This window comes from Scyliorhinus torazame, chromosome 7 (genome assembly GCF_047496885.1).
Source record: "Scyliorhinus torazame isolate Kashiwa2021f chromosome 7, sScyTor2.1, whole genome shotgun sequence".
NCBI lineage: Eukaryota > Metazoa > Chordata > Chondrichthyes > Carcharhiniformes > Scyliorhinidae > Scyliorhinus > Scyliorhinus torazame.
The window spans coordinates 253,197,702-253,467,117 of NC_092713.1; the positions used below are offsets into that span (position 1 = coordinate 253,197,702).

Sequence of the window (269,416 nt, forward strand, 5' to 3'; positions counted from 1 at the left end):
CACACACTCACACACACTGTCTCACATACACACATACTCTCACACACACACATTCTCTCTTTCACACACTCTCACACACTCTGTCTCACACACACATTCTCTCTCTCACACACACTCACACTCTGTCTCACACACACACATACTCTCACACACTCTGTCTCACACACACATTCTCTCTCTCACACACACTCACACTCTGTCTCACACACACACATACTCTCACACACTCTGTCTCACACACACATTCTCTCCCACACAGACTCACACACTCTGTCTCACACACACACTCACACACTCTGTCTCACAGACACACTGTCTCACATACACACATACTCTCACACACTCTGTCTCACACACACATTCACTCTCTCAAACACACTCACACACTCTGTCTCACACACACATTCTCTCTCTCACACACTCACACACACTGTCTCACACACACACACACTCTCACACACTGTCTCACACACACATTCTCTCTCTCACACACACTCACACTGTCTCACACACACACATACTCTCACACACTCTGTCTCACACACACATTCTCTCTCTCACACCCACCCACACTGTCTCACACACACACACACACTCTGTCTCACACACACATTCTCTCTCTCACACACACTCACACACTATCTCACATAAACACACATACACACACTGTCTCACAAACACATACACACACTCTCACACACACTCTCTCACATACACATTCTCTCACACACACTCACACACTGTCTCACACACATACACACACTCTCACACACATTCTCTCGCATACACATTCTCTCACACACACACACACACTGTCTCTCACACACACACACATACTCTCACACACTGTCTCAAACACACATTCTCTCTTTCACACACACTCACACACTATCTCACATACACACACACACACACACACACTGTCTCACACACACATACACACAATCTCACACACACTCTCACATACACATTCTCTCACACACTGTCTCACACACACATTCTCTCTCACACACACTCACACACTCTGTCTCACACACACTCACACACTCTGCCTCACACACATATTCTCTCTCACACACACACACTCTCACACACTGTCTCACACACACATTCTCTCTCTCACACACACTCACACACTGTCTCACACCCACACACTGTCTCACTCACACATTCTCTCTCACACACACTCACACACTCTGTCTCACACACACATTCTCTCTCTCACACACTCTGTCTCACACACTATTTCTCTCTCTCACACACACACTCTCACACACTGTCTCACACACACATTCTCTCTCTGACACACACTCACACACTGTCTCACACACACACAATGTCTCACTCACACATTCTCTCTCACCACACTCACACACTCTGTCTCACACACACATTCTCTCTCTCACACACACTCAGTCTCACACTCTCACACACTCTGTCTCACACACACATTCTCTCTCACACACACTCACACACTCTCACACACTGTCTCACACACACATCCTCTCTCTCTCACACACACACACACACACTCTCACACACTGTCTCACACACACATTCTCTCTCTCACACACTGTCTCACACACACACACTCACACTCACATTGTCTCTCACACACTCTGTCTCACACACACATACACACACTCGCACACACTGTCACACACACATTCTCACTCACACACACACACACTCTCACAGTCTGTCTCACGCACACACACACTCTCACACACTCTGTCTCACACACACATTCTCTCTCACACTCACTCACACACTCTGCGTCACACACACATTCTCTCTCACACACACTCTGTCTCACACACACACTCTCTCACACACTGTCTCACACACACATTCTCTCTCTCACACACACTCACACACTGTCTCACACACACACACTGTCTCACTCATACATTCTCTCTCACACACACACACACTCTGTCTCACACACACATTCTCTCTCTCACACACACACACTCTGTCTCACACACACGCACACACTCTCACACACTGTCTCACACACACATTCTCTCTCTCACACACACTCACTGTCTCTCACACACACACACACTCTCACACACTCTGTCTCACACACATTCTCTCTCTCTCACACACACTCACACACTGTCTCACATACACACACACTCTCACACACTGTCTCACACACACACACTCTCACACATCTTCCCCACACACACTTTATCTCTCTCACACTCACACACTCTGCTTCACACATACATTCTTTCTCTCACACACACACACACACTCTCACGCACTATCTCACACACACATTCTCTCTCACACACACACTCAGTCTCTCCCTCTCCTTCACACACACACTCACACACTTTCCCACTGAGACACACTCAATTGCTCCTTCTCACATGCACACACTCTCTCTCTCTCTTACTCTCACACATGTACACACTTTCTCTCTCATACACATACACACTTATTCTCTCCCTCTCTCTCACGCACACCCTCACTCGCTCTTTCCCTCTCACACATACTCAATCGCTGCTTCTCACACTGACACAAATATACACACACATTCTCTCTCTCACACACACTCACACACTATCTCACATAAACACACATACACACACTGTCTCACACACACATACACACACTCTCTCACATACACATTCTCTCACACACACTCACACACTGTCTCACACACATACACACACTCTCACACACACTCTCTCGCATACACATTCTCTCACACACACACACACTGTCTCTCACACACACACACATACTCTCACACACTCTGTCTCAAACACACATTCTCTCTTTCACACACACTCACACACTATCTCACATACACACACACACACTGTCTCACACAAACATACACACACTCTCACACACACTCTCACATACACATTCTCTCACACACTGTCTCACACACACATTCTCTCTCACACACACCCACCCACACTGTCTCACACACACACACACACTCTCACACACTCTGTCTCACACACACATTCTCTCTCTCACACACACTCACACACTATCTCACATAAACACATATACACACACTGTCTCACACACACATACACACACTCTCACACACACTCTCTCACATACACATTCTCTCACACACACTCACACACTGTCTCACACACATACACACACTCTCACACACATTCTCTCGCATACACATTCTCTCACACACACACACACACTGTCTCTCACACACACACACATACTCTCACACACTCTGTCTCAAACACACATTCTCTCTTTCACACACACTCACACACTATCTCACATACACACACACACACACACACACTGTCTCACACACACATACACACAATCTCACACACACTCTCACATACACATTCTCTCACACACTGTCTCACACACACATTCTCTCTCACACACACTCACACACTCTGCCTCACACACACTCACACACTCTGCCTCACACACATATTCTCTCTCACACACACACTCTCACACACTGTCTCACACACACATTCTCTCTCTCACACACACTCACACACTGTCTCACACACACACACTGTCTCACTCACACATTCCCTCTCACACACACTCACACACTCTGTCTCACACACACATTCTCTCTCTCACACACTCTGTCTCACACACTATTTCTCTCACACACACACTCTCACACACTGTCTCACACACACATTCTCTCTCTGACACACACTCACACACTGTCTCACACACACACAATGTCTCACTCACACATTCTCTCTCACCACACTCACACACTCTGTCTCACACACACATTCTCTCTCTCACACACACTCAGTCTCACACTCTCACACACTCTGTCTCACACACACATTCTCTCTCACACACACTCACACACTCTCACACACTGTCTCACACACACATCCTCTCTCTCTCACACACACACACACACTCTCACACACTGTCTCACACACACATTCTCTCTCTCACACACTGTCTCACACACACACACTCACACACACATTGTCTCTCACACACTCTGTCTCACACACACATACACACACTCGCACACACTGTCACACACACATTCTCTCTCACACTCACTCACACACTCTGCGTCACACACACATTCTCTCTCACACACACTCTGTCTCACACACACACTCTCTCACACACTGTCTCACACACACATTCTCTCTCTCACACACACTCACACACTGTCTCACACACACACACTGTCTCACTCATACATTCTCTCTCACACACACTCACACACTCTGTCTCACACACACATTCTCTCTCTCACACACACACACTCTGTCTCACACACACGCACACACTCTCACACACTGTCTCACACACACATTCTCTCTCTCACACACACTCACTGTCTCTCACACACACACACACTCTCACACACTCTGTCTCACACACATTCTCTCTCTCTCACACACACTCACACACTGTCTCACATACACACACACTCTCACACACTGTCTCACACACACACACTCTCACACATCTTCCCCACACACACTTTATCTCTCTCACACTCACACACTCTGCTTCACACATACATTCTTTCTCTCACACACACACACACACTCTCACGCACTATCTCACACACACATTCTCTCTCACACACACACTCAGTCTCTCCCTCTCCTTCACACACACACTCACACACTTTCCCACTGAGACACACTCAATTGCTCCTTCTCACATGCACACACTCTCTCTCTCTCTTACTCTCACACATGTACACACTTTCTCTCTCATACACATACACACTTATTCTCTCCCTCTCTCTCACGCACACCCTCACTCGCTCTTTCCCTCTCACACATACTCAATCGCTGCTTCTCACACTGACACAAATATACACACACATTCTCTCTCTCACACACACTCACACACTATCTCACATAAACACACATACACACACTGTCTCACACACACATACACACACTCTCACACACACTCTCTCACATACACATTCTCTCACACACACTCACACACTGTCTCACACACATACACACACTCTCACACACACTCTCTCGCATACACATTCTCTCACACACACACACACTGTCTCTCACACACACACACATACTCTCACACACTCTGTCTCAAACACACATTCTCTCTTTCACACACACTCACACACTATCTCACATACACACACACACACACTGTCTCACACAAACATACACACACTCTCACACAAACTCTCACATACACATTCTCTCACACACTGTCTCACACACACATTCTCTCTCACACACACTCACACACTCTGTCTCACACAAACTCACACACTCTGTCTCACACACACATTCTCTCTCTCACACACTCTGTCTCACACACACATTCTCTCTCTCACACACACTCACACTGTCTCACACACACACACACACTCTCACACACTCTGTCTCACACACATTCTCTCTCTCTCTCACACACTCACACACTGTCTCACATACACACACACTCTCACACACTGCCTCACACACACACACTCTCACACATCTTCCCCACACACACTTTATCTCTATCACACTCACACACTCTGCTTCACACACACATTCTTTCTCTCACACACACACACACACTCTCTCGCACTATCTCACACACACATTCTCTCTCACACACACACACACACACTCAGTCTCTCCCTCTCCTTCACACACACACTCACACACTTTCCCACTCAGACACACTCAATTGCTCCTTCTCACATGCACACACTCTCTCTCTCTTACTCTCACACATGTACACACTTTCTCTCTCATACACATACGCACTTATTCTCTCCCTCTCTCTCACGCACACCCTCACTCGCTCTTTCCCTCTCACACATACTCAATCGCTGCTTCTCACACCAACACAAATATACACACATATTCTTTCTCTCACACTCGTGCATTCCTTCTCACACACACACACACTCATGCTCTTCCTTTCTCTCACACACTCCCTCATTCACTATCTTCCTCTCTGAATTAGGCTTGGATTGGATTGGATTGGATTTGTTATTGTCACGTGTACCGAGGTACAGTGAAAAGTATTTTTCTGCGAGCAGCTCAACAGATCATTAAGTACATGGGAAGAAAAGGGAAGAAAAGAAAATACATAATAGGTCAACACAAGGTATAAAATGTAACTACATAAGCACTGGCATCAGATGAAGCATACAGGGTGTAGTGTTAATGAGGTCAGTCCATAAGAGGGTCATTTAGGAGTCTGGTGACAGCGGGGAAGAAGCTGTTTTTGAGTCTGTTTGTGCATGTTCTCAGACTTCTGTATCTCCTGCCCGATGGAAGAAGTTGGAAGAGTGAGTAAGCTGGGTAGGAGGGGTCTTTGATTATGCTGCCCGCTTTCTCCAGGCAGCGGGAAGTGTAGATGGAGTCAATGGATGGGAGACAGGTTCGTGTGATGGACTGGTCGGTGTTCATGACTCTCTGAAATTTCTTGCGGTCCTGGGCCGAGCAGTTGCCATACCAGGCTGTGATGCAGCCCGATAGGATGCTTTCTATGGTGCATCTGTAAAGGTTGGTAAGGGTTAATGTGGACATGCCGAATTTCCTTAGTTTCCTGAGGACGTATAGGCGCCGTTGTGCTTTCTTGGTGGTAGCGTAGACGTGGGTGGACCAGGACAGATTTTTGGAGATGTGCACCCCTAGGAATTTGAAACTGCTAACCATCTCCACCTCGGCCTTGTTGATGCTGACAGGGGTGTGTACAGTACTTTGCTTCCGGAAGTCAATTACCAGCTCTTTAGTTTTGCTGGCATTGAGGGAGAGATTGTTGTCGCTACACCACTCCACTTCAGATGGGCTCAGATGGGTTCAGAGCATCTGACCCATAACAATTCAGCCGGTCCACTCTGGTTGTAATGTGTGGTGTGGTCCGGTAGCTCTGAACAAAAGGTGCGCTCACCTCATCTCTCTGGATCCCGTAGCCTGTTTCCTCATACCCTTCTTTAAAATCTGCACTGTTCACTCAACTAGACCATTTGACGAAGGGTGGTATAGGGCTGCCCGGATGTGTTTCAGCCCATTTGTTTCCATGAAGTGTTTGAGGTCTTCACTGGTGTACTGGGTACTGTTGTTTGGGACTAGTACCTCTGAGATGCTGTGGGTGCTGAAAGTGAGCCGTAGCTTCACAACGGTGGCCTCTGAAGTGGTGGACGACATTCGATGGATGCCTAACCATTTGGAACAGGAACATTGAGTCTTGGAAAAGTCCGGCAAAATCTGCTTGTAGGCGCACCCAAGACGGCCTGGCCAATCCCATGGGTGCGGCTGGCAGAGGCTTCTGATGCTCCTGGCATGTGGTGCATTTCTGGGCCAGCCGCTCAACCTTGCCATCCAGGCCAGGCCACTGTGGTGATCTTTGTGAGCGATCTGCAAGAATGGAAGGCGTGGTGATCACAAAGACATATAAAGCTCTTTTGAAGAACTAAACTAATTTTATTAAGACTACTAAATTTGAGTTCGACATTTATTCTAAATAGTAAACACATATATAATAATTTAACTACACTCACTAACGCTACCTCTATCTACTAACTATAACTATAATATCTTAACTAGCTCTGCAATACTTTGAATCTTGCCTCCTTCAGTTCTAATCCACTCTCCTCTGGAATTCCCTCTGGATTTCCCCAGAAGTCCAAGAGCCAGTGCAATATATAGTACTGTCTAGCTCCATCCAGTGGCTAGTTTTAATATAACATTAACTCTTCACATGCTGTACATTTGTATAATGTCACAGCCACCACATGTAGCTTCTGGCTAGCGTTTTCACTTCTGGCACCCCCAGGTGTCCATTGTGCAGGTCTTGAAGTATGGCCTGCCTGCCCTGGCTTGGGATCACGATGTGAGCTCCCCAGAGGAGGATGCAGTCCACCACACTGAGCTCTTTCTGCTTGCAGCTCCTTGGGCAGTTTCTCTTGCTGGCCCCTGTAGAAGACGACATGGCGTAACTCTGCCATTACTGGATCCTTCTGTGTCCAGTCAAGTATCTGAGCGGAGGTGACCGGTAAGGTTCCATAAAGCTCAGGGTCGATAAGACTTTGTCAGTCCTTGGTGGAGATGGGGGCTGTGTCAGCAACAGGAGCCAGCTCAGAGCATCTGCATTTCTGATGCTCCCGTCTCCCACTGGCGGCTGGCATTGAAGATCAGGCCCTGTGTCAGTGACAGGATGCAAATAGATCACAATAACCCATTTGCATCCTATTAATGTACTAGGCACTGGATTCTCCATGCTTCTGAGATTCTCCGGCCCTCTGGGCCGGGATTCACACGGGCATTGATTGTGACAAGTATTTCCCAGCATGGCCCAGGCATGGTGGACCTTATGCTGAACCAAGGGGGTACGTATTTAAGCTACGTGCCCCCTAATTTCATCGGAGGGCTCCCTCCCCCTAAAAGGCAAATCCTGCCCACTCCAGCCCCACCACCAGACACCCCATCAGATCCTCTCATCAGACCCCCCTCTAGAGGATCCCCTTCAGAGACACCCCTATGATGCCCCCACTGGACTCCCCCCATCAGATTCCCACCAGAGACCCCTACCAGAGACCCCCAGCAGCAGAGACCCCCACCCCCAGAGACCATTAGAACCCCTACCAGAAAACCAAACCAGAGATGCCCCCCCAGAGGCCCCGCCAGAGACCTCTATCAAACCCCCTCACCAGAGACCCTCACCAGAGCCCCCCTCCAGACACCCACCAGAGACTCCCATGAGAGACGTCCACCAGAGACCTTCATTAGACCCCCTACTAGAGACCGAAACCAGAGACCCCCATCAGAGCCCCCACCAGAAACTCCCATCGTGACCCCCACCAGAAACCCCATCAGACCCACCACTAGACCCCCACAAGAGACAGCTATCAGACCCCCCACCAGGGATCCTCATCAGACCTTCCCACCAGAGGCACCCATCAGACGTCCCTACCAGAGGACCCCACCAGAGATCCCCATCAGACTCCTCACCAGAGACCCCCATCAGATCCTCCTACCAGAGACCCTCACCAGAGATCTATATTGGACTTCCCTACCAGAGATCCCCACTAGAGACCCCCACCATAGCAGAGAACCCACCATATCAGAGAACCCCCATAAAGGGAGCCCTGATATCTGAGAAACCTCTACAGAAGAGAAACTTGCTGCAATGTTTATAATATTTAGATATGATTGACAGCTTATGACCACGTCAAAAGCAGCTGAGAGCTTTCTGTTGAGAAAAATTACGGTTAGTTTCAAAGCAAGGCACTTGAGATCCATTCAAGTGAGAAGATAAATTAAAATAATCAATCCAGACATCTGGTTGGAAGCTGTCAATTACAGGCTACTAAAAGCTATTTCTCTTTGAAGTGAATAGAAGCCTTGCAGATCAATGGATCTGAGGAGGTTCAAAGTATTATGTTGGGGTTTTGGATTTCTATTAAGTTACAGCTGCTGCTTTCTAGTCATCTGCCTGAGACAGCAGGTGTAAGGCTCAGGTGAGTGAGAAAGCAATGATTTTATTCACTGTTTCTGCTGCCTGGACTGCTCTTTAGGGGAAGGTTCTCTGCTATGAGGTGGGGGTGTTCTCAGATATTGGGGGTTCTCTGTTTTGGAGGGGGATTCCCTTGATGTGGGGTACCCTATTATGGGGGGTCTGATGGGGGTCTCTGGTAGAGGGGGGCTGATGGGAGGTTGTGAGGGGGGTTGGGCTACCCACATGCGTGCGTTCTGGGGAAGGGGTGACCTAGCAATTTGCATTGTGGGGTGGTGCCCCTATTTTTCGGGGGTGGAGCACGATTTGCATTGCAGGGCTAAAGGGGGCCTCCGCCGGACCAAGCTATCACGCCACCTGCTCAAGATGGCAGTCCAATAGCGGGATTCGTGACAGAATGCCTGTGATCCCCACCATGCATTGACTTGCATGGCAAGGACACTGAACCGCTTCTGGGTGTTTCTCCCAGCGCCAACGCGAAACAGAAGCGAATCTGCTCCAGTGAGGGAACATCGGGCTGGATTCTCCTTTCCTGAGACTAAGTGCTGACGCCAGGGCAGGATTTGTCGACTTTCACGACAGCAAAACTGGCGCCGAACCTGGACCGATTCAGTGACTGTGGAAGGGCTAGCACCGGCGCCACGTGGAACACAATCGATTCCAATGAAAAACAGCTCAGGATTCGGCAGGTCCATGACTGACACTCGGGAGGCTGACAAGCTGCAGCCACATAAACACATTACACTCCCCGCACGCACTCATCCCAGCCAACAAGGTGGCACTGGTTGTGCTGGAGAACGCCCATATGACTGATGGTTGGCTGGGCCAGAGGGCAGCTAGGGGGGCAGCCCAAGGGGGACACCTATACAACCTATGTTCACAGTGGGCGGGATACTATGTTGACTGATGCTGAAATTGGGAAACGCGATTGGGCGGAGAATAGGTTCTGACGCCGAAATCGTAGCGGGCGCCGATTTGATGCCAAATCACAATTCTCCAACACCTCAATTTTTTCCCCCAAATGGTTTGTCAATGGGACAGCTTTCAGTGCCCTGACTGGCTGTTCAGTTCAGTGGCCTATGGCCCTATGTTCACAGTGGACAGTCAGCGGCATGTATAGCTGCATGGCTGCCTGGCAAGTCGTGGCAATGGTGTTCCGTGCCCGTCCACCCCAACCCTACAGCCAACTTCCTGGCCTTCCCCCGTTACTCCCCCCGGCCCTGGCAGAAGCCCCCCAGCCAGCAACACAACTGTCAGCAAACTATGGCAATGTTGGGCACTTTCCATGTCCCCTCTCTCTCCGTCATCAGCCACAACACCGGTTTCACGATTTTTAAAAGTTCAAGTGAAACTCGCCGTCGGGAACTCAGCCCATCAGGGGCGGAGAATCACAGAGGCCCCAGAGATTACCGGGTCGGGCCTGCTAATGATATGCAAATAGTGTTTACTGTACGTGCGTTCCGGACCACATTGACGCCACAAGGAAGCCTCCAATTAACCAATCGGAGCACTGAACTGAACAGCCAGTCAGGGCACTGAAAGCTGTCCCATTGACAAACCATTTGGGGGAAAAAATTGAGGTGTTGGAGAATTGTGATTTGGCATCAAATCGGCGCCCGCTACGATTTCGGCGTCAGAACCTATTCTCCGCCCAATCGCGTTTCCCAATTTCAGCATCAGTCAACATAGTATCCCGCCCATAGTCTCCCGATCGGAGAATCCTGCGCTTGATCTGGAAAACGTATCCACTGGCAAAATAATTTTAAACAAACCTTTGATACAACCACCAGAGAGGGTTGAATAAAAGATGAACCAGCTCATTCTTCCTCACCTGGTGGTAATAAGAACATAAGAACTAGGAGCAGGAGTAGGCCATCTGGCCCCTCGAGCCTCCACCTTCCGGCCCGAACACCATAACCCTTAATGTCTTTATTCTTCAAAAAATTATCTATCTTTATCTTAAAAACATTTAATGAAGGAGCCTCAACTGCTTCACTGGATGAGGAATTCCATAGATTCACAACCCTTTGGGTGAAGACGTTCCTTCTAAACTCAGTCCTAAATCTACTTCCCCTTATTTTGAGGCTATGCCCCCTAGTTCTGCTTTCACCCGCCAGTGGAAACAACCTGCCCGCATCTATCCTATCTATTCCCTTCATAATTTTATATGTTTCTATAAGATCCCCCCTCATCCTTCTAAATTCCAACGAATACAGTCTCAGTCTACTCAACCTCTCCTCGTAATCCAACCACTTCAGCTCTGGGATTAACCTAGTGAAACTCCTCTGCACACCCTCCAGCGCCAGTACGTCCTTTCTCAAGTAAGGAGACCAAAACTGAACACGATACTCCAGGTGTGGCCTCACTAACACCTTATACAATTGCAGCAGAACCTCCCTAGTCTTAAACTTCATCCCTCCAGCAATGAAGGACAAAATTCCATTCAGCTTCTTAATCACCTGTTGCACCTGTAAACCAATTTTTTGCGACTCATGCACTAGCACACCCAGGTCTCTCTGCACAGCAGCATGTTTTAATATTTTATCATTTAAATAATAATCTCTTTTGCTGTTATTCTTACCAAAATGGATAACCTCACATTTGTCAACATTGTATTCCATCTGCCAGACCCTAGCCCATTCACTTAACCCATCCAAATCCCTCTGCAGACTTCCGGTATCCTCTGTACTTTTTGCTTTACCACTCATCTTAGTGTCGTCTGCAAACTTGGACACATTGCCCTTGGTCCCCAACTCCAAATCATCTATGTAAATTGTGAACAAATGTGGGCCCAACACTGATCCCTGAGGGACACCACTAACTACTGATTGCCAACCAGAGAAACATCCATTAATCCCCACTCTTTGCTTTCTATTAATTAACCAATCCTCTATCCATGCTACTACTTTACCCTTAATGCCATGCATGTTTATCTTATGCAGCAACCTTTTGTGTGGCACCTTGTCAAAGGCTTTCTGGAAATCCAGATATACCACATCCATTGGCTCCCCGTTATCTACCGCACTGCTAATGTCCTCCTCAAAGAATTCCACTAAAATAGTTAGGCACAACCTGTCCTCTATGAACCCATGCTGCGTCTTCCCAATAGGACAATTTCCATCCAGGTGCCTCGCTATTTCTTCCTTGATGATAGATTCCAGCATCTTCCCTACTACCGAAGTTCAGCTAACTGGCCTATAATTACCCGCTTTCTGCCTACCTCCTTTTTTACACAGTAGTGTCACGTTTGCTAATTTCCAATACGCAGGGACCACCCCAGAGTCTAGTGAATTTTGGTAAATTATCACTAGTGCATTTGCAATTTCCCTAGCCATCTCTTTTAGCACTCTGGGATGCATTCCATCAGGGCCAGGAGACGTGTCTACCTTTAGCCCCATTAGCTTGCCCATCACTACCTCCTTAGTGAAAACAATCATCTCAAGGTCCTCACCTGTCATAGCTTCATTTCCATCAGTCACTGGCATGTTATTTGTGTCTTCCACTGTGAAGATCGACCCAAAAAATCTTGTTCAGTTCCTCAGCCATTTCCTTATCTCCCATTATTAAATCTCCCTTCTCATCCTCTAAAGGACCAATATTTACCTTACCCACTCTTTTTTGTTTTATATATTTGTTGAAACTTTTACTATCTGTTTTTATATTCTGAGCAAGTTTACTCTCATAATCTATCTTACTCTTCTTTATAGCTTTTTTAGTAGCTTTCTGTTGCCCCCTAAAGATTTCCCAGTCCTCTAGTCTCCCACTAATCTTTGCCATTTTGTATGCTTTTTCCTTTAATTTGATACTCCCTCTTATTTCCTTAGATATCCACGGTCGTTTTTCCCTCTTTCTACCGTCCTTCCTTTTTGTTGGTATCAACCTTTGCTGAGCACTGTGAAAAATCGCTTGGAAGGTTCTCCACTGTTCCTCAACTGTTTCACCATAAAGTCTTTGCTCACAGTCTACCTTAGCTAGCTCATCTCTCATCTCATTGTAATCCCCTTTGTTTAAGCACAAAACACTAGTGTTTCATTTTACCTTCTCACCCTCCATCTGTATTTTGAATTCCACCATATTGTGATTGCTCTTTCCGAGAGGATTCCTAACTACGAGATCATTAATCAATCCTGTCTTATTACACAGGACCAGATCTAGGACCACTTGTTCCCTCGTAGGTTCCATTACATACTGTTCTAGGAAACTATCGTGGATACATTCTATAAACTCCTCCTCAAGGCTGCCTTGACCGACCTGGTTAAACCAATCGACATGTGGATTAAAATCCCCCATGATAACTGCTGTACCATTTCTACATGCATCCGTTATTTCTTTGTTTATTGCCTGCCCCACCATAATGTTACTATTTGGTGGCCTATAGACCACTCCTATAATACTCTCCTGATTTCACTGATCTGCTATTCTCCTTTAATCTCATGCTCCGTGTAATTTACCACTGTCTTACCTTTGGACCGCCATTCATCACAATATATCTGCAGCTACCAATTTGCCCAATCATACCCTTACCTCCATCTTTGTTACTCTTGTCCCTGTTAAAACCATTATATTCTGTCCCTGCTCCAGCTACAACTCCACTTCCAAAAATCCAAGATCCAAGGATATGAGTGTTTACAGCATAAAACTGGTCTAACCATTCACCTCCAGGTCCATCCGGACCACATAAAGCACAACAGGATCCTGGTCTCTTCTGCCAACACTCCTCATTATTCCAGGATCATTATTCCAGGATCATTCGACCTCTGGCCTGTCTTTGCCATTACAAACTGCCTTAAACCCATCTCCCCTGCTTCCTCCACCCTTACATCCAACAACAAATGCAGGAAACCCATACTTCTTTGTCGCCAAGACTGAGGTATTCCATTCATATTTTATATAGTCCGGATGACCTGGAGGTGAATGGTTGGTCCAGTTTTATGTTGGAAACACTCATATCCGTGAATCTTGGGTTTTCGGTATACCTCTGAGGTATATGTAATGTTGGCCTCTTGCACATGCCCGAGTTTCTTTTCTTCATCACTTCATCATTGGCAGCCATGCCTCAGTTACCGAGGCTGTAAGCTCCAGGAGAATGGATTAATATTACTGTTAAATTAAATGCATGGGATGCCATGTAACCACATGAAGTGTTGTTAAAGGGACAAATAGTAATCTCTAGAGTTGTCCTACCATAATCATGTATCTTTAATTTGTTCATGGGATGTGGGCATCGCTGGCTGGGCCAGCATCCTGAGGGCATTTAAGAGTCAACCACATTGCAATGCGGATCTGGAGTCACATGTAGGCCAGACCAGACAACAGATTAATGACCCAGATGGATTTTTAACATCAATCGACAATGGTTTCATGGTCATCTTTAGAATTTTAACTTGAACTTCTTTTATTGAATTCAAATTTCACCGTATGCCATGGCGGGATTTGAACCCCGGTTCCCAGGGAATGACTGTGGGTCTCTGGATTATTAGTCGAGTGACAATACCACTATACCACTGCCTCCCCTTATGAATCTTAAGATAGTTTAACTTTAGAATACCAAGTCCAATTATATAGACTGCTGTAAGAAGATAGTTGTGTGTCAAGTCCTTAAGGCCTTACGAGTGTTAATGTCTATGGTGGATCTTGGCGGTACTGCACTGCACTCACATAAACCATTGGCTACAATAGGTTTTTCAATTGAATCAGGATGTGTTTTTTTTTACTCAGCCAGGATGTGGGCTCAGACTTGTCATATGCTTCATGAAGACGATCAAAGTAAGTGACAGGTGGAGGCTCGGGCTTGGACAATATTAAACCAGCACCTCGCAAATATCTTCCCATTTACCCCATTTCAATGCTTGAAAATTGGTGCAACCACAGGCTGATAGTTGGGAGGGGAGATGGGGGAAGGGGGAGTGAGGAGAAGATAAAGGATGGGTGTTGGTGAGAGTCATTGAACGCTTGGGGAGTGTTTGAGCAGGGAATGGGAGAGATGTTAAGGGGAGGAGTTGTTGACTTGCAAAGTGGGCTCTATGACACTGATGGGGCTCAGAGCTAAGAACCGTGCCTCTGTGTGTAATGGAGCCTCAGCACTGGCCCCTGTACTGTTCCGCCGTTTGCCACCATGCATATTCAAAGTACCTCCTCCATTATAAACCCATCAAGGAAGCCTCCAATTAACCAATCGGAGCACTGAACTGAACAGCCAGTCAGGGCACTGAAAGCTGTCCCATTGACAAACCATTTCGGGGAAAAAATTCACATCCCAGCCAGAGTCTCCAAGAGACAGTTATCACTTCTGCCTCAGACCTTGTGCCTGCAAATGATCTGCCTGTAACCCCCAACAGGAGTAACGACTCATGGTTTGGGAAACTTTTGATGTTAGACTTAATTTAGGCATGCATTGTTCCATTTCTTGATGTCTTGAGAAGTTGACATATTGCAGAATAATACAGCACAGAAGAGGCCCTTCAGCCCATTGAGCCTGCTCTGACGTAAAACACCTGACTTGCCTACCTAATCCCATTTGCCAGCAATTGGCCCATAGCCTTGAATGTTATGATGTGCCAAATGAACATCCAGGTACTTTTTAAAGGATATGAGGCAACCCACTTCTATTACTCCCTCAGGCAGTGCATTCCAGACCTTCATCACCCTCTGGTAAAAAAATGTTTTTCCTCACAACACCCCGAAATCTCCAGTCCCTGACCTTGAACTTGTGCCCCCTCATAACTGGTCCTTTCAACTAAGGGGAACAGCTGCTCCCTATCCACCCTGTCCATGCCCCTCATAATCTTGTACACCTCAATCAGGTCGCCCCTCAGTCTTCTCTGTTCCAGTAAAAACAACCCAAGTCTATACAACCTCTCTTCATAATGTTATGGGCCAGGGTTTAGAGAACCTCAAAGTGTATCATCGACTTCACCTGACCCACAACTTTTACTACATTGTGGTATGGGGAGCACAATGCCCACTCTACAGGTGTGGTACAGCAGAAATGGAAAAGTATTTTTTAAAGCGAAACAATGTTTATTCGATGAACTCAAGTTAACCTTTTTAAAACATACAGTGAACATCTTAGCAGCCATTAATTCAAATATAACCCCCAAAGACTACAACGCTAAGTAAACCTTTAAGCTTTCCTTTTTAACATCCATACGACTTAAAAACAAAACCTTTATCAGAAGCACATCAGGTTAAAGTCACTGCTGAAAACATTTATAATTCTAAATTCACCAAATGATCAAGAGATAGTCTTTTGATGGCAGAGAGAACAGCAGTACACCTGCTTGGTCTGGCTTCAGCTCCAACACTGAAAACGAAACTAAAACACACCCTCAGCAAACAGCCTTAAAACGAAAGTAAAAAGCTGGCAGACAGCCCAGCTCCACCCACTCTCTGACATCACTGCAGTAGTAAAAACCCATTTCTTAAAGGTACTCTCACTACAGATATTTATATACATACCCATTTATCAACACCCATTTCTGAAAGGTACTCTCACATGACAATAAGTCAAATGTTCCATCCCAGGCAACATCCTGATGAATCGTTTCTCCAACCCCACCAGTGCAATCACAATCACATCCTTCTGATCCACTGAGAGAGATGATAGCATAATGGTTATGCGATTGGGTTACTAATCCAGAAGGCCAAAAGGGTGGGCGGTTGGGGGGGGGGGGGGGCGGTGGAGTTGAAATTGAATTAATAAACCTGGAATTGAAAACTAGTTTCAGTGATGGAGGCCATGAAACTATCATTGATCATCATTAAAAATAGACTGTGCCCTTTGGGGAAGAAAATCTGCCGTCGTTACCTGGTCTGGCTTACATGTGACTTCAGACCCAACACATATAGTTGACTCTTAACTGCCCTCTGAAATGGCCTAGAAAATCACTCATGTGGATCAAACTACCACAGAAATCAGAGGGACCGTAGCAATTCAAAAGGTGGCTAGCCATCACTTTCTCAAGGGCAAATAGGGCGGGCGACCAATGCTGGCCTTGTCAGCGATGCCCACATCTCATGAAAGAATTTTTAAAATCACATCCCAATGTCATAGCAACTGATGACTGTAACCATTTAAACCATTACATGCAAATTAACTCCATTCCCCATTGAGCAAGCATTCCGGTCAATATCAAAGCAATAACACGATAAAGGCTTAAAAATATTGATCCAATATGAAATACAAACTACACAAACAATAAAGCTCCACCACTTATGGCAACACTATGAGCTTGGTGTAGGAGACCTGGAAAACTGCCTTGCTTCTCAGTGCACATCATGGATGCACTCCTCGCATTTCTGATCTGGCAACATCAAGGGACAAGGAGGTTCATAAAGATCCCTGGCACAACAGGCTTTAATTTGCAGCTCTTTCTACCTGTGGTGTTGCAAAGTGCTGTTTTTATAACTATCCCAGTCTCCACACTTATCCTTTTTCTATGTTTTGCATGGTACATCTTCTTAACTCATTTTTCGACCATAGTTGCTCAGCTACATAAGCTGAGCCTTTTAGAGGTAAACACTGGTGTTCTAGTGTACCGGATGCTTCTTTGAATACTTCCCACTGATTGCCTGTAGATTTACTTGTTAACAGTTTACTATGGTCACTTTATTTCTCATTGCTTGCAAGTTTGCCTCACTTAATTTGAAACTTTATGACTCTTCCTTCTCTCTCAAAACTAATATCTGACTCAACTACCTCAGAGTGGCAATTTGCGAGATTCCCCTTCACTGTCAAGTTGTTAATGAAATCTGTTTTGTTACATGCCCAAATATGGGTATGAGGCATTCAAGCCATCTTTAAATATTGTGGAGAGCCATACGTGGCCAACCACAGCTGCAGCTTGTATTATGGCAGTCTATTTCACCTCCCCTTGAGGTTCCAAAAGGCTTTGTGGTTTCAATGTTGCTGTCTGTCTTCTTTCCTACCTTTGTACTTGCCTCTAGCTTGACAAGCTGAAAACTATCTCAAATGAGGGATTAGCTTTGTTAGTTGTATAGCACTTCAAAGGTCCCTGAAATCTAAAGTGCCTCCTTGAAAGAACGGGTGCCCTGTCAGAGAAGATGATTTGTCGACTGAATGTCCTGCAGCCTCTGATGCCTGAACAGCGTGTCTGTACTTTAGGTGCCTCAGCAGCATAGAGGCAGCTGCCAAAAATCAAACAGTAAAGTGCAAGGATTCACCACAGAGGACACTCTCATGGCCAAAGGGTAGGTGTCTGGATGAGCAGATGACAGCTGAGCACGACCTCCCTAATAGTGCTGACAGAGGTCAGGGATCTAGGGGCTCCTGAACAGGCCAAGAGGGAGTGTGCAGAGCAAGGTTTGTCAGGACAACTGCCTCACTGGATGGCACTCTGAGAGAAGGCGGGACAGTCAGGATCAGGTTGTGGGAGTCTTGGCTGGATTTGAGGGTCCCGAGATGGAAGGTCTAACTGAGTGTTGGTTTCTCTCCTCCAAATCCTTTCAGATGCAAAGATGAATGTTGGCATTGAACCCGTGGAGGTTGCTGTTTCTCTGCTTGTTGCAGCCGAGGCAGGCAGACATTGCCAAAGGCACCAAGACCATCGCAAACTGGAGACTGCACCACATCTGCAACAGGTGGGGATACTTCCGGTGGCGACCATCGAGTGAGTGGTCGCACATTTGGTGGCTCCCGCTCGAGATGGATTGTTTTGGTCCTTCCCCACCTGAATGTTGTGGTGTTTGAGGGCAAAGGATGTATGAGTGCCCAGGGAAGGTAATAATAACAATCTTTATTATTGTCACAAGTAGGCTTACATTCATACTGCTATGAGGTTGCTGTGAAAATCCCCTAGTCGCCACACTCCACCGCCTGTTCGGGTACACTGAGGGAGAATTCAGATTGTCCAAATCACCTAACAAACACGTCTTTCGGGACTTGTGGGAGGAAACCACAGTAGCCGGAGGAAACCCACGCAAACATGGGGAGAACGTGCAGACTCCACACAGATAGTGACCCAAGCAGGAATCGAACCTGGGACCTTGACGCTGTGAAGCAACAGTGCTAACCACTGTGCTACCATGCGTCCATTAAATACTCCTCTAATACTCAATTATTAGGGGGCATCGGTTTACAGTGCGAGGGACAAGTTTTAGAGGAGATGTACGAGGCAAGTTGTTTACACAGAGGGTAGTGGGTGCCTAGAACCCGCTGCCGGAGGAGGTGGTGGAAGCAGGGACGATAGTGATGTTTAAGGGACATCTTGACAAATACATGAATAGGATGGGAATAGAGGGATACGGACACAGGAAGTGCAGAAGATTTTAGTTTAGACAGGCAGCATGGTTGGCACAGGCTTGGAGGGCCGAAGGGCCTGTTCCTGTGCTGTACTTTTCTTTGGTTTTTGTTCTTTGTTCCTCTGGTGAGGTTGGTATATGGATCAGCGGACTAGGAGTGCCATGAAAGAGAGGGAGCAGTTGGAGCAGGAACGTTTTTGTGGTGTGATACAGGTGAAGGTGGCGGAGGGCAAGGGGGTAGCGCTGCCCGTCCAATGGTCAACGGAGCAGCTGGTGGAGTTCCTTCATGGCAAATTCCAGCGGCAGAGGAAAGAGGCCTTAGAGGATTTGGCCAACGTCTTGGAGCCACTTAGGGTGGCGATTGAGTGGGTGGAGCAGAGGCAGAAGGGGGTGAAATTTGGGATTTTGTACCTTGCCCGCTTGTGGGTGATGCAAAAGCAGGAATTCCATTTTGACTCGCCGGAGGAGGCAATGGACTTTATGAGGGACCATGGAGTGCAATAAGCGGGAGGAACTTTAGAGAGGAGTTCTGTGAAAATTGTGGGGCACATTGGGTGGGTGGATTGGGGCAGGGTACGACGTGGAAGCTCCGATGGTGATGTGCCTTTTGTTTTTCTTTGTTTGTTGGTAGTTGGGAGGTTTGGGGTGGTGGACAGGGACGATAAGGGGAAGTCAGAGGCCTTGGCAGGGGCCACCATGTTAGCAGGGTGGGCTAGTTAATGGGGGTGAAGTGGGGGGTTGTCAGGAGGAAGGTGTAGGGGGTTGGGGGGAGCGTGAGTCACGTCCACATATTTTGAGAATGTCCAAAGCTGAAGGGGTTCTGGCAGAAGTTCTCAGATATCCGAGATTCTGGATGTTAGGGTGGCCCCAAGTCTGGAGGTGGCGATATTCGGTGTGTCGGAAGACCCAGGGGACCCGGTGGGAGAGAAGCCAATGTTTTGGCCTTTGCCTCCCTGATAGCCTGGTGACGGGTTTTGTTGTGTTGTCGGGACTCGGAGCCTCCAAAGGTGAGGGGCATGGGTGAGTAACCTCACAGAATTCCTGCAATTGAAGAAGGTCAAGTTTGTTTTGCAGGGGTCGGAGGAGGATTCACCCAGAGTTGGAAGCCGTTCGTTGGTTTCTTCAAGGTGGATTGAGTTGTGGGGACGGGGTGGGGGGTATGGGGGTAAAATTAGGAAGGTGGGGTGCGGTGGGCTGTTTGTATCCAGGGAAGTTGGGGATTTGTGATTTTTGTTCATATTGATGTTTTGCTCTTTCGGCTACACTTCGGGCTGGAAGGGGAGACCAACGAGGGTGTACAGGAGGCAATGGTCCTACAATTTTCTGACACACGTGCTGAAGAAGATCACGTCTCAAGAGGGAGACAGTGCGGTGCCTGTGCCATGTCCTCACAGAGAGGACATTGTAAACTGCACACTTGATGGGTCAGGAGGTTACTAACATGTGGCATTAAGACATTAAGAGTTTGTGATGGTCAGTGCCCGGGGATTATGAGGGACAAGCTTGGAGGTCAGATGTTGGGAATGTGCGAGGTGTCAGCCTGTGGATTGGGAAGGGGTGCGGGGTTGGAGGCGGAGAGGTTTGGGAATTGAAGGGTGACAGGCGGGACTTATGTCAGGAGGGGTGAGGTGAGAGGTCACTCATCTTCTTCCTACACTGGTCTTCCTGGTCAGCTGTCTGCATTAACTGCAGCTGCCACTGCCTCCCAGGTGGCATTTGTTACTGTGCTGCTGGTTCTCCTACCACCTCACAGGTATAGGGTTCCCCATCTCTCCTCCATGGTGTCCAGAGGCCTGGCCAGGTCGGCATCCACAAATTGAGGAACAGGTCTCCGTGATGCCATCCTCCTGGTCTGACTGGGAGCGAGTGCTGAGGGACGTTTAAATCATGCACCCCATTGTTAGCTGCAAGCAGCGGAGGAGCGAGTCGGGCGAATCAGACACCTGGGGACTCAGGCATGGCAAGTTTCACCTGGGGGCTCATTTCTTTACACTAAGTGTAGTTGAATAGCAGTTCCGATTGCACAATTACAGCTGGCGCAAATCACCCCGCAAATACCACCCGAAATTACACTTCATCATTTTACGGGTGAATTGCGCCCACCGTATCAAGAAACAGCTAAAGGCACTGGATACTACAAAGGCTATGGGCCCTGGCAATATCCCGGCAATAGTGCTGAAGACCTGTACTCCAGAACTTGCCACACCCCTAACCAAGCTACTCCAGGACAGCTACAACACTGGCAGCTACCCGGCAATATGGAAAATTGCCCAGGTATGTCCTGTACAGAAGAAACAGGACAAATCCAAACCAGCCAATGACCACGCTATTGGTCTACTCTCTATCATCAGCAAAGTGATGGAAGGAGTCATCAACAGTGCTATAAAGTGCCACTTACTCAACAATAACCTGCTCACACACACTCAGTTTTGGTTCCGCCAGGGTCACTCAGCTCCTGACATCATTACAGCCTTAATTCAAACATGGACAAAAGAACTGAATGCCAGAGGTGAGGTGAGCGTGACTGCCTTTGACATCAAAGCAGCATTGGACCAAGTGTGGCATCAAGGAGCCCTAGCTAAACTGGAGACAATGGGAATCAGGGGGAAAACTCTCTGCTGGTTGGAGACATACCTGGCACGAAGGAAGATGGTGGTGGTGGTTGGAAGTCAATCATCACAGCTCCAGGACATCACTGCAGGGGTTCATCAGGGGAATGTCCTAGGCCCAACTATCTTCATCTGCTTGATCACTGACAAACTTCCATCATAAGGCCAGAAATGGGGATGTTCGCTGATGACTGCACAATGTTCGCGTTTCCTCAAACACTGAAGCAATTCATGTCCAAACACAACCAGTCTGGACAATATCCAGGCTTGGGCTGACAAGTTGCAAGCAACATTCACACCACAGAAGTGCCAGGCAATGACCATCTCCAACAAGAGAGGATCTAACCATCATCCCTTGTCATTGAATGGCATTACCATCGCTGAATCCCCACTATTAACATCCTGAGGGTTACCACTGACTAGAAACAGAACTGGACTAGCCATTTCAATATTGTGGCTACAAGAGCAGGGCAGAGGCTAGGAATCCTGTGACGAGTAACTCACTTCTTGACCCCTCAAAGCCTGTCCACCACCTACAAGGCACAGTCAAGGGTGTAGTGGAATACTCTCCACTTGCCTGGATGTGCAGCTCCAACGACACTCAAGAAGCTTGAGACCATCCACAACAAAGCAGCTTGTTTGATTGGCACCCCTTCCCCAAACATTCAATCCCTCCATCACCAATGGACAGTAGCAGCACCTACAAGTAGTACCACCTACAAGATAGCAGGAACTCACCAAGGTTGCTTAGGCAGCTCCTTCCCAACTCACAACCAGAAGGACTGGAACAGCAGATACCTGGGAACCCCACCACCTGGAGGTTCCCCTCCAAGTCACTCACCATGCTGACTTGGAAATATATTGCTGTTTCTTCACTGTCGCTGGGTGAGAATCCTGGAACTCCCTCCCTAACCACACTGTGGATGTACCTACACCTCAAAGACTGCCGCGGTTCAAGGCGGCAGCTGATTACCACCTTTGAAGGGCAACCAAGAATAGGCAATAAATGCTGGCCTAGCCAGCGACGCCCACATCCCTTAAAAACTGAACTTAAAAAACAGGTAGGAAAGGGATACGTCAAGTTTGGAAGTGACGAGTCAAGTGAAGGTTGATGAGGGCAGGACAAAGATATGATACATCGGGAAGCTTTTCATGGAATCATAGAATCCCCACAGTGCAGAAGGAGGCCATTTGGCCCATCGGGTCTGCAACGACCCTCCACTAGAGCACTCCATCTAAGCCCACTTATCTGCCCCATCCTCGTAACCCTGCACATTGATCATGGCCATTCCATCTAACCTGCACATCTTTGAACAGTGGGAGGAAACTAGAGCACCCGGAGGTAACCCACGCAGACTCAGCGAGAATGTACAAACTCCACTCAGACGGTCACCCAAAGCCAGTATTGAACCTGGCACCGTGATGCAGCAGTGCTAACCACTGGGCCACCATTTCACCCCAGTGCCTGTACTTCATGCCAGTACCCAGATTGGGGGGGGGGGGGGGTGCTACAGTTAAATTGTGTGGGGGTTTACTAAATTGCTTCTTGCCATGATAGGATAACCTTGGGAGGGGGAGGGGCAGGTGTTCAGGGCCTTTAGCTTATTTGGCTAATGTGTGCTTCACAGCACTGGTCTAATTATAGTTCCAGTTGAGGTATATTTGGAACCTACCTCTTCGTTCTGCCCTGAGCGTGGAAGGCAACGGGAATCCACCAATGACAAAAATTGCCGAGAAAATGGCTCAGGACAAAGCATCTGCGGGCAGTAAGCCGAGGACCTGTCTTCTGGCAGCCCATACATGAATGAACCAAGGCCCTGAAAGTTCAATCTGTGTGCTCGCTTCACTGCCCTGAATTCAGTGTAAATCATCAAAACTCCCACAAATAGGCTATGTGAATTGTTTTTAAACATTGATACCATTTCTCCAGGGCCACAAGTAGATTAGGAAAACACCGTGGAAAATTCCAGGCAATGGAACTTAAAGATATGAACAGGGTCATTTCAACAATACACAATTCTGTAAACCTGGAAAAACATTGGCACCATGCTGCTTTAGGTTTTGACTTTGATGATCACTGCTGATATCTAGTGGGTGTCCCCACTTTGGGGTATGTTTGTCTGACTTGGATCAGCTCTGAGCCTGTTGCAGTGCTGTGAAAAGAGTTCATGCAGCAGTAATTCAGCATAGTCTTTGTAAATGTGAAGTGACCAACAAAAAGCAATCACTTTTTACAGAGCACATAAATCTTTAGAAATAAAACCACTCAGCAAAACAGCAGCCACTTTTCTTTTATTAGAAAATTAATGAAAATCAGGGCAATTGAATAGAGGAGCCCTATGGAGTTTGATCCTGAAATTGGCAGTTTACTGTTAGCTTGGACTGTTTTCCGAGAAACCTGATATCGGCAAATTCCAGAAAAGAGCATCTGAGAAACATTAGTTAGTGAGGCAATTATTACACGTCAGCAGCGCCGTATATTCATGATAAATGGATTCATAACACCTACACTGAATTAAGTGAAAACTATGTGCACAAAAAGATCTTAAAGGAATGAAACCCATTCCACAGATCTTGAAATTGAAGGGAAAGTCTTTTTTCTAACTGTTGAAGCAATAAATTATCAAATTGGTACAAATTTACTGAAGTGAGGAATGATCACAGTGAAGGGAGAGACCTCCAACAGAGTTATAAAGAATCTCAGGAGGGTCTGATTTCATTCATTAATTTTGTACCAGCTTTACAATTGCTCTACACTGCAAAGTTGATCTGTGCGTGCTCTGTACAACCTAACGTCCACTAGAAGACATACTTTTATCTTGATATAATATCTGAATGAAACATCTTCAAATAAAGGTAGCCAGTTTGTGAACCTTTCTGACATTTAAAAAAAGGTGATTTTCTGACTCCATACTTGTGGTCACCGGGTGTACATATTTGGGAGTTGCGCCATGCCGTGCTTCTGCCCAAATGGACGGAGTGCACCCCAGCCAAACGCGGCCCCCACGAGGAGAGCTAACTCAGATAGAACATGTGTTGGCTCACTTGGTGGTAATCTCGCTGCTGGAATAAGAAGTTGTTGGTTTGTGCCCCTTTTCAGAACCGGATGCTCCAGTGTAGCATTGGGTTAATCCTATATTATCAGAGGCACCATACTTTGGAAAAGTCATGAAGCTCAGATCAGATAGATGTCAGACTTAATACTGATCTTAGGTACCTTTCAGTCAAAGGGCTGCTGGATGGGAGAAATGCTAAGCTGCCCACAATTCGCCCACAATTAAAATGAAAACAGTGACTGGGTTGACAGGAGCATTTTGTTGTTTGAAATACAACCGTACTCACTTATTTCATTCTAATTTTGTCAACACATGTGGTTCACTTTGAATGTGCAGAGATGGTGCTGGGACTTTCCGCTTTGTCGGCAAAAGCACGGTGTCGACAAAAGAGGTTTGAGATGGTATATTTCTTTTAAATTATGTTGTTTTATGGGGCATATTAGTAGCAATACAATCATGATGTTAATGGTAATTATGAGATATCACCCCTTTTAATAAAATACACATTTCTGTGGAAAACACTCTAATTATTCAGCTCATTTTTGAATTTATCTCGACCGTGAATTAATGGAGAAAGAACCCGATGATGATCCATCAGTACAGGTGGCATGATTCAGAGGAAGTTTGTGATCCATGAACATAACATTTATCCAGGACCCAGTCACCTCACCACCCAGTTTTGACGCTGTCATTTCCCAATATTATTCACTCTTTTGCTGATGATTCCAATCAACCTCAATGCCCAGTCCTCTTGAAATGCAATCCAATGGTCGAATCACTACCTCTTCATCTACTCCATGTTCTGCTATGGAACAATGAAGCAGTTAACAGTGAAGTATTTTGTGAAGATGTGGTCTGGAAAATAAGAACCCAAAGGATGAGAAAATTGTTGATTGCATGATGTTGCCTTGTTTACAAGTTCCCATCAAAGATTCTAGACATTTGCCTATTCACTTGTGTATCAACCCAGAGTTCCTGGGGTGTATAACATAAGGAACAAATGAAACAGCCGTGCCAAAAACCAACTGATGCAATCGATTAGGCTAAAACTCCAAGGTGCAAGACATTTTGAGTATAAACTGCAACTTCCGTCTAGCATTAAAGGTTTAAGTAAGGGAATTAGAGAGATAATCATGTATTATTGTAAATATAAATTGTAACAATAGAAACAGTTTTTCTTGATTATTCTGACCTTTTACCATGACTTTATATTTTAAAAGACAACATTTAACACCAAACACGGAGTTATTTCATTTTCCTGCAAGTTAATGTTCTATCTTTGATAAGATATTAAACAGTATTTAAACCAGTCCGACCTAGATTTTATACCATACTTTCCACAGATTAAGTACTTTGATTTTATGAGAGTTAATTTGGTGTATTAAGCCTATTCCATGAAGCAGAACACAGCTCTGGAATGGTATCAACCCTTCACTCACATCAACTGAAAGTTAAACAAGAATATATTAAAATCAACCATGCAGAATTCTGCCAGCTGATTCACACCCCTTTAAAAATATAAGATCCTCACACTGTGTTCATCACTATCAGATCTTCATAGTGTATTCTTCAGTCATCATTTGATGCACTCATCTGCCAAGAGATTCTCACAGCCATTAAATCTTCACAGTGTATTCGGTCACCATAACACAGTCATCAGTAGATCCTGACACTCTGATTATTATCTTTACATCTTCACTTTGCAATTAGTGACTATTAGAGCTTCACAATGATTCAGTTACCATTTGATCTTCACGGTGTATTTTTTTTTTGTTCATTTACGGGATGTGGATTTTGCTGGTTAGGCCAGCATTTATTACACATTGCTAATTGCCCTTGAGAAGGTGGTGGTGAGCTGCCTTCTTGAACTGCAGTTAACAGTGAAGTATTTTGTGAAGATGTGGCATAGGTACACCCACAGTGCTGTTAGGGAGGGAGCTCTAGGATTTTGACCCAGTGATTGTGAAGGAACGGTGATATAGTTCCAAGTCAGGATGGTAAGTGGCTTGGAGGAGTTGGGGTGGGGTTCCCAGGTATCTGTTGTCCTTCTATATGGTGGTGGTTGTGGGTTTGGAAGGTGCTGCATAAGGAATTTTGGTGTGTTCCTGCCATGCATCTTATACATGGTGCACACTGCTACCCCTGCATTGGTGGAGGGTTTGAATGTTTGGGGAAGGGGGAGGAATCAAGTGCGTTGCTTTGTCCTGGATAGTGTTGAGCTTTTTGAGTGATGTTGGAGCTGCACTCATCCAGGCAAATGGCGAGTATTCCATCACACTCCTGACTTGTGCCTTGCAGATTGCAGACAAGGTTTGGGACACTCGCTTTTATCAATCGGGGCATAGATTTCAAAAGCAGGGAGGTCATGATAGAACTTCAGTGAGGCCACAGCTGGAGTACTGTGTGCAATTCTGGTTGCCACATTATAGGAAGGATGTAATTGCACTGGAGAGGGTGCAGGGAAGATTCACCAGAATGTTGCCTGGGATGGAACATTTAACTTATAAAGAGAGGTTGGATAGGCTTGGGTTGTTTTTTCTGGAGCAGAGAAGACTGAGGGATGTCCTGATTGAGGTGTACAAATTATGAGGGGCATGGACAGGGTGGATAGGGAGCAGCTATTCCCCTTAGTTGTGCCAGTTACGAGGGCACATGAGTTCAAAGTGAGGGGTGGGATGTTTAGGGGGATTTGAGGAAAACCTTTTTTACCCAGAGAGTGGTGACAGTCTGGAATGCACTGCCTGGGAGGGTGGTAGAGGCCTCACATCCTTTAAAAAGTACCTGGCTGAGTACTTGGCACGTCATAACATTCAAGGCTATGGGTCAAGTGCTGGCAAGTGGGATTAAGTGGGCAGGTCAGGCCCTTTCATGCATTGGTGCAGACTCGATGGGCTGAATTCTGCATTATAGAATTCTGTGATTCTGTGAGTCAGGAGGTGAGTTATCTGCCACAGGACTCCTAGCCCTGACCTGCTCTTCTAGCTGTTCCAGGAGTGATCATTTAAGAATAGGGTGTGGTTATTTTAGAAACAAACTTTATTGAAATAAAATAAAAACAATATTTAAACTTTTAAACTTCAACCCTAACAATAACAGATTACATGTAGTTTCTTAACCCTAATGCACAAGTTCCCAATAAACAGAACTTTAAAAGAACATTCAGCTCTTATTCCACTTACACAGCCAGGCAAAGATGATACTGTGGAAGGAAATTAATGAGTTGCCAACTTAGAAGCATGCTGGGAAATGCTTGACTATATAGTTTAACACTTCTTTTGAAAGAAAATAAGTAGGTCAGGTAACATAAAGGAAATACTGCTTAATATTTGGGATGGGGGTATCCCTCTGACTCCATGCCAGCAGTTTTCCCATCAGCCTGTTTAACTCCTAAATTGCCTATTACATCTTCGATCCAATTTCTGGACCCAATATCCTAATATCTGCTTCTTGTAACACAGCCACAGTATTTATCAATGGTAATCCCTATGATGGTGATAGTGGGGGATTCAGCGATGGTAATGCCATAGAATGTCAAGGGGCGGTAGTACGATCCTTTCTTGTTGCAGATAGTCAATGCCTGGCACTTGTGTGGCGTGAATGTTACTTGCCACTTTTCATTCAAAGCCTGGATATTGCCCCGGTCTTGCTGCATTTGGACATGGGCTGCTTTAGTATCTGAGAAGTCAGGAATGGTACTGAACATAATAAGTGAACAACCCCACCTCCAACCTTATGATGGAAACAAGGGCATTGATAAAGCAGTTGAAGATAGTTGGACCTTGGACATTACCCTTCCTGCAGTGAAGTTCACAAGCTGAAATGGCTGACCTCCAACAACCACAACCATCTTCCTTTGTCCTAGGTATGGCTTCATCCAGCAGAGAGTTGCCCCCTGATCCCATTTTCCAGTTTTGCTCGGCTCTATGAGACCACATATGGTCAAGGGCAGTCACTCTCACCTCACCTCTGGTGTCTATCTTTGAACCAAATCTGTAATGAGATCAGGAGCTGAGTGACTCTGGCAAGACCCAAACTGAGCATCAATGAGCAGGTTATTGTTAAGCCAGTGCTGCTTAATAGCACTGTTGTTGACTCCTTCCATCACTTTGGAGATGACCGAGAGTAGATTGATGAGCAGTAATTGGTCAGGTTGGATTTGTCTTGCTTTTTTTGTATAGGACATACCTGGACAATTTTCCACATTGCCAAGGCTACTTGTATTATAGCTGCACTGGAACAGTTTGGCTAGGGTTTCAGAATTTCCTGGAGCACAAGTCTTCAGTACTGTTTCCAGAATGTTGTCAGGGCCCGTAGCCTTTGCAGTATCTGTGCCTTCAACCATTTCTTGATGTCCAGAGGAGTGAATTGAATCGGCTGAACCGTGGCATCTGTGATGCTGGGGACCTCTAGAGGAGGCCAAGATGGACCATCCACTCGGCACTTCTGCCTGGAGAGAGTGGCAAATACTTCAGCCTTATCTTTTACACCAATGTGATGCATTTCCCCATCATTGAGGATGGGAATATTTGTGGAGCCTCTTCCTCCAGTGTGCTGTTTAATTGTCCAGCACCATTCACAGTTGGACAATCTGATCCTTTGGTTGTTGAATAGCTTAAGTCTTCTCTGTCTATTACTTGCTGCTTATGCTGTTTGGCATCCAAATCATCTTGTAGCTTCACCAGGTTGACACCTCATTTTTCAGTCTGCCTGATGTTGCTCCTGGCATGCCCTCCTGCACTCTTCATTGAACTAGGGTTGATGCCCTGACTTGGTAGTAATGGTAGAGTGGGGGATATGCTGGGTCATGAGGTTGCAGATTGTGGTTGAATATAATTCTGGTGTTACTGATGGCCCAAAGTGCCTTATGGTTGCCCAGTCTTGAGTTGCTGGATTTGTTCGGAATTTCTCCTATTTAGTACGATGTCAGTACTACATAACATGATGGAGACTATCTTCAGTATGAAAACAGGACTTTGTTTCCACGAGGACAAGAAGTCCCCAATCTTACCAACACCGCTATGCATTGGCAAGGATGACGTCAAGTATGTTCTTCCCTCTTGTTGGTTCCGTCACCACCTCCGCAGACATAGTCTAGCAGCTCTGTTGTTTCGGACTCGTCCACCTTGGTCACTGGTGGTGCTATTCTTGGTGATGGACATTGAAGACCCCAGCCCAGAGAACATTCTTGTCATTGTCAGTGATTCCTCCAGGTGGTGTTCAAAATGGAGAAGCACTAATTCATCAGCTAAGGTGTGAGAGCGTGAGACAAGATGGGGGGGGGGGGGGGGGGGGGGGGGGGGCGGGGATTTGGTAATCAACAGGAAATTTCCTTGCCCATATTTGACCTGATGCCATGAGACTTCAATGGGATCCAGAGTCAATGTTGAGGACTCCCAGAGCACCTCCCTCCCAACTATATACCACTGTGCCACCACTTCTGCTGGGTTTGTCCTGCTGTGGGACAAGGATGGTGGGTGTCTAGGACATTGGGCTGGATTCTCCGCTGCATCGGGAACTCCACTATTGGCGACGGGCAGCAGAGAAACAAGCTTCGAGCAGGTGCTGATCCCGTTACGATGCTTCGGTCCCCACTGGCATTGGGTTCAAGGTTCTCTCTGGGCATGAAGGGGCTAGCACCATATTCTCCAGGTCTTCGTGATCCGCCGGTGCTCTGAGCAGATAGGTGCAGATCTTGACAAGTGTGGCCCTGACGCGGTGGACCAAGGGGGTAATTCTTTAACGGAGTTGCTCCAAAGTCCATCGGAGGGCCACCCCCCACCCCCACAATGCAAGACCTGTCCATCCGACCCCCAACACCCCCTACTACAAGAGACCCCCTAATTAAAGCAACCCCACCAGAGATCCCCTACCAGTGAACTCCAGAAGAGAGGCCCATGTCTGGAAGCCCTCCCAGAAGGGAGACACCTGTCTGGAAGCTAGAGAAAAAGATTGCTGCTTCAAAACTCAGCTGTGCAACACACCTGCTGGCTCAGGCAGAGGAAGCAGCACCTGTGAATTCCTGGAAAGAGAAAACCAGTCAGCTGGTTTAAACCCCCTCAGATCTTTGATCTGCAAGCCATTCATTCATTTCTCTGTGATATTGATTTTACTAGGCTGTGATTGACAATTTCCACACATCCCCAGCTGTCTGCATTGTTCCATTCATCTTCCTTCATGCCAGGGTCACTCAGTTCCTGATCTCAATACAGCCTTGGTTCAAATATGGGCAAAATTGCTGAACTCTAGAGGTGAGGTGAGAGTGACTGCCCTTGACATCAAGGCAGTATTTGATTGAGTATGGCATCAAGGAGTCCTAAACTGGAGTCAATGGGAATCTGGGGGAAATCTCTCCACTGGTTGGAGTCATACCTGGCACAAAGGAGTGCTGAATTTGGGTGCATTTGAGTGCTATAGTGAGAGTTTGGTGACTGCGGGATAATAAGGGTTAATTTTTATCTAAAGTCTAGTCTTTCTTTTATTTAGTTAATTAACTTAAAAGTTGCTGTTTGGTTTAGAAGAAGGTGAATTTTCAATCAGCTTCAAAACAAAGGTTCTACTTGTAGCTACTTGCAGCTGGAGCTTGTTTAATTAGTTAATTGGATTTGGCCAGTTTTGAGAGGCTAGATTCACAGTATAAATGTGAGCCAGCTACAGTGCAGACGTTGTTTGCACTGAGTGCTGAATTTGGGTACATGTAAGTGCTACAGTGAGAGTTTGGTGACTGAGGGATAATAAGGGTTCATTTTTATCTAAAGTCTAGTCTTTTTTTTATTTAGCTAATTAACTTAAAAGTTACTGTATGGTTTAGAAGAAGGTGAATTTTCAATCAGCTTTAAACAAAGGTTCTACTTGTAAATACTTGCAACTGGAGCTTGTTAATTGGTTAATTGGATTATGCCAGTTTTCAGAGGCTAGATTCACAGTATAAAAGTGATCCAGCTACAGAGCAGACTTTGCACTGAGTGCTGAATTTGGGTGCATTTGAGTGCTACAGTGAGAGTTTGGTGACTGCGGGATAATAAGGATTCATTTTTATCTAAAGTCTAGTCTTTCTTTTATTTAGTTAATTAACTTAAAAGTTGCTGTTTGGTTTAGAAGAAGGTGAATTTTCAATCAGCTTCAAAACAAAGGTTCTACTTGTAGCTACTTGCAGCTGGAGCTTGTTTAATTAGTTAATTGGATTTGGCCAGTTTTGAGAGGCTAGATTCACAGTATAAATGTGAGCCAGCTACAGTGCAGACGTTGTTTGCACTGAGTGCTGAATTTGGGTACATGTAAGTGCTACAGTGAGAGTTTGGTGACTGAGGGATTATAAGGGTTCATTTTTATCTAAAGTCTAGTCTTTTTTTTATTTAGCTAATTAACTTAAAAGTTACTGTATGGTTTAGAAGAAGGTGAATTTTCAATCAGCTTTAAACAAAGGTTCTACTTGTAAATACTTGCAACTGGAGCTTGTTAATTGGTTAATTGGATTATGCCAGTTTTCAGAGGCTAGATTCACAGTATAAAAGTGATCCAGCTACAGAGCAGACTTTGCACTGAGTGCTGAATTTGGGTGCATTTGAGTGCTACAGTGAGAGTTTGATGACTGAGGGAGTTAGGTGAGGAGGGAGTAAGGTGCTCCTTTCATTTCACTTCCTACATTTCCTCAAAGAGCATGAAAGGAGCCGGGTGTTTACAGAGAGTGCAGCTGACTGGGAGCAGAGTTGGAGTTCGGAGTTCCAGTTGGTCCACAGGGCAGCTATATTCTGTAAGATAAGAGGGGATGGAGGCTAGGGCAGTTGCATGCTCCTCCTGTAGGATATGGGTGGTGAGGGATACCACCGGTGACCCCGCTGACTATACCTGCGGGACGTGCACCCAACTCCAGCTCCTCAGAGACCGTGTTAGGGAACTGGAGCTGGAGCTGGATGAACTTTGGATCATCCGGGAGGCAGAGGGGGTGATAGAGAAGAGTTACAGGGAGGTAACCACACCCAAGGTACTGGACAAGAGTAGCTGGGTTACAGTCAAAGGAAAGAAAACAAACGGGCAGACAGTGCAGGGATCCCTCGTCGCCGTTCCCCTTCAAAACAAGTATCCCGTTTTGAATGCTGTTGGGGGGGGGGATGACCTACCGGGGGAAGCCCGAGCAACCAGGTCTCTCGCACTGAGTCTGGCTCCGGGTCTCAGAAGGGAAGGGGGGAGTATAGAAAAGCAATAGTGATAGGAGACGCAATGGTTAGGGGAATAGATAAGAGATTCTGTGGTCGCGAGCGAGACTCCCGGAAGGTATGTTGCCTCCCGGGTGCCAGGGATGTCTCGGATTGTGTCTTCAGGATCCTTAAGTGGGAGGGTGAGCAGCCAGAAATCATGGTGCACATTGGTACCAACGACATAGGTAGGAAAAGGGATGTGGATGTAATAAACGAGTTTAGGGAGTTGGGCTGGAAGTTAAAAGCCAGGACAGACAGAGTTGTCATCTCTGGGTTGTTGCCGGTGCCACATGATGGCGATGCTAGGAATAGGGAGAGAGTGCAGTTGAACACGTGGCTGTAGGAATGGTGTAGGAGGGAGGTCTTCAGGTATTTGGATAATTGGAGTTCATTCTAGGGAAGGTGGGACCTGTACAAGCAGGATGGGTTGCATCTGAACAAGAGGGGCACCAATATCCTGGGAGGGAGGTTTTCTAGTATTCTTCGGGAGAGTTTAAACTAACTTGACTGGGGAATGGGAACTGGATTTGTAGTCCAGCAACTAAGGTAGCTGATGTTCAGGACGTCAAAGCGTGTAGTGAGGCAGTGGGGAAGGTAACACTGACAAAGGAGAGTACTTGCAGGCACGGAGATGGGTTGAAATGCGTATACTTCAACGCAAGAAGCATCAGGAATAAGGCGGGCGAACTTAAGGCATGGATCGGTACTTGGGACTACGATGTAGTGGCCATCACAGAAACTTGGATAGAAGAGAGGCAGAAATGGTTGTTGGAAGCTCCTGGTTATAGATGTTTCAATAAGCTTAGGGAGGGTGGTAAAAGAGGTGGGGGGGGGGTGCATTGTTAATTAGAGATAGTATAACAGCTGCAGAAAGGCAGTTCAAGGAAGATCTGCCTACTGAGGTAGTATGGGTTGAAGTCAGAAATAGGAAAGGAGTAGTCACCTTGTTCGGAGTTTCCTACAGGCCTCCCAATAGCAGCAGAGATGTGGAGGAACAGATTGGGAAACAGATTTTGGAAAGGTGCTGAAGTCGCAGGTGTTGCTAACTTGCTGTTGTCTCCTAATTTGGCTCTGTTGAATTATGTTTGCTCAAGAGTCGGCAGGTATCTTTCGACACCGCCACAAGGTTCAAAACCGAATACTGATCAAAGACTCGATACACCAGTTAGTAAGTTCAAAAGCAATGCTCATTTATTTACACACAGTCAAATATACTCATATATAAACCTCTACAACCTAAACTATCACTATTACTAAAAGCCTATACTTAGCTTCGGGTGCCCACTCAGTCAGAGGAACAATGGCCGTTGCTCGGTTCTGAGGCTGTTGGGTTGAGCTGTTTACAGGATAGCAACTAGGAGCGTTTATCTCGTAGCGTGCGTTGACTTGGAACTTACTTGGTCTGGCGTAGCTGCTAGACAGGTCTCTCCTCGCTGAGAGCCAAGGCCAAGAGAGCGATCCTCTCTTGGGGAGTCCTTCTTATACCCAAAAGGGCTTCGCGTGCTTTTGGGTGGGCCTTGAACATGGTCCCAATTAATTGGGCCATTTCCCAATCATTCTTATCGATTTTCCTCCAATAGAGGGGTGGGTTACCTGGTTGCTGGGCATGTCCTAGGTGGCCGTTGGTTTGCTTTGTTTTAGTCTCCTCTGGCACCGGGATGTCTGGCTTAGCATTGTTTACCTAAATGTTGCCTTTTGTTGCCGGGGATGGCTCATTAGTATGTAGATGGCTCAGCAGTACCGGTCTTATTTGAGAGCTAAGGCTCTAATCAACAGACAGACATTGCGCCTGCTTGCTTTTTCGGTATTGTCCAATTCTCCCCGCATTCTTTGCAAGTGTCCATTTTGTAATCAGGACGTGGCCATCCCAGATGGCTACACACCCTCCTTGTGATCCTCAACGCGAAGCGTGAAGAATCACATTACTGCGTCGTCTTCATCCTCTGACCAAACGGGGCACCCATAATCAGGATCTACTCTGTCCTATCTTATACAACACAATTTTACTTGAGTCATTTTAAATACATACATTATTATAAAACTCTACGGGGTGCGATGACATTAATGCATGCATTACCGAAAAATAAAAAACTGGAACCGCTAACTATCCTCAATAAACTATCCTCACTCAAAAACAATTCCAAAAGATCTACAATATCTTAAACTGTACAAAATAGCAGCACACAAATTTCTCTGGCCTGGTAGTCAGACACAGAGGTTTATATTTCTTTATTTAACCGAATACATAAAGAGAAACGGATGCTCTTTAATTCATGTCAAGGGGTTCGGAGGTTTGGTGAAATCCGAAAATAGGGGACCTACCCCTGTATACCGGGGTGCGAGAGCGGTAGGCTCTCCTTCGCCATTTCCTGACTCTAAGTGTCTGCCCGACACTGCAAAGTATCGCCAATACTAAGAGGGCTTCTACTACATACGATAGTGAGTACCTGGTGATAAACTTATCACACCAGGTCGGGGTATTGTTAGCTATCGCGGGACTAGCTATCTCGGGGTTCTGTGTATTGCAGGGGTGGGAATGATTTACGGTTTGTGTGGTAGGGGTCAGGGGGTAGCGTCCGCACGCAACTGAAGGGATCCCGCTAAGATCCATGTGAACGCGAAGGCTGTCTTCATCTTTGTCGGTCTTCTCCTTTGTCTTCCTCTGGGGTTCCGGAGTTCTGTGAACACAAGCATAATATCTGTTATTATCTTGCTTAAGATCTCGTATGTCTGTCTGTCTGTCCTTTGTTGCCAATTTCCCTTTATAATTGGTCACCATCTGTGACTCCCTCATTTTTAAAAAAAACAAATATTTGGACAACACATCTGAGAAAAATACTGAAATAGTGCGAGCTGTGTCGCAGCCTGTGCGATCTACCATCCTAGTGTTTTAGGATGTAAATAGCATACGGAAGCAACCTAAGAGTTGCCAAAACCAAACAAAAGAATTTTGAACTGAAAGTGCCAAAATGGGGTGCGTATGGGCCGCGGCGGGTAAGAAATGGGTGTAATCCCTGGGTAGGACGGTGATCAATGCTGTTTGTGCTGTTCCCGAGCGTAGCTGACCAGAGGGGGGTCCTCAGGCAGGGCGGGGACCAATGCCGTTTCTCCACTGCCTGAGCAACCGGCAAGAACAGGTAAGAATATGGTCGTCGCGAGGGTTTCCTCCCGAATCAGGAGAGTAGCTATGAGTAGTGTTCTGTCGACAAACTAGTTCCTCTGAACGGTTGTCTGGTGACAAACTTGTACCTTTAAACTGGTTTCTGTTGACAAACTAGTTCCTCTGAACTGTTGTCTGGGGACAAACATGTTCCTCTAACAGGCACTGGGCATCAAAGGAGTGGTGACGTGGGGCCGTGAAAACTTTTGAGTTTACGAACAACACTTAACATTAGCACTAACGAACAAACATACAACAAACATGGTGCAGGTTCCATCAGAAAGGACACCATTTCTCTCCATCGGTTCCTTTTTCTCCATCATCTGGCCACCTCACTGCTCAATAGCGAACAGGGTCGCAAAGGGATTTGTTGTTTGGTGGGAGTCAGACTTTATATCATCATCTTCTTCCGGCTGCCAAACTCTTGACTGTAGTAATCGTGCTTGGGGAGAATTGGAGTCCATCTCATCATTCCGGATGAGCCTGAACGAATTGTCGCGGTGCCAGAATCGTGTGTCGAGGTTGGAGCTACTAGGTTTCAATCCGTAATCGTCGGGCGGTGGGTCTGGGTCAGGGGCTTTGATATATGCAATCTCGAAGGGGTCACTGGAATCATGCTCGGATTCGCTGGGAGTGGGGCCTGGTGCAGGGCTATAATCATAACGTGGTGTGCTGTGGCTATTGTCATCGTGATCGCTATCACTGTCGCTGTCGCTGCTGGTTGAAGGAAGGGAGAGGCGGAGTCGTGCCTCTGGGGGTGGAGTTGAAGTCGTGTCTGAGGACGGGCTGGACTGCGTGGGGGAGGGTAGGAAAATGTCATCTGTGGGCGGGGCGTGCTTGTCTGCTGCTGCGAGCAGGATGTGGTGAGTATGGTTATTCTGCGAGCCGTAAGCCTTGAGTTGGTTTATGTGAAACCACGCAGACTTACCATTGGGATATGTAATTTTGTATACCGAGGGGCTGACTTTGTCCGAAATGGAGTACGGTCCGGAAAATTTAGGAGAAAGGAATGAACTGGGGTTGTAAAGGGAAAGCATCACTTGCTGCCCTACTACAAACTCAGTGGTGTGTACTGTTTTGTCGAAACACGCCTTGCTCTGTTTCTTCCAGGTCCCATGTCCCACAGCTGCTGCGAGTTGGGCTGCCTTTATGTTCTCAATTAACTGCTGTACAGCATTTTCATGTGTGAGGGCTGTGACTGCGGGGCTGGCCAAATCCAGTCCTAATAAATACTCTGTCCCTTTCATGGGGCGTCCGGTCATGAGCGTGTGGGGGGTGTATCCTGTGGACGTGGATACCGTGTTTCTCAAAAACATTAAAGCAAATGGGAGAACTGAATCCCAGGTGCTGTTGTTCTGTTGTACCATTTTCCTGAGGGTGGCTTTTAATGTCCTGTTCATCCTCTCTATAATACCACTCGAATGGGGATGGTATGCAATGTGAAACTTTTGTCGAATGCCGAAAGTCGTGAGGACGTTTTTCATTACACGTCGTGTGAAATGGGAGCCTTGATCGAACTCTATACTGTTGGGGAGGCCCCATCTTGTAAAGATGTAGTGTGTTAATATTTTAGCTGTCGTCTTGGCCGTATTAGTTCGCGATGGAAAAGCTTCCACCCATTTCGTGAAGGTGTCGATGACCACCAACACATACTTATAACCATTTCTGCAAGGGGGTAGGGGTCCTATATAATCTATCTGGAGATTTGTCCAGGGTCCATTAACGGGGCGGGTATGACTAACTTGAGCTTTTTTTGCATATCTGTCCGGATTGTTCTGGGCACAGATTAAGCAATTTTCAATGTAGTGTGTAACATCGGCTTTTAAATCAGGCCACCAGCAGAGCGGTCTGAGGTGGGCCAGGGTGGGTTCAATACCTTGATGTCCATGATTGTCATGGAACTGACAAATGATCTGGTTCCTGTCCTGGCTGGGAACTATATAAATGCCATCCTTTAAAATCACACAGTCGGGTGTGGTGATTGCGTTTTTGTATTTATCGTACGGGGCTGGGAAGGTTCCCTTTAAAACTTCCCTCAGTTTCTTGTCCTCTTTCTGTGCCTTCGCTAGATCCTGAATGTTGGTCTGTGAGACCTGAACTGCAGGTACTGGGGTGCTTTCGGGGGGGGGGGGGGGGGGTTCCAAAGATAACCATGCCTGGAGCCTGCCTTCGCTAGGGCGTCTGCTTTAATGTTACATGGGAAGAAGAACTGTGATGACTGCGAACCTTAATTATTCCATATTTTCTATCCTTCGCTGTCTCTAAGATATGGCGGAGTAATGGGGCTGAGGGTAGGGGTTTACCGTCCGCGGAAACAAATCCTCTCGTTTCCCACAGGGGTAGGAATTCCGTCAAACTATTGCAGACATAGAAGCTGTCTGAGTAGATGTCTGCTGGGGTTGGGAATGAGTCGGGTAGTCTACAATAGAAGCGATTGCTGCCAGTTCTGCTGCCTGCGAGCCTAAGTGTCCTGGCAACTTTAGTGAAATCTCACCAATGGCGCATCCCTGCGCGTCCTCTACGTAAATACCGCAACCGGTAATTCTTTTTCCATTTAACACTGTGGAGGAGCCATCCACATAAACCTTCAGGGGTGCGCACGTGTCTGTGGGCTGGGGTCTCTGGGGTGTACTACCTGTTTTCCTGGGAGGTGTTTTGGGAATAAATGGGCCTCTGTTCTGTTTAGTGGTGATGATCTCACATTCATGAGGGGTGCCTGCATACTGCAAATTATCGGCAAGGAAGGTGTGGGTCTTGGTTCATTTTACTGTGATGTCCCGTCCCGGCAAAAGAAGGGTCCAATGGCCTGCGCGGATTTGGCTGACTGTGCCATCCTTAAGTCGGCCGTCTAACAATAGCTCTGTTGCTGTGTGTGTGGTGATCCACTGTAATAGGAGATGTAAGGTAGGACCTGCACTACAGGTTCGCCGGTAGCTCCTGCCAGCTGGCTCCGCCCAGGGAGAACTGTATAAATATGCATGACCTCCAGTGCCCTGCCATTTCGCCAGCTGCAGCAGGAGGCCACGCATCTGACTGTAATAAAGCCACAGTTGTACCCAACTTTAGTCTTTGGCAATTGATCGTGCATCAATTTATTACAGTCAGATTTTCCACAGAGTGGATATCCGAATTAAGCCCGATCGCCTGCAGCTGGATCCGCACTCGCCCGACGCCAGGAAAGACTTTGCTCACTGGCTAGCATGTTTTGAGGCTTACATCAACGCTGTGATCCCGACGCCAACGGAGGCTCAGAAGATAAACGTCCTGTACTCCAGACTGAGCTCCAGCGTGTTCCCGTTGATCCAAGACGCCACGAATTACATAAAAGCAATGGAACTCCTCAAAGAATACTACGCGCAGAAGGCGAACATGCTCTTCACCAGGCATGTACTTGCCACCCGCTCGCAACTACCTGGTGAGTCCATCGAAGACTTCTGGCGGGCCCTAATTCCACTCGTCTGGGACTGTGACTGTCAGGCCGTTACGGCCGCCAAACACTCGAATCTCCTCACGCGCGATGCCTTCGTGACGGGGATTGCGTCGGACCGCATCCGAGAACGATTACTAGAAGGGGCCATGCTCGAACTGGCGGAGTGGAAACCTTGGCTCTCTCCATGGCGGTCGCATCCCGTAACGTACAATCATACCCCTCCCACCACGCTGCCAACCCTTCTACTCCTTCCTACCCCTCCTAGTCCCCGCCGCCGACCTCCTCAGCCAGGGCCCTACCTTCCCAATACGCCTGCGCCGCACTCCGATCCGCGCACCCGGGGGTCACCGCTGCTACTTCTGCGGTCAGCAGAAGCACCCCCGCCAACACTGCCCGGCCCGCACTGCCGTTTGTAAAGTCTGCAGTAAAAAGGGCCACTTCGCGGCTTTGTGCCAGGCCCGCGCAGTCACTGCGATCGCGCCCTCTATCGCCCCCTCCCCCACGCCAGACCTCACAATGTGAGCCGCCATCTTCTCCTCACGGGTCCATGTGCGACCAATGGGCGCCACCATCTTGTCCCCCTTCGGCCACGTGCGCTCCATGGGCGCTGCCATCTTGTCCCGACCCCGCAATGTGCGCACCATGGACGCCGCCATCTTGTGCCCCACAGGGTCTCCGGACATCCCGACATCAGAACCGCACACGTCGCCACCCGAAGCATCTGATGGTTGCCCGCAGCCTTCTTCAATGACACTGGACCAATCTCGCCCGCACAACCTGGCCACCGCGTCGACGACGGTTAAAATCAATGGCCACACAACCTCGTGCCTGTTGGACTCCGGGAGCACCAAAAGCTTCGTTCACCCAGATACGGTAAGGTGCTGCTCCCTCGTGGTCCACCCTGCCAATCAAAGGATCTCCCTAGCCTTCGGATCCCACTCCGTCCCAATCCGAGGCTTTTGTACAGTCACCTTCACGGTCCAGGGTGTAGAATTTAGTAACTTCCGCCTCTATGTCCTTCCTAATCTCTGTGCTGCACTCCTGTTGGGCCTGGACTTCCAGTGCAACCTCCAGAGCCTCACCCTCAAATTCGGTGGGCCCTTACCCCCCCTTACCGTTTGCGGCCTCGCGACCCTCAAGGTCGATCCCCCCTCCCTTTTTGCCAATCTATCTGCGGATTGCAAGCCCGTTGCCACTAGGAGCAGACGGTACAGCACCCAGGACAAGACATTCATCAGGTCCGAAGTCCAGCGGCTGCTTAAGGAGGGTATTATCGAGGCCAGCAACAGCCCCTGGAGAGCCCAAGTGGTAGCGGTTAAAACTGGGGAGAAACACAGGATGGTCGTGGACTACAGCCAGACCACCAATCGGCACACGCAGCTCGACGCGTACCCCCTCCCACGCATATCTGAAATGGTCAATCAGATTGCGCAGTACTTGGTCTTCTCAACAATTGACCTGAAATCCGCCTACCACCAGCTCCCCATCCGGAAGTCGGACCGGCCATACACTACCTTCGAGGCGGACGGTTGCCTCTACCAGTTCCTTAGGGTTCCTTTCGGTGTCACAAATGGGGTCTCGGTCTTCCAAAGAGAGATGGACCGAATGGTCGACCAGTACGGTTTGCGGGCCACCTTTCCGTACTGAGATAATGTCACCATCTGCGGCCATGACCAGCAGGACCATGATGCCAACCTCGATAAATTCCTCCGCACTGCCACTCTTCTCAACCTGACCTACAACAAAGAGAAGTGTGTGTTCAGCACGACACGGTTAGCCATTCTCGGCTATGTAGTCCAAAACGGACTTCCCGGGCCCGACCCCGACCGCATGCGCCCCCTCATGGAACTTCCCCTCCCCCACTGCCCCAAGGCCCTCAAACGCTGCCTGGGGTTCTTTTCCTACTACGCTCAGTGAGTCCCAAACTATGTGGACAAGGCCCGCCCACCCATTCAGTCCACACAATTCCCCTTTGCGGCCGAGGCACAACATGCTTTCACCCGCATCAGAGCAGACATCGCCAAGGCCGGGATGCTCGCAGTGGACGAGCCACTGCCTTTCCAAGTAGAAAGCGACGCTTCAGACGTCGCCCTTGCCGCCACTCTAAACCAGGCGGGCAGACCGGTGGCATTCTTTTCCCGCACCCTCTGAAATTCGACATTCATCCGTCGAAAAGGAGGCCCAAGCTATCGTTGAAGCTGTGCGGCATTGGAGGCATTACCTGGCCGGTAAGAGATTCACTCTCCTTACGGACCAACGGTCGGTAGCCTTCATGTTCAATAACACACAGCGGGGCAAGATCAAGAATGATAAAATCTTGCGGTGGAGTATCGAGCTCTCCACCTATAATTACGAGATCAGGGGCGTCATTCTCCGACCCCCCAGCGGGTGGAGAATGGCCGTTGGCCGCCGTGAATCCCGCCCCCGCCGGTTGCCAAAGTCTCCGAAGGGAGAAAAGTCGGCGGGGCGTTAATGACGCCGCTGACGTTGGAGAATGGCACGGGTGTGCGCAAGGCAGCCGATTTTGGGCCTGCCGATATTCTCCCGTCCGGATGGGCCGAAGTCCCGTCGACGTGATGTTCGGTCACGTCGACGTAAATCAAACCTCCTTTTAATCGACGTCAACCTGTGATCCAGGTTCACGCCGACCAGCGTGGAGGTGAGTGACGGCCTGGGGGGTTGGCCGCTGGGCAGGCGATGGTGTGGCCGCAGTCTGAATGTGTGGGGAGAGGTGTGTCTCGGGTTGTGTGTGTGTGTGCGGCGGGGGGGGGGGGGGTGGTTAGAGTGGGCTGGGCTCCGGGGGAGTGCCGGGAGGGGGGTCAGTGCCGGGGAGGAGGATGGGGGGACCGTGCCGGGGAGGGGGATGGGGGGGGGGGTCCGTGCCGGGGAGGGGGATGGGGGGGTCCGTGCCGGGGAGGGGGATTGGGGACCCGTGCAGGGGAGGGGGATGGGGGGCCTGTGCCGGGGAGGAGGATGGGGGGTCCGTGCCGGGGAGGGGAATGGGAGGGGGGGGTCCGTGCCGGGGAGGGGGATGGGGGGGGGGTCAGTGCCGGGGAGGGGGATGGGGGGCCCGAGCCGGGGAGGGGGGTGGGGGGGGGGGCTCCATGCCGGGGAGGGGGATGGGGGGGTCCGTGCTGGGGAGGGGGATGGGGGGGTCCATGCCGGGGAGGGGGATGGGGGGTCCGTGCCGGGGAGGGGGATGGGGGGGGGTCCGTGCCGGGGAGGGGGATGGGGGGCCCGTGCCGGGGAGGGGGGTGGGGGGCCCGTGCCGGGGAGGGGAATGGGGGGGTCCGTGCCGGGGAGGGGGATGGGGGGCCCGTGCCGGGGAGGGGGATGCGAGGGCAAGTGAGTTGGTCCACCTGGCCAGGTGCCAGCCTCCAACAGTTGGACCAATGAGGTCCATGCCACCTGGCTGGGGGGAGGAGGGGATATGGGCAATGATGACATGTCGTCGTTTCCCGCCCCCCCCCCCACCCCCCCCAACCAGGCCGTCATGTTTTCCGATCACCCAGCGATGTTGGCCGCCGTGGCGGCAGCCTCTAATGTCTATGTTGCCCTGGATGAGGAGGAGGAGGTGCGTGCCAGAGAGGCGGCGCAGGCTGCCGAAGAGGGGCAGGCGGCAGCTGCCCAGGCTTGAGGGACACTTGACCGACAGGACGAGGAGGGGGAGGAGGACGTCGCGGCCCCACGGCAACGGAGGCACCCGAGGGCGCCCCGTGTGTACCGGCCCCGGCAGTCATACCAGGACCTCACAGACCGGGAATGCAGGAGGAGACTCCGGATGAGGCGGGAAACCGTGGCACACATCTGCCACCTGCTGGCACACCTGTCACCGCGTGGCACTGGCGGGGGACACCCTCTCCCCGTGTCCGTCAAGGTTACGGTGGCCCTGAACTTTTATGCAACGGGGTCATTCCAGGCACCGAGTGGGGACCTGTCCGGCATATCGCAGACATCGGTGCATCGGTGCATCCGGGCAGTGACAGATGCCCTATATGCCATGGCACACCGCAACATCCGCTCCCCTGTGGACCAGGCCAGCCAAGATGCCCGGGCCGTGGGCTTCTCTGCCGTGGCCGGGTTCCCCATGGTCCAGGGCGCGATTGATGGGATGCACATCGCCGTGCGGCCACCTGCAGATAACAGGGCCGTGTTCACTAATAGGAAGGGGACCTATTCGATGAACATACAGGTGGTCTGCGACCACCGCATGATGATCCTGCACGTCTGCACCCATTACCCAGGCAGTGTACACGACTCATACGTGTTGTCGCGGTCATCCATCCCCGGCATGTACGAGGGACGCCATCCCCGGCTGAGGGGCTGGTTGCTGGGCGACAGGGGCTACCCATTGCGATCATGGCTGATGACGGAGGCCACGCAATGAGGCGGAGAACCGCTACAATGATGCCCATGTAGCGACAAGGGGAGTGATAGAGAGGTGCTTTGGCGTGCTGAAGATGCATTTCAGGTGCCTGGGCCTCTCTGGGGGCGCCCTCCAGTATCGGTCAGATAGGGTCGGCTGCATCATTGTGGTGTGCTGCGTCCTGCACATCATAGCCCAACAGAGGGGCGATGTGCCGCAGGCAGAGGAGGGCGGAGTGGAGGAGCAGCAGGAAGAGGCGCAGTCCTCCCCAGATGAGGGGGATGGGGGCAATGGTCAGGGCAGACGGGGTAGACACAGGCGGGTGGCTGTCCACCGTTACCGGCTGGCCCAGCGGGCACGGGACAGGCTGATAGCCGCCCGCTTCACTGACTAGATGGGCGTGGGAATCGGATAGTATGGCCACAGACCGCACACCATGGCAACAGCCGACCACCCACACCCCCACCCATCCACCCACCCAGCACCCTCACCCCCCTCACCAACCCCACCCACTCTTACCGCATGCACACCACCCCCCCCCCCATTGTCAATCCACCTGCGGCACAATGGCCGGGCTCACACAGTTGCGGGTGGACGCGTGTCTATTGCAGGCCATGGAGGATGATGACAACCCGCCCTGCGATGAGCTCCTGGCTCCACATTGTTGGACTATGTCTGACCCATGGCCACAGTACCACCATCCACCCGGACCATCCCTGCATGCGGCTGTGACACTGCAGCGCACGGTCCCGTCCTCTGCCCGGGGGGATGTTGATGGCGGCCCAGGGGGAAGGGGGCAGACTCACCTGGGGCTGAGGTAAGACCACCCCTCACACACACACTTGCGCTCAACGTACATGACACCCCCGCACGCTTTGGACAGAGCACAAAGGCAGCTTCTGTAGGTGTAACATTGACTTTAATAACCAAAGGAGTTCATGCACGTGCCCGAGCCCCTAAAACTCATCTGTGCCCTGCACCCGTGCCACCTTACTCAGTGTCTAATTGTTTGGCCTTACGGGCCAGCAGAACTGGAGGTGGACTCCTGTGATTCCTGCCCTCTGACACGGGATTCCTTTGGCGGCCGTTTCCTGTGGCGTCCTGGCCTAGATGGGCCAGGCTGCGGCCCGGGCGACTGGGATGGCGAGCTGCCAGCCTGTCCTGCCCGTTGCCCACCCGATGCACCTGGGACGGAAGGGGGGGAGTCCGAGGTGTCACGGTGTTCTGGGACCTCCCCTACAGGGGGACCCGGGACGGACCACACCACCTCCTCCTCCCTCGGTGTGCCCGATGGCCCCCAGGCCTCTACATGGGTGGGGGATGCGAACGGACTGGCCATCCGACGCCCCCCCGACATCTGGCGCTGCCAGTCCTGGAGGCCCGTGCTGGTATCGACAGGGGTCTGCAGGTTTGCAGCCATGGAGCCCAGGGGGTTGGTAAACCCTGTCTGTGACAGTGCGACGCCGGCTAGCACATGGCCACTGGCCCCGATGCCCCCAGCGATGGCCTGCTGAGACTGGGCCATGGCCTGCTGAGACTGGGCCATGGCCTGCAGAGACTGGGCCATGGCGTTGAGCGCCTCTGCCATCTGGCGCTGGCACTGGCTCATGGCCTCCTGTGAGAGGGCAGCCAAGTCCTGGGCCACAGACGCCGCCTGCACGGAAAGCCCCAGGCCTCGCAAACCGTTCCCTATGTCTGACACCGTCGCACCCATTGCCTCCACCGCGGACGCCACCCGTGCGGTGTCGGCCTGGGTGGCACGCATGACCGGCACCACTGCCAGCTCCTGGACGCGGGTGGACTCCTCCACCTGCGACTGCAGCCGCCGCAAGCCAGCCGTCACCCTCTTCGCTCGTCTCCGGGTCGGTGGTTGCATCGGATCTATATGTGGGTGTGGTAACTCCAGGAACCTGGGATCCATCTGGGCGGCAGATGTTCGCTTGGGCTGGGCTGCCCTCCGACCGCCCGGCCCCTCTGCTGCTCCTACCTCCACCTGCTGTACCGGGACGGCTGTGTTGTGCGCACCAGTCAGTGTACCAGACGCCTCATCACTAAAGTGCCCAACCGAGGTGAGTGTTTCTGCGATGGTGGAGGGTGTTGGTGACAGCAGTGGCATTGTGTCGTGCTCTTCGTCCCACTCTGAGTCCATGGCACTTTGGGGTGGGGGTTCGTCTCCACCCATCCACTCTGTGTCACTGTCCGGTATTTCATCTTCCTGAGTAGTGCTGTCCCGGGTAGGGGTGTCCCGGGTAGGGGTGTCCCTGGTAGGGGTGTCCTGGGTAGGGGTGTCCTGGCTCGGCTGTGACGGGGGCCTGTGGCTGCCCCTCTCGTCGCTGGGTGGCACACGCCTGCGTCGTCGCACCCGCACGTGACGGGGGCGTCGTCTCCCTGTTGCTCCAGGTCTCTCCGTCTCCCGTGGTCTCCAAGGGACATCCTGCGGGCGTCGCATGCCGGAGGGTCCGGGTCTCTCCGTCTCCCGTGGTGTGCGAGGGGCATCCTGCGGGCGTCGCATGCCGGAGGGTCCGGGTCTCTCCGTCTCCCGTGGTGTGCGAGGGGCATCCTGCGGGCGTCGCATGCCGGAGGGTCCGGGTCTCTCCGTCTCCCGTGGCCTCCGAGGGGCATCCTGCGGGCGGTCTGCATCTGCGGGGATGGGTGCCTCGACGTTTGCTCCTGCGATACACAATGAAGCATGCATGGTTAGACACGCAGGCAGTGATCAGGTGATATGGGGGAGGGGGGATATGGGGGAGGGGGATATGGGTCGGGCTGTCGGTGGCTCACTTGCTAGTACGCCCCCGACCTCTGCATCAGCAACCTCCCGGTCCTCAGGTCCGCCAGCCAGTTCCAGGGCCCTTTCCTCGTGTTCGGTCAGTGGCCTCTCATCAGCGGGGCCTCCTCCAGTCCTCACATGCTCCCTGGTGTTGTGTGCGCGTTTCTCCTGTGGCCGGAGCGGGGGTGGGGGGCGGTGGCAGGGGTAAAAGGCAACAGTGTTACACAGGTATATGAATGCACGCCATCGGCTGCGCGTGTATTGCAGAGGTTAAGGTTAGGGCTGGATTCACTTGGGGATATGGGGGATATGGGGGAGGGGGGATATGGGGGATATGGGGGAGGGGGGATATGGGGAGGGGTGATATGGGGGATATGGGGGAGGGGGGATATGGGGGAGGGGGGATATGGGGAGGGGAGATATGGGGAGGGGGGATATGGGGGAGGGGGATATGGGGGATATGGGGAGGGGAGATATGGGGGAGGGGGTATGGGGAGGGGGGATATGGGGGATATGGATATCGGACGGGGGGGGGGGGAGGCTCACCCTGCCTGCTCTGACGAGGTCGTTCACCTTCTTGTGGCACTGGGTGCCTGTCCGTGGTGTCAGGGCCGCAGCGGTGACGGCCTCTGCCACCTCCCTCCACAGACGCCGGCTGTGGCGTGGGGCAACTCTGCGGCCGTGCCCGGGATACAGGGCCTCCCTCCTCTGCTCCACAGCGTCCAGGAGCGCCTCCATATCCCGTGACTGGAACCTCGGGGCTGAGCGGCGGCCAGCCATCCAGTCGGGTGTTCCGGTCGGGTGTTCCGGTCGGGTGGGGGGGAGCAGCGCGTCATTATGAGCCGTCACGCCGTGCGGCGTGTATGACGCTGCACGGCGTGAACCACGTGAGCAAGCGCGGATCCCGTCACGTCGCTGCTAGCCCATTTCGGGTCGGAGACTTCGCGACGATTTTTGCGGCATGACGGAAGTCGGATTTGCGCCGTTTTTTGCGCCGATCGGCGGACTTTGCGCCGATAACGGAGAATTTCGCCCCTTGCATCGCCCCGGTAAACTCAACGAGCCCCCAGATGCCCTCTCCCAAGGGACATGTGCCAGCGCACAAGTGGACCAACTCCGGGCCCTACACGACAGCCTTTGTCACCCGGGGGTCACTTGATTGTACCAGCTGGTCAAGGCTCGCAATCTGCCCTACTCTGTCGAGGAAGTAAGGACAGTCACCAGGGATTGCCAGGTCTGTGCGGAGTGCAAGCCGCACTTCTACCGGCCGGACCATGCGCGCCTGGTGAAGGCTTCCCACCCCTTGGAACGCCTCAGCGTGGATTTCAAAGGTCCCCTCCCCTCCACCGACCGTAACACGTACATTCTCAGTGTGGTCGATGAGTACTCCAGATTCCCCTTCGCCATCCCATGCCCCAATATGACATTTGCCACCGTCATCAAGGCCCTCAGCACCATCTTCGCTCTGTTCGGTTTCCACGCCTACATCCACAGTGACAGGGGATCCTCATTCATGAGCGATGAGCTGCGTCAGTACCTGCTCAGCAGGGGTATAGCATCCAGCAGGACGACCAGCTACAACCCCCGGGGAAACGGGCAAGTAGAACGGGAGAATGGGACGGTTTGGAGGGCCGTCTAGCTGGCTCTACGGTCCAGGAACCTCCCAGCCTCTCGCTGGCAGGAGGTCCTCCCTGACGCTCTGCACACCATTTGGTCACTATTGTGCACCGCCACTAATAACACACCCCATGAACGTGTTTTTACCTTCCCCAGGAAGTCCACATCCAGGGTGTCGCTCCTGACTTGGCTCGCTGCTCCAGGACAGGTCCTTCTCCGTAGGCACGTCCAACTCCACAAGGCAGACCCCTTGGTTAAGAGGGTTCACCTGCTCCACGCCAACCCTCAATATGCCTACGTTGAGTTCCCCAACGGCCGCCAAGATACTGTCTCACTCAGGGACCTGGCACCGTCAGGTTCCACCCTGTGGCCGGAGCGGGGGTGGGGGGCGGTGGCAGGGGTAAAAGGCAACAGTGTTACACAGGTATATGAATGCACGCCATCGGCTGCGCGTGTATTGCAGAGGTTAAGGTTAGGGCTGGATTCACTTGGGGTAGGAATTCCGTCAAACTATTGCAGACATAGAAGCTGTCTGAGTAGATGTCTGCTGGGGTTGGGAATGAGTCGGGTAGTCTACAATAGAAGCGATTGCTGCCAGTTCTGCTGCCTGCGAGCCTAAGTGTCCTGGCAACTTTAGTGAAATCTCACCAATGGCGCATCCCTGCGCGTCCTCTACGTAAATACCGCAACCGGTAATTCTTTTTCCATTTAACACTGTGGAGGAGCCATCCACATAAACCTTCAGGGGTGCGCACGTGTCTGTGGGCTGGGGTCTCTGGGGTGTACTACCTGTTTTCCTGGGAGGTGTTTTGGGAATAAATGGGCCTCTGTTCTGTTTAGTGGTGATGATCTCACATTCATGAGGGGTGCCTGCATACTGCAAATTATCGGCAAGGAAGGTGTGGGTCTTGGTTCATTTTACTGTGATGTCCCGTCCCGGCAAAAGAAGGGTCCAATGGCCTGCGCGGATTTGGCTGACTGTGCCATCCTTAAGTCGGCCGTCTAACAATAGCTCTGTTGCTGTGTGTGTGGTGATCCACTGTAATAGGAGATGTAAGGTAGGACCTGCGCTACAGGTTCGCCGGTAGCTCCTGCCAGCTGGCTCCGCCCAGGGAGAACTGTATAAATATGCATGACCTCCAGTGCCCTGCCATTTCGCCAGCTGCAGCAGGAGGCCACGCATCTGACTGTAATAAAGCCACAGTTGTACCCAACTTTAGTCTTTGGCAATTGATCGTGCATCAATTTATTACAGTCAGATTTTCCACAGAGTGGATATCCGAATTAAGCCCGATCGCCTGCAGCTGGATCCGCACTCGCCCGACGCCAGGAAAGACTTTGCTCACTGGCTAGCATGTTTTGAGGCTTACATCAACGCTGTGATCCCGACGCCAACGGAGGCTCAGAAGATAAACGTCCTGTACTCCAGACTGAGCTCCAGCGTGTTCCCGTTGATCCAAGACGCCACGAATTACATAAAAGCAATGGAACTCCTCAAAGAATACTACGCGCAGAAGGCGAACATGCTCTTCACCAGGCATGTACTTGCCACCCGCTCGCAACTACCTGGTGAGTCCATCGAAGACTTCTGGCGGGCTCTAATTCCACTCGTCTGGGACTGTGACTGTCAGGCCGTTACGGCCGCCAAACACTCGAATCTCCTCACGCGCGATGCCTTCGTGACGGGGATTGCGTCGGACCGCATCCGAGAACGATTACTAGAAGGGGCCATGCTCGAACTGGCGGAGTGGAAACCTTGGCTCTCTCCATGGCGGTCGCATCCCGTAACGTACAATCATACCCCTCCCACCACGCTGCCAACCCTTCTACTCCTTCCTACCCCTCCTAGTCCCCGCCGCCGACCTCCTCAGCCAGGGCCCTACCTTCCCAATACGCCTGCGCCGCACTCCGATCCGCGCACCCGGGGGTCACCGCTGCTACTTCTGCGGTCAGCAGAAGCACCCCCGCCAACACTGCCCGGCCCGCACTGCCGTTTGTAAAGTCTGCAGTAAAAAGGGCCACTTCGCGGCTTTGTGCCAGGCCCGCGCAGTCACTGCGATCGCGCCCTCTATCGCCCCCTCCCCCACGCCAGACCTCACAATGTGAGCCGCCATCTTCTCCTCACGGGTCCATGTGCGACCAATGGGCGCCACCATCTTGTCCCCCTTCGGCCACGTGCGCTCCATGGGCGCTGCCATCTTGTCCCGACCCCGCAATGTGCGCACCATGGCGCCGCCATCTTGTGCCCCACAGGGTCTCCGGACATCCCGACATCAGAACCGCACACACTCACCACCCGAAGCATCTGATGGTTGCCCGCAGCCTTCTTCAATGACACTGGACCAATCTCGCCCGCACAACCTGGCCACCGCGTCGACGACGGTTAAAATCAATGGCCACACAACCTCGTGCCTGTTGGACTCCGGGAGCACCAAAAGCTTCGTTCACCCAGATACGGTAAGGTGCTGCTCCCTCGTGGTCCCCCCTGCCAATCAAAGGATCTCCCTAGCCTCCGGATCCCACTCCGTCCCAATCCGAGGCTTTTGTACAGTCACCTTCACGGTCCAGGGCGTAGAATTTAGTAACTTCCGCCTCTATGTCCTTCCTAATCTCTGTGCTGCACTCCTGTTGGGCCTGGACTTCCAGTGCAACCTCCAGAGCCTCACCCTCAAATTCGGTGGGCCCTTACCCCCCCTTACCGTTTGCGGCCTCGCGACCCTCAAGGTCGATCCCCCCTCCCTTTTTGCCAATCTATCTGCGGATTGCAAGCCCGTTGCCACTAGGAGCAGACGGTACAGCACCCAGGACAAGACATTCATCAGGTCCGAAGTCCAGCGGCTGCTTAAGGAGGGTATTATCGAGGCCAGCAACAGCCCCTGGAGAGCCCAAGTGGTAGCGGTTAAAACTGGGGAGAAACACAGGATGGTCGTGGACTACAGCCAGACCACCAATCGGCACACGCAGCTCGACGCGTACCCCCTCCCACGCATATCTGAAATGGTCAATCAGATTGCGCAGTACTTGGTCTTCTCAACAATTGACCTGAAATCCGCCTACCACCAGCTCCCCATCCGGAAGTCGGACCGGCCATACACTACCTTCGAGGCGGACGGTTGCCTCTACCAGTTCCTTAGGGTTCCTTTCGGTGTCACAAATGGGGTCTCGGTCTTCCAAAGAGAGATGGACCGAATGGTCGACCAGTACGGTTTGCGGGCCACCTTTCCGTACTGAGATAATGTCACCATCTGCGGCCATGACCAGCAGGACCATGATGCCAACCTCGATAAATTCCTCCGCACTGCCACTCTTCTCAACCTGACCTACAACAAAGAGAAGTGTGTGTTCAGCACGACACGGTTAGCCATTCTCGGCTATGTAGTCCAAAACGGACTTCCCGGGCCCGACCCCGACCGCATGCGCCCCCTCATGGAACTTCCCCTCCCCCACTGCCCCAAGGCCCTCAAACGCTGCCTGGGGTTCTTTTCCTACTACGCTCAGTGAGTCCCAAACTATGTGGACAAGGCCCGCCCACCCATTCAGTCCACACAATTCCCCTTTGCGGCCGAGGCACAACATGCTTTCACCCGCATCAGAGCAGACATCGCCAAGGCCGGGATGCTCGCAGTGGACGAGCCACTGCCTTTCCAAGTAGAAAGCGACGCTTCAGACGTCGCCCTTGCCGCCACTCTAAACCAGGCGGGCAGACCGGTGGCATTCTTTTCCCGCACCCTCTGAAATTCGACATTCATCCGTCGAAAAGGAGGCCCAAGCTATCGTTGAAGCTGTGCGGCATTGGAGGCATTACCTGGCCGGTAAGAGATTCACTCTCCTTACGGACCAACGGTCGGTAGCCTTCATGTTCAATAACACACAGCGGGGCAAGATCAAGAATGATAAAATCTTGCGGTGGAGTATCGAGCTCTCCACCTATAATTACGAGATCAGGGGCGTCATTCTCCGACCCCCCAGCGGGTGGAGAATGGCCGTTGGCCGCCGTGAATCCCGCCCCCGCCGGTTGCCAAAGTCTCCGAAGGGAGAAAAGTCGGCGGGGCGTTAATGACGCCGCTGACGTTGGAGAATGGCACGGGTGTGCGCAAGGCAGCCGATTTTGGGCCTGCCGATATTCTCCCGTCCGGATGGGCCGAAGTCCCGTCGACGTGATGTTCGGTCACGTCGACGTAAATCAAACCTCCTTTTAATCAACGTCAACCTGTGATCCAGGTTCACGCCGACCAGCGTGGAGGTGAGTGACGGCCTGGGGGGTTGGCCGCTGGGCAGGCGATGGTGTGGCCGCAGTCTGAATGTGTGGGGAGAGGTGTGTCTCGGGTTGTGTGTGTGTGTGCGGCGGGGGGGGGGGGGGGTGGTTAGAGTGGGCTGGGCTCCGGGGGAGTGCCGGGAGGGGGGTCAGTGCCGGGGAGGAGGATGGGGGGACCGTGCCGGGGAGGGGGATGGGGGGGGGGTCCGTGCCGGGGAGGGGGATGGGGGGGTCCGTGCCGGGGAGGGGGATTGGGGACCCGTGCAGGGGAGGGGGATGGGGGGCCTGTGCCGGGGAGGAGGATGGGGGGTCCGTGCCGGGGAGGGGAATGGGAGGGGGGGGTCCGTGCCGGGGAGGGGGATGGGGGGGGGGTCAGTGCCGGGGAGGGGGATGGGGGGCCCGAGCCGGGGAGGGGGGTGGGGGGGGGGCTCCATGCCGGGGAGGGGGATGGGGGGGTCCGTGCTGGGGAGGGGGATGGGGGGGTCCATGCCGGGGAGGGGGATGGGGGGTCCGTGCCGGGGAGGGGGATGGGGGGGGGTCCGTGCCGGGGAGGGGGATGGGGGGCCCGTGCCGGGGAGGGGGGTGGGGGGCCCGTGCCGGGGAGGGGAATGGGGGGGTCCGTGCCGGGGAGGGGGATGGGGGGCCCGTGCCGGGGAGGGGGATGCGAGGGCAAGTGAGTTGGTCCACCTGGCCAGGTGCCAGCCTCCAACAGTTGGACCAATGAGGTCCATGCCACCTGGCTGGGGGGAGGAGGGGATATGGGCAATGATGACATGTCGTCGTTTCCCGCCCCCCCCCCACCCCCCCCAACCAGGCCGTCATGTTTTCCGATCACCCAGCGATGTTGGCCGCCGTGGCGGCAGCCTCTAATGTCTATGTTGCCCTGGATGAGGAGGAGGAGGTGCGTGCCAGAGAGGCGGCGCAGGCTGCCGAAGAGGGGCAGGCGGCAGCCGCCCAGGCTTGAGGGACACTTGACCGACAGGACGAGGAGGGGGAGGAGGACGTCGCGGCCCCACGGCAACGGAGGCACCCGAGGGCGCCCCGTGTGTACCGGCCCCGGCAGTCATACCAGGACCTCACAGACCGGGAATGCAGGAGGAGACTCCGGATGAGGCGGGAAACCGTGGCACACATCTGCCACCTGCTGGCACACCTGTCACCGCGTGGCACTGGCGGGGGACACCCTCTCCCCGTGTCCGTCAAGGTTACGGTGGCCCTGAACTTTTATGCAACGGGGTCATTCCAGGCACCGAGTGGGGACCTGTCCGGCATATCGCAGACATCGGTGCATCGGTGCATCCGGGCAGTGACAGATGCCCTATATGCCATGGCACACCGCAACATCCGCTCCCCTGTGGACCAGGCCAGCCAAGATGCCCGGGCCGTGGGCTTCTCTGCCGTGGCCGGGTTCCCCATGGTCCAGGGCGCGATTGATGGGATGCACATCGCCGTGCGGCCACCTGCAGATAACAGGGCCGTGTTCACTAATAGGAAGGGGACCTATTCGATGAACATACAGGTGGTCTGCGACCACCGCATGATGATCCTGCACGTCTGCACCCATTACCCAGGCAGTGTACACGACTCATACGTGTTGTCGCGGTCATCCATCCCCGGCATGTACGAGGGACGCCATCCCCGGCTGAGGGGCTGGTTGCTGGGCGACAGGGGCTACCCATTGCGATCATGGCTGATGACGGAGGCCACGCAATGAGGCGGAGAACCGCTACAATGATGCCCATGTAGCGACAAGGGGAGTGATAGAGAGGTGCTTTGGCGTGCTGAAGATGCATTTCAGGTGCCTGGACCTCTCTGGGGGCGCCCTCCAGTATCGGTCAGATAGTGTCGGCTGCATCATTGTGGTGTGCTGCGTCCTGCACATCATAGCCCAACAGAGGGGCGATGTGCCGCAGGCAGAGGAGGGCGGAGTGGAGGAGCAGCAGGAAGAGGCGCAGTCCTCCCCAGATGAGGGGGATGGGGGCAATGGTCAGGGCAGACGGGGTAGACACAGGCGGGTGGCTGTCCACCGTTACCGGCTGGCCCAGCGGGCACGGGACAGGCTGATAGCCGCCCGCTTCACTGACTAGATGGGCGTGGGAATCGGATAGTATGGCCACAGACCGCACACCATGGCAACAGCCGACCACCCACACCCCCACCCATCCACCCACCCAGCACCCTCACCCCCCTCACCAACCCCACCCACTCTTACCGCATGCACACCACCCCCCCCCCATTGTCAATCCACCTGCGGCACAATGGCCGGGCTCACACAGTTGCGGGTGGACGCGTGTCTATTGCAGGCCATGGAGGATGATGACAACCCGCCCTGCGATGAGCTCCTGGCTCCACATTGTTGGACTATGTCTGACCCATGGCCACAGTACCACCATCCACCCGGACCATCCCTGCATGCGGCTGTGACACTGCAGCGCACGGTCCCGTCCTCTGCCCGGGGGGATGTTGATGGCGGCCCAGGGGGAAGGGGGCAGACTCACCTGGGGCTGAGGTAAGACCACCCCTCACACACACACTTGCGCTCAACGTACATGACACCCCCGCACGCTTTGGACAGAGCACAAAGGCAGCTTCTGTAGGTGTAACATTGACTTTAATAACCAAAGGAGTTCATGCACGTGCCCGAGCCCCTAAAACTCATCTGTGCCCTGCACCCGTGCCACCTTACTCAGTGTCTAATTGTTTGGCCTTACGGGCCAGCAGAACTGGAGGTGGACTCCTGTGATTCCTGCCCTCTGACACGGGATTCCTTTGGCGGCCGTTTCCTGTGGCGTCCTGGCCTAGATGGGCCAGGCTGCGGCCCGGGCGACTGGGATGGCGAGCTGCCAGCCTGTCCTGCCCGTTGCCCACCCGATGCACCTGGGACGGAAGGGGGGGAGTCCGAGGTGTCACGGTGTTCTGGGACCTCCCCTACAGGGGGACCCGGGACGGACCACACCACCTCCTCCTCCCTCGGTGTGCCCGATGGCCCCCAGGCCTCTACATGGGTGGGGGATGCGAACGGACTGGCCATCCGACGCCCCCCCGACATCTGGCGCTGCCAGTCCTGGAGGCCCGTGCTGGTATCGACAGGGGTCTGCAGGTTTGCAGCCATGGAGCCCAGGGGGTTGGTAAACCCTGTCTGTGACAGTGCGACGCCGGCTAGCACATGGCCACTGGCCCCGATGCCCCCAGCGATGGCCTGCTGAGACTGGGCCATGGCCTGCTGAGACTGGGCCATGGCCTGCAGAGACTGGGCCATGGCGTTGAGCGCCTCTGCCATCTGGCGCTGGCACTGGCTCATGGCCTCCTGTGAGAGGGCAGCCAAGTCCTGGGCCACAGACGCCGCCTGCACGGAAAGCCCCAGGCCTCGCAAACCGTTCCCTATGTCTGACACCGTCGCACCCATTGCCTCCACCGCGGACGCCACCCGTGCGGTGTCGGCCTGGGTGGCACGCATGACCGGCACCACTGCCAGCTCCTGGACGCGGGTGGACTCCTCCACCTGCGACTGCAGCCGCCGCAAGCCAGCCGTCACCCTCTTCGCTCGTCTCCGGGTCGGTGGTTGCATCGGATCTATATGTGGGTGTGGTAACTCCAGGAACCTGGGATCCATCTGGGCGGCAGATGTTCGCTTGGGCTGGGCTGCCCTCCGACCGCCCGGCCCCTCTGCTGCTCCTACCTCCACCTGCTGTACCGGGACGGCTGTGTTGTGCGCACCAGTCAGTGTACCAGACGCCTCATCACTAAAGTGCCCAACCGAGGTGAGTGTTTCTGCGATGGTGGAGGGTGTTGGTGACAGCAGTGGCATTGTGTCGTGCTCTTCGTCCCACTCTGAGTCCATGGCACTTTGGGGTGGGGGTTCGTCTCCACCCATCCACTCTGTGTCACTGTCCGGTATTTCATCTTCCTGAGTAGTGCTGTCCCGGGTAGGGGTGTCCCGGGTAGGGGTGTCCCTGGTAGGGGTGTCCTGGGTAGGGGTGTCCTGGCTCGGCTGTGACGGGGGCCTGTGGCTGCCCCTCTCGTCGCTGGGTGGCACACGCCTGCGTCGTCGCACCCGCACGTGACGGGGGCGTCGTCTCCCTGTTGCTCCAGGTCTCTCCGTCTCCCGTGGTCTCCAAGGGACATCCTGCGGGCGTCGCATGCCGGAGGGTCCGGGTCTCTCCGTCTCCCGTGGTGTGCGAGGGGCATCCTGCGGGCGTCGCATGCCGGAGGGTCCGGGTCTCTCCGTCTCCCGTGGTGTGCGAGGGGCATCCTGCGGGCGTCGCATGCCGGAGGGTCCGGGTCTCTCCGTCTCCCGTGGCCTCCGAGGGGCATCCTGCGGGCGGTCTGCATCTGCGGGGATGGGTGCCTCGACGTTTGCTCCTGCGATACACAATGAAGCATGCATGGTTAGACACGCAGGCAGTGATCAGGTGATATGGGGGAGGGGGGATATGGGGGAGGGGGATATGGGTCGGGCTGTCGGTGGCTCACTTGCTAGTACGCCCCCGACCTCTGCATCAGCAACCTCCCGGTCCTCAGGTCCGCCAGCCAGTTCCAGGGCCCTTTCCTCGTGTTCGGTCAGTGGCCTCTCATCAGCGGGGCCTCCTCCAGTCCTCACATGCTCCCTGGTGTTGTGTGCGCGTTTCTCCTGTGGCCGGAGCGGGGGTGGGGGGCGGTGGCAGGGGTAAAAGGCAACAGTGTTACACAGGTATATGAATGCACGCCATCGGCTGCGCGTGCATTGCAGAGGTTAAGGTTAGGGCTGGATTCACTTGGGGATATGGGGGATATGGGGGAGGGGGGATATGGGGGATATGGGGGAGGGGGGATATGGGGAGGGGTGATATGGGGGATATGGGGGAGGGGGGATATGGGGGAGGGGGGATATGGGGAGGGGAGATATGGGGAGGGGGGATATGGGGGAGGGGGGATATGGGGGATATGGGGAGGGGAGATATGGGGGAGGGGGTATGGGGAGGGGGGATATGGGGGATATGGATATCGGACGGGGGGGGGGGAGGCTCACCCTGCCTGCTCTGACGAGGTCGTTCACCTTCTTGTGGCACTGGGTGCCTGTCCGTGGTGTCAGGGCCGCAGCGGTGACGGCCTCTGCCACCTCCCTCCACAGACGCCGGCTGTGGCGTGGGGCAACTCTGCGGCCGTGCCCGGGATACAGGGCCTCCCTCCTCTGCTCCACAGCGTCCAGGAGCGCCTCCATATCCCGTGACTGGAACCTCGGGGCTGAGCGGCGGCCTGCCATCCAGTCGGGTGTTCCGGTCGGGTGTTCCGGTCGGGTGGGGGGGAGCAGCGCGTCATTATGAGCCGTCACGCCGTGCGGCGTGTATGACGCTGCACGGCGTGAACCACGTGAGCAAGCGCGGATCCCGTCACGTCGCTGCTAGCCCATTTCGGGTCGGAGACTTCGCGACGATTTTTGCGGCATGACGGAAGTCGGATTTGCGCCGTTTTTTGCGCCGATCGGCGGACTTTGCGCCGATAACGGAGAATTTCGCCCCTTGCATCGCCCCGGTAAACTCAACGAGCCCCCAGATGCCCTCTCCCAAGGGACATGTGCCAGCGCACAAGTGGACCAACTCCGGGCCCTACACGACAGCCTTTGTCACCCGGGGGTCACTTGATTGTACCAGCTGGTCAAGGCTCGCAATCTGCCCTACTCTGTCGAGGAAGTAAGGACAGTCACCAGGGATTGCCAGGTCTGTGCGGAGTGCAAGCCGCACTTCTACCGGCCGGACCATGCGCGCCTGGTGAAGGCTTCCCACCCCTTGGAACGCCTCAGCGTGGATTTCAAAGGTCCCCTCCCCTCCACCGACCGTAACACGTACATTCTCAGTGTGGTCGATGAGTACTCCAGATTCCCCTTCGCCATCCCATGCCCCAATATGACATTTGCCACCGTCATCAAGGCCCTCAGCACCATCTTCGCTCTGTTCGGTTTCCACGCCTACATCCACAGTGACAGGGGATCCTCATTCATGAGCGATGAGCTGCGTCAGTACCTGCTCAGCAGGGGTATAGCATCCAGCAGGACGACCAGCTACAACCCCCGGGGAAACGGGCAAGTAGAACGGGAGAATGGGACGGTTTGGAGGGCCGTCTAGCTGGCTCTACGGTCCAGGAACCTCCCAGCCTCTCGCTGGCAGGAGGTCCTCCCTGACGCTCTGCACACCATTTGGTCACTATTGTGCACCGCCACTAATAACACACCCCATGAACGTGTTTTTACCTTCCCCAGGAAGTCCACATCCAGGGTGTCGCTCCTGACTTGGCTCGCTGCTCCAGGACAGGTCCTTCTCCGTAGGCACGTCCAACTCCACAAGGCAGACCCCTTGGTTAAGAGGGTTCACCTGCTCCACGCCAACCCTCAATATGCCTACGTTGAGTTCCCCAACGGCCGCCAAGATACTGTCTCACTCAGGGACCTGGCACCGTCAGGTTCCACCCTGTGGCCGGAGCGGGGGTGGGGGGCGGTGGCAGGGGTAAAAGGCAACAGTGTTACACAGGTATATGAATGCACGCCATCGGCTGCGCGTGTATTGCAGAGGTTAAGGTTAGGGCTGGATTCACTTGGGGATATGGGGGATATGGGGGAGGGGGGATATGGGGAGGGGTGATATGGGGGATATGGGGGAGGGGGGATATGGGGGAGGGGGGATATGGGGAGGGGGGATATGGGGGAGGGGGGATATGGGGGATATGGGGGAGGGGAGATATGGGGGAGGGAGTATGGGGAGGGGGGATATGGGGGATATGGATATCGGACGGGGGGGGGGGGAGGCTCACCCTGCCTGCTCTGACGAGGTCGTTCACCTTCTTGTGGCACTGGGTGCCTGTCCGTGGTGTCAGGGCCGCAGCGGTGACGGCCTCTGCCACCTCCCTCCACAGACGCCGGCTGTGGCGTGGGGCAACTCTGCGGCCGTGCCCGGGATACAGGGCCTCCCTCCTCTGCTCCACAGCGTCCAGGAGCGCCTCCATATCCCGTGACTGGAACCTCGGGGCTGAGCGGCGGCCAGCCATCAAGTCGGGTGTTCCGGTCAGGTGTTCCGGTCGGGTGGGGGGGAGCAGCGCGTCATTATGAGCCGTCACGCCGTGCGGCGTGTATGACGATGCACGGCGTGAACCACGTGAGCAAGCGCGGATCCCATCACGTCGCTGCTAGCCCATTTCGGGTCGGAGACTTCGCGACGATTTTTGCGGCATGACGGAAGTCGGATTTGCGCCGTTTCAGGACCTGGCACCGTCAGGTTCCACCCCAACACACACCCCCATCAATGCGCCCCCCCCCCACCTCCCACCGCGCCGCAAATATTGACCCCACCAGATCACCCGCCCCTCCCCTTTCCGCACAAAAGAATGAAGAGGACTTCTGCACGCTCCCAGAGTTCCCCGATGAATGGCCAGCATCAGCACCGCCACCACCGCCATCGGTGCCACCTCCACTACCGCCAGCACCATCTTTGCCGCGACCGTTACGCCGCTCCCAACGAAGCACCAAAGCACCGGATCGGCTGAACCTTTGACGGACTCCGGACCGTCAACATGGACTTTTCTTTCCCTACCACTGTACATAATTGCACTAATTGTATATAGTTTCACGTCACCCCCGCCGGACTCATTTTTAACAGGGGGTGAATGTGGTGATCCACTGTAATAGGAGATGTAAGGTAGGACCTGCACTACAGGTTCGCCGGTAGCTCCTGCCGACTGGCTCCGCCCAGGGAGAACTGTATAAATATGCATGACCTCCAGTGCCCCGCCATTTCGCCAGCTGCAGCAGGAGGCCACGCATCTGACTGTAATAAAGCCACAGTTGTACCCAACTTTAGTCTTTGTGCAATTGATCGTGCATCAGTGTGTTCTGTGAGGATGGTGATGGGGTTGCATCCTGTAATGTAGGCAAAGTATTGTACTGCCCAAAAAACTGCGAGCAGGTGCCTTTCACAGGCAGAAAATCCTTGCTCTACAGGGTCTAACACACTTGAGGCGTTTGCTACGGGGCGTAACTGGTCATGGCGTTCCTGGAGGAGCACGGGCGAAAGGGTTCGGTCGGTGCTTGCTACTTCGATAGCATATGGGGAAAGTGGATCTGGGACATGTAGTGCTGGGGCTGTGCTGAGTGCTCGTTTTAAAGCATCCACGGCATCTGTATGCTGTGGAAGCCATTCCCAAGGTGCCTGCTTCTTGAGAAGTTCGGAAAGGGGCGCTGCTTTAGTGGAGAAACCGTCAATATGGTTTTGGCAGTAGCCAACCAGTCCTAAAAATGACCGGAGGGCTGAGACATTGTGGGGAAGAGGCAAATTGACGATCGAGTCAATTCTCTTTGCTCGATCTCGCGTTTACCATGGGTGATCACTGTTCCTAAGTAAACACTTTTTCTTTCAAAATCTGGACCTTCTTGGGGTTTGACTTTACAACCAATTTCTTTTAGGAGTCCTAGGAGTTCGGCGAGAAGCGAAATATGCTCTCCCTTTGTGTCTGTCTGTAGTAACAAGTCGTCTACGTACTGGACCAGACGATCGGGGCGGGTAAATGTTGCTAATCCATTTGCCAGCTGTCGGTGGAAAATGGAGGGGGAGTTGTGGAAGCCTTGTGGAAGGCACGTCCACGTGTACTGTTGCCCTTGGAATGTAATGGCGAATTTGTATTGGCACGCTTTAGCCAATGGAATGGACCTAAAGCCGTTACTAATGTCCAAAATCGAAAAAAACATTTGGCTGGAGTCCCTGTTTGTGCATGGACTCGGACTCATGGCTAAGGTGGGGGCTGCTGCTGGGGTTACTTTGTTCAGTTCCCGGTAATCAATGGTCAGTCGCCATGATTCATCTGGTTTCCTGACGGGCCAAATTGGTGCGTTGTTTGTGGAGCCTACTGATCTGAGTACGCCTTGATCCAACAAACTCTCTATTACATTGGAGATTTCGCCCTCTGCTTCCTGGGGAAATCCGTACTGCTTCTGGGTTTAGGGTCGGGACCTGTAATGTTCACAAAGCCAGCCAAACTGCCACAGTCGTGCTTGTGCTGTGCAAATGCCGCTTTATGGTCCTGCAGGACTGCCCTAACCTGTTTGTCTGCACTAATGGCTCGAGGGTCGAACCAGAAGTCTCCTACTGAGATAATCCTGTTTACGTATTCTCCTACTGTGAGCGTGGCGGGGGCTCGTGCTGCCTTTGCCATTTTCCATACACACTTGTTAACTGGATCAAAAGAAAGGTTATGGGAGCTCATGAAATCGATTCCAAGGATATGTTCAGCTGTCTGGGGCAGATCAACCAAATCTATGGGATTCTTAGTTGTGATGTTTCCTATTTGTATCGCTACAGGGGCTGTGATGTGTCCTTGTTGTAAATGACCTGTAAAACCGCTGAGTGTGATGGTGTCTGTTGTGGGCCACGTGTCTCGTTGAAACATCGTGGAGGAATTAAGTGTGGTGCGGGAAAATCCTGTGTCCCAAAGAAAGTCTACGGGGTTTCCCCGAACTTTGCCTGCTACTACTAGTCTACCGGACTTGTCCCAAAGGGTGTCACAGACCCAAGTTGGGGAGCCCGAACACCGTCAGTCGGTGCCGTTCATGTCTGTACTCTCTGAACGAGCGCTAACGCTATGGATCGGCTTTGCCCTATTCCAGTTTAGGGTGCCTGTCTGTTGGCTTCTCTGCTGCTTTTGGGGCACGTTGCACTCTCGTGCAAAGTGTCCTAACTGTCCACAATTGTAACATTCTTGAGCTGTGGACTGGGGTGTGCTGTCCTGCCCTCATTTACCCATGCGGGGTTCTGGTGTGCTTTAACTGGATTCATGTCTGCCTGCTCTTCATCGGGTGTTATAAATGCGGTTTTGCTTTGGACTGATTGCTCCCAAGTGCGGGACAATCTCTTCAAAACCCATTTTTTGTTGTGGGCCTCATCTGAGGGGTCATAATTTGCACAAGCTTTCTGTCCTGCGTCTGTCATGTGAGAGAATAGGATTTGAGTCCATTTGGCCATATTATCTGGGGACAAATGGGTGCGGGCTAACTATCCGAAAACTGCTGTGAAGTGTATCCACAAGCGTCCAGCAAACGCTGTGGGGTGCTCTGTCTTCTTTTGCCTACACTTATTTAGGCCTTCTACGGGATCTCCTCTGCTGTAGCTGATTGCATCTAGGATCGCTGTGTGCATCTCTTGTAGCAGGGTGTGGTGGGGGTGTGCGTGGTTAAGGTGCTAGTTTAAACGAGGAGTTTGGCAGCAGCGGGGAAGAAGCTGTTTTTGAGTCTGTTCGTGCATGTTCTCAGACTTCTGTATCTCCTGCCCGATGGAAGAAGTTGGAAGAGTGAGTAAGCCGGGTGGGAGGGGCCCTTGATTATGCTGCCCGCTTTCCCCAGGCAGCAGTAGGTGTAGATGGAGTCAATGGATGGGAGGCAGGTTCGTGTGATGGACTGGGCGGTGTTCACGACTCTCTGAAGTTTCCTGCGGTCCTGGGCCGAGCCGTTGCCATACCAGACTGTGATGCAGCCAGATAGGATGTTTTTTTTTTTAAAATAAGTTTTATTAAAGGTTTTCATAAAATATCAATAACAAAATGAGAAAGAAAAAGAACCCAACAGGGTTAAGTACAAAACACAATCTAAAAAAGCAACCCCCCAAACCCCTCCCCCCCGTGCCTAAATAATAAATTAACACTAACACCCCGACTCAAGGCAACAGGTGTATACACCCCCTCAGACCTTCCAGTGTAAATAACATAAACAAAAACAAAGTAAACCCTCTCCCCCCCGCGCCGAGCTGCTGCTGCCATTGACCAATGTCTAGCGTTCTGCCAGAAAGTCTAAGAACGGTTGCCACCGCCTAAAGAACCCTTGTACCGACCCTCTCAAGGCAAATTTCACCCTCTCCAATTTAATGAACCCTGCCATATCGCTGATCCAGGATTCCACACTTGGGGGCCTCGTATCTTTCCACTGAAGGAGAATCCTCCGCCGGGATACCAGGGACGCAAAGGCCAGAATTCCAGCCTCTTTCGCCTCCTGCTCTCCCGGCTCCTCTGCCACCCCAAATATTGCGAGCCCCCAGCCCGGTTTGACCCTGGATCCTACCACCCTCGACACTGTACTCGCTACGCCCTTCCAAAATTCCTCCAGCGCTGGGCATGCCCAGAACATATGGGTGTGATTTGCTGGGCTCCCTGAGCACCTAACACACCTGTCCTCACCCCCAAAGAACCTGCTCCTCCTTGTCCCGGTCATGTGTGCCCTGTGCAGCACCTTAAACTGTATGAGGCTGAGCCTCGTGCATGAAGTGGAAGAGCTCACCCTCCCTAGGGCATCTGCCCACGTCCCCTCTTCGATCTCCTCTCCCAACTCCTCCTCCCACTTACCTTTCAACTCCACCACCGAGGCCTCCTCCTCCTCCTGCATCACCTGGTAAGTTTCCGAGATCTTCTCCAATCCCACCCACCCCCCCGAGAGCACCCTGTCCTGAACTGTGTGTGGCAGTAGCCGTGGGAATTCCACCACCTGCTGTCTGGCAAACGCCCTTACCTGTAAGTACCTGAAGGTGTTCCCCGGGGGGAGCCCGTACCTCTCCTCCAGCTCACCCAAGCTCGCGAACTTCCCGTCCACAAACAGGTCCCCTAACTTTCGTATGCCTGCCCTGTGCCACCCCGAAAACCCTCCACCTGTTCTTCCTGGGGCGAACCGGTGGTTCCCCCGTAATGGGGTCCACGCCGAGGCCCTAACTTCCCCCCCCATGCCGCCTCCACTGCCCCCAAATTTTGAGGGCCGCCACCATCACCGGGCTCGTGGTATACCTCCTTGGAGGGAGCGGCAGCGGTGCCGTTGCCAGCGCCCCCAGACCCGTACCCACACAGGACGCCGTCTCCAGCCTCTTCCATGCAGCCCCCTCCATCACCCACTTGCGCACCATTGTCGCATTGGCGGCCCAGTAGTACCCACAGAGGTTGGGCAGCGCCAGCCCCCCCCTATCTCTACTCCGCTCCAGGAACACCCTTCTCACTCTCGGAGTCCCTCGCACCCACACAAACCCAATTATACTCCTGTTAACCTGCCTGAAAAAAGCTTTCGGGATAAACACGGGGAGGCACTGGAACAGGAACAAAAACCTTGGGAGCACCGTCATTTTGACTGACTGCACCCTACCCGCCAGGGACAGCGGCAACGCGTCCCACCTCTTGAACTCCTCCTCCATTTGCTCCACCAGCCTTGTAAAGTTAAGCCTATGCAGGGCCCCCCAGCTCCTGGCCACCTGGACCCCCAAATATCTGAAACTCCTCTCCGCCCTTTTTAGTGGGAGCTCGCCAATCCCCCTCTCCTGGTCCCCTAGCTGAACTACGAACAGCTCGCTCTTCCCCAGCTTGTACCCCGAAAAGTCCCCGAATTCCCTAAGCATCCTCATTACCTCTGGCATTCCTCCCACCGGGTCCGCCACATACAGCAGCAGGTCGTCCGCATAAAGCGACACCCTGTGCTCCTCCCCACCCCGCACCAACCCCCTCCAGTTCCTCGATTCTCTCAGTGCCATACCAGGGGTTCAATCGCCAGTGCGAAGAGCAGGGGGGACAGGGGACACCCCTGTCTCGTCCCTCGGTGCAACCAAAAGTACTCAGACCTCCTCCTATTTGTGGCCACACTCGCCATCGGGACCTCGTACAACAGCCTAACCCACCTGACAAACCCCTCCACAAACCCGAACCTCTTCAGCACCTCCCACAGGTACCCCCACTCTACCCTATCGAAGGCTTTCTCAGCGTCCATCGCCACCACTATCTCCGCCTCCCCCTCCCTTGCCGGCATCATGATAACGTTCAAAAGCTTCCACACATTCGCGTTCAACTGTCTCCCCTTCACAAACCCCGTCTGGTCTTCATGGATGATCTGCGGCACACAATCCTCAATCCTTGTGGCTAAGACCTTCGCCAGCACCTTGGCATCTACATTTAGCACATTGCAGGGGATCCTTGTCCCGCTTCAGTATCAAGGAGATCAGTGCCCGGACATCGTCGGGGGTAAAGCCCCCCCCTCCCTTGCCTCATTAAAGGTCCTAACTAACAGCGGGCCCAACAGGTCCATATATTTTTTATAGAACTCGACCGGGAAACCGTCCAGCCCCGGTGCCTTCCCCACCTGCATACTTCCTATCCCTTTGATCAGCTCCTCCAGCCCAATCCGGGCCCCCAGTCCCGCCACCAGTCCCTCTTCCACCTTTGGTCCAGGAAACGGCCCGTCCCTCCCTCCTCCCGTGGGGGCTCGGATCTGTACAATTCCTCGTAAAAGTCCCTGAAGACCCCATTGATGCCAACCCCACTCCGCACCATGCTCCCTCCCCTGTCCTTAACTCCCCCGATCTACCTAGTTGCGTCCCGCTTCCGAAGCTGATGCGCCAGCATCCGGCTTGCCTTTTCCCCATACTCGTAAATCACCCCCTGGGCCTTCCTCCACTGCACCTCCGCCTTCCTGGTGGTCACCAGGTCGAATTCGGCCTGGAGGATGCGCCTCTTCCTCAACAATCCTTCCTCAGGTTCTTCCGCATACCTCCTGTCTACCCTCACCATCTCCCCCACCAGCCTCTCCCTCTCCCCCCGCTCCCTCCGCTCCTTGTGGGCCCTGATGGAGATCAGCTCTCCCCTCACCACCGCCTTCAGTGCCTCCCATACCATCCCCACTCGGACCTCCCCGTTGTCGTTGGTCTCCAAGTACCTCTCTATACTTCCTCGGACCCGCTCGCTCACCTCCTCGTCCGCCAACAGCCCCACCTCCAAGCGCCACAGCGGGCGCTGGTCCCTCTCCTCCCCCATCTCCAAGTCCACCCAATGCGGGGCGTGGTCCGAAATGGCTATTGCTGAATACTCGGTATCCTCTACTCTCGCTATCAGCGCCCTACTCAAAATGAAAAAGTCGATTCGAGAATAAGCCTTATGGACATGTGAGAAGAATGAAAATTCCCTAGCCCCCGGCCTTGCAAATCTCCAAGGGTCCACCCCTCCCATCTGGTCCATAAACCCCCTCAGCACTCTAGCTGCCGCCGGCTTCCTACCCGTCCTAGATCTGGAGCGATCCAGTGCCGGATCCAGCACCGTGTTAAAGTCTCCCCCCCATTATCAGGCCCCCCACTTTCAAGTCTGGGATCCAACCCAACATACGCCGCATAAAACCCGCATGGTCCCAGTTCGGAGCATACACATTGACCAGTACCACACTCTCTCCCTGCAACTTACCACTTACCATTATGTACCTACCACTATTATCTGCCACAATGCTCAACGCCTCGAATAACACCTTCTTTCCCACCAAGATCGCACCCCTCGATTTTTGGCATCTAGCCCCGAGTGAAACACCGGACCTACCCACCCTTTCCTCAGTCTTACCTGGTCTGCCACCTTCAGGTGTGTCTCCTGGAGCATAACCACATCCGCCTTGAGCCCCTTCAGGTGCGCGAACACGCGGGCCCGCTTAACCGGTTCATTCAGTCCCCTTACATTCCAGGTTATCAGCCGGATTAGGGGGCTACCCGCGCCCCTCCCCCACCGACTAGCCATGACCCCTCCTCGGCCAGCCATGCGTCCACACCCGGCCCGTTCCCCACAGCGGCATACCCCCGTCTTGACCCACCCCACTCGCTCCAGCTCCTCCTTGATCTTAGCAGCAGCAACTCGATCCCACCCCCCCCCCCCCACCCACCCCGGCTAGGACCCATCCTAGCTGGTTTACTCCCCCCATTGCACTTCCGCAAGTCAGCTGACTCCTGCTGACCCCGGCCACTCCTGCCTCCCCTTCGACTCCTCCCATTGTGTGGCACACCCTCCTCTCCCACTCCCCATTCACAGGCTCTCCCCCTCCGTTCTAAGCGCGGGAAACAATCCTCGCTTCCCCGCCCCGGTCCCGTCCCCCCCAGTCTTTGGCGCGGGAAAAGAATCCCGCGCTCTCCACCTACCAGGCCCCGCCACCAACCAAAACAGTGCCCAACCCGCCCCATCCACCCTCCCCAACCTGAAAGAGAAAAACACAGAGAAAAAGAAACCCAAAACAATGCAAAGGCCCCCCCCCCCGAACCAAAAATAGGCATAACATATCCACCGCAGTCCCCAATCGCCCATCCCGACCCTAAGTCTGTGTCCAGCTTCTCGGCCTGAACAAAGGCCCACGCCTCCTCCGGAGACTCAAAATAATGGTGCCGGTCCTTGTAGGTAACCCACAATCGCGCCGGCTGCAACATGCCAAACTTCACCCCCTTCCTGTGCAGCACCGCCTTCGCTCGATTGTACCCGGCCCTCCTCTTCGCCACCTCCGCACTCCAGTCCTGATATATCCAAACCTCCGTGTTCTCCCACCTGCTGCTCCTCTCCTTCTTGGCCCACCTGAGCACACACTCCCGATCGACGAACCGATGGAACCGCACCAGCACCGCCCGCGGAGGCTCGTTAGCCTTGGGCCTCCTCGCCAACACTCTATGGGCCCCTTCCGTCTCCAGGGGCCCCTGGAATGACCCCGCTCCCATCAGCGAGTTCAACATGGTGACCACATAGGCCCCCACGTCCGGCCCCTCCAGCCCCTCCGGGAGACCCAGAATCCGCAGATTCTTCCGCCTCGACCGATTCTCCATCTCCTCGAACCGCTCCTGTCATTTCTTGTGGAGCGCCTCGTGCGCCTCCACCTTTACCGCCAGGACTAAGATCTCGTCCTCATTGACAGAGATCTTTTGTTAAGCCTCTAGGATCGCCACCCCCTGGGCCGTCTGTGTCTCCAGCAGCTTATCAATAGAAGCCTTCATCGGCTCTAGCAGGTCCTTTTTAATCTCTCTGAGGCAGCGCTGGATACCCTCCTGTTGCTCCTCCGCCCACTGCCTCCACGCTGCCTGGTCTCCGCCCGCCGCCATTTTGTCCTTCTTCCCTCCCTTCTTCTGGTCCACCACCACCTTTTTTGTCACCCCGCTCCTAGTTAAAGCCATATACTGACGGGGAACTATTATTAACTCCTTCCCACACCGGGAAACGTCGAAAAAGTGCCCTTGGGGGCCCTGAAAAGAGCCCAAAAGTCTCGAGAGGGAATCCTTTTGGCAGTGTTCGCTTCACCAATCTGCCCCAAAATGTCCGTGGAAACTCCTGAAAAAGGTCTAAGTGTCCGTTCCAGATGGGAGCTGCCGAATGCGTGACCTACTCCTCCATGGCCGACACCGGAAGCCTCGTCCCCGCTTCTTCAGTGGCCCTTGTGAGATCTTTTCACATTTATTCCCTCTGCTGTTAGAATTCACTTTTGATAAAGGTCCTCAGGACTGTTTGCAGCTTTAAGCTTGCCCTTCCCCCGCTTGCATGCTGCAAACTGCTGCAAATGCTGTTTATCCTGTTGCAGTCAAATCTTCCATTGCTTCTGCCGGGCATGGCAGCCAAAAGACACAACACTCCTGGGGGACACCATCAGGGGAGTGTTGCAGTCCTCTTGCCACACCGGGAAATGTCAAACAAATGTCGTGGGGGCCCTGCAAAAGAGCCCCAAAGTCCGTTCCAAGCGGGAGCTACCGAATATGCGACCTAGCTCTGCATAGCCGCACCCGGAAGTGATAGGATGCTTTCTATGGTGCATCTGTAAAAGTTGGTAAAAGTTCATGTGGACATGCCGAATTTCCTTACTTTCCTGAGGAAGTATAGGCACTGTTGTGCTTTCTTGGTCGTAGCGTCGACGTGGGTGGACCAGGACAGATTTTTGTAGATGTGCACCCCAAGGAATTTGAAACTGCTAACCATCTCCACCTCAGCCCCGTTGATGCTGACATGGGTGTGTACAGTGCTTTGCTTCCTGAAGTCAATGACCAGCTCTTTATTTTTGCTGGCATTGAGGGAGAGATTGTTGTCGCTGCACCACCCCACTAGGTTCTCAATCTCCCTCCTGTATTCTGACTAGTCATTATTCTAGTTCCGGCCCACTATGGTCGTATCGTAAGCAAACTTGTTGATGGAGTTGGAACCAGATTTTGGCACACAGTCATGTGTGTACAGGGAGTAGAGTAGGGGGCTAAGAACACAGCCTTGCGGGACCCCGGTATTGAGGACTATTGTGGAGGAGGTGTTGTTGTTTATTCTTACTGATTGTGGTCTGTGGGTCAGAAAGTTGAGGATCCAGTTGCAAAGTGAGGAGCCAAGTCCTAGGTTTTGGAGCTTTGATATCAGCTTGGCTGGGATTATGGTGTTGAAGGCGGAGCTGTAGTCAATAAATAGGAGTCTGATGTCAGAGTTGTTGTTGTCGAGATGCTCTCGGGATGAGTGTAGGGCCAGGGAAATGGCGTCTGCTTTAGACTGGTTGCGGCGGTATGCGAATTGCAGTGGATCAAGGCGATCTGGGAGTATGGAGGTTAGGCGCTTCATGACCAACCTCTCAAAGCACTTCATTCATTTCGACTGAAGTCCGGACGGTAGTCATTGAGGCACATTGCCTGGTTCTTCTTTGGAACCGGTATGGCGTGTAGCCATCTGGGATGGCCACGTCCCGATTACAAAATGGACACTTGCAAAGAATGCAGGGAAAATTGGACAATACCGACAAAGCAAGCAGGTGCAAGGTCTGTCTGTTGATTAGAGCCTTAGCTCTCAGACAGGACCGGTACTGCTAAGCCATCTACATACTAATGAGCCATCCCCGGGAACAAAAGGCAACATTTACGTAAACAATGCTAAGCCAGACATCCCGGCGCCAGAGGAGACTCAAACAAAGCAAACCAACGGCCAGCTAGGACATGCCCAGCAACCAGGGAACCCACCCCTCTATTGGACGAAAATCGATAAGGACAATTGGGAAATGGCCCAATTAATTGGGGCCAAGTTCAAGGCCCGCCCAAAAGCGTGCGAAGCCCTTTTATAAAAAGGACTCCCCAAGAGAGGATCTCTCTCTTGGCCTTGGTTCTCAGCGAGGAGAGACCTGCCTAGCAGCTACGCCAGACCAAGTAAGTCCCAAGTCAACGCACGCTACGAGATAGACGCTCCTAGTTGCTATCCTGTAAACAGTTCAACCCAACAGCCTCAGAACCAAGCAACGGCCATTGTTCCTCTGACTGAGTGGGCACCCTAAGCTAAGTATAGGCTTTTAGTAATAGCGATAGTTTAGGTTGTAGAGTTTTATGCATGAGTAGATTTGACTGTGTGTAAATAAATGAGCATTGCCTTTGAACTTACTAACTGGTGTATCGAGTCTTTGATCAGGATTCGGTTTTGAACCTTGTGGCGGTGTCGAAAGATACCTGGCGACTCTTAATTAAACAGAGCCAAATTAAGAGACAACAGCAAGTTAACAATATTTACTGGCGACATCTGACGGGACTCGACTTAGAAGTGGCCTAACCATGCCGAGAGAACCCAAATTTGAATTGGAATCCAATTAGAAACAGAAAAACCACAAGCGTAAGAACAACACTGATCACGCCTCCGAGATTCGGAAGTGTGTTAATGCATGCGTGCTAACAGGGATATAAGGTAAACCTGAGAGATTTTGTTGCGTAAAACTGTCGGGAGCTTTGTAGGCTGGAAATTAGCGTAAGCCGTACCCGTGTTTACATCACCACTTTATCACCCCCTGTTCCAAATTCGGCAGAGAACCTAGATAAAGAAAATGGCAATGAAGGCAATGGAACGCCTTATGAACCCCCAGGAATTCGAGGTCGCAGCGACCAGTAGAGTAGGACAGTGTCCCGTTTGGGAAGATGAGATCAGGAAATATCTCAAAGGGAAAGGATGGCCCCTTTGGAGTGATTTCTGCGCCAATGACGAAACAGGTCCCGGGAGTATAGGACATACTTGGTGGGAGAACCTGTCAGAGATACACAAGAAGAGCTTGGGGAAAGCTCGCAAGCCGATGGCAATCGTGTCCTGTTTGGCACAATTGCGAGGCACAGAGGAGGTCGTTAGGGTGCTCCGTAGAGAGATAAAGGAGGGAGACAGAAGTAGTGAGGTAGACGTGAGCGAAGTAGAGAAGGAGAATAGAGATTTAAAAGAGCAGTTAGCAGCAAGGGACAGAGAGGTGGATGATGCCAAGGGGGCACACCAGTCTTATCTCGCGCATTTGAGTAGTTTCCAAACGCAATACGATTATGCCTACCAGGACACGCAACGTGCGGTCTTGGGAAGACAAGAGACAGATCAACAAGTTGAGAAATTGCAGAAGCAGTGCAATGATCTGAAAGCAGCCCTACGCGCACTCCATACTTCCACGACGGAACAAAGGCAGAACTCAGTAGACCACGCAAAGTGCCGGAAGCAAATTGCAGAATTGCAATCTCTGATTTCCATTCAAAATGGGTTCAGAGCACATTTGGACCACAATTAGATCAGGAAAACGGCCCCGATAGGCAGGAATTGAACGAGACTGCCCATAGATACGTACATGGGACATGTACGCAGGAAAAACCCAAGAAAAGGAAAGCGCCCCAAACCCAACCGAACAGACAGAACACACCCCATGAACCCTGTAACCACACACCGCAGGGCCACAGCAGGAGAAGCAGATTTCCTTTATACAACCCCGTTAACCGTGACCCAATTACGGGACGCGTGTGGAAAAATTACACCATTCCTTCCCACATCAGACCCCCACCAATTTTTCGCGAAAGTCAAACAGCAGGCTACCATGTACGGCCTGGACGAAAAGAAGCAAGTGAAACTTACAGTTTTAAGCCTCGACCCTTCAGTCGTAGCAGCCCTTCCCGACCCACAGAATGTAGGAGGAGGCACACTCCAAGAGATGCACACAGCGATCCTTGATGCGATCGGCTTTAACAGAGGAGACCCCATAGAAGGCCTAAATAAGTGTAGGCAAAAGAAGACAAAGCACCCCACAGTGTTTGCTGGACGCTTGTGGATTCACTTCACAGCAGTTTTCGGAGAGTTAGCCCGCGCCCATTTGTCCCCAGATAATATGGCCAAATGGATCCTAATTCTAGTCTCCTACGCCACAGATGTAGGACGAAAAGCTTGCACAAATTATGAGCCCTCAGATGAGGCCCACAATGAAAAATGGGTTTTGAAGAGATTGTCCCGCGCTTGGGAGCAATCAATTGCAGGCAAAACCGCATTTATAACACCCGATGAAGAGCAGGCAGAGATGAACCCAGTTAAAGCACACCAGAACCCCGCATGGGTAAATGAGGGCAGGAACAGCCCACCCCAGCCCAAAGCTCAGGGATGTTACAACTGTGGCCAGCTAGGACACTTTGCACAAGAGTGCAACGTGCCCCAGAAGCAGCAGAGAAGCCAACAGACAGGCACCCTACACAGGAATAGGGCAAAGCCGATCCATAGCGTTAGCGCCCGTTCAGAGAATGCAGACATGAACGGCACCGACTGACGGTGTTCGGGCTCCCCAACTTGGGTCTGCGACACCCTTTGGGACAAGTCCGGTAGACCGGTAGTGGCAGGCAAAGTTCGGGGACACCCCGTAGAATTTCTTTGGGATACAGGAGGGTCCCGCACCACACTCAATTCCTCCACGATGTTTCAGCGAGACGCGTGGCCCACAACAGACACCATCACACTCAGCGGCTTTACAGGCCATTTACAACAGGGACACATCACAGCCCCTGTAGCGATACAAATAGGGAACATCACAACTAAGCACCCCATAGTTTTGGTTGATCTGCCCCAGACAGCAGAACATATCCTTGGGTTCGATTTCATGAGCTCCCATATCCTTTCTTTTGACCCAGTTAACAAGTGTGTATGGAAAATGGCAAAGGCAGCACGAGCCCCGCCATGCTCACAGTAGGAGAATATGTAAACAGGATTAGCTCAGTAGGAGACTTCTGGTTTGACCCTCGAACCATTAGTGCAGACAAACAAGTTAGGGCAGTCCTGCAGGAACATAAAGCAGCATTTGCACAGCACAAGCACGACTGTGGCAAATTGGCTGGCTTTGTGAACATTACAGGTCCCGACCCTAAACCCCAGAAGCAGTACGGATTTCCCCAGGAAGCAGAGGGAGAAATCTCCAAAGTAATAGAGTTTGTTGGATCAAGGCGTACTCAGATCAGTAGCCTCCACAAACAACGCACCAATTTGGCTCGTCAGGAAACCGGATGGATCATGGCGACTGTCCATTGATTACCGGGAACTGAACAAAGTAACCCCACCACAGCCCCCACCGTAGCCACGAGTCCTGAGACCATGCTTAAACAGGGACTCCAGTCAAATGTTTTTTCGGTTTTGGACATTAGTACCGGCTTTAGGTCCATTCCATTAGCTAAAGCGTGCCAGTACAAATTCGCCTTTACATTCCAGGGGCAACAATATACGTGGATGTGCCTTCCACAAGGCTTCCACAACTCCCCCTCCATTTTCCACCGACAGCTGGCAAATCGATTAGCAAAATTTTCCCGCCCAATTGTCTGGTCCAATACGTAGCCGACTTGTTACTACAGACAGACACAAAGGGAGAGCACATTTCGCTTCTCGCCGAACTCCTAGCACTCCTAAAAGAAATTGGTTGTAAAGTCAACCCCAAGAAGGCCCAGATTTTGAAAGAAAAAGTGATTTACTTGGGAACGCGAGATTGAGCAAAAGAGAATTGACTCGATCGTCAAATTGCCCCTTCCCCACAATGTCTCAGCCCTCCGGTCATTTTTAGGACTGGTTGGCTACTGCCAAAACCATATTGACGGTTTCGCCACTAAAGCAGCGCCCCTTTCCGAACTTCTCAAGAAGCAGGCACCTTGGGAATGGCTTCCACAGCATACGGATGTCATGGATGCTTTAAAAAGAGCCCTCAGCACAGCCCCCGCACTACAGGTCCCAGATCCACTTTCCCCATACGCAATCGAAGTTGCAAGCACCGACCGATTTCGGCCGTACTCCTCCAGGAACGCCATGACCAATTACGCCCCGTGGCATACGTCTCATGCGTGTTAGTCCCCGTAGAGCAAGGATTTTTTGCCTGTGAAAGGCACCTGCTTGCAGTTTTTTGGGCAGTACAATACTTCGCCTACATTACAGGACTCAACCCCATCACCATCCTCACAGAACACACCCCGACACAGCTATTGTTAGACGGCCGACTTAAAGATGGCACAGTCAGCCAAATTCGTGCAGCCTGTTGCACCCTTCTTTTACAGGGACGGGACATCACAGTAAAACGAACCAAGACCCACACCTTCCTTGCAGATAATTTGCAGTATGCAGGCACCCCTCATGAATGTGAGATCATCACCATAAAACAGAACACAGGCCCATTTATTCCCAAAACACCTCACAGGAAAACAGGTAGTACACCCCAGAGACCCCAGCCCACAGACACGTGCGTGCCCCTGAAGGTTTATGTGGATGGCTCCTCCACAGTGTTAAATGGAAAGAGAATTACCGGTTGCGGGATTTACATAGAGGACGCGCAGGGACGCGCCCTCGATGAGATTGCATTAAAGTTGCCAGGACACTTAGGCTCCCAGGCAGCAGAGCTGGCAGCAATCACTTATATTGTAGATCACCCCGACTCGTTCCCGACCCCAACAGACATCTATTCAGAAACTTGTATGTATGCAACAGTTTGACGGAATTCCTACCCCTGTGGGAAACGAGAGGATTTGTTTCCGCGGACGGTAAACCCCTACCCTCAGCCCCATTACTCCGCCATATCGTAGAGACAGTGAAGGATAGAAAATACGGAATAATTAAGGTTCGCAGTCACCACCGTTCTTCCCCCCTGGTAACGTTAAAGCAGACGCCCTAGCGAAGGCAGGCTCCAGGCATGGTTATTTTTGGAACCCCCCCGAAAGCACTCCAGTACACGCAGTTCAGGTCTCACAGACCAACATTCAGGATCTAGCGAAGGCACAGAAAGAGGACGAGAAACTCAGGGAAGTTTTAACGGGTACCTTCCTAGCCCCGTATGATAAATACAAAAACGCAATCACCACACACGACGGTGTGATTTTAAAGGATGGCATTTATATAGTTCCCAGCCAGGACAGGAACCAGATCATTTGCCAGTTCCATGACAATCATGGACACCAAGGAATTGAACCCACCCTAGCCCACCTCAGACCACTCTGCTGGTGGCCTGATTTAAAAACCGATGTAACACATAGAGAATTGCTTAATCTGTGCCCAGAACAATCTGGACAGATATGCGAAAAAGGCTCAACTTAGTCACACCCGCCCCATTAATGGACCCTGGACAAATCTCCAGATAGATTATATAGGACCCCTACCCCCGTGCAGAAATGGTTATAAGTATGTGTTGGTGGTCATAGACACCTTCACAAAATGGGTGGAAGCATTTCCATCGCGAACGAATACGGCCAAGGCAACGGCTAAAATATTAACACATCACATCTTTACAAGATGGGGTCTCCCACGCAGTATAGAGTCCGATCAAGGCTTCCATTTCACAGGATGTGTAATGAAAAACGTCCTCACAATTTTCGGCATTCGACAAAGTTTCGCATAGCAAAGCACCCCCAGTCGAGTGGTATTGTAGAGAGGATGAATAGGACATTAAAAGCCACCCTCAACTTCCGGGTGCGGCTATGCAGAGCTAGGTCGCATATTCGGCAGCTCCTGCTTGGAACGGACTTTTAGGCTCTTTTGCAGGGCCCCCACGGCATTTGTTTGACATTTCCCGGTGTGGGAAGAAGGCTGCAATATTCCCCCGACAGTGTCCCCCAGGAAGGGTATGTCTCTGGGTTGCCAGACACGGCAGAAACAGTAAAAGATTTGGCTGCAACTGCAGGATAAACAGGGCCTCTTCCAGCATGCAGGCGGGGGAAGGGCAAGCTTAAAGCTGCAAGCTGACTTGAGGGCCTGTATCAAAGGCGAATTCTAGCAGCAGAGGGAACAACTGTGAAAATACCTCATCAAGGCCACTGAAGGGACTTCCGGTTGCGGTGATGCCTAGCTAGCCACACGCTTCGGCGGCTCCAGCTCCGACGGACCTTCGGGCTCTTTTAAGAGCCCCAACGGGGAATTTTTCTACGACGCAACCCGGTGTGGGGTGTGTGAGAAGGGAGTCCCCCCCCCAAACGAAGGAGGAAAAAACCGGCGGCGGCGGCGGCTGCAGCGCGAGGAATCGTCGACCAAAGGGTCAGAAAGAGAGAAGTACAAGATGGCGGCGGAGAAAGTGCAGGCGACATGGGGGCCTGAGCAGGATGAAATTGTGAGATGGTGTGTGGAGCTGCTGAAGAGGGAGGTGCTGACCCCGTTGCTACAGGCAATTGAGGGGCTCAAGGAGACATTAAAGACCCAGGAGACAGAGCTCCGCGTGGTGGAGCAGAAGGTGACAGATATTGAGGACGAGATCCTGGGCCTGGCGGTTAAGACACAGACGCACGAGGCACTTCATAAAAAGTGTACTGAAAGGATCAAAGCCCTAGAAAATGGATCGCGAAGGAAGAACCTTTGGATACTGGGTCTCCCTGAGGGTGTGGAAGGAGTGGACTGTGGAGCGTACGCAAGTACGATGCTGAGCTCACTGATGGGTGCTGAGGCCCCTACGGGCCCCTTGGAGGTGGAGTGGGCAAATCGGATTCCGGCGAGAAGACCAAAAGCGGGAGAACCACCCAGGGCGATAATCGTGCGATTTTACCGCCTTAAGGATAGAGAAGAGGTCCTGAGATGGGCTAAAAAGGTGCGGAGTAGCAGATGGGAGAATGCAGTGGTACGGGTATACCAGGATTGGAGTGCGGAGGTGGCGAGAAGGAGGGCGAGCTTCAACCGAGCCAAAGAGGTGTTGCATAAAAGGAAGGTGAAGTTCGGGATGCTGCAGCCGGCAAGACTATGGGTCACGTATCAGGAGAGACACCATTATTTCGAGACGGCGGAGGAAGCATGGACCTTCATCAAAGAAGAGAAATTGGATCGGAACTGAGGGACTGATGCTGCAGGAAATGTTATTGTTAATGTTATGGTTGAAGTTAATTGAGAAGTAAATTGGGAAGGGGGGAGACATTGGGGAAATGTGGGCGCCGGTGACGGGGGAAAGACGGGACATAGTTGGAGAATGGGGAAGGGGAGGGGGAGGGGAAAGGGAGCTGCGCCATAAGAGGCGGGTCAGGTAAAGGGAAGTTCCCGCGCCAGAAAGAATAAGGTGGGAAGACAGGCGCAAGGCGGATGGGAGTTCCCCACACGGGGGGGTCGAGGAGTGAGCAGGAGTAGCCGGGGTCAGTTGAAGTCAGCTGACTTACGGAAGTAATATGGGGGGAGCAATCATGCTAAAAAGAGATCTAGCGGGGAAGGGGGGAGGGAGGGGGAAGGGGGGGGGGACAACTGGGTTGCTGCTGCGGAAATCCAAAAGGAAATGGCTAAAGAGTGGGTGGGCGGGGATGGTGTGTGACGCTGGGGGAGCGAGCGGGAGCGCGGAGGCGGGATATGGGACTGGCCTAGAGAAGGTAATGGCTAGTCGACACGGGAGGGGGGCAGGTAGCCCCCTAGTGAGGCTGATCACGTGGAACGTGAGAGGCCTGAACGGACCGATAAAAAGGGCCCGAGTGCTCGCACATTTGAAAGGACTAAGGGCAGACGTGGTTATGCTCCAAGAGACGCACCTAAAGGTGGCGGACCAAGCTAGGCTAAGGAAAGGATGGGTGGGACAGGTGTTCCACTCAGGACTGGACGCAAAGAATAGAGGGGTGGCCATTTTGGTGGGGAAACGGGTAGCATTTGAAGCAAAGAACATCGTAGCAGATAGCGGAGGTAGATATGTAATGGTGAGTGGCAGGCTGGAGGGAATGGAGGTTGTGTTGGTTAATGTGTATGCCCCAAACTGGGACGATGCGGGATTTATGAGACGGATGCTGGGGCGTATACCGGACCTGGAGGTAGGAAACTTGATTTTAGGAGGGGACTTTAATACGGTGCTGGACCCGGGGCTAGATAGATCCAGCTCAAGGACCGGAAGAAGGCCGGCAGCGGCCAAGGTACTTAAGGGGTTTATGGACCAAATGGGGGGAGTGGATCCATGGCGATTTCTTAGACCTAGGGCTAGGGAGTTTTCCTTCTTCTCCCATGTCCATAAAGTGTACTCCCGGATAGATTTTTTTGTTTTGGGAAGGTCGTTGATCTCTAGGGTGGAAGAAGCTGAGTACTCAGCCATAGCGGTTTCGGATCATGCCCCACATTGGGTGGACCTGGAATTAGGAGAGGAAAGGGAGCAGAGAACACTCTGGCGATTAGATGTGGGACTGATGGCGGATGAGGAAGTGTGTGCAAGAGTGCGGGGGTGTATTGAGAGATACCTGGAGGTCAATGACGACGACGAGGTCCCTGTGGGAGTGGTATGGGAAGCACTAAAAGCGGTGGTCAGAGGAGAGCTGATCTCCATTGGGGCCCACAAAAGGAAAACAGAGGCCAAGGAAAGGGAAAGATTACTGGGGGAGATTTTAAGGGTGGATAGGGAATTTGCAGAGACCCTGGAGGAGGAATTGTACAGGGAGAGGAGACGACTCCAGACGGAATTTGACCTTCTGACCACCAGAAAGGCGGAGGTACTGTGGAGGAAGGCACAGGGGAGGAGGTATGAATATGGGGAAAAGGCTAGTCGCCTGTTGGCTCATCAATTGCGAAAGAGGGCAGCAGCGAGGAAGATAGGAGGAATTAGAGACGAAAGGGGAGACACGGTGCGAAGGGCAGGAAAGATAAATGAGGTGTTCAAGACCTTCTATGAGGAACTGTATAGGTCTCAACCCCCAGAGGGAGAGGAGGGGATGCGGCAGTTCCTGGACCAATTGAGGTTCCCGAAAGTGGAGGAGCGGGGGGTGGTAGGCCTGGGTGCACCGATTGGGGTGGACGAGGTGATTAAGGGACTGGGAAGCATGCAAGCAGGGAAGGCCCCAGGACCAGACGGGTTCCCGGTGGAGTATTACAGAAAATATGTGGACTTGTTGGCCCCGTTGATGGTGAGGACGTTCAATGAAGCCAGGAAAGGGGGGACTCTACCCCCGACGATGTCGGAGGCGACGATATCGTTAATTTTGAAGAGGGATAAAGGTCCGTTGCAGTGCGGGTCCTATAGACCCATTTCATTATTGAACGTGGACGCCAAATTGTTGGCAAAGGTACTGGCATCGAGGATAGAGGACTGTGTCCCGGGGGTGGTGCACGAAGACCAGACAGGGTTCGTAAAAGGGAGACAACTGAATGTTAACATGCGACGACTATTAGGGGTGATAATGATGCCCCCAGTGGAGGGGGAGGCAGAGATAGTGGCGGCAATGGACGCAGAGAAGGCATTTGATAGGGTGGAGTGGGAGTATTTATGGGAAGTGTTCAGGAGGTTTGGGTTTGGGAACGGGTTTGTTAGCTGGGTTAGACTTCTTTATGGGGCTCCAACGGCAAGCGTAGTTACAGGTCGACATAGATCGGAGTATTTCCGACTATATAGGGGAACAAGACAGGGATGCCCGCTGTCTCCATTGTTGTTCGCGTTGGCAATTGAACCTCTGGCCATGGCGTTGAGAGACTCCAGGAAATGGAGAGGGGTGATTAGAGGGGGAGAAGAACACCGAGTCTCGTTATACGCGGATGACCTATTGTTATACGTGTCGGACCCAACGGGGGGATGATAGAGGTTATGCGAATTTTGAGGGGGTTCGGGGATTTCTCGGGGTATAGGCTAAACATGGGGAAGAGTGAATTATTTGTGATACATCCAGGGGACCAGAGTAGAGAGATAGAAGGCTTGCCTCTAAGGAAAGCGGAAAGAAACTTCCGATACCTGGGGATTCAGATCGCTAGGAGCTGGGGAACCTTGCACAGACTTAATCTGACACGGTTGGTAGAACAAATGGAGGAGGACTTCAAGAGGTGGGACATGCAGCCTCTATCGCCGGCGGGCAGGGTGCAAACAATTAAGATGATGGTCCTCCCGAGGTTCTTATTTGTATTTCAATGTCTCCCTATACTAATCACCAAGACCTTTTTTAATAAAATAGACAGGAGCATCACGAGCTTCGTGTGGGCAGGGAAAGTTCTGAGAGTAAGGAGGGGGTTCCTTCAGCGTAGTAGGGACAGAGGAGGATTGGCACTACTGAACTTGAACGATTACTATTGGGCCACCAATGTGGCAATGATACGTAAATGGATGATGGAGGGTGAGGGAGCGGCGTGGAAAAGACTGGAAAGAAAGTCCTGTAAAGGGACGTGTTTAGAGGCGCTGGTGACGGCGCAGCTACCGAACTCACCTAAAAGGTTTACCACGAACCCGGTGGTGGCGGCAACATTGAATATCTGGGGACAGTGGAAGCGACAGAGAGGGGTGCGGGGAGCCCTGGTGGGGTCCCCAATCAGGAACAACCATAGGTTCGCCCCAGGAAGAATGGATGGAGGATTTCAGAGCTGGTACCAGTTGGGAATTAGGAGGGTGGGAGATTTATTTATAGATGGGACTTTTGCGAGCTTGGGAGCATTGGAGGAAAAGTATAAGTTGCCCCGGGGAAATTTCTTGAGATATATGCAGGTGAGGGCGTTTACTAGACAACAGGTGAGGGAATTTCCGTTGCTCCCGACACAGGGGATACAGGACAGGGTGCTTTCAGGGGTGTGGGTCGGAGAGGGCAAGGTGTCAGAGATTTACCGAGAGATGAGGGAAGAGGGGGAGGAGTCGGTGGGCGAACTAAAAGGAAAGTGGGAAGAAGAACTAGGGGAGGAGATAGAGGAGGGTATGTGGGCTGATGCCCTAAGCAGGGTAAATTCCTCTTCCTCATGCGCCAGGCTTAGCCTGATTCAATTTAAGGTGCTACATAGAGCACACATAACGGGAGCAAGATTGAGCAGGTTCTTTGGAGTGGAGGACAAATGTGGGAGGTGTGGCGGGAGCCCGGCAAACCACGCACATATGTTTTGGGCGTGCCCGGCACTGGAAGGGTATTGGAAGGGAGTGACGGGAGTGATTTCGCGGGTGGTGAAGGCCCGGGTCAAACCAGGCTGGGGGTTAGCTCTATTTCGAGTTGCGGAAGAGCCGGGAGTGCAGGAGGCGAAAGAGGCCGACGTTGTGGCCTTTGCGTCCCTAGTAGCCCGGCGCAGGATCCTACTCATGTGGAAAGAGGCGAAACCCCCCGGACTGGAGGCCTGGGTAAATGATATGGCGGGGTTCATTAAACTGGAGCAGATAAAGTTTGCCCTGAGAGGATCGGCTCAAAGGTTCACCAGGCGGTGGCAGCCATTTCTCGACTACCTAGGGGAACGTTAGAGGGAAGACAGATGACCAGCAGCAGCAACCCAGGGGGAAGAGGAGGGAGGGGGGGCGGGGTTTAGTTTAGTTTAGGTCAAAGATAAAGGGGTTTGTTACTTGTGTATTGTTAAAAATTTCTGTATTGTTATTGTTGCGTTTGCTTTGTAAGAGGGGAAAAATTGTTGTTTGGGAAAAAAATTTCAATAAAACATATTTTTTTTAAAAAGCCACCCTCAGGAAAATGGTTCAGCAGAATAACAGCACCTGGAATTCAGTTCTCCCATTTGCTTTAATGTTTTTGAGAAACACGGTATCCACGTCCACAGGATACACCCCCCACACCCTCATGACCGGACGCCCCATGAAAGGCACTGAGTATTTATTAGGACTGGATTTGGCCAGCCCCGCAGTCACAGCCCTCACGCATGAAAATGCGGTTAAACAACTGGTACAGAACATAAAGGCAGCCCAACTCGCAGCAGCTGTGAGATTTGGAACCAGGAAGAAACAGAGCAAGGCTTGTTTCAACAAAACAGTACCCGTCACTGAGTTTGCAGTAGGTCAGAAAGTCATGCTTTCCCTTTACAACCCCAGTTCATTCCTTTCCCCTAAATTCTCCGGACTGTACTCCATTTCGGACAAAGTAAGCCCCTCGGTATACAAAATATCCCAATGGTAAGTCTGCGTGGTTTCACATAAACCAGCTCAAGGCTTATGGCTCGCAGAATAACCATTCACACCACATCCTGCTCGCAGCAGCAGACGATCACGTCCCGCCCACAGATGACGCATTCCTACCCTCCCCCAACCACTCCAGCCCGTCCTCAGACACGACTTCAACTCCACCCCCAGAGGCACGACTCCGCCTCTCCCTTCCTTCAACCAGCAGCGACAGCGACAGAGATAGCGATCACGATGATGATAGCCACAGCACACCACGTTACAACTATCCCCCTGTACCAGGCCCCACTCCCAGCGAATCCGAGCATGATTCCACTGACCCCTTCGAGATTACATATATCAAAGCCCCTGACCCAGACCCACTGCCCGACGATTACAGATTGAAGCCTAGTAGCTCCAACCTCGACACACGATTCTGGCACCAAGACAATTCGTTCAGGCTCATCCGGAATGATGAGATGGACCCCAATTCGCCCCAAGCAGCTTTAGCACGTTTACTACAGTCAAGAGTTTGACAGCCGGGAGAAGATGATGACATAGAGTCTGACTCCCACCAAACCAATCCCTTTGCGACCCTGTTCGCGATTGAGCAGTGAGGTGTCCAGATAATGGAGAAAAAGGAACCGATGGAGAGATACGGTGTCCTTTCTGATGGAACCTGCACCATGTTTGTTGTATGTTTGTTCGTCAGTGTTAATGTTAAGTATTGTTTGTCAACTTGAAACTTTTTCACGGCCCCACGTCACCACTCCTTTAACGCCCCCTGGCAGTTAATGGAACAGGTTTGTCGACAGACAACCGTTCAGAGGAACTAGTTTGTCAGCAGACACGCGATCACAGCTCCTCTTCTGATTCGATCATGAGAGGCAGCCCCCACGACGACCCATTTCTTACCTGCCGCGGCCCATACGCACCCCATTTTGGCACTTTCAGTTCGAAATTCTTTTGTTTGTTTTTGGCAACCCTTAGGTTGCTTCCGTATGCTATTTACATCCTCAAACACTAGGATGGTAGATCGCACAGGCTGCGACACAGCTCGCACTATGTCAGTATTTTTCTCGGATGTCTTCTCCAAATATTTGGTTTAAAAAAAAAAATGAGGGAGTCACAGATGGTGACCAATTATAAAAGGAAATTGGCAACAAAGGACAGACAGACAGACATACGAGATCTTAAGCAAGATAATAACAGATATTATGCTTGTGTTCACAGAACTCCAGAACCTCAGGAACCCCAGAGGAAGACAAAGAAGAAGACCGACAAAGATGAAGACAGCCTTCGTGTTCACATGGATCTTAGCGGGATCCCTTCAGTTGCGCGCGGACGCTACCCCCTGACCCCTACCACACAAGCCGTGAATGATTCCCACCCCGACAATACACAGAACCCCGAGATAGCTAGCCCCGCGAAACCTAACAATACCCCGACATGATGTGATAAGTTTATCACCTGGTACTCACTAGCATATGTAGTAGAAGCCCTGTTAGTACTGGCGATACTTTGCAGTGTCGTGCAGACACTTAGAGTCAGGAAATGGTGAAAAAGAGCCTACCGCTGTCACACCTCGGTATACAGGATTAGGTCCCCTATTTTCGGATTTCACCAGACCCCCGAACCTATTGAGACAGATTAAAGTGCATCTATTTCTCCTTATGTATTCTGTGAAATAAAGAGATGTAAACCTCTGTGTCTGACTGCCAGGACAGAGAAATTTGTGTGCTGCTATTTTGTACAGTTTAAGATGTTGTAGATTTTTGGAATTGTTTGAATGAGGATAGTTTATTGAGGATAGTTAGAGGTTCCAGTTTTTTATTTTTCTGTAATGCATGCATTAATGTCATAGCGCCCCGTAGAGTTTTATAATAAAGTATGTATTTAAAATGATTTAGGTAAAATTGTGTTTCATAGGATAGGGCAGAGTAGATCCTGATTATGGGTACCCCGTTTGGTCAGAGGATGAAGATGACGCAGTGATGTGATTCTTCACGCTTCGTGTTGAGGATTACAAGGAAGGAGTGCAGCCATCTGGGATGGCCACGTCCCGATTACAAAATGGACACTTGCAAAGAATGCAGGGAAAATTGGACAATACTGAAAAAACAAGCAGGTGCAAGGTCTGTCTGTTGATGAGAGCCTTAGCTCTCAGACAGGACCGGTACTGCTAAGCCATCTACATACCAATGAGCCAACCCGGGAACAAAAGCCAACATTTAGGTAAGCAATGCTAAGCCAGACATCCCGGTGCCAGAGGAGACTAAAACAAAGCAAACCAACGGCCAGCTAGGACATGCCCAGCAACCAGGTAACCCACCCCTCTATTGGAGGAAAATCGATAAGGACAATTGGGAAACGGCCCAATTAATTGGGGCCAAGTTCAAGGCTCGCCCAAAAGCACGCGAAGCCCTTTTGGGCTATAAAAAGGACTCCCCAAGAGATGATCTCTCTCTTGGCCTTGGCTCTCAGCAAGGAGAGACCTGCCTAGCAGCTACGCCAGACCAAGTAAGTTCCAAGTCAACGCACGCTATGAGATAGATGCTCCTAGTTGCTATCCTGTAAACAGCTCAACCCAGCAGCCTCAGAACCGAGCAACGGCCATTGTTCCTCTGACTGAGTGGGCGCCCGAAGCTAAGTATAGGCTTTTAGTAATAGCAATAGTTTAGGTTGTAGAGTTTATGCATGAGTAGATTTGACTGTGTGTAAATAAATGAGCATTGCTTTTGAACTTACTAACTGGTGTATCGAGTCTTTGATCAGTATTTGGTTTTGAACCTTGTGGCGGTGTCGAAAGATACCTGGCGACTCTTGAGCAAATGTAATTACATAGAGCCAAATTAAGAGACAACAGCAAGTTAGCAACAGGTGGTGGTCTTCTTGAAGCAGGTGGGGACCTCAGAGTGGAGTAGGGACAGGTTAAAGATGTCTGCAAACACCACTGACAGCTGGTCCATGCAGGCTCTGAGTGCACGACCAGGGATCCCATCCAGGCCCGTCGCCTTCCGAGGGTTCACTTTCAGGAAGGCCGATCTAACTTCGACAGCTGGGATGGTGGGTATGGGTGAGTTATGGGCTGCTGGGGCACTCGACAGCGATTGTTGGTTTCCTGCTCGAACCGTCGTAGAATGCATTGAGTTCATTGGGGAGGGGTGCGCCGCTGCCGGAGATACAGCTCGGCTTTGCTTTGTAGCCCGTTATGTTGTTTAGTCCTTGCCACAACCACCGAGAGTCTGTCTGTGACTCTAACTTGCTTTGATATTCTCTCTTGCCATCTCGGATGGCTTTGCGGAGGTCGTACCTGGATTTCTTGTATAGGTCAGGGTCGTCTGACTTGAACGCCTCAGACCTGTCCTTCAGTAGGGAGGCAATCTCGTGATTGAGCCATGGTTTCCGGTTGGGGAACGTACGTATTGCTTTCTTTGGCACGCAGTCGTCCACACATTTGCTGATGAAGTCTGTGAAGGTGGTGGCATACACATTTAAGTTGGTCACTGAGTTCTTAAATATGGACCAGTCCAGTATCTCTAAGCAGTTACGTAGGAGCTCTTCTGTTTCCTCGGACCAGCACTGCACAACCTTCTTAGCTGGATTCTCCTGCTTGAGTTTCTGCTTGTATGCCGGGAGAAGGAACACCATCTTATGGTTTGATTTCCCAAAATGCGGTAGGGGAATGGAACGATAGGTGCCCTTGATTTTTGAGTCGCAGTGGTCAAGAGTGTTATCGCCCCTGGTGGGACAGAAGATGTGCTGGTGGACGTTTGGCAGTACACTCTTGAGGTTGGCCTTGTTGAAGTCTCTGGCCACGATGAACAAGGCCTCCGGGTGTTCTGTTTCGTAGTTGTTTATAACAATGTACAGTTCGTCCAGCCCCTCCCTCACTTCTGCCTGGGGTGGGATGTAGACCGCTGTGATAATGGCTGAAGTGAACTCACGTGGAAGATAGCATGGGCGGCACTTCACAGTCAGATATTCCAGGTCCGGGGAGCAGGGTCACCACATTCAAGCACCAGGAGGAGTTGATGAGGAGGCAAACCCCTGCACCCTTTGCTTTGCCTGATGACGCGGTGCGGCCCGTCCGGTGAATTGAAAAGCCTTCAGGTTGTATGGCACAGTCTGGTGAGGCGGGGGTGAGCCATGTCTCTGTGAAACAGAGCACACAGCAGTCTCTTACTTCCCCTGAGAGGTAAGTCTGGCGTTAAATTCATCCAGCTTGTTTTCGATCGCTTGGACGTTTGCCAGGAGTATGCTGGGGAGAGGGGTCTTGAAACCACGTTGCTTTAGTCTAACCTGCAGACTGCCGTGTTTCCCTCGCTTCCTCGGCCGGCGGCTGCGGCTGGATGGTCCCGGGATCCGATGGGAGAAGTCTGACTTTGTGGAAGGTAGGTGGTTGCGTCTGGCGGGGTCCAGGGCGCTGGCAAGGACCAAGGCGCTGGTTACATTTCCGGGGCCGCGTCTGGCAGGACCCCGGGCGCTGGTTGAGGTAGAGGTGTTCCTGGGGGGCTTGTTTGCGATCCGGTCAGGTCCCGGCGTTCTGCGGGCATGGGAATACCTTGCAACGCGTTCGGGTCCTCACGTCGGGTCTCCGCCATTTCGGGGGTCCTGGGTCATGGGCTGGGGCTTCCTGAGGCAGGTTGGGCTGGGCTGGGTCCCCTGGTCTGTTCCCTCCCTGGGCGCTCTTGGGCTCGGGTCTTGGAGTACACCCGGTCGGGCCTCCAGATGGATTTTTCTTTCTTCCATCTCCAGGTTGCGGGGCGGGCCTCTCTGGGTCGGGTCGCTGGACGGGCCTCTTGGGGTCGAGTTGGGCCGTGTCTCATCGTCGGGAGTCAGGTCGAGATCTCCGGGGACTGGGCCAGGCGATCCGGGGGCTGGCGTCGGTTGTTGGCATGGTTGGGCGCTCCAAGGTCCGGGTCGGATCCAAATCGAGGTCGGGGCTTCACCTCCGGTTTGGGCCCGATCTGCTTCCAGGTCGTGGAGGTCCGGTCGGGTCGGGTCAAAAGGTCTCCACGGGCCTCGGAGGATGTTCAAGCCTGCAAGAAAAGGTAAAAGAGAGAGGTTAGTAATAATGTTAGTCTTAGAATTAAATTTTAAAAGATTAGAACGAGTACAAGTTAAGTAAAAAGTGGATCTTTAGGGAGAGCTCGCAGAGTCGCCTCACTCCGGCGGTATAGAATAGAGGGTATAGAAGAGTAAATGTAAATGTCGCCTCAGTCGCAGAGGATCATAGGCCACTCTTCCCTTTGAGAGCTAACTGGTGGTGATTTAACCTGCAGATTACCACATCTCAGGCAAGGGGCAAAGTCAAGAAGGCGGTACGGGAATTGAACCCGTGCTGTTGGTGCTGCTCTGTGTCACAAACCAGCCGTCCAGCCTACAGCTAACCGACCCCAATTTAAGTATGAAGGAGGAGTGTTGGGCCCAGGAAGTGAGGCCTGTCTAACCTGAAGTCAATCTTGCTACCCTTGGACAGTGCCAGTGCTCTCCAGTTTCACATGAAAGTTGACCTTCTACCATAACCTTCATCAGCTTGATTCATTGGTGCTCCCAGCACATTCCTCCCAACATGCCAAAAGTGCAAGACCATTTTATCATGTTAAAGATTGCTAGCTGCCCATTGTCTATCTGCATGGTGAGGATAGAATGGAAGACTTGGGAAGTTCCAAAGGACAAAGGGTAGAGGTCACTGAATTTTATTCATCTCCTTTTCAACCCACCAACATGATCCCCAGAGGAAATGGTGTGAAACATTGATCCACTGTAAAATTACTGAAAATATCCATGGTACTTTTCATTAGTTCTGTTGATACCTTAGCATGAGTACATCCTCATCTAAAGTATTAAACTTGCACTTTACATTTAATGAGGTGTAGCACTATACACATTCCATGAATTAAAGATGTCACCATACTCTCACCACCTCCTTTTGAAATATCAGAAAACTTTGGATGCACTCTTATAGGTCTGCTGGTCCTAATGGGGCTGCCAGAGTGTCCATTGTAATCTGAATGATCTAGGCTTTAAAAAATGGAACATATCTATCTTAATTTTATACATAAAATCTGTCTTTGCATAACATGGTCTGATTATGTGCTAGGCGCAGATGTCACGCAAGTTAATTAAGACAATTTTATTACTTCAAGTGATAAAAATTTACTGTTCTTACTTCGTGATAACTGATCATTTCTCATTTGAAAATATGCCACACTGCTTGGTATTTTGAATGGTAAACTGCTATTAAATGGTTTATTAATTCTGTTCATTCAGGCAAGCCTGGACATGCAATATTCATGATGAAAATATGCAAATTACTACTTATTCTTCTAGCAACCTCGGACTGTTGGCTATTAATAAAAAATGATCAATCAGTCTCAAGCCACTGCTTCTGCTGCAGGCACTCGAGGGAAATGTTAGAGACGTGGTTGGTTACTTCTCGAAATATCAAATAGTTAAGATGACATTCAAAACCTGTACTAATGAAATACTATAACTTATTAACATTGATTCAAACCAATGGTATATCAAAACAACGCTTCATATTTCAGAATGTTTTTTAAAATAGTCCAAGATTTTTTTAAAAATGTTTTTGCCCTCTATTTTCTCCACTTGCCCTGATGATGTTGATTCAGACACTCACACTGTAGCATGGCTCCACAAACACCTTCTACCCGCTCACCCAGGTGGGCACTAACTGAGTCTGGTCAGCAGCCGTTCACATGTAAAGATATCGCACCCTTTATAACTGAGGGGCTGGGAATTGTATAGAACCCCCTCGGGCTGTGTGACTCGCATTGAATGTATACGGTGAATATTACATGCATCACAATTGTATTGAAGCACCTCAGAGTGAAATTTGATCTATGGAGACAACTCAAATGCCTTTGTACCATTTGTAATGACCATTTTGAAATGTCTGTCACATTTCTTTTACAGTGCTGAAGCACCTCAGGGTGCACATGATGTATGGCCAAATCTTGAGCCTGATTCAATCAAAATATTTATGAGTGTTATTTTGGGTGAGTTTGGCAGGGTCTGCTCTCCCCGCTGTAATGGCCTTTTGTGCAGGGCCTGTATTCACCTGCTCTTGGTTCCAAAAATGAGCCCCCACGTGAATCTCGCCAAGCCTGGCTTCCTCACGGGTCTGATTTGCATACCCCGCCCCTCAACTGCTCGCTGCGAACATGGGGGAGCTGCTTTTAAATGCTTCCTCACCACTCACTCCCAGTCAAGAAACGAGGATGGCAGCACGGAGACCTGCTCCTCGCTTTGGGATGCCACAGTGGATGAGAGCCCCTGGGGGGGGGGGGGGTCGGGAAACCAGCAGCAAGGTCAACAATGCAACCTGGGAGGCAGTGGCTTCTGCAGTGAGTTTGGGCAACATGACCAGGAGGATCACTGTCCAACGTCGGAAGAAGACGAGCGACCTCCACTGAGCTGCAAGGACACCCCTCAATTTCCCAAACTACGCCCCCCCCCCCACTCTCCCCCAGTTCACTGGCTGACACTTTGCACTCTTCCAACATCCAATCTTCAAACTTGTTCCTCAGAACCTCCTAGCACCCACCAGCACAACCTTTTCATGTCTAGATGCAGTGCCTACACATGTCACCTGCTACTAACCTCCCGACCCATCAAGCGCGTGACTCACAATGTCCTCGCTTTGTCGTAGGTGGGGGGGGGGGGGGGGGGGGGAGTCCCAGAGATCCGCATCCTCACACCCTATGAGGAATGGGCCCTGGAGATTGCGGGTTTGATCAAGGGGAGAGCAGTGACTAACAGTGAGGTCGGCCTGCACCAGAGATGTGGGGATCCACTGCCCCTAAATCCACATCACTTGTCTCAAGTGAGTTGTTGATCTCCGACGAAATTATCCTTCCTTTTCACTGATCACATGTCTTGTAGGATCATGGTATGATGAAACTGGACCATCCGGAGTCGATCTCCCCTCAGCCACCCAAGATAACACCATGGAGGAAAGTTCCAAGGAGAACACCGGCGATGCATCACAGCTATCACCAGTATTCCCAACAGTGCAGAGACACACACCTCGGTGGGTGACATTAGTGGACAGGCATTATCTGTTGAGCACCGCACAGTTGCTGACCCACATTAGATGGAGGCTGGAACATCCAAGGGAGCCAACAGTCCGAGGTCTGCTGGATCCCAGGACTCAGCTGGATCTCATCCAGGTTCAAACCTCTGGATAAGGTCCTCCCAGAGTTGATGCGGATGATAGGACACAGCCATGACATTCAGGAGGGGGTGTCAGCGACATTCCAGATTGCAAAGCTGACTGGAGGAATACCAAAGTCTTCAGGTGTAGGAGATGGTGCCCACAATGCGCAACACTCAGGCCAACACTACTAGGGTGGCAACCGCAATGGAAAATCTGGAGCACAACACCTGCGCCTTGAGTTGGGTGGTGTCCAAGGCATGGCTCAGCCTGTGACGGCCATGGCTGAGGGCCTCAACGTCATATCCCAGTCAATGAGGGACACGTCCCAGAGGCAAATAGACATTCCAGAGGTATTCCAAAGGGTGGCCCAGTCACTGAGGAACATCACTGAGGGCATCAACACTATGGTGCAGACAATGGGGGTCCTCCAGGACTGGCAGTGCCAGATGACTCCGAGGCTTCTGGAGCTCACTCCAGCTGTCTCTGTGCTCCATGGAGTCGTCCAGAGCCCTATGGGCACCCTCAGGGAGGAGGAGATGCTGGAGCTCAACTCAGGCCTTCCACCAAGGAGAACAAGGCGGACTCCAGTTCTTCTGAATCCCTCCTCCTCCTCCTCCAGCATGTTGCCTCACTGCAGGGGATCTCCCTAATGCTCCCGGTAGGGGTCTGGGGTGTAGGTTGTGGAGGGCACAGCAGATCACCACAAAGCGGGAGACCCTCTGGTGGGTGTAGTGCGGTGCATCGCGAGAGCAATCCAGGCAGCGGAACTGCATTTTCAGCAGTCCATTGCACCGCTCAATGACAGTACGGGTGACAACGTGGGCCTTGTTACATCGGGTCTCTGCCTCGGTCTCCGCCTCCGCACTAGAGCTATCAGCCAGGACCTCACGGTACCACTTATTGCCCAGGAGCCAACCTGTCATCCTTTGGTGATCTTCGAAGACTCAGGGGATCTCTTGATGTCTGAGGGTGTATCTGTAATGCACATGCATGATCCAGGAGTGGGGGATACACGCAAGTTGAACATTCAGGGAACAGAACCCCTTCCTGTTCATGAAGGGAGCTTCCTGATGCCCGAATGCGCACAAGGCGACATCAATTACCCCCTGGACGTGGGGCATCGCAATGATGGCGGAGAAGCCTGCTGTCCAGGCAGCTTGATGGGCTTGGTCCATCTCAAAGTTAATATAGTCAGCTGGCTGGGCATACTGGGCTGTAGCTTGTGAAATAACGCAAAAGTTCCCGCTCATACCTTGGAATGATTCGGTGGTATAAATGTTCAGGGCTGCGGTGATTTTCATGGCCACTGGGAAAGGGTGTCCTCCTCCACAGTTGCCATATTGAGACGGAGTCTCCTGCGGCACATGATGTCCGTCACCTCCTCGTATGACCAACGATGCCTGCACACCTTGGGCTGTCACTGGCGTCCCCCTCTGGGTTCCTCATAAGCCTCTCCCACCCCTACGTGTCACATCTGCTCACAAAGCGTCATCCAGAGAGCCAGTTATGCTGGAGAGCCTCGCTCTGCACACTCACCCCGGCCACATCAGGAGTCCCTAGACCCCAGACCCCTATCGGAACATTAGAGAGACCGTGCACAGGTGCCCTCCCCTGATCTACACACTCACACTCTGGATGTGGGGATATCCGCAGTGCTGAGGCCCAGCTCTTAGGTGTTTGATTGTTGGCTGCTGCCTCTGTGCTGCTGATGCCTCCTGGGTTCAGGAAATGTGTCCAGGCCTCGCAGTTTGATTGGAATGCTGGGAGAGATGGCACGTGCACCCACAGGAATGTACTTGAGAATATTTTGTTTATTAAACGATCAACAATACCTTTCTACAAAAGATAAAAATAAACCCCGTAACAGTCAATTTATTACATTAACCATCAACCAACCAGGAAAAGGCACCGTGCCATATACACAAGCACCTTTTCACTACATAATATCGGGACAAACACAAAACTACAATAGTTCTTTAAACAAACAAAACCAACCCCACTTTAAATATAAAACAGTCAACAGTACGATGAAGTCACTGGAATCCGAATCAACCTGTCGCTCTCTCCCAATCCTGCAGCTCCCAGCAGTCGACTCACATCAGTTGAAAGTCGCTTGAGGGTAGCATAACAATACACCGGAAAATCACACCGACAACAAGCATGTCAGAATGGTGAAAGAGCGCCCCTCCCCACTCTCCAGCACTGGTCACCTCACTGCCTCCCTTGCTCCAAGACACAGAAGCAAAAAAGGTGGCGGGGGGGGGGGGGGGGGGGGGGGGCAGCATACAATTTCCAGGCATTAAACAGTAAACAATCAATAGTATATAATAACTCTTTCCCCCTCCCTCAGATTCCAGCAGTAGACTCGCATCAGTGGAAAGTTGAAAGTTGCTCAGGTGTAGCGTAATAATATACCAGAAAGTCACACCGATGAAGAGTATGTCAGAAGAGTGAAAGAGCACCCCTTCCCGTTCTCCAACACTGGTAGTGGGTCAATTTACTTCCTCCCTTTCCTCATTCCAAGTCACAGGAGCAAAGGAGGTGTCAGCAAACAAACACACGGCTTCCAGACATTAAACACTGAAAAGTCAACATTACAATAAGGTCACCAGCAATCTGTAAAAGCATTTCTTCAATACCTTCGTCAAGTTGCTCAGTCGAATCGGTCTGCCACCCCTTCCCCCTCCCCAGCATTGGGTAGTGTGTCATCTTACATTCCTCCCTTTCCTTGCTCCAGGCAGAGAAGCAAAAGAGGCAGCAGCAGACAGACAAAGGAGGCAGCAGCAGACAGACACTCAGCTTCCAGACATTAAACATTAAACAGACAATAGTACAATAAGGTCACCAGCAATCAGCAAAAGCGTGTTTTAATACCTTCAGCAAGTTGCTCTGTTGAATCAGTTCACCACCCCTTTCTCTTCGCCAGCACTGGTAGTGGGTCATTCTTATTCCTCCCTTTCCTCGCTCCAGGTCAGAGGAGCAAAGGAGGCGGCAGCAAACAAACACATGGCTTCCAGGCATTAAACACTGAACACTCAACACTACAATAAAGCCACCAGCAACCTGCAAAAGTATTTCTTCAATGCTTCCTCAAGTTGCTCAGTCAAATCCATCTGCCACCCCTTCCCCTTCTGCAGCACTAGTAGTGGGTCATTTTACTTCCTCCCTTTCCTCGCTCGAGGCCACAGAAGCAAAAGAGGCGGCAGCAAACAGATATACATCCTCCAGGCAGCCGCAGCAGCATTCAGGTCACTCTGCCTCTCTCTCCCCCTCTCGCAGCACTCAGCAGGAGATCCTCAAAGGCAGGAATAATTGCACTGGAAAGTCACATTGACGCAGAGCAGAGCTGAAGAATGAAAGAGCACCCTTGCCCCTCTCCAGCACTGGCAGCAGGTCATCTTACTTCCACCCCTTCCTTGCTCTGGGCCACAGAAGTAAAAGAGGTGACAACAAATAAATACGTAGCTGCCAGACATTAAACATTGAACAATACAATTGAACAGTACAATAAAGACATTGGCAATCTGCAAAAGCAGTTCTTCAATGCCTTCAGCAAGTTGTTCAAATGAATTGGCCCATCACCCTTTCCCCTTCTGCAGCCCCTGCAGTCATCTTACTCCCTCTCTTTCCTTGCTCCAGGCCACAGAAGCAAAATAAGTGGCAACAAGCGGACACACAGTCTCACAGTCTGTAGGCAGCTGCAGCAGCATTCATATCAATGAGTCTCCCCCCACCCCCCATACTCCGCAGTTCCCTGCAGTAGACCCTCAAAGGTGGGAATAAGCACACCGGAAAGTCACACTAAAATAGAGCACAGCAGAAGAGTGGAAGAGCACCCCTTCCCCCTCTCCAGCACTGGTAGTAGGCCTGCTTACATCCTCCCATTGTCTTATTCCAAGGCCACAGAAGCAGAGGAGGCAGCAGCAAACAAACACACGGCATTCAGGCATTTCCAGCCACCAGCAGGAGCAATCAGCAAACACACCCTGCAGCACCACTTGGGAGCTGTGACGTGCTTACAAAACTAACAATGCCCATTTCCTTATTAGCAATAGCCTTCAGCAGTGCAGCCAGAGGCTGCTCACAGTCAAAGGGAGTTAAAGTGATCATCAGCATATAACCAAGAACAGGGCTCTATCTTGGAAGTGATTGGTAGGACAGGCAGGCAGCAGCTGCAATTGTCCGATCGTGGGAGTACACAATATTGGAGGATGTTTTGTAGGCCTCACAGATGCTACGCCCCCAGCCCACGGGCAACCCTCAACCTACGATGCCCAGCCACCCTGACCAGGTCATGCAGTGTCTGTTTTGGGGGCACTGACTGGTATATACTGAGCTTCCAATATTGCAGACAGAAAGCCAGCCATCTCCCGCTAGAAGTGCACCACCCGGCATATTGGCAAACAAAAAACAACTGTTGTTTACTCATGCCTCAAGCAGGCGTTAGTTCCTTTGTGTTTTTAAATTCAAGGTTAACTTGTCCTGAAACAATCCATGAATCCACTCCTGGCCCCTGATCTTTCCTCCCTGGCTTTATGTGCTGGCTTCCACCACCCCACCCCGACACCTGCATTCCCAAGCCCATGATGTGTGTGGGGTGTACGCACTCAAGGGTTTTCTGTCACCCTGGATGGTTAACTTTCCAAGCCAATTGTCATTCCTGGGGACGATTTTCCTGGCCTTCGTCCTCATTGGTTGGTTGCAAACGTGAAAAAGGGATGCAGATCTATTAGGCCAAGATTCTTCCCGGGATTCAGGCAACAAGGAAAATTGACCTTAGCACTTTTATATTATTTATTCAGAACCAGCATGATGTCAAAGGTTGATATTCCCATAGAATAATTGTTTAAAGGTTTCAGACTATTGCAGTCTATTCAATCTTTGAATGGAAATTTCAAGATTGGAAACATCAGCGAATTCACATTTCAATCTTCCAATGGATAAAGTTAGAGTCCTTTATTAGGTGAAAATAAACCTAGAAGCGGCAATAGGTCCAGATCAGATTATCTAAATGACATTCCTTGGTTGTTAGAAGCAGATCTCCATGCCAACTTTTCTCTTGATTTGCAGACTAGAAATACAGTGGGAGGCACCTTACTCACAGTACAAATTTATGCAGCAGTGTAGTAATGCAAAGCCGTATACCTGCTCATAGTGTGTAACAAAGTGTAATTAACACAGTTTATCAGGCTTCACTGACAACGGAAGGGCAGGTGATCAACTTCTGCAAGTTAAGGTGAGAGCTAAACTTTTCCTTCACAAATACAAATTGGCTCGTAGAGTGCTGAGTTTTTCTTCTGAATGCTGCGGTAGATAAGTTGCATAGGGTGTGGAGTTGAGGAAAGACACAGATTCAATTCCAGATGGAGAGAGAAGCTATATCCCAGTTTGCAGATGGCACAATCATTGAAGTTGAGGAGGACACTAACAGATATAGACACACTGGTGAAAAGGGCAGACTGTTGCAAGATGAAATAAAACATAAATGGTGGAAATGCTCAGCAGGTCTGGCAGCATCTGCAGAGAGAGAAACAGAGTTAATGTTTCAGGTCGAAGATCTTTCATTGGATCAGGAAGATGGACTTTATCAGATAGAAAAAGAGAGACAATGGTACCATTTTAAAGCAAAGAGAGACCTGACAATGCATGGACACAAATCTTTGAAGATCACTGAACAAGAGTGTTATAAACATTATTTTGGGGTCAGAAATTGGGTTATCCCCATTTTCTGGTTTGAGGGTCATGGCTCATGACCTGTCCGTGTATGTTTCGACTGAGGTGGCAGAATGCAAATTTAATGTACCCATTACATCTGTATGTTTGTAATATCAGGCCAAGTGAGTCCTTCACTGCTATTTTCTTCTTAATGCTGCTGGCTGCCCAGATTTGCTGTTCAGAAACTACATGGCGCAATCAGCTTACAATTCTTAAAGGCAGCCTGTCCCTTTTAAAAGGAAGCTACACTGAGGAATGATAGAAAAGTGAACACAAGGGTGGGAGGTTGATACTCCAGTGTGTTGGATGTGGTGCTTGAGGTCTTCGTGCTGAAGGTTGACAGAATAAGAGATGCCATGGTTCTGCAAGGAGCAACCAGGAGACACTCAAGGGTCACATTTAGAAGGGAGTGAAAGCAGGTAGCCAGGAAGGTAAGCTTTCTGAATCTGGAGCTGAGGATCCACAGCAATGCCACAAGAGGTTTCATGGCCTCATGGGTAGTAAATGCATCTTCACATGAGATCTTCTATCCCACAACACCATCCTCTTATGCTACTCAATGAACCACATGACCAATAAACACCCAGCAACATTCCTCGGAATTCAGGCCTCCCATCTACATATTGATATGCCACATCACCCTCTCACACCTTGACATGCTGCCTTGACATATCCCCAGCTATTCTGCTGCGGCAGCAATATGCCCCAAACATGGCATACACAACCTTTGACATTCTCTCTCTTGCAAGGTGAGGTGGCACAAAACAGGAATGAACAGAGCAGAAGAAGTGTGGGACAAGGATGCCTGCATCTCCTGAGGTCAATGGAGGAGGTGGCGTTCAGCAACATGGGGCCAGCTATGACGATTTATGTGGTGTACAGTATTGCTGCATCTGTCCCTGCCTTCTCAGCTCCCAGGTCACCCTCATCCTGCTGTCTGGCATGATGAGCAAGCTGCTGATGGTGTGACCGTGGACCTCCATGCAGTGCTCTGGGTGGGAGGTCTTGTGGCATATTGTTAGCATCCCTACCTCTGGGCCAGAAACTCTGCGTTTAAGTCCCACTTCAGGACCTAATGACCATGAAAGGTGTGGTCATAACATGGCCAAAGGGGTTGATTATCAGCCTGTAAATCCTTCCAATCCTCCTGATGCCAGCTGGTAAAGAGGGGAAGAGTTTCCTGGTCAGCCATACTGTAGAGGTCCATGGCAAATCACAGCTCCCAGGCATAATCATGGACTAATCCAGTGGAAGTCCATGGTCGCCAAGAACCTGAGAGGGCATCATATCTGAGGAAGGGGGGGGAGGTCTATCTTTGAATGCAAAACCGGTTTCAACTGACTATAAATTTTGTGAGGGCCACGAAGAATCCAGCACGAGTTTCTAGGATACAAAGTAATAACATTTATTTACAATAACATATATATATAACAGCAGCAGCAACTTCCCACACTCCTTCCTGCTGGTTCCTGAACTGGCCAGCTTTATTTATACTAGGAGTTTACTAATGGTTTCTCCGCCCCCCTCATTGGGGAAGCTGCTACTCCCACAGGATTGTGGGATTGTCATTAGTCCCCAGCCAATGGTAAGTAGGCAGGCTATAACAATAAACAATGTGGCTCTCATTCCTCTGACCACAGGGAAGGAAATCATTTGGAAAGCAGTTCCCCTTACGCATATACTTTTACAGCTTTGCAAAATAAATGCAGATTCTTTTGACAGAAAGTGAGTTTTCAGGATCTGGCCATCAGAGCACTTTGCTGTGATGGTTTACCACAATGATTGGTGGAAAAAGTAACCAATTAACAGATGTTCAATCTATGTCACTTCCTGATGAAATTTTATGTGGCTTCTAATATCTATTAGGACGCAGAACATTCAAGTTGCTTGCTTCTTTTACATACTTACAATAACTGGTAAAAACCAGTGCAGCATTGGCTTTTGACTGACTCAAAAATGGGTATTTCTTGTAGTCCTATCATCAATAATAAATGCAAAAGCATTTGAAACCATAGATAAACAACTTTCATAAAACCATTAATGATCTTGCTTTTAAACGTTTGTATTTGGCATCTGAAAAATTTACAGAAATGTATTTTGTGGTGCATTTCTCACAGTAACTAATGTTCTCATCTCCACAGAATGTATTGTATTTTTCTGGTCTGGTGATTCTGCAAATCGTGCTTCTGTGTTATTTGTCCACTCTGGAACAGGTCAGCACTCAGCTATTTTTAATTGTAGTGTTGACTGCAGTTACATTTGTTTGCCTATTTTTCATTGGGCTGTGGCCATAGTTTGCGCGGGTTGACGAAAGTTCAATTGGAAAGATGAAAACAATTCATTGGCCTAGAACTTCCGGTCAGTGGCAATGCTGGGCACCCTGGAGGATTTTTGGGCACCAACTATATTGCACATTTTTCAACTGGGACGCCTGATCCCAGAGGCAACACCAGTGAGCCAGCACACACTCTCCAGGGTAGGACCAGTGAGCGTGGAAGACAGACGTTTGGAGGACACACTGCCTTTTTTGGAGCAGCTAACAGTCAGGTAAACTTGAAATCGATCCAAGTCTTTCACTGATTCTAAGTGAGGCTGAGTGAGTGTGTGAGTGAGTGAGTGAATCTGAGTGAGTGAGTGGGTGGTGAGTGTGTGGGTGAGTAGTGTGTTTGTAGGTGGTGAGTGAGCGGTTGAGTGTGAGTGAGTGAGATGCTGAATGGATTAGTGAATGTGTGAGTGAGTGAGTTGCTAAATGAGTGAGTGGTTGTGTGAGTGTGAGTGAGTGGGTGGTGAGTTCATATGTGCTGAGTGTGTGAGTGAACGAGTGAGTGGGTGAGTGTGAGTGAGATACTGAATGGATTCTTGAGTGAGTAAGTGATAGGGTGAGTGAGTGACTGAGTTAGTGACTGATTGACTGAGTGGATGGTGAGTGTGTGGTGAGTAGTGAATGAGTGTGTGGTTAGATGAGTGAGTGACTGACTGAGTAATTGGTGAGTGGGTGTGTGAGTTTGAGTGTGAGAGCGAGTGTGAATGTTGATGTGAGAGTGGGCGTGTGAGTGTGAGTGTTTGAGTGTAGATGTGAGAATGGGGTGTGAGTAGGTGTGTGAGTGGGTGTGCGTGTGAGTGGGTGGATGTGTGAGTGGGTGTGTGAGTGAGTGAGTGAGTGATGAGGTGTGTGTGAGTGAGTGAGTGGTTGGGTGAGTGAGCGAGTGATTGGGTGAGTGATTGAGTGAGTGCAAGGGTAAATGAGTGAATCGTTAGGTGAGTGACTGACTTACTGAGTGGGTGGGGAGTGAGTGAGGGTGAGGTAGCCAATTGGATACAAAATTGGCTTGACGACAGAAGACAAAGGGTGGTTGTAAAGGGTTGTTTTTCAAACTGGAGGCCTGTGACCAGCGGTGTGCCTCAGAGATCAGTGCTGTGTCCACTGTTATTTGTTATTTATGTTAATGATTTGGATGAGAATTTAGGAGGCATGGTTAAGTAAGTTAGCAGGTGACACCGAGATAGGTGGCATAGTGGACAGAGAAGAAGGTTATTGAGGATTGCAAGGGGATCTTGATCAATTGGGCCAGTGGGCAGATGAATGGCAGATGGAGTTTAATTTAGATAAATGTGAGGTGATGCATTTTGGCAGATCGAATCGGGGCAGGACCTACTCAGTTAATGGTAGGGTATTGGGGAGAGTTACAGAACAAAGAGATCTAGGAGTACAGGTTCATAGCTCATTGAACGTGGAGACACAGGTGGACAGGGTGGTGAAGAAGGCATTTGGCATGCTTGGTTTCATTGGCCAGAACATTGAATACAGGAGTTGGGATGTCTTGTTGAAGTTGTACCAGAGTCACGAGAGTGACTCAAGAGTTGTAAGGTCACACTTGGAATACTGTGTACAGTTCTGGTCGCACTTCAGGACGTGCGACAACGCAGAATCGCCAAGCAGAAACTGATAGCCAAGTTCCGAACGCATGAATACGGCCTCAACCGGGACTTTGGATGCATGTCTCAATACATTCACCCATCCACCATCTGGCCTGGGTTTACGAAATCTTACCAACTGTCCTGGCTTGAGACAATTCACACCTCTTTAACTTGTGATTATCCCTCTCTCTTTAAGACTTAATTACCTGCAAAGACTCACATTCAAAGCATCACCTTGCATCATTGACTTTGTCTATATATGTGGTTGTGGAACCCACCTCTTCATTCACCTGATGAAGGAGCTGTGCTCCGAAAGCTAGTGATTCGAAACAAACCTGTTGGACTTTAACGTGGTGTTGTAAGGCTTCTTACTGTGTCCACCCCAGTCCAACACCGGTATCTCCACATCATCTTTCCTCAAATAATGGGGCCAAAACTGTGCACAATACTCTAGGTGTGGTCTCACCAATGCCTTGTATAGTTTCAACAATACTTCCTTACCTTTATACTCTATTTCTTCAGCTATAAATGCCAACATTCTGTTTGCTTTCTGTATTATCTGCTGTGCCGGCACGCTAGCTTTCTGTGACTCATGAACAAGGACCCCCAGATCCCTCTGCAACGGAGCATCCCATAATCTCTCCCCATTTAGATAATAAGTTGCCTCCCCATTCCGGGCAGGATCTCTTAGATGCCCCCTCCTGACTGGGGACACCCTTCCCTTTAGGCCCGATGACCAGTGGGCTTGCCTCCCTTCCTAACCCCTGAGATCCCGATTGCCCCCCTCGCAAACCCCCAGGCCATCACTGCCTTCCCCCCAGGGTTCCCTGAAACTCACCTTTTCTCCAATTTCCTCTCGATGTCGTTTCAGAAGGCTTCATGCAATGTTTCTTCGGGTCACTGCAGCGCTGTGTTTGGAGGGCTGGAGAACTGTCGACTAATCTGATTGGTCTGCAGCTCTCCAAGGTGGGATGTCCTCACAAGTGAGGGGTGGAGGCTCCCCCTATTGCCAATCAACATATGTTAGAGTGTAAAATGGCAGCAAGACTCTCGGAGTCGGTAGGGATCTGTTCCCCCTTTTCTTTCGCTGGCCAAGTCCCCACTATCATAAAAGTTCTGACCATAGATTATAAACAAAAACATCATTGCACCTGAGTAACATTAACATCAGTTGACAATCTGGTATAAACGATGGGGTAAAAAGAACATTCTACTTTCCGACAAGATAATATTTGACCATATTGTTTAGTGATTTAGTATGTAAGGACATATTGATGAGTCTGAAATCGATTTGGTCAGATATCAGAAGGACTTGCAAACTATTGTATAAATGCAGGATGAAATTTTAAAAGGTTGATGGTTTACCCAATCCTTAATGTGTCAATATAACACAAGGGCTCAACTGATGATTTGTAATGACATGTGAACTGAGATTACTGGAAATATTGAACTGTTGATTTCTCACGCTCCCTCATCATCAGCATAGCCCATTCTTCAAATGTCTATTCTCAAGGTCCAAAATCCAAATTTAGTAGCAGGAAGCTTACACTGACTGCGTACTGATTTTCCTGAACCGTACGCGGTCTTGTTTGATGTTTCTCCTTAATCAAACGACTGGATTTTCCTATTTTGGACACAGTCCCAATGGCCTCAATTTTAGGTCGGGAGGCCGGAGTGATTATAATGGGATGTTGATCGTGATTATCCCAGAGGTGGCCAATTAAGAAGCCGCCTTTGGTACTGCTGTCCAATTAAAGATGAGGGGTGGACAGTGAAGTGGGAGGCCCAATGCAAGGGCTCGCAATGATGTCAGCCCCCACTGGGAGAGTTGGGCAATTCTGAGCCAGTTGGCTGTAAATGACCTCAAAATTTGTGAGCTCTCTGCAGGATTGTGAAAAGTTTTAAATCATGACCACAGCTTTCAAGCCACTGGTGTAGAGGGATGAATGTCTCCACAGGATGGCCTGAGGCTACAGCCGTCACATCCCAGCGATGATAGAGAACAGGTGTTAAAGGACCCTCCAGTCTGCAGGCCATCTGCAATTCGATTCCAGGCTCCAACCTCACCAGTGGGACAGGGTGAGGGGGTGTTCAGCACGGTGGTGCTCTCCCCAAATTGGCGACCACCACCCGCTGGGTTGCCGGCCTCTGATTATGTCAATTCCTCCTCTCAAAAGATTGTATGGAGCTGTAAAATTGTCAGGTACCCGGTTCAAAACACTCTTTCCAGATTTTGATCCCAGTCCTGCCTCCTAATACACTTCTACAGGAACAGGAAAATCCAGCCCTTGTGGTCAATGTTTATTGAGATGCAACACATTAAACCACAGGTGCAAACTGTTCAGGTATAACAGTGAAATTAAATTGAAGTATTAATTTTAAAAGAAGAAATATCAGGAGGTAAACATGAATACTGAATTTAATTTTTCATCTTGTTGCTCTCTATATGATGCATTCAATTTAATTGGATATCTTCCTTTTCATGCAGAGTATTTTGTTCTACAGTGGCTTTCTCCAGGGTCTTTTTGTACGTAAACTATTTAATTGAAACATGGCAAATTCTCTCGTTCTCTCGGGCTTGACAAGATTATGCCCTGAGAGGTTGTTTCCTCTGACCAGAGAGTCTAGAACTAGGACTATAGTCTCAGGATAAGGCATCAATCATTGAGTACAGGGATGAGGAGAAGTTCCTTCACAACAGAGGTTTGTGAATCATTGGAATCCTCTAGCCCGGAGAATTGTGGACAGTCAGTGGATGAGTATATTCACAGCACTGAGATTTCTCAACACTAACGGTACGTTTTGCACTCATATCAGGGTGAGAATGCGAGCAGGTGAATAAATTCACTCTGCTGCTGGCCAAAGTTCCTGTTTGTGGACACCATCCTGCCCTGGGTCCACTTCCTGCAGGCAGGATTGCAGAGGAAGGGTCATCTCCCCATGCGGGGAAGACACACAATTGGGTTAAGCTCATGGCCAATTATCACAGATCGACTGGAATTTTTGTCCACAAATAGACAGCAATCCAAGCAACATTAATTGTGCACTGCCTGTACAATGCTGCCAAGGGTCCCACCGTCCATCCTTGCAAGTTTGGATCCTGGTCCTGGTGCTGTGACAAACCCAGGTTTCAACACAATTCTGGTCACAGTTACAGAGAGAGAGAGACAGATACTAATTTGCCTGAGACGTAAGAATGCATCAGCTTTGGTTAAGTACCAAAACTCCCATATATGAATCAGAAGCTCATAGGTTCAATACACATTCCACAGCATTGATATAAGTTGACACTTCTGTGCAGTATTGAGGGTGTGCTGTTAGAGATGCCATCTTTTAGATGAGAAAACAATATTCTGTCTCCCCTCATATTCTCTCTGATTTCAGCTTGTCCATGAGATCCACCTCTGTTCCCTCAAAGCTATTCCCACTAAACATCTGCTGTCAGCCAATATTGTAAACAATTCTTGTTGTTCCTCTCTCCTTTAAATGTGCTGCCATCAACCCGCTCCTTAAAAAACGAAACATGACCCCCACCTCTTTTCAACCATCATGCCTTCTCCAACCTCCCTTTCCTCTCAAAAGTCCTTCTTGCCTCCTAAATCCATTGCCATCTTTCTCAGCACTCATGTGTGAAGTTCTCTCATCAAGTTTCCACCCTGTATTTCAACAATTCTTATCAAAGTCACAAATGATGCTCTGTGTAACTGGGACAAAGATAAACTTCCCCTCCTAGTCTTTCTAGACCCACCTGCAGCCTTCAACATGGCTGACTACAACATTCTCCTCCTCTAACTCCTTTCCACTGGCAACTCGCTAGATGGGGACACACTCCACTCATTCCATTCTTATCTATTTACTGGAAGCCAGAGAATCACTTCTGTTTAGATTTCCTCTTTCAGCTTCCCACACCATTACCTCTGGTAACCTCAAGGATCTATCCTTGGTCCCTTCCCATCTCTCATCTCCATGCTGCCCCTTGGAAATAGCATCTGAGGCACAGCACTAGTTCTCACTAATGTGCTGATGATACCCAGCTCTGGTCCTCCACTGCTGCTGCGTTATCAGCCTGCTGATCCGGCATCCAGCACCCCACGAGCTAGACATTTTTTCCAATTAAACATTGGGAAGACTGATGCCATTGCTTTCTGTACTGCGCCAAACTCTGCTCCATAGCTATCAACTCCACCCCACTCCCTGGCTTAATTTTGTGATGAAGTCACTCTGATCGCAATCTTGGTGATATCCCAAGGTGGACGCCCGATCACATATTCAAGCGATCGCTAAAACTGCCTATTTTCACCGGCATAACATTGTTCAACTTCATCTCTGTCTCAACTCAGTTGCTGCTGAAACTATCATTAATGTCTTGGTTACCACTAGACACAACGGGCTGGATTCTCCGATTCTGGGGCGATGTCCCCACGCCGGCATGAAGACGCCACCGATTACCCATTTTGCTAGCGGCTAGCATGCCGGCAACGTAGAGCACCCGGCTCTAGCTGCCGATACTCCCTGGAGAATTGCCGGGTCCATGGCTGTGGGCATGGCGGCGGCCTGCAGCAGACACGTCCGGTGCTACATGGTGGGGGCCGCTCGCGGACCCGGTCCGCGAAATAGTTCTCCCCCTTTGGCCGGCTCGCGTGCCCTGGACCGCCCCCCACAGTGTCCCCAGCCCCGAATAATGGTCCCCCCCCTGCCCGTGGATCAGCCCTCCCACGACTGTGGCGGCGCTGGACTGAGTCCACAGCCACCACACCGAGTTCCCGAGAGGCTGGGACCACACGCAACACACGCCGTCAGGAACATGACCGGTCAGGAGCGGAGCATCGGGGTGGGGGGGGGGGGGGCTCAGGCAATGTCCTGAGGCCTGAGGCACGATCAATTTGACGAAAGACGAAAGTTGAATCCAAACTGAGGCTTTATTGGTATCAGATGTGTGGCCTCCCACAGCAGCTGGTGAAATGGCTGCGAGCTGGAGGACACGCATATTTATACCCCGCCTCCTGGGCGGAGCCAGCAGGCAGGGGCCACAGGCGAACCTGTAGTGCAGGTTCTACTGTACATCCTCTAATATAAGTACAACAGTGGTTTACCACAAGGCCATCGATACGTGGCGTGCCGTACTCATAGAGCACACCTGCTTGGAGGGGGCAGAGCATCACAAAAGCGGTGCCGCCCCCAATTTAGTCAGAAACCGGGATTCTCCGGCTGATCACCGAACCCGATTTTGCCATTGGCGACCAGAGAATCCAGCCTAACGATTCCAATGCACACCCAGCTGGTGTCCCACATTTATCCTCCATAAACATGACATCATTCAAAACTGTGCTCTTATATCTTAACTTGCAGCTAAGCCCCATTCTCCAATAAACCCTGTACTCATTGATCTACATTGGTTCCAGGTCATTTGGATTATAAAATTTGCATCTTTGTTTTCCTTTTTTGTTATTATTCATTTTCAGGATGTGGGTATCGCTGGCTAGTTCAGGATTTATTGCCCATCCGCAACTGCCCTTAAGAAGTAGGTAGTGAGCTACCTTCTTGAGGCGCTGCAGTCCATGTGGTATAGGTACATCCATAGTGTGTGAGAGAGAGAGTTTCAGTATTTTGACCCAGCGACAGTGAAGGAGTGGTGATGCATTTCCAAATCAGGGGCGTCATTCTCCGACCCCCCAGAGGGTCGGAGAATGGCCGTTGGCCGCCGTGAATCCCGCCCCCGCCGGTTGCCGAAGTCTCCGAAGGGAGAAAAGTCGGCGGGGCGTTAATGGCGCCGCTGCCGCGGAGAATGTCACGGGTCTGCGCAAGGCAGCCGATTTTCGGCCTGCCAATATTCTCCCTTCCGGATGGGCCGAAGTCCCATCGACGTGATGACCGTTCACGTCGACGTAAATTAAACCTCCTTTTCATCGGCGTGACCCGGTGCTCCAGGCTCACGCCGGCCAGCGTGGAGGTGAGTGACGGCCTGGAGGGTTGGCTCTGGGCAGGCAATGGCGTGGCCGCAGTCTGAATGCGTGAGGAGAGGTGTGTCTCGGGTTGTGTGTGTGTGTGTGCGGCGGGGGGGGGGGGGGTGGTTAGAGTAGGCTGGGCTCCGGGGGAGTGCCGGGAGGGGGTCCGTGCCGGGGTGGAGGTTGGGGGGGGGGGTCCGTGCGGGGGTGGAGGTTGGGGGGGGGTCCGTGCTGGGGTGGAGGTAGGGGGGGGTCCGTGCCGGGGTGGAGGTTGGGGGGGGGGGTCCGTGCCGGGGTGGAGGTTGGGGGGGGTCCGTGCTGGGGTGGAGGTTGGGGGGGGGTCCGTGCTGGGGTGGAGGTTGGGGGGGGGGGTCCGTGCCGTGCCGGGGTGGAGGTCGGGGGGGGTCCGTGCTGGGGTGGAGGTTGGGGGGGGGTCCGTGCCGTGCCGGGGTGGAGGTTGGGGGGGGGGTCCGTGCTGGGGTGGAGGTTGGGGGGGGGGGTCCGTGCCGGGGTGAGGTTGGGGGGGGTGCGTGCCGTGCCGGGGTGGAGGTTGGGGGGCGTTCTGTGCTGGGCTGGAGGTTGGCGGGGGGGGCCGTGCCGGGGTGGAGGTTGGGGGGGGGGTCCGTGCCGGGGTGGAGGTTGGGGGGAGGTCTGTGCCGGGGTGGAGGTTGGGGGGTGTCCGTGCCAGGGTGGAGGTTGGGGGGGGGGGGGTCCGTGCTGGGGTGGAGGTTGGGGGGGGTCCGTGCTGGGGTGGAGGTTGGGGGGGGGTCCGTGCCGGGGTGGAGGTTGGGGGGGGGTCCGTGCCGGGGTGGAGGTTGGGGGTGGGTCCGTGCTGGGGTGGAGGTTGGGGGGGGGTCCGTGCCGGGGTGAGGTTGGGGGGGGTCCGTGCCTGCCGGGGTGGAGGTTGGGGGGGGTCCGTGCCGGGGTGGAGGTTGGGGGGGGGTCCGTGCTGGGGTGGAGGTTGGGGGGGGGGGTCCGTGCCGGGGTGGAGGTTGGGGGGGGGGGTGGTCCGTGCCGGGGTGGAGGTTGGGGGGGGGTCCGTGCCGAGGAGGGGGATGGGAGGGCAAGTGAGTTGGTCCACCTGGCCAGGTGCCAGCCTCCAACAGTTGGACCCATGCGGTCCATGCCACCTGGCTGGGGGGAGGAGGGGATATGGGCAATGATGACATGTCGTCGTTCCCCTCCCCCCCACCAGGCCGTCATGTTTTCATATCATCCAGCGATGTTGGCCGCCGTGGTGGCAGCCGCTCATGTCTATGTTGCCCTGGATGAGGAGGAGGAGGAGGAGGAGTGTGCCAGAGAGGCGGCGCAGGCTGCCGCAGAGGGGCAGGCGGCAGCCGCCCAGGCTGGAGGGACACCTGACCGACAGGACGAGGAGGGGGAGGAGGACGTCGCGGCCCCACGGCAACGGAGGCACCCGAGGGCGCCCCGTGTGTACCGGCCCCGGCAGTCATACCAGGACCTCACGGACCGGGAATGCAGGAGGAGACTCCGGATGAGCCGGGAAACCGTGGCACACATCTGCCACCTGCTGGCACACCTGTCACCGCGTGGCACTGGCGGGGGACACCCTCTCCCCGTGTCCGTCAAGGTTACGGTGGCCATGAACTTTTATGCAACGGGGTAATTCCAGGCACCAAGTGGGGACCTGTCCGGCATATCGCAGACATCGGTGCACCGGTGCATCCGGGCAGTGACAGATGCCCTATATGCCATGGCGCACCGCTACATCCGCTTCCCCGTGGACCGGGCCAGCCAAGATACCCGGGCCGTGGGCTTCTCTGCCGTGGCCGGGTTCCCCATGGTCCAGGGCGCGATCGATGGGATGCACGTCGCCGTGCGGCCACCTGCAGATAACAGGGCCGTGTTCACTAATAGGAAGGGGACCTATTCGATGAACGTACAGGTGGTCTGCGACCACCGCATGATGATCCTGCACGTCTGCGCCCGTCACCCAGGCAGTGTACACGACTCATTCGTGTTGTCGCGGTCATCCATCCCCGGCATGTACGAGGGACGCCATCCCCGGCTGAGGGGCTGGTTGCTGGGCGACGGGCTACCCATTGCGATCGCGGCTGATGACGCCTTTACGGAGGCCACGCAATGAGGCAGAGAACCGCTACAATGATGCCCATGTAGCGACAACGGGAGTGATAGAGAGGTGCTTTGGCGTGCTGAAGATGCGTTTCAGGTGCCTGGACCTCTCTGGGGGCGCCCTCCAGTATCGGTCAGATAGGGTCGGCCGCATCATTGTGGTGTGCTGCGTCCTGCACAACATAGCCCAGCAGAGGGGCGATGTGCCGCAGGCAGAGGAGGGCGGAGTGGAGGAGCAGCAGGAAGAGGCCCAGTCCTCCCCAGATGAGGGGGATGGGGGCAATGGTCAGGGCAGACGGGGTAGACACAGGCGGGTGGCTGTCCACCGTTACCGGCTGGCCCAGCGGGCACGGGACAGACTGATAGACGCCCGCTTCACTGACTAGATGGGCGTGGGAATCGGGTAGTATGGCCACAGACCGCACACCATGGCAACAGCCGACCACCCACACCCCCCACCCATCCACCCACCCAGCACCCTCACCCCCCTCCCCAACCCCACCCACCCCACCCGCATGCACACCAGCCCCCCCCCCCCATTGCCGATCCACCTGCGGCACAACGGGCCGGGCTCACACAGTTGCGGGTGGACGCGTGTCTATCGCAGGCCACGGAGGATGATGACAACCCGCCCTGCGATGAGCTCCTGGCTCTACATCGTTGGACTATATCTGACCCATGGCTACAGTACCACCATCCATCCGGACCATCCCTGCATGCGGCTGTGACACTGCAGCGCACGGTCCCGTCCTCTGGCCGGGGGATGTTGATGGCGGCCCAGGGGGAAGGGGGCAGACTCACCTGGGGCTGAGGTAAGACCACCCCTCACATACACACTTGCGCTCAACGTACACGACACCCCCGCACACTTTGGACAGAGCACAAAGGCAGCTTCGGTAGGTGTAACATTGACTTTAATAACCAAAGGAGTTCATGCACGTGCCCTAGCCCCTAAAACTCATCTGTGCCCTGCACCCGTGCCAACTTACTCGGTGTCTAATTGTTTGGCCTTACGGTCCCTTTGACTACGTCTACGTGGTTCCCCAGACGGTACAGCAGAACTGGAGGTGGACTCCTGTGATTCCTGCCCTCTGACACTGGATCCCTTTGGCGGCCGTTTCCTGTGGCGTCCTGGCCTAGATGGGCCAGGCTGCGGCCCGGGCGACTGGGATGGCGAGCTGCCAGCCTGTCCTGCCCGTTGCCCACCCGATGCACCTGGGACGGAAGGGGGGGAGTCCGAGGTGTCGCGGTGTACCGGGACCTCCCCTACAGAGGGAGCCGGGACGGACCACACCACCTCCTCCTCCCTCGGGGTGCCCGATGGCCCCCAGGCCTCTACATGGGTGGGGGATGCGAACGGACTGGCCATCCGACGCCCCCCCGACATCTGGCGCTGCCAGTCCTGGAGGCCCATGCTGGTATCGACAGGGGTCTGCAGGTTTGCAGCTATGGAGCCCAGGGGGTTGGCAAACCCTGTCTGTGACAGTGCGACACCGGCTCGCACATGGCCACTGGCGCCGATGCCCTCAGCGATGGCCTGCAGAGACTGGGCCATGGCCTGCTGAGACTGGGCCATGGCCTGCAGAGACTGGGCTATGGCGTTGAGCACCTCTGCCATCTGGCGCTGGCACTGGCTCATGGCCTCCTGTGAGAGGGCAGCCATTTCCTGGGCCACAGACGGCGCCTGCACGGAAGGCCCCAGGCCTCGCAAACCGTTCCCCATGTCTGACACCGTCGCACCCATTGCCTCCACCGCGGACGCCACCCGTGCGGTGTCAGCCTGGGTGGCACGTATGACCGGCACCACTCCCAGCTCCTGGACGCGGATGGACTCCTCCACCTGCGACCGCAGCCGCCGCAAGCCGCCCATCACCCTCTTCGCTCGTCTCCGGGTCGGTGGTTGCATCGGATCTATGTGTGGGTGTGGTAACTGCAGGAACCCGGGATCCATCTGGGCGGCAGATGTTCGCTTGGGCTGGGCTGCCCTCCGACCGCCCAGTCGCTCTGCTGCTCCTACCTCCACCTGCTGTCCCGGGACGGCTGTGTTGTGCGCACCAGTGAGTGTACCAGACGCCTCATCACTAAAGTGCCCAACCGTGGTGAGTGTTTCTGCGATGGTGGAGGGTGTTGGTGACAGCAGTGGCGTTGTGTCGTGCTCTTCGTCCCACTCTGAGTCCATGGCACTTTGGGGTGGGGGTTCGTCTCCACCCATCCATTCTGAGTCACTGTCCGGTATTTCGTCTTCCTGGGTAGTGCTGTCCCGGGTAGGGGTGTCCTGGGTAGTGGTGTCCTGGGTAGTGGTGTCCTGGGTAGTGGTGTCCTGGCTCGGATGTGGCTGCCCCCCTCGTCGCTGGGTGGTCGCTCCCGCACGTGACGGGGGTGTTGTCTCCCTGTTGCTCCAGGTCTCTCCGTCTCCCGTGGTCTCCGAGGGGCATCCTGCGGGCGTCGCATGCTGGAGGGTCCGGGTCTCTCCGTCTCCCGTGGTCTCCGAGGGGCATCCTGCGGGCGTCGCATGCTGGAGGGTCCGGGTCTCTCCGTCTCCCGTGGTCTCCGAGGGGCATCCTGCGGGCGTCGCATGCTGGAGGGTCCGGGTCTCTCCGTCTCCCGTGGTCTCCGAGGGGCATCCTGCGGGCGTCGCATGCTGGAGTGTGCGGGTCTTTCCATCTCCTGTGGTCTCCGAGGGGCATCCTGCGGGCGTCGCATGCTGGAGGGTGCGGGTCTCTCCGTCTCCTGTGGTGTCCGAGGGGCATCCTGCGGGCGTCGCATGCTGGAGGGTGCGGGTCTCTCCGTCTCCTGTGGTCTCCGAGGGGCATCCTGCGGGCGTCGCATGCTGGAGGGTGCGGGTCTCTCCGTCTCCTGTGGTCTCCGAGGGGCATCCTGCGGGCGGTCTGCATCTGCGGGGATGGGTGCCTGGACGTTTGGTCCTGGGATACACAATGAAGCATGCATGGTTAGACATCAGGCAGTGATCAGGTGATACGGGGGAGGGGGATATAGGGGAGGGGGGATATGGGGGATATGGGGGAGGGGGGATATGGGGGATATGGGGGAGGGGGGATATGGGGGAGGGGGGATATGTGGGAGGGGGGATATGGGGGTTATGGGGGAGGGGGGATATGGGGAGGGGGGATTTGGGGGATATGGGGGAGGGGGGATATGGGGGAGGGGGGATATGGGGGATATGGGGGAGGGGGATATGGGGGGGATATGTGGGATATGGGGAGGGGGGATATAGGGAGGGGGGATATGGGGGAGGGGGGATATGGAGGAGGGGGGATATGGGGGATATGGGGGAGGGGGGATATGGGGAGGGGGGATATGGGGGAGGGGGGGATATGGGGGATATGGGGAGGGGGGATATGGGGGGGGATATGGGGGAGGGGGGATATGGGGGATATGGGGGAGGGGGGATATGGGGGAGGGGGGATATGGGGAGGGGGATATGGGGGAGGGGGGATATGGGGGAGGGGGGATATGGGGGAGGGGGGATATGGGGGAGGGGGGATATGGGGAAGGGGGGATATGGGGAGGGGGGGGTATGGGGGAGGGGGCATATGGGGAGGGGGGATATGGGGAGGCTCACCCTGCCTGCTCTGACGAGGTCGTTCACCTTCTTGTGGCACTGGGTGCCTGTCCGTGGTGTCAGGGCCACAGCGGTGACGGCCTCTGTCACTTCCCTCCACAGACGCCGGCTGTGGCGTGGGGCAACTCTGCGTCCGTGCCCGGGATACAGGGCGTCCCTCCTCTGCTCCACCACGTCCAGGAGCGCCTCCACATCGCGTGACTCGAACCTCGGGGCTGAGCGACGGCCAGCCATCCAGTTGGGTGTTGCGGTTGGGTGTTGCGGTCGGGTGGGGGGGAGCAGCGCGGCCTTATGAGCCGTCACGCCGTGCAGCGCGTATGACGCTGCACGGCGTGAACCACTGCGCAAGCGCGGATCCCGTTACGTCGCTGCTAGCCCATTTCGGGCCGGAGACTATCGACCCATTTTTCCGACGTGACGCAAGTCGGATTTGCGCCGTTTTTTGCGCCGATCGGCGGACTTTCCGCCGATAATGGAGAATTTCGCCCCAGGATAGTGAGTAACTTGGGGGGGGGAATTTCCAGATGATGCTGTTCCCATGTGTCTGCTGCTTATGTCCTTCTAGATGATAGAGGTCACAGTTTGGAAGGTGCTGCCTAAGATGATTTGGTGAGTTCCTGCAGTGCACCTTGTAGATGGTACACATAGCTGCCACTCTGCATCGGTGATGGAAGGAGTGAATGTTTGTGGATTGGGTATTAATCAAATGGGTTATGGGGCTTATTGAGTGTTGTTGGAGCTGTGCTCATCCAGGCAAGTCGAGAGTATTTCATTGCACTCCTGACGCCTTGTAGATGGTGGACAGGCTTTGGGGAGTCAGGTGGTGAGTTACTCTCCATAGGATTACCAGCCTCTGACATACTCGTATAGACATGCTATTTATATAGCTCTCTCCCACCCATGTCCCCCCTCCCCCCACATCTACATCTGTCACAGCTTACCCTCTGATTTGAGTTTCTCTGCTGTTTGACCTTTCACAGCTCTTATTCTCTCTGGGTCTGCCATTAGCACTCTTTTGCCTTGGTTTCTGTGGCTATGACTCATCTTTCATTCCCTCACCCTACAGTATATATATATCCCACTTACTTTGCCTTTTAGCCTTGACAACGGGTCATCTGGACTTGAAATGTTAGCTCCTTTCTCTCCTTACAGATGCTGCCAGACCTCCTGCGATTTTCCAGCATTTTCTCTTTTGGTTTCAGGGGTGGGATTCTCCGACCCCCCCGCCGGGTCAGCGAATCGCCGGGGGGCAGCGTGAATCCCGCCCCGCCGCTCCGGCGCCGGCTGCCGAATTCTCTGGAGCCGGTTTATCGGCGGGGACGGGAATCACGTCGTGCCGGTCGGGACCATTGGCAGTGGCCCCCCAGGTGATTCTCTGCCCTGCAATGGGCCGAGCGGCTGCCTGTTTTTGGCCGGTCCCGCCAGCGTAAGTCAAACCAGGTCCGTACCGGCGGGACCTGGCAAGCGGCCTGCAGAGTCCTCGGGGGGAGGGCACGGGGGGATCTGGCCCCGGGGGGTGCCCCCGCGGTGGCCTGGCCCGCGATCAGGGCCCACCGATCCGCGGGCGGGCTTGTGCCGCGGGGGCACTCTTTCCCTTCCCGCCGGCTGCTGTCAACCTCAGTCATGGCCGGCGCGGACAAGAAACCCCTGCGCAAGCGCTGGGATGACGCCAGCACACGCTGGCGCTCCCACACATGCACCAACCCGCGCTGGCCGGCGGAGACCCTTTGCCGCTGGTTGGCGCGGGGCCAAACCGTTCCGCGCCGGCTGGCGTGGCGCCATCTCCGGCGCCGCCGGCCGAGCCCCTGAAGGTGCAGAGGATTCCGCACCTTCCGGGCGACCCGACGCCGGAGTAGTTCACGCCACTCCTCAGCAGCGGTACGGCCCGCCCCGCCGGGTAGAGGGGAATCCCGTCCCAGATTCCAGCATAAAAGCAATAATTTGCTTTTATTTATATAGCTGGTTCAGTTGAGTTTCTGGTCAATGGTAACTGCAAGGAGGCTGATAGTGGGGGATACAGCCAATGTCATTGAATGTCAAGAGGAGATGATTAGATTCTCTCTTGTCGGAGATGGCCATTGCCTGGCAATTGTTTGACGCGAATGTTACTTGACACTTATCAGCCTGAGCCTGGATATTGTCCAGGTCTTGCTACATAAGAACATAGGGACATAAGAACTAGGAGCAGGAGTAGGCCATCTGGCCATTCGAGCCTGCTCCGCCATTCAATTAGATCATGGCTGATGTTTTGTGGACTCAGCTCCACTTTCCGGCCCGAACACCATAACCCTTAATCCCTTTATTCTTCAAAAAACTATCTATCTTTATCTTGAAAACATTTAATGAAGGAGCCTCAACTCCTTCACTGGGCAGGGAATTCCATAGATTCACAACTCTTTGGGTGAAGAAGTTCCTCCTAAACTCAGTCCTAAATCTACTTCCCTTTATTTTGAGGCTATGCCACCTAGCTCTGCTTTCACCCACCAGTGGAAACAACCTCCCCGCATCTATCCTATCTATTCCCTTCATAATTTTATATTTTTCTGTAAGATCCCCCTGCATCCTTCTAAATTCCAACGAGTGCAGTCCCAGTCTACTCAACCTCTCCTCATAATCCAACCCCTTCAGCTCTGGGATTAACCTAGTGAAACTCCTCTGCACACCCTCCAGCGCCAGTATGTCCAAGGAAACCAAAACTGAACCCGATACTCCAGGTGTGGCCTCACTAACACCTTATACAGTTGCAGCATAACCTCCCTCATCTTAACCTCCATCCCTCTAGCAATGAAGGACAAAACTCCATTCGCCTTCTTAATCACCTGTTGCACCTGTAAACCAACTTTTTGCAACTCATGCACTAGAACACCCAGGTCCCTCTGCACAGCAGCACGTTTTAGTATTTTATCATTTAAATAATAATCCCTTTTGCTGTTATTCCTACCATAATGGATAACCTCCCATTTGTCAACATTGTATTCCGTCTGCCAGACCCTAGCCCATTCACTCCAAATCGCTCTGCAGACTTCCAATAGCCTCTGCACTTTTTGCTTTACCACTCCTCTTAGTGTTGTATGCAAACTTGGACACATTGCCCTTGGTCCCCAACTCCAAATCATCTATGTAAATTGTGAACAATTGTGGGTCCAACACTGATCCCTGAGGGACACCACTAGCTACTGATTGTCAACCAGAGGAACACCCATTAATCCCCACTCTTTGTTTTCTATTAATTAACCAATCCTCTATCCATGTTACTACTTTACCCTTAATGCCATGCATCATTATCTTATGCAGCAACCTTTTGTGTGGCACCTTGTCAAGAGCTTTCTGGAAATCTAGATATACCACATCCATTGGCTCCCCGTTATCTACCGCACTGGTATTGTCCTCAAAAAATTCCACTAAATTAGTTTGGCACGACCTGCCCTTTATGAACCCATGCTGGATGGACAATTTCCATCCAGATGCCTTGCTATTTCTTCCTTGATGATAGATTCCAGCATCTTCCCTACTACCGAAGTTAAGCTAACTGGCTATATGGACACAGATTGCCTCAGTATCTGAGGAGTCATGAATGGTACTGCACATTGTGTAATCATCAGCGAACATGCCCATTTCTGACCTTATAATGGAAGGAAGATCTTTGGTGAAGCGACTGAAGATAGTTAGGACTAGGGTTGAAGAACTCCTGCAGTGATGTCCTAGGACGGAATAATTGACCTCCAACAACCACAGCCATCTTCCTTTGTGTCAGATATGACTACAACCAGCGGAGGTTTCTCAACTGATTACCATTGACTGCAGCTTTGATAGAGTTGCTTGATGCTGCACTTGATCAAATGCCACCTTGATGTCAAGGGTAGTCACTCTCACCTGACCTCTAGAGTTTAACTCTTTTGTCCATGTTTGAACGAACACTGTAATGAAGTCAGAAGCTGAGTGGTCCTGGTAGAACCCAAATTAACATCAGCATTATTGCTGAGTAAGTGCTGCTTGATAGTACTGTCCGTAACACCTTCCATCACTTTGCCAATGATCAAGATGTTATAACCTGCCTGCTTACCATTGGCTGGGGACTAATGACAATCCCACAATCCTGTGGGAGTATGAGCTTCCCCAATGAGAGGGGCGGAGAAACCATTAGTAAACTCCAAGTATAAATAAAGCTGGCCAGTTTGGAACCAGCAGGAAGGAGTGTGCAGCAAAAACAAGAGTAGAACGATTTGTTGGATTTGTCTTTTTGGACGGGACATGTCTGGACAATCTTTCACATTGCTGGATAAATTCCAGTGTGGTAGCTGTACTGGAACAGCTTGGCTTGGTCCTGTTTCCTGCACAGAGGAGATCCGCTCGCCAGTGCAGGAAGAAATCAAGGAACCATTTCAAAATGCCACCCCAATCCCGAGACTCCACTAGCGTAACCCCTGGACCCCACAACTCACCTATAACGGGGTCATCGACTGCCCCCCCTCCAACCCCAACCCCGCACCCCTCCCGGCCCGATCCCTGGTACGGGCAAAATCTATAACAATATTGTGAGTAAGCCTACACCACACTGACTGCAGCAGTTCAAGAAGGCAGCTCACCACCACCTTCTCAAGGTAAATTAGGGTGGTAAATGAATGCTCACCCAGCCAGTGACATCCACATCCAGTGAATGAATTAAAAAAGGAGTTTACGTTTCATCTGACAATGCAGCACTAGCTCAGTATTGTACTGGAATGTCAACCTTGATTTCTGTAAATGGAAAAGATCCCATAAGTGATTGATCTTCTGCGCCAGTGCCTTTATGGCTTTTTTAACATAGATTCTGGAAAGAAATTTCCACTTTAAGTCACACATGACATAAGCAGCTCAAATGGTACACGCTACAAATACTTTTACTAGTTAGGGCAAGTTTTTGTAGTAACACGTTTAAGAAAGATTGCCCATTGCATATATTGATCAAATAACAGGTTGTAACGTAGGAAATTACAATTTATAAATAGTTGAAGAAGGGAAATCATTTAAGTGCCAGAAAAGAACATGAATGGGTAAAATATTAATCATTTCTTTTATGTTCTTTAATTATTTTCTTCCTTTGTCCTTATTGGCGTTTTATTATTTCTCTTCTTTGAGATAATCACAGATTTGAACCTTTTTAGGGACTGCAGTTAGGAGATAGGATTAAATATTCTGGGTGCGATGCAACAGGACAAAAACAGAGTCCCGTTTCGGGCGGGTTGAGTGGTGGGTTTCCCGGCGCCCGAAGTACTGAGAAAGACCACGCTATGCAACAGCACTTTGCCGGGTTTTTTTGGTCTCGGCAGGGAACGCCCCGGCATGGCCGCACTTGCATCATTTCCTGCGTGAACCAGTGCTAAATGGTGCACTGGAGCGGTCTTCCAGGCGAGGCCGTTAGTTCCCGGACCCTGGAGGAATTCGGCACAGACATATTTAACTAAACCTAATGGCTCATTTAAATATGCTAATCTGGGTCTAACCCAGTGAAGGCGAGATTCAGATCGTGACGTTTCGCCAGATTCCGTTGACAGGCACAAGAAAGAAAATTGCCGCAGGAAAGACTGGAGGAAGGTAAAATAAAAAAATGTATTTGCGGGCAGCATGGTGGCGCAGTGGTTAGTACGGTGGCCTCACGGCGCAAAGGTCCCAAGTTCGATCCCGGCTTTGGATCACTGTCTGTGTGGAGTTTGCACATTCTCCCTGTGTTTGCGTGGTTATCGCCCCCACAACCCAAAAAATGTGGAAGGTAGGTGGATTGGCCACGCTAAATTGCCCCTTAATTTGGAAAAAAATGAATTGGGTACTCTAAATTTAAAGAGAAAAAAAGATTTATTTAAGGAGGAAAAATCAAGATGATAGATGTTTGTCCAAGTTAAAAACCAGGATCTGAAGAATAAACATATGGACTCAAAACATTGACTCTACTTTCTGTTCTTCCCTAGCCCTGCAGCCAAGTGCTAGATTGCTCTCGGCTCAGCACCTGCCAACGATTAATGAATCCGATTAGGACGAGCTGCAGGATAATAATATAAAATTCCCTCGAAGGTACGATGGTAATTCTCATGCTGCATCAGAGGGTGACTATCTGCAATCTATTTGTCAGCTAGCAAAGCCAACAGTTCATGTACCACAGGATAGCTCATACATATAATAGCGGCACTAAGTTAATAAAAGAGCTGTTTGGGGGTTGGTGGGCGGATGTGATCGCTGTTATTATAGGGACTGACATATCTTGCTGATTATTGTTTATTGTTGATGGGTGTAAATGTGGGAGAAAATGTGAAAAAGGAGGAGAATAAAAATATATTTTTTTTAAAGTTAATAAAAGAGCAATATTTTACAAAAATATTTTGTTTCTCACAAATTTCCTCTTCAGAAGTTTTACAAAACGAAATGAGCTTCCTTGAATTGAAATTATGGAAGTCAGGCTCAAGGCGATGTAACACTAATCCAAGCACAGAGACAATGAGAGTCTCAAACACTAAGATGAATTTTATAAAGCTCAACAAGGCTTGGCCTCAGCCATCCAGGGAAATTATTCTGAATGGTATGGTCCAGAGGATGCATAGAAAGCTACAAACACCATTTGCTTCATCGGTCAGTGATGCTGGATTCAAACAGCTGGACCCTATGGAGCATTTCAACAATACCCTCAGAACCTTGACAGGCTCTCAGATCCCCCAAGGAAATAACATAACAGATAAGCAGATCATGATTAGCAATTGGTTGTCTCACTGCAAAGATGCCTGGAAAGACGACCCAAAGGGAGCCAGCTCACTCCCAGCAATTATTGAAATCTAACAACAATCTATACTTCTACAAAAAGTTACCTTTCAAACTCGTCCAAATTTGTCATTGCTGATGGTGTTTCTACAACTGTTACCTGACAAGTCCATCTAACAGGTGAATTGGGAATCTTGGCATGGAATTAAACTTGAAGGTTGCCATTCATAAATCATTTCTTAAAATCTCCTGGTAATGTTTTATTTTTGATATGGAACAACACAACAACGTAAACTATTTTTACAGCAGATTATTGCATCAAAAACTTATTATTCTAACTGTTCTTGTGAAATCACTTCTTTCAAAATCATCACTTGATTAATAATCAACAAACTTGAAGTAGCTTGAAGTTATATGTGGATTAATTGCATTGACGAGTCCAACTGGATTGAAATATTTATTATATTAAATGAAATGGCTATTTCACTTAAATTTAAAAATGAACTCTACTGTTTCCTGGTGCTATGAGAATGCTCCCGTGCAGAATAAGGCTTCTGATCGTCTATCCCCTGATTCAGCCTACCACTGCATTTGCTACAGTAAGGTTAGGAAGCAGCCCCAGACTGTTGTGCTGATCCAAGGCACACATCCTGAAGGAGGGAGGAATGTAGCACTTGCAGCAAAGGGGGGATGTTTTACTCACCTGTTCCACAGGGAATGAGCTGGTCAGAACTCTCAATTCGGGATTCTCTTGCGCAATGTGGAATTTTAACGCCACAGCATGTCATCAGTGTCACTGATTGAATCTTCGCCGAGAGGGCAGTCTGATTGACAGCTGGGCCTTCCTTCAGTCAGACAGGGAGCAGGTCACTGAAGGCCGCAACAAGATTCACAGTGAGGATTGGGTTGGAGCGCCCAGGCGGCATCAGCCTTCAGATGCCAGATAGGTGGCATAGGGGCTTGGTGGTAGGGAGGGGAGTAATCAGGGCCCTCATGGTGGGTTCAGAGGCTTCAGGAGGAATAATTGATGCCGCTCCCAGTCAATGGGGGCTTTTCAGTTCAGGAACCAAGAGGTAAGTGGAAAGGCACTCAGCTCCTGAATCCACCATGTTCTCACCTCAATAAAGCTGTCAGGTAGTCGAATGCTCGGGAAACCAGGTTGACGGGACACTTAGTTGAAAATCTGCATAACAAGGGGCTGAGTGGCCTACCACTGCTCCTAATTTGTATATTCGTCTGTGACAATGAGGCTCACAGCTTCACATTTGTGGTAAACCACTGTGTTCCTATATTAAAGGTTGTACGGTAGAACCTGCACTACAGGTTCACCTGGGCCCCTGCATGCTAGCTCCGCCCAGGAGCCGGGTTATAAATATGCGTGGCCTTCAGCTCGCAGCCATTTCGTCAGCTGCTGTAGGAGGCCACACATCAGATACTAATAAAGCCTCGGTTTGAATTCAACTTCGTCTCCAGCCAAATTGATCGTGCCTCAATTCATTAGTATCTGATTCAGAAGCTGGACCTCCGGATTAAACCAGATCGACTGCAGCTGGATCCACACGCAAGCGACGCCAGAAAGGACTTTCAGCACTGGCTAGCTTGTTTTGAAGCATATATCAACGCGGCGCCGACCCCTGTTCCAGAGGCTCAGAAGATTCAAATAATGTACTCCAGACTCAGCTCCAAAGTCTTCCCGCTGATCCAGGATGCGCCCAATTACGCTGACACTATGACTCGACTGAAAGAGAGTTATGAGCAGAAGACGAACACGCTCTTCGCCAGACACGCGCTCGCAACGCGTACTCAACTACCTGGTGAGTCAATCGAGGACTTCTGGAGGGCCCTGATCCCACTAGTTCGGGACTGTGACTGCCAGGACATTACAGCTAAGGAGCACTCAGATCTCCTTATGAGGGACGCTTTTGTAACTGGGATTGGGTCCGATGTTATCAGGCAGCGGCTCCTAGAAGGGGCCACGCTCGACCTCGCAGAGACTAAAACACTAGCGCTTTCCATGACGGTCGGCCTGCGCAATGTACAGTCCTATGCCCCCAACCACGCGGCCCACTCCTCCTACGCTTCATGGGCCCCACAGGCAGCCGCCCCAGCGGGGGCGCTACCCACCCAGTAAGCCTGCGCTACCCACCAGCCAGTGATCTCCGGGGGGCCCCAATGCTATTTTTGCGGCCAACAAAGACACCCCCGCCAATGCTGCCCGGCCCGCACTGCCCTTTGTAAGGCCTGCGGGAAGAAGGGCCACTACGCAGTGGTGTGCCAGGCCCGCTCAGCGGCAGCGGTCGCCCCCACCCCCCCACCCCGGTAACGGACAATGGGCGCCGATATCCTCCCCTCCTCCCCAGGCCATGTGTGAGCAATGGGCGCCGCCATCTTCTCCCCCGCACCCGGTCCGCTCAGCGGCAGCGGTCGCCCCCCCCCCCAGTCACGGGCAATGGTCGCCGCTATCCTCCCCTCCTCCCCAGGCCATGTGCGAGCAACGGGCACCGCCATCTTCGCACCCGCACAACACGTGCGTTTCATGGGCGCCGCCATCTTGCTCCACCCCCGCAACGTGCGTTCCATGGGTGACCCCCAGGACCTCCGGACACCGCCATCTTGTGCACCCCGCAGTACACAGAGACCAACGGCGTTTCAGGACCCCGACGCAGCGGCCGCCTCACTACCCGACGATCAACCACGACTCGCATCCATGGTAATCGACCAGTCCAGACCACACACTCTGACCAACGCATCCACCAGCGTGAAAGTCAACGGCCACGTGACCTCCTGCCTACTGGACTCCGGGAGCACCGAGAGCTTTGTACATCCAAATACGGTAAGGCGCTGCTCCCTTAAGGTACACCCTACCAATCAAAGTATCTCCCTGGCCTCCGGATCCCATCGCGTAGCGATCCGGGGGTACTGCACGGTCACGCTCACAGTCCAAGGCATAGAGTTCCCCGGTTTTCGCCTCTACGTCCTACCTAACCTCTGCGCTGCACTTATCCTTGGCCTGGATTTTCAGTGCAACCTCCAGAGCCTGACCCTTAAATTCGGCGGACCCTTACCATCCCTCACTGTGTGCCGCCTCGCGACCCTAAAGGTCAATCCTCCTTCCCTCTTTGCCAATCTAACTCCAGATTTCAAACCCGTCGCCACCAGGAGCAGTCAGTGCAGCACCCAGGATAAGGCCTTCATCAGGAGGGAGTCATCAAGGCCAGCAACAGACCCTGGAGAGCTCAGGTGGTAGTGGTTAAGTCTGGGGAGAAAAATCGAATGGTCGTGGACTACAGCCAGACCATCAACAGGTACACGCAGCTCAACGCGTACCCCCTTCCACGCATATCTGACATGGTTAACCAGATTGCACAGTATCGGGTCTTCTCAACGGTGGACCTGAAATCCGCTTACCACCAGCTCCCCATCCGTAAATCGGACCGGCCATACACCGCCTTCGAGGCAGACGGCCACCTATATCACTTCCTTAGGGTCCCCTTCGGCGTCACCAATGGGGTTTTGGTCTTCCAAAGGGAGATGCACCGATAGGTCGACTGGTACGGCTTGCGGGCCACGTTTCTGTACCTAGACAATGTGACCATCTGCGGCCATGATCAGCAGGACCAGTCGCCAACCTCGCTAAATTTCTCTGCACCGCCACTCTCCTCAACCTCACGTATAACAAGGAGAAGTGCGTGTTCCGTACAAACCGCTTAGCCATCCTCGGCTACGTGGTCCAGAACGGAGTTCTGGGGCCTAATCCCGACCGCATGCGCCCTCTCATGGAGCATCCCCTCCCCCACTGCCCCAAGGCCCTCAAACTCTGCCTGGGGTTCTTCTCGTATTACGCTCAGTGGGTCCCAAACTATGCGGACAATGCCCGCCCACTCATACAGTCCACTCATTTCCCCCTGACGGCAGAGGCCCAACAGGCCTTCGCCCGGATCAGAGCTGATATTGCCAAAGCCACAATGCACGGTGTAGACAAAACACTTCCTTTCCAAGAAGAAAGCGACGCATCGGACGTCGCCCCTGCCGCCACCCTCAACCAGGCAGGCAGGCCCGTGGCATTCTTTTCCCGCACCCTGCATGCCTCCGAAATTCGGCACTCATCCGTCGAAAAGGAGGCCCAGGCTATCGTTGAGGCTGTGCGACGTTGGAGGCATTACCTGGCTGGCAGGAGATTCACTCTCCACACTGACCAACGGTTGGTAGCCTTCATGTTCAACAACAACAGTGGGGCAAGATCAAAAATGACAAAATCTTGCGGTGGAGAATCGAGCTCTCCACCTATAACTACGAGATTAAATATCGCCCTGGCAAACTCAACGAGCCCCCTGACGCCCCAGCCCGAGGTACGTGTGCCAGCGCACAGGTAGACTGACTCCGGACCCTGCACGACAGCCTTTTTCACCCAGGGGTCACTCGGTTGTACCACTTCATTAAGGCCTGAAATTTGCCCTACTCCGTCGAGGAAGTAAGGATGATCACCAAGGTCTGCCAGGTCTGTGCGGCGTGCAAACCGCACTTCTACCGGCCGGACCGCGCGCACCTGGTGAAGGTCTCCCGCCCCTTTGAACGCCTCAGCATGGACTTCAAAGGCCCCCTCCCCTCCACCGACCGTCACACATATTTCCTCAGTGTGATCGATGAATGCTCCCGTTTCCCCTTCGCCATCCCATGCCCTGACATGACGTCTGCCACCGTCATTAAAGCCCTTAATTCTATCTTCACTCTGTTCGGCTTCCCCGCCTACATCCACAGTGACAGGGGATCCTCATTCATGAGTGATGAGCTATGCCAGTTCCTGCTCAGCAGGGGTATCGCCTCCAGCAGAACGACAAGCTGCAACCCCCGGGGAAACGGACAGATAGAAAGGGAGAATGGGACGGTATGGAGGGCCGTCCAGCTGTCTCTATGGTCCAGAAATCTCCCGGCCTCCCGCTGGCAAGAGGTCCTCCCTGCTGCACTACATTCCATTCGCTCATTACTTTGCAGTGCTACTGACAGTACACCGTATGAACGCCGTTTTGCCTTCCCCAGGAAGTCCACATCCGGGGTATCACTCCCAACTTGGCTCACAGCTCTGGGAACCGTGCTTCTCCGTAACCATGTGCGGCTCCACAAGGCGGAGCCGTTGGTGGAAAGGGTGCACCTGCTCCACGCAAACCCACAGTACGCCTACGTGGCATTCCCCGACGGCCGCCAGGATACCATCTCCCTCAGGGACCTGGCCCCTCAGGGACCTGGCACCAGCAGGTTCCGCCCCCACACCACCCCTGTCGCCCCCGGCGCCACCCTCCCCTCCCCCACCGCCCCCATCACCCCCCCTAGGACCGTCCGTCCTCCCCCTGCCCACCCCCGTTGATGAAGACGATTTCGGCACGCTCCTAGAGTCAACTTTGACCACGACAGCACCAGCATCGCCGGCTCCACTTCGTCGATCCCAGAGGACGATCAAGGCGCCGGACCAGCTGAACCTCTGACCGGTCCACCAGATGACCAGAGGCATTTCTTTTTCTCATTGTTCTGTAAATATTAAAGATTGCGAATTGTATATAGTTATCCACCAACCCCGCCGGACTCAATTTTAACAGGGGGTGAATGTGGTAAACCACTGTGTTCCTTATATTAAGGGTTGTACGGCAGAACCTGCACTACAGGTTCACCTGGGCCCCTGCTAGCTCCGCCCAGGAGCCGGGTTATAAATATGTGTGGCCTTCAGCTCGCAGCCATTTCGTCAGCTGCTGGAGGAGGCCACACTTCAGATACTAATAAAGCCTCAGTTTGAATTCAACTTCGTCTCCAGCCAAATTGATCGTGCCTCAATATTCAAAGCTGCAACCCGCCTCCTTGGATCAGGTTGGATCCTTGCCTCTGTTAAAACTGGAAATGGGCAGTTAGAGGCAGTTTTGCGGTTCAGGAAACATTTTCAGACTTGAACAAACCACCCAACCCAAATTGATCCTGCTTTTTTAAGGTTAAAATTCAGCCCAAGGGGTCAGCATATTATTGAGGCTGGCTGGTTATTTTTGACAAATCTGCTGAAATTCTTTGAAGAAATGATGGAGAGAGAGAAAGCAGTGGATGCTACATATTTACAAGAAAGACAAATTTGCCGAATAATATCTATATATAATGGGCGGGATTCTCTGTCCCAGAATGCCTGGATCGCAATCCCCAATTGATGCCGCCGATCGCGATACTCCGACCTCCTGCTGGCTGGTGGCAGGCCCATACCCCATGCCAGTGGGAGCGTGTAAATAAATGCAAATGGAATGGTTGCACCCTTGGCCCACTGTGAGGCCCACTATGGCAGGGCCACGCTGGTAGAGACCATCCGAGGGACACCGCCCCCCCCCCCTAACAATGCACTGCCTGCCCACGTCTCCTCTACCAGACCTCCCCAAACCCCCCCACCAGGGACCCCTGTAATAGGGAGACCCCCCACAGGTACCCTTGTAACAGGGAACCCTCCACAAGGACCCCTACAATAGAGAAACCACCAATAGGGACCCCTGATATAGGGGGACCCCACAAAGAGACCCCTGTAATTGGGGGACACCCCAAGGGACCCCTGTATCTACAGACAGGAATTGAGTTGAATATTAGCTGATAATAGAAGAAACCAAATCTGACAACATGCAACAGGATTATAATAGAAAGATGCAGTGGACTTTGGAATAAATAGTATTATTCAGGGATTTCAGACTTGTAGCGATTGGCTATGATGATTTCTTACATATTTCCATTCTGATGGAAAATCCCAAGATTCTCAAGTCTTGCTTCATCTGTACAAGACATGTAAACTGAATTGTATGTCCACATTATGCTATTTATATACGATCATCTAATGGGTGTGATGCAAAGGTAATCAACTGTACTTCAATAAAATAAAACAGCAAGCGTTTATTGTCAATTTTTTTTATTTGGAAGATTATTTATTTACCTAGAGGGAAGAAAAGGAAGTCGCATTTATGCATCACCTTACAAACCATTGGATGTCACAAAGTGTTTTACAGCCATTGAAATACTTTTGAAATGTAATCACGGTTGTTATGTAGGAAATGTGGCAGCCATTTGTCCTGAGCAAGCACCCACAGCAGCTGTGTGCTAATGACCAGGTCAACGTGTTGTTCTGCAATGATGATCGAAGAATGGATGTTGATCAAAACCCTGGGGTCAACTCTATTGCTCTTCTTCAAAATAGTGCCAATGGATTTTTTAAAAAATGTTTCTTATTAGGTTTTCATATTTTATATCCAATTTATAAAATACAAAACCGCGCCAAAAATCAACGCATATGTTCACAAGCGAGTATCTTCACAACTGTGGCTGTGACCCCCTTTTATTCGACATACATATTTTACATTCCCCAATATGGCCAACACACGTGTTTACAGGGACTTATGTACAATCTTTATTGTCACAAGTAGGCTTAGTCACATTCCGGCACCTGTTTGGGTACACGGAGGGAGAATTCAGAATGTGCAAATTATCTAACAGCACGTCTTTCGGCACCTGTGGGAGGAAACCGGAGCACCCGGAGGAAACCCACGCAGACACAGGGAGAATGTGCAGACTCCGCACAGACAGTAACCCGAGCCGGGAATTGAACCCGAGACCCTGGCGCTGCAACAGTGCTAACCACTGTGCTACCGTGCTGCTTGCCCTCGGACCAGTCCCTTGCGTCTTTGTCCCTCCTGCGTGTCCCTCGCATTCCTTTTACAGGCCTTTACCCCCCTCCCACTATCTCCCACCCCCTCCCTCCTCTCCCACCCCTTTTCCTTTACCTCTCTGCCCCATGGCTCACCCGTGTCTCCCCCTCCCCTCCTCCCCTTGTTCGACTGGTGACTGGGTACGGACAGGTCTTGAAACAAGTTGGTGAATGGCTTCCATGTCATGTGGAAACCTTCTTCCAACCCACGGATGTCATATTTTATTTTCTCCAGCCTGAGACATTCCACCAGGTCAGACAGCCAGTCTGCAGCCTTGGATGGTGCTGCCAATCGCCAGCCGAGCGGGATTCACAGCAGGAGATCAGGAGGGAAAGACTAGGGCATCGGACCAGACCCCCCCCCATGAAGAGTTCTGGCTGATCTGAAATGCCAAAGACAGCCACTTTTGGGTACGGCTCTACATTCAGTCCCACAACTCTGGATATGGGCAGGACTGCCCCAATTTCTTAGTAAACTCGGATTGAATGGCCTTCCCACTGGCAGGACCGAATGTGCTTTGCCCAGTTCAGGTCTTCTCCCGACCTTGGGCTATTACGGCCCTTGGCTGCTTTAGGTTTTGGCCGGAGTGACCTGTGGACTCTGTCTATCGCCGTGGGTTTGGGAAAGCTCTCCCTTCCGACCAGGTTACCCAGCATCTGGGCCACATATTCCATGGGTTTCCTGCCCTTGATGTCCTCCGGTAGGCCAATGATATGAAGATTCTGGCAGGGCAACCAGTTCTCCTGGTCCTCCACCTTCCCCTTCAGTGCCCCTTGCGTCGCCACCACTTCTGTTTCCAGGGAGGCGATTCGGTCACTCTGACCCGTCGGCACTTCTGCGAGGTTCCCGATTGTTGCCTCCCGTGCTTCCAATCATCGCTCGGTTTTCTCCAAAGCCACCTTGAAGGGGTCCAGGGCATCTGCAAGCACCGCCTTAACTCTCGCTATCATTTCTGGAGCTCCTGAGTCATGTGATCCATCCACTCACTTATCAGCAGATAGTCCGGCATGGGTCCCAGCGACCCAGCCTGCTTGGGTGTGGCGGGCTGTGACTCGCTCCTCATATTCGCCATCGTTCCATTCCTCCTCTCCAGGCTTTTGCTGGTTCGCCATCCTTTCGGGTCCTGGAGTTATTGCCGGGCATTTCTCGGTAGTTGAGGCCATCTTGTGGGAGAGTGGGGTGGGGGGAGGGTTCAACTGGTTTGGCAGGCTATTTTTGTGCAAAATGTGTCGTTTTTCTGAGTTCCCTGAGGAGAGCCACTTTCCCTGCTTCTGCTCAGCACATTCCCTTCACCTGAAATATGCCATTGGATCTTTTTACACCAAATTGAGAGGGCGAATAGGGCCTCAGTTTAATGTCTCACCCAAAAGTCTGCACCTCCAACAATGCAGCAGTCCCTTATTACCAGCCTGGAGCATCAGTCCTAATTTGCACAATTAAGCTCTAGAGTGAGACATTAATCCTGAACATTCTAACAGAAAGGCCAGAGTGCTACCATCTGAGCCACAACTGGAACATAGAGAAAGGACTGTCATTAAAAGATGACAGTTCCATTGGATCAAAGCTAATGCGGACTAATTAAGCATTTGAGGAGTACTTGAATGAAAGTGTGCAATTAATAACACAGCACAAATAACATGGATTGCCGAGAGAAAAAATTGAACATATTATTCTCGGTTTGATTTAGAGTTCAAACTAGATTCATTTTAGCCACACTTTACATGGATTGCAATCTGAATTAAAAGCAATTTGTTTATATCTAGACTTGTCTCCTAGGTGTATAATATATCGCACATGTAATATTCATTAATGCCATATTTTTAGAACAGTGCAAAATTCAAAACATTCATCCATCCTTAGTTGAGTTCCTGTGTTGACAGGTAGGTCAGTGTTTATAAGGGTCAAAGACAAGTTAACTGCCAAATCCTGCCTGTGTAGAATTTGCACATTCTCCTTGTGCCTGCGTGGGTTTCCTCTGGGTGCTCTGGTTGCCTCCCACGATCCAAAGATGTGCAGGTTAGGTGGATTGGCCATGCTAAATTGCCGCATGGTGTCCAAAGATCTGCAGGTTAGGTGGAGTTACGGAGATACGTCAGGGTAATAATAATAATCGCTTATTGTCACTTCAATGAAGTTACTGTGAAAAGCCCCTAGTCGCCATATTCCGGCTCCTGTTCAGGGAGGCCGGTACGGGAATTGAACCCATGCTTCTGGCATTGTTCTGCATTACAAGCCAGCTGTTTAGCCCACTGTGCTAAACAAGCCCTAGTGGGTAGTGGGCCCAGGTAGCATTCTCTTTCAGAGGGTTGGTGCAGACTCAATGGGCTGAATGACCTCCTTCTGCACTGTAGAGATTATATGTAAACCAATCAAAGCTCTGTAGTACATTGTGGTGACTGTCTCTTTAAGGGCAACACAGCAGAATATGGGTCACATGGCTTCTGCGACCAATTGGGATTCACCCCTTGGGTGGGTTGGGGGGGGGCGTTGTGTGACAGAAGGCATGTAGTAGGGGAAAAGGGCAGCCATGTGGCTGTTGTACTGATGTACAGTTCTTATTATTAAGTACCTTTTGTGTGTCTAATGAAGTCTATTATATATCATTATATCTTTGCATATATTTAGGGTGGAAAATGATGGATATTTCTGTCATCTCCTTTGGAAACAATGTATGTATGAGTTTCGAGTTGCTTATGGTTACATAAGACTTAAAATTCTGGAGAAATGTAGGATACACTAAAGCTGAATCTTTCTGAATGGTTGAAAACGAAAATGAAATGTGATTCCATCAGAACTAGGCAGAATGACATATTCATAAATTATCTTAAAGACCTTCACTGTGACAGTTCAGAATTCTTCAGCCGCAAAAAAGAAATCTTGGGTTTAACAGATTTTAAAACCGTACGCACTTCAGGCAAAAATTGGTCTCAAAAGAAAGCAGTGTCCCCAAGGAGTGGCAGGCTGGATTGACCTAACATCATCAGACAAGAAGGGATGATTAAAATGCAGGCTGGACCATTGTTTTGCATAAATCCTAAAAATAAATTGCCAAATGATTAGCAATGTCTGGCCATATTGGAAGATATTGTGCATGTTGGTAGTGACAAACTCTTACCATCTCTGTGAATCAGGGTAAAGAGACTGTAAAAATATCAAGGCGAAACAACTGAAAATCGGATAAACAGTAGTAGGCTGCAAATGGCCTGAATTTTGCAGTAAGTGCCCACTGATATTGATTAGGCTTTTGCACAACAACCTATGGTCATTAGGAGTCCAAAACTGTGTGGCGCCCCCTACAGGGTATCTGGGACCTGTGTAAACAGAACAAGCAACAGCATGTCTATTCAACCAATCAGATTGAGGAATACTTACTGAGTCACGGAGGTAGATGGGGTGGATTTTTCCTCGATTCCTGATTTGTTGGGGGTGGGAGTGGCATCTGATAAAATTCTTTAAAGTTGTATTGGGCTGATTTCCAGAGAATCTTTCTCCTCCTCCTCTCGCTTTTCCCAAAGGTGGCTTTTTTGGGTGCTGTTGGTAACTTGCCAAGGTAGTGGCAGGAAACCAATTGAACTTGTTATTGAGGCAAACAATAGCCATTTTTCCTTGGCAATAAAGCAGCCGAGCAGGGAACCACACGGTGCCTGGAATTTGTGAGCTCAGAGGAAATAACAGCGGCACAGCGGTTAGCACTGCTGCCTCACAGTGCCAGAGCCCCGGGTTCAATTCTGGCCTTGGGTAACTGTGTGTGTACAGTTTGCACATTGTCCCCGTGTCTGCATGGCCTTCATTCCAGGTTTCCTCCCACAGTCCAAAGATGTTCAGGTTAGGTGGATTGATCATGATCAATGCGCGGGGTTATGGGATTAGGGCAGGGAGTGAGCCTCGGTAGTGCTCTTTTGGAGGGTCGGTGCAGACGCGATAGGCCAAAGGGCCTCCTTCTGCACATAGGGATTTTATGGTAAGAGCACATGGGAAGACATTGAATCATAGAATCCTTACAGTGCAGAAGGAAGCCCTTTGGCCCATTGAGTTGGCGCCAACCCTCTGAAAGAACACCTAGGCCTACTTTGCCGCAGCCCCACCCAACCTTTGGATACTAAGGGGCAATTTAGCACGTCCAATGTATGAACCCGGGTCCCTGAGGCTGTCAGGCAGCAGTGCTAACCACTGTGCCACTGAACTGACTTGTAATCAATACAATAATGGGGGAAATGGCAAGGCTGAGATTAACTATAACCTAAGGTTGCAGGAGTAGCATAGTCAGAATGTTGAAACTGCTTATGTTAGGAGGAAAGAGATTGCTGAAACTACTTACAGCCTACACTTGTGTATTTGAGGCTCTATGTAGGGAGGTGACTTTCAGCTATCCTGCGATTGCATGGACCATTGAGGAGGAACAGCAACGAGATCCACCTCAGCAGCCACAGAGAAACAGCTCCTGGAGGGTCATCAGTAACACCTGCAATAAGCAGTACACTCACATACAGCTGAACAGCGGAGAGGGGTTGGAAAAGGACCAGGAGATAGAAAAAGCCACAACCCTCAGCAGAAGGTGTACAGGCAAAGTGTCAGCTTCCTGGACCTCCTCGGTACAGGAGTGCCTCTGAAGGCAGTGGCTCGAACATCAACTGGTCGCAGAGTCCTGCACCTCCTGGTGGAGGGTCTGAGGCCCTAAACAGTGGGTGGCCACCCATTGCCAGTAGCAGTGCAGGTAACCATGGTGACCAATTTCCTTCCATCCAGATCATTCTGGATCACAATCTGCCACATATAGCTTCAGCACTCAGCTGACTGATGCCTTGTATATGACTGCAGTGGGCTGCATCAGGTTCCAAATAGGTGCTACCAGTCAGGCCCAGGCGGTTGTCAGCTCTGCCTCCATGAAAGGGTTCCCTCGGGTTCAGGTTTGATAGACTGTATCCATGTGATCACCAAGGCTCAGTTAAAACTCTCAGGTGCATTTGTGAACAGGAAACCATTCCACTCCTTCACAGAGCAGCTGAAATGCAACCACCTCAACAGAATCTTGTGAGTTGGAGCAAGGATCCTGTGCAGCTGCCATGACCCCTCCATCTTGAGGGAGTCTCAGGTGCCTCAACTGTTCAGGCCACAGGGCAGCCTCTCTTGGTGGCTCTGGGTGACAAGGGGTGTCTGCCGAAGATAGAATGTACAACACCAGTACGGGTTCCTGCCTCAGAGGCCCACAAGTGACACAACCATTGCTGTCTTCAACCAACGCAGGACCTAACTAGGCCATAGGCCTGCTTCAAATGCTATTTCAGTGTCTTGACCAGTCTGGGAGCGCCCTCCAGTAGAACCCTACAAGGGTCTCACTATAGTTGGGCTGTGCTGCTCTCTGTACAACCTGCTCTAACAGCACCGGAGGATGGTGATGTTCACTCAGCTTCCTCGAGGTTGGCAGAATATGCCCATCCATATGTCCCATTGGCACCAGTGCCCATTGTCCTGCAGATCAGAAACACCCAGGGCATCAACAATCAAGGTTCACCTGAGTGTAGGAGCTACACTCTTGTCCACTGGTGTACTGTGACAGAAAGTGTGGCCATAATCGCAAGCCCACCACAACGTACAGATCTCCTTGCCTTAAGACATCCCATGCCAACATCCCTTTAACTTTAACACCGAGATACATGACGTTGCTCTCACATCCAGTCTGTTCTTCATGTTTAATGTGCAACCAGCCACTAAGAACTACATGCCCCCTATCTATTAGCTAAAATAAATTGTTTCATTTCAATAAAATACTTTAACATGATAGTGGCATTAAAAATAAGGCACCCAAATGATTCTCAACTAGGACCATTTTCATGTTGTCTTCCTTGTACTCTTACATGGTGTTACCTCTGTGTTGCAGCCGATGTGAAGGCAGCCAGCTCGGTTCTGTACTGGGTTGCATTGCCCATGAGGGCCCAGCACAGACTGGTCCATCTGGGTAACTAGTGGGTAAAAAGCACAACATCATGTCCTTCATGTATTTGAATCTTAAGAATCTTGGTGAGTTCCTAGAACAGCAAAAAGTGCAAGAGCAGGACATATTGGACAGCAATTTCCTGATTTCTGTGTATAATTGCACAAATGGGCAGCAGATTTGATGTCTAATTCATTCCTGGCTGATAGCCTCACCTTTACTTCTACCCCAACATGCGAGCCATGAAGTAAAAGAGGCCCACTGAAATGAGTTAGGGATGGTAACCAGAAGTTGATTTGGTTGTGCCAAATCAGTTTCATGATTCTTGTGTTCTGTATGTATTACCTATTGTGGAATAAAACATCCACGACTTCTGAACTGAACTAAATGGGTGTCAACTCAGGCCTGACTCTTGGCAGTGTTACCCTGGCACCTGGGCACTGCCATCCTGGCACCCTGGGAGTGCTTCTGCTAGCTTTACGGTTCTACCCAGGAGCCTTGATAGTGCCAGGGTGGCAGTGTCAAGGTACCAGCTGGGCAGTGCCAAGGTGCCCACATTCCAGGGGGATAGCCAGGGGGGCTCACTGCCCTGACCCTTACCAGGCAGGGGCCTCCAATGGCCCTGGAGACCCCTCGGGTGCCATTCCACGTGGTCCACATTCCTGCGCCATGCTCCATGGAGGACTCACCCCGCGGACCTGGACCGCCAAAGTAGTGCCCCGCATCTGCTGCTTGCACACCCCGGACTACCTGCCCACATTGCCCCCAGCCCTGAATGTAGACCCCCTGTCCGCTGATCAGCTCTCCGCCGACTGTGGCGGCCCCAGACTGAGTCCGCAGCCGCCACGTGAGGTTCCTGGGTGGTGTGAGTACACGTAAGCCACGCGGTCGGGAATTCGGCTGGTTAGCAACGGAGAATCGCAGGGTGGGCCTCAGGCAATGGCCTGAGGCGGTGGATACTCGGCGAGGCATACTCCTCGAGTACGCCAATTTTCAAAGGGCGGAGAATTTTTTAAACGGCACCGCTCCCGATTTCGGCACAAAACGGATTCCCCGCCCCGTCGCCGAACACGTCGGGGAACAGAGAATCCAGCCCATTATATAGAAAGGAAGTGAAGAGATAGAAAGAAAAAGTATTTAAGAAAACTTAATTTTGTAAAGAATCTCCAACAATAATAAACATTTAAAAGAATAAGGATCCATATAAAAGTTAATGTTCAGCCAGAGAGGCTGCTTATCAGTAATTAAGACATAATGGACTCTTAAAATTCATTTACAGTTGAATGGATACCTCATAACTTTTTCTCATGTGTTAATGGGTATGATCCACAAATTCACACATTCTATGTCCCTTAGCAATATGCTGGTAGAGTGAAGTTTCAGGAAGAGCTGGGTAACTCAAACAGCAACTTTCTGATTTCCACGTTTAACTGCCCATGTGCAGTCACAAGAAGTTGCTGTCTAATAATGGGAGTGCATTTTGCCTCATTGCTATTTTCCCCGAATGTGCTCCATCTACTGGCCCCGTCGCGCCTGATCGGGAACCCAGCGTGGCTGGTAGATGCCTTGTGAGGCCGTCCCTGGCTTCCCAGCAGCTACAACGCCTTGCAGGATCTACTCAAGTCCCATAAGATGGCGCAACCACAATCCTGCCCACAATGGGCGGGACCAGGCCATGCGCACTTAAATAGGGTTTAACGGACTTAAGTGTGCTTACCCATGATCTTCTGGCCGCCCAGGGAGGCCCCAGCCAGGCGCCATTCAGTACTGGTCCCCTGGAATACGGGCACCTTTGCAATGCCCAGCTGGCACCTTGTCACTGCCACCCTAGAACTATCAAGGTACCTGGGTACCACTGCAAATCTAGCAGGAGCAGTCCCAGGGTGCCAGGGTGGCAGTGCCAGGGTAACACTGTCACAGGCCCGGGCCGGAGCAGGTTACGAAGGGTTGGGGGGGGGGGTTGAGGAAAGGTAATTAGGGGTCTCTGGGAGGTTGGGGGTGAAGGGTGGATGGAGGTCCTGGAAGGGGGGGGTCTGTAATGGAGTGTGGAGGAGGGCCTGAAGAGGAGGGCCCTCATAGCGGGGTGTCCTCACTTGGGTGGCTGTGGGGTAATGCCCATGTGTGTTGGGGGCGGGGGGAGGTGACATTGCCCATGGGTGGGGGGGTGAGGGACCCTCAAGCTCACTTCGAGATCGGAGCACCCTTTCAAAATGGCGGCCTGATCTCTGAAGAACCAGTCTGGGCCAGTGAGTTCAGCTCCCCAGTGATGAAAATAATTATTTTTTTAATATAAATTTAGAGTGCCCAATTCTTTTTTTCCTATTAAGGGGAAATATAGCGTGGCCAATACACCTACCCTGCCCATCTTTTTGGGTTGTGAAGGTGAGACCCACGGAGACATGGGGAGAATGTGCAAACTCCACGCGGACAGTGACTCGGGGCTGGGATCGAACCCGGGTCGTCGGCGCTATGAGGCAGCAATGCCAACCACTGTGCCACCATGCTGCCCCAATGAAAATAATACTAAGTGTGGCCTAAACTAGTGAGAAACTTCCCTGGGCCCAAAAGAGTGACTATATGGCGATGGGGAGTTCACCAACACAGCCGATGGGAAACTCCCGGCAAAATCCGCCACAAATGACGCTTAGAAACTCCTGCCCAATATCTGCGTTAATATGCAGACAGTAATATATTTACTGATCATCTTTGACAAAGGGTCATCTGGACTCTAAATGTTATCTCTTTTCTCTCCCTACAGATGCTGCCAGACCTGCTGAGATTTTCCAACATTTTCTCTTTTGGTTTCAGATTCCAGCATCCGCAGTAAATTGCTTTTATCCAATGTATTTACTGGGCTTGAAGTGGACCTAGTGCAGTTACACCATTTGTGACGTTGCATCACTGAGCACTTAATTAGCCATAACAATCTCTTCAGCAATAATAAAATATTAACCACGTTATAGTGAACAAATTATGTGAATCCTTTTCATGAAAACTCAATTACAGTTTCACAAAATCTGTTTTCTAAAGGAAAAAAACATCTTTCTTAACTTAAATTCTTAAATTACAAAATTTGCAGTTGAAAATAATGAATAGTTCCCACTTGTGATAAAATTTACTGAATGACCTCAAAATGAAGAAAGTACCAACAAGATTCCACTTTTTGTCGCTTTTACTTGAACATTAATTAGAACCAATGCATAATACGCATGGATTAACAGGAAAATGGGTGGGATTCGCACAGCCCTGGGCCGGGCCGGAGAATCCCCGCGACCGGGCCACGCCACAGAGCAGAGAATCGGCGCCATTGGCACCAGAGTAGTTGGTGCGGCGCCGGTCATGGGCCGCTCAATGCGGCCTCCCCGGGATTCTCTGCCCGGATGGGCCAACTGGCCGTAAGAAAAAAACCGAGTCCCACCGGCGCCATTCTAACCTGCTCTGAGCCGGTGGGACCTCGGCATTGAAGGGTCGGGTCGCCACCTGTGGGGGAGGAGGGGGGGGGACCGACCCCAGGGGGGGGCTCCGATGTGGCCTGGCCCGCGATCGGGGCCCACCAATCGGCGGGCTGGCCTCTCTGGCTGAGGGCCTCCTTTCCTACGCGCCGGCCCCTGTAGTCCTGCGCCATGTTGCGTCGGGGCCAACGCATTGAAGGAGGCCACTGCGCATGCGTGCATTGGTACTGGCACCACTGCGCATGTGTGTGTTGGAGCCGGCACCACTGCGCATACACGGATCCCGCAGCACATAGTTCGCGCCGGGATCAGCAGCTGGAGCGGCGCGAACCTCTCCAGCGCCGTGCTGGCCTCCTGGAGAGGCCAGAATTTGTCCTGGCAGCGGCCCTTTCACACCGTCGTAAAATGCAATGGCGTTTACGACAGCGTGGACACTCTGCCGCGGGATTAGAGAATCCCGCCCATGATACTTCAAATACAAGCATAATTTCACTTTTAATTGTCAATAAAACAAAGATACATCTTAATCACGAGCATTCGCATCAATCTCTGCACAGATATGATACGACATAGCTACAATACGCTGTTCTTTATTCACGCAGGATAGATTAGGAATCTTCATGAACAACACCAGGTTTCATCGGTACGAATATCATCAGCAAAGCACGCCTCTACAAGCCCTCTCTCCCTCGAGTAATGACAATCCTGACGGTGTAGTTTTCTAGAGATCCTTTTCATCTGACCAGCCAAAAACATCCTGGTTCATGATTTGGCCACGTTTGGTCAAACGCCTAACTTTTGGCATAGCCGTGCTTTTTACACAGTTTTCCAGGTTGAGACATTTGTAGCCCACTCGTACAGTGCCTCCACGAGCTCCAGTATCTGTGTGCTGATTGCCTTCTGCCTCCAGCACGCTTTTGTGCCTGCCAGCCAAATGACGTTCATATGCTAACTTCCATCCTGCTGGCACTGCTTCCAGGTCAGGGTCGCTTGGTCACATTGACCAGTATTTCTTATTTTTCAAGGAAATTACAATTGATTACAAATTCTTAAAATACTTTTTAAAACATTCTTCAAACAATTACAGACTCCACACACATTTTTAAGACATTACAAAATGTTTTCACTGCACTGCTTTGCGTCAAATGTTGTCACAACACAATGTTTGGTTTTTGATCTCTAAACCAGAGTGATTACCATGGTGTGAAGTTTGAGTGGTGAAATAATTAACTGTGATAGTTAAAAACAGTTGAACTAGTGTGTTTAACTAGCATCATGCTGGCTTGCTGACTGCTGGATATTAGCGACACCAGAGAATAAAAAATATATTATCTTGTCACTTAATTAAATGAAGGATGAATATATAATGGTTTGTCATTAACAACGCTAAAATGAAGGTAAATGTATTTTTAAAATTGAATTCAGTGTTCTATATACGGGATCAAAGGACATTCTCAAAGTATTATTCAACACATTCTTACACTGTTGTTCAGATAAGGCTGTTTGATGAAGAGTTAATAATACTTAACCACAGCTTTCTATACTGTCTAAGTCAGAACTGCAAAAAACGCAATACAGCCACAAGACTATAACTTCTGATATTTCAGACATCGGGGGCGAAATTCTCCGTTATCGGCGGAAACTCCGCCGATCGGTGCAAAAAAACGGCGCAAATCCCACTAGCGTCACGTCATAAAAATGGGCCGATAGTCTGCGGCCCAAAATGGGCTAGCAGCGACGTAACGGGATCCGCGCTTGCGCAGTGGTTCACGTCGTGCAGCGTCATACGCGCTGCACGGCGTGACGGCTCATAAGGCCGCGCAGCTCCCCCCCAACCGACCGGAACACCCGACCGCAACACCCGACTTGATGGCTGGCCGTCGCTCAGCCCCGAGGTTCGAGTCACGCGATGTGGAGGCGCTCCTGGACGCGGTGGAGCAGAGGAGGGACGCCCTGTATCCCGGGCACGGCCGCAGAGTTGCCCCACGCCACAGCCGGCGTCTGTGGAGGGAGGTGGCAGAGGCCGTCACCGCTGTGGCCCTAACACCACGGACAGGCACCCAGTGCCACAAGAAGGTGAACGACCTCGTCAGAGCAGGCAGGGTGAGCCTCCCCCATATCCCCCATATCCCCCCCTCCCCATATCCCCCATATCCCCCTCCCCCATATCCCCCATATCCCCCCTCCCCCATATCCCCCCTCCCCCATATCCCCCCTCCCCCATATCCCCCATATCCCCCCTCCCCCATATCCCCCCTCCCCATATCCCCCATATCCCCCCTCCCCATATCCCCCTCCCCATATCCCCCATATTCCCCCCTCCCCCATATCCCCCCTCCCCCATATCCCCCCTCCCCCATATCCCCCCTCCCCCATATCCCCCATATCCCCCATATCCCCCCTCCCCCATATCCCCCCTCCCCCATATCCCCCCTCCCCCATATCCCCCCTCCCCATATCCCCCCTCCCCCATATCCCCCTCCCCATATCCCCCCTCCCCCATATCCCCCCCTCCCCATATCCCCCCTCCCCATATCCCCCCTCCCCCATATCCCCCCCTCCCCCATATCCCCCCTCCCCCATATCCCCCCTCCCCCATATCCCCCATATCCCCAAGTGAATCCAGCCCTAACCTTAACCTCTGCAATGCACGCGCAACCGATGGCGTGCATTCATATACCTGCCTAACACTGTTGCCTTTTACCCCTGCCACCACCCCCCCCCCCCCACAGGAGAAGCGCGCACACAACAATAGGGAGCATGTGAGGACTGGAGGAGGGCCCGCTGATGAGAGGCCACTGACCGTACACGAGGAAAGGGCCCTGGAACTGGCTGGCGGACCTGAGGACCGGGAGGTTGCTGATGCAGAGGTCGGGGCCCCACGAGCAAGTGAGCCACCAACAGCCCGTCCCCATATCCCCCCTCCCCTATATCCCCCTCCCCCGTATCACCTGATCACTGCCTGATGTCTAACCATGCATGCTTCATTGTGTATCGCAGGACCAAACGTCCAGGCACCCATCCCCGCAGATGCAGACCGCCCGCAGGATGCCCCTCGGAGACCACAGGAGACGGAGAGACCCGCACCCTCCAGCATGCGACGCCCGCAGGATGCCCCTCGGAGACCACGGGAGACGGAGAGACCCGCACCCTCCAGCATGCGACGCCCGCAGGATGCCCCTCGGAGACCACAGGAGACGGAGAGACCCGCACCCTCCAGCATGCGACGCCCGCAGGATGCCCCTCGGAGACCACGGGAGACGGAGAGACCCGCACCCTCCAGCATGCGACGCCCGCAGGATGCCCCTCGCACACCACGGGAGACGGAGAGACCTGGACAACAGGGAGACAACACCCCCGTCACGTGCGGGAGCGACCACCCAGCGATGAGGGGGGCAGCCACAGGCCCCCGTCACATCCGAGCCAGGACACCACTACCCAGGACACCACTATCCAGGACACCCCTACCCGGGACACCACTACCCAGGACACCCCTACCCGGGACAGCACTACCCGGGACAGCACTACCCGGGACAGCACTACCCAGGACACCCCTACCCGGGAAGACGAAATACCGGACAGTGACTCAGAGTGGATGGGTGGAGACGAACCCCCACCCGAAAGTGCCATGGACTCAGAGTGGGACGAAGAGCACGACACAACGCCACTGCTGTCACCAACACCCTCCACCATCGCAGAAACACTCACCACGGTTGGGCACTTTAGTGATGAGGCGTCTGGTACACTCACTGGTGCGCACAACACAGCCGTCCCGGTACAGCAGGTGGAGGTAGGAGCAGCAGAGGGACCGGGCGGTCGGAGGGCAGCCCAGGCCAAGCGAACATCTGCCGCCCAGATGGATCCCGGGTTCCTGCAGTTACCACACCCACACATAGATCCGATGCAACCACCGACACGGAGACGAGCGAATAGGGTGACGGGTGGCTTGCGGCGGCTGCGGTCGCAGGTGGAGGAGTCCACCCGCGTCCAGGAGCTGGGAGTGGTCCCGGTCATGCGTGCCACCCAGGCTGACACCGCACGGGTGGCGTCCGCGGTGGAGGCAATGGGTGCGACGGTGTCAGACATGGGGAACGGTTTGCGAGGCCTGGGGCCTTCCGTGCAGGCGGCGTCTGTGGCCCAGGAAATGGCTGCCCTCTCACAGGAGGCCATGAGCCAGTGCCAGCGCCAGATGGCAGAGGCGCTCAATGCCATAGCCCAGTCTCAGCAGGCCATGGCCCAGTCTCAGCAGGCCATGGCCCAGCCTCAGCAGGCCATAGCCCAGTCTCTGCAGGCCATGGCCCAGTCTCTGCAGGCCATGGCCCAGTCTCAGCAGGCCATCGCTGAGGGCATCGGCGCCAGTGGCCATGTGCGAGCCGGCGTCGCACTGTCGCAGACAGGGTTCGACAACCCCCTGGGCTCCATGGCTGCAAACCTGCAGACCCCTGTCGATACCAGCACGGGCCTCCAGGACTGGCAGCGCCAGATGTCGGGGGCGCGTCGGATGGCCAGTCCGTTCGCATTCCCCACCCATGTAGAGGCCTGGGGGCCATCGGGCACCCCGAGGGAGGAGGAGGTGGTGTGGTCCGTCCCGGCTCCCTCTGTAGGGGAGGTCCCGGTACACCGCGACACCTCGGACTCCCCCCCTTCCGTCCCAGGTGCATCGGGTGGGCAACGGGCAGGACAGGCTGGCAGCTCGCCATCCCAGTCGCCCGGGCCGCAGCCTGGCCCATCTAGGCCAGGACGCCTCAGGAAACGGCCGCCAAAGGGATCCGGTGTCAGAGGGCAGGAATCACAGGAGTCCACCTCCAGTTCTGCTGTACCGTCTGGGGAACCACGTAGACATAGTCAAAGGGCCCGTAAGGCCAAACAATTAGACACTGAGTAAGTTGGCACGGGTGCAGGGCACAGATGGGTTTTAGGGGCTAGGGCACGTGCATGAACTCCTTTGGTTATTAAAGTCAATGTTACACCTACCGAAGCTGCCTTTGTGCTCTGTATGGGCATCATTGTAGCGGTTCTCCGCCTCATTGCGTGGCCTCCGTATAGGCGTCATCAGCCACGATCGCAATGGGTAGCCCCTGTCGCCCAGCAACCAGCCCCTCAGCCGGGGATGGCGTCCCTCGTACATGCCGGGGATGGATGACCGCGACAACACGAATGAGTCGTGTACACTGCCTGGGTGACGGGCGCAGACGTGCAGGATCATCATGCGGTGGTCGCAGACCACCTGTACGTTCATTGAATAGGTCCCCTTCCTATTAGTGAACACGGCCCTGTTCTCTGCAGGTGGCCGCACGGCGACGTGCATCCCATCGATCGCGCCCTGGACCATGGGGAACCCGGCAACGGCAGAGAAGCCCACGGCCCGGGCATCTTGGCTGGCCCGGTCCACGGGGAAGCGGATGTAGCGGTGTGCCATGGCATAAAGGGCATCTGTCACTGCCCGGATGCACCGATGCACCGATGTCTGCGATATGCCGGACAGGTCCCCACTCGGTGCCTGGAATGACCCCGTTGCATAAAAGTTCAGGGCCACCGTAACCTTGACGGACACGGGGAGAGGGTGTCCCCCGCCAGTGCCACGCGGTGACAGGTGTGCCAGCAGGTGGCAGATGTGTGCCACGGTTTCCCGGCTCATCCGGAGTCTCCTCCTGCATTCCCGGTCCGTGAGGTCCTGGTATGACTGCCGGGGCCGGTACACACGGGGCGCCCTCGGGTGCCTCCGTTGCCGTGGGGCCACGACGTCCTCCTCCCCCTCCTCGTCCTGTCGGTCAGGTGTCCCTCCAGCCTGGGCGGCTGCCGCCTCTGCGGCAGCCTGCGCCGCCTCTCTGGCACGCTCCTCCTCCTCCTCCTCCTCCTCATCCAGGGCAACATAGACATGAGCGGCTGCCACCACGGCGGCCAACATCGCTGGATGGTCTGAAAACATGACGGCCTGGTGGGGGGGAGGGGAACGACGACATGTCATCATTGCCCATATCCCCTCCTCCCCCCAGCCAGGTGGCATGGACCGCATGGGTCCAACTGTTGGAGGCTGGCACCTGGCCAGGTGGACCAACTCATTTGCCCTCCCATCACCCACCCCGGCACGGACCCCCTCCCCAACCCCCAACATCCACCCCAGCACGGACCCCCCCCCCAACCTCCACCCCGGCACGGACCCCCTCCCCAACCCCCAACCTCCACCCCAGCACGGACCCCCCCCAACCTCCACCCCGGCACGGACCCCCTCCCCAACCTCCACCCCAGCACGGACCCCCCCCCCAACCTCCACCCCAGCACGGACCCCCCCCCAACCTCCACCCCGGCACGGACCCCCTCCCCAACCCCCAACCTCCACCCCAGCACGGACCCCCCCCCAACCTCCACCCCGGCACGGACCCCCTCCCCAACCCCCAACCTCCACCCCAGCACGGACCCCCCCCCAACCTCCACCCCGGCACGGACCCCCTCTCCAACCTCCACCCCAGCACGGACCCCCCCCCAACCTCCACCCCGGCACGGACCCCCTCCCCAACCTCTACCCCAGCACGGACCCCCCCTCAACCTCCACCCCGGCACGGACCCCCTCCCCAACCTCCACCCCGGCACAGACCCCCTCCCCAACCTCCACCCCAGCACGGACCCCCCCCCAATCTCCACCCCGGCACGGACCCCCTCCCCAACCTCCACCCCGGCACGGACCCCCTCCCCAACCTCCACCCCAGCACGGACCCCCACCCCAACCTCCACCCCAGCACGGACCCCCCCCAACCTCCACCCCGACACGGACCCCCTCCCCAACCTCCACCCCGGCACGGACCCCCTCCCCAACCCCCAACCTCCACGCCAGCACGGACCCCCCCCCAACCTCCACCCCGGCACGGACCCCCTCCACAACCCCCAACCTCCACCCCGGCACAGACCCCCTCCCGGCACTCCCCCGGAGCCCAGCCTACTCTAACCACCCCCCCCCCCCCGCCGCACACACACACAAGCCGAGACACAGCTCTCCTCACGCAATCAGTCTGCGGCCACGCCATTTCCTGCCCAGAGCCAACCCCCCAGGCCGTCACTCACCTCCTCGCTGGTCGGCGTGAGCCTGGAGCACCGGGTCACGCCGATGAAAAGGAGGTTTGATTGACGTCGACGTGAACGGTCATCACGTCGACGGGACTTCGGCCCATCCGGAAGGGAGAATATCGGCAGGCCGAAAATCGGCTGCCTTGCGCAGACCCGTGACATTCTCCGCGGCAGCGGCGCCATTAACGCCCCGCCGACTTTTCTCCCTTCGGAGACTTCGGCGGGGGCGGGGGCGGGATTCACGGCGGCCAACGGCCATTCTCCGACCTGGCGGGGGGTCGGAGAATGACGCCCCTGGTTTGAATTTTCACTTGAAACAACAACAATTTGGGGTGACTTTACCCCTGTGAAAGTGGATCGGCTTTGAGTAGGTTGAAATTGGGCCCAATATTTTTATTCTGCATTTTAACTCTGCATAAAAGAATCGCTTACCATTTTTTTCATAAAGGCAGAGGGAACTAAATCAATTAGAAAGAAACAATTTGAACAAAAATAAAATTGTTTACTGGTACAGCAGAACAGTGCCACACGTTCCTTAAGTTAGCAACTTCGCCAGCTGAAGAGTGAAATGAAAACCTTTGAGAGTTGTAGCACATTTTGTACCTCGCAAGGATATGGGAAATGGACAAAACTGAAAACGTGAGCCATCAAGGAATACAGATTATCATTTACCACAAGTGGACAGAGTGTTCATTTCATTTTTTTCTCAATATTACACGGTGTCACCTAGTCCTCTGAGCAATAAATGAATACAGCTAGAAAAAGGATGTGCAAAGAAAATTGTGCCAATTTTTAAAGTTTTCTTTATGCTTTGTAGCTATGATTTTTTTAAATTCTGTAATTACCATTCCTAATTTTAAAAAATAAACTAGAGTGAATCATATTTACCCCCCCCCCCCACCCAACTGTAACAATTTTTGGAGACAAAGCAGATTGAACATAAAACGAGTGGGATACAAAGCTATCATCTCAGGATCTCAAACCCACAAGTGATAAAACCACGCTTATCGGAGAATCTGAATCATTTTTCTGATGGAATCTATTTTGAGCATATCGGACAGGCACCAGAAAGAAATGACAGTAAACATTTGTGTGTGCTATTGTTACAATTAGCACAAACAGCATGGTAACACAGTGGTTAGCACTGTTGCTTCACAGCGCCACGGAACCCGGATTCAATTGCGACTTTGGGTCACTGTCTGTGTGGAGTCTGCACGTTCTCTCTGCGTCTGCGTGGGTTTCCTCCGGCCGCTCCGGTTTCCTTCCACAAGTCCCGAAAGACGTGCTGTTAGGTGAATTGGACATTCTGAATTCTCCCTCTGTGTACCCAAACAGGCGCCGGATTGTGGCGACTAGAGGCTTTTCACAGTAACTTAATTCCAGTGTTAACGTCAACCTACTTGTGACAATAAAGATTATTATTATTAAACGCAGTCAATGGATTTTTACATATCACATGCCGAAGGAAACGACACAACCCATTGGTACTCGCCCCCCCCACCCTCACACTCCACTGCAATCCATTTCACATGGGTAGGGCACCCCCAGGCCCAATCCCTGCCGTGGGAAAAATGCCAGCCTGGCACCTTGGCACTGGCAGCCTGGCGGTGTCCCTGCGAGCCTGGCAGTGCCACTTGGGCTCTTTGGAAGTACCAGGCTGGCACCTAGGTGACACTACCTGAGTGCCAGGCTGGCAGTACCAAGGTGCCTGGGTGGCACCATTGCCAGGGTGCCACCCTACCCAGTGGACAACTACCTGGGAGCCTCCGATCCCCTGGGGGTCCTCCATAGTGCTGTTCAGTCTGGTCCCCATTTGTGTGCCCCGTAGATCAGCCGAGCACATGTTAGTGAGACGAGCTGTCTCACTCTAATATGCAGATTTGTCAAATACTGATTCCACACATTAAGAGCGGGATTCAGATTGCGGCACTTTGCAAGATCCCATTAGATCTCGCGAGGCATGTCGAGCCTGGTAGATCCCGAAAGAGGGATCTCCATACTGCTGCACCGCCGTTCAGGTACCGGGACCACGGCACAGCTGGTAAATCGCACCCTAAGTTTCAGCAGGTAGCAGTGTATTTACAATATGTGGCTTCTGCCCAGCTCAAATTCAAATCATTCTGCCTCGCTACAGACCACATATACAATAGCTTAAAATGCACATATTCAAAGAGTAAGGAACAGTGAACACTGCTTTCTATAAATTTAATTTACAGTTAGATTAGGATTTACACTCCTTATGGTGCCAGATCCATGAAGTGAGACTGCCTCCTCCAGAGTATCTCACTTCCTTTGATCCTAGACGTCAGTACACACTGAACAAACAGCGACATCACATCACCACCAGTGTGAAACTATAAGTGAATATATTAGGATTGCTATCAGGACAATCTTCTTCACCCAGAGTGGTCAGAACAGCGGAGAGAAAAATCCTTGAATTGTTTATGAAAATCTAGATAGACAGCACAGTAGCACAGTGGTTAGCACTATTGCTTCACAGCACCAGGGTCCCAGGTTTGATTCCCGGCTTGGGTCACTGTCTGTGCAGAGTCTGCACGTTCTCCCCGTATCTGTGTGGGTTTCCTCCGGGTGCTCCGGTTTCCTCACACAAGTCCCGAAAGATGTGCTGGTCGGTAATTTGGACATTCTGAATTCTCCCTCTGCGTACCCGAACAGGCGCCAGAATGTGGCGACCAGGGGCTTTTCACAGTAACTTCACTGCAGTGTTAATGCAAGCCTACTTGTGACAATAAAGATAATTTTTTTTAAAAGATAGAGCAATGGAGGGGAAGGTGTAGGGTTGTTCTTGGTTGATAAATTTAGATGAACTGTGTGATCTTCCTCATATGTTTCATGTGATCTCAAATTGCTGATTTGATCTCAGTCATGTTCATCAGGTGGGAACAAAAAAATAATAATCTTTATTAGTGTACTACTAAACTACTTTACCACTACTAAAAACAACAAAGATAAATTAATTTCCATTCATTGGAGCCACAGAATATAGACAGTGGGGCAGCAGGGTGACACAGTGGGTTAGCACTGCTGCCTCACAGCGCCGAGGTCCCAGGTCCGATCCCGGCTCTGGGTCACTTTCTGTGTGGAGTTTGCACATTCTCCCCGTGTTTACGTGGGTTTCGCCCCCACAACCCAAAAATGTGCAGGGTAGGTGGATTGGCCACGCTAAATTACCCCTTAATTGGACAAATGAATTGGGCACTCTAAATTTGAAAAAAAAAGAATATAGGCAGTGAAATATTTTTCTAAACTTGGAATTATTTCTATGAGAAACCAAAAACAAGTTAATCTGGTTTGTGCCAGAACGTCTCACAAATATAAACAAGATAGAAAAAATTGAAATGTGTAACCAAAATGAGTCAGCTACCAGACACTGAAGGTAAAATGAATGACATAGCGAGTATTATCATTTCCTGGGAAAAACCCCATTGCATAAAAAACATTGTGCTATTTGGAAGTTAAGCCTTGTATTATGCCGGGTCCAAATATGGCAATAAAACTTTAATTGATTTTTTCCGTTTAAAATGTAACATTAATGCATTCATTCAGCTCGCCTGTGCGCTGGAATCTGTAATAAAGGTTGGTTCCTTAGCCAGGAGGGAGCTCTGCTGCCATCATGTGGACCAGTATGATTTTGCTTTTGCTAATTGGCTTGGAATGTCATTCAGGTAAACAGCTACCACACTCTTGTGAAACACACCCTCACCAAAATTGACCACATTTTGGAGTTTTAAACATTAAAGTTGTTTTAATGGTATATCACAGGAAGAACGTGTTTAACAATTCGAAACCAACATTTTATTTACGGTTTTAGCACCACATGCAAGAAACGAAATGGAGGATTGGGTATTAAATTAACTCTTTTAACTTGCAGCTTCCTTTTACGACTCTGCGCACGACATTAAAAAGTACGCAAGTCTAATTATTTATGAAAATACACATTTGCTGGTCCTGGATCTCAAGCAGAGGCTGCCACACCAAAATGGATTTTGAAGCACCACAAATTCCCTTGCAAAAGTCCATAGAAAGTCATTGGGTAAGTGGAAAAGTAATTCATTGCTGATATCCTTCGGTTATGAACAACCTCAAAAATCAGAGCCATTATGTAAAAGCTTTTCCATCGGAAAAGCATAAGGGGTATAAATTTGGGGATTTTGTACAAAATGATCAATCATTTACTTTCTGTGTGCAGTGGAAAATGTAATGTCGCTGTTTCCTGCTCACAGCAGAATTGCAACATAGATTGTTGACAAGACCACAAACAACAAAATAAACAGCAAGGTTCGGGTGGTCCAGCGAAAGGAAATGGAACCTGAACTAATGTAGAGAATTAAAGCAAGAGTGTTGCTGCATCATATCTTTTAAACAGTCTCATGATTGTGCACGGAAGCACAGTGGTTAGCACCATCGCTTCACAGCACCAGGGACCCGGGTTCGAACCCCGGCTGCACGTCTGCACGTTCTCCCCTACTCTGCGTGGGTTTCCTCCGGGTGCTCCAGTTTCCTCCCAAAAGTCCGCAAAGACATTATGTTAGGTGAATTGGACATTCTGAATTCCCCCTCTGTGTACCTGAACAGACACCGGAGTGTAGCGACTCGGGTTTTTCACAGTAACTTCATTGCAGTGTTAATGTAAGCCTACTTGTGACACTAATAAAAATTATTATTATATTGCATGCTAGCAAAGATCCCTCTTGACCGATCAAGTGTGATAGCCCACAATAAGCGGGGAGAGGCCAAGATGGTTGGAGGAGTATTAGAGATCCGAGTCCCACCTCCTAAGAGGAACCACCCTGGAGACCACGGGGTTGACCAAGGAGAGGGCAGTCTCCGACAGCGAGGTTGACCTGCGCCACAGAGGTGAGGATCCACTGCCCCTTCACTGAGATGACCAGTCTCATGTGAGTTGTTCATGTCAGACAAAATGATCCTTCCCTCTCACTGACCACATTCCCATTTTCTCGCAGGATCTCCATCTGATGGGGCTGAGCTGTCTGGAGTCTTTCCCCCTCTACCACCCAAAAGGCCACCTCGGAGGAGAGCTCCGAGGAGACCACTGGCGAGACATCACAACTATCACATCCACCTTCCACCAGCGCAGAGACACACACCTCGGTGGGCGACATTAGTGGAGAGGCTTATGGGGCACAATCTGGTGAGCAGTCGGAGATCTGTCGGACCCAGGACTCAGTTGGGTCCCAGTCAGATGCTGAGCCTCTGGACAAGGTTCTCCCAAAGCTGGTGAGGCTGATTGGACACAGCCGTGACATTCACAAGGTGATGTCAGCGACATTCCAGTGAGCGCATAGCCGATTGGAGGAGACCCAAAGGCTCGAGGGCAGGTCATGATGCCAACAATGCATAGCACTAAGCCAACACTGCTAGGGTTCAACTGGAGTGGAGAGCCTGGAGCACAACATGGTGATGCCCAAAGCATGGCTCAGTCTATGATGACCATGGCTGAGGGCCTCAACATCATATCACTGAGGGACGTGTCCCAGATGCAGGAGGACATTGCTGGGGCACTGCAGAGCATGGTCAAGTCACTGAGAAACATCGCTGAGTGCAGACAATCAGGAGCAGCTAATAAGCCAGAAGACTCAAGAGGCCTCTGGACCTCACACCAGCTGCTCCTCCATCCCAAGGAGTCCCTCAGGGCTCTGTGGACACCATCATGGAGAAGGAAGTTCTGGAGGCCAACCCGTGATCTGCAATCAAGGAGACGATGGTGGCATCTAGTTCTTCCGAATACCCCCTCCTGATACCAGCGCATTTCAAGGGTAGCGGACAGAATAGGGTTGTTCCCTGTTCAAAAGCACAGCGATGCCAGGGACACCAGTTGGTTTGCCCCCCCAGCTCCAGGCCCTCCAGAGGATGCCCACCTAGGGCATCAAATCCTCAGGGCACGGAAAGCAGCATATCACCTCCAACTCCAGTGTGCACTCTGGGGACACACCTAGACAGCAGACCGCGAAAGATCAAGGAAAGAGAAGGTCATTGATTGGGCAGTGTGTGTATGGGGGGGGGGGGGGGCGAGGGAATGGAAATAGGGGGAATGGAAATGTCAAATGTTCACAATTAAAGCATATTACACCTGATACATGTGAAGTTTCTGTCACGTTAATCTTCACAGCAGGCTGGCCTGCACCCCCAACCCCTGTTGCCCTCCGCTCCCCACCCCCCCATTCCTGGGCATGGTGGTCCAACGTCAAACGCCCCTGGTGCAGATCCCGTTCAGAGGATGGGTGTGAGCAAGTTGTCAGCAGAAAGACAGGAGTCAGAATTTGCCATTAATGGGCAGCACGGTGGCACAGTGGTTAGCACTGCCGCCTCACGGTGCCTAGGTCTCAGGTTCGATCCCGGCTCTGGGTCACTGTCCATGTGGAGTTTGCACATTCGCCCCGTGTTTGCGTGGGTTTCGTCCCGACAACCCAAAGATGTGCAGGGTAGGTGGATTAGCCACGCTAAATTCTCCCTTAATTGGAAAAAATGAACTGTACTTTAAATTTGAAAAAAAAAGAATTTGCCATTACTGAGGAGTACCAGAGCTAACCCCACAGTGAGTTATCATCACTCTCCTGTCTGTATATTGACCTGCTGGCAGTGCCAACACAGGCCCATCACCCTGGGGTGATGTTACACAGACTCTTGGAGGTTGGTACAGAGTAGGCGGGTAAGGGGGCAGTGACAATGTGGAAGGGTCGAGGAACGGAGGTGGGGGAGGAAGAAGGGAAATAGGTGGGGGAGGGGGGATTGGTGGGAAGGAGGAATTGATGAAGGGGGGATTGGATGGGAAGGAGAGGAATGAGGGAGGGGCGATTGGGGGAAAGGAGGGATTGGTGGAGTAGAGAGATTGTGGAAAAGGAGGAATTGGGGGAGGGGTTTGGGTGGGAAGGAGGGGAATGGGGAGGGGAGATTGGGGGAAAGGAGGGATTGGCGGAGTAGAGGGATCCTCGTCTGCCTGGCCCACCTCAAGACCTGTTCCTTGTCTAGGAACCAGTGCATTTGTATCACCATCACCCTCGGCGGCTCATTCCTCAGCGGCTTCATCATAAGCGCTCTGTGTGCCCTATCCACCTCCAAAGGCCAAGCAAACGCATCTTCTCCCAGCAACTTCTCAAACATGCGCGCCACATATGCACCTGCATCTGATCCCTCGCTGTCCTCTGGCAGGTCGTCAATCCGCAGATTCTGTCTGTGCGATCTTTGTTCCAGGTCCTCCACTTCGACTTGCAGCCTCTTCTGGTGGTCCTTCATCAGTCCTAACTCCACCGCCATCGCAGCTAGCTGGTCATCGTGCTCAGCCACTGCCTCTTCCACCTTCTGGATTGCCTGGCCCTGGGTTTCCAATCTCTGTTCCATACGATCAATCCCCGCCTTTATCGGATCCACCACCCTGACCAAGTCTTCCAGATATTCTTCTCTCTGCTGAGCAAATTTCTCATGGGGAAAGGCCATAAGTTTCTCCGTCGACCCCTGGGCCGGCTGTTTCGGTCCCTGACCTTCCGCCATATTCCCCTGTGTCGCAGGCTGCTTTCCCATATTCGACCAACGTTCTCATCTTTTCAGACCACTTCTGGCCCATGAATCTATACACTTGTTTTATCGATCAAATCCACCATCACATAAATCAGGGAAAAGGTCCAAATAGTCCACCGTGAACGGGAGCTATCAAATGTGCGACAACTCACACCATGGTCTCCACCGGAAGTCCGATGTACTCTCACGATTAACAAGGTCAATTCCTCATTAGCAATAGCCTTCAGCTGTGAAGCTAGAGACTGCTCACGGTCAAAGAGAGTTAAAGTCATCTTCAGCTTAGAACCAAGAGCAGGGCTGTCTAGGCAGCAGCTGTAGTTGCCCTTATTATGGGTATCCATGATATTTAAAGAAGAATTGAAGGCCTCATAGACGAAAAGCCCCTTACCCCAAGCTCCCGCCCCCGACCAAGAGGCAACCCCCTACCTGGAACGCTTCAGGCCCCTGACCAAGCCCAACCCCCTGCTGTGTCTCCTCCCCGCGGGGGCGCCTCCACTGCCCCCTTACCCGCCTACTCTGTACCAACCTCCAAAGGCCCCCTCCTGCGACAACAGCTCCAGTGCCCTTGAGCTGCATCCAGAAAATGGAAATAGCTACTCGCCTCCTCAGATTCCCTCAGTAGCTATTTTGCCTGTCATAATATCCACGCATGTATATAATGAAGTGCAGACAGGCAGTGATTGACACACAGGATGACCAGTAAGCACACAGCACAGTGCAGCCAATCACCAGACAGGACACCACCACTATAAAGCCAGAGGGCACTAGGTTTCCCGCTCTCTCGGGACCCAGCCACTGAGACAGTCAGAGTCCCCGAGCTAGCACAGTGCAAACACCATGCGGTAGCTAGTAAGTCTGATCCGGCTAGTTTCCGGGTGCGGCGATGACCAGCTAAGTCGCACGTTTCGGCAGCTCCCGTTGGAACGGACTTTTGGGCTCTTGATAAGAGCCCCAATGGCAATTTTAAACGGCCAAAATCACTGTGCGGTGAAATAAAAGGGAATCCCCCCGGATATTGATGGAAAAAGGAGAGGATAGCGGCAGGATTGCAGTGGATCCTTTGGAGCAGCGGCAAGGAAGGGAAGCTCGAAGCAAGATGGCGTCGGAAGGTGGCCGTTCGATATGGGGCCCGGAGCAACAAGAGTTCCTGCGGCGCTGTGTGGAAGAGCTGAAGAAGGAGGTGTTGGCCCTGATGCTACAGGCGATTGAAGGGCTAAAGGAGGCGCAGAGGACCCAGGAGCTGGAGCTTCGGGTTGTGAAGGCAAAGGCTGCTGAAAATGAAGATGAAATTCAGGGCCTGGTGGTGAAGACAGAGACGCATGAGGCGCAGCACAAGAGGTGTGTGGAGAGGTTGGAAGCCCTGGAGAATAATTCGAGGAGGAAGAATCTAAGACTCTTGGGTCTTCCTGAGGGCGCAGAGGGGGCGGACGTCGGGGCATATGCGAGCACGATGCTTCACTCGCTAATGGGATCGGAGGCCCCGACGGGCCCGTTGGAGGTGGAGGGAGCTTATCGAGTTATGGCGCGAAGACCAAGGGCAGGAGAAATACCTCGAGCCATAGTGGTGAGGTTTCACCGCTATAATGACAGAGAGATGGTCCTAAGATGGGCGAAGAAAACTCGGAGCTGCAGGTGGGAGAACGCGGTGATCCGCGTATACCCGGATTGGAGTGCGGAGGTGGCGAGAAGGAGGGCAAGTTTCAATCGGGCTAAGGCGGTGCTTCACAAAAAGAAGGTGAAATTTGGAATGCTGCAACCGGCGAGACTGTGGGTCACATACCAAGGGAAGCACCACTACTTTGAGACGGCAGAAGAGGCGTGGACATTCATAGTGGACGAGAAGCTGGAATAGTCTGGCGAGAGAAAGAGCTTCTGGGACAAAGTGGTGGGGTGACTATGTGGGACGAGGAGGGCGGGGGGGGGGGGGGATGATTTCTTAAGTGTTAACTCTTTAATCCTGTAAATTTTCTCTCTTCCCCTCGTTTGGGGGGGTGGGGGGAGTATGAGGAACTGTGGGCGCCGGTGGGTAGGAAAGCGGGGCTGAGTGGGAAACGCGGGTCTCGTTCCTGCGCTATGGTAATTATGGCGGGAACAGGTACGCAGGAAGGTGGGGGCCTCGCACAGTGAGAGGCCGAGGGCAAACGGGGAAGCCGAGGTCAGCCAGAGTTCGCTGACTTCTGGGAGCAACATGGGGGGTGTAATTACGCTAGAGGGGGATCTAGCGGAGGGGGGGGGAGCTAACTGGGTTGCTGCTGCTAAGGGGAAGGGGGAGCTGTTATGGGGCGGGGTGGTCGAGGCGGGAGGGCACCGTCGGTGGGATATACGGGTACGTGGGAACCGGGTGAGGAGCTGGGAAAAAAAAGGGGATGGCTAGTCGACAAGGGGGGGGGGGGTAAAGAGCCCCCCAACCCGGTTGATCACGTGGAACGTGAGAGGGCGAATGGGCCGATTAAAAGGGCGCGGGTACTCGCACACCTAAAGAAATTAAAGGCAGATGTGGTTATGTTGCAGGAGACGCACCTGAAATTGACAGATCAGGTCAGACTACGTAAAGGATGGGTGGGACAGGTGTTTCATTCGGGTTTGGATGCGAAGAATAGTGGGGTGGCTATTTTAGTGGGGAAACGGGTACGGTTTGAGGCAAAGACCATAGTGGCGGACAGTGGGGGTAGATACGTGATGGTGAGTGGCAGACTGCAAGGGGAGGCGGTGGTTCTGATGAACGTGTACGCCCCGAACTGGGATGATGCAAACTTCATGAGGCGTATGTTGGGGCGTATCCCGGACCTGGAGGCGGGAAAGTTGGTAATGGGGGGAGATTTCAATACAGTGCTTGATCCAGGGCTGGACCGGTCGAGGTCCAGGACCGGGAGGAGGCCGGCAGCGGCCAAGGTGCTCAAGGACTTCATGGAGCAGATGGGAGGAGTAGACCCTTGGAGATTTATCAGACCTACGAGTAAGGAGTTCTCATTCTTCTCCCATGCTCACAAGGTATATTCACGGATAGACTTTTTTGTGCTGGGTAGGGCACGGATTCCGAAGGTGACAGGGACAGAGTACACGGCCATAGCCATCTCGGACCACGCTCCACACTGGGTAGATCTGGAGGTGGGAGAGGAAAAGGAACAGCACCCACTCTGGAGAATGGATATGGGCCTGTTGGCGGATGAGGGGATATGTCTACGGGTGAGGGGGTGTATCGAAAGGTACTTGGAGCTTAATGACAATGGAGAGGTTCAGGTGGGAGTGGTCTGGGAGGCGTTGAAGGTGGTGGTCAGAGGGGAACTGATATCCATAAGGGCACATAAAGGGAAGCAAGAGAGTAAAGAAAGGAAGCGATTGCTGAGAGAACTTCTGAGGGTGGACAGGCAATATGCAGAGGCACCAGAGGAGGGACTGTACAGGGAAAGACAAAGGTTACATGTGGAATTTGACCTGCTGACCACGGGTAAGGCAGAGGCACAGTGGAGGAGGGCACAGGGAGTGCAGTATGAGTATGGGGAGAAGGCAAGTCGGCTACTGGCCCAACAGTTGAGGAAGAGGGGAGCGGCGAGGGAGATAGGTGGGGTGAGGGATGAGGAGGGAGAGATGGAACGAGGAGCGGAGAGAGTGAATGGGGTGTTTAAGACATTCTATGAGAGGTTGTATAAGGCTCAGTCCCCGGAAGGGAAGGAGTGAATGATGCATTTCCTGGATCAGCTGGAATTCCCGAAGGTGGAGGAGCAGGAGAGGGCAGGACTGGGAGCACAGATTGATGTGGAGGAGGTGGTAAAGGGGATTGGGAGCATGCAGGCCGGGAAGGCCCCGGGACCGGATGGGTTCCCGGTGGAATTTTATAGGAAATATATAGACCTACTGGCCCCGCTTTTGACGAGAACCTTTAATGAGGCCAGGGAAAGGGGGAAGTTGCCCCCGACTATGTCGGAGGTGACAATATCGTTACTTTTGAAGAAGGATAAAGACCCGCTGCAGTGTGGGTCCTACAGGCCCATTTCCCTTTTGAATGTAGATGCTAAGCTCCTGGCCAAGGTAATGGCGACGAGGATAGAGGATTGTATCCCGGGGGTGGTCCATGAGGATCAAACTGGGTTCGTTAAGGGGAGACAGCTGAACACGAACATACGGAGGCTGCTAGGGGTGATGATGATGCCCCCACCAGAAGGGGAGGCGGAGATAGTGGTGGCGATGGATGCCGAGAAAGCATTTGACAGGGTCGAGTGGGACTACCTGTGGGAAGTGTTGAGGAGATTTGGTTTTGGAGAAGGGTTTATTGGATGGGTACAGCTGCTATATAGGGCCCCGGTGGCAAGTGTGATCACGAACAGGCAGAGGTCTGACTACTTCCGTCTTTATAGAGGGACGAGGCAGGGGTGTCCCCTGTCTCCGTTACTGTTTGCGTTGGTAATTGAGCCCCTGGCCATAGCACTGAGGGGCTCCAGGAAGTGGAGGGGAGTACTCAGGGCAGGAGAAGAACACCGGGTATCATTGTATGCAGATGATTTACTGCTGTATGCTGCAGACCCGGTGGAGGGGATGCCTGAGATAATGCAGACACTCGGGGAGTTTGGGGAATTCTCGGGGTACAAATTGAACATGGGGAAGAGTGAGTTGTTTGTGGTACATTCGAGGGAGCAGAGCAGGGGAATAGAGGATTTACCGCTGAGGAGGGTAACAAGGGATTTCCGGTACATGGGGATCCAGATAGCCAGGAGTTGGGGAACTTTACATAGGCTTAATTTAACACGATTGGTGGAACAGATGGAGGAGGATTTTAAGAGATGGGACATGGTGCCCCTGTCACTGGTGGGGAGGGTGCAGGCGGTCAAAAGGGTAGTCCTCCCGAGATTCCTTTTTGTGTTTCAGTGCCTCCCGGTGATGGTCACAAAGGTTTTTTTCAAGAAGATCGAGAAAAGCGTTATGAGTTTTGTGTGGGCTGGGAAGACCCCGAGAGTGAGGAGGGGGTTCTTGCAGCGTAGCAGGGAGAGGGGGGGACTGGCACTACCGAGCTTAAGTGAATACTATTGGGCCGCCAATATTTCAATGGTGTGTAAGTGGATGGGAGATGGGGAGGGAGCGGCGTGGAAGAGGTTGGAGATGGCGTCCTGCAAAGGAACCAGCCTACAAGCACTGGTGACGGCACCGCTGCTGTTCTCCCCGAAGAAATACACCACAAATCCAGTGGTGGTAGCAACACTGAAAATTTGGGGGCAGTGGAGACGGCATAGGGGAACGACGGGAGCCTCGGAGCGGTCCCCAATAAGAAATAATCATAGGTTTGTCCCGGGGAGAATAGATGGGGGATTTGGAGCATGGCAGAGAGCAGGGATTGTGCAACTGAGGGGTCTGTTCTTGGACGGGACGTTTGCGAGTCTGGGAGCGCTGACGGAAAAATATGGGTTGCCCCAAGGGAATGAATCTCGATACATGCAACTGAGGGCTTTTGCGAGGCAACAGGTGAGGGAGTTCCCGCAGCTCCCGACGCAGGAGATTCAGGATAGAGTGATCTCAGGGACATGGGTGGGGGATGGTAGGGTGTCAGATATATACAGGGAAATGAGAGATGAGGGGGAGAACATGGTGGATGAGCTGAAAGGAAAATGGGAGGAAGAGCTGGGGGAAGAGATCGAAGAGGGGCTGTGGGCAGATGCCCTACGTAGGGTAAACTCTTCGTCCTCGTGCGCCAGGCTTAGCCTGATACAATTTAAGGTTTTGCACAGGGCACATATGACCGGAGCAAGGCTCAGTAAATTTTTCGGGGTAGAGGATAGGTGTGGGAGATGCTCGAGAAGCCCAGCAAACCACACCCACATGTTTTGGTCATGCCCGGCACTGCAGGGGTTCTGGGTGGGGGTGGTGAAGGTGCTTTCAAAGGGGGTGGGGGTCCGGGTCGAGCCAGGCTGGGGGTTGGCTAAATTCGGGGTTGCAGAAGAGCCGGGAGTGCAGGAGGCGAGAGAGGCTGATGTTTTGGCCTTTGCGTCCCTAGTAGCCCGGCGAAGGATACTGCTTATGTGGAAGGAAGCCAAGCCTCCGGGCGTGGAGACCTGGATAAACGACATGGCAGGGTTTATAAAACTGGAACGGATAAAGTTTGCACTAAGGGGTTCGGCTCAGGTGTTCACCAGGCGGTGGCAACCGTTCATTGACTACCTCGCAGAACGATAAAGGAAACGGGAAGGTAGCAGCAGCAACCCAGGGGGGAGGGGGGAGGGCTCAGGTGGGTCCTCAGGGGTGTTTTTGTAAAGATATTGGTATTTGGTTATGTATATTGAATTGAAGTGCTGATTTTATTATTTGGGAGAGCTATTATTTTTGTTATGGCAGTTGCCATTTAGTTTATATATTATTTATTTATTTGTTAAAATACGGTCACGGTTATTTATATTGTTTTGCTGTTGTAAAAAGGGGAAAAACCTTTGTATTGTTTTGTATGGCCGAAAAAGTTGAATAAAATATATATATTTTTTTTAAAGTCTGGTCCGGCTAGTACAAGGTCTCCAGTCAGTTCAGTATAGTGTCGACCCACAGTTAAATATGTACGCTAGTTCTATCGTTCAATAAAACCGTGTTGGATCTTCTGCAGTGTTAGAGGTCTGTTTCTCGCATCGCTGCATCAAGTGCAGTCCACACCAAACCGACCTGCCTAACACATCAGCTCTAGCTGCACGTTTTTAAAAAGGAGTGCTAAACGACACCCGTGTGATTTCTCACGGGGGAGCCAGTTAATTCCCGGGAGGCTATTGCATTCGACTTCAATGCTAATGAGGTGGAAGTGAATGCAAAAGAGGGTTGATGATGGGCTCGCCCTATCTGGGCGACCCAAAACTCGCCATTGGAAGCACGCCAGTTCGATATCAAACTGAATCTCGGTTTGGCCTTTCCCGCTATTTAAGTGCCGTGCCCAGATCTGCGCCAGGCGCATGTGGTGGTTAAATCGCGCCCTACAGATTTCCTTGTGTTAAATGTCTCTCACCAGGGGCGAGATTCTCCGACCCCCCCCCGCCGGGTCGGAGAATCGCCGGGGGCTGGCGTGAATCCCGCCCCCACCGGTTGCCGAATTCTCCGGCAACGGATATTCGGCGGGGGCGGGAATCGCACCGAGCCGGTTGGCGGGCCCCCCCCCGCGCGATTCTCCGGCCCGGATAGGCCGAAGTCCCGCTGCTAGGATGCCTGTCCCGCCGGCGTAGATTAAACCACCTACCTTACCGGTGGGACAAGGCGGCGCGGGCGGGCTCCGGGGTCCTGGGGGAGACGCGGGGCGATCTGGCCCCGAGGGGTGCCCCCATGGTGGCCTGGCCCGCGATTGGGGCCCACCGATCCGCGGGCGGGCCTGTGCCATGGGGGCACTCTTTTTGGTGCCCCGCCAGCTGGCGCGGAGATGACATCTCCGGGCGGCGCATGCGCGGGAGCGTTAGCGGCCGCTCACGGCATCCCCGCGCATGCGCTATGGAGGGAGTCTCTTCCGCCTTCGCCACGGTCTCCACCATGGCGGAGGCGGAAGAGACTCTCTCCATAGCGCATGCGCGGGGATGCCGTGAGCGGCCGCTAACGCTCCCGCGCATGCGCCGCCCGGAGATGTCATTTCCGCGCCAGCTGGCGGGGCACCAAAGACCTTTTCCGCCAGCTGGCGGGGCGGAAATTAGTCCGGCGCGGGCCTAGCCCCTTAAGGTTGGGGCTCGGCCCCCCACGATGCGGAGGATTCCGCACCTTTGTGGCGCCGTGATGCCCGACTGATTTGCGCCGTTTTGGGCGCCGGTCGGCGGACATCGCGCCGATACCAGAGAATTTTGCCCCTGTAAACTAGATTTGAACAAAAGCGAATACTTTGTGTTGCCCCGGCCAGGGATGGGAGCAGGGGTGGGGGGGCTGTCATCACGTCGGGCGGTAACCCATTTTAGATAGCTGGGGGTGCAGGTGGCACGAGATTGGGGGGAGCTCCAGAGATATAACATCACTAGTTTGGTGGGGAGGGTGAAAGCGGATTTGGCAAGATGGGATTGTCTTCCCCTATCGCTGGCAGTTCGGGTGCAGGCAATTAAGATGAATGTATTGCCGCGATTTTTGTTCATTTTTCAGTGCCTGCCAATCTTTTTATCAAAGGCTTTTTTTTAAGGAAGTAGAAAAGATGATTACTTTGTTTATTTGATGGGGAAGGTGGCCAGGATTAGGAAGGTGCTGTTGCAGAGAGGGCGGCAGTCAAAGGGGTTGGGTCTCCTGAATTTACTGTATTATTCCTGGGTGGCGAATGCTGAGAAAGTGCGGGGCTGGGTGAGAGGGGGCGGCATTCCCAGTGGGCTAGAATGGAGAAGAGTCTATGCAGGGGGTTGGGGTTGAGGTGTTGGCAATAGTGCCGCTCCTGATGGCCCCAGGGAAATACTCAGGGAGTCCGGTGGTCGTGGCGATGCTCAGGATCTGGAGGCAGTTGTGCAGCACTTTAGTTTGTGGGTGGGTTCAAGGGAAATGCCTATTCGAGGGAATTTGAACCTGGGAGGCGGGATGGGAAATTTCGGAGATGGGAGGAGAGGGGAGTTAGGGTATTAAAGGATTTATTTCTGGGAGGCCGGTTTGCAAAGTTGTTGGAGCTGGGGGAGAAATATGGATTGGGGCAGGGAGAGATGTTTAGAAATCTGCAGGTCTGAAACTTTGCCAGGAAGGAGGTACAGAGATTTCCGGCCCCCACACTGTCGGAAGAGACATTGATGGCGAGGATTTGGAGAAAGGGGTGGTGTCGGCGATTTATTGGGTTATTCTGGGAGAAGATAAGGTATCACTGGATGGGATTAAGGCAAAGTGGGAGGAAGAGTTGGGGGAGGGCATGGAGGAGGAGTTGTGGTGTGAGGTGCTTCGGAGGGTGAATGCCTCAACTTCGTGCGCGAGGTTGGGGTTGATACAGTTGAAGGTGGTGTATCAGGCATACCTCACAAGGGCAAGAATGAGCCGACTTTTTGAGGGGGTGGAGGATGTTTGTGAACGGTGGGGTGGGCCCTGCAAATCGCGTTCATATGTTTTGGTCCTGCCCAAAACTGGAGGGCTATTGGAGGGAGGTCTTTAGGGTAATCTGAAGGGTGGTGCATGTGAGACTCGAATCAGGTCCCTTAGAAGCCATATTCGGGGTGTCGGATCGGCCAGGGTTGGAAGCGGGTGCGGAGGCAGATGTCTTAGCCTTCGCCTCGCTGATTGCCCAAAGGCAGATTTTGTTGGGGTGGAAGTTGGCTTCTCTGCCCTGTGCCTCGGCATGGCGGGGGGACCTGCTAGAATTCCTAACACTCGAGGAAGTAAAGTTCGAGTTGAGGGGGAGGATGGAAAGGTAAGTAAAATAGTGGGGTAAGGTTCTCCGCCCCCTACCGACATCAGCCGTATAGTGGTGATGGAATTAGAAAAACATCGGCGGGTGGCACAGTAGCGCAGTGGTTAGCACCGAGGTCCCAGGTGCGATCCCGGCCCTGGGTCACTGTCCGTGTGGAGCTTGCACATTCTCCCGTGTCTGCATGGGTCTCACCCCCACAACCCAAAAGATGTGCAGGGTAGGTTGGATTGGTGGATTGGCCACACTAAATTGCCCCTTAATTGGGGGGGGGGGGGGAAATTGGATACTCTACATTTATTAAAAAAGAGAAAAACATCAGCAATGTTTGATGGCAGAATTTAAAAAAATGTTGACGAAGCTCTGGCAAGCATGAATGTAGAATTAGAAAAAATTAATAAAATTGTTGAAGCATGTGGTGCCAAGGAGAAAAGCATTGAAACAGACCTGTTGGACCATAGTGATCCACTCACATGCTTAGAAGCCGACTTGATCTCAGTAATCGAGACCAATAAAAATCTGAGGGCTAAAATAAGCGACCAGGAGAACGGGTCGTGAAAGCAAAATGCCTGCATCGTGGGTTCGCCAGAGGGGTTAGAGGACAACACCCTACTGATTACTTTTCTAGTATGTTATATAAAGTGATGCATGAGGGTGTGTTTGCATCATCGCTGTGCTGGGCCGAGCTCATTGCTTTCTGCGACTGAGGCCTCGCACTGGGGGAACCACCATGCGTGATCGTCATCCGTTTCCACAGCGTTAAAAAGAAAGAGCAGATCCTTAGCTGGGCTTGGGAGCACCAGGATATAAAGTGGGAGGCCCACTCCATCCGATTCTACCAGGATCTGAGTGCCGACCTGGCGAAAAGAAGAGCTGCCACAAATGAGGTGAAGTTCATCCTATATCAAAAAGGATTTAGGTTTGGTATGATCAACCCAGCCCGCCTGTGTGTGAGAGTGTTGGGGAGAAGGATTGTTTCTTTCATTCTCCTGAAGACGCAAACTCCTTTATTCAAAGACTTAACTTGAACTCTGTTTAGTACTTCTTCCTGTTTGCTCTATCATGTACACTGATATCCGGGCATTTCTATACTGCTTGTTGTTACTGAGGTTAGGATGTGTAGTTGTTGTTGAGTTTGACATGTTGTTTATTATTGCGTTGCAAATTATACAAGTGTTGTCTTTGTACATCTGTACATACATCTGTACATACACCAGGGACTACAGACAGATGTAACAGCCACAGCATCACTAAAGGGCAGCATCAGAGACGGGTATAAAGTGTCCAGTCCAAGGCAGGATCCGCCTCTTTCAGAGCACAGGGCTAGGGAGCAGCAGCACACAGAGGCAGCTCAGCATAGGCAGTTTACCTTAGCTTCACTGATCATACCTCTTCCTGTATTATATCTAGTTAAGCTCTGGAAACAGAACAAACCCATTGAATAAAGTATTTGTGTTAACTGGAAGTCTACAATCTTTATTCAGACTTAGAGAATAACATATGGTACCCGTAGTGATTTCAGAAAGCTAGCTAGACACCAGCAAGAGAAGAAAAACTTAAACCGGATATTCGACTGTGGAAGACTTCGCAGCAAATGGATCCTCGATGACTAACTGATTCGACAGAACTTGTTGGAACTCCATGGCAGCTGGAAACAATCGGTAATTTAAGTTATAACTGGAAAATGTTTGAACAGCTCTTCCAAATATTTATCACAGCTAATGATTTAAGCACTGCCTCTGACGCAACAAAAATAGTCCTACTACTCTCAACAGTAGGGCATGAAGCTAGAGAAATGTATAATTGCTTTAATTACTTAGAAGGTGAAGACAATACCAAAGTAGACGGTTTTCTCAAAACATTTGCTAAACGCTGCAACAGTCAGGCTGGTGTGATGCTGGAAAGATTTAACTCTTGTCAGAGAAACGGAGGGCCCATCTCTGATTTTATTACAAATCTCAAGTTAATACCACAAGGCTGTGATTATGCTGATTTCAGAGACATTGTGATAATGCATCAATTAATTTCTGGACTATCTGATAAAAATTTGAGGGAAGAACCATCACAAAATAAGCATCTAACTCTAGAAACTGCTATACAAAAATGCCTTGCTTATGAACAAAAACCAAATCAATACTGCCAGTCTTTACAAACACAGAATCAGTGTCTAGAAAAGAAAATCAGAAAAAACGATGCCAAAACTTACCACGAGGCAGAGGCAGGATTGAAGGAAGTTCTGAGCGGCAGCCACCTTGAGAAAGGAGTCGCACATGCGCAGTTGTAAAAAGAGCGCACAGTACAGGAAATTCGGAATGCGCATGGGCAATCGAGTCCTACGCACGACGTCACGAGCGTCATGACATCAGAGAATCAGGACCACGCCCACTTAAAGGGGAAATGCACGGAAATGAACAAAAAGGAATTTAAAGCTGCAAAACCCAATTTTCTTGCCTCAAAAGACAGAACAATGCCCGAACTTGCACCAGCAGTTGAAAATAACTTTCACAACACCTTGGAACAAGCAGTTAGCGCCGCCCTAGAAGATGACATGGTCCTTGTAGACTACGACTCAGACGAAGATTTCATGTTGGGAGATGGCTACCCCAGTACCAAATCCGAACCGCAACTAGAGGTGTTGTACCGTGAAGACCCCGACGATGAGTTCTTCGGAATGGAGAATCTTCAGCCCAGCATATATGACATCCCGACTCGTGAGTGCAGGATTATGCTGCGGCCTGACGCCAAGAAACAGAGAGTGGTCCACGCACCACGAAGGGTCCCAGCCTCCACACAAGATGATTTGTTCATTGAACATGAAGAGAACGATCACAACTCCGAAACAAAAAGCGATGATTTGTCCAACGAACAATACACACAATACTGCTCAGACATGGCTGAGTTATTCAGAGATCCTGATCACAGCATCAGCAACACGGTTGAAATGCTCAATATGACTCTTCTCATCGTAGATGAATCCAATACCATGGTGCCATGGCAGATCGTCGATACATTGGATGACAGCAATACCCAAGACGAAGACGACGCCACACAGAGAGCATAGAACGACTCCATTGAAAGAGCACAGATCGACTCTACAGCGAGAACATTGCACGACTCCACAGAGAGAGTGATGACAGACTCCACAGAGAGAGCAATGACAGACTCCACAGAGAGAGCGAAGAAGGACTCCACAAAGAGAGCGACGCAAGCCTCCACAAAGAGAGTGACGCAAGCCTCCACAGACAGCTCGGTGACAGACTCAAAAATGGAAGCAAGCTAACACTCCATAGCGAACGCCATGCATGTACAGGACCATGAAGATCTATCAAGCTTATTTGAGCCACCAGAAGAAGACACTGAATGTCTACCCACTGTATGTGAGACAAGTGATGAAGAAATCACAATTCCCATACAGGATGTGCAGGATCACAGCGAGACTGAGGTATCTCAGCTCGTCTGCACAGAAGCACTCAGCAATCAGAGGACGGCCACCCATGAGTCCAGAGAGACCATGTCAATTGAAATCCTGAAGATTTTGACTCCAGAAGAGGAGCACCAAGAGTCCAGAGAGACCACGTCAATAGAAATCCTGAAGATTTTGACTCCAGAAAAGGAGCACCACAATGGCCCAGTGAAGCAGGCTAGGATTTTTGCCCATCTTAAGAATCTAAACTCTGATGTTGTGTTTTTACAGGAAACCCATCTCAGTTTAAAGGACCAGACAAGGCTTCGTAAAAACTGGGTGGGTCTGGTCTTTCACTCAAGTTTTAACAGTAGAGTCAGAGGCACAGCAGTTCTAATTCATAAAAGAATACAATTTTCCTCTTCTCGGGTTATGGATGGTTCTAATGGACGCTATATTATTGTCTACAGTTCATGCATGAACACTCCAGTACTCCTAGTAAACATCTATGCTCCCAACTGGGATGACCCAAACTGTACAAAATCACTGGTGAACTCTCTCCCTGACCTGAATTCACATCGGATGATTCTGGGAGGCACCCTGAACTATATCTTGGACCCTAAATCGGATCGTTCCATTCCAAAATCTCTGACCCCTTCTGGGATGGCCACGGCACTGACCTCTTTTGCAGAACGGATTGGTGGGGTAAATCCATGGCGTTTTCTGCAATCAAATGATAAAGAATTTTCTTTTTTTTCACATGCCCACCATGCTTATTCCCGAATCGATTTTGTAATTGCCGACAAGGCCCTTCTCCCTTCAGTGGTGGCAGCCGAATATTCAGTGATTATCATCTCGGACCACGCCCTTCATTTTATTGAGTTATGCTTTGATTTTGGCCCTTCCCAACACCCACCTTGGAGACGAGGCAGCACATTGATGTCTGATGACAAATTCTGTGAGCGTTTATCTGCTGCATAGCAAACTTTATCAAGCTCCACAAGTCAGAGTCAATCTCTCCATCGACGCTCTGGGAAACCAAAAAGGCCATCATAAGGGGGGAAATTATCTCATATAAAACTCATACCATGAAAACGGAGAGATTGGAGCGACAGAGGCTGGTGGACTCCATTTTGGAAGTGGGTCGGTATTATTCACTTGCCCCATCGCAGGAGCTACTGACACTCAGGAAAAAAGTACAGCTAAAATTTGAACTGAGGTAAGTTCCAGCTGAAGTGGGGTGGGGTGTCCTGAGATGAGACCCCTTAAAGCTGGATAGCTAGGATAACACTAGAATAGTTCTACATAAGTTAGTTTATTGAGGATTGAGACTAATCATTGATAGTATACCCAGTAATCATTTATTAACCATTAAACAGATATTCTTAAAACATAGCAGTAACAAGCATTTAAACTCTGGCTAAAAGCAGTGGCCACAATGCATGATGGGATTTAAGCCAGCTAACTTGCCCATGTTTTTAAGACAAACAGAATTAGACAGAAATAGTGTGGTCAGCAATAACACAGTCAGCTCAGTATGCAGTTCTCATCAGTGGCCCCAACATCCTGTCTCAGGTAACCAATGGTGTAAAGAGGAACCAACTTCAACATCCTGCACCCAGACGAACAATGAGGTGGGCAGGAACTGGCCGAGATAAGTAACATGGGAATGGCAGCAAAACAAAACATAACAGATAAAGTGTGTCCTGGTAAACAAAAGGTGGCAGGATGGGGTTAAATCATGAGCTAATCGCAGTCACCATGTTGCTAAAAGTAAACTTCATTGGTCAATATAAAATTGACAGCTCGAAGGGTTGGATCAAGTCCAACTAGGTGGGCTATTGATATTTGGAAAATTGTATAATTGGGGCATTCGCACCAAGTAGAGTGGTTTTGGCACTTATCCAAATCACTCGCCCTCGTACGTTGACCAAGCTTGGAAAAATAAAGCCATCTTAACCAGCTGAGTTGTAACTAAGAAGGAGGAACCCCACATAAAAGCCAGCTCAATAAACAGTCCCTGAAAACGCTCTTACACCAGCATTCTAGGGGCACCTTCCACGAACCTGGGGAGAAGGCCAGTCACCTTTTAGCTCATCATCTCACGTGGCAAACCACCTCTCGCGAGATCCCTATGATACGGAACAAGGACGGTAATCTAGTTTCTGCTCCTCTCCAGGTTAATGCAGATTTCAGTTTGTATTACCGTGAGCTATGTGAGTCAGAGCCCCCTCCGAACACATCAAGTATGATGAGTGTTTTAGATGATCTACATATCCCGATCATCGAGGAAGACTGGAGACAGGAATTGGATCACCCCTTATGTCCGGGAAACATATTGAAGTGCATTGAGCAGCTGCAATCTGGCAAACGCCCCTGGTTGTGACAGCTTCCCAGCCGAGTTTTATAAAACGTTTTCACAGCAGCTCATACCTTTATTAATGGACATGTTTGACTTCCGGTGGCGACCATGGAGGAGTAGATCGCACATTTGATAGCTCCCGCCTGTGATGGACATTTGGACCTTTTCCCCCTGTTTTTTCCCGGATTTTATGGGATAAATCGGTGAAGAGTGAGACAGTGAGGAGAAATCCCCCTCCGGTGTATGGAGAATTGGACCAGAAGTGGCCGTGTGAGAAGACAAAGCCCTATAAGAAAGACGCGAGCAGAGCCGGTAACGCAGGAAAGCATGCGGAGAGCAAGGGCCGCGGGGAGACGGCACAGTGGTCAACGGAGCAGCTGGTGAAGTTTTTCGAAGATTGCTTCACCAAGGTGAAGAAGGACACGCTGGACCCCATTAAGGCTTCGATTGATCAAGTTGTGCAGAACCAAGAGACCCACGGAAGAGCGGTCCAGGAGGTGGAGAAAAAGGTATCCGAGCACGAGGAATACATAACCGTGCTAGAGACCAAGGTGGAGATGATGAACGACCGCCAGAGAAGAATGCAGGAGAAGCTGGAGGACCTGCAGAACCTTAGAATTGTCAGCCTCCCTGAAGGCAGTGAGGGATCGGATGTGAGGGCTTATGTGACGGAAATGCTGGAGACGTTCATGGGGGCTGAGGCGTTCCCAAGGCCCCTGAAAGGGGAGAGAGTGCACAGACCCCTCGCAAAGAACCCCCGGGCGAACAAGCCGCCGAGGGCGATGGTGGTACGCTTCCACCCATTCCTGGACAAGGAACACGTTCTGCGGTGGGCCAAGAAGGAATGGAGCAGCAAATGGGAGAATTGTGAGCTGCGCATTTATAAGGACCTGGGCACAGATTTGGCCAAGAGGCGAGCTGGGTTTAATCGGGCAAAAACGGCCCTTTAAGAAGGGGGTGAAGTTTGGGATGTTGTACCCAGCCTGTCTGTGGGTCACACATAAGGAACGGGACTTCTACTTCGAAACACCAGACGAAGTATGGACTTTTATGAAAGAAAAAAGTCTGGAGGCAAACTAAAAGACACTGTAGCCTTGAAGAGTAATGTGGTGGCAATTTGTTGTGCTATGCTGTGTACGTATAAGTAGTGTGGTGTGTAATAAGGGGCTGTTTGGATGGCTAAAGGTAACTTTGGCTTGCAGGGAGCTGGTTAGAGGGGATGGTGTCTTTGGGGTTGGTTCTGTTTTTGGGTGGTTTCTTTTTGCTAAAGTGGCTGTTTCTTCACTGTTTTTTCTGATGTTTGTTTACTGGGGAATGTGATGCTTTTAATATGTTTGTTCAAGTGGTGGGGAGAGAGGAGAGAATAATGAGGAGACAGACTGCTTGGTGCCAGGGGCGGGCGCTATCAAGTCAGCATGGGTCAGCTGACTCACGGAAGCACAGTGGGGGGCGAGCAGGTGTTAAGCTGGAGCTTGACTTGGGGGGGTTGGGTTTCTCGTGTTGTTGCTAGTGGGGATACGGAGTACTCAGCAATCGCAGTGTCCGATCACGCCCTGCATTGGGTGGATCTACGGGTTAGTGTGGAGAGAGGGCAACGCCCGCTGTGGAGACTGGATGTGGGGTTGCTAGCGGACGAAGCAATTTGTGGGCGGGTTAACAAGTCCATCAAGAACTACCTGGAAACAAATGATACGGGGGAGGTCTCTGTAGCGACGGTTTGTGAAGCTCTGATGGCAGTGGTCAGAGGGGAATTAATCTCGATACGGGCCCACAGAGAAAAGGCGGAACGGACTGAGAGGGATAGGTTAGTTGAGGAGATACCCCAGGTGGACAGGAGATATTCAGAGGCCCCGGATGAGGGGCTACTGAGGGAGAGGCGGAGGTTACAGGCGGAGTTGGGCTGTTGACCATAGGGAAAGCGGTGGAACAGTTGAGGAAGACAAGGGAGGTGATTTATGAGTACGGGGAAAAAGCAAGCAGAATGCTAGCGCACCAGCTCAGGAAAAGGGAGATGGCCAGGGAGATAAGTAAAGTAAAGAGTAGAGGCGGGAATACTGTCCTGGACCCAGCGGGGGTGAATGAGATGTGTAAGGACTTTTATAGTAATCTATATGAGTCCGAACCCCCGGCTGGGGTGGAGGTAATGAAGCAGTTTTTGGATCAGTTGAGGGTTCCGATAGTAGATGAGGATCTGGTGGAAGGGCTGGGAGCCCTAATTGAGATTGAGGAAATAATCGAGGGGCTGGAGGGCATGCAGTCGGGCAAGGCCCCGGGGCCTGACAGCTATCCGGTGGAATTCTATAAGAGGTTTTCAGAGATATTGAGCCCACTGCTGGTGAGGACATTTAATGAAGCAAGAGAGAAGGGAGTCCTCCCCCCAACAATGTCGCAGACCTCGATTTCATTGATCCTGAAACGGGAGAAGGATCCAGAGCACTGCGGGTCATACAGGCCAATTTCTCTATTGAATGTGGATGCCAAACTGCTGACTAAGATACTGGCCACAAGGATAGAGGACTGTGTCCCGGGGGTGATAGGGGAAGACCAGACGGGATGTGAAAAGGGCAGGCAATTCAAGGCCAATGTTCGAAGGCTTTTGAATGTTATTATGATGCCCTCAGAAGGAGAGGAGGTGGAGGTGGTGGTAGCGATGGATGCGGAGAAGGCTTTTGATCGGGTGGAGTGGAATTACCTGTGGGAGGCGCTGGGAAGGGTTGGGTTTGGTGAGGGCTTCATTGACTGGGTGCGCTTGCTCTATCAGGCACCAGTAGCGAGTGTGCGTACGAACCGGCTGAGGTTGGCGTATTTTAAACTACACCAAGGGGTGAGGCAAGGGTGCCCCCTCTCCCCGTTATTGTTTGCTCTGGCCATAGATGCCCAGGCTATCAAATGGCAGATGACCTGCTCTTGTATATTTCAGACCCGTTGCAGGGGTTGGGGGAAGTAATGCAAATCCTGGGGGAATTTGGCAATTTTTCGTGGTATAAGTTGAACATGGGGAAAAGCGAGATGTTTGCGATCCAGGCAAGAGGACAGGAGAAGAGACTGGGAGAGCTGCCGCTTAGAATGGTAGGAAAGAGCTTTTGGTATCTGGGAATCCAGGTGGCCCGGGAATGCGAGACACTGCAATGTCAAAACAATAAATTAAGTCAGAAAAGAGAATTTATTAAGAGTTGGCAAAGGGCAGGAATTAGAAGGATGGGGGATCAATTTATAGATGGGCGCTTTCCCAGCTTGAAAGCCTTGGAGGATAAATTTGAATTGCCAGCAGGGAACGGGTTTAGGCATTTGCAGGTGCGAGACTTCCTGAGAAAGCAGGTTCCAGCCTTCCCGCTGCTGCTGCCACGGGGGATACAGTAGTCTCCAGTATCTGGGTGGGAGAGGGGAAGGTATCGGATATTTACCAGGAGCTTTCGGAGGCGGAGGAAACTCCGGTGGAGGAGCTTAAGGGCAAGTGGGAGGATGAGCTAGGAGGAGAGATAGAGGCGGGTCTATGAGCGGACAGCCCAAGCAGGGTTAATATCTCCTCATCATGTGCCAGGCTCAGCCTGATACAATTGAAGGTAGTCCACTGGGCCAATGGCTAGGATGAGCATGTTTTTCAGGGTAGAGGATAGGTGTGCGAGGTGCGCAGGAAGCCCAGAAAATATGTCCACATGTTTTGGGCATGCCCAAAGCTTAGAGGGTTTTGGCAGGGTTTTGCTATGGCAATGTCCACGGTACTAAAAGCATGGGTGGTGCTGAATCCGGAGGTAGCGATCTTTGGAGTGTCGGAAGAGCCAGGAGTTCAGGGGGTGAAAGAGGCTGACGTCTTGGCCTTTGCCTCCCTGGTAGCCCGGAGACGGATCTTATTAATGTGGAGGGACTCGAAGCCCCCAAGTGTAGAGACCTGGGTTAGTGACATGGCTGGGTTTCTCAGTCTCGAGAAGATAAAGGTCGCCTTAAGAGGGTTAATGGCCGGGTTCACCCGGAGGTGGCAGCCGTTCGTCGACTTTCTCGGGGAAAATTAAAATGTCAGCAGAAGCAATATTCCAAGGGGGGGGAGGGGGGCGGATTTTGTTTTATGGTTGGGGTATGTGAAGATTGGGTTGGGGGTGGTAATGTTTAAATTTACCATGTTTATGTCATTGTTATTGTTATTAATATAAATTTTTTCAAATACCTTAATAAAAATATATATATTTTTTAATTAATGGACATGTTTAACGATTCACTGTCCAGCGGTTCAAGACTCCCAACCCTCAGTCAAGCCTCAATTTCTTTGCTCCTCAAGGGGGACAAGGACCCAGTAGAATGTGGGTCATACCGACCCATTTCGCTTTTGAATACGGCTAATGTCCTGGCATCCCAGCTGGAGCCTTGTCTCCCAGTTATAATATCTGAGGATCAGACAGGCTTTGTGAATGGCCGGCAGTTGTCAGTCAATGTTCAACACCTCGTAAACATTGTCCTTTCCTCCTCCACTGCTCTGGAACCCGAAGTTACAATGTCTTTAGATGCAGAAAAAGCATTTGATAGTGTGGAAAGGAACTATCTACTTGAGATTATGGGGAGATTTGGGTTCGGCCCTAAATCTGCCTCCTCGATTTGTCTATTTTACAGTGCCCCCAGGGCCAGCATTTATATAAATACGGTATTTTCAGAATACTTTCCCTTGGGCAGGGTCACTAGACAGGGCCGCCCTCTCTCCCCACTGCTCTTTGCCTTCGCTTTAGAGCCTCCCCCAATAGCGTTGAGAGCATCTGATCGGTGAGTGGTATTTGTCGGGACGGAGTGAAGCATCAGATATCGCTTTATGCAGATGACCTACTTCTGTACATTACAGACCTGGCTCCCTCCATGGATGTCATAACAAATGTACTCACTTCCAAGAGCTGGTGCAGACTCGATGGGCCGAATGGCCTCCTTCTGCACTGTAAATTCTATGATCTATGATCTATGGTCTAAGCTTACTGATGAGGCTTGGAGGGAGGCCCACTACAGGGTGAACTGCACTTCATCTTGTGCCAGAGTGAGTTTGATTCAGTTTATGGACCAAGGATGAGTGGGTTCTTTCTGGATGTGGAAGACAAGTGTGATCGTTTCTCACTTGCGCCAGCTAACCACACTCACATGTTTTGGACTTGTCTCAAATTTGCTCGCTATTGGGTGTCCTTCTTCATGTCCAATCATGTCCATTAATAGCTATATGTAGAGTCTCTGACTCACCGGCATTTCACCAGTGGGAGCGGACTTTGCCTCTTTAGTGGCCAGGAGGCGAATATTGCTTAGTTGGAAGTCTCCTACACTGCCTAGTGCATCTGCCTGGTTGGGCGATTTGATGTCATTGCCGCACTTGGAGAAATTTAAGTATGTCATCAGAGGATCAGTGGAGAGATCCTACCTGAGGTGGCAGCCATTTATCTCATTTTTTAAGGACCTAGTCACCGTCAACTGATAGGGGGGTTTGTAGTTTCTTGTTTATTCGTTCATGGGATTTGGGCATCGCAGGCTATGCCAGCATTTATTTAACGACCCTTGAGGGGCAGTTAAGAGTCAACCACGTTGCTGTTGGTTTGGAGTCACATGTAGGCCAGACCAGGTAAGGACGGCAGATTTCCTTTCCTAAAGGACATTAGTGAACCAGATGGATTTTTACGAAATTCGACAATGGTTTTATGGTCATCATTAGACCTTTTAATTCCAGATTGTTATTGAATTCAAATTTCACCACCTGCAGTGGCGAGATTTGAACCTGGGATCCCAGAGTATTCTGGGTTTCGAGATTACTAGTCCAGTGACAATACCACTACTCCACCGCCTCACCGAGGTTAATTTGTTGCTACAATTATAAGGGAAAACGTATATATTGGACTCTGTATTTCTATTTCTTGGTTGTTGGTTTGTTGATAATATAGTTAACGTTTGTTTATGAAATTTAATTAAAATATTGATTTTTAAAAATGGAGTCCAACCACAAACCGCTTCAAAGTATTTTTTGCAAACTGTTACTATCTGCTCCAAAGCGGCTGCAAAGAATCTTAGTTTGTTTACAAAAATATCAAATGTACATTGCATACCTACTGTCGAGAGCAGTGTTTCCCATGAAAAAATTCAGGTATGCTGCAACAGAATGTGAAATCTTCCAGATTCAGCATGAAGCAGTAGATCAACAAATTCTGGAAGTTATCAACCCAGCAGAGACAGTGGGCACTATTTAACAAAAAAAAAGTCAGAGTCCCATTTTGGAGTGAATATCAGGGATTTTATCGGAGGCTGCAGCATTGCTAACATTGAGAATGACCCCAAGATCAGCTCATCAGTACAGGAAGAGATCCGGGCGCCATTTTTTAAATGCTGCCCTGATCTCTCAAGCCCCCACCACAAACTCCAGATTCCTACGGATTAGGGGTTCCTCATGCTCCCATCATCCCACCTCGACTCAATCCTTGGCACAGGCAAACTGGTAACTGGGCAAACTAGAGGTGCCCCTGACAGGGTGGCACCAGAGTGCCCATGTGGCAATGTCAAGGTGTCAAGCTGGCAGTGCCAAGCTGCCTGGGTGTCATCGGGGTGCCATGGTACTCAGCTAAGACAGGTACCTCACGAAGTGCTTTACTGGCCAACTTTGAGCAATGCAATTAAAGACCATATTAGCCAATGCAGTATGTGTAATGAGTACCAAGCTGAACAAGCTGGAGAGACATTGACAAGACATAACATCCCAGACAGACCTTGGATGTAGCTGGAAGTAGATCTTTTCACTTTGACAGGAATTGATTATCTTGTCACTGTAGGGGCAGCACGGGGGCACAGTGGTTAGCATTGCTGCCTCACGGCGCTGAGGATCTGGGTTCGGTCCCGATCCCAGGCCACTGTCTGTGTGGAATTTGCACATTCTTCCCGTGTCTGAGTGGGTCTCACTCCCACAACCTTGTAGCATCCTGATCTCCGAGGCGTATAAAGAAGTCCCTGACCTCCCCCCAGCCCGAACATAACATGGGAATGTCTCCTGCACCCTTCTGCAGCCCCCCCAACACCCTAATTGCGCATGTGCAAAAAATACCAGCTTGGCACCTTGGCAGTGCCAACCTGGCTCTGTGGCAGTGCCACTGCCAGTTGGCAGTGCCATCTGAGCACCTTGACAGTGCCAGGCTGGCAGCCAGATGGCACTGCCAGAGTGACATTGCCAAGGTGCCAGGCTGACACTGCCAGGGTACCCAGGAGGCACCAGCAGTTCCATGCACCTGGGGTACTCCAATCCCCATGAGTGCCGTTCCGTCTGGTCCCCGTTTGTGGGAAGGGATTGAATCCCAAAGCCTCAGGTACTTTGGAAATCTGTACATTAGAGTAAGGTTTATTGCATCTCTCTAACATGCAGATTTGCCAAAACCTGATCCTGCACATTTTGGCCGGGATTCTCCAACAACGTCACTCGAGGTTGCGTTGACTCTCGCGAGGTGTTGTGAGCTGGGTGGATCCCGCAAGTGGAGTCTCCCGCTTTCACTGGCCATGCTGTGCCACTGTGCGGTGCTTTTCTGGCGCAGCGTGGCCGGAAGATCGGGCCCCTTGTCACTGTAGACTATTGTTCTGACTATAGGGATTTAGACCAGTTGACTTCGCAAAATATTAGAATGCCTGAAAGGCCACTTCAGCAGTACAGCATTCCAGACATTGATGAGTGACAATGGTCTTCAGTTCACTGGTGAAAATTTCAGCCGATTCACAAAGGATTGGGAAATTCAACACCACATATCACCTCTGAACTATTCCCAGTCGAATGGAAAGATAGGCTGCAGTGAAAATTGCCAACAGGATCATCAGGAAATGAAGTAAATCGAGCACAGATGTATACAAGGCAATCCTCGAGTGGAGAAACACATCAACTGAAGACATGGAATGTTCACCAGTCCAGAGACTGTCACGGCGTACCCAAACTACTCATCCAATTGTAAAAACCTACTGAAACCAGAAGTAGTAACAGGTGAGAGTGAAAAGATCGAGGTGAAAGAACAGAAAGATGAATTTCACTGCTGAGAGTTTCAGCAGCAAACGGGCTGAGGCAAGGGGAAGTTTGTGGGGGACCAAAGACAATGATTTCAGGCTTCCCAATATTTAGTTGGACAAAGTTTTTGCTCATCCCTTACTGTTGTTGGATAATTCATTTTGAAAATTTAAGAGACAGTGGAGGAATCAAGAGAGGTGGCGATGAGGTAGAGCTGGGTGTCATCAATGTATATTTGAAGATTGACACTGTGCTTTTGGAAGATGTGGCAAAGGGACAGCGTAGGAAGCTAAGGATGTATCCTTGGGGGGGGGGGGGGGGGGAGACAAGTGGTAACAGTGCAAGAGCGGCAAGATAAGCCATTTCAAGTGATTCTCTGGTTATGATTGGCTACATAAGAGTGGAACCAAGAGAATGTAGTCCCACTCAGCTTAACAATAGTGGAGAGCTGTTGGAGGAGAATGGTGTGGTGAACTGTGTCAAATAGATGAGAAGGACACCTCTTTATCTCCCTCAATTCCATGACTTCACAGAGTGTTGGCCTTCTTTCCTGGAATCCATTCTTGTATCAGAGACATTTCTTCATCCAAAGAGTGGTGAGCCTGTGGAATTCATTACCACAGGAAGTGTAGTGATATTCAGATATCAATATACATGATCAATGTATGTAAATGTAGTACAGTCATTTCAACACAAGATATCTCTCAGACAGACACTATAAGAACTGGATTCCCACCTTTTCTAAGTCAGATGATGATGCAGATGATTCACAACAGTGAACCAGCAAGACATAGAATAAATAGAATGAGAGAAGTTAAAACTAGTTTATTATAATAGTGTATAGTTATATAGTTATCTGTATTGTACTTTATGTCTTTAATGTTAGTTTAGTATTGAGTAAAAGGACTCACAGTTTATTATTTTATTATTCATTAAATCGTTCATCTTTAAACAAGAAGACTATTGGGTCATTTTATCATCCTGGTGGATTCAAGAGTAATATATATATTTTAGATAAGTCATTATTTAAAATATAACAGGAAGTAGTTGAGGCTCAGACACTGAATACATTCAAGAGGTGGCTAGATATGGCACTTGAGGCAAATCAAGGGTTATGGGGAGAAAGCAGAATTAGGCGATTGAGTTGGACAATCAGCCATGATCGTGATGGTTGGCGGAGCAGGCTCCAAGGGCCGAATTGCCTCCTCCTGCTCCTATCTTCTATGTTTCTATTGAGCTAAGAAAAGTACATCGCCCAAATACATTGAACCATAATTGACCACTTAAGCGCCTAAATTGGCCCATGGGTGAACAGGCTGCCCGGCACTTCCCTGTCACTGGTGAAATAGCAGCAGGGCAGACGGAGATGGGTAGGGAACGTTCACAGTGTCACTGCCATGGCACCCATTTTACTGCCCAGTCTTCTTCCATCCCACACCTGGGGGGGAAATAAAATGTCAGCTATGAAGCTGAAATGTTTCAACAATATAAATCTAAATTAAGCGCTATTACATGCTCGGGCGGTACAGGGATAAACTATTCAATATGTAAGTTATGACAGGATTAAGTACCAATGCATTGGAAGCGTGAACCTGCCTCAAAGTTGAATTTTTCATTGAGAATGGATAAGAAATATTGAGGAGAAATCAACATTGTTATATTATCAGCTGAAACTTAACAAAAGTCCTCACATAATGAGAGAGGAATTATCATTGTGTTGAATATCAATGCTAATTAAGTAGTTGTAAAGAAAAAAAATCTAGAGTTGTAATTGTGTTCTGTGTGTAAACCTTAAGGAAATTCCTCAGATCCCAAACCTAACTGTGCCACAAATCCAGCATCTTTGGTGTCCATTGTGTCCGTTTCTACCCGACACAGTGATGCCTGTTGGTGAGGTTGTCATAATCCAGTCAGACTACTGAGGGAGAATTTCAAAACAGGTCATTCTGAAAGACTATTATTCAGATCAAAGGAATTGAAACAAACTCCCATTGTTGATTCACCTCTGTATTAATCATCTCACTCTGGCGATTGCAAACTGTATCTATCCAGAATGCTCATCCAGCATAGTATGCTTTATTGTGCAATATCATGCATAGCAAATAGAATGGCCCTGAATTGTCACTGTTTTTGGCGTTTTCTTTCTGTAAATTAGGCACGTATTTTGGGCAGTGAAATAGTGGGATCGAAACTCAGCCTTGTGCTGCCGGGAGCGGAGTTCCTGATGCGGCGGAGACCCCAGCATCGGACAAAACCCCTGTTCCGATGCTCCAGTCCCCAGCAGGCACTGGCGTCAAGGTTCGTGCCCCGCGCCAGCATCCTATTAACGGGCTGGGCATCATATTCTCCAAGCCTGTGTGACTCGCCAGTCCTCTGGACCGTGATGCATGTGGGCGAGAATTGGTTCAGGTATTTACAAACATGGCTCTGCTGTGGTGGACCTCGCGGTGAACCAAGGGGGTAACTCTTTAAGGGAGCTGCCCCCAAAGTCCACCCTCCTCCCATAAAACAAATACATCCCACTCCCACCACACACACACACATAAGCGAGACCCCTGCCTCTGCCTGGAAGCCTTCATAAGACAGACCCCCACCAGAGACACCTCCAATTACAGAGACCCCACCAGAGACTCCCCAATTACAGAGACCCTTGCCTGGAAGCCCCCCCATAGAAGAGGCCCCCACATCGACTCCTAAATACAAAGATCCCCACCAGAGATCCCCCAATTAGAGAGACCGCCACCAGTAACTTTCACATAAGGGAGACCCTTGCCTGGAAGCTAGAGCACTGTCGAGACAGAGGCAGCGAAAAATATCACTGCTTTAAAACTCACCTGCACAACACACCTGCTGGGTCAGGCAGAGGAAGCAGCACCTGTCAATTCTTGGAAAGAGAAAACTAGTCAGCTGGGTTTAAACCCCCTCAGATCTTTGATCTCTCTTATGGGGGTTTCCAGGCAGGAAATTTGGAGGGCCTCTTGTGGGGGTCTCTGTAATTCACTGGTCTCCGGTGGGGGCCTCTGTAATTGGGGGGGTCTCTGATAGGGCTCCCTCTCATGGCAGAGTTTCTGGTGGGGTGTCTCTGCTACTGGGGGGGGGGGTCTCTCTGGTCTCCCTTGTATTGTTGGGGAGGGGTGACCCAGAAAATCCTATGGGGGGGGGGGTTGCACTGTGCGGGGGCAGGGGGCAGCCACCAGGCCACTCACTACCAGGCCACTCGCTCAAAATAGTGGCCCGATAGTGGGATTTGCGAGGCATAAATATGCATGGCTTCCGGATTTGCGCGGTTGTTTGAAGGCAAGTAGTGGGGGTGTGGGGATGACCTTGGCAAGATGTTCATCGCCATCAATGACGTGTGGCACTCGACTCATCGATCGACAGTTCCAACGCGCCACAGCGAAAAACCGGGCCGACCTCCTCAGAAGACAAACATGGGACACATCCAACAGAATACCCTTCGTCGTCCAGTACTTCCCCGGAGCGGAGAAACTACGTCATCTTCTTCACAGCCTTCAACACGTCATTGATGACGATGAACATCTTGCCAAGGTCATCCCCACACCCCCACTACTTGCCTTCAAACAACCGCGCAACCTCAAACGAACCATTGTTTGCAGCAAACTACCCAGTCTTCAGAACAGTGACCTCGACACCACACAACCCTGTCATGGCAATCTCTGCAAGACGTGCCAGATCATCGACATGGATACCACTATTACACGTGAGAACACCACCCACCAGGTACGCGGTACATACTCGTGCGACTCGGCCAACGTTGCCTACCTCATACGCTGCAGGAAAGGATGTCCCGAAGCATGGTACATTGGCGAGACCATGCAGACGCTGCGACAACGAATGAACGGACATCGCGCAACAATCACCAGGCAGGAATGTTCCCTACCAGTCGGGGAACACTTCAGCAGTCAAGGGCATTCAGCCTCTGATCTCCGGGTAAGCGTTCTCCAAGGCGGCCTTCAGGACCCGCCACAACGCAGAATCGCCGAGCAGAAACTTATAGCCAGGTTCCGCACACATGAGTGCGGCCTCAACCGAGACCTGGGATTCATGTTGCATTACATTCATCCCCCACCATCTGGCCTGCGAAATCCTACCAACTGTCCTGGCTTGGTACAATTCACACCTCTTTAACCTGGGGTTACCCCATCTCTGGATCTGTAAAGATTTAATCACCTGCTAATGCTCGCATTCCAAGCATTGTTTGGCATCTTTGAATTTGTCTATATATGTGTTTCTGGAACAGACCTCTTCATTCACCTGAGGAAGGAGCAGCGCTCCGAAAGCTAGTGACATCGAAACAAACCTGTTGGACTTTAACCTGGTGTTGTAAGACTTCGTACTGTGCTCACCCCAGTCCAACGCCGGCATCTCCACATCATCACTAAGCTGGGTGGCAGTGTGTGCTGTGACGAGGATGCAAAGAGGCTGCAGGGTGACTTGGACAGGCTGGCTGAGTGGAAAAACACTAGCCAATGCAATACAATGTGGATAAATGTGAGGTTATCCACTTTGGTGACAAAAACAGGAAGGCAGATCATTATCTGAATGGTGGCAGTTTCGGAAAAGGGGAAGTGCAACGAGACCTGGATGTCATGGTGGACCAGCCGCTGAAGTTTGCCTGCAGATACATCAGGCAGTCTGGAAATCTAATGGCATGCTGGCCTTCATAGCGAGAGGATTTGAGTATGGGAGTAGGGATGTCTTGCTGCAGTTATACAGGGTCTTGGTGAGGCCACACTTTGAGTACTGTGTGCAGTTTTTGTCTCCGAGTTTGAGGGTGTCCAACGAAGGTTCACCGGGCTAATTTCCAGGATGGCAGGACTGACTTATGAAGGAAGACTGGATCGACTGGGCTTGTACTCACTGAAGTTTAGAAGAATGAGAGGGGATCTCATAGAAACATATAAAATCCTGATGGGACTGGACAGGCTAGATGCGGGGAGAATGTTCCCGATGTTGGGGTCGTCCAGAACTAGGGGTCACAGCCTAAGAATAAAGGGTAAGCCATTCAGGACTGAGATGAGGAAGAACTTCTTCTCTCGGAGAATTGCGAACTTGTAGAATCTGTTGGGGCCGGTTAGTTGGATATATTCTAGAGGGAGCTGGATGTGGCCCTTGCGGCTTAAGGGATCAAGGGGTATGGAGAGAAAGTGGGAGTGGGATACTGAACTTGCATGATCAACCATGATCATATTGAATGGTGGTGCAGGCTCGAAGGGCCAAAAGGCCTACTCCTGCACCTATTTTCAATGTTTCTAAACTAATCTCAGGCCAGCTTTAGCCAGTCTCCCAGTGCTCTTTACTAGACTGAGTAAATCAAATTCTGTTTTTAATTACATGGGAGTTTACATGGGAGTTTGAGGAACCACATTCCCCCAACATGAATCCACCAGTTTAGAGCACCAACTTATATATTCTGACCCGTTATTCATCTGGCTGTAAATTAATTAGCAGCTGGAAGCAACTATAGCAAATAGACTTTTAAATAAAAGACTGCAACACAAATATGAGTGGTATAAAGCAACCGGATGTAATATTGTACACTATTCAAGTGATGTAATATGGCAGAAATAATCAAACTTTCCAACCAATACGAAAAACTCCAACACATTTTAAAGAACCCAATTCTTACCTGCTCTTCCACTAGGTTGCACTTTTGACACAAAGCCACAGATCATAGAAACCTGTGCAAAGCACAGTGCGACTGAATTACTGAGTGCCGCATTTTGCAGTGAAGGCATTTTTTTAAACTTGTTGGAAACTGTGCTTCCCACCAGTACAAATCTTGATTCACCTCTGATTCTTGTGTGAAAATTGGTTCCCTGTCATATTGTACGTGTTTCCAAACTTTTCTCCCTATAACATAGATTGACAACATAATATGAGCCCAAAATAAAAACAGAAAATTCTAGAAATTATTGGATGTTGCCTGGAATGGAGAGTGGTCTTACGAGGAAAGGTTGAGGGTGCTAGGCCTTTTCTCATTAGAACGGAGAAGGATGAGGGGAGACTTGATAGAGGTTTACAAGATGATCAGGGGAATAGATAGAGGAGACAGTCAGAGACTTTTTCCCCGGGTAGAACAAACCATTACAAGGGGACATAAATTTAAGGTGAATGGAGGAAAATATAGGGGGGATGTCAGAGGTAGGTTCTTTACCCAGAGAGTAGTGGGGGCATGGACTGAACTGCCTGTGGAAGTAGTTGAGTCGGAAACATTAGGGACCTTCAAGCGGCTATTGGATAGGTACATGGATTACGGTAGAATGATGGGGTGTAGATTAATTTGTTCTTAATCTAGGACAAAAGTTTGGCACAACATCGTGGGCTGAAGGGCCTGTTCCATGCTGTATTTTCTATGTTCTATGTCAGGTCAAATAAGATTTGTGGAGAGAGAAAAAAATGTTCCAGGTCTGTGAACTTAAGCAAGTGAACATGAGATGGTGGGAAACAAAAAAAAGTAATTCCTTGAGGTGTTGTTCTCCTGCTCAATGCAAACTTAAGGGACAGCACATCATTCAACTTCTGGCAGCTTTTGTCTTTCAATGACCCATGCCCAAAGCTATCTCATGTGAAGACATTAGGGGCAGTCAAACGTAAGCAAGTCCAATGTCACAATTCGCAGCACCTCTCGCCACTCCGCTCCAGTTCACTAGCCTGCAGCTTACCGCTAGTGAGATAGCCCCTCACAGGGTCCACACCCACAAGGAAACAGAAATCAAAAAACACGCAAACGCCCGACCCATCCTTGCTGCACAAATGCCGAAGCCCGTCCCAGCAATCCTACTGTGTTCTATTTCCCACCAGGGGCCATTCACACTGTGCCATTTTAGTTGCAACTACCGTGACACCCCCACTCACGCCAAGAAATTAAACCTTCCCCTGCTGCCCGGAAACCAAGAATTAACACCCAACAAATCCTTCCCGTCCTCCTCCCCATTTGGCCTTCAGTCAAGTCCAAATTCTTTTGTCTTAATGAAGACCTCTGCCTGCGCAGGCATATGTCGAAGTAGTGATCTTTCTACTCCATCATGACTCACAACCTCGCCGGGTACACCATCCCAAACCACACTCTTCTCTTGTTAAAGGCCACACGCCTCTTTGCTAGTTCGGACCGGATATCCTGGTAAATTTGTTCACTTTTGCTCTGACTCTTGTTCCACTCTTCAGTGAGCAGTCCCTCTGCTTCCAACAAGGTGAGCCACACTTCATGCTGCGACACTGCCTCCTCCACGCCCTTCAGCGTTTTGCTTGCTCCCTCACAGCTTTCGACGTCTTCCCCAACTGTTCTTTGATCGGGCCCAATGCTTCAATGGTAGCTTTGAAGGACACCCTCAGCTCCTTGCCTTACCGACCAAACTGCTCGGGCTAGACAGTTGGTTTGTGATGCAGAACAAGGCCAGCAGCGTGGGTTCAATTCCCGTACCAGCTTACCCGAACAGGCGCCGGAATGTGGCGACTAGGGGCTTTTCACAGTAACTTCATACTTGTGACAATAAACGGTTAATATTATTATTTGTATCCCAAACTTAAACTCTTGCGCCATCACCCCAGTCAATATGTGTACCGTGATGGGCGCTGTTGCGCCAGATATCTTCCCTCCCTCAGACTCCCTCACCAGACTATTTACCTGAGACCCATCTATCTCCCTGTGCCAAATAGAGGGATTCAGGGATCGACACCTCCTGCCCTTTATGACAACCCCCCAACACTCATATCCACTGTCACAGCTTCCGAAGTCAGATCAGCCATCCGAAAGGTGAACCCTCGGAAAGCGACGGGTCCGGGAGGGGTCCCTGGCCGTGCACTCAGAGCCTGCATGGACCAGCTGCCAGATAAGTTTGTGGACAGCTTCAACCTGTCCCTGCTCCGCTCTGCGGTCCCCATCTGCTTCAGGAAGACCATCATCATACCAGTACCAAAGAAGAACCAGGCAAAGTGCATCAATGACTACCATCCGGTGGCCCTGACATCAATCGTAATGAAGTTCTTTGAGAAGTTGGTCATGAAGCACATCAACTCCATGCTCCCAGGATGCCTAGGTCCACTGCAATTCGCATACCGCTGCAACCGGTCCACAGCTGACGCCATCTCCCTGGCCCTACACTCATCCCTAGAGCATCTCGACAACAAGGACACCCGACTCCTATTTATTGATATGAGCTTTGCTGGGATTATGGTGTTGAAGGCGGAGCTGTAGTCAAAGTTCCAAAACTGAGGACTTGGCTCCCCACTCTGCAACTGGATCCTCGACTTTCTGAACCACAGACCACAATCAGTAACAATCAACAGCAACACTCCTCCACAATAGTCCTCAATACCAGGGCCCTGTAAGGCTGCAAACTTAGCCTCCTACTCTACTCCCTATACACACATGACTGTGTTGCAAAATCTGGCTCCAACTCCATCTACAAGTTAGCTGACGACACGACCATAGTGGGCCGGATCTCGAATAACGACGAGTCAGAATACAGGAGGGAGATAGAGAACCTGGTGGAGTGGTGCAACGACAACAATCTATCCCTCAATGCCAGAAAAACTAAAGAGCTGGTCACTGACTTCAAGAAGAAAGGGCTGTATACACCCATGTCTGCATCAACAGGGCCAAGGTGGAGATGGTTGACAGCTTCAAGTTCCTAGGTGTGCACATCACCAAAAATCTGTCCTGGTCCACCCACGGCGACGTTACCACCAAGAAAGCACAACAGCACCTTTACGTCCTCAGGAAACTCAGGAAATTTAGCATCTCCACACTGACGCTTACCAACTTTTACAGATGCACCATAGAAAACCATCCTATCCCGACTGCATCACAGCTTGGCATGGCAACTGCTTGGCCCAAGACAGCAAGAAACTTCAGAGAGTTGTGAACACAGTTCAGTCCATCACACAAACCTGCGACCCATCCATTGACTCTATCTGCACCCTGCACCTCCCGCTTCTTCCCCGCTGTTACCAGACTCCTAAACGACCCTCTTATGGACTGAGCTGATTAATACTCTACTCCTGTATGCTTCATCCAATGCCGGTGTCTATGTATTTACATTGTGTACCTTGTGTTGCCCTATTAAGTATTTTCCTTTCTTTTCATGTACTAAATGATCTGTTTGAGCCGTTCGCAGAAAAATACTTTTCACTGTAACCCGGTACACGTGACAATAAACAAATCAAATCAAATCCATTGTTGGGGCCTTCCTAACTTACCCTGGCAATTCTAGCCACTTATTTGAGTTCCAGGGCTCCAGCGCTGAACATCCTCCTCGGGCCTCTTGCAGTTTTGGCAGTGGCCACTGCTTCCGGTCAGCCCAGGAGATTGACCACAGCTCCCAGAGACCGGAAAGTCCCCATTCAGGACACTGGAACCCCAACTGTTGGAAATGGCCACAGCAGGGTGGCCTCCGGCTCTCCAGTCGGGGGATGGGCCCACTGCCATGACCATTAGATTCCATCCGTTAACTCTATTTCTCTCTCCTCAGATGCTGCCTGTCCTGTTGAGTATCTCCAATAGTTTCTTCTTTTACTTCCTGTGTGTTTTTAATTGAACCCATTATGCTCCATTACCATGACAAATTTGTACTATACCCTTTCCAAGGCCAGTATGTGTTCCTGAGACGGGATGAGATCTGATCAAGTCTCTATACAACTGAAGCATAAATTCCTCCCCTTTACATTCCAACCTGCTCAAGTTGAAAGCCAACATGGCACTATATTAGTTTGCCTATTTGCACCCACACTCACTTTTAATGACTTCAGTGCATGTAATCAAAATTTTCCAAACTATGTATGCCAAATGAAGCACTAGAAAAAATGTACCTCAAGAAAAGACAAGACTAAATTGAGATACATTCGCGAAATCACTGACAAATTATAGAAAACACTGGCCTTGCATCCCAAGCTTTGCATCTCAGGTACTTTTTGGTTGTGTTTCTTGGAACAGAGATACAATAACTTCACAATGCACAAACTAAACCATCACTGGATAAAACACAGATATCATTGTGGTGTAAGTTTGTTTGAGTTAGCTAAAAAGTGTTAAATGATGAAATGATAATGAGAAATATCTTAAAGTAATAGAAAGCAATGTTTGATTGGTATCTCTGAGGAGGTCTAACCACCTGCAACATTAAACAGTTCCTAATACTGAATCAGTACCATCTTACTATGCAATAATTGTCTAGTGGCCAAATTTTAAAGTTTAACAAACCATATCCGTTACTTTTGGTTTATTTAGTTGAACTTCCAAACCACTAAAAATCTGAATTCTTATTTACTTCTTGAAACCATTGCCAATTTATTTTTCAAATTGGTACAATTATCCTGTTGAAATAGTGGTGAAGCTAATGGTGTTCGCTGTTATTTATTCATAAATATTGCAGCAGCTTCAGGTCAGGGGCGAATGCTCAGTTAAACTCAAATACTAGAAAGATGTTGTGTATGTTGTGCCACTTTGCCAAAGCTTTACAAAAATAGCATTTAATTGTCTGCCTCACCTTTAAAATGCATCGAATTGTGTGAAGTTACTGTAATTGTATGAACTAAGCATGCCACAGAAAATTAAGTCTAGCTCATTCTTGCCTAAGTACTCCTTTAACAATGTGATAGGTGGTAGTTTATGCCAAATAACCCCTTGATGCCGAAAATTAACTCTTACAAGTTTTAACTGTTGGAGATGTTAAAAATGGAAATTGAGTTCAGCTATGCAAGGGATATATCACCAGCACTATTTAAAGGAGTCCATCCAACTTGCAGATTAGTTCCTTATCACTATCTTCTGACTTAAGCAGAGTTTGTAAGAATTCTAAATTGTTGAAACAGTTTTTAAAAGTTGGTCAAGTCGGGAGGGAGAAGTACTACATGTGAGATAGGTGTTGTTTGTTACTGGAAGGCCTCTGAGTACCTAGCTGCTCCCAGTAATGGAGGCTATTGTTGCACTCTTCACTGGTCGGCGTGATATCAAGCTGGGCTTACATTTTGTGATTTCAGTCTAAGCTTCCCCTGCAGCATTTAGACATTGTGTGGCTCTGTCTGCGCTATAACGGAAACTGAGGCATTGACAATAGATGCTGCATCATGGTTGGTTTTGTAAGTGTTATCATGGGGTTGGCCACCACTTTCACACTGGAGAGGATGGACTCCAGGCTCTGTGCTGAGTTGGAGCCAGATCCTCTGTGCTGCTTGACAATGGCAATAGACTTTCTGGAAGCGGGTGGCAGTGGGCTGAGTGGTATTGTCATTGGACTAGTAATCTAGAGACCCAAGCTACAGCCCTGGGGACCCAGGTCCGAATCCCACCACGACAGATAGTGAAATTTGAATTCAATAAAAATCTGGAATTACAAGTCTAATTAATGACCATGAAACAATTGTTGATTGTAAAAAGCATCTGGTTCACTAATGCCCCCTTCGGGGAGGAAATCTGCCACCCTTACCTGGTCTGGCCTACACATGACTGCAGATCCACAGCAATGTGGTTGACTCTTAATTGCCACTCAGTTCAAGAGCAATTACGAATGGGCAACAAATGCTGACCTTGCCACATCCCATGAAAGAATAAAGGAAAAAAACGGAGGCTCCTAATGAACCAATTGTTTTGGTGTCCATGCCCATTAGTCTTTTTCATGCACTGCCCTATTTAGTTTGTGAGTTCATCCTTTGTGGAGTTGCTCCAGGTGCCATACTTTCCCCATGGCCTTACTGCTGCCCATTTGTATTTGGTGACTCACCACTTTCAGATCCCGCTTCTAAGCTACCCACTAACGAACGTGAAGTGCCAATATCTGAGCTGGTGGTTGCTGATATCAAAATAAATAGTGTATATTCCTCAGAGGTTTATGCTCTCCCTCTAGGTCTTCAGTGTTAACTATCACTGACTGGTCTGGTCACATCTCTTGGGTATCTGAAAGCAAGAATGCACAAAGACAGAGTTAGGGTAAAGAAAGAAGGGAATGCAAAAGCTGCATGCAAGATGTGCATAATAACAGATTGTGGGATGGGAGTGAAATGGGATTTGAGAAAGTGCATTATGCAGGAGCAGACCATCATCCTTGAGGTTTCAGCAATGTCACTGGTCACTGCTTCATTGATGGCCGCTCCAATTATTTCCAGCACCATCACCAGCATGTATGACTAAAGCCATGCTTGCTGCTGTTGTCACCTATTAGGCATCGCCTTGTCTTGTAAGAGAGGGGGAAGTGTTAATGAATGTGTTGCCATCTGTTTGGGTGATATGCCTGCCTTATTTGAATAGTTAGCAGGATGTGGAAGCTGTGAAATGTGAACCGGCAGCTTCCAGCAGTGTGAACAGCTGAGAGTGAGGTGAAGTATATAAATGTGAAGTTTGAGTTGCGGTTTATAAGATGAAAGGTACGTGAATGAAATAGTGTGTTATGGGTCTGGAACAGAATCCCAGTTTTGGTTAAGATCCCGAATTAGAGCCCAACTATTTGCATTTGGTAAAACTGGAAGGAAATGTTACTGCATCACAGGAGTGATAATACTGACCAGTAGACAGCTTTTATATTAAAACAAACTTTAATTTGAATGCAGAATTAAGCACATTATCAACAAGGAAATAGATTTACAGTTAACAGATGCAACTTCCTAACTTGTTTCTTGAAACCTGCCTCTACATTCCAATGAAGCAAACCCATATATTTCAAATAGCACTTATGTATAAAGTTAACAACCAGGTTGTACATGCTCATCTTGGTGCAGAGTCCATGGAGGGATAAACTTTGATTTAGGACCAAGTTGAAAACTTTCTGCTCAGCTCACAGTTCTGGAAGCAACTCTCTTTTCCAGTAGGTCCGACCCTTCCCGTTAGCTGCACCAGCTGCATTCAAAGCACAAGGCATTCTTTTGTCTCTTGTTACAAGATGTGCCTTGATTTGTTTAGCCAGGCTCAAACAAATGGCTTTTAATATCTATTGGCAAAACACTTCTCCTGAAAAATAACTGATTACCTCACTTTTAATCACAGCTCTAGCAGACATATTGTCTGGAAGCATTCTAACCTAGGTTTTAATAATATTACTGCAAAAATACAAAGTACAAGTATGGCAATTACTTGTATTCATCACAATTGTGTGAGACTAACGGTGCAGTTTTTAGGATTAGGCACGTAAAGATGTATTTACTGACCTTGACTACTGGTGTAAAGTCATTAATTTTCTTGCAGGATTGCATTCAGGCCCTCAATGCTAGACTTTGCCATGATCACCTGCTCTTACTGCATTCGGAGTGCTTGTCTGGAGGCTCTCCTGAGGGAAAGGAACCTCTCTCCTCTGGACTACTTCATGCACCAGCAACTCTAGCATGGTAACTGAAAACCTAGGGGACCTCTCTCTTTCCTGCAACTCCATTTTGGGTCCTACCTGAAGGCTTCCCAAAGGGGCAGCACGGTAGCATTGTGGATAGCACAATTGCTTCACAGCTCCAGGGTCCCAGGTTCGAGTCCGGCTTGGGTCACTGGCTGTGCGGAGTCTGCACATCCTCCCCGTGTGTGCGTGGGTTTCCTCCGGGTGCTCCGGTTTCCTCCCACAGTCCAAAGATGTGCAGGTTAGGTGGATTGGCCATGCTAAATTGCCCTTAGTGTCCAAAATTGCCCTTAGTGTTGGGTGGGGTTACTGGGTTATGGGGCTAGGGTGGAGGTGTTGACCTTGGGTACGGTGCTCTTTCCAAGAGCCGGTGCAGACTCGATGGGCCGAATGGCCTCCTTCTGCACTGTAAATTCTATGATAATTCTATGATTAAACTGCTGCACTCAGAAAGCACCTCACTTTTAAGAGATGCAGTCTGGCTTCAAGTACTGCAGACCAGTGCTGGATTGCATGCCATGATCATGGAAATAAGCAGATAGCAAGAAGTTTGCCTCTTGTCTGCATCACTTTGATCAGGTGTGGGAAAATCATATATTGCAAACCACCCGACACGCCCGACTTTAGCAGCTATCCATTACATTCCCCACTAACTCTGGAAGAACATTGATTATTTCTGAGTCCTTCCAAGTGATCTCTGTCACATTATTTTGAAAGAAGGAGTGGTTTATTAAAAAACAAGATCATTGTTTGAACATCCTGAGCTCTTGCCTTTCCTGCTCATGTCTTTGAGTGGTGGGTCTAAGGGTCGGAAAATCTGCTCGTGCTCTGATCCTTTGAGAAGAAATCAAGAACAAGTACAAGTGTTTTCCTCAATATTTCCTACTTCAGAATTTTTCAATTACAGGTCATTTGCGTCTTCCACTGTAAGAATATTTCACTTCCACTTTAACAGTTGATCCTCACATCCATTGTGTCTCATCTCAAAATGTGCAACTGACCCCAAGGGTAATTTGAGCCCAGGAAACCCCTGTGCTCAGCACTACTGGTATTCAGGCAGAGGGACACAAAATAAAGTCAGTGGTTAGTGAGAGAATCACAGAATAGCTCCAGGATCACAAAGGAACTGAGCTGCCTCATATGCCAGAACAGCTTCCCTGAAAAAAATACTAAAGTCATTCCAGCTCTGGAAACAAAAAAACAATTCAGGGCCATTCTCACGATTACATATATTCACTATTGATATCTGATTGCCAAAGATACTTTCTTTATTATTTTACAATTTTGATTTTAATGTTCCAAACTATTGTACGACTAGCCTCATACTTCCCTTCTTTAAACTTTGTTTTATTTTAATTTATTTAATTTGTAACTTAGCAGGTCAGTAGATAATAAAATTTCCTATCCCTGCTGCCAACAATTATATTATTTTGTCTGCCTTTGTACCAAATGCTTGGGTAGTAACATTTAAGTAAATACATTTTAAAACGTCACTGCATAGATTATACAGTGTCAATGCGTGGCCATCAGCAATGCTGGTCAAAGACACAGACCTTTTTGAAAGATGTACTAAAACATTAGAAACACAATTGTGATTACTTTGGTGATCTTTTGGGAGGGCATTGAATTTTGCTGTGGTTGCCGCTGCAAACTGCTTGTGTAACCAACTTTGTAACAGTCTTGTTCACCAGGACATTTGCGGCACCTGTAAAAATTTTTGTGGTGCTCAGTACACAGAATTGTTTTCTCCCATTTCCTCCAAAACAGCCAACTGCATTCTTTTAGAATAACCATTGAAACAAAAATAACGTTGCAAATGTAATTTTGCTGGTAAAGTCTCAGATGAACAATAATACTTGGCAAAAAGCATTCTTATGTCAATCACCGAGCAGAAGATTCTAAATTGTAACATGTTAAAAGAGATTGGATATTTTATTTTAAAATATATATGTGAAGGTGGAGTGAAAGCAAAAAATGCACACATAGATCCAAATAAGTTTGTGTTACTATATACTTCATATCGTGCATTTAATTTAAAATAGAGAAGATTTTTAAAATGTTCTCCACAACGTTGTTCTTAAAAAAGTTGTGCTGTCATTAGCACAGGAACTGATAGCAGAGATGCTTTTCACACCTTTTTGCAGATGGCAACCAGAAAGGAAATGCTCAGACAGCAACTGCATGATCTGTTCCATTGGCTAAAAATTACCACAGCATCTTGATATATTTATCTGAAATATTTTCCACTTGTCTCTCCCAGATAGTTATAATTACTGATTGATGCTGAATACCAGCTTAATTCAGTTGATCCTGCTGATGGCAAAACATTTTTTGTAATATGGTTTTATAAATATTGTTACACATTGAAAAAGCAAATGATTATCGGAGTCCAAAATAGTAATAAAGTCGCTGTACTTCAGATTTCTACAGAAGATCAAATTCTAATTCATAGAATTTTTCTTCATGACCATATACTACATTCAAATTTATTGTGGCCATATTTAGAACCAAATATTTATTTTGTTGTATCGTTATCAAGCATATAAACCCACCGAACAAACGTCGCGTATTTCAGCAAGTTTAACACTTTTCTCACTGGTTAAAAAACACACTGACTAATTTCAATAGATTCATACCTACTCATAATCAAAAAAAGTCATAGCTAGACTTCTGCAATTTTTTTGTTCATTCTGATGATGTGGGCATTGCTGACAAGGATGACCTTTATTGGTATTCACTGGTTGTTCTTGAGAGGGTAGATATTGAGTCAAATGGAAGATTCCTTTGTTTTTTGGGCGGTCCTTAGCTTTGGACCCAATAATTCGGCAGGCTTCGATTACTGTCTTCGATTTGAGCCAATAAAGGGGCGGGTGCCTTGATGGCTGGGCGTGTCCTGAGCGGTCATTGACCTTGGCTGTTTGGTATTCCTGGGTGGAGGGAGTGGCGCTGATGAATCTGGATCTGTATCTGACACCTGAGTACAAGTCTTTTGTCCTGGGGAAATGGGCCATTAGAATGTAAATCGGCTGGTTCTCTAGTGGCAAACATACACTTAAGCTCAGAGTTTGTCTGGATCCTGCATCGGCCATATTTCCCTTGATTCTTTGCAAGTGACCATATTTCCCTTTGTGAGCGGCCATCCCAGATGGCTACATCATGTTACCTCCAAAGCAAAGTTAATTCAGCGTTAATTAGTCGTACAGAGATGAACCTGGCACAAAATAAAGATTGACTTGATTTTTTTACTTTTAAATCGTATATTCAATGCATTGGATCCCACGTTTTTGAGCTTAGGAGGAATCCGCTTAAGTTGGGTAATGGGATGGGGGGGTGGGGGGGGAATATTGGGATGTGATTCTGAATTAAATTTCCCAACAGAAATCCCACGAGATTTTCATTACCTTTTCGTTGGTTAGGGAAAAGTAGACCAGCAAGATGCTGGAATACCTGAAAGTATAACCTAAGTGGGAGACACTGGGCGTCATTCTCCGACCCCCCGCCAGGTCGGAGAATGGCCGTTGGCCGCCGTGAATCCCGCCCCCGCCCCCGCCGAAGTCTCCGAAGGGAGAAAAGTCGGCGGGGCGTTAATGGCGCCGCTGCCGCGGAGAATGTCACGGGTCTGCGCAAGGCAGCCGATTTTCGGCCTGCCGATATTCTCCCTTCCGGATGGGCCGAAGTCCCGTCGACGTGATGACCGTTCACGTCGACGTGAATCAAACCTCCTTTTCATCGGCGTGACCCGGTGCTCCAGGCTCACGCCGACCAGCGAGGAGGTGAGTGACGGCCTGGGGGGTTGGCTCTGGGCAGGAAATGGCGTGGCCGCAGACTGATTGCGTGAGGAGAGGTGTGTCTCGGCTTGTGTGTGTGTGCGGCGGGGGGGGGGGGGGTGGTTAGAGTAGGCTGGGCTCCGGGGGAGTGCCGGGAGGGGGTCCGTGCCGGGGTAGAGGTTTGGGAGGGGGTCCGTGTCGGGGTGGAGGTTGGGGGGGGGGTCCGTGCTGGGGTGGAGGTTGGGGAGGGGGCCCGTGCCGGGGTGGAGGTTGGGGGGGGGTCCGTGCTGGGGTGGAGGTTGGGGGTTGGGGAGGGGGTCCGTGCCGGGGTGGAGGTTGGGGGGGGGTCCGTGCCGGGGTGGAGGTTGGGGGGGGGTCCGTGCTGGGGTGGAGGTTGGGGGTTGTGGAGGGGGTCCGTGCCGGGGTGGAGGTTGGGGGGGGGGTCCGTGCTGGGGTGGAGGTTGGGGGTTGGGGAGGGGGTCCGTGCCGGGGTGGAGGTTGCGGGGGGGTCCGTGCTGGGGTGGAGGTTGGGGGTTGGGGAGGGGGTCCGTGCCGGGGTGGAGGTTGGGGGGGGTCCGTGCTGGGGTGGAGGTTGGGGGTTGGGGAGGGGGCCGTGCCGGGGTGGAGGCTGGGGGGGGTCCGTGCTGGGGTGGAGGTTGGGGGTTGGGGAGGGGGCCGTGCCGGGGTGGAGGTTGGGGGGGGTCCGTGCTGGGGTGGAGGTTGGGTGTTGGGGAGGGGGTCCGTGCCGGGGTGGAGGTTGGGGGGGGTCCGTGCTGTGGTGGAGGTTGGGTGTTGGGGAGGGGGTCCGTGCCGGGGTGGAGGTTGGGGGGGGTCCGTGCTGGGGTGGAGGTTGGGGGGGTCCGTGCTGGGGTGGAGGTTGGGGGTTGGGGAGGGGACCGTGCCGGGGTGGAGGTTGGGGGGGTCCGTGCTGGGGTGGAGGTTGGGGGTTGGGGAGGGGGTCCGTGCCGGGGTGGAGGTTGGGGAGGGAGTCCGTGCCGGGGTGGAGGTTGGGGAGGGGGTCCGTGTCGGGGTGGAGGTTGGGGGGGGGGTCCGTGCTGGGGTGGAGGTTGGGGGTTGGGGAGGGGGTCCGTGCCGGGGTGGAGGTTGGGGGGGGTCCGTGCTGGGGTGGAGGTTGGGGGTTGGGGAGGGGGCCGTGCCGGGGTGGAGGTTGGGGGGGGTCCGTGCTGGGGTGGAGGTTGGGTGTTGGGGAGGGGGTCCGTGTCGGGGTGTAGGTTGGGGGGGGGGGTCCGTGCTGGGGTGGAGGTTGGGGAGGGGGCCGTGCCGGGGTGGGTGATGGGAGGGCAAATGAGTTGGTCCACCTGGCCAGGTGCCAGCCTCCAACAGTTGGACCCATGCGGTCCATGCCACCTGGCTGGGGGGAGGAGGGCAATGATGACATGTCGTCGTTCCCCTCCCCCCCACCAGGCCGTCATGTTTTCAGACCATCCAGCGATGTTGGCCGCCGTGGTGGCAGCCGCTCATGTCTATGTTGCCCTGGATGAGGAGGAGGAGGAGGAGGAGGAGGAGGAGCGTGCCAGAGAGGCGGCGCAGGCTGCCGCAGAGGGGCAGGCGGCAGCCGCCCAGGCTGGAGGGACACCTGACCGACAGGACGAGGAGGGGGAGGAGGACGTCGCGGCCCCACGGCAACGGAGGCACCCGAGGGCGCCCCGTGTGTACCGGCCCCGGCAGTCATACCAGGACCTCACGGACCGGGAATGCAGGAGGAGACTCCGGATGAGCCGGGAAACCGTGGCACACATCTGCCACCTGCTGGCACACCTGTCACCGCGTGGCACTGGCGGGGGACACCCTCTCCCCGTGTCCGTCAAGGTTACGGTGGCCCTGAACTTTTATGCAACGGGGTCATTCCAGGCACCGAGTGGGGACCTGTCCGGCATATCGCAGACATCGGTGCATCGGTGCATCCGGGCAGTGACAGATGCCCTTTATGCCATGGCGCACCGCTACATCCGCTTCCCCGTGGACCGGGCCAGCCAAGATGCCCGGGCCGTGGGCTTCTCTGCCATTGCCGGGTTCCCCATGGTCCAGGGCGCGATCGATGGGATGCACGTCGCCGTGCGGCCACCTGCAGATAACAGGGCCGTGTTCACTAATAGGAAGGGGACCTATTCGATGAACGTACAGGTGGTCTGCGACCACCGCATGATGATCCTGCACGTCTGCGCCCGTCACCCAGGCAGTGTACACGACTCATTCGTGTTGTCGCGGTCATCCATCCCCGGCATGTACGAGGGACGCCATCCCCGGCTGAGGGGCTGGTTGCTGGGCGACAGGGGCTACCCATTGCGATCGTGGCTGATGACGCCTATACGGAGGCCACGCAATGAGGCGGAGAACCGCTACAATGATGCCCATGTAGCGACAAGGGGAGTGATCGAAAGGTGCTTTGGCGTGCTGAAGATGCGTTTCAGGTGCCTGGACCTCTCTGGGGGCGCCCTCCAGTATCGGTCAGATAGGGTCGGCCGCATCATTGTGGTGTGCTGCGTCCTGCACAACATAGCCCAGCAGAGGGGCGATGTGCCGCAGGCAGAGGAGGGCGGAGTGGAGGAGCAGCAGGAAGAGGCCCAGTCCTCCCCAGATGAGGGGGATGGGGGCAATGGTCAGGGCAGACGGGGTAGACACAGACGGGTGGCTGTCCACCGTTACCGGCTGGCCCAGCGGGCACGGGACAGACTGATAGACGCCCGCTTCACTGACTAGATGGGCGTGGGAATCGGGTAGTATGGCCACAGACCGCACACCATGACAACAGCCGACCACCCACACCCCCCACCCATCCACCCACCCAGCACCCTCACCCCCCTCCCCAACCCCACACACCCCACCCGCATGCACACCACCCCCCCACCCCCAATTGCCGATCCACCGGCGGCACAACGGGCCGGGCTCACCCAGTTGCGGGTGGACGCGTGTCTATCGCAGGCCATGGAGAATGATGACAACCCGCCTCCGATGAGCTCCTGGCTCTACATCGTTGGACTATGTCTGACCCATGGCCACAGTACCACCATCCACCCGGACCATCCCTGCATGCGGCTGTGACACTGCAGCGCACGGTCCCGTCCTCTGCCCGGGGGATGTTGATGGCGGCCCAGGGGGAAGGGGGCAGACTCACCTGGGGCTGAGGTAAGACCACCCCTCACACACACACTTGCGCTCAACGTACATGACACCCCCGCACACTTTGGACAGAGCACAAAGGCAGCTTTGGTAGGTGTAACATTGACTTTAATAACCAAAGGAGTTCATGCACGTGCCCTAGCGCCTAAAACTCATCTGTGCCCTGCACCCGTGCCAACTTACTCAGTGTCTAATTGTTTGGCCTTACGGGCCCTTTGACTACGTCTACGTGGTTCCCCAGACGGTACAGCAGAACTGGAGGTGGACTCCTGTGATTCCTGCCCTCTGACACTGGATCCCTTTGGCGGCCGTTTCCTGTGGCGTCCTGGCCTAGATGGGCCAGGCTGCGGCCCGGGCGACTGGGATGGCGAGCTGCCAGCCTGTCCTGCCCGTTGCCCACCCGATGCACCTGGGACGGAAGGGGGGGAGTCCGAGGTGTCGCGGTGTACCGGGACCTCCCCTACAGAGGGAGCCGGGACGGACCACACCACCTCCTCCTCCCTCGGGGTGCCCGATGGCCCCCAGGCCTCTACATGGGTGGGGGACGCGAACGGACTGGCCATCCGACGCGCCCCCGACATCTGGCGCTGCCAGTCCTGGAGGCCCGTGCTGGTATCGACAGGGGTCTGCAGGTTTGCAGCCATGGAGCCCAGGGGGTTGTCGAACCCTGTCTGCGACAGTGCGACGCCAGCTCGCACATGGCCACTGGCGCCGATGCCCTCAGCGATGGCCTGCTGAGACTGGGCCATGGCCTGCAGAGACTGGGCCATGGCCTGCAGAGACTGGGCTATGGCCTGCTGAGACTGGGCCATGGCCTGCTGAGACTGGGCCATGGCCTGCTGAGACTGGGCTATGGCGTTGAGCGCCTCTGCCATCTGGCGCTGGCACTGGCTCATGGCCTCCTGTGAGAGGGCAGCCATTTCCTGGGCCACAGACGCCGCCTGCACGGAAGGCCCCAGGCCTCGCAAACCGTTCCCCATGTCTGACACCGTCGCACCCATTGCCTCCACCGCGGACGCCACCCGTGCGGTGTCAGCCTGGGTGGCACGCATGACCGGGACCACTCCCAGCTCCTGGACGCGGGTGGACTCCTCCACCTGCGACCGCAGCCGCCGCAAGCCACCCGTCACCCTATTCGCTCGTCTCCGTGTCGGTGGTTGCATCGGATCTATGTGTGGGTGTGGTAACTGCAGGAACCCGGGATCCATCTGGGCGGCAGATGTTCGCTTGGCCTGGGCTGCCCTCCGACCGCCCGGTCCCTCTGCTGCTCCTACCTCCACCTGCTGTACCGGGACGGCTGTGTTGTGCGCACCAGTGAGTGTACCAGACGCCTCATCACTAAAGTGCCCAACCGTGGTGAGTGTTTCTGCGATGGTGGAGGGTGTTGGTGACAGCAGTGGCGTTGTGTCGTGCTCTTCGTCCCACTCTGAGTCCATGGCACTTTGGGGTGGGGGTTCGTCTCCACCCATCCACTCTGAGTCACTGTCCGGTATTTCGTCTTCCCGGGTAGGGGTGTCCTGGGTAGTGCTGTCCTGGGTAGTGCTGTCCCGGGTAGTGCTGTCCCGGGTAGTGCTGTCCCGGGTAGTGCTGTCCCGGGTAGTGGTGTCCCGGGTAGTGGTGTCCCGGGTAGGGGTGTCCTGGGTAGTGGTGTCCCGGGTAGGGGTGTCCTGGATAGTGGTGTCCTGGGTAGTGGTGTCCTGGCTCGGATGTGACGGGGGCCTGTGGCTGCCCCCCTCATCGCTGGGTGGTCGCTCCCGCACGTGACGGGGGTGTCGTCTCCCTGTTGCTCCAGGTCTCTCCGTCTCCCGTGGTGTGCGAGAGGCATCCTGCGGGCGTCGCATGCTGGAGGGTCCGGGTCTCTCCGTCTCCCGTGGTCTCCGAGGGGCATCCTGCGGGCGTCGCATGCTGGAGGGTCCGGGTCTCTCCGTCTCCCGTGGTCTCCGAGGGGCATCCTGCGGGCGTCGCATGCTGGAGGGTCCGGGTCTCTCCGTCTCCTGTGGTCTCCGAGGGGCATCCTGCGGGCGTCGCATGCTGGAGGGTTCGGGTCTCTCCGTCTCCCGTGGTCTCCGAGGGGCATCCTGCGGGCGTCGCATGCTGGAGGGTGCGGGTCTCTCCGTCTCCCGTGGTCTCCGAGGGGCATCCTGCGGGCGTCGCATGCTGGAGGGTGTGGGTCTCTCCGTCTCCCGTGGTCTCCGAGGGGCATCCTGCGGGCGGTCTGCATCTGCGGGGATGGGTGCCTGGACGTTTGGTCCTGCGATACACAATGAAGCATGCATGGTTAGACATCAGGCAGTGATCAGGTGATACGGGAGAGGGGGATATAGGGGAGGGGGGATATGGGGGATATGGTGGAGGAGGGATATGGGGGAGGGGGGATATGGGGGATATGGGGGAGGGGGGATATGGGGGAGGGGGGAATATGGGGGATATGGTGGAGGGGGGATATGGGGGAGGGGGGATATGGGGGATATGGGGGAGGGGGGGATATGGGGAATATGGAGGAGGGGGGATATGGGGGAGGGGGGATATGGGGGAGGGGGATATGGGGAGGGGGAATATGGGGGATATGGGGAGGGGGGATATGGGGATATGGGGAGGGGGGATATGGGGGTGGGGGGAATATGGGGGATATGGGGGAGGGGGATATGGGGGATATGGGGGAGGGGGGATATGGGGAGGGGGGAATATGGGGGATATGGTGGAGGGGGGATATGGGGGAGGGGGGATATGGGGGATATGGGGGAGGGGGGATATGGGGAATATGGGGGAGGGGGGATATGGGGGATATGGGGGAGGGGGGATATGGGGGAGGGGGGATTATGGGGGAGGGGGGAATATGGGGGATATGGGGGAGGGGGGATATGGGGAGGGGGGATATGGGGGAGGGGGGAATATGGGGGATATGGGGGAGGGGGGATATGGGGAGGGGGGATATGGGGGATATGGGGGAGGGGGGATATGGGGGAGGGGGGATATGGGGGAGGGGGGAATATGGGGGATATGGGGGAGGGGGGATATGGGGGTGGGGGGATATGGGGGATATGGTGGAGGGGGGATATGGGGGAGGGGGGTATGGGGGAATATGGGGGAATATGGGGGATATGGGGGAGGGGGGATATGGGGATATGGGGAGGGGGGATTTGGGGGAGGGGGGAATATGGGGGATATGGGGGAGGGGGGATATGGGGGAGGGGGGATATGGGGGAGGGGGGATATGGGGGAGGGGGGAATATGGGGGAGGGGGGATATGGGGGATATGGGGGTGGGGGGATATGGGGGAGGGGGGAGTATGGGGGATATGGGGGAGGGGGGATATGGGGGAGGGGGGGATATGGGGGAGGGGGGATATGGGGGATATGGGGGAGGGGGGGATATGGGGGAGGGGGGATATGGGGGAGGGGGGGATTTGGGGGAGAGGGGGATATAGGGGACATGGGGAGGCTCACCCTGTCTGCTCTGACGAGGTCGTTCACCTTCTTGTGGCACTGGGTGCCTGTCCGTGGTGTTAGGGCCACAGCGGTGACGGCCTCTGCCACCTCCCTCCACAGACGCCGGCTGTGGCGTGGGGCAACTCTGCGGCCGTGCCCGGGATACAGGGCGTCCCTCCTCTGCTCCACCGCATCCAGGAGCGCCTCCACATCGCGTGACTCGAACCTCGGGGCTGAGCGACGGCCAGCCATCAAGTCGGGTGTTGCGGTCGGCTGTTCCGGTCGGGTGGGGGGGAGCTGCGCGGCCTTATGAGCCGTCACGCCGTGCAGCGCGTATGACGCTGCACGGCGTGAACCACTGCGCAAGCGCGGATCCCGTTACGTCGCTGCTAGCCCATTTCGGGCCGCAGACTGTCGGCCCATTTTTATGACGTGACGCAAGTGGGATTTGCGCCGTTTTTTGCGCCGATCGGCGGAGTTTCCGTCGATAACGGAGAATTTCGCCCACTGTGTCCATTTACCTAATGGGAATCATTCAAGGAATTGCTTAGAAATCCTCAGTTTTTTCAAATTTTCCGTGTGTCTTTGGGTTGTCCACAAGGCCACTCCTGCAAGAGAATGGCAAAATGCCAATTCTAAATTCTCCACTCTTTCAGGCATGGCAAGAATGGGGAAAGGTTGCCCCACCTGACTCTTGGACTCTTCCCTGGACATCATGTTGGAGGCATGCAGGGAAGTAATGACCCAGATATTCTGGTCTCTGCATCGACTGAGACCAAATCAGTCAACCTCCAACGTTTGGGAAAAGTCAGGTCGGAGCAATCAGTTCGCTAAAGATTCCACCCAAATCATACATCCAGCAGCAGGACTGGACTCCAGGAATCCCAGGACCTTAGGTGGCCATCAGGACCCAGCAGAGGTCCCAGCATACTGATATCTGTGTTAATTGTCCGGAACACTTGAATTTATGACAAGCAATTACCCTGCTCCCTCGTAGCCTCCGTGAATGTCTCCTACTCTGAGCTAGGGTTGGAGACTTCAGACAGTTCTGTGAGACTTACCTGAGTAGTTATCCAGGAAATGTTAAACAGAAAAATCCTAGTAATCATTCCCACTGACTCCCCCAGCAGCCGCAACCACACCACCCCCCTCCCCCGCCAACTTCCTCCTCAGTCCTCCCCGCAATACCATCCGACATCCCGACTACCCCCCGACTTAACCCAACCCAACTATACCTTCATACAGACTGGACTATCCCCCTCCCGCCCCCCTCCCCAAACACCTGACTAATCCCACAACCTAACCTGACGAGCTCACCTGACTCCACCAAACCCGACTACCGCCGACCCACCACAGCCATCTGCCACCCTACCCATTGGCCACTAGTAAAAATCTGCCACTGCACCCAACAGCCATCCTCCCAGCTGCCATCCTACTCACATACAACCCTGCACATCTGCTACCTTACCCACCTGTCACCTCACCTACCTGCATCCGAGCCACCTGCAACCTCACTTACCTTTCTACCCTACCCTTGTTCACTTACTTCACCCACCTAACCATCCTACCGCCCCACCCATTCATTCATTCACCCACTCACCCTTTCACGCATTTACCCATTCACAAACATTCACACTGGATATTTAAATTTAAAACATGGCAGCTACTACCATGGAAAAGGGGCATGTCATCCACCCCCACCCAACCCTACAGCAGTGCAATGGAACACTGCTGTCCGCGTTTCTGAAGGACCTGGACTTGGAGGACCTAACAGGACATGCGGAGCAGCGTATAGGCAAGGAAACGTTTGAGTAGAGCAACTATCTGGCAATAGTTGACATTTCGCAGAAGGTCTGGTCCACTCCTCCAGAAGGAGGAGGCAGCAGCACTGACAAAGCAGACATGGCTGACGGTTGCTGAGGCTGCGAGCAGCAGGAGTACGATATCACTTACCAGGATTCAGTGCACAAAAGATTCAATGACCTCACTTGGTTTGGCAAGATACATAGATCAGGTGCCCACCAACATTTTTCTGAATTGCCCAGCATTCCTCTGGACAACACTCCTCTACTCAACACACCAGAAAACTCACTCATTCGTTTGTCTCCAGGCACAGCCATTAATCTCGACCTGAAAAGCCAACACTGACACTCACACTTATCTATGCGCCATTTCACATCCATCCCTCACAACTGTACTCCCCAAATGTTATCATTCCAGCCTCTCCACATGTTTCACTTCTCACACTCCGAACCCTCCAAATTCTTTCATTTCAGGAAAAGCAAGTTTACAACTTCAATGGGAATCTGAAAAATGGACATGGTCCTGCAGCCATCTCCTCCCTGATCACTTTGGAGGAGCTGCATTGGAAATCCTCCATCACAGAGACATGGTAGCAACAATGCATCCCATCTACAAGATTCCCTGCAGAAATTCATCAAGGCTTCTTAGACATCACCTTCCAAACGTTTGACCGCCACCACCTAGAAGAACAAGAGCAGCAGATACACCACCACCTGGAAGTTTCACTCCGAGCCACTTATCACCCTGCCTTGGAAACATATCATTGTTCTTTCACTGTCACTGAGTCAGAATCCTGGAGCTCCCTCCCTAACAGAGCTGAGGGTGCACCTACACCACATGGACCGCAGCGGTTCAAGAAGGCGGCTCACCACCACCTTCTCAAGGGCAATTAGGGATGGACAATACAAGCACTGGCCTAGCCAGTGAAACCCACATCACTTGAATAATAAAAGAAAGTATAGACACTGACTGGAAGAAATGGGAGTCCCTGGGGTGGAATTTCCACAGAAGCAGCATTAGGTGTGTTTGTGGGGTTGAATGCCTTAAAAGTGACATCAGGCCTGGATCCCAATATCAACCCACCTACTTTGGGTTTCTTGAGGCTGGATTGAAGGTCAGAAGGGAGTCCCTGTTCATCTGCCAAGCAAGGCATTTAAATACCAGAATAGGTCATTAAATTCTGTTTCAAGCCTCAATTACGGATTTCTGAGCAAGGGCACTTGTTTCCCAACCAGTCAGTGACTCCGGCTTTGTCACCAAGATGAGTGCACAGTGAGAAGAGCTTTACTGAAACTAACAAGCCAGAAAGGCTTTCGTTACACTGAAGAGCTCCAGCCATGGCCAGGTGAACAACTGTTATGCAAAGCACTTTTCTCTCAGAGAATTCTTGACAGGTGAGTGAAGCTGCTTCACCTGCCTTGAACTTCATTTCTCTTCAGCTGCACCTCCCGACTGCAAGCCTTCACCAGCACATGGGAGCAACGTATGCAGCTCTATCTTGTAGCTCTGATGAGGGACAAGATGACAAGCAACACTACCACCAAAAATATCAGCAGCAGCAACATCAGCACAAGCACCGTTGTGACTCAGGACACTCAGGCTTTCCCAGGATGACACTGCTGACATATACAGCTTCCTGGAGCAAGACCTTCTTCTCATTGGAACAGGTGAGCTTGCATTGCTAGTGGGCGATAAGGTGTCGATCACTCCCCAACCCCCACCACCCCCCTCCCCATTCAACACGAGGGGTGGATTCTCCATTCCTGAGACGAAGTGTTAATTCCGAGGCAGAATTCGTGGACTTCCACAACAGCAAAACTGGTGTCGCACCTGGACCGATTTAGCGACTGTTGAGGGGCTCGCACCGGCACCACGTGGAACACAATCGATTTCAATGAGAAACGGTGCGGGATTCGCTGGATTCACGATTGACACTCAGGAGGCTGACAAGCTGAGATACCCTCAATTACGACTCAGGAGAGGAGTTTGATAATACAAAGGCTTTAATAACCAGAAAACCAGACAGCTGCCGAGAGGTGTGCTCACTGCACGCTGCCTACTGAACGTAACTTTATATACAGCTACCTGGGGGCTGAGCCAGAGGCGGAGTCCCCCAGGGTTACAAACCCAGTCTTAAAGGGGCCTATGCATTAAAGGTACATATGTATACAGATATCATTCATCACATTCACCCCGTTTAAAAAAAACGCATAGTCCGTCGGGGTTGAAGTGAAATTACAAGTTCAGTCTTTTGGGTGGTCTGATTGCACGTGTCGACTTTCTCAGCTCCGGCGGTGGTCCGGCGGAAAAGGGTCGTCCTCGGTGGTGGTATATCCAGAAGCACGGTTGTCTGGGCCTTTGCCCGCGTTGGAGCAGGGGGGGTATCCGGGGTGACTAGGGTGATTGGTACCGGCGCCGGCTGGGGGGAGGGGAGCGCTATGGGGGGAGCGCTGTAGGAGTCGACCGCCGGTGCGGGGAGGGGAGCGTCAGTGGAAGGGGGGGCGTTGGTGGGCGAGCCAGCGGGTGCCAGGTCTCGCAGGGAAACGGTGACCTGCCTGCCGTCGGGGTGCTCGACGTAGGCGTATTGAGGGTTTGCGTGTAATAGTTGGACCCTCTCGACCAGTGGATCTGTCTTATGGCTCCTCATGTGCATCCGGAGTAGAACTGGTCCCGGAGTCGTCAGCCAATGTGGAAGCGAGACCCCAGAGGTGGACTTCCTGGGCAAGACAAACAAACGGTTGTGGGGGTCTCGTTCGTGGCCGTACAGAGGAGCAACCGAATGGAGTGTATGGCATCGGGTAGGACCTCCTGCCAGCGGGTGTTTGGAAGACTTCTTGACCATAGGGCTAGAAGGACAACCTTCCAAACTGTTGCGTTCTCCCTCTCCACCTGCCCGTTTCCCCGAGGGTTATAGCTGGTCATTCTGCTCGAGGCGATGCCCTTGTTGAGCAGATACTGACGCAGCTCATCGCTCATGAACGATGTAACCCGGTCGCTGTGGATATAAGCGGGGAAACCAAACAGGGTGAAGATGCTCTGCAGTGCCTTGATTATGGGAGGGGCCCTTTGAAGTCCACGCTTAGTCGCTCAAAGGGCCCAGAGGCCTTTACCAGGCGAGCCTTGTCTGGTCGATAGAAGTGCGGTTTGCACTCCGCACAGATCTGGCAAGCCTTGATCATGGCCTTGACCTCCTCGGTGGAGTAAGGTAGGTTGCGGGACTTGATGAAATGGGCAAGCCGGGTGACCCCCGGGTGGCAGAGGTCATTGTGGATGGCCTGCAGATGGTCTTTCTGCGCGTTGGCGCACGTGCCGCGGGACAGGGCATCTGGCGACTCATTGAGCTTCCCCGGACGATATGTAATATCGTACGTGTAGGTGGAGAGTTCGATCCTCCACCTCAGAATTTTATCATTCTTTATTTTGCCCCGTTGTGCGTTATCAAACTTAAAGGCGACCAACCGTTGGTCGGTGACGAGGGCGAACCTCCTACCGGCTAGGTAGTGCCTCCAGTGCCGCACGGCCTCCACTATGGCTTGAGCATTCTTCTCGACTGCAGAGTGTCGAATTTCCGAGGCGGTGAGGGTTCATAGAGAAGAACACTACCAGTCTGCCCGCCTGGTTGAGGGTAGCAGCCAGGGCGACGTCTGATGCGTCGCTCTCTACCTGGAAGGGAATGGTTTTGTCCACCGCATGCATGGTGGCCTTGATGATATTGGCCTTGATACGACTGAAGGCCGACTGAGCCTCAGCCGTCAGGGGAAAAAACTTGGTCTTAATGAGTGGACGGGCTTTGTCCGCATATCTGGGGACCCACTGGGCATAATAGGAATTGAGCCCCAGGCACCGTTTGAGTGCCTTGAGGCTACGGGGGAGGGGAAGTTCCTTATGTAGGCATATTGAGGGCATATGCATGCGGTTGGGGTCTGGCCCTAGGACCCCGTTTTCCACGACGTAGCCGAGAATGGCTAGCCAGGTTGTGTGGGACACGCATTTCTCTTTATTGTATGTCAGATTGATGGCCCGGGCGGTCTGGAGGAACTTCCTCAGGTTTTCGTCATGGTCCTGCTGGTCATGGCCACAGATGGTGACGTTGTTCAAGTACGGGTATGTAGCCCGTAAGCCGTACTGGTCCACCATTTGATCCATTGCCCTTTGGAAAACTGAGACTCCGTTTGTGACACCGAAAGGGACCGTGATGAAGTGGAAGAGCCGACCGGCTGCTTCGAAGGCTGTATAGGGGTGGTCCTCTGGCCGGATAGAGAGTTGATGATAGGCCGATTTTAGGTCGACCGTGGAGAATACCCGATACTGGGCGATTTGGTTCACCATTTCTGCTATGCGGGGAAGTGGGTACGCATCGAGTTGCGTAAAGCGGTTTATGGTCTGGCTATAGTCCACTACCATACATTGTTTTTCCCCGGAGCGGACTACCAGTACTTGTGCCCTCCAAGGGCTGTTGCTAGCCTCTATGACCCCTTCTTTTAGTAGCCGCTGAACCTCTGACTTGATGAAAGTCATGTCTTGGGCTCTGTACCGCCGACTCCTGGTGGAGACGGGCTTACAGTCGGGGGTGAGGTTCGCAAAGAGGGGGTGGTGCAACTTTGAGTGTCGCCAGGCTACCTACCGTGAGCGGGGGCAGGGGTCCGACGAACTTCAGGGTCAGGCTTCGGTGGCTGCACTGAAAGTCCAGACCGAGCAGCAGTGGGGGCGCAGAGGTGAGGGGGGCCATAAAGTTTAAAACGGGCGTATTTGGCGCCTTGGATAGTGAGGTTCGTGACACAATACCCCGTGATTTGGACCGAATGAGGCCCAGGTGCAAGGGCGATAGTTTGGGAGGCGGGATAGGTGCGCAGGGAGCAGCGTCTTACCGTGTCTGGATGGATAAAACTCTCCGTGCTCCCGGAGTCAAAAAGGCAGGGGGTGTCGCGGCCATTGATTTGAACCTGCATCATTGAGTTTCGCAGGTGCTTCGGCCGAGATTGATCGAGCGTGATCGCTTCTAGTTGCGGGCAGTCAGAGTCCTAGGCTAATCGGACTCGCAAAATGGCCTCCGCCGTCGGTCGCACGTTTTGAGTTTTGAAGATGGCCGCCGCCAAGATGACCGCCCCCATGACTCGCACAAGGCCAATGACACGTCAGAAGTAGGCGTGTCTGGCCACCGCCCGGCCGCGTTGCGGGGCCTGTGGTCCCGGGTGTTCGATTTCTGGGCCCGATGAGACTTTTGTTTCTGGCCTTTGGGCCCAGCCAGGCAGACCTTCGCGAAGTGCCCCTTCTTTCCGCATTCGCCGCAGATAGCGGAGAGGGCCGGGCAACACTGGCATGAGTGCTGGCCTTGCCCACAGAAATAGCATTGGGGTCCCCGGTGTGAGCGGGTCACCGCGCGGCGCAGGCCTGAAGCGTGGCCGAGTCTGGAGGGGATCGAGAGGGGTTCGCAAGGTCCCCGGAGTACGTGCGGAGATTATGGTGGGCCGCTTCCAGGGAAGAGGCGAGCGTTTCCGTGCCTTGGAGGTCCTTTGCTCCGTCTTCTAGGAGCCGCTGCCGGATGTACGTGGATCGGATACCGGACACGAAAGCATCACGAATATGTAAGTTCATGTGGACTTCTGCCGTCACCTCTTTATGGTCGCAGTTCCTGGCGAGCGCAGTGAGTCGCTCCAAATATTCATCTAGCTTTTCCCCGGAGCGCTGGCGGCAGGTCGACAGCAAATGTCTGGCATGTACCTCGTTTAGCGGCTTTACAAAGCGCTTCTGTAGGATTTTGACCGCCGTTTCGTACGTCGTAGCTTTCTCGATCACGGAGGATAGTCGGTGGCCCACTCGGGCATGTAGTAAGCTCAGCTCGCGAGGTCCGTCAACTTCAGTCTCTGAGGAATTCAGATAGGCCTCAAAGCACCGGAGCCAGTATTTAAAAATTTCAGTGGCTTCCGACGACCGAGCGTCCAAATTGAGCTTCTCCAGCTTTAGACCGCTGTCCATCATGATGTATTCTGGTTATTAAATTGAGATACCCTCAATTACAGCTCAGGAAAGGAGTTTGATAATACAAAGGCTTTAATAACCAGAAAACCAGACAGCTGCCGAGAAATGTGCTCACTGCACGATGCCTACTGAACGTAACCTTATGTACAGCTTCCTGGGGGCGGAGCCGGAGGCGGAGTCCCCCCAGGGTTCCAAACCTGGTCTTAAAGGGGCCTAAGCATTAAAGGTACATATGTATACAGATATCATTCATCACACAAGCTGCAGCTGCATATACACATTGCACTCCCCACACACACCACCCCAGCCAACAATATGGCAGCAAGGAGAGCGACCCCGAGATTTACGGACGCCAAGCTCAAGACCTCCTGGACACTGTGGCGGAGAGCTGGGCCACCCTGTACCCTGGCCTGGGAAGGAGGTTGCCAGCCACCGCTGTTCGCCGTGCCTCTGCGCAGGTGGCAGAGGCCATCACCGCTACCAGCAACATAGTTCGGACCTGCCTGCAGTGCTGTAAAAAACTGCACAACCTCATCAGGGCGGCCAGGGTGAGTAAGCAGCATTGTGCCCTGGCACAAACCCCCATCCGACACACCCATCACCCCCTTAACCTGGAGGGCAGTCAAACCCCACCCTGCACCACATGCCGGGACCCATACCGGCCGCCATGGCCGGGTGTCCTGGCTACTGAAGCCACCAGCTACCCACCCCCTGGGCTGCATTCGCTGGACCATCTAACTCTGTGCGTTCTCCGTTTAATAATAATAATCTTTTATAGTGTCACAAGTAGGCTTACATTTACACTGTAATGCAGTTAATGTGAAAATGGGCAAGTCGCCACACTCTGGTGCCTGTTTGGGTACAATTACTGTGATGAGTGGTTACTGTAACACTGTACCCTTGTCATCATGTAAGGTGATGTCCATTTTAAGACCAGGCTTGGGACCCTGGGGAACTCCGCCTCCGGCTCCGCCCATCTGTGAGCCGTATATAAGGGGCCGCCTTGTGGGCAGTGCAGCAGTTAGCACACGTCTCGGCTCTAGCCTAGTTCTTAGTTTATTAAAGCCTTCTTGACTGTTTACACTCTAAGTGTCGTTATTAAGGGTACCACAATTTAATAAACTAAACTACTTCAGGATGGATGCAGGCCTAAAACCAGAGAAGCTCAACCTGGAAGCATGGACATCAGAGGCAAAATAAATTTTTTAATACTGGCTCCGATGCTTCGAGGCTTACCTGGACTCCTCAGAGACTCCCATCCTGGGGCCACGCAAGCTGCACCTACTCCACGCCCGGGTGAGTCACAGAATCTCCGCCACGCTCGAAAAGGCGACGACTTATGAAGAGGCGGTCGAGCTACTCCGCAAGCGGTTCGTCAAGCCTATCAACGAGGTGCACGCCAGGCATCTGCTCTCTACCTGCCGGCAGCGCTCGGGGGAATCGTGCTACTTCTGCGGGCAGGGCCAGCACCCACGCCCACGCAGCCCAGCCCGCTCCGCGATCTGCAGCGACTGCGGGAAGAAGGGGCATTTTGCGAAGGTCTGCCTGGCCAGACCCAGAGGACAGAAGAACAAAGAACAGCCGGCCCAAAAATCAGGCTCTCAGGCCCGCAGGCCTCGCAATGAGGCTGCGCACCGACCTGACATGCCCCCTTCTGATGCGTCATCAGCCTTGTGCGAATCATGGGAGTGGCCATCTTGTCGGCGGCCATCTTCTCGACCCAACACGCGCAGTCGGCGGTGGCCATTTTATGAGTCCAACTCGGCTGAGGACTCGGACTACCCGCGAGTGGGTGCGATCGCCCTCGACCAAACTCGGCCAAAACACTTGCAGAACTCTATGATGCAGGTCCAGGTCAACGGGCGCAACACTGCTTGCCTCTTCGACTCTGGGAGCACGGAAAGCTTTATCCATCCTGAAACGGTAAGGCGCTGCTCCCTGCACACCCCTTCCGCGTCCCAAACCATTGCCCTCGCATCCGGGGGCCACTCGATACAAATCAAGGGGTACTGTATCGCGGATCTCTCGAGCCAGGGTGCCAAGTACACCTGTTTCAAATTTTATATCCTTCCCCACCTCTGTGCCCCCCTGCTGCTCGAACTGGATTTCCAGTGCAGCCACCGAAGCCAGACACTGAAGTTCAGCGGACCCTTGGCCCCCTCACGGTAAGCTGCCTTGCGACACTGAAAGTCGCACCCCCCTCGCTATTCGCGAACCTCACTCCCGACTGTAAGCCCGTCGCCACCAGGAGCCGGCGGTACAGTGCCCAAGACATGACTTTTATCAAGTCAGAGGTCGAGTGTTTACTGGGGGAGGTGGTCGTCGAGGCTAGCAACAGCCCTTGGAGAACACAAGTGGTGGTAGTCCGGTCCGGGGATAAGAAACAGATGGTCGTGGATTGTAGCCAGACCATAAACCGATTCACGCAGCTTGATGCGTACCCCCTTCCTCGCATCGCGGAAATGGTAAATCGGATCGCCCAATACCGAGTATTTTCCACGGTCAACCTCAAATCCGCCTACCACCAGCTCCCCATCCGACCAAAAGACCGCCCCTATACTGCCTTCGAAGAAGCTGGCCGGCTTTTCCACTTCCTCAGGGTCCCCTTCGGTGTCACAAATGGGGTCTCCGTCTTTCAAAGGGCGATGGATCAAATGGTGAACCAGTACGGTTTGCGGGCTACATACCCGTACTTGGACAATGTCACCATCTGTGGCCATGACCAGCAGGACCATGACGCTAACCTCGAAAAGTTCCTCCAGACCGCCCAAGCCCTTAACCTGACCTATAATGAGGAAAAATGCGTTTTCCACACAACCCGGCTAGCCATCCTTGGCTATGTCGTGGAAGATGGGGTCCTAGGTCCCGACCCCGACCACATGCACCCCCTTAAGGAACCCCCCTCCCCCGCAGCCTCAAGGCCCTCAAACGGTGCTTGGGGCTCTTCTCCTACTACGCCCAGTGGGTCCCCAAGTATGCAGACGAAGCCCACCCACTCATAAAGGCCACCACTTTTCCCCTCTCAGCTGAGGCTCAATTGGCCTTCAACCGCATCAAGGCCGATATCGTCAAGGCCGCTATGCGCGCGGTGGACAAAACTATCTCCTTCCAGGTAGAGAGCGATGCATCAGACATCGCCCTGGCTGCTACCCTCAATCAGGCAGGCAGACCAGTAGCGTTCTTCTCACGGACCCTCACCGCCTCCGAGGTTCGACACTCTGCAGTCGAGAAGGAGGCACAAGCCATTGTGGAGGCTGTGCGGATGCTGGAGGCACTACCTAGCCGGTAGGAGGTTCACCCTCGTCACCGACCAACGGTCAGTCGCCTATATGTTCGATAACACGCAACGGGGCAAAATAAAAAATGATAACATTTTGAGGTGGAGGATCGAACTCTCCACCTACACGTACGATATCAAGTATCATCCAGGGGAGCTCAATGAGCCCCCAGATGCCCTGTCCCGCGGCACATGCGCCAACGCGCAGGACGACCGCCTGCAAGCCATCCACAATGACCTCTGCCACCCGGGGGTTACCCGGCTCGTCCATTTTATCAAGTCCCGCAACCTACCTTACTCAACCAAGGAGGTCAAGGCCATGATCAGGGCCTGCCAGATCTGTGCGGAGTGCAAACCGCACTTCTACCGGCCAGACAAGGTTCGGCTCGTAAAGGCCTCGGGGCCCTTTGAGCGACTGAGCGTGGACTTCATGGGGCCCCTCCCGTCCACCAATCGTAATGCCTATTTCCTCACTGTTATCGATGAGTTCTCCCGTTTCCCATTCGCCATTCCCTGCCCTGGCATGACCTCAGCCACCGTGATTAAGGCACTGCACAGCATCTTCACTCTGTTCGGTTTACCTGCTTATATCCACAGCGACCGGGGTACATCGTTCGTGAGCGATGAACTGCGCCAGTATCTGCTCAGCAAAGGCATCGCCTCGAGCAGAACGACCAGTTATAACCCGCGGGGAAACGGGCAAGTGGAGAGGGAGAACGCGACAGTGTGGGAAGGCTGTCCTTCTGGCCCTACGGTCGAGAAGTCTCCCAACTACCCGCTGGCAGGAGGTCCTGCCCGATGCCCTACACTCCATTAGGTCGCTCCTCTTCACGGCCACGAATGAGACCCCGCACAACCGATTGTTTGTCTTCCCCAGGAAGTACACCTCTGGGGTCTCGCTTCCACCTTGGCTGACGACTCCGGGACCTGTTCTTCTCCGGAGGCACGCGAGGAACCATAAAACGGACCCCCTGGTCGAAAAGGTCCGATTACTCCACGCCAACCCAGTTACGCTTATGTTGAGTACCCCGACGGCAGGCAAGATACGGTTTCCCTCCGGGATCTGGCACCCGCTGGATCCCCCACTACAGACGCCCCTTCCCGCGCCGCTCCCCTGCAGGACCCGGCACCCCCTACAACACACCCCCTCCCGGCCCCACCCCCCATTGGTGAGCACCTACCGAGCGCCCCCTCTTTACACACTCCGCCGGCGCCGGCACCGCTACCCCCGGCCCCGCCTATTCTCCCTGCGCCCTGTTCCCCTGCCCCGACCCGGACCGAAGCTCCGACCGCCGTGCTCCCGGATGTACCCTCAACCAGGACGTCCGTGTCCGCCGCACCACCGGCCGCCGCACCACCGCCCAAACTGAGGAAGTCGATGAGGACGATCCAGCCACCGAGACGGATGGACCTATGATGGCACTTCACCCCCGCCGGACTCTTTTTTAAACAGGAGGTGAATGTGATGAACAGTTACTGTAACACTGTACCCTTGTCATCATGTAAGGTGATGTCCCCTTTAAGACCGGGCTTGGAACCCTGGGGAACTCCGCCTACGGCTCCGCCCATCTGTGAGACGTATATAAGGGGCCGCCTTGTGGGCAGTGCAGCAGTTAGCACACGTCTCGGCTCTAGCCTAGTTCTTAGTTTATTAAAGCCTTCTTTACTGTTTACACTCTAAGCGTCGTTATTGAGGGTACCACAATTCCAATATGACCTCAACCATTGCTCATAAAGGGACAAGTCTCTTCCTTTACCACTGCAGGGAATCAAATTTGCGAGTTAATTGATCTTCTTGATAAATGATAATTAATAATACATCTTTTTATCGGAATTTTATATCTGAAACCATGCTGCAGAGTGGAACTTGCAAGTAAAAAAAACACAACCAAAACTCATCCAGCATCACTGACTGCTATCATGCTTTAGGGCATTGGGAGCAAAATTAGTGGAAAACATTTGCTCAAGTTCATTGGACTGTGGGATGTCTGTTGAAGTTCTCCCCCACTCCCCAGGAGAAGACCACCCATAACTCCCAGGTGTGGGAAAAGACTGGCGGGGGACTGCTGTACCTGCAGCCCCAGAGTAGTGGGCCCTGAATCCGATGTTGACGATTTCCCGTCACAGCTGTCTCCTTCACCCTCCACCATCCCAGAGACACTCATCGCGGTTGGGAATTTTAGTGAAGAGGCTCCTGGGACACTCTCTGGTGCTCACCACACAGCTGCTCCGGTACATCAGGTGGAGGTAGGAACAGCCAAAGGGATGGACGGTTGGAGGGCAGGCCGACCCCAAGGACTAGCTGCTGTCCAGTCGGGTTTCTGGAATGGACGGTCCCATTGATTGTGGAGATGCAGTTGCAGAGCCAAGGATTACATGAGGGGTTGTCGTGAGCACCCAGCACTTGCAAGTGCAGGTGGAGGAGACCAACCGCATGCAGGAGCGGGAGGTGATGCAGACCATGCGTGCCACCCAGGCTAACCCCGCACTTTTGGCATCCGCGGTGGAGGCCTTGGGGGGGGGGAGGGTTTCGGCTATGGATTAGCATTTCCAAGGCCTGGGGCAATCTTTGCAGGCAGTGGCTGAGGCCCAAGGCAGGGTTGCCCTCTCACAAGCAGCCATGTGCCAGAGCCAGCTGGACATTGCAGCGGCACTCCTGCCCAGTCACTGCAGGTGATGACTGGGAATGTCGGTGGCATTGGCCAGGTGCTGGCCGACATGGCACAGATGCAGAGGGAGGTGGCCCAGTCCAAGAGGGACATGGCACAGTCACTGGCTGATGTGGCACAGACCCAGGAAGTGTGGGCACAGTCGCAGTGTGATATGGCACAGTTCTAGCTGGAAGTGATCCACTCCCTGTGCTCCATGCCGCGAGCATCCAGACCCTGGCCGAGATAACAGTGGGCCTCCTGAACTGGCAGCACCAGGGGGCGGGGTACCCTCAGGGGAGAGCTCTGCTCACATCCCTGTCCATTGGAGTAGCCCAGGGCCATCCTCCAGAACCCTCAAAAAGAGAGGAATCTCAGAGGAGTAGCCTTTGTTCTTATAAAGCAGGCACCCAATATTATGCCCTGGAGAAATTGCCAAAGAAAGCAGACGGGGTACAGCCTGGGGAATCTGAGTAATTTCAGGTTTGGAAACCTCAAAACAATTTTGAAATCAGTGGAAACAAACTCAGCAGCGACTGACAACAAACTAACAAAGTACATGCCCAGTTTAACAACAGATGAATTACAGTATGAACATGCACAAGCAACCTCCCTCCCAGCTCCCTAATCAGTCTGATGTCACCTGACTCTACCATTCACTTATATACCAATGAGATTCCTAGTGGTCAGTCGGTGAATTGCAACACAACCATGATATTACGACATCCCCTTTCCTTTGAACGAATAAATTAATATATTACCATCAGTATATTTACGTGTGATATCATTAGCCTGAGAGTCTAACAGTATTAATTTTTTTCTTTAAATATTTTAAAAACCAAATTATATATATTTGTATATATATAATATACACACAGAAGAACAGCAAACATAGTATGTACAAATAGTCCAAATCTATAAATTGAGTCGATTAGGTTTTTCTCTGACACTGGTTGATCTTCTCAAAGTTTGACCTGGCTGCTCAGATTTGTCATCCATCACGGTGTTGTGAAAGTCTTCTCTGGTTTTCAAGAGTGCGCAACGATTTCTTCTTAAAACCAGCCCATCCTCTGTCTGTACATTGTGGGAATGAGGTGCTACTTCAAGTACAATAGCTTTTCTCGACCAATTGCCTGAATTTTCTATTCTCACAATGTCATCACTACTCAGAGGTGGTAACATTCTAGACACTCTATCATAGAACTGCTTCTGTTTTGCTTTAATGTTTTGCATTTCCTGGAGTACCACTGCATTCTCCTCCTTCTTTTCCAAATAGGGAAGTGTGCTACGCAATCTTCTATTCATGAGTAACTCTGCTGGTGATCTACCACGTGACAATGGTAAAGCTTTGTAACATATTTCATGAGATATGGATCAGATGGACTGTCCATTGCTTTCTGTAATGATTGTTTTACAATATGTACACTTTTTTCGTTAAGATCTTTGGGATCCATGCCTCTATCACCATTTTTTTGTTCCACATATATCATGGAATGTACCCCATTGGCAGGTTCTTCTATCTTCTTGACAACTTGTGGTTTCATATCTGATACGGGTGGTAGGGTAGAAATGAGTTTGACATGCAGATCTACAACTTAAGCAATATCACTACTAATAGTTTGTACCGGTGCACTAAAACCTGTGAACACATCGCTGTATTTGCTGATAATGTTCTCAGAATCATTGGAGTGTTGATCCAATCCTTTTTGGATGCTATATACCAACTGCACTAGACCTAATTCTTCACAGGACTGATGACTTAATAATGAATCTAAGCCCTCGGGCAATGCAGAATGGGACAGAATAAACTGTGTTCTTCACCACTACACTCAGGTCACAAGCATCATAACCGTTAATGCTTGAACTATTATAATCTCTGAGATATTTTGTGATTTCTTCTAATTGGCTGACTTTTTAGATATTTTAAATCAGGCATGCTGATTAAATTGGCTTTGGCACCAGTATCTAATTTCACTTGGACCACTGTACTGTTCACGTCAAGTGGTAGCAGCCATTTCTCCTCATCAACTGCATTTATTTTAAATGGAGCATCAGGTTGCATTTTTTAAATGCTGGAGAATTTTTTGATGTCTCCAAAAAATTCTTATTTTTCTCCAACAAATAATGATGTTTCCTCACTGGAGACTGTGTCTTCCATTGTGCTGACTGATCTGGGGTTGAACTTAGAGTAACATTTCTGAGCAAAGTGATTTTATTTCTTTGTATCTGGAACAAAGCTTGACAAACGCTGGACACTGCCTTAATTTGTGCCTTTGACCACATCTTTCACACAGAAATACTTTGTCCTGATCCTTAACCTGATTGTTGGTGTGCGAGCAGCTGCAGCACCTTTCCCACCATTTTTTGGAAATCTCCCGCCTTTTTGGAAAAAGGGCAGCAACCGGAGTGCTTTCCTCCAAGAATACACCACCATTACTGAGAAACATTAGAATGCTGTGCTGCTAGCTCGTGAGCCTGACAAATCTGAACTGTTTGTTCCAAAGACAGCGCCGATTCCCTCAGCAACCATTAAAATTATTCCTATCTTCATCGTTTGCAAATTTAAATGTATTAAACACAACTGCTTCGGGCCCTGCCGCTGTAAGGAGCAGCGCTACTGTACACGATTCTGATTGATCTCCTAAATTTACTGCAGTAAGAAACAGATTAAATTGTTGTTTGAACACATGGCAGTTGCTGTCCACATTACCATGACTTTTGAGACTCATTGGTGGCTTCAATGGCTCCATGTGGTTCATTCCTGCAGGCTGCAAAATCTTCAAATCTCTGTGGACCTCGTGGCAGGCTGATAGTTTTTTCTCAGCGTTTAATACCATCCAACCCTGGTACCATGTATAATTACAATAATAATAATCTTTAGTCGTGTCACAACTAGGCTTACATTAACACTGTAATGAAGTTACTGGGAAAATTCCCTACCCGCCACACTCCGGCACCTGATCATGTACACTGAGGGAGAATTAGGAATGTCCAAACTACCTAACAATACTTCTTTTGGGACTTGTGGGCGGAATCCAGAGCACCCAGAGGAAACCCACGCAGACACGGGTAGAATGTGCAGTCTCTGCACAGTGACCCAAGCCGGGAATCGAACCTGGGACTGTGGCGCTGTGATGCAACAGTGCTGACCACTGTGCTAGCCGGATGGCCTGATTTATATTACAAGAACACTTGTAGCTAAAGCTATAAAAGATTTATTAACTTTAACTGTGGGTTAAATATATATAAAACAACAGATGAATAGCAGTATGAACATTCACAAACCACTATCTCTCTCCCAACTCCCTAGTCAGTCTGAGGTCACCCGACTCTAACATTCACTTATATACTAATGAGACCCTTGGTGGTCAGTCGGTGAATTATAACACAACCATGATATCACGACAGCATGCATTTCATAAGGATGCTGAGTGGAGATTTGTTCAGGTACTGTGGCTATATTATGCAACTATTACCCCAATTGCATTTTTCTCAGGGCCTTAATAGCACGTTACAAGTGCACAGACTCTCAATGAAAGCACAGATTCTTCTGGACCTCATTAGAAATCATGAAAGGGGCGACAGGCTGGCACAGCGGTTAGCACTGCTGCCTCACAGCTCCAGGGACCCAAGTACAATTCCAACCTTGGATGACTGTCTGTGTGGAGTTTGCACTTTCTCCCTGTGTCTGCGTGGGTTTCCTCCGGGTGTTCCGGTTTCCTCCCACAGTCCAAAGATGTGCAGGTTAGGTGGATTGGTCATGCTAAATTGCCCCTTAGTGTCCAAAACGTTAGGTGGGGTTACTGGGTTATGGGGATAGGGTGGAGGTTTGGGCTTAATTAGGGTGCTCTTTCCAAGGGCTGGTGCAGACTTGATGGGCTGAATGACCTCCTTCTGCTCTGTAAGTTCTATGATTCTATGAAGTAGAACAGGCACCAAGTGGATCCCAGAATTCAGCTCCTGATTACAAGAGGCACAGCACTTCATGCATAGCACTCCTATGGATGTTCAACAGCCTTTTGGTGGTTTGATTTTAAGTATAATAATTTGCCAGGCAAATTTCATAGCAGCAATGCTATTTTGTTTAGCATTTATATTATTTCAACGTGATAAAGAATCTATTTCATTTTAACCCTTAATTTTAATAGCAGGAAATGCAAATGGGTAGGTTTTGAATGAGTTAAATTCTCACCCATACTGGGATTTGGAATATTTTCTAATCACCAACCTTGTGATATCTGCTGTAGTTTTGAAAAAAATTTCCTATGACAAATTTAATCTTGGTATGTGTGGAACACTTGATGTCATTACAACCCCAAAGACAGTATATAAAAAAACCTCTCATCTCTTGCTTCTGCACAGAAGAATCTCACACCGAAGGGAAAGTAGGAGTGACTTGGTAGAAAAATGGTCAGCAAAACCTCAGTCACTTTTTTTTCAATCATTGCTCTGTGCCTGGTATTTGCAGATGGTAAGATATTTACGATTATAGGATCCTTTTAATTCTGAACTTAACATTAAAAATACGATATTATGGATTAAAATACTGTTGTATTTTGACACAACTGGATTTTACGAATTGTCAATGAAAGTTTAAGAGCCTGTTGTTTCCTATTACAGCTGTACCACGCTTGCCTACTCAGAGACGTTGCAGATGCATTAACCAAGCAGAAGAGTTGCAACCATCTATGGGAATCACCAATGTTAACATTTTCTTTAAACAGGGTCTGTGCCCAAACATTGAGATCATGTAAGAACTGTCTTTCTTATTTACAGTTGTACTTAATAAACAGATATTAAGGTGGAATGACTTTCAATTAATTGTGGTTTAATCTTCCCAAAGTGTCAACTTGCAAAATCGCAGAATATGCTTGAACCCTGACTCCAAAGTCGGGAAGAAAATTATTGCTCTTATGAGAAAGTAAGTATGTAAGAAATGTAAACATATTTGTGCGTAATGTTGTAAACAGGAGCGATTTGACAGGCTAGATTGTTTACACGATTAAAACAAGTACAATCTAGGTGAAATCATCCAAAACAACATAAAAGATCGGGGATTTTAAATGTGAGTTAAGCCGAATACCACAATTTTTTATCATGATTGCAGATTTAATTCGCCAAAATTGGGCCAAAGCCACAACATTAACCACAACCCCAGGAAGAAATTGTGATATTCTGATGATTGTACTAGTTAAGGAAGGCTTTTAAAATTGTATTCATTTTCTTTGGTACTACTAGTGGGCACTTTTTAAAAGTTCTCCATATTAATATAGTATTTACTTTGCAAAGAAATAGACTGGAAACTGGAATTATACCAATGAAACTATTAAATTGTTCAGTATTAATGTTTTTGTTTTATTGGTTCAATTACTTTTTAATTGGGTTAATGACAATTGGAGACTGAGGACCCTTATTTCTAATTTATTCTTGGGAACCTTGCGAGGCCAGCAATTATTGTCCATCCCATTATTGTTCATGAGAAGGTGGTGAGGAGTCGCCTTCTTGAAATGTTGCATTCCATATGAAAATGTTGTTAGGAAGGGATTTCCAGGATTTTGACACCACAACAGTGAAGGAATGCCACTATAATTCCAAGCCAGTATGATGTGTGGCTGGGAAGTGAATGTGCAGGTGTTGATGCTCCCATGCATCAACTCCCCTCGTTTTTCTCAGTGGTAGAGGTCACATGTTTGGAAGGTGCAGTCAAAGGAGGTTTGGTTAGCACTGTTGCTTCATAGAACCAGGGACTCAGGTTCGATTCCCAGCTTGGGTCACTGTCTGTGCGGAGTGTGCACGTTCTCCCCGTGTCTGCATGGGTTTCCTCCGGGTGCTCCTGTTTCCTCTCACAAGTCCCGAAAGATGCGCTTGTTAGGTGAATTGGACATTCTGAATTCCCCCTCCGTGTACCCGAACAGGCACAGGAATGTGGCGACTAGGGGATTTCCACAGTAACTTTATTGCGGAATTAATGTAAGATTACTTGTGACACTAATAAGAATTATTAGGAAAGGCTTTTATTTTTGGTGATCAACTCATTTTCAACTGAATTAAAAAACTACTAGAAAAGATATTGGAAAAATGAATTACATTCGATCATTGGAATTATTATTTTTTCAACATACTAATCCAACATTTCTTCACAGGAGAATGAACCAGTGAACAAATTGCAGACCAATGGGAATTCTTATATTGCTGGCTGAGTGCACAGAAATTTGAAATCCATCTGTTCATCAGAAGATGCTTGAAAAAAACAACTTTGATTTCTTATAAGCTTTGAATTCTTATTTTTACATTTAATTAATTGAGCTGTCTGCAGCAAAAAGATTGGACAATCATTGCTGATTGACAACTCAGTGTCATTCAGGCACCTGCGTGTAACACAAATTAGCTGCCTTTTAAGCTGTTATAAAACCCCAATTTGTTGAATTTTTCAGTGGCTGCACTTTTTCGTTTATAATTATGCTGACACAGATTTTGGTACAAATAAGCTATTTTAGATTATTAGGTACAATAAAATAATAAAGTTTTAAGCCTCACATTAATCCGTAGGATTCCAGCTGGGTTTTCTTTGCCCAAGAGCTTTCAAGTTCTGAATTTTCCTGGTTTTGTCACTGTTCATGGTGTGCTGTGACCTTTGAAGTGAATGGTTACTTTTATATTGTGTCAGTTTTAAGGTATTCTTGTAAGAAAATATATTATGTAACTTTTGGAATTATTGTGATGTTTGTATTGTATTAAAGGACAATTTATGATCATTGTTGGTGTTCTTGTATTTAATAAATAATTGTAATATTTTGACAATCCAATTTGACAAATGCAGGATGCTTTGTCAATTTAAATAAATTGGCATTACTCATCATTTTCTTTTCCATTTTTAATTGGGCATAACTTGAATTAGCAAGAACACCAAGAAAATTAAAAGAGACGGGATCTCACAAATTATACTAAAAATCTTTATAGTCACAAGTAGGCGTATATTAACACTGCAATGAAGTTACTGTTCAAAGCCCCTAGTCACCACACTCCGGCGCCTGTTCAGGTACACAGAGGGAGAATTCAGAATTTCCAAATTATCTAACAGCACATCTTTCGGGACTTGTGGGAGGAAATCGGAGCACTCGGACGAAACCCACGCAGACACGGGGAGAACGTGCAGACTCCACACAGACAGTGACCCAAGCCGGGAATCGAACCTGGGACCCTGGAGCTGTGAAGCAACCGTGCTTCCCACTGTGCTACCCTGCTGTCCTACTGGCCAGAAAGCTGTTTTTGGTCAATTTACCACAGAATTTTTTCAGAAAATATAAATCCACTCCAAGAATCGCTTGTGAAAACATTTTTGACAGGTTTTAAAAGAACCAAATGGATAGAAAGTTCCAATAAGAATTCAGCTATAATAATTGATTGCCAGTAGGTGGGCCTGGCTGCCATGGTTCCTGCTGCAACAGGCTGAATTATATTGCACCCATGGTTGCAAAGTGACATGGCTGGGCCTGAACATTAAAGGCTTTTTGACATTTCAGAAACACAGGGAGAAAGGAAAAATGATTGGGGTAATTCTGTTAACAAAGGAACAGATCAGTACATGAGTGATAAATTAAATTGGCTCAGAGGATCAAAATGCAGAATCAGTTTGGGTGGAGGCAAGAAATAGTAAAGGAAGTAAGTCACTGGTGGGAGTAATTTGAAGCCTCCCTACAACAGCTACGCTGGAGTCAACAAATTTAAAAAGTAACGGTGGCTGATAAGAAAGGTACTTCAATTATTGTGGGAGATTTTAACCATTGGAAAGATTGGACAAAGTAAATTGACAAAAGTGATCGAGAGGATAAATTCATCGACTGTACATGAGAAAGTTTCTTCGAACAATACATTCTGGAACCAACAAGGAAACAAGCTTTTTTAGACAAAAGCAGAAAATACTGGATAATCTCAGCAGGTCAGACAGCATCTGTGGAGAGAAAAGGGAGCTAATGTTTCGAGTCTGGATGACTCTTTGTCAAAGCTGACCTTGGTCATCAGACTCGAAACGTTAGCTCCCTCTTCTCTCCATGGATGCCGTCAGACCTGCAGAGTGTGGTAGTATGCATTAGGGGTCATGTGGGACTGTGAAGCCGTGATGTCATTGGCTGACAGATCCCGGGTCCTGGTTGGCTGTTGACCTCTAGCTCCGCCCTGAAGGCGGAGTATAAGAACCAGGAGTTCTCCCCCGCAGGCCAGTCTGTTACTGAACTGCGGGGAACAAGTCACACTTAATAAAGCCTCATCGACTTCATCTCTATTCGTCTCTCGTGAGTCTTTGTGCGCTACAATTTATTAAGCGTGCTTAAAGGACTATGGAGCTCAGGATCATCCCGGAATGCCTGAGGATCAGCCCCAACGCAGTGAACTCAGCAGCAGTTTTCAAACACTGGCAGACTTGTTTCGAGGCCTACATCAGAACGGCCCCCGGCCGGGTCACAGAAGACCAGAAACTACAGGTCCTGCACTCGAGGGTAAGCCCGGAAATTTTCGCTCTCATCGAAGATGCAGAGGATTTCCAGACGGCGTTCGCAGCACTAAAGAGCATCTATATTCGCCCAGTGAACCAGATCTACGCACGCTACCAACTCGCAATGAGATGGCAAAGTCCCGGAGAATCGCTGGACGAATTCTACGCCGCGCTGCTAATTTTGGGACGGGCCTGCAGCTGCCCGCCGGTAAACGCGATTGAACACATGGACATGTTGATGCGCGATGCTTTTGTCGCAGGTATGAACTCTCCCCAAATCTGCCAAAGACTTTTGGAAAAAGAGTCGCTGGGACTCTCAGAGGCACGGGCCCTTGCAGCCTCCCTGGATGTAGCCGCGCGAAACGCCCGCGCGGACGACCCGACCGCGCGGCAGCCCCTTGGGCTCAGTGGACCCCCGTCGCGACAACCCACCCCCCCCCACCCCACAGGCTTGCGCGGTTCAGACTCCAAGTCGTCCCTGGGAAGCCCGCTGCTATTTCTGCGGCCAGGCGAAACACCCCCGGCAGCGCTGCCCGGCCCGCGCAGCGATTTGCAAGAGCTGCGGGAAAAAGGGCCATTTCGCGGCTGTGTGCCGGTCCCGGGAGGTTGCCGCTGTCCCAGGAGAAGGAGCAGTCCTGCGCGTTTCTAACGCTCCCCAACCCCCCCAGTGCCCTATGTACGACCCGCAAGCGCAGCAATTTTGGGTCCCGGCCACCGCTGTCCCTGGAGAACAAGGAGCCCTGCGCATTTCAAACGCTCCCCAACCCCCCCAGCGCCCCATGTGTGACCCGCAGGCGGCGCCATTTTGGGTCCCAGCCACCACGAGGGGAGGAGGGGCGCCGCCATCTTGGGACCCCCCAGCCCTGTGCGACGCATGGGGGCGGCCATTTTGTCCACCCCCGCCGCCATCTTGTGACCCCCAGCCATATGTGATGCATGGGGGCGGCCATTTTGTTCACCCCCGCCGCCATCTTGGACGGCAACAACGGACCCCAGTGTCGACGGCTCCACGGGGTTCGAGGAAGACGCTCAAGCACTACGATCACGTCTGGCCTCAATGACGCTGGACCAAGCACGGCCCCGGACGCTCCAGACGACGACAACAACGGTGCTGATAAACGGCCACGAGACACCATGCCTGCTCGACTCCGGGAGCACAGAAAGCTTCATCCACCCCGACACGGTAAGACGCTGTTTTTTGACCATCCGTCCCAGTGCGCAAAAGATTTCCCTAGCTGCAGGATCCCACTCCGTACAGATTAAAGTCTTCTGCATAGTAACCCTAACGGTGCAAGGGAGGGAGTTTAAAAACTACAGGCTCTACGTCCTTCCCCAACTCTGCGCGCCCACATTACTGGGATTAGACTTCCAGTGCAATCTGCAGAGCCTAACCTTCCAATTCGGCGGCCCAATACCCCCACTCACTATCTGCGGCCTCGCAACCCTCAAGGTTGAGCCCCCATCCTTGTTTGCAAACCTCACCCCGGATTGCAAACCCGTCGCCACTAGGAGCAGACGGTACAGCGCCCAGGACCGGACATTCATTCAGTCCGAAGTCCAGCGGCTACTGAAGGAAGGCATAATCCAGGCCAGCAATAGTCCCTGGAGAGCACAGGTGGTAGTAGTAAAGACAGGGGAGAAGCAAAGTATGGTCGTAGACTATAGTCAGACCATCAACAGGTACACACAATTAGAAGCATACCCTCTCCCCCGCATATCCGACATGGTCAATCGGATTGCCCAATATAAGGTCTTCTCCACCGTGGACCTCAAGTCCGCCTACCATCAGCTCCCCATCCGCCCAAGTGACCGCAAGTACACAGCCTTCGAGGCAGACGGGCGATTATACCACTTCCTAAGGGTCCCATTTGGCGTCACAAACGGGGTCTCGGTCTTCCAACGAGAGATGGTCCGAATGGTTGATCAACACGGGTTGCAGGCCACGTTCCCGTATCTCGACAACGTAACCATCTGCGGCCACGATCAGCAGGACCACGACGCCAACCTCCAAAAATTCCTCCAGACCGCTAAAGCCTTGAACCTCACATACAACGAGGACAAGTGCGTGTTCAGCACAAACCGGCTAGCCATCTTGGGATATGTAGTGCGCAATGGGATAATAGGCCCCGACCCCGAACGCATGCGCCCCCTCATGGAATTTCCCCTCCCTCACTGCTCAAAAGCCCTAAAACGCTGCCTGGGGTTCTTTTCATATTACGCCCAGTGGGTCCCCCAGTATGCAGACAAGGCCCGCCCCCTAATACAGACCACGACCTTCCCTCTGTCGACAGAGGCTTGCCAGGCCTTCAGCCGCATCAAAGCGGATATCGCAAAGGCCACGATGCGCGCCATCGACGAGTCCCTCCCCTTCCAGGTCGAGAGCGACGCCTCCGATGTAGCTCTAGCGGCCACCCTTAACCAAGCGGGCAGACCCGTGACCTTTTTCTCCCGAACCCTCCACGCTTCAGAAATCCGCCACTCCTCAGTGGAAAAGGAAGCCCAAGCCATAGTGGAAGCTGTGCGACATTGGAGGCATTACCTGGCCGGCAGGAGATTCACTCTCCTCACGGACCAACGGTCGGTAGCCTTCATGTTCGATAATGCACAGCGGGGCAAAATTAAAAACGACAAGATCTTAAGGTGGAGGATCGAGCTCTCCACTTTCAACTATGAGATCCTGTACCGTCCCGGAAAGCTGAACGAGCCGTCCGATGCCCTATCCCGCGGCACATGTGTCAACGCACAAATTAACCGCCTCCAAACCCTCCACGAGGACCTCTGCCACCCGGGGGTCACTCGGTTCTACCATTTTATAAAGTCCCGCAACCTCCCCTACTCTGTGGAGGAGGTCCGTACAGTCACAAGGAACTGCCACATCTGCACAAAGTGCAAACCGCACTTTTTCAGGCCGGATGGTGCGCACCTGATCAAGGCTTCCCGTCCCTTTGAACGCCTTAGTCTGGATTTCAAAGGGCCCCTCCCCTCCACCGACCGCAACACATACTTCCTGAATGTGGTGGACGAGTACTCCCGTTTCCCCTTCGCCATCCCCTGCCCTTACATGACAGCGGCCACAGTCATTAAAGCCCTTAACACCATATTCACACTGTTCGGTTGCCCCGCATACGTCCACAGCGACAGGGGGTCCTCCTTCATGAGTGACGAGCTGCGCCAGTTCCTGCTCAGCAACGGTATAGCCTCGAGCAGGACGACCAGCTACAACCCCCGGGGGAACGGGCAAGTAGAGAGGGAGAACGGCACGGTCTGGAAGACCGTCCTACTGGCCCTACGGTCCAGGGACCTCCTAGTTTCACGGTGGCAGGAGGTCCTCCCAGACGCTCTCCACTCCATCCGGTCACTACTGTGTACCACCACTAACCAAACGCCTCATGAGCGCCTCCTTGTCTTCCCCAGGAAGTCCTCCTCTGGAACGTCACTGCCGACCTGGCTGGCGGCCCCAGGACCCATCTTGCTCCGAAAACATGTGCGGGCGCACAAGTCGGACCCGTTGGTCGAGAGGGTTCACCTCCTCCACACGAACCCGCAGTACGCTTACGTGGAGTACCCCGACGGCCGACAGGACACGGTCTCCCTGCGAGATCTGGCGCCCGCCGGCAACATGCACCCCCCCCGACACCAATCACCCCCTCCCTGCCACCGGCGCACCCCGCCACCGCCCCCTTCCCGGGAGGATCGGTCCTCCTCCCAGGTCCGACCAGAAGTGAAGCTGAAGCAGAAACCGTAAGGCTCCCGGAGACGACAACACGGGAACAAGCACCACCACCGGGGCCGAGGCGATCGACAAGGACGACCAGACCGCCCGACCGACTCGTGGCACGGATGTAACACTACAATGTTGTGGACTTTAACGAGAACTTTTTTTTCTTTTCCCCCTTACGACCACTGTAAATAGTGCAAAACAAAAAAAAAACCCTGTACATACTGTGATGACATGCAAACGTTTTCCTCCCAGGACCAGCCTTGTAAACCCTTACCACCATGCGAAGCACCACCCTGCCGGGTTCATTTTTAACAAGGGGTGAATGTGGTAGTATGCATTAGGGGTCATGTGGGACTGTGAAGCCGTGATGTCATTGGCTGACAGATCCCGGGTCCTGGTTGGCTGTTGACCTCTAGCTCCGCCCTGAAGGCGGAGTATAAGAACCAGGAGTTCTCCCCCGCAGGCCAGTCTGTTACTGAACTGCGGGGAACAAGTCACGCTTAATAAAGCCTCGTCGACTTCATCTCTATTCGTCTCTCGTGAGTCTTTGTGCGCTACACAGAGTTTGTCCTGTATTTTCTGTTTTTGTTGCAGATTCCAGCATCTGCAGTAATTTGCTTTTATCAAGCTACTTCAGACCTGGTTATGTAAAATGAGACAGGATTAATTATTTACCACATTGTTATGTTATGCTCCCATAGAGAATGCTGACTTTTAAAAAGAGATGAACATCCATCCCAGTGACTGACACCAATAACCACACAAACAAGGTATTGTGTTTCAACACTTTTACTGGAGAAAACTCATTAAAATCAACACTGACTAAATATTATTTAGTCGGTACATTATAGACTGAATGACAGTAAAAGAATTTCCCATTAAATTCTTTACACAATCAAAAACCCCGCACCATTTATAAATTACACTGCAATCTCAGCTGAAATATAGTCTTATTTTAAAATCCCACACTCCTTTTGACTTTAAACAGATCCCTTCTCCCTGCCCTTCCAGGGTGAATCTTCCAGCATTCTTTTAAACAAAGTCCATTTCACTCAATCTTCAAGGCGAAGATTAGTAGCAAGGAACCTTCTGGCAATTCCTTGGTCTTTAAACTTCAACAAATTTAATTTCTTCAAATGCTGCTTGATGGTTAACCTGGAAACAGTATTTTCCCCTGTGAGGCATAGCAATGCCGGTGTTCTTCCTCAAATCTCCCTCGGTGACTGCCTCGAGAGTCTGCGTGCAGCACGCTGCCTCCTTTTGTGTGTACAGGTATTAAAACTGGCACCTTAGTTTCAGTACGTTTTGGCCTGGACTCCTATCCCTGTTGCGAGGGCGTCTTATAGGCTTGTCTTTGGGAAGATTTCATAAGAGGACACAACCCCCTTTCCAAATTATTCAATTCCATCTTGTATTAAAGGGGACAGTTTAAAACATAACCATTGCAGCTTTTGTAGCATCATACTAAAGGATTTTCTTGGCAAGGTGATCATAACATAATGGAATTTCACAGGCTAGATTCTCTGCACCCCGATGCCGAAATCGCGGCCAGTGCTGGAGCGGAGAATCCAATTTGACGCAGAACAAAGAACAAAGAACAAAGAAATGTACAGCACAGGAACAGGCCCTTCGGCCCTCCAAGCCCGTGCCGACCATGCTGCCCGACTAAACTACAATCTTCTACACTTCCTGGGTCCGTTTCCTTCTATTCCCATCCTATTCATATATTTGTCAAGATGCCCCTTAAATGTCCCTATCGTCCCTGCTTCCACTACCACCTCCGGTAGCGAGTTCCAGGCACCCACTACCCTCTGCGTAAAAAACTTGCCTCGTACATCTACTCTAAACTTTGCCCCTCTCACCTTAAACCTATGCCCCCTAGTAATTGACCCCTCTACCCTGGGGAAAAGCCTCTGACTATCCACTCTGTCTATGCCCCTCATAATTTTGTATACCTCTATCAGGTCTCCCCTCAACCTCCTTCGTTCCAGTGAGAACAAACCGAGTTTATTCAATCGCTCCTCATAGCTAATGCCCTTCATACCAGGCAACATTCTGGTAAATCTCTTCTGCACCCTCTCTAAAGCCTCCACATCCTTCTGGTAGTGTGGCGACCAGAATTGAACACTATACTCCAAGTGTGGCCTAACTAAGGTTCTATACAGCTGCAACATGACTTGCCAATTCTTATACTCAATGCCCCGGCCAATGAAGGCAAGCATGCCGTATGCCTTCTTGACTACCTTCTCCACCTGTGTTGCCCCTTTCAATGACCTGTGGACCTGTACTCCTAGATCTCTTTGACTTTCAATACTCTTGAGGGTTCTACCATTCACTGTATATTCCCTACCTGCATTAGACCTTCCAAAATGCATTACCTCACATTTGTTCGGATTAAACTCCATCTGCCATCTCTCCGCCCAAGTCTCCAGACAATCTAAATCCTGCTGTATCCTCCGACAGTCCTCATCGCTATCCGCAATTCCACCAACCTTTGTGTCGTCTGCAAACTTACTAATCAGACCAGTTACATTTTCCTCCAAATCATTTATATATACTACAAACAGCAAAGGTCCCAGCACTGATCCCTGCGGAACACCACTAGTCACAGCCCTCCAATTAGAAAAGCATCCTTCCATTGCTACTCTCTGCCTTCTATGACCTAGCCAGTTCTGTATCCACCTTGCCAGCTCACCCCTGATCCCGTGTGACTTCACCTTTTGTACTAGTCTACCATGAGGGACCTTGTCAAAGGCCTTACTGAAGTCCATATAGACAACATCCACTGCCCTACCTGCATCAATCATCTTAGTGACCTCCTCGAAAAATTCTATCAAGTTAGTGAGACACGACCTCCCCTTCACAAAACCGTGCTGCCTCTCACTAATACGTCCATTTGCTTCCAAATGGGAGTAGATCCTGTCTCGAAGAATTCTCTCCAGTAATTTCCCTACCACTGAAGTAAATTGGGACCGGTGGCGGTTCGCCGATTCTCCGGGCACCAAAAAGCTGCGTCACCGGGGAGTACGCAGCGTTGCCTCGGGCCATTGCCAGACGCCCGCTCAGACATCCTCTGCCCCCGACCGGCCAAAGTCCCGACGCCGTGCATCTAACCTAGTCCAGCCGGTCGGGATACTCACGTGGCGGCTGCGGACTCAGTCCGCAGCTGCCCTGGTCAGGGGCGGGTGGATCGGAGGCCGTGGCGGGGCCCCTAATAGGCGGCCGGAGAATGTTCGTGTGGGGGTTGAGGGTAGTGCGCACAAGGGTCTCCATTGTGGGTCTACCTCAGTGTCCGAATCACCATGGAGCATGGCTCGGATGCTGGAGGCCGCCACCGTGCGCATGCGCGGCCTCTGACCCAGATGTGCAAGGGCCCGTATCTGCAGATAGATTTACTCCAGGTCTCATGCTAGCCCTCTGCAGGGCTGGGAATTTGTGTCCCTTTAATCCAGGATTTTCAGGAGTAAAACGCCACGGTTTTGATGGCAGCGTGGGGACATAGTCCCAATAATGGAAATCCAGCCCCACGTTCAACTTGAGGGTAAGAAAAGTGGGTCTGAAACTTGAGTCTTGAACTTAAACAAAGACAATTACAATGGTATGAAGATGGAGTCGTCCATAGTGGAAGAGGAAAATAGCCTATAAGGTAATAGGGTTAATGAAGCAGTTGTAGATATTTCAGGAGATATTTCATAACTCTCAACTAAGATCTATTCAATTGAGAAGGAAAGACTCTACGAGAAGGAGGCATTATCAGGGAGTGGGAGTTATGACACCAGTATCTGAAATCCCAGGGAAGACTTGCTGCTGGTGAGTTAGGGCAGGTCTTTCCCACCAGAGGTAATGCAGGGTTCTTGCCAGCACTCCAGCTAAAGGGTGAGACACGTCAATGAATTAAAGTTCTGCCAGAGCGTCAGGATAAAAGGATAATTTTCATGATGTAACTAACTGTAACGAATGGGATCAATGATGCACCCTCAACTATTTACAATCTATATTCCTGACTTTGTGAAGGGATCAACTTGAGTACTGGGGAACTGAACTCAGAGATCGGATTGCCATTTTGAAAGAGTGCCCCGATCTCTAAGTGAGCTACACCACCCACCGATCGGAAGTTTCACCCACCACACACATGGACACTACCCCACACACCCCAAGTGAGGACACCCCACTATGGGATCCCCTCTCTTCAGATACCTCCAATGCCCCTTACAGCACCTCCTCCTTTCCAGGATCCCCACCCATCACCCAACTTCCTGGAGACTCCTACTTGCCTGCCCTGCACTCCCCCACCTTACAAGCCCCCCCCTCCACAATCATTTCATGGGCAAGGCCCGCCTCGCTCTCTGGCCCTTGGCAGTGCTATCCTTGCTCCCAGGCAGTGCCACCCAGGCACATTGGCAGTGCCAGGGTGGCAGTGCCCATGTTCTGGGGTAGGGCCAGGAGCCACCCTGCACTGACCCTGACCACCACGGGTCTCCAGTGGCCCGGGCGACCCCCCCCCCCCACCCCCCCACCCCCCCAACCCCGAGTGCTGTTCCACCTGCTCCACGTTTGTGTGGACCAGCACTGATTGACACCCGGCGACAGCCTCCCTGGGGAGGCCGAAGAATTGAGGGAGACCAGTGGATGCCGCTCAGGTAGATCGTAAGTAGGTTTATGACCTACTTCCGTGAGCATCATTCAGTCCCACCCATTTGGGATGGGGTTCCGACTCCATGCCTCACGAGGCACGGTGGCTGTTCGGAGGCTCGCTAGAGGACTTTCCCCGCATTGTCAAACGAGAGCCCAACGCCGGAGATTCGTGCAGAATATATATCAGAACACCACAGCCATGGTGACAAAATGGTTAGCACCGCTGCCTCACAGCGCTAGGGGCCCGGGTTCAATTCTGCACTTGGGTGACTGAGCACAGTCTCCCAGTGTTCCTCCGGGTGCTCCGGTTTCCTCCCACAGTCTAAAGACATGCAGGTTAGGTGGATTGGCTGTGTTAAAATTGCTCCTCAGTGTCCAGGGATGTGCAGGTTAGGTGGGGGTCACAGGACAGGGAATGACCTTGGTGGGGTGCTCATTCCATTTGCTCTTGTCTCCAAGGTTTCCTGCTTGATTGAGTACTGCAGGATTCTCCATCAGGCGATTGGTAAATGAGTATTTCATTGTCTTATGAGATCCGGAAATAGGGGATCCAATGCAGATGGGAAGATTTAGGCCAAGAGTTAAATGGAGGGAGTGCAAAATTCTGAGGTACAGCACAATCTAGGTGTCTTAGTATTTGAATCGCAAGAGGTTAGTATTCAAGTACAGCAAGTAGTTAGGAATGCAAATGGAATGTTGGTCTGTATTACATAGAATCATAGAATCCCTACAGTGCAGCAGTCCATCAAATCTGCACCAACCCCCTGAAAGAGCGCCCTAACCTAGGCCCAATTCCCACTCTATCCCTGTAACCAAACCTTTAGCATATCCACTCCACCTAACTTGCACATCTTTGGGCTGTGGCGGGAAACCGGAGCACCTGGAGGAAACACACGCAGACACAGGAAGAATGTGCAAACTCCACACAGACAGTTGGCCGAGTTCAGAATCGAACCTGGGTCACTGGTGCTGTGAGGCAATAGCACTAACCACTGTGCCACCGTGCTGCCAAAGTATCAAAGTCTTGCTATAATTATACAGGGCATTGGTGAGACCCCACCTAGGGTACGGTGTCCAGTTTTGGTCTTGGTACTTGAGGGAAATATTTGCATAATGATAATATTTTTATTGTCACAAGTAGGTTTACATTAACACTGCAATGAAGTTACTGTGAAAAGCCCCTCGTTACCACATTCCTGCACCTGTTTGGTTACACAGAGGGAGAATTCAAAATTCTCAGCTGGTATGGGAATTGAACCCACGGGGCTGCCCTTCTTCTGTATCACAAACCAGCTGTCCAGCCCACTGAGCTAATGCTGTTCAAAGCAGGCTGATTCCTGGAATAAAGGGTTTGTCTTATGAGGAAAGGCTGGACCGACCATCATTGGAGTTTAAGAATGAGAGGAGATCTTACTGAAACATAAAATTCTGAGGGGGATTGACAGGGTCGATGTGGTGAGGGTGCATCCCCTCTTGGGAGAATCTGGTACTCAGGCATACAGTTTAAAAATCAGAGGTCTCCTCAGGGTTAACAACTCTGGGTGAAATAAAAGTCATGAAGTTACGAGGGTGCTAGTGAGACCTTGTCAGCTGGGGGTGGTGGGGTGGGGGAGGTGGTGGGAGCGGTGTTGGGCAGGGAGGGGGTGGGTGGTGCTGGGGATAACTTGAGAATGGGGATATGGGGTCTTGGCAAGACTCAAGGAGAGGGCGAGACCTTCAGAGCAGGGGAGGGGAATTTCTGAGACCACAGCAGGGCAGGGTGCTGGCTGGACATTAACTGAGGGTGGTTTGCTGGCATGAGCTTGAGAGAAAGATGAAATGAAATGAAATGAAAATCGTTTATTGTCAGTCGGCTTCAAATGAAGTTACTGTGAAATGCCCCGAGTTGCCACATTCGGGGAGGCTGGTACAGGAATTGAACCCGTGCTGCTGGCCTTGGTCTGTTTTACAAGCCAGCTATTTAGACCACTGTGCTAAACCAGCCCCTAGATGACTTCCGGGTGCGGCGATGACCAGCTGAGTCGCACGTTTCGGCAGCTCCCGGTGAAACGGACTTTTGGGCTCTTGATAGGAGCCCCAACGGCAATTTTGATGGCTAAAAACACTGTGCGGTAAACCAGAAGGGAATCCCCCCTGGATACGGATGGAAAAAGGAGGAGAAAGTGGCCGGATTGCAGTGGATCCTTTAGAACAGCGGCAAGGAAGGCAAGCAAAAACCAAGATGGCGTCGGAAGGTGGCAGTTTAACATGGGGCCCTGAATAACAAGAGTTCTTGAAATGCTGTGTGGAAGAGCTCAAAAAGGAAATGAAGAAAGAGCTGTTGGCCCTGATACTACAGGCGATCGAAGGGCTAAAGGAGGAACAAAAGACCCAGGAGCGGGAGCTTCGGGTCGTGAAGGCAAAGGCAGCCGAGAATGAGGACGACATACAGGGCCTGGTGGTGAAGACGGAGACACATGAGGCACATCAGAAACGATGTGTGGAAAGGTTGGAGGCACTGGAGAACAACGCAAGGAGGAACAACCTGAGGATTCTTGGTCTTCCTGAAGGTGTGGAGGGAGCGGACGTCGGGGCATATGTGAGCACGATGCTGCACTCGTTAATGGGAGCGGAGGCCCCGGCGGGTCCGCTGGAGGTGGAGGGAGCATACCGAGTGATGGCGCGAGGGCCGCGAGCAGGAGAAATTCCCAGAGCCATAGTGGTGAGATTCCTCCGTTTTAAGGATAGAGAAATGGTCCTTAGATGGGCAAAGAAAACTCGGAGCAGTAAATGGGAGAACGCGGTGATCCGCGTTTATCAAGACTGGAGTGCGGAGGTGGCGAGAAGGAGGGCGAGCTTTAATCGGGCCAAGGCGGTGCTTCATAAAAAGAAGATAAAATTTGGAATGCTGCAACCGGCAAGACTGTGGGTCACATATCGAGGGAGGCACCACTACTTTGAGACGGCGGATGAAGCGTGGACTTTTATTGCGGAAGAAAAACTGGAATGAGCGGGTTATTAAAAAGAATGTTTGAACAGAGTGGTGGGGCGAATGTGGGGGGCAAAGAGGGGGGTTAAAAAGGGGGGAAAGAGGAGTTTTATGTACTAATCCTGCGATGTGGTAACTTTTCTCTCTCCCACAGGTGGTGATGGGGGGAGGAGGGGAGGTGGAGGAGATGGGGCGTTGGCCATTGGGGGCGGGGCCAAGGGAGAAGCGCGGGCTTGGTTCCCGCGCTATGATAATCATGGCGGGAATAGAGAAGCAGGAGGGAGGGGGCGTCGCACGGTGCGAGCCGAGGTCACGGGGGGAAGCCGAGGTCGGCCAGAGTTTGCTGACTTCTGGGAGCAACATGGGGGGAGTAATTACGCTAGCGGGGGATCTAGTGGGGGGGGGTGGGAGGGGGGAATTACTGGGTTGCTGCTGCTGGGGAGAGGGGGGAGCTGGTATGGGCGGGGGGGCACCGCCTGGGGGAGATACAGCTGCGTGGGAACCGGGTGAGGAGCTGGAAAAAGGTGATGGCTAATCGACAAGGGGGGGGTAGGAAGCCCCCCAACCCGGCTGATCACGTGGAACGTGAGAGGGCTGAACGGGCCGATAAAGAGGGCACGGGTACTCGCACACCTTAAGAAACTTAAGGCAGATGTGGTTATGTTACAGGAAACGCACCTGAAACTGATAGACCAGGTTAGGCTACGCAAAGGATGGGTGGGGCAGGTGTTCCATTCGGGGCTAGATGCGAAAAACAGGGGGGTGGCTATATTAGTGGGGAAGCGGGTAATGTTCGAGGCAAAGACTATAGTGGCGGATAACGGGGGCAGATACGTGATGGTGAGTGGCAAACTACAGGGGGAGACGGTGGTTTTGGTAAACGTATATGCCCCGAACTGGGATGATGCAAATTTTATGAGGCGGATGCTAGGACGCATTCCGGACCTAGAGATGGGAAAGTTGATAATGGGGGGAGATTTTAATACGGTGTTGGAACCAGGGCTGGATAGGTCGAAGTCCAGGACTGGAAGGAGGCCGGCAGCAGCCAAGGTACTTAAAGATTTTATGGAGCAGATGGGAGGTGTAGACCCGTGGAGATTTAGCAGACCTAGGAGTAAGGAGTTCTCGTTTTTCTCCTATGTCCATAAAGTCTACTCGCGAATAGACTTTTTTGTGCTGGGAAGGGCGTTGATCCCGAAGGTGAGGGGAACGGAGTATACGGCTATAGCCATTTCGGATCACGCTCCACACTGGGTAGACTTAGAGATAGGGGAGGAAACAGGAGGGCGCCCACCCTGGAGAATGGACATGGGACTAATGGCAGATGAGGGGGTGTGTCTAAGGGTGAGTAGGTGCATTGAAAAGTACTTGGAACTCAATGATAATGGGGAGGTCCAGGTGGGAGTGGTCTGGGAGGCGTTGAAGGCGGTGGTTAGAGGGGAGCTGATATCAATAAGGGCACATAAAGGGAAGCAGGAGAGTAAGGAACGGGAGCGGTTGCTGCAAGAACTTTTGAGGGTGGACAGACAATATGCGGAAGCACCGGAGGAGGGACTGTACAGGGAAAGGCAAAGGCTACATGTAGAATTTGACTTGCTGACTACGGGCACTGCAGAGGCACAATGGAGGAAGGCACAGGGTGTACAGTACGAATATGGGGAGAAGGCGAGCAGGTTGCTGGCACACCAATTGAGGAAAAGGGGAGCAGCGAGGGAAATAGGGGGAGTGAGGGATGAGGAAGGAGAGATGGAGCGGGGAACAGAGAGAGTGAATGGAGTGTTCAAGACATTTTATAAAAAATTATATGAAGCTCAACCCCCGGATGGGAGGGAGAGAATGATGGGCTTCTTGGATCGGCTGGAATTTCCCAAGGTGGAAGAGCAGGAAAGGGTGGGACTGGGAGCACAGATCGAGGTAGAAGAAGTGGTGAAAGGAATTAGGAGCATGCAGGCGGGAAAGGCCCCGGGACCGGATGGATTCCCAGTCGAATTCTATAGAAAATATGTGGACTTGCTCGCCCCGGTATTGACGAGGACCTTTAATGAGGCAAAGGAAAGGGGACAACTGCCCCCGACTATGTCTGAAGCAACGATATCGCTTCTCTTAAAGAAGGAAAAGGACCCGCTACAATGCGGGTCCTATAGACCTATTTCCCTCCTAAATGTAGATGCCAAGATCCTGGCCAAGGTAATGGCAATGAGAATAGAGGAATGTGTCCCGGGGGTGGTCCACGAGGACCAAACTGGGTTTGTGATGGGGAGACAGCTGAACACGAATATACGGAGGCTGTTAGGGGTAATGATGATGGCCCCACCAGAGGGGGAAACGGAGATAGTAGTGGCGATGGATGCCGAGAAAGCATTTGATAGAGTGGAGTGGGATTATTTGTGGGAGGTGTTGAGGAGATTTGGTTTTGGAGAGGGGTATGTTAGATGGGTGCAGCTGTTGTATAGGGCCCCAATGGCGAGCGTGGTCACGAATGGACGGGGATCTGCATATTTTCGGCTCCATAGAGGGACAAGGCAGGGATGCCCTCTGTCCCCATTATTGTTTGCACTGGCGATTGAGCCCCTGGCGATAGCGTTGAGGGGTTCCAAGAAGTGGAGGGGAGTACTTAGAGGAGGAGAAGAACACCGGGTATCTTTGTATGCGGACGATTTGCTACTATACGTGGCAGACCCGGCGGAGGGGATGCCAGAAATAATGCGGATACTTGGGGAGTTTGGGGATTTTTCAGGGTATAAATTGAACATGGGGAAAAGTGAGTTGTTTGTGGTGCATCCAGGGGAGCAGAGTAGAGAAATAGAGGACCTACCGTTGAGGAAGGTAACAAGGGACTTTCGTTACCTGGGGATCCAGATAGCCAAGAATTGGGGCACATTGCATAGATTAAATTTAACGCGGTTGGTGGAACAAATGGAGGAGGATTTCAAGAGATGGGATATGGTATCCCTGTCACTGGCAGGGAGGGTGCAGGCTGTTAAGATGGTGGTCCTCCCGAGATTCCTCTTTGTGTTTCAGTGCCTCCCGGTGGTGATCACGAAGGTTTTTTTTAAAAGGATTGCAAAGAGCATCATGGGTTTTGTGTGGGCCGGGAAGACCCCGAGAGTGAGGAAGGGATTCTTACAGTGTAGCAGGGATAGGGGGGGGCTGGCACTAGCGAGCCTAAGTGAGTATTATTGGGCCGCTAATATTTCAATGGTGAGTAAATGGATGGGAGAGGAGGAGGGAGCGGCGTGGAAGAGATTAGAGAGGGCGTCCTGTAGGGGGACTAGCCTACAGGCTATGGTGACAGCCCCATTGCCGTTCTCACCGAGGAACTACACCACAAGCCCGGTGGTGGTGGCTACACTGAAGATTTGGGGACAGTGGAGACGGCATAGGAGAAAGACTGGAGCCTTGGGGGGGTCCCCGATAAGAAACAACCATAGGTTTGCCCCGGGGGGAATGGATGGGGGATATGGAATGTGGCAAAGAGCAGGAATAACGCAACTGAAAGATCTGTTTGTGGATGGGAAGTTCGCGAGTCTGGGAGCGCTGACCGAGAAATATGGGTTGCCCCAAGGGAATGCATTCAGGTATATGCAACTGAGGGCTTTTGTGAGGCAACAGGTGAGGGAATTCCCGCAGCTCCCGACACAAGAGGTGCAGGACAGAGTGATCTCAAAGACATGGGTGGGGGATGGTAAGGTGTCAGATATATATAGGGAAATGAGGGACGAAGGGGAGACTATGGTAGATGAACTAAAAGGGAAATGGGAAGAAGAGCTGGGGGAGGAGATCGAGGAGGGGCTGTGGGCAGATGCCCTGAGCAGGGTAAACTCGTCGTCCTCGTGTGCCAGGCTAAGCCTGATTCAGTTTAAGGTATTACGCAGGGCGCATATGACTGGAGCACGGCTCAGTAAATTTTTTGGGGTGGAGGATAGGTGTGCGAGGTGCTCAAGAAGCCCAGCGAATCATACCCATATGTTCTGGTCATGCCCGACACTACAGGGGTTTTGGATGGGGTTGACAAAGGTGCTTTCAAAAGTAGTAGGGGTCTGGGTCGAACCAAGCTGGGGGTTAGCTATATTTGGGGTTGCACAAGAGCCGGGAGTGCAGGAGGCGAGAGAGGCCGATGTTTTGGCCTTTGCGTCCCTAGTAGCCCGGCGCAGGATATTGCTAATGTGGAAAGAAGCCAAGCCCCCGGGGGTGGAGACCTGGATAAATGACATGGCGGGGTTTATAAAGCTAGAGCGGATTAAGTTCGTCCTAAGGGGGTCGGCTCAAGGGTTCACCAGGCGGTGGCAACCGTTCATCGAATACCTCGCAGAAAGATAGATGGAATGGAAAAAAGAAGGCAGCAGCAGCAGCCCAGGATCAGGGTGGGGGTGGGGGGGGGGGGGGGGGGGGGGGGGGTGGTTGGGGGGGGGGGGGGGGAGGAACCAGAAGGACTCTCAGGGTTGTTAATATATGCTGTATAATATGTATAGGTCGTTGCTACAGATAATTATATATTGGACTGTTAAATTATATTTTTGGAGAGTGTTACTTGTGACAAGGCAGTTGCCAATTAGGGTTAGTTTTCATTTTTGTTATTTATTATTGATTCATTCATTTTTTGTTTATAAAATAGGTCATTGTTATTTGTGTTGTTATAATATTGTGTAAAGGATGCACAATGTACTGTGTTGGTTGACCAAAAATTTTCAATAAAATATTTACAAAAAAAAAAAAACAGCCCCTAGATGAGGCCCCAGATGAGGCCAAAGATTAAGGTGGAGGGGAATACTGTGATCGAAAAGAGTGTTCTTAGCTCATGGGCAGACCTGGCACTGCTAACATTAATGAGAAAGGGCCATAACTTCCTCAAAGGGGCAATCAGTGGAGGCCTACCACTCTGCATCCACTTAACTGTGCTTAAATTCTAAAGCACCCGTCTCACCTCACCTGACCTTCCTGACTTGGAGAGGGGAGTCAGACATCTGTGGGGGTGTGGGTTAGGTTGGGAGGTGGGGATCGTTTGGGTTGGCAGGGGATGGCCGAGTTGTGGGGGGTGGACAGGTACATTCGGGTCATTGGGGGGGGGGGGGGTCCCATGTGGGGCTTGGTCTGGGTCTTTAAAATTGTTACTCTGAAGCTTCAAGTGCTTTTTCCCCCCTTCTAACTCTTTTCAGTGAAACTATGAGTGTTAAACTGGCAGAACCATCCGAAGTTAGCGATTTAAATTGCTTTGTCGAATGGTTGCCAGCCCAGTGCAATTGTCCAGGGGAAGTTAGCGCTTTCGGGCAATTGCTGGGTACAGCCTTACCTGGAAACTTCGGAGCGGGATTTCCCATGACCATCTTTAGGATACCCCCCCAAAATCCGACCCTGGGGAGTTAGAAAGTTAGGGACCAAAGGTTTTGAAGTTTCGCATCAACCATATCAGAAATTTGTAAGATAGAGAGAGTGAAATTCATCCTGGGTACGGCTGTAAAAGTGGGTGAATCAGCCACACAATATACACTCTACCTGGATCTTCATTCTTTAGTTTCAACAAAAATGAAATTAGGCAGACCGTACAATTATCCAACTCTCTTTTTCATTTCTTGCCAAAATTGAATGTTACCACAAGAGTGTTTTTTTTATATCTGAGAGGATGCACACATTAGTATGAGGAGTGGGAGAAATCAGTCCATCAATGCAGAGGAAATAGGAGGCCTGCAACTGGCAAAAACATGTCATCCCAGCAACACATTCACCAAAACAGAGACAACTGAAGTATCTCAGAAGAATAATGCATTATGAGAATTAGGCTCACCCAAAACACTGTGACTGAGGTATACCACCTGATTCAATCAATGATAATTAATCCTTTGATCTGTATTGATAGTGATATTCAAGGTCAATGTTCGTCTCAACTTGATAGCCACAGGATCCTTCCAGGCAGCCACAGGGTACTTCGCAATCACCTACAGCTTTAATGTGTTCACATTTACCCAGTGGATACTGAAGAATAAGTATGCAAATAATATTTGAAGATAATGAATAACAAAGGGATATTTCTTGAAATTGTGTGTGATGTTTCAACACAAAGGCAATTAAATGTGACACAACTCTTTGAAGGGACATAATGCAAAAGTTGGTTCCACAGTTTAAGAGCTATACAGTGCAATTGACATTGATGGAACATAAGAACAGTAGCAGATTATTCAATCCTTCAAAAAATTCCACCCATCAATTAGATAATGGCTGATCTGTACCTCAACTCTGTTTAACCATGTTTGCTTTAGATTCATTGATACACTTAACTTAAACAGTTAACAGAGAAACATAGAAAATAGGAGTAGGAGGCCATTCGGCTCTTCGAGCCAGCTTTGCCATTCATTATGATCATGGCTGATAATCCAACTCAGTAATTTGTTCCGGCCTTCGCCCCCCCCCCCCACCCCATATCCTTTGATCCCCTTAGCCCCAAGAGCTATATCTAAATCCTTCTTGAAAACATACAATGTTTTGGCCTCAACTGCTCTGTGGTTGCAAATTCCACAGGCTCAACACTCTGGGTGATAAAATTTCTCATCTCAGTCCTAAATAGGTTATCCGTATCCTTAGACTGTGAGCCCTGGTTCTGGTCTCCCCCGCCATCAGGAACATCCTGCCTGCATCGACCCTGTCTAGTCCAGTTAAAATTTTATAAGTTTCTATGAGATTCCCCCTCATTCTTCTGAACTCCAGCGAATATAATTCTAACCGACTCAAGCTCTCAGTCCTGCCATCCTAGGAATCAGTCTGGTAAACCTTCACTGCACTCTCTCTACAACAAGAACATCCTTCCTCAGATAAGGAAACCAAAACTGCACATAGTATTGCAGGCGTGGTCCCACCAAGGCCCTGTATAATTGCAGAAACACACCCCTGTACTCGAATCCTCTCGCTATGTAAGTCAGCATACCATTTGCCCTTTTTACCGCCTGGTGCCTCTGCATGCTTACTTTCAGCCACTGGTGTACAAAGATATATAGGTCTTGTTGAACATACCCAACTCTCAATCTATAGCCATTCACATAATAATCTGCCTTCCTGTTTTTGCTAAAGTTATAACCTCACATTTATTCACATTAATCTGCATCTGCCCTCCATTTGCCCACTCATTCAACTTGTCCAAATTACACTGAAGCAACTCTGCAGCCTCCTCGCAGCTCACCTTCCCACTCAGTTTTGTCTCATCTGCAAATATGCTTGCTAGTACAGAACTTGAATGTTGCTGAAAAAAGAGACATGTCGCTGAAGCTTTTCATCTTGCACTCATCAGGACAAACAAAAGAATGCCAAATTTCAAATTATTGCAACAATTTATACTACAGGACAAAAGGGTACTGAATAGTTGGCAAATCAACTTAGATCGGCTGAGTGTTTCCAAGGTCCCAGGTAATTCAATAAAGGCACACTGCTTGAACATGTTCCTTTAGTTATCAGAGAATGGGTCCCTATTTCTGAATGTATGTTGCTTCTAGCATGTGGAAATGAGCAACATTGCAAGTTCCACTGATTATCTTAAATTGGTTGTTAGCGTAGGTATTAACATACTCAGGATTATTCAGAAAATGCTGTCCAGTAGTGGGATCTCATCAAACAGTAGATGTTTTATTTTGAGTTTTGCAAGTGGTTGAGTACAATCTGTACTCTGCCTATTATGAAGAGCCAAAGGAGCATACTACTTGATTCGATCAGCATTTGTTGGGACATAAATGCCTACCTACCTGGTACTCGCAGCCACTGAAATTCATACATGACATTTCTCAATTGTGTGGTAAACCGAACATGATTTTGGGCTGATGGCAGCACTCTGTTAGTGGAAAATGTCACTCGCGTAGCCACGGCATAATGGCAGCATGAAACCACTTCCATAACCTTTTGTTCAAATTTTTTCATACTTCACCGTTCCAGGTTAATTTAAGATAAACTAGACACTTCATATGCCTGAAAGTGGTGGTCTTTGACCCATTTACAAATGTGGTACATGGCAAATAACGGTCTGATCAGGATAGCCATTGTTCCACAAGATAGCTTTGATGTGCTCGGTTTCTGCACACCTTAGGAAGCCTGCAGTTCCTCGTTGCTTTCTCCATGACAACACCTCAGTCAATCAGAGTCGATTTGCCAACTAATCAGTACACTTTTGTCCTGTAGTATAAATTGTTGTAATGATTTGAAAGTTGGCATTGTTTTGTTTGTCCTGATGAATGCAAGATGAAAAGCTTCAGCGACATGTCTCTCTTTTCAGCAATATTCACGTTATCAGCAAAAAGATTTGCAAGGGGAAAAAATGGATAGGACCTGATTTGCAAGATTGCTAATAAGGCCAACCTTATATCATGCGGAGCTGTACAAATCCCAACATGTATATTGACTGGTGAAGCTGGTAACCCTGTCAACTAATCAGCACACTTTTCTCTTGTACTGTAACTGTTGTGATAGTTTGAAATTTGGCTTTCTTGCATTGGTCTTGATGAGTGTAAGCTGACAAGCTTCAGCAACATGTCTCTCTTCAGCAATAACAAATAAAAGTCTATCTGCGTCTTTAGGAGAGAGAAATCCACACCTCCACTGTTCTTTCTGTGAAAGACTATGCTTCCTGATTTCAGTCCAAAATGGCCTAGCTCTAAGATCATAACCCCTGTTGAGGATTCTCTGCCAGAGGAAAATTGTCTCTGTATCTTCTCTACCAGAGCATTTTATCATTTTAAAGACATTGATTAGACCCTTCAAGTGTTTCAACTGAAGGGAAGGAAAATCAGATTTATCCAATTTTTCTGGATTATTTATCCTTTAATCCCTGGTATAAATCTGGTGAATTTGTGCTATACTCCCTTCAAGGTCAATAAATCCTTCCTGAGGTAGTGTCCAAAATTGAACAAGGCTCTGTTTCAATGAAGGATTTTTTTCTCACCCTTACGCTCCCACCTCTTAGCAGCTAACATTCCATTGGCTTTTTTGATTACTTTGTGCACTGCTTTCAAGTCTTTCACCATAAATAAAATATCTTTCTCAGAACTTCACCCACCACGGTTTTGCCCATGGTTTTTTTGAGAAATAGCAGAGGCATGATCACGAGCAGCCCCATACGATGATGATGACACCTGCATGCCCTCTCTAGGCTGTGACTGAACAGCAGCAGGCCTTTCTTCCAGGGGAATAAGGAAGGGGGGCTGCTAAGGGTGGAGTGGGGCTAAGAAGGGTGGAGAGGGCTGCAAAGGGTGGAGGGAGCTGTGAAGGGTGGAGTGGGCATGGATGGGAAGGGCCTGTGAATAGGCAGGTGGTGTAAATGAGGGGGGAATATGAATGGGGAGGGGGAAAGGTGCTTATGAAGGGGGTGTGAAGGGGGTATGAAGGGTGTTGCTAACTTTTGGTTGGTTCAATTGGCTCTGCTCTAGAGTCGCCAGGTACCTTTATGATACCGCCACGAGGTTAAAGTTCGAGTAATGGTCAATAACTCAATCCACCAATTAGTAAGATTCAAATCAAAGCACATTTATTATACACAGTAAATCGCTACTCATACATAAACTCTACTTTCTAAGCTATTTCTATCGCTAACAGGCCAATACTTAGCTTCGGACTGGCCCACCAGGACAGGGGAACAAATGGCCTTTTGTTCGGGTTCTGAGTCTGCCGGATTCAAAAGCTGGTATGGACTGGTAGCTAGGAGCGCCTATCTCGTAGCGAGCGTTGACTTGAAACTTACGTTCTTTGGAGGCAGCTGGACAGGTCACTGTCAAGGGTTGGTTCGCGTTGCTGAGTGACCCTGTCAAGAAGGACGATTTGAACTTGGGGGCTTTACTTTATAGTCCCCAGGGGCTTCCCGCCCTTCGGGGCAGATCCCGTACCTGGTTTCAAGTGATTGGACTTCGATCCAATCGCTTGGCTCGATTTCTCCAATACTGGAGCTGTTTCCTGATCGTTGGGCGGTCTTTAAGTGTCCGTTGATCTCTTTTGTGTTGGCTCCTGCTGGCGCCGAGGAGTCTGCTTGGCCTGGTTTACCTTAAAATGTTTCGATTGTTCCCGAGGATCGCTCATTACTATGTAGATGGCTGCTACATTACTATGCAGATGGCTGCTTGTATCGATGCTGTCTGCGTTTCTGCAGAGTCTAATACACAGTAAACCTGCACCTGCTAGTTCTTGCCTGTGTTGGCTGAATTTCCCTTCAGCCTTTGCGGTTCTCCATTTTAAGTCGGGCATTGGCCAACTCGGGTGGCTACACGCCCTCCTTGTGATCCTAACGCGAAGCGTGAAGGATCACATAACTGCGTTGTCTTCATTCCCTGACCCGGCGAACACTCTATGGCCTCTACACTGACCATACCTATGCAAGAAAAATTTTAACTAACATCCTAAGTGGCGCTATGTCAAAACAGGGACATGCATTACAAAATAAGAAAAATGGTACCTCTAACTATCCTCAATAAACTACACTCACTCAAACATTCAATCATACTAACTTCTTTTTTTTAAAGAATATTTTATTGAAAATTTTTGGTCAACCATCACAGTACATTGTGTATCCTTTACACAATAATATAACAGTATAAATAACAATGACCTGTTTTATAAACAAAGAATAAATAATATATAACAAAAACGAAAACTAAAACTAGATGGCAACTGCCTTGTCTCAGATAAACACTCTCCAAAAATATGGTTTAACAATCCAATATACAATTATTTAGAGCAACGACCGATACATATTATACATATATATTAATAACCCTGATACTCCTTCTGGTTCCTCCCCCCGCCCCTGGGCTGCTGCTGCTGCCTTCTTCTTTTCCATTCCCTCTATCTTTCTGTGAGGTATTCGACGAACGGTTGCCACCGCCTGGTGAACCCTTGAGCCGATCCCCTTAGGACGAACTTAATCCGTTCCAGCTTTATAAACCCTGCCATGTCATTTATCCAGGTCTCCACCCCCGGGGGCTTGGCTTCCTTCCACATCAACAGTATCCTGCGCCGGGCTACTAGGGACGCAAAGGCCAAAACATCGGCCTCTCTCGCCTCCTGCACTCCCGGCTCTTGTGCAACCCCAAATATAGCCAACCCCCAGCTTGGTTCGACCTGGACCCCCACTACTTTCGAAAGCACCTTTGTCACCGCCACCCAGAACCCCTGTAGTGCCGGACATGACCAGAACATGTGGGTGTGATTCGCTGGGCTTCTCGAGCATCTCGCACACCTATCCTCTACCCCAAAAAATTTACTGAGCCGTGCTCCAGTCATATGCGCCCTGTGTAACACCTTAAATTGAATCAGGCTTAGCCTGGCACACGAGAACGATGAGTTTACCCTACTTAGGGCATCCGCCCACAGCCCCTCCTCAATCTCCTCCCCCAGCTCTTCTTCCCATTTCCCTTTCAGCTCATCTACCATAATCTCCCCCTCGTCCCTCATTTCCCTATATATATCTGACACCTTACCGTCCCCCACCCATGTCTTTGAGATTACTCTGTCCTGCACCTCATGCGTCGGGAGCTGCGGGAATTCCCTCACCTGCTGCCTCGCAAAAGCCCTCAGTTGCATATACCGGAATGCATTCCCTTGGGGCAACCCATATTTCTCGGTCAGCGCTCCCAGACTTGCGAACTTCCCATCCACAAACAGATCTTTCAGTTGCGTTACTCCTGCTCTTTGCCATATTCCAAATCCCCCATCCATTCTCCCCGGGGCAAACCTATGGTTGTTTCTTATCGGGGACCCCACCAAGGCTCCCGTCTTTCCCCTATGCCGTCTCCACTGTCCCCAAATTTTCAAAGTCGCCACCACCACCGGGCTTGTGGTGTATTTCTTCGGTGAGAACGGCAATGGGGCCGTCACCATAGCTTGTAGGCTAGTCCCCCTACAGGACGCCCTCTCCAATCTCTTCCACGCCGCTCCCTCCTCTTCCCCCATCCACTTACTCACCATTGAGATATTGGTGGCCTAAGTGAGTAGTACTCACTTAGGCTCGGTAGTGCCAGCCCCCCCCTATCCCTACTACGCTGTAAGAATCCCTTCCTCACTCTCGGGGTCTTCCCGGCCCACACAAAACTCATGATACTCTTTTCGATCCTTTTGAAAAAAGCCTTCGTGATCACCACCGGGAGGCACTGAAACACAAAGAGGAATCTCGGGAGGACTACCATTTTAACTGCCTGCACCCTCCCTGCCAGTGACAGGGATACCATGTCCCATCTCTTGAAGTCCTCCTCCATTTGTTCCACCAATCGCGTTAAATTTAACCTATGCAATGTACCCCAATTCTTGGCTATCTGGATCCCCAAGTAACGAAAGTCCCTTGTTACCTTCCTCAGCGGAAAGTCCTCTATTTTAATCATACTAACTTCTTAAACAATACAAACAAAATCATAGCAGCATTATTCACATTTTTCCTGGCTTGGCAGTCAAGCTCAGGATTGTACAATCGCTCATGAAACACATTTCTTTATTCACAAAAACAACGCAAACGAATGTCCTTTATTATAGGCCGCAGGGGTCGGGTCATAACCAAAAATAGGGGATCTTATCCTATATACCGGGGTGCGAGCGCGGTAGGCTCTCCTTCGCCATTTCCTCAGACGAATAGTCTGCACGATGCAGCCGAGTATCGCCAATACTAGTAGGGATTCTATCAAGTAGGACAGGGAGTACCAGGTTATAAACCTGTCACACCAAGATGGTGTGGTGTCGCTTGTGACTGGGCTCTGGGTGCTATGGGGAAGTGAATCATTAACGGCTGGGGGGGGGTTGGGTTCAGGGGGTTCGCGCGTAACCAAATGTTCATTAGGGTGATTAGCAACACGGAGGATGTTCTCATGGTTCTTCTTTCTCTTCTCTTCGTTTCGTCTCTTTTCCTGGAGTTTCTGGGGTTCAAGCATAGTGTCTGTTACTATCTTGGTTTAATATCTCGTCTATTAGTATGTCTGTCCTTCAGTGCCAATTCTCCCTTTATAATTTGTCACCATGTGTGACTCCCTCATTTTCTTATTTTAAACCGAATATTCCGGACAAGACACACTTAACAAATACTGAACAGTGCACGCCGTCTCGCAGGCTGTGCGATTTACCATCCAAATGTTTGAGGATATGTAAATAGCATAGGGATGGCAACCTAAGGGTTGCCCGAAAACCAAACAAAACGTTTTGAATGAAAATTGCCGAAATGAGGTGCGTATGGGCCGCGACGGGTAAGATTTGGATGGAATCCCCGGGTAGGACGGCGACCAATGCAGTGTGTTCTCTAACCGAGCGTAGCTGACCAGAGGGGCGTCCTCAGGCAGGGTGGGGCGTGGTCTGCTGCGTCGAGCATGTCGTGGTGTGTGTGGTTCGACTGTGGTCCATATGCCTTAAGCTGGTTAATATGGAACCACGCAGTCTTTCCGTTGGGGAACTTTATTTTGTAGACGGAAGGGCTTACTTTGTCCACAATGGAGTACGGACCCGAATATTTAGGTGACAGGAATGTGCTGGGATTGTATACGGAGAGTATGACTTGCTGTCCTACACTGAACTCAGTCGCATGTACTGTCTTATCGAAACAGGCCTTGCTCTGTTTCTTCCGTGTGCCTAATCTTACTGTGGCTGCAAGCTGACCCATTTTTACATTTTCCACTAACTGCTTTACTGCGTTCTCGTGTGTGAGGGTCGTCACTTTGGGGCTGGTCAAGTCCAATCCTAATAAAAATTCTGTGCCTTTCATGGGGAGTCCGGTCATGAGGGTGTGTGGGGTGTAACCTGTAGATGTTGAAACCGTATTTCACAAAAACATCAGCGCAAAAGGGAGGACTGAATCCCAAGTGGTGTTGTTTTGCTGGACCATTTTTCTGAGGGTGGATTTTAGGGTCCGATTCATGCGCTCCACGATACCACTTGACTGGGGGTGGTATGCAAATTGAATTTTGGGATAATGCCAAATATCGTGAGGACGTTCTTCATGACATGTCCCATAAAATGGGAACCTTGGTCGGATTCAATGCTGCGGGGGAGTCCCCATCTCGTAAAGATGTGGTGGGTTAAGATCTTGGCTGTGGTCTTTGCCGTGTTCGTTCTGGATGGGAATGCCTCTACCCATTTTGTAAATATGTCTATCACAATGAGTACATACATATAACCATTCCTGAAAGGGGGCAATGGTCCTATAAAATCAATCTGGAGGTTAGTTCAGGGGCCATTTACGGGGCGGGTGTGACTAAGTTGAGCTTTCTTGGCATATCTGTCCGGATTGTTCTGGGCACAGATAAGGCAATTCTCAACGTAGTGCATTACGTCTTCTTTTAAGCTTGGCCACCAACAGAGCTGCCTGAGGTGGGCGGTAGTGGGATCAATTCCCTGATGTCCATGACCGTCATGGAACAAACAAATGAGCCGATTCCTGTCCTGTTCAGGAACCACATAAAGGGTGTCTTTTAACACCACACTGTCGTGTGTGGTCAGTGCATTTTTGAATCTATCGTAAGGTGCCGTAAATTTACTTTTCAAAATCTCCCTGAGATTGTTATCCTGATTCTGGGCCTGCACTAAATCCTCGATATTAGTCTGCGAGACCTGAACTGCATTCACTGGTGCGCTCTCGGAGGGTGTCCAAACATAATCATGCCTGGAACCTGCTTTTGCCAGTGCGTCGACTTTTACATTTCCAGGGGTGGGGGGAGGAACGATGGTGACTACGAACTTTAACTATTCCAAAAGTCCTGCCCTGTGCTTTTCCTAAAATGTGACGGAGCAATGGGGCTGAGGGGAGGGGTTTTCTGTCTGCAGAAACAAATCCTCTTGCTTTCCACAGGGGTAGGAACTCTGTAAGGCTGTTGCAGACGTAGAGGCTGTCTGAATATATGTCTGCTGGGCTGGGGAAGGAATCTGGGTGTTCTACAATGTACGCCATGGCTGCTAGTTCTGCCGCCTGTGCGCCTAAGTGTCCTGGAAGTTTTATTGCGATTTCTTCTAGGGTACGTCCTCGACATAAATGCCGCATCCTGTTATGCGCTTCCCTTCTAATATTGTGGAAGATCCATCCACATATATTCTTATGGGTTTGCACGTGTCTGTGTGCTTGGGGCTCTGGGTTGGACTACCTATCTTTCTGGGGGGTGTTTTCGCAATAAAGGGGCCTGTGTTGTGGTGAGATGATTTCACATTCATGGGGAGTGCCTGGGTACTGTAGGGTATCTGCTAAGAAAGTGTGGGTCTTGTTCCTTTTAACAGCGATGTCCTGCTCCTGCAAAAGAAGGGTCCACCTGGCTGCTCTTATTTGACTGATTGTACCGTCCTTAAGTCGTCCGTCCAGTAAAAGTTAGGGGGGGGGGGGGGGGGGGGGGTGTTCCGTCATGATCGTGATGGGTTTCAGTCCGGTTATGTATGAAAAATATTGTACTGCCCAAAAAACTGCGAGCAGGTGCCTTTCACAGGCTGAAAATCCCTGCTCCACAACATCTAAGACTCTGGAGGCGTAAGCCACGGGCCTTAACTGTTCGTGACGTTCCTGGAGGAGCACGGCCGAAAGGGTGCAGTCTGTGGTCGCTACCTCAATCGCATAGGGGGAAAGCAGGTCTGGAACCTGTAGTGCGGGGGCTGCTATGAGTGCTCTTTTCAAAGAGTCCACAGCATCCGTATGCTGCGGAAGCCATTCCCAGGGGGCTCCTTTCTTTAGGAGTTCCGAGAGGGGTGCTGCCTTGCTGGCGAAACCGTCAATGTGGTTTCGGCAGTAGCCAACCAGTCCTAAAAACGACCGGAGGGCTGAAACGTTCTGGGGAAGGGGCAATTTGGCAATCGAGTCAATCCTTTTATGCTCGACCATGTGTGATAATTGTACCCAAATGTATCACCTTGTTTTCCAAAATCTGGGCCTTTTAGGGTTGACTTTACAATCAATTTTCTGTAGGAGTTCGGCCAGAACCTCGATGTGCTCTGCCTTGGTGTCTGTCTGTAGTAGTAGGCCGTCAACGTACTGGACCAGACATTCGGGTCGAGAAAATTTTGCCAAACCATTTGCAGCTGTCGGTGGAAAATGGAGGGGGAATTGTGGAATCCTTGTGGAAGGCATGTCCACATGTACTGCTGATTTTTGAAAGTGAAGGCAAATTTGTACTGGCACGCTTTTGCCAATGGAATGGACCAGAATCCATTACTGATGTCCAAAACCGTAAAGAATTGTTAGTTGAGTCCCTGTTTGAGCATGGCCTCGGGACTTGTGGCTACTGTGGGGGCTGCTGCGGGGGTGACTTTGTTGAGTTCCCGGTAATCGATCGTCAGTCGCCATGATCCATTGGGCTTTCTCACTGGCCAAATCGGGGCATTATTAGTGGAGGCTACTGATCGGAGTACGCCCTGCTCTAATAAGCTGTCGATCACTTTTGCGATTTTTCCCTCTGCCTCTTGGGGAAATCCGTATTGCTTTTGGGGTCTAGGGTCAGGTCCTGTGATTTGTACTGAACCAGTCATCCGGCCACAGTCGTGTTTCTGGATCGCGAATGCGGTCCTGTTCTTTTGTAAAACTGCCCTAACCTGTTTGTCCGTGCTAATCGTAGTCGGGTCCTAGTCGCTAATCTTGTTTGCATATTCTCCTATGGTGAGCGTTGCGGGGGCTCTTGCGGATTTTGCCATTCTCCAGCCACATTGGTTGACTGGATCAAAGGACAGATTGTGGGAATTCATAAAATCTATGCCTAAAATGTGTTCTGCTGTGTGGGGTAGATCGACTAAGACTATGGGGTGCTTGGTGGTGATGTTACCAATTTGAATGGGTACAAGGGCTGTGATGTGTCCCTGTTGTGAGTGGCCTGTAAAGCCGCTGAGGGTGATGGTGGCTGTAGTGGGCCACGTGTCCTTTTGAAACATGGTGGAGGAACGGATTGTGGTGCGGGTCCCTCCTGTGTCCCAGAGAAACTTGATGGGCTGTCCACGTATCTTTGCTGCAACTACTGGTCGGCCGGACCTATCCCAAAGGGTGTCGCAGACCCAACTGGGGGAGCCCGAACACCGTCAGTCCGTTCCGTTCAGGTCCGTCTGATCTGAACGGGTGCTAACGCTATGTATTGGCTTTGTCCTGGTTGTATTTAGAGTGCCTGTCTGCTGGGTTCTCTGTTGCTTTTGTGGGGCATTGCATTCTCTTGCAAAGTGTCCCAACTGTCCACAGTTGTAACACTTCTGTGACTTTTATGGGGGGCTGTTCTTGCCTTCATTTACCCATGCGGGGTTCTGGTGTGTTTTAACTGCTTGTATGTCTGCTCCTGCCTGCTTTTCTTCGGGATTTTTAACTGCGGGTTTGTTTTGTACAGACTGTTCCCAGGCGCGGGACAATCTTTTTACGACCCATTTCTCATTATGAGCCTCTTCTGAGGGATCATAATTCGCGCAAACCTTTTGTCCTGTTTCTGTGGCATGGGAGATAAGGGTGCGGGTACATTTGGCCATGTTGTCTGGGGACAAATGGGCGCGGTCTAAGTCTCCGAAAACTGCTGCGAAATGGATCCACAGGCGTCCAGCAAATGCTGTGGGGTGCTCAGTTTTCTTTTGTCTGCATTTATTGAGGCCATCTACGGGGTCACCCCGGTTATACCCGATCGCGTCTAGGATCACGGTATGCATTTCTGCAAGGGTGCCTCCTCCTACATTCTGTGGGTCGGGAAGGGCTGCTACGACCGAAGGGTCTAAACTCAAAACTATGAGCTTTACTTGCTCTCGCTCATCCAGGCTGTACATGGGAGCCTGCTGTTTTACTCTGGCAAAGAAGTGGTGGGGGTCTGACATGGGGAGGAATGGTTTGATTTTAATCGCACGCGTCCCGTAATTAGGTTACTGTTAAGGGGGTGGTGTACAGAAATTCTGTGTTGTCCAATGTGGCTGTGCGGTGGGTGGTGACTGGGTTCATTGGAGCCTGAACTATCTGCTCTGTGGGGGGTTGGGGCGCTTTCCTCTTCTGGGGCTTTCCCTGCGCACATGTTCCCTGAACATATCTCTGCGCTGTCTCACTCAATTCTTCCCAATCAGGGCCATCTTCCTCATCTAACTGTGATCCAAAGGTTTCCTGGAATCCTTTTTGAACTGAAAGGAGAGATTGCAATTCTGCAATCTGCTTCTGGCACTTTGCGTGGTCTAATGAGCTTTGTCTTTGCTCCGTGGTGGCAGCATGGAGTGCTCTTAACGCTGCCTTTAGGTCACTACACTGCCTCTGCAATGCCTCTACCTGCTTCTCGGTTTCCTCTCGTACCAGGACTGCACGTTGCGTGTCCTGATAGGCCTTTTCGTACTGGGATTGGAAGCTGCTTAGGTGCGCCAGACAAGACTAGTGTGCCCACTTGGCATCATCCACCTCTCCGTCCTTTGCTGCCAAATTCCTTCTTAATTCTATATTTTCTTTCTCTATCTCACTGACATCGACCTTGCTCATTCGATGTATGCCTTCTATCTCTCTTCGGAGCATCCTAACGACCTCCTCTGTGCCTCACAATTGTGCCAAACAGGACACGATTGCCATCGGCTTGCGAGCTTTTCCTAAGCTCTTCTTGTGAATCTTGCTCAGGTTCCTCCACCAAGTATGTCCTAATTTTCACAGAATTCGCTGCAAAGAGGCCATCCTTTCCCTTTGAGGTACTTTCTGATTTCCTTCCTCTTCCCAAACGGGACACTGTCCTACTCTGCTGCTGGTCGCTACAACCACGAATTCTTCAGGGTTCATGAGGCGTTGCATTGCCTGCATTGCCATCTTTTCTCTCTGAATACTTCTCTTAAAATTTGGAACAAGGGGTATTAAGGCGGTGCTGTAATTACGGGTATGGCTTTCGCTATTTTCCGGAATACAAACTCCCAACAGTTTTGTCGCAACAAAAAATCTATCAGTATTACCTTATCGCCCTGTTAGTTATGCACTTCTGAATTATGAGGATTGATCAGAACTGCTTGAGCACTTGTGGTTTTTCTGTTCCCAATTGGATTTCTAGTTCAAATTTTGGGTTCTCCCGGAGTGGTTAAGCCACTTCGACATCGGGTCTCGTCAGGATGTCGCCAGTAATATGTTGTTAACTTTTGGTTGGTTCAAATGGCTCTGTTTTATAACCTTTGCTCTAGAGTCGCCAGGTATCTTTATGATACCGCCACAAGGTTCAAGTTCGAGTAATGATCAATAACTCAATACACCAATTAATAAGATTCAAATCAAAGCACATTTATTATACACAGTAAATCGCTACTCATGCATAAACTCTACTTTCTAAGCTATTTCTATCACTAACTGGCCAATACTTAGCTTCGGACTGGCGCACCAGGACAGGGGAACAAATGGCCTTTTGTTCAGGTTCGGGTTTTGAATCTGCGGGATTCAAAAGCTGGTATGGACTGGTAGCTAGGAGCGCCTATCTCAGTACGGTAGCATTGTGGATAGCACAATTGTTTCACAGCTCCAGGGTCCCACGTTCAATTACGGCTTGGGTCACTGTCTGTGCGGAGTCTGCACATGCTCCCCGTGTGTGCGTGGGTTTCCTCCGGGTGGTCCGGTTTCCTTCCACAATCCAAAGATGTGTAGGTTAGGTGGATTGGCCATGATAAATTGCCCTTAGTGTCCAAAATTGCCTTTAGTGTTGGGTGGGGTTACTGGGTTATGGGGATAGGATGGAGGTGTCGACCTTGGGTTGGGTGCTCTTTCCAAGAGCCGGTGCAGACTCGATGTGCCGAATGGCCTCCTTCTGCACTGTACATTCTATGATAATCTCGTAGTGAGCGTTGACTTGAAACTTACGTTCTTTGGAGGCAGCTGGACAGGTCACTGTCAAGGGTTGGCTTGCGTTGCTGAGTGACCCTGTCAAGAAGGACGATTTGAACTTGGGGGCTTTACTTTATAGTCCCCAGGGGCTTCCCGCCCTTCGGGGCAGACCCCGTACCTGGTTTCAAGTGATTGGGCTTGGTTCCAATCACTTGGTTCAATTTCTCCAATACTGGAGCTGTTCCCTGATCGTTGGGCGGTCTTTAAGTGTCCATTAACCTCTTTTGTGTTGGCTCCTGCTGGCGCCAAGGAGTCTGGCTTGGCTTACCTTAAAATGTTTCGATTGTTCACGGGGATCGCTCATTACTATGTAGATGGCTGCTACATTACTATACAGATGGCTGCTTGTATCGATGCTGTCTGCATTTCTGCAGAATCTAATACACAGTAAACCTGCACCTGCTAGTTTTTGCCTGTGTTGGCTGAATTTCCCTTCAGCCTTTGCGGTTCTCGATTTTAAGTCGGGAAGTGGCCAACTCAGGTGGCTACAAGCGTGAGAAGGTGAAGGGGGGCTGAAGTGTATACATAGGGGGTCCTGAAAAGGGAGGGTGGATGATCTACAAGGATGGATGGGGGTGGGGCTGGTGACCCATGTGTCTGCGTGGTTGTACGAGGGGAGGGGGATGGTTGGTGACGTGGTCATTTAGTGATGGGGGAGATTGCCCCTGCAGGGTCGAGAATTGGGTTTGTTGCCCATGTCAGCGGTGGGGTGGGGAGATTTACTGGTCACGATGTCTGTGGTGGGGACTGTGGGGGACCTTCAACTTAACGTTGAGCTCTGGGCACCCTGACCTCGGAGGAGCCGGTCTTGCAGGCATCTTTAGTTCCCCAATCCAGAAAAATTCCAAGTGTGGGATATTTCAGTGAGAACTTCCACAAGCACCAAGAGACTGACTAAGTGTGGGCGAATCGCAATCTGGTTCACGGCCATACATCGCGGGGTGATTCCTGCCCAAAATGACACTTAGTCATTTCTTGGGAGAATTTCACCCCTACACTTCAAAACTTGTTTAAGAGTGAATGATTTCACTTTGCTATCTGAAAAAGCAGGTTGTACATTTGAGTAATCATCATACTCATTTAGGTACTGTATTGATATTAAGTGTAATAATACACGCTTCCATGTCTTAGACTCGCTGATGTTATACAGATAATAGAACAGCTATACACTTCACTTTCTTTCAATACAAATGATCCTACTCTTTCAAATCCTTCCTTCTCAATAACTTGGCAACCATTTCCAAAAAGAGAACAAGCGGTTTGTGTTTTAGGCTTCCTGCAATAAATTGATTTTCATCTGTGTTTTATCTTTGGCATCAATCTATTTCGCACTTACTTTGCACACTTCACTGTTGGTTTACTGAAAAGCATTAGAAGACTCTTACTGCAGGTCCTTTGTGCCTGTTAGTGAATGCATATTTTCAGAAATTGCTGATTTCTGAAATGTTCTTAGTGGTTTGAAATTTGATGGGAGAAACATGAAATGTTCAAACAGAGCTGGAAAACAGGTAGGTCAAAATTCTGGAACTCCCTCGCTAACAGCACTGTGGGTGTACCTGCACCATGTGGACTGCAGTGGTTCAAGAAGGTGGCCTAGCACCTTTGAGGACAATTAGGAATGGGAATATAAATACTGACCTAGTGATAGATCTGTACTTGGTTAATATATCTATGTGTCTCCGCACTCATATCACTCGACAGAACACAAAACAGAGCTTCATGCCTGGAGTAAGTTGTAGCTTTATTCAGTCAGTTTTAAAATGTCTCTTGATCAGGTCAGTTTGCTTGCAAATACAGAGTTTTAGAAAGTTTGTTTTGTCCAAGCAAATACAGATGACTGAGTTGAATTCAATACAAATTACAGTTCTTGATAATTTCTTAAAATCAAAATACACAATACAGAGAAGTTGGAAATAGACAAAATGGCGGCTTTCAAAGCAAGCACAGGAAATAGTTTCAGAAATTAAGTAAGATGATCCCGGGATGAATTGTTCAAAACGGGCACCTAGCTTTAAGGTAATTGCTATCGTCAATGTTCTGTCCCCTTTCTGGCTGTGAGTGGGTCATAATAATTATAGTTCATTCAATTAGATTGAAATGTCTGTTCATCAAATTTCGATATGGTATGACTGAGATATTGCTTTCCCACCAAGCTTTATCTGTTGCCATGAAAACTGGACTCGGAACATTGCCCAGATTTTCATACTAACAAAATGTATCCTTGCCTCTGTCTAGCCTATTTTAATCTGATCATTCCCATGTTATTTAGCAGTTTTCACTGTCATGTTTGAAATGTGTGACTTTAATAAACCATTTTAATAAACCATTTTACTTCTAAACCATTTCTTCCTTTAAACTTATTACATATTAAAAAGTTAGATTTCTATCACCTAGCCAACAATCCCCATGCAAGAATAGACGAAACACCCTAAATGTTAATCAATTGAAAAGAAAATACATACTGCCAGTGCATGTTTTATGTATAATATTTGCAAATGGCGTTAAATAAAACTCAAAGACACTCAGTGGAACCAAGGAATATTGGATAACTGGAAGCATGATCAATGGAGTGAAAGAATAGATGCACATTCGTAGGCTATTTTGATACCAAGTGGCTTATACTTAGCCGTATAAATTTTATGTAGAGACATTTACATGTGTTTTTAATGATACTATTTTGATCCATCTTTAACAAATAGGCAAAGGCAGAAATGTCAACATTTTAAAATGTTAATTGCATGTATCATTATAGTTTATCGCACTGAAAAGCACGTTAACTATTGTTTGTGTAGACCTTCTAAATGTTTTGAAATTTTTAAACTTGCAGTTGGTTGCAACAGGTCTTTATTGCCCCCTGGCTGTGAGGGTCAAATTGTTATCTCTAAATCAAACATGATCGCTATTTGTGAACATCTTTTTTTCCCAAAGAAATAAATATAATTACATTATGCACAATCACTAAATATAAAAATCATAATTTTAACCAAGCCAGCGATTAAAGTTGAAATTATGTAATTGAGTCCCGGCAAATTATAAATTCAGAATGTATTTTGTTCTGTTTTATTAGTTGAATATTTTTCAGTTAAAAAGTTTGCACTTCGCTTTTAAAACCAAAATTAAAATAATTTTCAAAGGACATATAATTTATAATGTCAAAATTTGTACTTAACAAATGTTGTTAAAAGGCTCACTTTATGGGGCGAAATATTCTACTCTTGTTGGTGGCGAGCTTGGAAGGACAATCATTTTGCCCAGATAGTGACAAACTTGAACTCCGCTGTCTTTCTGCCTCCACCAGAAGCAAGCTCTGGTTATAGTGGTGGGGAGGCGGGACCATGGGGTGGATTAAGGGGAAGAGTCCATTGTTGACCTTCCTAGCTTACGGCTAATTGAGGCACATAAGTGGCTAATGACTTGTCACCATGTGGTGTGCATAACAGGTGAAACTGTGCAGGCCACTTGTCACCTGGGACTGAGGGGTGGGGGAATAGTCTTTCACCCAAAGGCAACCAGATTGAGAGACTGGATATTGCGAAGGTGGCAGGCGGGACACAGAGTCAACCCCTGCCCTCGCTTCCGAACCCCCTACCCCTCTCCCAGTTACCCCCACCCTGCAAAAATACAACGCCGCCCCACAATATTTACCTGTAGTCTGAGTGTTCTGCCACCTGGGATTCCCAGTATGCCCATCTGGCAGTAGCCATGGCCTCTTCAGTGGTGCTGCTGAGTACAAGAGCTGCCAGCCTCCGATTAGCCAGCAGATCTCGCTAGATAGGAATTCCACTCCCAGGGCCTTGATTCCAGGGTAAGGACCGCCATTGCCCAATTGGCACGTGGTTTGACGGGTTTCGTAAAAAGAGGCACTGGAGGACTCTCACTGACTCTCCAGCTGGCAGGCGAGACCCCCAACACTACAACAAGATTCCACCCCATGATGTAGTTGATATAAACTCTTTCTAGTTAACAACAAGACTGGCATTGCAGATAGACTAAGAGCTAGAGTTAAATATTCAACGAAATAATTTTTTCAAAAAGTTCATAAAATTTAAATTAGGCTACATCACACTGTATATACCCATATTAAAGCATGTCGGAGAAATTAGAGTAAATTTATTATTGCCCATCCCTAACTGTTCTACATTTCAGAGGGCATTTTAGAGTCAATCACATTGGACCTGGAGTCACATGTAGGCCAGACCAGGTAAGGATGGCAATTTCCTTCCCTAAAAACATCAGTGAACCAGATGGGATTTTACAACAATTGACAATGACTTCATGGTCATCATTAGACTTTTCGTTCTAGGTTTTCACTGAATTCAAATTTCACCATTAGTCATGGTGGTATTTGAACCCTGGGTCCCTGGATTAGTAGTCGAGTGACATTATCACCATGCCACTGTCTCCTCACTTCTTCGAATGTTAAGTTCCATAATCTAATAATAAACTTCAAGCTAAGCTTACATAGTTTTACATATCACTTGGGTGCCATTTCATCATTCAGTTTTTTGTTGGATTGGAACTTGTACATGACAATATTAAACAAAACTCATAACCAACCTCAATGTTAACTTATTTCATCAGTTTCTTTTAAATATCGATGCATTTAATAATCACATCATCAACTTTCATTTTAAACTATCTACTTTCCTAGTCAAGGAGGTAATTTTGATTTTATGATAGAATTTCCATTGCAAAAATGACATTTCCCCCCACTGTATATTTCCAATTACGTAAGCATTTGATGTTATCCAATTGTCTTGGCAAATGTAACCACACAGCCTATATAAAGGAGGCTCATCTACTGGGTTTCAACTCATTACCAAAAACATCTGAAGCTGAAGAGGAAGTAGGAGGGATTTGACAGAAAATGGTCAGCAAATTGTTACTCAATGTGTTGCCATTTATTGTTTTATGTCTGGCATTTGCAGAGGGTAAGGTGCTATGGATTTAACTTATGTATTCTGCTTTTTAAAAAATATTTTGGAAAGTTCTGATAAACATTAAACTAGATTCTAACTTCAGATGGAAGAAATGAATGTTACTCGAGAAGAATGAATTTGGTTTACAAAGTCTCGGTAGTAGTTATTTAATGCCTTTTTTATTTTATTTTTCAGCTCAACCTCGCCTGCCTAGCCAGAGTCGTTGTAAATGCATCGAGACAATAAACTCGTTACACCCTTCAATGAAAATAAGCAATGTTAAAATCCTGTTGAAACAGAATTTTTGTGAAAATGTGGAAATCATGTAAGCCATCATTTACCTATTTCACCATAAAATGTATTCAAGATGAAATAAAACTTTCATTAATTATCCTTGCCCCTCACTTTACAGTGTCACCTTGCGAAATGGTAGAAGAACCTGTTTGAACCCGAAGTCTGAAATTGGAAAGAATATCATTAACTATATGGAGAGGTACAGTAAATACAATATTCACTCCTCATTTTATATTTTTAAAGCTTCTTGCAGAAATTTATGAAATATGACTTTATGGTGGCACTAAATTGTTCACCAGTTTGCGGGCAGTAGCACAGCTCCAAGGATAGGCTATAAACCTTTACCTTGTTTCTGACTTGACCAGATGAACAGAGTTATATCATCTATATAGGAGCTAAATACAAAAGCTGCACTTTATAATCGGGACATAATTGTTTACTTGTACTGCACAAATGAAAATAGGTGCAGATGTTCTAAATCATACTGGTAGAGGTACCAGCTATTTGTCCATTGACACCTCTACAGAACTTTTCTAATCAATTGGTGATGATGAATTGACTTTATAAAATAGCCTCGGGTTAAAGTTAAATTTAAAATAAAATAGCAAAATAAGTTTTTCAAAAGCTAAAATTTTTATTTACTCAACTTTTCATGACTGCTCATATTTACAATAAAAAAAATCATCTCTACAGCATGAAGAGAACTACAAAAGAGAACTGACAAAAGTGAATAATGCTGAAACGAGGAGACTGAAGAAATTAGCTCGATGAACCATTATTTTCTCATTTGTAAAGAATTGCAAAGCTGATGTTTTAAGATTGACAGTTTTTAAGCAAATTAAATCAAATTTACAATTATGGTCTCGGGATTGTAGACCTTACAAATAATAGTAAACAAAGTTATTTGCAATGTCTCATCTAAGCATACTTTAGATTATTTGTCAAGTTAATTAATTAGAAACCAAATTAATTAAGCTATTTTCTGATCAAATAAGCTATGTTAGATAATAGTTGATGGTATTAATGTTTGTTATAGCAAGACAGCATCAATTCATTGTCAAAATTCTATTATTATTTACGCATTTATCATGAGGATTGCTCTGTGAATGTTCCTCACGTACATCACTTTGTACTGTCAACTTATCACTTGTTGAATCAATTATATCAAGTCAAATCATACGAGTGGAAATTTTAAAAAATAATTTTTGAAACAAATCTACATTTCTGTAATTGCTATATATCTGTAATTTGTGTTTTAAAAATCAGTGACTGCATTGCTTGCATGTACTAAATTAATTTGTGATCATTCAGAAATCAAAGTTTGAATTGAACGATGAGCACCATAATGAAATCACATTTTCATGTTCCAAATGTAGTATTGTTTAATGTGTTCACCTATTGAATAAAATGCTCATATAAAAAAAGAGTATTCTAATTTATAATCTTTTGAAAAGTTAAACTATATAGAATAAATACAGTGCCCTAATTAAAATAAAGTTAAAAAATTTAAGAGCTGGAATTTTGAAAGTCAAGATCTCATGTTTTGCAGTCCTGAGTTACCGAATGTCGTTGATGCCTATTTGATTCCCCCATCATAACTACTGGCATAGGTGGCATTAAGTGTCTGAGGTGGTGTTGGAACTGCTCTCAAGTGGGGTAACTAAAAGCAGAAATATAAATGGCTTTAATCTCGGTGTCTGTCCTGTGAATTTCCCAAGGGCTGTTGTCCATTAGGCATACATGTTATGTAGAAGATCAGGTAGTAAGTCTTCATTTACACACTGGATTTCTCTCAACTATTAATACACAAGTTTTTCTTTTCTGGAAAATGGTTTATCCCTTTGGCAATTCTACAGTGAAAGTAAGAGTGCTGAAGCAGGATGATGATAAAAATTGCTGAACGATATGTTGCTGGAAGAAATTGAAGAAAAAAAATCAATGATTCACACCTCCTTCTGGCTTTACGTCTAACATTAATAACATTTCTCTCTGAGCAAGCCACTGCATGAAGTGAGACACTTTCACAACTTAGTGAAATTAATGGCTGTAGTCAACAAAATTATGTTACATTTATGCCTTTTACTCCAGCTTCTGAAGAACGAAAACAAATCAGACAGACATTAGTTTCTTTTTCCAAATTATATATGTTCTTATTTTCTATAGGTTTGTACTCTCAATTTATAAATTCACTTATCAACCCTTTTTGGCACCTTTTGTGACCTCAGGATATCCTAAAGTACTTCACAGCTCGTCCCTTATTTTTGAGCTGTAGTCAGTGTTGTTAGTTTGGCAAATCGGATGGCCAATTTCTGTATGCTTCCACATATAGCAAAGTCTGCATACAGAATATGAAATAGACAGGTAATATGCTATATAGCAATGTTAGCTGAGGGAAGAATGTTACCACAGACACATTTCAAGAACTCTTTGCTCTTCTTCAAATAATGAACGGGTGCGCATCAAAAATGATGGCACCTCTGACAATGTAGCACTCCCTTAATTATGCATGCAAGTGTTAGCCTAGATTATGTGCTTAAGCCCTGGAATGGGGCTTTAATTTAAAACCTTGGGGACTCAAAGGCAGACTATTGCTAAAATTCATTCACATAGCTACCAAAACAATTCCCCGAAATATCCTTGGAGCTGCTCCCATCCCATTTTCATGACTTCTTGATAATGAAACGAAAACAAAAGGTGAAATTTTATGACCCTATCGCAATGGGGTGGGGCCCTAACATACAGCAAGCTGTTTACTTTGGTGGGACTATAAAATTCTGCCAATATAGAATTCCACCCCAAGTTTACAAGCTTAAACTGAGATTCCATGGCACTCAGTGAATGTATGGAAGCAGAGTCAGAGCAACTCCAGGTAGGTTTTTGGCCATTATGATAGATCAGTAGGAATTTACCACTATGCAAACTTTATAGAACAGATTTATCTTTTACATTAGGCACTAATCAGATGCAGCTTGAAATCAGAGTGTATTTCATTGAATTTTTCTTGAATAAATATAAAACGAGCAATAATTAGCAATAAACATCATTGTCCGGAATGTGGGGCAAGATTCTCTGTTGGCTGACAATGAAATCGCAACACACGATTGGGTGGAGAATCGGTTCCGACGCCAAAATCGCGGTGGGCGCCAATTTGACGCCAAATTGCGATTCTCCGTCACCTCGACAGCAGCATCAACGCAGTCTGGAAAGTAGGTACAGTAAATAACATTTGCATGTCATTAGAGGGCCTGACCCGGTATTCCCGGGGGTGGCACAGTAGCACAGTTGGTACACAGTTCCAGGGTCCTAGGTTCGATTCCCGGCTTGAGTCAGTGTCAGTGCTCCCCATGATTGCGTGGGTTTCCTCCGGGTGCTCCAGTTTCCTCCCTCAGTCCAAAGATGTGCAGGTTAGGTGGATTGGCCATGCTAAATTGCCCTTCGTGTTCAAAAAGGTTGGGTGGGGTTACTGGGTTATGGGGAGGGTGGAGGTGTAGGCTTGGGTAGGGTGCTCTTTCCAAGGGCTGGTGCAGACTCGATGGTCCGAATATCCTCCTTCTGCACTGTCAATTCTATGATTCTTTGATTCAATTCTATGAAAAAACATGTAATGAGCAAATGAACATGCAGGATACAAAAGTGTGAAGTAGCGCATTTAGGCTGGGAGAATAAGGATACCATATACTCCTTGGCAAATAATTATTTGATGGGGTAGGGGAGCAGAGGGATGTAGGGGTTCAGTCACACATCACTAAATAACAATGCAGGCCAATAAATCCATGATTAGACCATGTTTGATTGAGAGTTTTGCAAACAGTTCTGCTCTCCATGTTATAACAAGGATATAGAAGCACTGGAGAATGTACAAAAACAATTTACTGGGATAGCCGAACTGACGCTATAGCTAAAATATGAGCATGCTCAAACTATTTTCTTGTGAAAAGAGAAAATTGAGGGTGATATGAGGTTTTTAAAATAATGAAAGTCTTTTAGTCTACAGAGAGGGCATTTCCACTTGCAGAGGACACCAGAACTAGGGGCCATGAAAATAACAGTGGCCAATAAATTCAATCGGGAATTCAAGTGAAACATCTTTACTCAGAGTGGTTAGTATGTGGAAATCCCTATCACAGGGACTAGTTGATGCAACTAGCATGGATGCATTCAGGAGAATTTAGATAAGCACAAGGGAGAAGGGAACAGAAACATATATTGATGGGATTACATGAAGGAGGCTGGGAAGAGGCTCATGCAAAGCATTAAGTCATGAGCTTATTGGTAGAATGGCCTGTTTCTGTGCTCCTAATGAAAAATCGCTTATTGTCACAAGTAGGCTTCAATGAAGTTACTGTAAAAAGCCCCCTAGTCGCCACATTCCGGCACCTGTTCGGGGAGGCTGGTACGGGAATTGAACCGTGCTGCTGGCTTGCCTTGGTCTGCTTTAAAAGCCAGCAATTTAGCCCAGTGTGCTAAACCAGCCATGCCATGCAACATTGTGAAGATTCTCGGGTTGTGCCTGTCAACACTATTTTTAAATTTGACCAATAGACGAATATTTATATCCTTTTCAGACTACAAATATTTAGGATCCCACAAGTAAAACATTCACACAAAATATGTAGCAGTGTTGTTGGAACACCAAGTGCCATAAAACAATTCCCAGAACAGGATAGCTGATACTATGTGTGATTACTAAAAATATTATGAATCATTGGAACAGGAATTATTCAAAACCTCAGAAAATAAACATTAAAAAAAAGTGTTTGGACTATTAATTTTACAAATTTCAGAATAAATTATTGCATTCATAATATTATTTCTCATAGTCATCAGATTAAACAGAGACATAGAACATGTCACAGGTCACCCTTCCCGTGAACAAGTTTGTCTTATGTTTGAATATTTAGATCAAAAGCATTGATGGAATGGCAAAATACGACACATTTCCAGTGAGACAACAGCTTGTCCCTAGTTCATTGGGAGGTTTTGGAAATCGGTCAGAATTTGCATTTACAGTACAAAGTAAAGGAATATGCCACTGATGTTTGCCACTGCTCTGAATAAATTGCGGCACATTTGAGTGAGCCGAAAATATTTGAACTGAGCTGTCAGCACACTTGTAAAGTCGAAAGCGCGGTAGTTAATTTGTACACAGCTAGCTCCCACAAACAGCAATATGTTAATGATTAGATAAGTGATATTGGTCGAGGTATAAATATTGGCTAGGACATGTTAATACCTGTTACAGCAAATGCCAGCAGAAGTGATTAGAAAGGTGGTGTGCACGTTATTCTGGAAACAATTTTGTGTGATATAGAGGGACACTTATCCAGTGCTAGCAGAAACTCAGTGAAGATAAACTCCACTTCACTTTCCCAGGAATTGTTAAATACTTGTGCCAGTAAATTGCATGGGGCTCTCTAATCCGACACTGCTGCAACCTCAAGAGAAATGACTTAAAAAGATATGAAACATACACAGATGTGTGTGTGTGTCACCTGCAGTGATATCACAGGGAATTTCCATTATTTCCAAAGGTTTCGGGGGTGGACAATTAAATAACTAACCGGAGGAGGTGGCTCCACAAAATCCCCATCCTCAGTGATGGGTGAACCTAGCATATCAGCTTGATAGGCAAGACTGAAGCATTTGCAACTATCTTCAGTCAGAAGTGCCAAGTGGGTGATCCATCTCAGCCTCCTCCTGAGGTCCCCGGCATCTCAGATTCCAATCTTCAGCCAACTCGATTCACTCAAAGTGATAGCAAGAAACAGTTGAAGACACTGAATATCTCAAAGGCTGTGGATCCTGACATATTCTGACAATACCACTGAAGACCTGTGATCCAGAATGGGCCATGCTTCTAGCCAAGCTGTTCTAGTACAGCTACGACACTGGCATCTACCCGACAATGTGGAAGATTGCCCAGTTATGTCCTAAAAAGCAAGACTAATCCAATGCGCCAATTACAGCCCCCCCACCACCTCCATTAGTCTTGTCTTATTCACCAACAAAGTGATGGAAAATGTCATTGACAATGCAATCAAGTGGTACTTACTCAGCAACAACCTATTCACTGGACGCTCAATTTGGGTTTCGCTTGGGCCACACAGTTCTTGATCACACTACAGCCTTGGTGCGAAAATGGACAAAAGAATCGCGAGGTCACAGAGTTAGAAAAGATAGATGGGAAACATGGCGAGGTGAGTAGCTGTACTTATTAAGGATAACAATAGCAGAAGGAAAAAGGGGGTATCAACAAAATGCAAATAAAATCCATCTGGATAGACGTCGAAAATAATAAAGGATCATTCAGACTAATAAGTGAAATCTACAGACCGCCCAATAGTGGGAGGTGGAGGAGGAAACATGCAGACGAATTAGTAAAAAGCAGAATAATAATCAATGTCATGGGGGGGGGGGGGGGCGTCAGCATTAGGTAAAGGAGATAAGGGAATGGAATCGCTATAGCGTGCAACATCTTCTAATCCAATATATAAAATACCCCAAGAGAGAAGATTCAATATTGGATCTAGTAACAGAAACTGAACCAGAGCAGATAAGAAGGCACATGTAGGGAACCATCTAGTTTACGATGACCATATTCATTTTACGATGACAATAATAATAATCTTTATTAGTGTCACAAATAGGCTTACATTAACACCGCAATGAAGTTACTGTGAAAATCCCGTAGTCGCCACACTCCAGCGCCTGTTCGGGCACACAGAGGGAGAAGTCAGAATGTCCAATTCACCTAACAAGCACGTACTGTGAACGTTCCTCGGCCGCAGAAAAATACTTTTCACTATACTTCGGTACATGTGACAATAAATCAAATCAAATCAAAGTCTTTCGACTTGTGGGAGGAAACCGGAGCACCCAGAGGAAACCCATGCAGACAAAGGGAGAATGTGCAGACTCCGCACAGGCAGTGACCCAAGACGGAAATCCAACCCGGGTCCCTGGCGCTGTGAAGCAACAGTGCTAACCATTGTGCTACCATGCCGCCCATTGATGATAGAGAAGACACAAGTATGACAAAAAGTTAGTTAATCCTTTGAAGAAAAGTTAATTTTGAGGCTGAGAATAGATCATGGGAAAATTAGCAACAAAGATGTAGAATGGTAATGGGAAACATTCAAAATAAATAAATATAGTGGGCAATTTAAAGTGTAAACTGAGCAAAATATTTTACGAGCTCAATTAAAAAAATGGAAGAGTGGAATGGGAATAGGCCATTAAAGGAATAATTTCATAGGTAATCATAGAGATGGCAGAAATATTAAACAATTATTTTGCTTTAGTATTTACCAGGGCGCGAGAACAAGATGATATTTAAGCCAGAGATGGATAGGTTCTTGATCAATTAAGGGATCAGGGGTAATGGGGAGAAGGCAGTGGAATGGGGATGAGAAAAATATCAGCCATGATTGAATGGTGGAGCAGACTCAAATGGGCCAATTCTGCTCCTATGTTTTATGGTCTTATGATATCAAATGATGATATGAACAATGTGAAAGTACATTATTCCCCCAAGAGCCTCATATGTTTGGTCTATTTTTAATGCTCTTATCTGCCTATCGAAATTATTGCTTTTCATTTTTTCTAATTCTATATATGTCTGACCTGGTTCTTTCTTTAGATTTTTCTAAACTTCTGTTTCCAGACTTCTGGCACTAATTCATATGCACTTAATATGTTTCTTCTCACCTCATCTTAATCCCTGTATACTCCCTCTGATAGTGATGCAAACGCTTTACCTACTAACTTTGTTTGAACAAATACTACCCACATGGTCTTTGGCCAACTCAATTGTTTAGCCATTTCGCAAATGAATTTAAAAAGGCTTCCACATCTTTCTCATCAAATGTTGGCAATGCTTGAATCTATTTGAACATACCCCTACTAAACCTTTGACTCGGAAATATTTCTTCTTCCTCTGGACCTTCCTCAGCTTTTGCCTTTAACTCCAACATTTTAAGTTGATGTTGGAGTGCCAGTTTCTAAGTTCAAATTCTCTTTTTCCTTATTCCTTTGCAAACCTTTCCATTTCTATCTCAATCTTCCTCCGTTCCATTTCCTTTTGAAAAGCCCTCTTTGTTTTCCTTTGCTTCTGCCATTGCTAATCTCTCCTTTTCCTTTGCTTCTATTTCCAATTTCTTCATTTCTATTTGTAATCGAATTTTACCTAATTCTAATGATTCAGACTGTCTGTCTGGCAAATTGAAATATTGAGCTATGGTTTGTATTGTCTCAACCTTTCTCACCCTTTTTGTCAAGGTTAACTGCAGCTTCTCCACCAAACCATAACGTTTTGCTTTAGTCTCCCTTTGGAAACCATCTCAAGTAATCGCTTCAACACCCAGGAAAATATTTGCAACTGAAAGAGCCATCTCCAGTCATTCCCTAATTAAATTCCAAAACCTGAAAGGATGCAATCATTCCACACACACAGGGTCTTAATTTCAATTACCCCAAGCCAAACAAGGAATTATACTTTAAGAATCCCGGACAAGTCCTCAATTTTATTACGATCTCAGGCCAGGCCACAACAGTTGCTATGATACATGACCGAAACCCCAATGTTTTAGTTTATTTGAAAGACTGTGGGGAAAGAAAGATTCGCTTCAAGAGCGATTACAGGAAGAAATAGGGCTTGGTTATTTTTAAAATCAGACTCCGGGCTATCAGGGAGGCAAAGACCAAAACATCAGCCTCCCTCGCCCCCTGAACTCCCGGATCTTCCAACACCCCAAACATCACCACTCCTGCACTCGGGGCCACCTCTACCCCCAACACCTCGGACATTACATCCGCAAATCCCTGCCAGAACCCCCTCAGCCTTCGACACATCCAGAATATGGGGACGTGATTCGCGGGCATCCCCACACCTATCCTTACTACCGTCATATGTGCCTACTTGAGTTTTATATCCCCCACCAGGACCCATCAACTCCTTGTAGACCTCGGACACCTTCCCCTTCTCCCATCTTGTCCCTCAACAGCACCTCATCCTGCAACCCCAGGGGCGGCAGCCCAGGAAAGGCAGCACCTCTCTCCTCACAAAATCCCGGACCTGCAAGCACCTAAAACCGTTCCCTCTGGGCAGCTCGTACTCTTTCTCTAGGTTCTCCAACTTAGCAAATTTGCCCCCTATGAACAGGTCACCAAATCAACCAATCCCTGTTTGCCACCATCCCCAAAACCACACATCCAACCCCCCCACCCACCCTGCACAAACCTGCTATCGCAGATCGGTGAACACACCGAGGCACTCTACAGCCCCAAGTGCTGCCTCCATTGCCCCCACACTCTTAAGAGTAAAAACCACCACTGGGCTCATGGAGTACCTGGCCGGCGAGAATGGCAGTGGAGTTGCTAACAAAGCCTTCAAATGCGTTCCCCGCCATGATGCCGCCTCCATCTGCCCCCACACCGATTCCTCCCCCACGACCCATTTCTTAACCATATGATAATTGCTGCCCAATAGTAGTCCATCACGTTCAGCTGCGCAAGCCCCCTCCCGCCCCCCTCGCTCCAGAAAAACCCTCCTAATGCCCACACAAACCCAGAGGTCAGCGCATTAACCTTATTGAAAAATGATTTTGGGGTGAAAATTGGGAGGTTCTGGAACACGAACAGAAACCTTGGCAGCACCGTTATTTTTAACCGTCTGCACCCGCCCCACCAGTGACAGCACATCCCACCTCCTAAAGTCCGCTTTCATCTGCTCCCCCAGCAGAGCCACGTTCAACTTGTGCAGCTGCACCCAACCCCGAATATCAGAAGCTCGCCCACAGCGCCCTGAACGGCAGCTCCCCTTAATCTCCCCTCCTGACCTCTCATCTCAATCGGAAACACCTCGCTCTTTCCCATATTCAAATTGTACCTGGAACAGGCAAAACTCTTCCAAAATCCCCATTATGTTGCCGATACGGCCCAAAGGGTCGTGATATAGAACAGGTTGTCTGCATTCAATGAGACTGACCCTGTGCTCAACAGACCAACTCCTCCTCTACATTGGAAAACTCCAGCCCGTCCAAAAACTGTCGCATCCCCTCCCCTCCTCCCCCCCAGCCGGGGGCTCAGACACGTATAGCCTTCTGCAAAACCCCTCAAACATGCCATTCACCCCCTCCAGGTCCAACACCACCATATCCTCATCACCCCTTACTCTGCTAATCACCCTCGCCGCCTCTTGCTCCCTCAACTGGTGGGCCAACATCCTGCTTGCCTTCGCCTTATACTCATACACTGCCCTTCAGCCACCCATAACTATCCCATCGCCTTCCCCGTAGACACTAGACTAAACTCCATCTGTAACCTTTGCCTCCCCTTCAACAGCCCTGCTTCTGGGGCCTCCGAATACCTACTGTCTACCCTCAAAATCCCGCCCAGCAACCTTGCCATCTCTGCCCGCTTTCTTCCGATGCGCCCGAATTTAAATGAACTCCCCCATAACCACCACCTTGAATGCCTCCCACAGCGTGGCGGCCGCGACCTCCCGTGTCATTTAGCTCCACGTACTCCCGATTGGCAGCCCGCACCCACTCACACATCTTCTCATCTGCCAACGACCCCACACCCAGTCGCCACTGTGGGCGCTGCCCCCCCCCCCCCCCCGGTCTATTCGCAAATCCACCCAATGAGGCACATGGTCAGAAACCACAATCGTCGAATACTCCGAGTCAACCATCCCCGCCAGCAATGCCTTGTCCAACGCGAAGAAATCAATCCGGGAGTACACCCAGTGCACATGGGAGAAGTATGAAAATTCCTTCGCCCTCCCAAACCTCCACAGGTTCACCCCACACCCTCCCAAACCTCCATGGATCCTCCCAAACCCTAAGGGGCCACCCCCCCCCCCCCCCCCCCCCCCCCCCCCCCCCCCCCCGTACATGAACTCCTTCAGCTCCTTCGCTCACTTGGGACTCAAACCGGTCCAAGCTCGGTTCTGTAACCATATGATAATCCCCGCATAATCAACTGGTGCTAGTCCAAGTCAGGAATCTTTCCTAACACGGGCCTCACACAATCTACATCACCTCAATCTGGAGCATAAACATTTACCAAAACCACCGGCATCCCTGCAGCTTTCCACTTTCCATCACAAACCTCCCCCTGAATCTGCCACAATGTTCCCCACCTCGAACACCAACCGCTTATTCATCAACACTGCCACCCCTCTCATCTTCAAGTCCAGTCCCGAGTGGAACACCTGCTCCACCCATCCTTTCCTCAATATTGTCTGGTCCCTTATCTTCAAGTGCATCTCCTGCAGAAAGGCCGTATCCGCCTTCAGACTCCTCAGGTGCGCGAACACGTGACCGTTTGACCAGCCCATTCAGCCACCTCCTGTTCCATGTGGCCAGCCTGGTCAGGGGGCTCCCTGCCCCCCCCCCCCCCCCCCGCTGATCAGCCACATACCTTTTTGGACAAGCCCCTGTCTGTGTCATGCGACCCTCCAGGCCCACGCTTGGATGCCAACCATCCTTGATCTTTTTCCAACTGCGCCACAACCATACCCTTGTCAGCAACCCCCACTCCACACTTGAACGAAACACCAACCCTATCCACCCCCACCGCGCCTGCCTCCTGGCAACACACTTCTCTCCCGTTAACTAGCCCGCCCAGCTAGCATGGTGGCCCCCCGCTCAAGGCCTCCAACTTCCCTACCACCCCCAACTACCCCTCTAACCATACTCCCCTAAAAAGAGTAACAAAAGGTGCACTCACCCTCAATGTTCCTCCATGAAATACCTGCCCTCCAAGAAACCCACTATCAAAGGCTTCGAAAAAACACTTAAACTTCTCTAAAGTTCAATGTCCTCACTCTCCTCCAAGTTCACTGTCCCTCATTTTGTTGTTTCAGGCATTCTGAAATAGTACTCTCGCTTCTGATATCACCCAGACAGGCCGGGTACAATACGCTGAACTTCACCCCCTTTTAAAGATGGCCACCTTGACCCAGTTGAACCCAGCCCTCCTCTTTGCCAGTTCTGCTCCCAGGTCTTGATACACCCGCAGCTCATTCTCCACACACAGTTCGTTCCCTTCCCAGGTGCATTTCCTGATCTGTCTCGCCCATCGGAGAATCTTATCCTTGTCCAGAAAGCGGTGCAACAGCACCACCATCGCCCTTGGCGACTCGCCCACCTGCGACCTCATCATCCACCCTGTCAATCCCCGACTTAATCGGTTCCACCACCTTGGTAGGTCTTTCCTCTACTGGCAGAACTTTCCATTAAGGAATTCTATTAACTGCTGTTGACCACTGGGCGGGCAGAGCAGCTGCCTTGCCCTCCGCCATCTTATCTTGTGGTGTACCACAAAGACTCTCCTGTTCCAGCAGCTCTTTCCTTCTTGCCCCAGTCCTAGTCTGTGGATCCAACCACCAGCCACACCAGAGAAGTAAATCCTTCCCCAGGCACTCCTGCATGCAAATACTTTGCCCTTCGGGCAGGGAAAAGACTGAAAATATCTGCCTTGAGCAGAAGTCACCAAATGTGCGACCGGTCACTCCATGGTCACCACCGGAGGTCCTGCCCGCTATATTTATCATCCAATTTTCCTGACATCTTTCATCGTCCCAATTAACAAACCGATAACCAAGCTTAGAGGGAAGTTATGCCAAATTATATCGTACCTTAGTCAGGCCACATTTCTAGTATTGTATGAAGTTATGGCTGTCATGTAAAAAAGGATAGAGAGGAACAGGAGAGGTTTGCAGAGGATGATGATGCCAGAAAAGTGTGGGCATACGCATCAGGAAAGGATTGACTGGTTAGGTCTCTTCTTTTTAAGAGAGGCTGAGGGGATTACCGAATGGAGATATGTAAAACTATGAAATATTTTGAGCGTGGATACATAAGAATGTTTCCTCTTGTGGGAAAGAGGGTAACTAGAGGTCATCAATAAGACCATCACTAAGAAATCCAATAGGAAATTCAGAAGAAATTTCTTTACCCAAAGAGTGGTGAGAATGTGGAATTCATTACCAGAGTGGTTGAAGTGAAAGCTTTTATGGTTTTTTTTAATGTTTCTAATTAAGGGTTAGCACTGTTACTTCACAGTGCCAGGATCGATACCCAGCTTGGTGGGCGGCACGGTAGCACAGTGGTTAGCACTGTCGCTTCACCGCTCCTGGGCCCCAGGTTCGATTCCTGGCTTGGGTAACTGTCTGTGCGGAGTCTGCACATTCTTCCAGTGTCTGCGTGGGTTTCCTCCGGGTGCTCCGGTTTCCTCCCATAGTCCAAAGATGTGCAGGTTAGGTGGATTGGCCATGCTAGAAAATTGCCCTTAAGGTGTCCAAAAAGGTTAGGTGGGGTTACTGGGACAGTGTGGAGGCGTGGGCTTAAGTAGGGTGCTCATTCTGAGGGC

General features: G+C 50.5%; 2 protein-coding genes across 4 annotated transcripts; both read left to right on the plus strand.

The window, feature by feature from the left end:
* Positions 1-96,256: 96,256 nt before the first annotated feature.
* On the plus strand, positions 96,257-218,016 carry LOC140427472 (interleukin-8-like). 3 transcript variants are annotated; one of them, XM_072512992.1, is made up of 8 exons: positions 96,257-96,374; positions 98,995-99,066; positions 118,339-118,441; positions 147,170-147,331; positions 215,624-215,732; positions 215,882-216,011; positions 216,105-216,182; positions 217,405-218,016. In XM_072512992.1, the coding sequence occupies exons 5-8, from the start codon at positions 215,669-215,671 to the stop codon at positions 217,418-217,420; spliced, it is 288 nt and encodes a 95-aa protein (XP_072369093.1). In that variant the 5' UTR covers positions 96,257-96,374; positions 98,995-99,066; positions 118,339-118,441; positions 147,170-147,331; positions 215,624-215,668; the 3' UTR covers positions 217,421-218,016. The 3 variants fall into 3 exon arrangements, with proteins under 3 accessions (XP_072369093.1, XP_072369094.1, XP_072369095.1); XM_072512993.1 differs by lacking the exons at positions 96,257-96,374; positions 98,995-99,066 and adding an exon at positions 99,274-99,400; XM_072512994.1 differs by lacking the exons at positions 96,257-96,374; positions 98,995-99,066; positions 118,339-118,441; positions 147,170-147,331 and adding an exon at positions 187,199-187,219.
* Positions 218,017-255,645: 37,629 nt separating this feature from the next.
* On the plus strand, positions 255,646-257,478 carry LOC140426957 (interleukin-8-like). Its single transcript, XM_072512268.1, has 4 exons — positions 255,646-255,757; positions 255,941-256,070; positions 256,158-256,238; positions 256,733-257,478. Exons 1-4 carry the CDS (start codon positions 255,694-255,696, stop codon positions 256,758-256,760), a joined length of 303 nt encoding a protein of 100 aa, XP_072368369.1. The 5' UTR covers positions 255,646-255,693; the 3' UTR covers positions 256,761-257,478.
* Positions 257,479-269,416: the final 11,938 nt, after the last annotated feature.

Excerpts from the sequence above, each read along its gene's own strand:
- LOC140427472 (XM_072512992.1), top strand. The coding sequence starts at position 215,669 with ATGGTCAGCAAAACCTCAGTCACTTTTTTTTCAATCATTGCTCTGTGC. Across the intron at positions 215,733-215,881 it reads GTGCCTGGTATTTGCAGATG|CTGTACCACGCTTGCCTACT; the intron begins GTAAGATATTTA and ends TTCCTATTACAG. Across the intron at positions 216,012-216,104 it reads TGCCCAAACATTGAGATCAT|TGTCAACTTGCAAAATCGCA; the intron begins GTAAGAACTGTC and ends ATCTTCCCAAAG.
- LOC140426957 (XM_072512268.1), top strand. The coding sequence starts at position 255,694 with ATGGTCAGCAAATTGTTACTCAATGTGTTGCCATTTATTGTTTTATGT. Across the intron at positions 256,071-256,157 it reads TGTGAAAATGTGGAAATCAT|TGTCACCTTGCGAAATGGTA; the intron begins GTAAGCCATCAT and ends CTCACTTTACAG. Across the intron at positions 256,239-256,732 it reads ATCATTAACTATATGGAGAG|CATGAAGAGAACTACAAAAG; the intron begins GTACAGTAAATA and ends TCATCTCTACAG.